Source organism: Peromyscus maniculatus, chromosome 2 (genome assembly GCF_049852395.1).
Source record: "Peromyscus maniculatus bairdii isolate BWxNUB_F1_BW_parent chromosome 2, HU_Pman_BW_mat_3.1, whole genome shotgun sequence".
NCBI classification, from domain to species: domain Eukaryota; kingdom Metazoa; phylum Chordata; class Mammalia; order Rodentia; family Cricetidae; genus Peromyscus; species Peromyscus maniculatus.
The window spans coordinates 148,130,145-148,411,837 of NC_134853.1; the positions used below are offsets into that span (position 1 = coordinate 148,130,145).

Here is a 281,693-nt window from a genome sequence, read left to right on the forward strand (position 1 = left end):
TAAATCTTAAAAAAACAAAAACAAAAACAAGAAAGGCTAGAGAGATGGCTCAGTGGTTAAGAGCAGTGACTGCTCATCCAGAGGTCCTATTCCCAGCAACCACATGGTGGCTCACAGCCATCTATAAAGAAATCTGGTGCCCTCTTCTGGCCTGCAGGTATACATGAATAAACTTTTTGGGGCTGGAGAGATGGCTCAGCGGTTAAGAGCACTGACTGCTCTTCCAGAGGACCCGAGTTCAATTCCCAGAACCCACATGGCAGCTCACAACTGTCTGTAACTCCAGTTCCAGAGGACCCTCACACAGACATACATGCAGGCAAAACACCAATGCACACAAAATAAAAATAAATAATTAAAAAAACCCCAAGAAGTCAAAGGACCTTGGACATCTAGATGTCTAAAGCAGACAGAAAGACTATCCAGAAAAAAATTTACAAGCAAAGTATGATCAGACCTATTGGTACCAATACTCTCTACAGGGTAATATCTCACTACCTAAGCATCAATAGCTCGTTACTTCTACAAAGGTTGTAGTCCTGACTCAATTATAAATCACAGGTTGCTTTGGAGTTGGAGTCTGGCTCTCTCCTCTAAACCCAAGCATGTTGTTTAAAAAAAAAAATTAAGAAATTCTGTCTCGTATGAGAAGAGCCACCTGCTGTGAGACAGAAAAAAATAAAAAAAATCTAGGGACTATTGTCAAAATTCTATTTCTCCCCATACTTTGATTCTTTGGAACCTTTCTTTAGATAGTTAACCTAAAAAAAATTAAACTTTTCATTTTGATATTAATGTTTAAGTTTTCCACAGTGAACAATAAATTTTCCTAACAGCAATCTTTGAAGTCTCCAGAAGGAAGATGGGGCTCCACAATGATCTACCTGGTTCAGAATGATGCCATTAAGCCAGTAAACAGCACTCATAGGTTGGCTCTGGACTACAAACTATTCAGGACAGTTCCAAGGTGGCTAAAATAATCCATCATCTTACACCTATAGGTAGAACTTCAGGTAACTTTGTTTTTACCCATTTCTCTGGACTGGCTACAAATGTTACAGCTAGTCCTTATGAGACTTAACCATTGTTTTAGTTTTCTTAGAGGATCCCACAGAGATACGTCACCCCTAGACAGCAGGAAGCAATTTTAAGAAAATGACACCCCTCTCCCAAAAGGTTTTGTTTTCTCAGGGTTATGGATAACTGTTGTCATATGTTAGGGATTGGTTATAAGTTGAAATAGGGTTGGGGGTGGAACAATAAGGTTTAGACTCAAGATTCTCTTTTGGATAAAAAAAAAAAAAAGAGGGATAGGACAGGATAATAAGGTAAATTATCGTATCTACTTGTGAACTAATCAGTAACTTTCAGCTTTAGATAATTGCATTGGTATGGATTCTTGTATACTGACAAAAATGTAAAATTATTTTTCTGTTCCTGTTCAATTTATATTTTTATAACACAAAACTATATTTGTCATATTGTACATATGTTCCTATTCTTGTTTGAAATATTTTATATATTGATAGAAATGTAAAATTCCACTTGTCATACTGTACATATGTTCTACTTTAGGATATTTTGTATACTGATACATACTAAGGATACTGTCATATTACACTATATACATTTCTACTTCTCTGATTAAGGCATTTTTGTATATTGTCACAACTTCGAGATCATTGTCCTTATACTTCAATGTTTACCTTTTTTTTGTTGTTGTTTTGTTTTTGCTTTTCAAGACACAGTCCTAGCTGTCCTGGAACTCACTCTGTAGACCAAGCTGGCCTCAAACTCACTGAGATCTGCTTGCCTCTGCCTCCCAAGTGTTGGTATATAGTTTGTATTAGGTTTAGATCCTTCTTATTTAGACAAAACAGGGAAATGTAGTGGTATTTGCTCCACCCATGACCTTTGGCAATATGGCCTAAAATAGGTGGGGTTTCTTGCCTGCATGCATGACCTCTTAAAAGGAAAGGGAGAAGAATCACGTTCTTCTAGGCATGATCAGACATCAGGACAGCCAGATGCATTCTCTCCCGCACAGAACAGGGGACTTCAGCTGTTTATTTGGTTCTGTGCTCCTGAGTGTACTTCCCCATTAATATGTTAATAAATACCTGATACCCCTTCAGCAGACTCTCGTGGATTTCTCACACTAGGGCTTCCTTTCTGCCTCCTCAGGCCCTTTTCCCTGCTGGTCCTGCCCACCTGAGCCATCCATCAGACAGAAAAGGAAGGGGGAAGGTTCCCAGACCACATCAGTCTGAGCCCCTCCTGAAGCACTGGCCGCATGAAAATGGTGGAGTGCCTGCTTCCCAGGCTAGCCCAGAACAGTGCCGAGTCGATGTGCAGAGAGAAGGCCTGAAGAAGTGAGTATTCCTTACTGTCAGCTTGCCGGGGGTTGTGAAGAGGGAGGACGGACAGGCTGTGGAAATGTCTGACCAGGAACTATTTGTAACAAACTCATTTATTTCTCAGAGTCTGAAACCCTCTGTGAGCAGCCTCCCCAGTGTGGATGGAGATCCAGCTTCTCAGGCCTCAAACTCAAATTCAAAGTACTGTGGGTCAAAGTAATGGATGCGGACATAACCGTCTTCACCACCGCTGCTGTAGCTGGAAAGAGATGGACAGGGATGGTCAGATGCTGCTTGGAGGGGAAGCTGAGGCAGCCAGACATAGCAAATGGGCAGAGACCCCCGGCCACTGAGAATACCTCTTGCCATCAGGATGAAAGGCAACACTGTTGATAGGTCCAAAGTGGCCCTTGACTCTTCCAAATTCCTCCTCAAAAGCCAAATGGAAGAACCTGAGGAGAGGGTGGGTAGCAGACCAGTTATTTAGTCTCTCTCTCCTTCCAAAACACTTGATGCAGCATTCTGCAAAATGAAGACTATTGGGCCGGGCGTTGGTGGCGCACGCCTTTAATCCCAGCACTCGGGAGGCAGAGCCAGGCGGATCTCTGTGAGTTCGAGGCCAGCCTGGGCTACCAAGTGAGCTCCAGGAAAGGCGCAAAGCTACACAGAGAAACCCTGTCTCAAAAAACCAAAAAAAAAAAAAAAAAAAAAAAAAAAAAAACCAAAAAAAAAAAAAAAAAAATGAAGACTATTGAGGCAGTATTCTATGTAACAAAATTAATAAAGCAGAGAAGTTAGGATAAAGGAAAGAAATAAAATGAAGTTACAGGACGAGTACCTAAACGTCTGCTTCAGTAGATAGCAAACACCACGCACTTACACGTGCTGGGCAGTGCTCTAAGGCTTACTAAATATTAATTCATTTACTTAATCTGCACACATCTCTGAGGTGAACACACTACCCTGTCCCATTAAACAGTTCAAAATCCTAGGCCCAGAGAAAAAGACAGCATCATCTAGGCTCTATCTCTTTTGTTTAGAGACAGGGTCCTGTGTAGCCCAGGTGAGCTAGGAGTTGGCTGAGGCTAAGGATGACCTTGAACTCATGGTCCTCCACTTCCCAAATGGCGGGAACTGTCGTACAGGCTTGGGGGCACCACCCATTGGTCATGCCAGGGACACAACCTGGTGTGGTAAGCAGGCACTTTAGCCAGCTCTATGTCCAGCTGAGTTCATGACCTCATCGGCTATGAGATATCTGCCACACTCCCTATGATCTTTCGTGTTCAGGAGGTTGGTGGTTACTCTGAAAGGCATCCTCCACGTGGGCTCAATGTGGAAGAGCTTGCTTCCCCTTTACCTGGCTTCAAACTTGCCAATCCTGGTGGAGGTTGTGGTTACATCCATGGCTTCCTGACCACCTCCCAGCACCACCTAAAGAAAAGAAAGTTCAGGTGCAACCAGGACTTTTTCTGCACCCTTTGTCCTCTGCCAACAGCTCCCATTCCAGGAGGAGGATCTGCAGGGAGGGTGAGCAGCCAGTTCAGGTGCCTCCTGCTCACTTCCCTGGGCTACCCAATCAGTCAGCACTGTAACAATGCTAGGAGTCCCCTCGCTGTCTGACACCACTGTCCCCCAACATCTACAGCCTAACTGCTGGGCAAACACTCTGAAAGCAGGAAGCCTGAGTGGGGTCTTCTTACGTGGTCATAGTTGGGAGAGAGGGCAGCTGAGTTGACCGGACGTTCTGTTCGGAAAGTCTTCTGATGTTCAAGACTTGTGGAGTCAAAGAGCTGGAGAGAAAGGGCGGGCAGGGTCTGTGGTGGGCACCTTTTCGGGCAGGGTCTGTGGTGGGCACCTTTTTGGGCAGGATCGGTGGTGGGCACCTTTTCGGGAAGGTCAGACTGGGTAAATGGGCACCAGGAGGGCAGGGAGAGCTCCACCGGATCCCTAACCCAGGCTCACCTTGGCTGTGTTGTCCTTGGATGCGGTGACAAACATGGTCATGTCTCTAGACAACTGGATGTCATTGATCTGCCGCGAGTGCTCCTTAACATTCACCAACACCTCCCCAGACTGGAGGAGCAAGCGGGAGACTGATTTGTGGGAGACTGATTTGCGGGAGCCCCGAGCCACTGGTCCCCAGAAACCTGAGACAAGCTAGAGTTTCCATTTCAGCCCTTCCTTACCTCCTCAATCTAATGCCACCCCCACCCCCCCACTTTTGGGACTGACTGACCCCAAGTCCTCTATCACTGAGCAGTGGTGGCGCACGACTTTAATCCCAGCACTCGGGAGGCAGAGGCAGGCGGATCTCTGTGAGTTCAAGGCCAGCCTGGTCTACAGAGGGCAATCCAGGACAGTTAAGGTTACACAGAGAAACTCTATCTCAAAAAACAAAAAACAAAACAAAAAACATGTATATGGATATGTGCTGTGTATGCAAGTGTCAGTGCCCACAGATCAGAGGACACTGATTCCCCCTGGCGCTGGAGTCACAGGCAGTTGTGAACTGCCTCATGTGGGTGCTAGGAATGGAACTCAGGTCCTCTGCAAGAGCAGCAAGTATTTCTAACCACAGAGCCATTTCTCTCCCTGAGGTTGTCTAAGGCTAGCCCTGAACTCACTCTGTAGCCCAGGCACACCTCAAACTTTTTTTCCTGTTTTGGGATGTTTTACCATGCCTGGCTGGCCTGGAACTGACTATGTAGACCTGAAACTCAGATCCACCTGCCCCTGCCTCCCAAGTACTGGGCTTACAGGTGTGTGCCACCTCAGCTTGCCTCAAGCCTGCAACTTGTCACCCAGCTAGGTAACAGGTCTAGACCACCACACCTAACCTGTAAATATATTATTTTCCCCTTCCTTTTTATTATCACATCTCCAATTCTTGGTATTCAGCGATCACTCTACCTTAGCTTCCCAAGAACCTGGAACTAGAGGTACATACCCTTCTAACTCCTAAGTATTGTGTGCCTGTCTAGAACTCCACATCTTCATTTGTACCAACTAGTTCAGCTCTATGCTCCAAGCTGGAGCTGCAGAACCTTCCAAATGGCAAATACTATAAATAATGCCACTGCCTAGAGAAGAATCGGATCCTCACCTTCTGACACTCAAAGATGTTTACTCTCTAATGCCAATCCACTTTCCAGAGGAGCACAGTTCTGGGCTTTGTTATATCTCCACTCCTTACATTGGGGAACTCAGGGCCTTAGACATGCTAGGTAAGTGCCCTTCCACTGGGCTATACTTTCAGATCTTGTTCCTGATATTCCTTTCGCCTGTGGAAAACTATTCTTCCTGCTAGAAGCTTTTTTTTTTTTTAAAAAAAAGATATCATTTTTATGTGTCATGAGTATTTTGTGTATGTGCGCACGCATGCTTTGTGTGTGTATGTGTGTGTGTGTGTGTGTGTGTGTGTACCATGTTCGTGTCCAGTACTCAAGGAGCCAGAAGATATCCTGGATCCCTGGACCTGGAATTAACGCCAGTTGGGAGCTGCCACGTGGGTGCGGGAACTTAAGTCTTCTGTAAGAGCAGCCAGTGCTGTTAATCACTGAGCCATCCTCTCTAACCCTTGGAAACTGGACTTATTTTTCACGACTCCACGTACATGCCACCCCCTCTGTAACAAGAGTACACTCTGGATTTAGCTGAAATCTCTATCGTGGGCATAAATAGGCATGACTCATGTACTGGCTGTTTGTAAGCTGGTGGCTGAGTCTCCTTGTCTTCCTAGGAACCTCATCCAGGGCCTAGCAGTCTCTAGTGATATTTGTAACCACTGTTAACACACTCCTGACACCTACTGGCATCTGGTCACACTTGGCCCTTACCTTGGCGCTATACTGGTTGAGCTCTCCACTCTCATGGCCTGCGATGATGCACTCCCCCAGGGGTCCCCAAACAGCACTGGTGATCTTGGAGTCATTGCAGGGGATCTTCATGTAGGGCTCATTGCTGTCTGTGCACAGCAGGAGAGGTCAGGCCCTGGGATCTGAAGCCACACCCCCCACCTCAGACCCCCACCTCAGACCCCCACCTCAGACCCCCTGGTCCGAGCCCTCACCGATCTGGCTTGGATCCCGTAGATCAAAGAAGCTCACAAAACACTGGTATCCCATCTGCTTGTCTGTGGAGAACATGATGATGTTGCCCCCAAAGTCAAAGCCACAGGTGCGGACAGCTGAGTTGGTCTTCAGTAGAGCCAGCTGCTTCCCTGGGGAGAGGCGGGGTCTAGGTTACTATGGTCTAACTTTATCCCAGGAAGGCGCTATCACACTCACCTACCCAGCCTCACAGGGTTCTGCCATGACACACACACACACACACACACACACACACACACACACACACACACACACACACACACACACACACACCTCTTTAGCTGTCTTTCTAGTCCCATTCTCCAGCACTTTTTCCGGAATCCTGAGGAATTCGGCTCTACCAGCGGTGGGTTCCCAGCTACGTTTCCCTCTCAGACTCCATTTCTCCAGTGTGTGCCAGCACAGAAGCAGACACCAGCAACCACCCAGTAGCCAGAATAATACAATGGCCTCCCCTTTGCTGTCAGCTCTTCAACGGCTTGGACCTTGTTCAAACCCACAAGGCCACTATTCTTCCCTGTTCATCAAACTCCTCAGTGTGCCAAGTTTTTTTTGTTTGTTTGTTTGATTGTTTCTGTTTTTTGAGACAGGGTTTCTCTGGGTAGCCCTGACTGTCCTGAACTCACTCTGTAGACCAGGCTGGCCTCGAACTCACAAAAGATCTGCCGGCCTCTGCCTCCTGAGTGCTGGGATTAAAGGAGTGTACCACCACTGCATGGATCAGTGTGCCAAGTTTTACAGAACAAAACCAAATTCTCTGAAGAACTTGAATCTAGACTAGCTGTTCCTGCAGAGGACGCAGGTTCAATTCCCAGGACCCACAGGTCGCTCACGCTCTTTAACTCCAGACCCAGCAGATCTGATGCCTTCTTCTGGCCTCCATGGGCAATGCACAGACATGGTTCACATACACGAAGGCAAACACCCATACATGTAAAATTAAAACAAACACCAAAACTTGGACTGGAGAGCTGGCACAGGAGTTGGGAGTGCAGGCTGTCCTTCTAGAGGTTCTGAGTTCATTCCCAGCACCCACATTGCGGCTCACAACTGTCTATAACTATAGTCCTATGGGACCTGATTCCCTCTTCTGGTGTGCAGATGTACATGCAGACAAAACATCCATACATAAAATATATAAATCTCAAAATAAACAAACAGAATAACTTTTTTTTGTTTTATTTTTCGAGACAGGGTTTCTTTGTGTACCTTTTTGGAGCCTGTCCTGGAACTTGATCTGTAGACCAGGCTGCAGAATAACTTAATCATAATTGGTTGTGGTGATATTTTGTTTGTGCTCTAACAAATAAAGCTTGCTTGGAGACCAGAGGGTAGGGCCAGCCACTAGTTAACCACAGGGGCCAGGCAGTGGTGGCACACACCTTTAATCCCAGCACTTGGGAGGAGACAGGAAATGATACGGCTGGGCTGAGAGAGAAAGTGATAGGGAGGGAGGGTGGACACAGGAGCCAGGTCCCCTTTTCAGTCTGAGGATTCCTAGAGGTAAGAAGTCTGTCTAGTGGCCGACTGCTCTCTGCTTCTCTGATTTTTCACCCTGATATCTGACTCTGGGTTTTTATTATAAAGACCAATTAGGATTCGTGCTACGATTGGTGATTTTTGTTTTTATTTATTTATTTATTTATTTATTTTTAAAGATTTATTTATTTATTATGTATACAGAGGAGGGCGCCAGATCTCATTACAGATGGTTGTGATCCACCATGTGGTTGCTGGGAATTGAACTCAGGACTTCTCGAAGAGCAGTTGGTGCTCTTAACCTTTGAGCCATCTCTCCAGCCCTTGTTTTTATTTTTTTAAGACAGGTTCTCATGATATGACCTTGGCTAGCCTGGAGTTTTATTTTAATTTTTCTCTTTCCTGTTTTTTTGTTTGTTTGTTTGTTTTTCAAGACAGGGTTTCTCCGTATAGTTTTGGTACCTGTCCTAGAACTCACTCTGTAGACCAGGCTGGCCTCGAACTCAACAGAGATCCACCTCCCTCTGCCTGCCGAGGTGCTGGGATTAAAGGCGTGCACCACCGCTGCCCAGCTAGCCTGGAGTTTTATATATTGTGTTTGTTTTTCCAGATAGTTTCTCTCTGCAGTCCTGGAAGTCACCTTATAGACCAGGCTGGCCTCAAACTTGGAGATCTGCCTGCCTCTACCTTCAAAGTGCTGGGATCAAAGGTGGATGCCACCACTGCCTGGCAGAGTTGTATTTTAATTATTTATTTTGTTGCCTGACAATGTCACACATGTACATAACAGGTCCTGATTACTCTCCCTCTTGTCCCTAAGTCTACCACTTACATCCCTATCAGTCCATCTCCCAGGTCTGTGACTTCTAGTTTTGTTTTGTGACTCAGTTAGTCTAAGCGGGGCCACCTGTGTGACCACTGGATTGGGAGTGTCCACTGGAACCTGCTGGGGTCAGGGGTGAAGGCAATAACTTCCACACTCCCTGAACCTGAAACCAACTTCTTCACTTCCACAGTCAAGGCTGTTCTGGTTTCAGACTCTAGTTTCATCCACCCTACCCCAAGCTGGCCGGAAATTTTCCATTCTCCTGCCTCAGCCTCCCAGTGCTGGGATGAGGTATGTGCCGTCACACACAGCTTGTCTTAGCCTTTTACCTGGACATCCCTTGCCTTCATTCCTGCTTGTACCAAAGCGACCAAGCACTCTGTTGCCCATAAAAGCCCAGCTCTCACAACAGTTACCTTGAGAAACCTTCCAAGGCCACCCATTCCCCCCTGTCCCTCTCCGGCCTTCCTTGAACATGGCTTATTATCTTAATGTAAAGCTCCTTTCCCCAGCTAACTTCCTCACTGTCTCATTTGTTGTCTCCTAATCCGTAGAACGGAAACCATCTCTCTCCAGCTCCCCCGGACACATCTGCTTGGACAGGCACACTGTGGTTGGCAAATCCTCGCTGAAGAGCACACGGCGCAGGCTTACCTGTTTCACAATCCCAGAGGCGACAGCTGTTGTCAGCTGAGCCAGTAAGGACATGCTTGGTGTCCCCTGAAGGAGGTGTTAAGAAACATGACTGAAGAAATGGTACAGTGGTTAACAGCGCTGGCTGTCCTCCCAGAGGACTCAGGTTCGATTCCCAGCTCCCACCCATATGGTGGCTTCCAGTTCCAGGGGATTCAATGCCCCGCTCTGCACTCTGGGGTAACACACACACACACACACACACACACACACACACACACACACACACACGCAGGCAAATCATTCTTAGCCACAGAATGAAACAGAAATGATGAGGGTTGGAGAGATGGCTCGGTGGGTAAAGTGCTTGCCGTGCAGCCATGAGGACCTGAGTTCGGATCCCCAGCACCCACATACAGACTCAGACTCAGATGTGCCTGAAATCCCAGTGCTGAGAGGTGAAGACAGGAAGTTCAGTGACTTGATGGACAAGTCTAGCTAATCACTGAGCTCCATATTCAGTGAAAGGTTATGTCTGGTTTTTATCTCAAAAGAGTGGCAGTGGTGGTACGTGCATTTAATCCCATCATTCAGGAGACAGAGGCAGTCGGGTCTCGGAGTTCAAGCCCAGCCTGGTCTACAGAGCAAGTTCCAGGGCAGCCAGGGCTACATGGCGAGGCCCAGTCTCTAGGGAGTGAAATGGGAGGGTTTGGGAGGCTGGAGAGATGGCTCAGTGGTTAGGAGCCCTTGATGCTCTTCCAGAGGAGTCAGGTTAGAGCCCCAGCACCCACGTGGTGGCTCATGACCATCTGTAATTCCTGCTCTGGGGGAGCAGATGCCCACTGCTGGCACCGCACACACGGGACACAGACACACAGACAGGAAAAACACCCACACAAATACATCCCCCCCCCCCAGACGTAGCTTTGCGCCTTTCCTGGATCTTGCTCTGTAGAGCTCTGTAGACCAGGCTGGCCTCGAACTCACAAAAATCCTCCTGCCTCTGCCTCCTGAGTGCTGGCATTAAAGGTGTGCGCCACCACCACCACCCGGCTTACAAATACATCTTTTAAAAAGAAAAAGAAGCCGGGCGGTGGTGGCGCACGCCTTTAATCCCAGCACTCGGGAGGCAGAGCCAGGCGGATCTCTGTGAGTTCGAGGCCAGCCTGGGCTACCAAGTGAGTTCCAGGAAAGGCGCAAAGCTACACAGAGAAACCCTGTCTCGAAAAACCAAAAAAAAAAAGAAAAAGAAAAAGAAAAAGAAAAGGAAAGGAAGAAAGAAAGAAAAGAAAAGAAAGGAAGGAGAGAGAGGGAGGGAGGGAGAGAGAGAGAGGGGGAGAGAGAGAGAGAGAGAGAGAGAGAGAGGGAGAGAGAGAGAGAGAGAGAGAGAAAGGTAGGTAGATTGAAGAGTGATTAAAGAGACACCTGATGCTGACTTCTGGCCTCCCTAAGTACATGACCTGCACATACAGATTCATCACACACACACACACACACACACACACACACACCACACACACACACACACACACAGACACACACACACACACACACAGACACACACACACACGAAAATGACTGAGTCCACCCGAGCCCATGCTGGAAGCCATCTAAAGCGTCTCCCAGTTCAGCCCCAAGGAGCCTTTCTTCCTCTCTCCCCTCAGAGTGTTCCGACCTTCGAATCCAAAACTTAGACCTGCCCTGTTTCCCCAGTCGATGAAGCAAAGGGAGTAGGAAGCCGTATTCTCTGGAGCACTGCAGCATGTCAAACTCCCAACCTCCAAGTCGGCATCTCCAGGCTGGCCAACCCACAGCCAAAAGGATACAGTCAGCATCCACGCACCACACAGCTCCAGTATGGCCCATGTAGGTGCCCAGCCTCTCGCCATTCACAGAGTACCACACATTGACGATCTGCAAGAGTAAAATGACAGGTGGGTCACATCTCAGAAAAAGCAACAGCTCATGTGGCCCAACAAACCCTCTGTAGACTCGAGCCAAGCCAAGTGTGCCCTCTGCTCATTTATTAGACAGCTGATAAAAGAAGGCCAGCTCCTGGGTTCTCCTCTATCCTAAAAGTAAGCAGTGTTGAAACTAGGCCTGCAATCACATCCTCAGTATCTTCTGTCTGGACTCAGCATCTCCCTGAAGAATCAAAGGCCAAGGTGTCCCATCCAATTGGGAACAGATGGCAGTCAGGATGTGCGGGCTCTCCTGCTACTTTGTCCCTCTCGCTGTGGTTTTAAATTCAGTGCTTTGCCCTCTGAACTTTTTTTTGAGACAGGGTTTTTCTGTACAGCCCTCGCTGTCCTGGAACTCACTCTGTAGACCAGGCTGGACTCAAATTCGGAGATCCACCTACCTCTGCTGCCCAAGCACTAGGATTGAAGGCGAGGAGCACCACCACCACCACCACCACCACCACCACCACCACCACCACCTCCCTGCTCACTGTCATCTTTAAAAAGGCTAGAGACATAGCACAGAGGTTAAAAAACACTGGCTGCTCTTCTAGATGACCTGGGTTTGTAACTTCAGTTCCAGGGGATCTGATACCCTCTTCTGGCCTTCTCAGGCACCAGGCATACACATGCAGGCAAAACACCCATACACTTAAGATAAACAGATTCATTATGTTTAAAGCACATATTTTAAAGGGCAAGGCCAAGCTGTGTATGTGGCAGCACACCCTATATTCCCAGGACTGGGAAGTTGTGGCATGAGGATGGAGAGGCACAGGCCAGCTCAGAAACTCCAATAAAATGTCTAAGAAATGTAAAATGTAAGTGACTAACATACACCAGGTATGATGAAAAACCATTACAAGAATGACCTCATTTTATTGAGGGAGGTACTTAAAGTTCCATGTTTTATTAAAAGGGAAAAACTGTAATTTAGAAAGGTCACGTGTCATATTCAAAGTCACACTGCTAGTAGATACAGGAGTTAGGACTCACATCAAGCTCTGCCTTCAGACTACTCAATGCTGGGGTGTCCCGTGTGTGTGCCCCCCCCCCCCCCCCCCCCCCCCGTGTAGCTTTGGAGCTTGTCCTGGAACTCGCTCTGTACACCAGGCTTGCCTTGAACTCACAGAGATCCGCCTGCCTCTGCCTCCCGAGTGCTAGGATTAAAGATGTGTGCTACCACCGCCCGGCTGTTGTTTTGTTTAATAATTTACTTCTATTTTATGTGATTGGTGTTTTGCTTACATGAATGCCTGTGTGAGGGTGCCAGATCCCCTGGAACCTGAGCTATAGACAGATGGGAGCTGCCATGAGGGTGCTGCGAATTGACTACCCACTGTTAACCATCAGTTAAATGTCTCCATGTGCAAAAATGCCTCAAAAGGCAGTACCCAAAGAGACTGCGCACCAAGTATCAACTTGGGAGTGAACAGACTAAGCCTAGGAATAGCCTCACTAAGTTCTACGTCTTTTTCCTCTTCCCCTCTTTTCCTACTTGGTGCCAGGGATCCAACCCAGGGGCATGTTAGCCACTCTAGTATGAACTGCAACCCCAAGCCCCTCATAATGACACAGCTCACTGCCCAAGGATCAGCTTTATCCTCCAAACTCTAGCGGTTGTCCGTTCTGGTTCTTCCCATCCTCGAGAGCTGACCCTGTCCCAGTCCCCCTACCACACAGTCTCTTCTTTTTCTTCTCCCTGGGTCCTCTTTCCCATCAGCCATCAACTTATCTTAGGTCTCCCTCCCCTACCCCGCCCGGGACCGGTGGTTTCCTGCTTTTCAGTGGAATTGCCCTCAGGCGATTCCTGCCTTGTTCACCCACCCTCCCGACGGTGCGAACTCGCCCCTCCGGGCGCCCCGCCCTCCCGCCCTCCCTCGCGCGGCGGCTCACAGGGTCTTTGGCCACGGTGAAGAGGAGGTCTCCTTCGCGATTGTACTTGATCTGCGTGATGGACCGCTCATGGCCCTGCAGCAGGATGGGCTTCTGTGGGGACACAGCGGGAGTGTCAGTGCCAGGAACCCCGCCCCATCCCGACTGGGGACCCCCACACCGCAGCACCACATGCCTGGAACTCACCATCCCGGCGGTGACGCGAAGATAGAGGCAATGTGAGTAGGACCGGAAGAGGATGAGGCTGGACTTCCGGATGCGGGGACTCCGCCCCCTGGCTCCCGGAAGTAGAAGGGTCTGGCGTTGCCATGGCGGCGTCTCTGGGTGGGTAGCTGGCCCCGCCCCTCCGCGGCACCGACTCTGGCCGGGGTCTCCTATCTCACGTCCCCGGCACCCCTGAGTCCCAGGGCTGCTCAGTCCCGGACAGACTCACTTCTGCCACCTTTGGTGCGGCACCTCCCGGCCTAGCGCAGCCCGGCGCGGAGAGCACGGGAGGGAGATGGAGCCGGTCAGCCGGGCCGGAGGAGGCCGGGGAGGGCCTGGGTGACTCTGATCCTTTGCTTTCAGGGCAGGTGCTAGCTCTGGTGCTGGTGGCCGCCTTGTGGGGTGGCACGCAGCCGCTGCTGAAGCGGGCCTCCGCCGGCCTGCAGCAGGTGCATGAGAAGACGTGGGCCCGGCAGCTCTTGCAGGAGATGAAGACTCTCTTCTTGAATACTGAGGTGCGTCTGTGGACTGCTGCTCCCTCGGAGGAGCCCACCTCCTACTCACTAGAAGCTCCTGGGAGAGACATTTGTTCTCTGTGAGCCTCGGCATTATCATTGGTAAAATGGAAACTATATGATAACCTTTGTATAGGGCTGATGTAATCATTGAGGGAACGGGGCAGTGGTGGCGCATGCCTTTAATCCCAGCACTCAGGAGGCAAAGGTAGGCTGGCTCTCTGAGTTCGAGGGCCAGCCTTCTACAGAGCAAGTTCCGGACAGCCAGGGCTACACAGAGACACCCTGTCTCGAAAAACAAAACAAAACAACAAAAAAGAACTGAAGTAAGACACATAAAACACTTAGCACTGAGCCTAGTACAGCATGTATGTTCAACCTATGACTAGTATTAATGTTATTGTCACCTTATTAATTATGTAACAGTTGTCTTTCCAAGCTTTCTCTGGGCTCAACTTGCCCTGGCATAGAGCATAAGGAAGGCTATCGAACATTGCCTCCAACCCATGGCTGCTGAAGTATGCTAGCTAGATATGCAGGACTCTCGGGGCTAAGGGGAAGGAGAGAGGTACAGATGAAGTACTGTGTGAGTTCAGAAGAGAAGTGGAGCTGGAGGACTGGGAGGGGACTCTTGAAAGGAGTGGCACTGGCCATCAAGGCCTGACAGGCAGTAGGGAAGATGGGAACTGGCCAAGATGAGGGAGAGGGTATTTACAACGAGAGTGTGCATTGATGTTTCTCTCTTTGCCCTGAAAGGGTCCTCAGGTACATGAGTGTTCCCTGGGCATTTCTGTGTGTGTATGTGGGGGGGGGGGGGCATTTCTTTATCTCTCCCTCTGGGGGAAAGGCAGATGCTAGAACAGCAGTTCTCAACCTCTCAACCTGTGAGTCGAGACTCCTTTGAGGCCGCACATCTGATATTTACATTACAGTTCATATCAGTGGCGCTGAGGAGATGGCTCTGTGGTTAAGAGCACTGGCTGCTCTTACAGAAAACCCAGGTTCAATTCCCAGCACCGGCATGGCAGCTCACAACTGTGTAAGTCCAATTCCAGGGACTCTGACACCATCTTCTGGCCTTAGAAGGTACTGTCTGCACTTGGTGCACAGACCGCTATTCGAGAAACCAAAAAAAAAAAACACAAACAAACAAACTCCTATACAATAAAATAAATTTAAAAATGATGAATATCAGTGGCAAAAGTGCAGTTATGAAGTAGCAATGAAATAGTTTTCTGTTTGGGGGAACTGTATTAAAGGGTCGCAGCATGGGGAAGGTTGAGAACCCCTGTGCTCGATCAGCTAAGACTGTTGTGTGAACAGGCAATGGCTGACAGATTTCTCCTCTTTCCAGTACCTGATGCCCTTTCTCCTCAACCAAAGTGGCTCCCTTCTCTACTACTTGACCTTGGCATCAACAGGTGGGTCTCTGGCGTGGACCTCCTCTGAGGTGGAGGCCATATTTTTCGAGGGGAACTTGAAACACCTTGCACCTGTCAGTGAGGGAAGAATACCTGTTCCTGGTCCTTCTCTGGCTCACAGGAGCAGTGGGGTGGTTACGAGTGTGTGGCCAGGCAGCAGAAGAGGGAAGAGGGAAGGTTCACTTTGTTGTTGTAAGTGCTGACTTGTTTTATTTATTTTGGGAGGAGAGAATTTTGTGTGTGTGTGTGTGTGTGTGTGTGAGATAGTTTTTCTTTTTGTTTAATAGTTAGTTTTTGGTGGTTTTTTGTTTTGTTTGGGTTTTTTTTTTTTTTTTTTTTTTTTTGAGACAGGGTTTCTCTGTGTAGCCCTCCCTAGCTGTCCTGGAACTCACTCTGTAGACCAGGCTGGCCTCAAACTCACCGAGATCCGCCTGGCTCTGCCTCCCAAGTACTGGGATTAAAGGCGTGCACCATCACTGCCCGGCTTGTTTTATTTTTTATTGCATTTAGTTTCTCTCTCTCTTTCTCTCTCTCTCTGTGTGTGTGTGTGTGTGTGTGTGTGTGTGTGTGTAGAGGCCAAGTTTGGGAAGAGGCTCTCTCCTTTTACCTTGTAGATTCTCTGATGAACCCAGATCATCAATCTTGATGGAGAGTGCCTTTACCCACTGAGCATCTCCCTGGCCCTTGTTTGTGTTTAGAGATGGAGTCTCACTGTCTAACTCAGGCTGGCTTCCAAATCATGATCCTCCTGCCTCTTTATCCCAAGTGCTGGGATTACAGGTGTTCATCAAACACCCCCGTAAGGGAGGCATCACCTTTTGATCCCTCTGTTCACTGCTTACCTGGCCTAGAGTAAGCCCCTTATTTGAATCTTGATTTTATATGGGGCCTCGTAGCATTGTGAAGATTGATTCAGTGTGTGAGAAGAATCCGGCAGAGTACCTGACATACAGTAGAGGCTCGAGAAATATACATTTCCTTCCTCCAAATGTTTGTTGACTGCTTCTAATACATCAGGTTACATATTTATATCATGACCTTCTGAAGCAAAAACATTTACCTTCATAAATTATAACACTAGCCAGGCAGTGGTGGTGCACACCTTTAATCCCAGTACTTGGCAAGCAGAGCCAGGCAGATCTCTGTGAGTTCAAGGCCAGCCTGGTCTACAGAGCGAGATCCAGGACAGGCACCAAAACAACACAGAGAAACCCTGTCTCGAAAACAAAACAAAACAAAACAAAACAAAATAACACTGGGCAATTTCCATGCTTGCCTTAACCCCAACAGCATGCTAATGCAAAGGGATTCCAAGCTATAGATTAATGGCTATAAGCTAGGCACTTCAAGGCTGAGGCAGGAAGATTGTTACAAGTTCATGGACATCCGGGATACTTAGTTCTAGGCCAGCCTGTCTCAAAAAACCAACAAGAAACCCACCACAAGATGCATGCTCTTGGACTTCTGCAAGTCTCCTTGCTGTGGTTTTGCCCACCCTAGAGTCAATAGCCCCAAAGGGAGGAGAAGGCCTGGTAAGATGGCCTCCGGGTCTGATACTTGAGTTTCAATTAGAGAGAGCAAGCACTCATAAGACATCAATTAGGCTGGGAATGGAGCTCATTTGGTAGAGTGCTTGCTTCCCCTGCCTGCACAAAGCCCTGGGGACAGTCCTCAGCACCAAATACGCCCTAGGTGCTGGCTAACAACTGTAATTCTAGTCTTAGGAAGTGGAGGCAGGAGAAGCAGGAATATAATAACTTCAGCAGGAGTAGCCTGGGGTACTTGAGAGCCTGTTGTACAGAAACAGAGGGAGAGGGCTCCACAGGAAAAGGCACCCACCTCCAAGCTTGACGACCAGACTTTGATCCCTCTGGCCTCCACAAGCATGCCACTGCACATGCACCCACTCTACCCCATCCTCCCACTAAAGTCTCTCAACTAATGTAATTCCTGATGGGGAGCAGTGCTGGACTTTCCATCCCTTGGCTGCATCTAGCTATTTCTGAAGTTATTTATTTATTGTTGGTGGAATTTTCTCTCCTGCCAGCCAGTTCCCAAATAACCACACGTTGACTTCTTATTAATTATAAAGGCTTGGCCAATAGCTTAGGCTTGTTACTAACTAGCTCTTATAACTTAAATTAACCCACTTTTATCAATCTACTTTTTGTCTCATGAGCTTATTACGTTTTCTCTGTACTGCCCATAGTGGTTTTTGAGACAGTCCTGTCTCTTCACACTCAAAGACAACCTAGATTTCAAGGTCATCAGGACAGACAGGCAGCAAAGGATACGGCAGAATGAGTGTGAGAGCTCAGGGCTCAGCTCCTGTTATCAAGCACTGTGTGTACTGTAATGCATTTTCACACACTGCAAGAATATCATCACCATTCAGCACAAAGGAAATAGACTGAAGTCATAGACTCGAGAGCTTATGGTTTCTTTCCTTTTTGAGAGAGGCTGGCCTCAGACTCTCTAAGTGGGGATGGGTGAGATGGCTCAGTGGGTAAGGATGCTTGCTGCCACGCCCAACAAGCTGACTCTGAACTTGGAGGCAGGAAATCTGGACTTCACCCAGAATGAGCCCTGCATCTCTTCTATGGAAACGAGCTCATTCTCCTGTGTTGTTTGTTTGAAACGGCATCCTTGTAACCCTTGCTGGCCTAGATAGAATTCAGTGTGTAGACCAGGCTGGACTTGAACTTGAAGCAGTCCTCTTGCCTCTGCCTCCTGTGTGCTAGGAGTACAACTGTGCACATGCTTCCTGGCCTTGTTTGTTGTTTAAATCTTGTATGTGTGGTGTATGGAGGAGTGCATGTTTATGTTTGCCTGTGGAAGCTAAGGACCATGTTAGGTGTCTTTCCGAATTACCCTCCACTACGGGGTCTCGGGGTCTCTGACTGATCCCAGAGCTTCCTGGTTGTCTTTCCTGGGATGGCCAGCTAGCTCCAGGGCTCCACCCATCTCTGCTACCCCTATCTCCCAACATAGGTTATAGACACATTCCACCTTGCCCAACTTTTACACAGGTGCTGCAGTGATCCAAACTCAGATCTCTGTGCTTTCAAGGCCGGCATTTTACTGACAAGCATCTCCCCAGGACACACACACACCCCTTTAATAGCATCTTGTTATGTGATCCAGGCTGGCCTCCAACTGGAGATCTTCCTGCCTCAGCCTCCTGGTTGCTGGGATTATGGTTCGTTCCCTAACATCTGCCCCATGATACTCTGTTTTTATTTGTTTGTTTGTTTGTTTTTTCAAGGCAGGGTTTCTCTGTGTAGCCTTGGCTGTCCTGGAACTCACTCTGAAGACCAGGCTGGCCTCAAACTCACAAAGATCCACCTGGCTCTGCCTCCTGAGTGCTGGGATTAAAGGCATGTGCCACCACTGCCTGGTTATTTTATTTATTTATTTATTTATTTATTTATTTATTTATATTTTTTATTATGTATACAGTGTTCTGCCTGCATGTATCCCTGCAGGCCAGAAGAGGGCACCAGATCTCCTTACAGTTTGTGAACCACCATGTGGTTGCTGGGAATTGAACTCAGGACCTCTGGAAGAGCAGTCAGTGCTCTTAACCACTGAGCCATCTCTCCAGCCCGTTTTATTTATTTTTGAGACAGAATCTTACTTTGTAGCCATGTCTGTCCAGAATCTCCTAAGGTAGACCAGGCTGGTCTTCAACTCCCAGAGATCTGCTTGCTTCTGCCTTCAGGGTGATGTTTTTGTTTGTTTGCTTTTCTGTCTCTTCTTTTTTTTTTTTTTTTTTTTTTTTTTTGGTTTTTCGAGACAGGGTTTCTCTTTGTAGCTTTGCGCCTTTTCCTGGAACTCACTTGGTAGCCCAGGCTGGCCTTGAACTCACAGAGATCCACCTGGCTCTGCCTCCCGAGTGCTGGGATTAAAGGCGTGCGCCACCACCGCCCGGCTTTTTTTTTTTTTTTTTGAGGCAGGGTTTCTCTGTAGCCCATGCTGCCCTGGGGAGATCCTCCTGCCTCTGCCTCCCAAGTGCTGGGATTAAAGGTGTGCTCCACCACCACCTGGCCCCCAGAGTGATTGAATTAATATACTACCATGTCTGTTTTGTAAAGGTGGGGATAGTGATGATAAGGAAGAAGGGGAGAGGAAGGAGGAAATTTTGCAAATATTTTGTCCCTAGGAAGGCATTCTTTGCATCTAGGGGTTTTTCTTGCTCTGACTTCCCAGATCTGACTTTAGCTGTGCCCATCTGTAACTCTCTGGCCATTGTCTTCACACTGATTGTGGGGAAGGTCTTTGGAGAAGATATTGGTGGAAAACGTAAGTCAAGCTGCTGCATGTCAGGGGATAGATAGCTGCTTGGGCCTTGACGTATGTGAGCATTTCCCCAGTCTGTCTCCCATGCATGGGTGGAGGAGAGAAGAGAGAAGAGAGAGGCCTCCCTTATCTTGACACATGTGAGCATTCCCCAGTCTGTCTCCATGGGAGAGGACCGACCTCCCTTATCTTGCCCCTGGCTCTGCAGCAGCTCTCCTGCTTGTGACCATCACTTCCCTTCCCTGTGCAATCTGGGGACAGAGGCTGGGGTGGGCATCAGGCCAGGCACCGTCAATCTTCTCCCTTGACCCCTTGATGCTTCCTTTACCTCAGAAGCAGTGGCTGGCATGGTGCTCACCGTCACGGGGATCACACTGTGCATCACGAGCTCGGTGACCAAGACCCAGGGCCAACCGTCCTCCTCTTGAGCAGGCCAAGCCCGGCCTGCACTTCTGCTGTGCTCAGCAGGTACTGCAGGGGTACACCAGCCGGCCTCTCTGAGCTTAGCTTCCTCATCTCTGGGATCACATCTACCTCAGAGTCACAGTAAGAATCGCATGGTCCAGAGTTCCAGGACAGCCAAGGCTACACAGAGAAACCCTGTTTCAAAAAACCAAAAAAAAAAAAAAAAGAAGAAGAAGAAGAAGAAAGCAAAGAAAAGAACAAAGAAGAAGGACAGCCCTGGGAAGGTTTTGTAACCTTTGGTGGGTTCGGCTGTTGTGGATTTAGCACTGGACCCAGGAGTGGTGGCGCACGCCTGTAATCCCAGCACTCGGAAGGCAGAGGCAGGCGGATCACTGGGTTCCAGGCCAGCCTGGTCTACAGAGCGAGTTCTGGGACAGCCAGGGCTACACAGTGAAACCTTGCATTAGAGGGAGGAGACTGACTTAGCGCTGGAGACTGTACACCTGCCCGGCAGCCTCTGCCTGCTGTCAGCTCAGGCACTGTTCCCCTGGCCTGCTCTAATATCAGAGTCCGCCGAGCCTCCACTACATGGAAAGGGCTGGCTGCAGTCTCTGAAACAGGACTGTGTCTGGAGACTTCCGCAGCCCTACTACGGTCTCTTGGCTGACTTGGGGTGGAATTCAGGGAGAGTGGTTACAGCAGAATGCAGATGGGAGAAAAATGAGCCGGCCCTGGGCAGAAATGCTCACCTGCCAATCCCTCAAGTGAGCAGACAGCTGTGTGCCAAGCAGCGCCAAGCTGCAGCAAACACCTGGCCAGTAGCAGCTTTCAATAAATCTGCAGCAAACAAAGCTCAGCAAATATTACTTTATTGCGACAAGCCTTCTCCTAAACCCAGTCTGCAGTGCCTTTCTCTGCAGGGACTCTCATAAGGAAGTAGCCTCCACAGAACTTGCTAGGCTTATGAATGGGGAAGGGCTGAGGAGGCCATACCTCCTGTGAGGAGCCCTGTGAATCATGGTTTCTCAGGAACAGGCTGCTGACAGCTGGGGCGGGGTAGTTGGGAGTGGTTGTCCTCAGTTTCTGTCTGGAGCTCCTGGCACTGAAGGTGGTGGACCGCATGGGCTGAGCCTGAGGACAGCTACAGGCCTCCGCGGGTGTTGGGGGATAAGGCCTCTTCCACCGTCTCTGCTGCCCTCTGGTGGACATGTGGAGACATACAGAGCCATGTGGATGCCCAGTTTGTATCCACTGCCAGAGGTCCCCAACCCAGGAAAGGAGGCTGGAAATTAGAAAGTCTCGGGAATTAGGAAACAAGAAGGCAGGCTTTCAGATTTTGATCTGCTCCGTCACTGGGAAGATGGTGTCCTGGGAGCCCCGACTTTAGCTCAGACCCCTGCCCATCTCAGTGTAAGGTGATGGGCTTACCTGATCCACAGGCTCTTCTGTGCAGATGTTCTCGTCGTCAGCCACTTCCTGAGCCCCGGCTGTTTCCTTCCTTGGGTGGGAAGCCTCATAAACTCCCTTAACCCCTAACAAGGAGGCAGCATTGGTCGATGTCCAGGCTGAGGGGGTCCACAGCCTTTGGTGCCTTCACCTGCTCCCCAGTTCCCTCCCCTGAGCCTTGTCCCACGTTCTCCAACACCTCAGAGGATGGCAGGGAAGTTAGAGGCCAGCCTTTAGCTCCCAGCTCTAAGTCCCACCTCTGGACCTTATGGCTTAAGCATTGTCTTTTCTGTTTATGTAAGTCCCTATGAAAGGAGCAAGGACATGCGAACAGAAGAGCGGCGTGGAGCTCTGCTGAAGCGTTCTCCCCCACAGACATCCCCCTGCAGTAGCAAGACCATCCTGTGTTGATGACTGACCTGAGCTCCCATGCCTCCCTAGCATGTGTGAGCACAGGGGAGTGATGTGAAGGGCCCAGCCCCGGAGCCCTCACCTGATGGATGTGAGAGAGGAAAAGGCTTGCTTGGTGGCTGGACAGACCGCTGGGCTCTGACATACAAAGTGGAGGGCTCAGTCTGTCCAGGTTCCTTTGCAGAAGACAGGGCTGCCTGGGCCTTGTGGCCCTGGGCCTACGGAAGGGACCCCGAGTGAGAACCCCGTCTGTAGACTGCTCTTATGTCTCCAGCTCCCCAGTGTGCCCTGCTGCCTGTGCAGGCTCGCCAGAGGCCCTGCGCCCATCTTCGGAGTCTGCATCCTTCCCGCCTGCCTTTGTTCCTGTAGGCGAGTCTATCCAGTTGACGCTGGCATCCAAAGATGCCAGTGAAACAGTGCCACATGCTCATTGGCTCCTCTGGGAGAATGGAGGGTCCCCTGTCCCCTGCTACACCAAGGAGCCAGTTCCCACAGCCACCCTGTGGGGAGGCAGTTGGCATGGCATGTGCCACTCGATAACTGTCACCCTGAATGAGTCTTGTTTATGCTTGTGAGCTTCAGTTCCTACCCCAAAAAAGGGAAGTCACTGCTTCCCAGGATGGGATGAGGTCAGAATCCCCAGCTAGTCACTCCCCTGTCCCAGTCACCTACCCTCCGCCTGTGGCACTCAGACTTCCGGCCTGGAGGATACCTGCAGTGAAAGGAAGGTTGGTAGTGGGCAGAGGAGAACACAGTCCTAGCTCCCAGGCCAGAGAGCACTTCCTCTGCTGTGGCCTGTGACCCTCCACCTCAAACATACCAGCAGCCCCTGGCCAGAGCGGGGCTGGGCACCAGCAGCTCCATGTAGGGGAGAGCTTTGAACGCCTCTTCTCCAACTGCCACGTAGTGATGGCCGCTCACCAGAGCAGCCCCTGCTGACAGCGGGAGCCCCTCGAGGGTGCAGAGTCTGGGAGGAGGTCAGATAACAGGCTGCTCTCCACCCAGCAGGCGCTGAGGCAGGTACAGCTCCTTTGGGGGACCCTCTGACTTTGGTCCTCTGGGCAATGTTAACCCGGGCTAGGCAAGCCCTCCCCTGAGGCACAGGAGGCAGTCCTGCTGGAGAGAACATGCCTTCCTTTGCCCTTTTACTCACTGGTGTACAGCCCCACTCTGTAACTTGACCTTCTCGGTCAGCAGCTTCAGCACCATTTCCCAGTCCTGGATGACAGTCTGGGGCAGCTTCAGACCAAAGGGGGGACTTCGTAGGTCCCCATTCCTGAACACACTGAGACAAAGAACAGCCCGGTAGGGGATGAGTCTCCAAGACTCTACATGTGAAGGGGGCATAGGAACCACTTAGATGTTGGGATTTTAATCTTCCCACTTGTCATGGGGCTCCTGGAAAAACCCACTGCCATTTTCTTGGTCTCACTGAGGCACAAATCTATACCCCCACTCCCTGATGCTGGCACTCACTGGATATAGCAGGGGGCGTCTGCTGGCAGCCACTGTCCAAAGGCCCCATCACATGGGCGGTGAGACATGAAAGGCTCCTGAAATCCAAGTCAGGCCTTCGAGTCAGGAGAAAGTCCAGGACTTTGGTTGGGACTGGCTGGTTCTAAGAACATGGGGTGAGCAGGCAGGAACCAAACTTGTACAGGAGAGCGAGGGAGCAGGGGTGAGTCTGGTTGTGTAGGAGAGCGAGGGAGCAGGGGTGAGTCTGCTCACACCTCTCTGGAGGGTACCCCCTGAGTCACACAACTCCTGTCCTTTGGCCTCATGTTTCACAACTTACCCTTTCCTTTGGGGACTGTGGCCTGGGATTAGTTAGAAGCAGGGGCTGACCCAGGACAGCAGCAGGTTCTGGAGTGGGGGTGGTGTGCCCCAGACTCCACAATTCCTGCTGCCTCCAGGACACTTGTCCTAAGAGGAATGGGATGGATGACAGCTGTGGAGTCTCCCCTGGACTTACATGTTGATGGCTGCTCTTCCCACCCGGGGGTTTCCTTCCAGGAGGCAAGTAGCTGAAAGGACAGATAGGACCCAGGTCACCTGAGGGAGTCGGAACCCGGGCTAGCCAGGCTTATGCCCATCACAGCCAAGATCCCATCACTGCAGGGCTAGTCTGAGGAGACCACTCTGCGGGTTGAACTTTTCTCTGACTAATGAGATGGGATGTGTGTGTGCGGTGGCACTCCTAAGGCCGGGCCTACTGTTGGTGGCACACGCCTTTAGTCCCAGCATTTGGGAGGCAGAGGCAGGCTGATCTCTGAGTTCAAGACCAGTCTGGTGTACAGAGTGATTCCAAGACAACCAGGGCTACAAAGAGAAAAGGAAAAAGAAAAAGATCTAGCACTCCCAAGTGAGACTGAGATGAGACAGTGGAGTTTCCCAAGTAGTCCAGGCTAGCCTCTACAGTGTGTAACTGAAGATGAACTTCAACTTCTGACCCACCATCTCCACCTCCCATGCAGACACCAGCCTGACTCCAAAATCTCTTATTTGGTCTCCTATTCCATCATCACCACCAAACAATCATGTCTTCATGTTTCTCCCTGCTTTAGCCAAGCATCTCAAACTCTAGGCGAGGACTATCCTCTCTCTCTAGGATGAAGCCATCTCCCAGTAGCTGCCCAGCACCCTAAGTGTCCTTCCTCACTGGAGCACTCTATCTTTTTTGGGCCAGGAACATGTGGAAATATGAACTTGCCTTAGGATCTCAGAGAACTGAGTCTGGCTATAAAGCCATGTGGCTTTTAGGTGCACCACATTGTTGAAGGCTGAGGGCAAGCTTAAGTATCTTACTATAGTCCAGAAGTTCCCCATTCATGAGGGTGATTTTATTTTCATTTTGTATGAAAGTCAAAGAAGTGACTTGCTCAAAATCCCACAGGAAGTGCCTAAGTCCAGACACCATGTCCCTTCCTTGTGGTGAACTCCCCCAGCAGGGTGCTCAGGCAGGACTTGGAAGCGAGGCCTGGGTTGGAAGCTCAGGTCAGTTTTCTTCCACTTTGGAGGACAGTCTAATCTTGCAGAAAGAGATGAGCCTAGTCTAACCGGAGTTTCAGACGCTGAATACAGCAGGGAGGAAGTGGTGGCCGGTTTCAGTGTTTGGTGATGGTGACGGCAAGGACTAAACACTCTCAGGGCTGCAGAGACGGCTCAGCAGGCAAAGGCCCTGGGCTGCCAAAGCCTGACCGCCTTAGAGCCACGTCGAGGGAGGAGGGTAGCGACTCTGGTGGGTGTTCTCTGCCCTGTGCACACCTGCCATCACACACATACACACACACACACACACACACACACACACACACACACAGATTAAAAGGGCTGGAGGGTTAGCTAAGCAGTTAAGATTACTTACTGCTCTTCCAGAGGATCTGAATTATCTCCTGGTACCCACATCAGCTGTAACTCCAGGTCCAGGGGATCAGACAGCCTGATAGCACCCACACTTGTGTACACACACACACACACACAAAGATTAAAAGGGCTGGCGAGGAGGCTCAGCAGCTGCGTGCATTCTGCTCCTGCAGAGGACCTGGGCTGAGTTCCCGCCACTCACATGGGTGGCTCACCACCATCCTTAACTCTAGGGTCAGGGGGTTTGGCACCCACTTCTGGCTTCTAAGGGCACCAGGCATGACAGGGCACTTACATGCAGGCAGAACCCTCAGAAACAGAAAATAAATCCTTGGCCAGGTGTGGCGACCCAGGTCTTTAATCCCAGCACTTGGAAGGCAGAGGCAGGCAGATCTCTTTGTTTGAAGCCAACCCTGGTCTACAAAGTGAGTTCCAGGATGGCCAGGGCTACACAGAGAAACCCTGTCTTGGGAGGCGGGCCGGGATGGGGGTGGGGGGTGGAAGGGGAGAATAATTCCTAAATAAAGTTCCACGTGCAAAATTGTCCCCACAGGCTGGTCCTGGTTGTGGTGGGCATTAGCTGCAGTAACAGAATGCAAGCTGAGTTGCCGCGCACCCTCCTTGACCATGTAGCCTCAGGCAGGTTTCTCACTGTGCCCTACCCTCTCAGAGCACAGCTCCTCCCCAGGTTCTGTCAACTTGGACCTAAGTTCTGGATGCACTACTGCCCCCACCACCCTCCCTAGGCACTTTGGCCTCCCCCGACCCACTCACTGGAGCTTGTGGAATCGTTCAAAGCCAGCAGCCACGTATTGCCCTCCATTCTGTAAGTCAGCCAGGTCAGTGACGAGGTGGCCGTCACACAGTGTGTAGAGGGCACGCACAGCCAGTGGGGCCTGTACCACTGATGTCACCTCATAAAGGAAGGCCTCCATGGTGGGGTAGCGGCGCTGGGTCACCACCAGCTGGCGGCCCGGGAAGAAGGGGTCCCCGTTTCGATACACCAGTACTCTCTTGGCTGCCATAGCGTATCTTCACTCAGAGACGCAGAGCAGTTGCCAAGCAACTAAGCCAGGCTGGGATCTGTGCCAGAGGTGAGGTCCTGCCTTCTTGTCCAGGAAGGCGTCAAGCACCTTGGACAGGAGCATTTTTCTGAACGCAGGGTCTCACATCTGCACTTGATGGGCCTCACAAGAGCAGGGTAGATAGGATCACTTTTTTCATTTGCTTGCAGAGCTGGGATCAAACCCTGGCCCTTGTTTGTTAGGCAAACACTAGCACTGAGCTGTCTTTCCAGCCCAGTCTGCTCACATTACAAAAGGGAGACCTTGGGTTCAGTGAGAGGAAGAGAGATTCCCACACAGATGTCCAGGCTTCTCCAGGGCTTGGGCTCCTTTGAACCGAGACCAGGGGTGATCAGCCTGAGGGCTGTTCCCCAAGGATGGCTAACTGTGCTTTGGCCATGGCTGCTAGCTGGCTTTGGGGATGATGTGCCATGTGAGTGAAGACGAACCAGATGGCCCCAAACCTGTCCTGGTCAAAAACAGGAGATAAAAGCAGACAGGCCGGGTGGTGGCGGCGGCGGCACACGCCTTTAATCCCAGCACTCGGGAGGCAGAGCCAGGCAGATCTCTGCGAGTTGGAGGCCTGGTCTACAGAGTGAGTTCCAGAACAGGCACCAAAACTATACAGAGAAACCCTGTCTTGAAAAACCAAAAAGAAAGAAAAGCAGACAGGCTCATAACCCAAGAAAAACTTTTATTCTCTATGACCCTCCCACCTTACTTACCCAAGGGAAGGTGAAATCTGGATTAAGCCACAGGCAGAGGATAAAAGGGCATGCCCTCCATCTTCCTCCTACTGTACCAGCGCAATCCAATCCTGCAGTTTGGCCTGATAGCTACCAATGGCCAGGAGCAGGGGCAGGACAAAGAGGTGGAACCAGGTCCCCTATCACCTTTTCACAGCATCCCCTGTGGGAACCTATTCCTCCCCCAGATCCCCAGGTCTTGCCTGATGGTCCTGCTTTCCATGGCCTGCCTTCCAGTGGTCGTCTCTTGTGGAAGACAAGTTCTCTGGAGATCTTCATCTCCACAGCAGAGTCCTCCCGTTTTCCCATCCTTCCTGACTAAGCTCATTGGTAGTTAGTTCCATGGCTGGAACTTGGAACACTGGGGTGCTGGCTCTTGGGTAGTTTAGTCCTTCTGGTATGTTCCAGCCCTGCCAACGTGCCATCCCAAATCACGTGATCTTCTGTGATACTCAAAGCATCTGGCCTGGCTCTTTGTCAGTCAGCCTCTCTGTCGCTTGGCTTCCTGGAGTACCTGTCCCCAGGGTTTGGGTTTTCACAGGGCGTGGGCAGCTGTGTCGCTGTCCTTCCAGAACGAGGACGCCTAGACTTGGGGTCCCCAGGGGTCTGATCCTCTAGGAGTTTCAACTGCTGCAGGCAGGTTTCATTTATGGCCTGTCCTCTGTGGTCTGGTCCTCTTGTGACCCTGTCCCCTCCAGCCTGGCTCTCTAATGCTGCGGGCAGCTGTGGTCCAGCCTTCCTATGGCATAGTTCCCTGCCCTTAGCCCAAGTCTTGTCTTTGCCTGTACCGGTTAGCCTGTCTGGGGATTTCTGCGGCTGGGATTTGTCCTCGTGGCAGGCGTCATCTGCATGGTGTGGCTCTCCTATGGTCCTGTCTCTACAGCACTGGTCCTGAAGGAGGCAGCTGGACTGCAACCAGGCCTTCTCACAGGCCTGACCCTGGGTGTCCGGGCACGTGTTAGGCTTGTCTCTGGTCTGGCTTGCTTCTGGGGATCTCAGTGTTTGCTTGAGAATTAGGTACTGTTAGGAGAGAAGAAAAGCAAGCTTGCTCAGGCATGGCACAAGGCCTCTCCCCACCCTGAGGGTTCTCAGGCAGTGCCTACCTCCTTTCGACTGTGGATGGCCTGCTGTAACCATAGGAGCTCCATGGCCAGATGGTTGCGCTGGTCCTGGAGCTCCTGTTGGCTCTGGGACAGCCCGAGATCTGTGATGCCATTGAAGAAAGGAGGAGAAGGAGGAGAAGGTCTTGAGAGGCAGACACTGGGAATTAGTCCAGCCCAGATCCTGGCAGCCCCCCATGCTCATCAGGCAGGGGGAGGAGGGGTGAGGAAGGCTGCAACTTCTCTTGCACATCCTTCCAGGTCGGGTGGGAGGTTGAGGCCCAGAGATCAGGCTTGCCCTGATCTAGGCAGAGAGGTACCTGCATTGTCCACCTGGGACATGGAGCTATCTCTGGTCTTCCCCTGGCTGGCTTTCCTGCCCTGCTCAGCCTGAAGCCAGAGGCTGTCATCTTGGCAAAGACTTCCTGGTTCTGCTGGGCTCCCTCCTGTCTTCTTTAACACCATCTCCTCCAAGATGACATCTTTTTCAGAGTCTTTACATGGAAAATGGCTCCATAGTTTCTGCTCTGGATTTGGTATTTTCTCTGATTTCCAGGAGCAATGAGATTTTGCCTTGTGAAAAATCAGAGGTATGAGAATCAAAGGGCTAAGCCCCCACAGATGTCTGGAAACCAGAGTCCAGTGGGCAGAGGTACAGCTAAGGATTGGGGTGTGAAAGTTAACCTGACCTTGGGGGCGCCAGGCACACACATGCGATAGAGACAGCAGGCAAAACACCCATACCCATAAAATAAATCTCACCATTCCCCAGAACCCTGTACCAGGTTCTCCTTCCCTCTTCCCCCTGGGGTGTGTACTACCTCTGGGAGAAATATGGGCTTGGGAATCCAGCCCCCAGTCCACTGAAGTGAGCTCAGGTCACCCTCGATCTCCTGTACAATTGCTTCATACTCAGCTCGAAGGCTTTGGAATTGACGTCTGACCAAGAAGCCCCGGATACAGGCCTAATGTGGAGAACAAGCGAGGAAAATACCTCTTAACACGTTTAGAAAAGGGGTATCTTGAGCCAGGAATGGTGGCGCACGCCTTTAATCCTAGCACTTGGGAAGCAGAGGCAGGTGGATCTCTGAGTTCAAGACCAGCCTGCTCTACAGAGCGAATTCCAGAGCAGCCAGGACTACACAGAGAAACCCTGTCTCAAAAAGCAACAACAACACACACAGAGAAAAGAAAAATGTAAGAAAAGGGGCATCCTGGCAAGCACACTCGATTTGGTGGTTGTTGGCGGCTGGAGAATCAAACCCAGGGCCTTGAACATACAAGTTAAGCGCTCGAGCTACATCTCTAGCCCAGAAGAGAGAGATCTTGGATGTTTCTGGAGAGATCATCGGGGGCTGCCACAGAAAACACGGTCGTGGAGAAGGGACGGGCAACCGTGTTTGGAGCTCTGGGAGGTGAGCAGGGCTGGGCTGGACCCTCCCGCTCGCTCTTCCCCCAACCCGCCCCAGCCCTGCATTCTTCAGTACAGTGCGGGTAAGGGACGTGATGTGACCGCTGCATTTGCCGAAGGTCCCGGTCCCTGACCCGAGGTGTACTAGCAGCTCCATCACGACCTGCAATGTCGACACCTTGTGAAGAAATAGGCCGGGCTCCATCACGTCGCCAACCGCCCTGTGCTGTGCTTCGTCCGCATGCGTGCGCTTGCGCGGTGCGTCTTTGGGCAGCGCCGCTCTTGAGCATGCGCAAACGCAGGGCCCCGCCCGCCGTTTCCAGGGTCCAGCGCCTGGCTTAGGCTTCCCACCCACCTACGCAAGTGGATCCGGCCTAATGTGCGGCGCAGTGAGAGCAAAGAGGACGCAGAAAAGGAGTCGCACTTCCGTTTGTTTAATTCCATCCAGTGCCCCCCACCTCATAGCACCTGGGGGGCTGCGGAATACCCTCCCGAGTCCGCACAAAGTCACAGTTTGAAGGGAAGGAGAGAAGCAGTCTAGTAGACCTGGTTCCGACACCTATGATGCTGGCTGCTCCTCAGGCTCAGCATTCTCTGCCAAGTGCAGCTTCTGACTGTGCCAGTCAAGGACTGTGACGCTTTGGAGCCCAGTGTTTCCACCTGCCTTCCCATCCTGCACAGGCTGTGTGTGTGTGTCCAGTGCCACCACACCAGGCCACAATCTAAGTAAGGATCATTATGAAAAGCTGAAAGGGTCGGAGAACATCTCAAGCCCTGTGTCAGCTTCAAAGATTTTAATCATGCCAGGGCTTGCCTCCGTTTTCTGAATGCTAGGATTAAAGTTTTGTGCCACCACACATGATATTTTTCTCTTAGCATTTGGGAAATTCTACATTCCTCTTCTCAAGTGGGGATCGTCTGTGACTAACTCTTGAGTCAGGACTGCAGGAGATGGGAATGTTTGTTACGTTATGAATACGCAGAAAGGGAGGCAGGGAGGGAGAAACTGATTCCCATCCCTCATTTCTCTCTCCCCTGAAAGCCACGTGAGCCCTATAAAGCCCCTTGGGAAGGATACATGGAATTGCTAAGATCTTCTAGCTGTCAATAGAAAGAAAAGGAGAGTTGTGTCAGGAGGGAAGCCAGAACAAACGTGGATGTTAGGGGGAAGCCTTACTAGTTCAGCTTGAGGAGCTCAGAGCTCTTGGGTTTATGTACCCCCAACTGTTCACTGGGAGACTTGGGAGCCTGTGCCCTCTCCACCCTTGGTGTCCCGAGGATCCAAAACAGCCAGCTTTCTGACCCACATTGCTAAGCAGCTGGTCCAGGTTGCGGTCAGCCATTGTCTTCTTCTGCTCCTCAGGCAAGCCCTCCGTGACCCCATCGTCTTCTTCTTCCTCGTCCTCCTCCTCCCCACACACATCCAGGCTGAAGTGCAGTCTGGCCAACTTCTCCTGCATCTCCCGCACATGCTCCAACTGCTCGAAGGAGCATTCCTTCCCTGGACAACTCCTGAGTTTAGGAGCCAGCCCGGGGGGACCCTAGCCCCAGCGTGCCCCCAGACCAGGACCTCCAGCCCCACCCACAGATCCACCCTGTCCTGAACTTACCAAAGGCCTGCAGGCGGCCTGAATGAAAGTCATTGAGCAGGTTCAGCAGCCCCCCCTCCATCTCATAGGCGTCTGTCACCTCGGTCAGGAAGGAGTGCTGCAGGGGTGTGCCTGCAGGGCCGCTCCCACCTCCGGCCAGCACCGGTCGGCATTTCTCCTTGCCTACTCTGGGGGAAGTGGACATGCCCATGGTCACGGGTGTCGGGACCTCTTGTGCCCTCTCTCTCTCTGCTCTACTTCCTGTGCCCTGCCCACTCCCCAGCACAAATGGGTGTTTGTTCTCAGGTCTCGCCCTGAGCAGTGGGATGGGTAGAGGGAACAGAGCTAATGAAGGGAAGAAAAGAGGAGGACAGAAAGAACTCTGTTTCCATGGATGCTGCAGCCAGAGCTGTGCTGCAAGGAGATTGACCCAGCCTCCTGTCTGAGAGCCCATGGAGCCCCTGGGATTCTGGATGGGTCACTTGGTCTTGGCCTTTACCGAGTTTCCTTCTTCACTGCCAACAAAGCACCTCCCACCAAAAATCTTCCTGCGCTTGTTGCGAAAACTGTTCTGAATTTTCCAGCTCCTGGCAGGTGTGGCTCTGGCAGGAGCAGGGAATACATTCCGTCTCCCCAGAGTAACACTGAACACTCCGCCAGCCAGGCCTTCCTTCCTCGCCAGCCGCATTTCCTACTATTGTCAAGTACCCTGAGCTTCAGATACAGCCTGCTACAGCCATGCTGGCACGTGCCTGTCAGGCAGCTGGTACAGAGTTCTACAGGGCACTGCTTTTATTGAGAACACTAGGGAAAAGAACACATTGTATTTATGGGAACAAATGTGGACAATTATACTGTAGGATCCAAATTCTTTTTTGTTTCGTTGTTTTCAGACAGGGTCTCACTATGCAGTCTTGGTTGGACTGGAACTCACTATGAACTCATAGAGATCTACCAGCATCTGCCACCCAATGCTAGGATTTAAGGTTTGTGTCACTATGACGTATGGTGGCACATGCTTTAATCCCAGCACTTGGGAGGCAGAGGCCGGCTGTGAGTTTGAGGCCAGCCTGGTCTACAAAACAAGTTCCAGGACAGCCAGGGATACAAAATGAACCTTGTCTCTAAAAGAATAATAATAATATAATAAAAAAAAAATTGAGCAGAGAAGTTAAATGGGCTAGGGAGGGAGCTCAATGGTAGAGCACTTGCTTAGCATGCCCAATATCTTGGGTTCAATTCCCTGGCAATCACTAAAATGAAATAAAAGGGGACAAATCATTCATGACTTATTCCCCAATACTCCTGGAGCCTTCTAGGCAATCGATTTGTTTTCATGCCATGCAAGCTTTCAGCTTTGAATATTCTTCCCTCTCTAGGGTGTCCAGCAGCTTCCTCTCACTCTCGTACTCACTCACGTTCTCTTCAGAGACACAGCCCCACTCTATGTGGTCCCCGCGACTCCCTGGTTTCCCCCTGTGCACTTGAGGACAAGCATCGGGTCTACATCACTGGTGAATGTGGAGCCAGCACAGGGAAGGCATCCATTACTGCTTAGCAGCCAATGTCTGAAGGCCTTCCTTCCCACAGTGCTCAGCCCACAGTCCAGTGTCCTCCATTCTTGCCAAGCATCCTTTCTGTACTCACCTCTTGAACTTGGTTCGCTGCTTGGGTGATGGCAGATGAGGGAGTCCCAGGGCTAAGGAACCACTGTGGCTGGTGGGCACAGGGACTCTCCGTAGCGTGCCTGGGGCCTGTGCTGGCTGGGCCAGGCAGGGCTTAGGACTCCGTTTCTTCTTTTTGTCATCCATGGTGCGCTTGTTGGACCTTAAGCCTGGGAAGGAAGATAATGAGGCGGCAATGTCCTTGTCCAGCAGTCAGGAGCTCTGTCCTGTTGTGTATACAGGCCCAGATGCCAGCCTGTTGCCGGACTGTGGCTATGCATCTGAAGGACCTTCCAAGGCCACCCAAAGCCCCTTTCTTCCTGAAAGTCCTGTGGGCCTGCCTGAGAGCTGGAGTGGGTCAGGGTCATCTTCTTGTTTTCCTGTTGCTGCAGCCCAGAGCCCGGGGCTGGAGAAGAAAATGCTCAGAGACAGAGTGGATGTGACTAGGGGAGCCAGCTGAGGATCAGACGCGTCTTAACTAGGCCCCTACCCACTCTGTATTTAGCAGATACTGACTGCATGAGATGTGACCAAGGTAAGGTAGGGGCACCTGGAAAGGCTCTACTGTCAACCTGTCAACTACAGTGACTAGGAATGACCGGTTCATGACCTCACCCCCTTACATATTGGCGTTTTCTCTTCTACTTCAACTGCAAATATCAGGGATGCCTAGAAGTTCTCTGGGACAGCTTCTAGTCTCTTCCCTTTCCAGTTAGAAAGTCTCTGGGGTTGGATCTCCACCAATGACTGTAACTGTGGCCAGAACAGCTTATCCTGACTCCCATGCAGCCCCACCACCTAGTCATTTGGTCTGCTGGAGTCCTCTCCAGGGGATCTCAGTCCAAATTGTTGTCAAAAAGCCTGGTCACTGGTCACTCCTGAGATGGCGATGATGGAGTAGGAACCCAAGCATTTATGCCAGCAGCATATAATTGCTGGATGGCATCGATGGGGCTGGGGTGGGGTAGGAGGGAGACAACTTGTCTCTCCCTGCAGCAGTGTGACCCAGTAAGTGATTTGATGGAAGCAGCAGCCAGATCGGCTGTCCGTGCTCAGCCAGGGAGGCTGTGTCCAAGCAATCACTGGATTCTGAACCTCGGCTTCAAAGAAGCGCACCAGGTGCGTTGCCCCCCGCCCCCCCCCCCCATCACTCATCCCCACACCCCTCGGGGAGCCACTGACCTGAGGTCTGGGGTCTGGAATGAGGGATGGTGCTTCTTTGTAATCTCTCTCTACCTTGCTTTCTCTCTCCTTGGTGGAGCCGGAGCTCGTGGGAGCTAAGCTGGCTGGAGGTGATTTGCATTTAAAGAGAAAGTAGCCCTCTTTGGGTTCACAGGGAGCTGAACGGGAGGAAAGTCCTCAGGTCGACTAACAGTTCTTCTCACCCTATGAACTAAGGGGACCCTGTTAGTTGCGGGATATGGATTTAAAATACTTTCCGTTCCTTGTCGCGTTTGGAGGGAATCCCTTACAAAATGGTGGTGGCTTTGTGTGCAGGAGGAGGGTGATGGGAATAATTGGATGTGTCAGTATAGGCAATATGTAAGTATAAAAGAAAGATAAGCAGCAGCCAACAGAAGAAACACAGACAGCCATGTATCCAAGCACCCTGTTAAGCCTTTCATGTACATTTAATCCTTATAGTCCTGAGACATCATTATTATCCCGATTTCACTGAAAATAACCAATCTTCACGCATTCCTGGGCAGTATCACTGTCCCATCACATCCAGACACTAGCTGGTAGTGCCGATAAACTGACAGGACCTCTCCCCACCTCCTATGCAGGGAGAACCAGAGTAGGCAGGAGACCTGGCAACCTGAGCTCTTGAAGGAGCCTGACCCAGAACTGTTGGCTGTGGTGCTGGCCAGGAGGGAGGGAGGCTCCATCACTGAGGCATCTATTTAAAGACCTGGCAGAGCTCCTGGCTCAGTCCTCCAGAGCAGCATCCAATGCCACAGGAGAGTAGCACCCTTAGCCAGGCTGCCCAGACCTAGGCAACACATTCCTCTTCCCCTTAGCAACAATAGGATTCCCTGACCTGGGCCACTGGCTGCTGGGTACCCAGAGGTGTTGCTTCTGGAGATACCAAAATAGGAATCTTTCCCAGGTGCTTTAAACACCGAGACCACTCTAGGGCCAGAGGGAGAGGACAACGGGGATGCCCCTTTCCTCTCCTACAAGGGCTGCTGGAGTGGTGCCAGGCTCCTCCATCAAAGTAACAGAGGGCGCAGAAGTACCTCCAGGGTCCCACCTTCAGCCCCTTCCCGGAGCCAGAAGCTTTGGCAGAGCTGCTTTGCTTGGAAGCTCCAGAGTCGGAGCAGGAGAGAATCCCCTCCACCATTCTGGAGGATCTTTGGAACCAATGTGGTGTGCGATGTGCATGGAATATTAATCTACCACCCGTCTAGGAGGGGCCAAGGTAAGGCCCTTCTGGGCCAGTGAGCTGGCTAGCAAAGCTCCTATAAAGCTGTTGTTGAACACTTCCATTTGTTCTGTCTAGCCAACCCAGAGAGGACAGACGCTAGGAGATGCCATCAGTAGGTTCTCTCCTACAGGAAAGCAGCTGAATTAAGGAACCCAAGTCTTTGAGCACTACCCCCAGGAAGGCCAACGTCATAATAGGTTGTCAATGGCACAGACCCGATAACTTACCCCTTTGCTCAGCTCCCTGTTTGAACATCTTCCTTCAGTGGGTCCTTCCTGCCTTCTAGGTCTGGTTCATATTTCCCAATTTGACGTCCAAACTCCAGGCATAAAACTCATCTTTTCCCCCACCCTCCTGAACACCCTGGAAAATGTTCATAGGGAAATCTTTTTATTTTATTGAGACAAGGTCTCATGATCCCTGGCTGGGCTGAAACTTGGTATGTAGACTAAGATGGCCTTGAACTCAACAAGAGATCTGCCTGACTCTACCTCTGGGATGAAAGACATATTCTACCATGCCAGGTTCAACCAATTAAATGAGGTCATTAAACTCCTGTCCTTTTCAGGGCCTCCCCACTTTAAAAGAGCCTTCCCTCTCACTAGCTACTAGTTAATTAAAAACCATATATATTTACTGTGTGCACACATGGCTGTGTGAAGATGTGCTTAGAGAGCACAAGACAACTTGGGGTGCATTCTCTCCCTGTGGGGCCTCGGGACAGAGCAACTCCATCTGGTGAGCCACATGGCAGCTACCCCTCCACCCCGCTTTTTCTGTGAGACAAGGTATCACCATGGCACCCTGGAACACGACATGCAGACCCTCCTGCCTTCCCCTTGGGTTAAGGGAACACCCCTCCGTTGAGACAGAGCTTCAGTATATAACCCTAGCTGCCGTAGTCCAAGGTAACCCTACACTCGCAGCAATCCCTCCTCAGCCTTTCTGTGCGGGGCTTACAGGTGTGCACCACACCATACTCAAACTAAAAACATTTACTTAAAAGTCCTTTGATGTTCCATGCAAGAGAAAACAGTTCAAGTCATCTGTCTGGGTCCCGAACTTGTGGTGGCCAGTAGAAGGCAAGACATTCTGGAATAGGCAGGATGCCAGGACACTGCCATGGCCAATTTGCTGATCCAGACAAGTCCATGACAATGGAGAGGACTAGACGGATCCAGAAACATCCAACGATCTGATCAGCAGAGATACAAGTAAGGCAACAGACTATTTAATGTGGTGTAAAATACATCAGTATCAAGTCCCTGGCTGCTGTGAATACGAAAAGTAGACTGGGAAGGGAAGAAGAAAAAAACAAAAACAAAAACAACAAACAAGCTGTCAGCACAACCTCAAATAAGTGTGGGTGGCAAAAGAAACAGTTATGAGGACAGAGGCAGCCCTCCTATCCCAGGCTGGTCAGGAAGGGCGGTCAGGTGCCTGGGGCTCCACCCATGCTGTTAAGGTGGGAGGCTGGAGCAGCGCTCAGCAGGCCCCAGCCTCCCTGCAGACACCTGAGCAGCCCCACTGACCGAGCTCTGGTCAGTCCTCAGTAGGACTGACCAGGTAGGGATTGGGAAGGGCTAAATAACCATCTTTACAGAAACAACATTCTCACAGAAAGTGCCTGAGCCACACCCATGGTCCAAAACCTCATGGAAAACATAAATAAGAAGTGCTGCTGACATGGTGTACATGAAGCTCTCAACTGGACAAGGACCTAAATAGTACTGCCGGCACAGCCACGGGCCCTGGGTCTCACCCACTGTGGTCCTCTAGAGAAAAAGCTAACAATCTTACAAACCAACACAGATCTTGGTCCTAAAATGAGGTCATGTGCATGGGACTCACCCCAGTGAGGAAGGTACTGGCCCTCACTCACGATGGGCCACCTCCCTGCAGCTGGCCCAGGCTCCTGGGCTGACTTTGGAAAGCAGAGCAGCTGTAACGACTGTTGATTTGGTCAGTGGGAAAGAAGAGATTACCATCTCGACACTGCCCTGGGGGCCTAGAAATGGAGCTAATAGCCAAGTCTCTACAAATACATTATAGCCTCCTAGCCTACCATGCTGAGACCCAACAGCTGTAACCCCTACCTGGGCTTTAAGAGGTAGCTGAAGTGAGGCAGGCCAATTATGCGGGCCACAGGAGGCCTTCCATTCTCAAGGAGGCAGAAGATACCTTATCCTCACCCCTCTGCAGCCCAGCAAGCCCCATGGGCTGACAGTTCAGACATCAGCTTGGCACGAGAGCTGGGAGGCCCTACTGGAGCAGGAAGAATACTATGATTTCCAAGGGAAAAACCTTGGGAGAATTTCCACAGGACAACAGATCCCAGCTGGAGATGGCAAACCCTCAACATTCACAAAGCTGCTGGGCACCCTGAGGGAATAAAGGTACCAGGGTAGCAAGTACTTGAAGTGGCAGTGCCCGACATGGGGAAGGGGGCATTATCTGTAATTTCTGGTCTTGAACACATGATAAGCAATAATGTTCTGTTTACTTTTGGTTTTCTGACAAGGGGTCCTGCTTCTTAGCCCAGACTGGTCTGAAGTTCAGTGTTGAGTCCTGGGATTATAGGCATACACCACACACCCAGCTCAATTCTGAATTTGTACAAGTGTGAGCTTATCGACTAGTTATGAAAGATGAAGGAACTTGCAGAATAATGCAATAGTTGAAATACAACAAGAAGCAAAGTTGCAGCCGGGCAGTGGTGGTGGTGTACGACTTTAATCCCAGCACTGGGGAGGCAGAGGCAGGTAGATCTCTGAGTTCAAGGCCAGCCTGGGTTACAGAGTGAGATCCAGGACAGGCTCCAAAGCTACACAGAGAAACCCTGTCTCAAAAAAAAAAAGAAGGAAAAAGAAAAAAAGAAGCAAAGTTTCATCCAATCTTGGTATACGGTTCACTTAGCTTCCAAGAAACTGCTGCTCCAGGGCGCTGCGGTGTCAACTGGCTAGTACCCTGGCAGGTGTGCAACAAGAGCTTCAGCACGAGCTGTCACACGTGATCACAGATGTGAGCAGGACGGGCAGGGAAGGCAAACTGCAGCTATTTCAGTTCCTGGGATCGGTCTACTGTTACAAGTCATTCTTGATCTGCTGGACACCTGAAGGCTCAGACAGCAAGAAATGAAACCCTAAGTAAGGACTCAGTTTTTGGCCAAGAGGGTGCTAGGAAACGGCACCAGAGCAGTCCTCAAAAATTATTATCTGAGCTGAAGGTGAGGGGGCAGGAGCAAAAAAAAAAAAAAGAAAAAAAAAAAGAAAAAGAAAAAGAAAAAACTGCCCATAAGCCAAGGGGCATCTGGATCTGGGGTGCAGCAATGGCTGCATGAGGACGGTGATGAGAATTAGTGGTAGCCTCCCAGGCTGAAACCCTTAGGCAAGTTTATGGCAAGACCATCATCCTTTCTCTTAATAATCTTATCTTCCCAAACAGGACATCTAGACACCAACATGGCAAAGGACCCTGACAGGGTTGTACCAAATGGGGCACTGGAGGCCAGGCACCTGGGACCACTGCTAATATATCCCTCTTCCTTCCTTTGAAGATCTTTAATACGAACTCTTAAGCAAAACAAAACAACAACAAAAACCTCGAAAATGAATCCTTTGGGTGACCTTTTGTCAATCATTTGTGCAGGCTAGAGGCACCTGTGAATGATAAGGCTACTGAGAACTGAGAAGCAACATTGGCCTGGACCTGGCACTACCAGAGGGCAGGGCAACTGGTGCCTGAAAAGGCTCCTTCCCACATAGGCACCCCCTCACCCCCAGCTTCCTTGTCTTGGGCAGGAGGAAGCTCATCGGCCAGTTGTTTCCTACAAAGGCTCTGCCCAGGAACACCATTCCCAGGTCAAGAGAAGCAATGGAACCCAGAGAAGCGACAAGAGCCCAAACTGCCCAAGTTCTGCTTACAAAAGAGAAGAGCCCAGGCCTAGGTGTTTCCACTCATCACAAGCTCTGAAAAGGGCTGCTGGGTCTGGGCCTCAAAATCAGGCAGGAAAATGTTCAAGCCGTCTGACCTGCTGGCTCACTGTGATGGAGCTGTCCAGATGAAGTCTCCTGAGACCCCAGTGGAGAGTCACCAACTTCATCTGCACACCCCACCCACGAAAGCCCACTGCACACCTACAGTGTTAGCTATGTAACCGCATGATGTCCTGCATACCTGCCCATCCATGTACGTAAGACAAACCCACAATTTAAAAATCGCAGTGTCCAATGCCCTCCAGGTCAGAACACCTTGGCCTCAGTCAGCACTGGGTCGCTCAGTGTGGGAGCTTTGTATGGACCAGGCCTGGTCGGGCTGCTGCTCCCTTCCCAGCACGCCCGAGCACCATGATCTCTAGGCAGTGGCAGAGGTGGGCTGCCGGGGCCCTGTTTGGCCTGTTAATTCTGTGCTTGGTGCTCCAGGGCAGCCAGGAACTTCTGTGGCCCTTGGGGAGCTGGATAGTTGAGCCCCAGGACTCTCAACACCTTGTTCCTTGGAGGCAGTGGCAGCCTCTGGCCTCCGCTCAGTGCCAATGTCAGTGAAGGAGCCATGGGCCCCAGCAGTCAGGTCCTGTACCCTCTTGTTCAGGTCATTGCGCTCTGTCTGCAGTGCTCGGCACAGCTTCTCCAGCCGTTGGATTTTCACCTGCAGACCTTCCAGCTCTTTGTCCCGGAGAGTTTTCTAGGTAGAGAAATGGAGCATTCAGTGAGACACTCATTTCTTCAAGTCTGGGCAACATAAAATCAAGCCTGGCCCCTGTAGGAAACAGTCCTAGCTTAAAGAGTATGACTTTCCTGTCCGACAATGTATCCCTCTAGTTATCTACCAGATAACTGCAGATGGCCCAGGCAAAGCACTCGCATCCTGAAACTGCATCATCTGTTCAACAGTACTGACCAACCTCAGTTCTCAAAAGGAGACATATCAAGAGAACTACCCTTTGCAAGCAAATGAAATAAACCAATGGAACAGACCGCCTGGCAAACCTGGCTTGCTCCTGCTGCACCAGGTTAGCGTTTGTCTTGTAGACTGCGTGGCAGTCACAACTCTCTGGGATGCTCTCCATGTGAACCACGTCAGCCATTAGTACCCACTGTTTGCTGTCTGTTCCTGGGACCTCGCTGCTAAGGGTGCTGTCACTGCACTTGGATAACTATGACTGCATCCCATTCCAGTTCATGTGTACAGTGTCCCTGACTGAGAAGATGGTAGAGGACTGACAGACCATAACTGCACCCAGCCCATCAACCTCCACTTACCTCTTCAGCCATCTCCAGCAGGGCCTTATTGCTGCTCTCCCACCGGGATCGATACATGGTGGTTTCTTTCTCCAGCTTCTTGATCTTCTTCGTCATCTGTTACATGACAGATGGAAGGAAAAAGAAGGTCAGAGCTGGACTGTCTGGACATCTGTACCTCCAAAGAGGGAGACATTACATCTGAGCCAACTGGGAGCCTCGAGTCAGGTCTACCACCGAGGCCGCCAAGGCTGTTCAGGAAGTAAAGGAGGAACTTGCCGCCAAGTCTGATAATCTAAGTTCCGTGCCCGAATCTACAGAATCAACGTCTGCAAATCATCCATGGACCTCCATATGCAGCCTACGGTATATGCACACAACATACACATACAGCCCCACCGATAATGTAGTTTAGAAACATGCAGGTGGATCTGAGTTCAAGACTAGCCTGGTCTACACAGAGAGATCCAGTGCAATCAGGGCTATGTAGAGAGACCATGTCTCTAAAGAATAAATAAATAAGCCATGTGGTGGTGGCACACGCCATTAATCCCAGCACTCAGGAGGCAGAGGCAGGCAGAACTCTGTGAGTTCCAGGACAGGTGCCAAAGCTACACAAGAAAACCCAGTCTCTAAAAACCAAAAGAAGAATAATTTTTTAAAAAGGCTGCCATTGAAGCTTAGTAATAGAATATATACTCTCTATTACTTTAAATTCTAGCATTAATAGAGAAAGCAAACCAAATGATAATAGAAAAACAAGCACAAACTCTGTCTTCTGGGGGAAGAGAAGAGGCTGAGACAATTGTAACTACCTCTTTCTGATATATGAACAGTTCCTATGAGGTACCCAAAGGTAGGACTGAATGAAGTGGCTTGGGCCTCTTCATGGCCAGGCCTGAATCCCCTGTGGTTACCTTTTCCATTTCCTGTTTGAATGTGGTGAACACTTCGCTGCTTTTGGAAAGCGTATTCTGGAACTCCTCAAACTTCTCTGTGTAGAGGGCGAGCTGGTAAGAGAGGCACAGAGGTGAGGCTGGGCTTCTCTGAAGGTACCTCTGGGCAACACTCAATTCGGATATCTCTTTGGCCCCTTGACAAAAATCATTCTACGGAGACACCATTTCCTAGTAAAACAACCCCAAAGCCATGCACAGGAAGGATGTGTTCCACATGAGAAACTGGAAAGTAAGCTTAGAGATGACTTCAGCATGTGGAGACTCTGACGATAAGCTCTTAAAAATACAAAACAACAGGCTGGAGAGATGGCTCAGAGGTTAAGAGCATTGGCTGCTCTTCCAGAGGACCTGGGTTCAAGTTCCAGCACCCACATGGTGGCTCACAACCATCTGTAATGAGATCTGGTGCCCTCTTCTGGCCTGCAGGGATACATGCAGGCAGAACACTGTATACAAAATCTTAAAAACAAAACAAAACAAGAACAAAAAACTGATGGCATTCAGCAGTTAAGAGCATTGGCTGTTCCGGGCAGCAGTGGTGCACATTTTCAATCTCAGCACTCAGGAAGCAGAGCCAGGTGGATCTCTGTGAGTTCGAGGTCAGCCTGGTCTACAGAGCAAGATCTAGGACAGGCACCAAAACTACACAGAGAAACCCTGTCTCGAAAAACCAAAACCAAACAAAAAAAGGAGCATTGGCTGTTCTTCTATAGGATCTGGGTTCAATTCCCAGCACCCACATGGACACCACAACTGTAACTCCAGTTCCAGGGGATCTGGCATCCTCTTCTGGCCTCTGAGGGCATCAGACACACACAGTGGGACACAGACATTCAGGCACGTAAAAAACACCCATACACATAATAATAAAGTAAAATAAAGATTCAAATGGGGTTAGGCATAGTAGTTAATACCTCATGCATCTGGGAGGCAGAGGACTATCACAAGTTCAAGACCAGCCTACTGTACAAGGTGAGTTCTGGGTTATCAAGAACTAAACTTGGCCTTTTCTTTCTTCTCTCTCTCTCTCTCTCTTTTTTTTTTCGAGACAGGGTCTCTGTGTAGCTTTGCGCCTTTCCTGGAACTCACTTGGTAGCCCAGGCTGGCCTCGAACTCACAGAGATCCGCCTGGCTCTGCCTCCCTAGTGCTGGGATTAAAGGCGTGAGCCACCACCAACTGGCAACATTTTATTAAAATCAATAAAAGGCTTGGTTGAGACTAACACAGCAGTTGGCTGAGAACCAGTCTCGGAGGAGGGTCTTGTCCCCACCTCCCTGAAGCTGGGCCCTGTGACTGTAGGTCAGGCTCGTCTCACCTGCTGCTTCAGATGGGCCTCCTGCTGCTTCATCAACTCGCACATCCTCTGCGACTCCACAGCTTCTTTCAGGAGCTGTTTCCAAGACAGGACCCAGAACCTGTCAGAAGCACTGGGCGGCACGTCTGGCCTTCTTTAGCCACAAGCACTGGACCCACTGAGGCTGCCTGCTCTCAGACCGCTGTCTGGACAGCAGTTACTGGACTGGGCAGGCAAACCTCTCCCATCCGCATGAACTCGACTCTGAACCAGGCCGGAACCCACTTCCTTGCAGTCCCCCCACAGCCCAGGGGCCTGATCCTCACAAACTCCTTCTCTCGCTGGTGACGCTCCTCTGCCTCCTTCAGCATCTCCTGGGCCTGCTGGAGCTTGGCATCCACTAGCTGCTGCTGCAGGTCCTTATGTTTGAAGACTTTGTCGATATGCTGTAGGAAAGGTATTAATGGGGTCTGCTTGTCAGGAGTTCCCTTGCAAGGAAGCCCCAACACTAGAACACAAGGTACTTCATCCGGTCTCATCTTGACCCAACTGTCTTTGGGAGGTCACTTTCCTAACCTCAACCTGATGTGTAGACAGGACAGTAGACACCTCTATTCTAGAACTGAGTATTTTACAGATCCCTGGATCAGACACCAGAGATAAGGCACAATGGGTCAAATCTCTTCTCTCCATTCCAGTTCCTTGCCTAAGAATAACATCATCGTCTGAAGGAAAAGCAAGAACAGCAGGCCTCCGGAGTGCTGCCCCAGTCCCTGGCACTCACTCCGGCCTCACAGGCTGCTGGCCACCATCACCTTACCTCTTCACGAAGCTCATATTGCTCAATCAACTTCTTGAGCCTCTCGGCCAGTTCCATATTCTCCTGGCGCAGCTTAGAGTTTCGCTCGTTATGTTGTTCCATCTGCAGCTGAATGTCGTTCAGTGTCACCTGGAAGTGTGAAGTCACCTCTTTGCGTTTCTCCTCCTCCTCACGGGCTCGCTGCACACCTTCTTCCTGAAGAGAGAAGCCAGCCCTGGAAGCATCATCCATAGCTCTAAGCAGTGCACAAAGCTCCCCTAACTCGTCCACAGTCTTTGCCAACAGAGATACTGGCCCCACAATGGCAAGCACCTAGGATCCGGGATGTCTGACACTGGAGTTTCTTAATGTGACATCAATCGAGTCTCTGCCTAGAATACTCAACATACATGACGGTAAGTGCCATTCTGAAGCAGCTGGGATCTTCTGGATTCGTGTTCCCAGATTCTAGACTAAGATTCCCTGCTTGTTTCCCTCCTGTTTCCCACAGGAAATAAGATGATAAAATCTGCTGGGTATAGGGGTACAGGCCTTTAATCCCAGCACCAGGAGGCAGAGGCAGGTAGATCTCTGTGAGGCCAGCCAGGTCTACAGAGCTAGTTTAAGGGCAGCCAAGTCTATACAGAGAAACTGTCTCAAAACAAAACAAAACTAACAAACAAACAAACAAAAAACAGGCAGGGTGGTGGTGGCACACGCCTTAATCCTAGCACTGGGGAGGCAGAGCCAGGCGGATCTCTGTGAGTTCGAGGCCAGCCTGGGCTACAGAGTGAGTTCTAGGAAAGGCGCAAAGCTACACAGAGAAACCCTATCTCAAAAAACAAAAAACAAACAAACAAACCCAACAACAAAGATCAAATCATCCAGGTATAGTGGTGTACACTTGACCCCAGCACTCAGGCTGCAGAGCGGTCTCTGAGTTCCAGGACAGTATGGTCTACATAGCAAGTTCCAGGCCAACCTAGACCCTAGAGAAAGACCCTGTGTCAAAAAAATAAAAAATAAAGAAAAAAGCAAAATAGAAAATAGTCCTACAAAAACAGTAAGGCAGGAAACATAAGGCATTTGGTAAGCAAAAGGAAAAGGGCATAAACCAGTTCAAGTATCATGCTTGGTTAGTATTGGTACTGAAGAGAGTGGGCAACTAACACTTTTAATCTTTTTTTTTTTTTTTGGAGACAGGGTTTTTCTGTGTTACAGTTCTGTCTGTCTTGGAACTTGCTTTGTAGGCAAGGCTGGCCAAGATCCGCCTGCCTTAATCCTGAGTGCTGGGATTAAAGGCATTCACCACCACCACCTGGCGACAACATTTAACATTCTGTCTAGGCCTAGCAAGATGGCTAAGTGGGTAACACTGCCTGCTCTTACAGAGGACCCGGATTCAATTCTCAGCATGCACATGGCAGTTCACAGCTGTCTGTAACTCCAGTTCCAGGGGACCTGACACTCTTACACAGACATACATGCAAGCAAAACACCACTAAAAAATAAGGCCAGGTATGGTAGTACATACCTTAAGAAACTTTTTCTTCTTTTAAACAATCTGTCATCTTAAAGCAATCTTTAAAAACATTACATTAGTGCTTGTGTGTGTATGTGCACACCATGACCCACGTGTGAGGTCAGGGCATAACTGCACCAGTGGGTCCTCTCCTTTCACTATGTGGGTTCGGGGACTGAACACAGTTCTCAGGTTTGGCAGTAATTACCCTGACTGGTTAAGCAATCTTGCTGGTCCCAAGTTAATTTTACTATTATTTTTTTCTTGTGTTACTGAGGACTGAAGCCAGGGTGTTAGTCATGCTAGGCAAGTACTTTATTCCTGATATGTACTCCAGTCCCTCCTTTACCTAGTATTCTGGGGGTAAGGTCTTACTAAGTTGTCCACTTATGATCTTTGTACCTCTGCCTCATATAAAAGGTAAACACTAAACATGAGCATGAGCAAAGTAAGTTATCATGTATGATCAGGTCACATTCTGAGGTCATACACAGTGAGCTGCTTTAACCACCTATCACAACCAAGTCTCACTGACTAACCTCTGGGACAAGTGCTGAGCAAGGTGTTAAGAGCACTGCACATATGCACATGTGTGTGCATACACATGTGTGTGCACACACATGCGAGTAGAGGCCAGAAGCCAAGTGCCATATCAATTTTCCTTTACCTTACCATATCTTTATTTTTCCTTTTTGGTTTTTCAAGACAGGATTTCTCTGTGTAGCCCTGGCTTTCCTGGAACTCGCTCTGTAGACCAGGCTGGCCTCAAACTCAGCAATCCTCCTGCCTCTGCCTCCCAAGGGCTGGGATTAAAGGCATGTGCCACCACCACCCAGCAGCCTTATTTATTTTTTAAAGAGGGCATTGGATCTCCTGGAACTAGAGTTATAGACAGTGAGCTGCCATATGTGTGGTAGTAACTGAATGTAGGTCCTCTGGAAGAGCAACCTGTGATTTAACCACTGGACCATCTGTCCAGCCCATCCTTGTTATTATTATTTTTTTTAAGATTGATTTTATTTATGTGTCTCTGTGAATATATACCACATATATGCAGGTGCCCAGAGGTCAGGTATTAGATCCCTTTGAGATGGTTTGTGGTCAGCCCAATGTGGATGTAGGAACAGAAATTGGGTCCTCTGGAAGACTAGTGAGTGCTATTAACCACAGGTAGCCTCTCTAGCCCTCTCTACCTTCTTAGTAAAGACTGCATCTCTCATCAGACCTGGACTTGCTGATTCATCATGGGCCAAGGATCCTCCTGTCTCTGCTCCCACACACCGCAGTTAGAGACATACTGCTTTGCCCAGCTCTGTACATGAGTGACAGGGAGCCAAATTCTGGTTCTTATGCTTGTAATACACACTTTCCTGATTGATCCTTGAGTTCCCCAAAGGTTTATTTTGTAGAGGGCTCTGGAACCTATCGTGATACTATTGGGTGATGGAGCCCTCATGGTTTTGCTTTGTTTGTTTTTTGAGACAGGGTTTCTCTGTGTAGCCTTGGCTGTCCTGGAATTCACTCTGTAGCCCAGGCTGGCCTTGAACTCATGGAGATCTGCATGGCTCTGCCTCCCGAGTGCTGGGATTAAAGGCGTGCGCCACCGCTACCCCCCGGCCCTGTACCGTTTTGCAGGGGCTTTAGGTTTTCTGGAGGCAGCCTCAGGAGCAGTCTTGCTGTACTGTACATTCCTCTCACATTCTGTTCCTGTCTTCCCCACCACAGATCTGAAAGCAGTGGGCTCCACCAATTCATGGACTAGAGCTTCCAAAAGTGTAAGTCAAGAGCATCTTTCTTTGTGTATTTTGAAAAGTTGATGAGCTCAGTATTTACAGAGGGAAAGCTGACTAGTGCAGCAGGGAACTGCTGCACTGAGAAAGATTCTCGCTGCTCCATCTGATGCTCTCGGCTGGTCATTCAGCCATACTGACACACACAGGTGGTCACAGCTGTCCTCTGGTGGGACTGGGATGGAGCTGTACTGTACCTAAGCTTTTCTGGTTTGTTTTACATTAAGTTTTCCAAGCCGGCCTGGAACTCACTGCCCACAAAGTCCAGGCACTCTGAGCTGCCTACCTTGAGGGACCGGTTGTGTCGCTGCAGCTCTCGGCACAGGCTCTCCAGCTTGCTTCGGGCCAGGACAGCCTTGCTATGCTCACCACGGAGATGGTCCTTCTCCTGGACGAGCTGGCTCTGCTTCTTCTGCAGGAGCTTCATCTGCTTCTGTGAGTTTCGGTGTTCTTCCAACTGAGAACAGGAGGGTGGCAAGTGTCCGGAGCAGGAACCATCCCATGGCTCTAGAGATTCCTAAGCTAATCGCTACCCACCCCTTCCACTCCAGTCACAGCAGATCAGAGAAGAACATGCTCAGGGACCAAAACTGTTGGAGTTCTGCTCCTCCCAGTAACTTCTCAGACTAACCCAAAGACCTATCTTAGGGAAATAATAATGAATGATCACAAAAACCAGTGACGTCACAGTAGCTCAATTACTTCTCCCTTGCAGCATCAATATTTCCCTAGATAAATCCTTCCAAATTAGATTTCATCTTTTCTGTATTTTTCTCTTTTCTTTTGGTATTTGGAGACAGGGTCTCTCTATATAACCCTCACTGTCCTGGAACTCACTAGACCAGGCTGGCCTTGAACTCAAGAAATCTTCCTGCCTCTCCCTCCTGAGGGCTGGGATTAATGGAGTACACCACTATACCAAGCTCTGTATTTCTTATAGTTTTACTTAATGTGCATGGGTGTTTGCCTCACACCTATGTCTATCCAAGACTTGTGTGCCCAGTACCCTAAGAATGCAGAAGAGAGCGTCAGATCATCTGGATCCAGAGTTACACATGGTTGTAAGCTGCCATGTGGTTGGTAGGAATCAAACCCAGGTCTTCTGGAAGAGCAGCCAGTGTTCTTAAGTACTGAATCACCTCTCCAAACCATTCTCTATACCTCTCTCTACACACACATACACACACACACACACACACACTCTCCACTCAACACTTTCACAATGAGAAAGATGGCGAGACTTGGCATTTCTTTTTTTTAAGACAAAGTCCTGCCAGGCGTTGTTGGCACATGCCTTTAATCCCAGCACTCGGGAGGCAGAGCCAGGCGGATCTCTATGAGTTCGAGGCCAGCCTGATCTAAAGAGTGAGATCCAGGAAAGGCACCAAAACTACATAGAGAAACCCTGTCTTGAAAAACAAAAACAAAACAAAAAGACAAAGTCCCATAGCCCAGGCTGTCCTTGAATTCTTGAATGTTCTGTCTCCAGGATTTAAGGTATGCACCACCCTGCCCTGCTCACACTTGGTACTTCTCATAATCCAACACAGACTAAAAATTCTTATCTCAAGAAGTGAACCTGAATTGGAGCAAGCGTAGAGCTCCCTTTCCCTTGTTCAGAACTCAGAACTAAGGTGGTGAAAGGACAGGTCCCACTCACAGGTGACCGAGCAGAGTCGAACACTTCAGGGAGATGCATGGAGAAACACATTAGGACATGACTACTCAGTATCTGGGACTAAAACTAGGATTCCACCACCTGGGAGCCATTCTTTTGAGAAATTTACTTATAAAGTTCTTCTCTTACTGTCAGCCCTTAAGTGGCTGACTGGAAACTAACTTCTCATTTAACAGATAGGGGTATGAGAATTCAGAAAGGGCTAACAGGAACTAAGCCAGATACCTGGTCCTGCACCCAGTCCACCCCTACCCCAGGCAGCCTGCTGACTTCGCAAAGAAAGGCAGGGAAGGTACCGGAGAAAGGAGACGGGGAGTCACTGACCAGTTCAGCATACTTCTTGCACAGAGCAGCCAACTTTTCCTCTGGGGTACTGAGCGTGTTCAGTGTCTGCATCAGCAACGTGATCTCCTTCCCTGTAAAGCACAGGGGATAAAGGCATGCACCCCTTTTTGGGGGTACCCTCTAGGCCCAGGCTGAGTGCTGAGGCAGTTTTCCCTCGTAGACTGGTGCTTCATGAAGAAGTGAGATCACTTCAACCCAGCAGCTTCACTGCACACCACCACTGCAGCATAAGGAATGTCACTAACGCTCACTAAACCAACAGACCCATCTTCTTGGTAAGCACTGCCAGTGAGAGGAAAAGCTATTTCAAAACATTCTCAACAGGCAAACACCATCTACTTATAGATTCATGTTGCAGTCCATGAAGGTCCTTTTGACAGAATTCAAATCTAAAACAAACAAACGAAATAAGTCTGAGGTTCTCTGAGAAACTAGCCAAACTCCTGTCAACATTCATAGCTACACAGTTATGTTTAAAATGAATGTCTCATGCTGGGCATGGTGGCGCATGCCTTTGATCCCAGCACTCAAGAGGCAGAGGCAGGTGGATCTTTGAGTTCAAGGCCAGCCTGGTCTACAGAATGAGTTTCAGGACAGCCAGGGCTACACAGAGAAACCCTGTCTCAAAACCTACCCCCCCCCCCAAAAGTCTCTTTCATATGTGACTCTATGACTTAAAAAAAAAAGCACTTGGGAGGCAGAGCCAGGCGGATCTTTGTGAGTTCGAGGCCAGCCTGGTCTATAGAGCGAGATCCAGGGAAGGCGCAAAGCTACACAGAGAAAACCCTGTCTTGAAAAACAAAAAACAAACAAACAAAAAAGTATCTCTCGAAGTTAGGACAGGTAACAAATGGAGGGAACAGGGACTATGATATGGTTGTTGTGTTACCTAACATAGATTTTCATTTTTCTTTGACAGAGGGTCTTGTTATGTAGCCCAGGCTAGCTTTAAACTCACATTCTTCCTGCCTGTTCCCCCTGGTCCCCATTAGAGGCATATACTACCACATCCAACTCAGTCGACATTCTATATTCATATCCATCTCCCACCTCCTTCAAAGGACTGCCAATGCCCTCCCTATTTTTACTTGTTTGAGATAAGGTCTCATTATATAGAGCATGCTACCATGCCTGGCTGCCACCGACTGCCTGTCTCTCAGGAAACCCTGTACCTACCACCCGTGGTTTCCACCATATTCAGCACATAAAAGTTCTAAACTGTCAGCTCTGGGGGGCCAAGAGATCGGCACAGAGACTGTACACCAGCAATCCACAAACCAAATCCAGCCCACGGATGGCTTTGACTTGGTCTCTGTTATTTCAGCTGCCAATTACCCAGCTAGCCAGTTGAGAGCAGGAGACTCACCAGGTAGGAGTTAATTTTTCAGATAAAGTAGGCCCTCTCTCGATTCTCAAGAGGTCTGTGGCTTACCTGGTGAACGTCAACATTTGAGATCTTAACCTTGGTGTAGCCTAATTTTATCGCTGTAGAAATAGGGAAACTGAGACCCAGGAGTGGAGAATGAACATGCCCAAAGTCAAACACCAGGTGGTGCTGGCTGGCAGAGTCAGCTCAGGCCTCCCGTTCCCCATCCCAAATGAGAAAGCTGCTTGGATTCCTGCCTCCACTTCCTCCCAAGGCAAAGAGGCCTCGCCCAAGTGAGGACTCTGAACAGCTCAATGCTCTGACCCTATATTCCTGGGTCTTGAGAAGCAGACTCCTCTGAGTTCTGACAGAGCAGGCTAGCCCATGAATGACAGGTCTCGACTCGCCCCTCACCAGCAGCCACCCCCTCTCACCCAGACCCTTGGCTTTCTTCTTCTCCTGTGGCCGTCGGTGGTCCCGGTCTCCGACCTCCTCACTGGCTCGGATCTCCTCTGTGCCCGGCTCCCCTTTGGAGGGCTCCTTCTCGCCGTTGACCACTGGGATCCCCGGTTCAGGCTCCCCATTCCTTGCCGCATAGGTTCGGGACTTCTCTGCATCTTCCGGCTCAGTGGGCTCACCCTGCGCTCCCTCCTCAGCTGGGCCCCCCTGACTGTTGTCCACACAGTATGTACTCAGAATGTCTTCCAACTGCCGGCTCAGCTCCTCAGAGACATCACACAGGGGGCCAGCCTTAGCTGCTTTTGCTTGAGCCCCTACAGCAGGAGAGATTAAGACACAGAATAAAAATAAGAGGGTTACACTACTGGCTTGGGTTTTCTTTTCCTTTCTTTTTTAGACAGGGTTTCTCTGTGGAACCACTGTGGCTGTCCTGGAACTCACTCTGTAGACCAGGCTGGCTTTGAACTCACAGAGATCTGCCTGCCTCTGCATCCCCGAGAGCTGGGATTAAAAGTGTGTGCCACCAACACCAGGGGATTTTCCTTTTCTTGAAGCCAGCAAAGTTTGGGTTAAATGTTGTTTCATTTATTTGGTTGAGACAGGATCTCTCTACAGAGCCTTAGCTGTCCTGGAACTCACTCTGTAGACCAAGGTGACCTCAAAGTCAGAGATCTACCTGCCTCTGCCTCCCAAGTGCTGCGGCCACTATGCCTAGCCTCAGTTTAATTTTTCTAAACCCTAAGTTTACTTATAAAATGATACAATTATTTCTTACGACTCCCCAAACATACTTCTTATGACAACAGGCAATTATGACTGGGAAGGAATGGCCTACACCTTTAACCCCAGCACTTGGGAGGCAGGGGCAGGTGGATCTCTGTGAGTTCGTGGTCTACAGAGAGAGAGTTCCAGGATAGCCAGGGCTACACAGAGAAACTCTATCTTGAAAACACGAAAACCAATTCTCCCCCCCCCCCAAAAAAAAGAAAGAAAAAGACAGCTATGTAAGCATCCCAAATTAGGGACGGTTGGCATGTAGTAGAAACTCCACCTCTAATCCATCTCCCACCCCTGCTCAAAAGCCTTTTTTTTTTCTTGGTTTTTCGAGACAGGGTTTCTCTTTGTAGCTTTGTGCCTGTCCTGGACATCATTCTGTAGACCAGGCTGGCCTCAAACTCAGAGATCCACCTGGCACTGCCTCCGGAGTACTGGGATTAAAGGCGTGCCACCGCTGTTCCAGAACTGCCTCAAGTATACAGGACAATCACTCTCCACTGTCAAGTGTTTTCTGGGACTGTGACTTTGCTTGTGGGGTGCCTCATCTGTTTGTCACTCAGTTTAAACCAGTCAGAGCATGCTCCCAAGGTTCCATTCCAGGACTAAGAGTGGCAAGCTTCATCACCTCCCCGGGAAACATGGGAATTACACAGAATGGGCATTGTTCATTCTATAGTTCCTCCTTCCTGGGTAAACACTGGTCTCAGAAGTGAGGCCAGTCCCAGAAGCTCCTCCCTCTGCCCACTGGAAAAGCGGAGCAGGCACACACCCTCGGTCTTCCCCGGAGCCTGGCTTGTGGACCCTTCGGCTTCCGCCGCCGGAGCTGTCTGTCTGGGCCGTCCGTGGGCTCCCTCCGGTCCTGCTTCCCGTTGCCCCGGGCTGCTCTTCGCGTTGGAGTGTTTGGCAGGCCCATTCTTTTTGTCTTGGTTCTTCATTGTGATCTGCAAGGCAGAAAACGGGAAGATCCTTTAAGGAGGACACCGCTGCTATCTATGCTCCAGACTTCAAAAAATTTTTGATCAACCTAGATCAGAAACCCCAAGAGCAGGCGATCAAAGCCTCAAACAAACTGGCCGGCCTGCGCCGGCGACTCCGGGGTCCCCTGCAAGGTTTCCGAGGAGCTGCCCGACAGGAGAGCCGGGGAAGAGGCCTCCTTTCTCCCGATAGCCACTTCTCGGCAGCCGGAGCGCGGGATTGGCTCCGCGCCGCAGACTGACGTGGCGGGATGCTCCAGTCCCAACCGGTCCCCCCCGCCTCCCCAGGTCCCACGTGGGACCCCCGGGCGGGCGGGCGCGCGCGCGGAAGCCACCCACGCCCCGCGCGCCCTCTAGCCCCACGGCACGCATGCGCAACACGGCGACATCCACACTGACGCCCCTGTCGGAATTAGTTATTCCTCCACGGCCAACGCATCCCGGGCCTCAGACCCTCCGAAGAGCTCGTCCCACCTACCACCAACACACGCACCTCACCACAGACATCCGATGGCGTCCCCCTGGCTCTGGCCGAGCACCGGAAACCCGGGTAACCGCTGCCAGCAGGACCGCCCGCTCCTGCCGCGGCCAATCAACAGCTGACGCTGGCGCGGAGCTTGCTGGGAAAGACGAGGCCAAGGTGGCTTTGGAGTCGGGGGGTGATAAAGAACTACGAGTCCCTTCATGCATCGCGGCGGGGCACAATTCCCGAGATGCCATCCTGAAGGCTTTCGTTTTAGGAGCTGTATACCCTGCAGGTCCGAAATTATGTCCTACGGTCTAGAAATTGGCGTCAGCCTCCGTTATAGCGAGAAGCTGTGATTGGCCCTTAAGCCTTGGCGCTCGGCTTTTTTTTTTTTTTTCATACACTCCTCTATTAGTCCTTTGTGTATGTGTATGACTCTTTCTAGGACCTCTGAGGACTCGAAGAGGGACAGAAGGCTGAATTGGGTATTTGGAGACCTTTATTCCACTCCTAAACCAGTCATTGGTTACGTGCCTGGCATCCCCCCCCCCATTCCAATAGAGCATTTATAATTCAAAAGCTTACTGTGTTCTTTCCTCGTATATAATAGCTTGGTCCTCATAATTACTCCGAGACAATACAGAATACTTGGTGATCTGGGAAATATAGGACAATATGAAAAAGGCTAGATGGCTTTTTTTTATTGCTTATTTATTATTATTATTTGTTTGAGACAATATCTCATTATATGTAACATTGGCTGGCCTGGAACTCCCTATGTAGATCAAAGTGGTCTTGAACTAAAGCCAAAGGCCACCATGCCCAGCTTGAGACTAAATAATTTAAGGCTGCATCAATATTGAGTGGTGATAGCAGATTCAAAGCCTGACACCTGAACTCATCGAGACACGGTTTCCCTATGTAGCCCTGGCTGTCCTAAAACTCACTATGTAGACCAGGCTGGCCTCTAACTTAGAGATCCACCCAGCAGCACCCATCTTCACCACCAGAAGAAATACCCACCCTCACAGGCTTTCTCTGAGACAGTCTACTGGCCACCTCCTGTCATCACCGGCTCGGAGTAACTCCCTCAGGAAGGGATTTTCCCAGAGGGACTTTGGCTTCAGACAGGTTGGTGATCCCACCCCACCACCCCTACCCCACTTTCTGCAAAGTCTGGTGTGCTCACGCAGGGGCTGAAGTTTGGAAAAGTTAGATTTTCTTGTCTTTGTTTTTCATTACGATTAGGAATGCCAGTTTAGGCACAGATCCTGCAGAAACAAAAACTACTGTGACTTCAATTCTTTTGTTGTGTGGGTTTTTTGTTTGTTTGTTTGATAAGGTTTTGCTTTATAGTGCTGCCTAGCCTGGATCTCTCTATGTAGATCAGGCTGTCCTCAAACTCGCAAAGATCTGCCTGCCTCTAGGACCCTGAGTGCTGGGATTACAGACGTGCAACCGAGACAAACCATTTTAACACCCAGCATGCATATTACTCTGAGAAGCTGCAATCTGCCCTAGTTCCCTAGGTCTGGCTAGACTTCTGTTACAGCATTTGCCACGGAGTGTTGAAATTACTGTTGGCTAAATGCTGCAGTTTCAGAGGCTAGAGTCAGGCTGTGGGTAGAGCATGTTGCAAATTGTGCCAATTGGATATTGTTTTAGGGTCCTTAGATGCTGGCCATTTTCCTGTACCAGCTCTGTCAAACAGACTCAGAGTGGTGTTCTCTCTGTTCAGATGTAACTTTGGGAGGCAATACTATATGATATAGGCTCAGGGGTAGAGCACTTTCCCAGAATGATGAAAGCTCAAAGCAGGAAGCATCCAAACTTTGCTAGTTTACGGAGGAAAGTGAGGTTCAGTGAAGTTTGGGTCAAAGATGTTTGGGAACCAAAGCCCAGATTATGTCCCAGTAAACACAGAGGAATCTCTGAGGAGACAGCACAGAGATCAGGTCTCTACAAAATTCCATACAAAGAGGATGCTCTAGAACAGTGCTTCTCAACGTTCCTAATGCTGCGACCCTTGGATACAGTTCCTCATGTTGTGGAAACCCCCAACCATAAGATTGTTTTCGTTGCTACTTCATAATTGTCATTTTGCTGCTGTTAGGAATCATAATGTAAATCTTTGTGTTTTCAGATGGTCCTAGACGATGCTTGTGAAAGGGTCATTTGACCCTTGAAGGGGGTTGAGATCCACAGGTTGAGAACTGTTGCTCTAGAGATTAATCTTAAGTCTTAAGAATTTTTGAGGACACTGGACATAGTGGTGCACACTTTTATCCCCAGCACAAAGGCAGATGGACCTCTGTGAGTTGAAGGTCAGCCTAGTCTACATAGTGAGACCCTGTCTCAAAACAACAGCAACAAAACCTTAAAGGAGCTGGAGGGATGGCCCAGTGTTTAATAGTGCTTGACTGTCCTGCAGAAGACCAGGAATCGATTCCCGAACCCCTCGTGGTTATCAACAGTATACAGACTCTAATTCTGGAGCACCCAGCACCCTCTGCTGGCCACCAGACACGCACACAGTGCACTTACATAGACATGCAGGAAAACACTCATACACTAAAGATAAACAATTTTTAAACGGGGTCTTTGGGCTAAAGAGAGGGCTTAGCAGTGGAGAGTGCTTGGTGTGCAGTAGTGAGGACTGGAGTTCGGATCTCAGCGTCCATGTAACAAGCCAGGGGCCACCCCGTGCTTCCTCCCTGGGGTTGTGGAGGGGTGGTGCAGAGCCACAGAACTGCAAGGGGTTTCTGGCTTCTAGTATAACCAAGAAAACTAAAGGCCCGGGTTCAGGGAGAGACCTTGTTTCAAATAGGTAAAGAGCAATAGAGGAGGACATTTAAACTCTCTTTTGGTCTCCATGCAACCATACATAGGTGTATACTCACACGGACAAATATACCCCCACACAAGTCAATAAATAAATGGGGGTGGGGAGAATTGACTAAGTGGGCCACCATGGTACCCACACACCTTGGAAGGAGGATGGCAAATTCAAGGTCAGTCTGGGCAACCTAGTGAGTTGGGGGCCAGCCAGGGCAATTTAGTGAGACAGTAGCAAGATTGCATCCATGAAGTAGCAATGAAAATAATTTTATGGTTGGGGTCACCACAACAAGAGGAATTGTATTGAAGGGTTACAGCATTGGGAAGGTTGAGAACCACTGTTCTTAGGGGATCTGACGCCCTCTGGCTTCTGTGGACTCCTGCTCACATGGTGCACATAAACTCACACAGACACATAAATGAGAATAATGTTTTAACTAGTAGGAACAAAGGCTGCTGCCAGAGGTTCTTCAATGTGCACCTTGTTCTCTAAGTTGTATCATCCTCCTCTACAACAGCTTCCCTTTTCATATCCTTCCTATCGCCTGCCAAGATCTGCAGCTCGCCCATTCTGTTCTTCTTCTTTTCCAAACTCTATTAAAATGGTCATTTCTTTCCTGCGAAAGGGGCCCCGTGTCCTCTGGAAACACTACCACTGAGCTGCTAAGGCACCCAGAGCATTTCTTAAGATCACGAAACAGGCCTTGAGAAGCACTGCCTGACCGTACCGGCTGGCTTCCTTTCCGCTGGGGAAGCACTGCTGAGTCTTGATTGGAGCCCGTTCCCTGCTCCTAGACTCTGACGTATGCAAGGGAGAAATCAAAAATCATTTTTAAAATTTTTTATTTATGTGTATATGTATGTTACATCTGGTGGCCTGAGAGTGTGTTGGAATCCATGGAGATGGAGTTACAGGAAGTTCATAACTGCCTGACAGAGGTGCTGGGCCCCCAACTCAGGTCCTCAGGAAGTGCATGAACCATCTCCCCAGCCCCAGGAATCAAACCACTGAACCATCTCCCCAGTCCTAGGAATCAAACCCCTGAACCATGTCCCCAGCTCCAGGAATCAAATTCTTTTTTCTTTTTTTTTCTTTTTTGGTTTTTCAATTACAGGGTTTCTCTGTATAGCCCTGGCTGTCCCGGGAACTCACTCTGTAGACTAGGCTGGCCTCGAACTCAGAGATCCACCTGCCTGTGCCTCCTAAGTGTTGGGATTAAAGGCATGCACCACCATGCCCAGCTCAGAAATCAACTTCTTACACCACATTTTAGTCAGCTCTTGTATTCCTTGCCTACAAGATGGCCCCTGCAGGCTACTGTTGACCTTTCCTGCTATACCTCCCACCCCATATTCATGATTTTCTTGCTCACTAGGTTTGTGTGTGACACACAGGCACTCACTTGCATCGTATTATACCCATTTCTGGCCTAGAAAAGCACCAGGCATTCATTACTTGGAATGAAAAAAAAAAATCTTCAGGAACAAAACAAGTCTTTAAAAAAATTTTACGGACCCTGATGTGAGTGCTGGGAGCTGAACTCCGGATCCTTTAAGTAAGTAAGTGACCTTAACCACTGAGCCATCTCTCCAGCTCCTCTCTTCCTTATTATTATTTTTTGCTCTTTATGTTCTTATGTTTTGTGTAGGGGGGTTTTGACTTCATGTATATCTGTGCATTACATGTGTCCCTGGGGTCTATGGAGGCTATGAGATCTCTTGGAACTAGAGTTATAGGTGGTTCTGAGCTCTCATGTGGGTGCTGGGAGCCAAACTTGTAAGAGCAGTAAGAGCCATGCCCAGCACTTCCCATGCCCAGCACTTCCCATGCCCAGCACTTCCCATGCCCAGCACTTCCCATACCCAGCACTTCCCATGCCCAGCACTTCCCATGCCCAGCACTTCCCATACCCAGCACTTCCCATGCCCAGCACTTCCCATGCCCAATTTTACTTGTTTTAAAGAGCCAGTTATTATTTTTTTTTAATTTATCATATATATAGTGTTCAGCCTGCATGTATATCTTTAGGCCAGAAGAGGGCACTAGACCTCATAGATAGCTGTGAGCCATGTCAGTGCTGGGAATTGAACTCAGGACCTCTGGAAGAACAACTGCTAGTGCTCTTAACCGCTGAGCCATCTCTCCAGCCCCTTCCTTGTTATTTTTATTGGAGGTGTCTCACTCTTTTGGGCAAATCAAGGAGGAAATAGGTAACAATGGGTTTAGCCTATAGTCAGCTAAGAGTTGTTCTATGTGGACTAGAACCGAGGTAAGAAGGGGTTAAAACTGCATCTGTTACCACTTTCCCTCATTTTGCTGGGTCGGGTCAGGATGAATCAGTACCACATCTGTACTGTCCGTTTACCTTTGGTTTGGTTCGTTTTGAGCTTGTGTAAAGCCTGGGTCAGTGGTTCATGTTTGACTTTGCAGTTAGTCACAAACACTCGTAGATCTTTATCACCAACTGAAACAAGTTACAAGCTTGGAGTTACAAGCTTGGAGTTACAGGTGGAGATTTCCACTATGTTTGTAACCTGCTTCCTCTTGGGTTTTTTTTTTTTTTGTTGTTGTTGTTGTTGTTTGTTTGTTTGAGACAGGGTTTCTCTGTGTAGTTTTGGTGCCTGTCCTGGAACTCACTCTGTAGCCCAGGATGGCCTCGAACTCACAGAGATCCACCTGGCTCTGCCTCCTGAGTGCTGGGATTAAAGGCATGCGCCACCACTGCCCGACTTCCTTTTGTTTTTGTGTTAGGTATTGAAACAAAAGCACGTGCTTGCTAGCCAATAGCATTACCCTTGAACTACATTCTAAGCCTTCTTTTTTGAAGCAGGTCTCAGTATGATCTCATTCTAGCCCAGGCTGGAATTTGTCCCTATTTTTTTTTTCTATTTAATTTGTGTGTGTAATGTATATATGTGGGTGTTCAAGTGCTACAGTACTTGTGTCAAAGTCAGAGTTCTGGGGCTTGGCAAAAAGTGCCCATATCTGCTGAGCCATTTTGCTGGTTCTAGCCGGGGATCCTCCTGCCTTAGTCTCCCAAGTAGGTCAGATTGAGGCCTGGGCAACCAGGGGCAATTTGCCTTTTAAAAAAATGTTAGGGCTGGAGAGATGGCTCAGAGGTTAAGAGCACTGGCTGTTCTTCTAGAGGTCCTGAGTTCAATTCCCAGTAACCACATGGTGGCTCACAACCATCTGTAATGAGATCTGGTGCCCTCTTCTGGCCTGCAGGCTGAACACTCACTGTATACTTAATAAATAAATAAAATTAAAAAAAAAATGTTAAATGCACTGGGCGGTGGTGGCACATGCCTTTAGTTCCAGCATTTGGGAGGCAGAGGCAGGAGGATCTCTGAGTTCGAGGGGTAGCCTGACCTATAGAGCTAGTACCAGGACAGCTCGGGCTGTTGCACAGAGAAACCCTGTCTTGAAAAACAAAAATGAAAAAAAAAAGTTAAATGCCTGCCTGCTAGGGTACTACCAACAATTGATCATGTCATTGGTCTCCAGGATAGCTGACATATTGATATTCCTGTCTCAAATGATACCTGGCCTAGCCTCCCCTATCACTAGGACTCTACCTAGTATTTGTGAAGCCTTGGGTATAACACCCAGTACAGGGGGAAAAAATGAGGAAAGGAAATTCTTCCAACCAAAACCTTCCACGTGGGTTTAATCAGGTGTCCATTGCTTGACTAGTCTCTCAACTGGAGAGTCTGTGAACATCCAGCTTTCATACAGTTTGTGGGATGCGAGGTAATGCTGAACCAGAAGAGGTCAAGATAAATGGGAGTGGAGCAGAGAGGGTTCCCGGGGCATACAGAAGCATAGGGAGGTGATGGATGTTCATAATCTTGACTGTGGTGATAGTTTCATGGGTATGCATCAACTTACTAAAATTAACATTTTTTTGAGAGGGGGTTTCATTTGAGACAGGGTTTCTCTGTGTAGCCCTGGCAGTCATGGAACTCACTCTGTAGACCAGGCTGGCCTTGAACTCACAGAGATCCGCCTGCCTCCCGAGTGCTGGGATTAAAGGCATCGGCCACCACCGCCGCCTGGCTCAAAATTAACATTTTAAACATACAATTTATTGTATGCCAATTAATTTCACTAAAGCCTATTCAAACAAAAAACCCATGGGCACTGGGGAGATGATTCAGTTGGTAAAGAGCCTGCCATACAGACACTGAGCTCTAAAGCTGGTTGGGTCAGTGAGACTGTAATCCCAACACCACACAGAACACAGTAGGGCTCCTATCCCTGAAGGGCTTGTGGCCTCTGACCTCCAAATGCATGCATGTGCACTCAGGCTGATGTTAGTGTTGCCCAGCTGGAGCAATGAACACACACCTCCTCCAGCACCCCGAAGTAACTGTCGTTCCCACTGTTAAAGTACAAATTTATAATCTTCCTCTGGAGTCTGGGATTAAAGGTGTATATCACTATGCCTAGCAATTTTTTACTTAGGAACTCATGTAGCCTAAGCTGGCCTTGAACTCACTAGGCAGCCAATAATCCTGAGCTCCCAACCTTCCTGGCTCTGCCTTCCCCCACCAAGTACGGGGTTATAGTCATGTGCTACCATTTTGGCCAAAGCGTGATCGCACACATCCAAATCCTGTCCAGTGTTGGAGAGCAGTACAAACATTGGCTTCACCTTCTGAAGAGTAGACGGTGCTTTGGTAGTCACCAGAGCACAGGGCTCCCTCCCCAACAACCCGATACATCTGCCACTCCTCTGCTAACTAATGCCTTTAGCTGCTGAGATGGCCCCCTTGGTTTTTGATTTAGGGTTTCATACAGCCAGGCCGACACCCTGCCTCTACAAACCAGTATCTGTCTGGCTTGCATGGTGCTGAGGTTTGGACCCAGGGCCTCATACATGCTAGGCAGGTACTCTTATCATGGACATCTCAGGTCTTAAGTTTACTTCCCAATAAAGGTCACTCCAAACCAAAGAAGACAATTTAGAACTTTGCAACAGGTTTTTATTTTTGCTTTGTATCTATTACAGTGTTTGAAACCTAAAGAAATACATTTTCTCTTCAAATTTGGATGTGTATATAAATATCATTTGTCTGGACTCAGCACACTCAATGCCATGGTTTCTTGGCCTATTTCTGCTCTGAAATCAAGCTTTGTTTGTCTACCCAGGGGCCCTGAGAACATGAAAAAATAGAGTTTACAGTTCTTAGAAAAATAAAAGCAAATGAATTTGGAAAGCAAAACCTGTGAGGATTAAATTCACCTTTCTAGGGTTCTTACCTGGAAACCCAAGCTGTCCTTGGGTGATGTTCTGTCTGCTGGGGAGCTGAGAGCTCATACCCACTTCATTTATTTAATAGGTCAAAAAAAAGACATTTCCCAAAAAAGCCGGCTTAAAAAGCCAATACCCACCTCCAGTTTCTGAGGGTTCCTGGTGTGAACCTTTGACAGTTTCCAGGCAGTCCTAGGACCTGAACTGTGTGACTTCCTTCACAGCTCCCTACACATGGTAGATCACTTTCTTTCTCAACACCTAAACATTAAAATCAGAGCCACAAGAGTGCAGGCCTAATGGGTGTCATCAGCATGTGCTAGTGGAGCATTAGAAGTCAGGCTGGCCTAGAAGTAGGTAGGTAAGCCCAAGCCCTTGAAGACACATCACACAAGCCTTTGCCCTCTGGTGTTCAGGTTCCCCAATTTATGGCTCCTTTTTTCACAGCCAGCTTTGGTCCTGCACGTAGTTCAGGCTTCAAAAAAGATGCTGTCTCAAAAGGAAACTAGGTTTTCATTCAGATTCGGTTGGAGTTGACCTCAAATTCTTCCATTGCCATGCCTGTCTTCTTCTGGGGTGGGACTAGGGGACAGACTGGGAAACAATCAGTTATGAAGGCCTTTGGCCAAAGAGCAGCTAGTGTCTACCACATGGATCCTTAGAGGGGCAAATTCTCAGTTCGTTGGCTTAACAAAAGAATACAAAAGGTAAAACAGAAAAAATACTGGATAAGGTTGGTCTAGACTGAGCCAGAAGTCTGTCTTACTGCCTCGCAGGGGAGTGGCGCCTGCTACTGCTCACAGCCTCCCATGGTTCAGTGCACTGAGCCTTGTACCCTTCCCCAGCCTGCTAGGGAAGCTTGCCATCATCCTGTCTCCCTCCTGGGTCTGACGGGACCTGGAGAAGCTGGCTTTTGGCCTTCGAGAAGTTAGACCCTGAGCCTGAAGAATACATGAGAGGATGGATGCCACACTGAGTGAGCCTGGGAGAGAAGGAATGAGGTCTGAACGAAAAGAGCAGAAGCCTTCAAAGAAGGCACGTGGAGTAGGAGGGTAGAACTGCGAGGATTCCTGGCAGACAGGAGTAGAAATAGTTCCTCCAGGGAAGTTTGTCTTTTGACTGGATTGGTGTCAAGGAAGTAGAAAGTCCATGTGTAAGAACCTTCTTTTCATCTCTTAGCTAAATACAATAGCAGCTATAACCCGTGGTTAGCTTCGGCACACAGGCTCCTGGGAGATGACTTCCATGTACAGAAGGGAGAAGCAGTAGATACAAGGTCCCAGGTAAAGGGGACCAAAGATCTCAAAAAAAGGTCATCAACACCTGCTTCTTGGAAGCGTGTGTCCACAGACCCAAGTAACAAAGGCGCCAAACAGGCTGGAACTCATACGGTTCTCCCAGAAGGCTGCAGCCAACATCAAAGCTTGCAGTCACTGGTGAGAGCTGGAGACTGAAGACATTGTCTAGGACTGACCACTCTGTCAGTCACTAAAGAGGACTTCAGTGCGGGATGCTTAGAGCAGCTAGGTAACCAACTTCTTCCATCTGGTACTAGATCCGGCCAAAGAGATACTGGAGAAAGGATGGGGTGAGCAGGACATTTATGTCTCATACTGAGACTCTGGCTCCAATGCCAGGGGCTTAACTGTTGCTTGAGATGTTCAGAGTAGATCCTACTACAGTGTTCCACTCTTCAGACAAGGGTGATGATGGCATCATAGAGGGCTTTTCTTTGAACTAGGAGCAGTTTGTAATAGAGCTGTAGGCCAGGTTTAAAAAAAAAGGCCCTGCCCATTGCCTTCCCAGAAGGCCAGAGGGTGAATAAAAGTATTTGGCTCGCCAATGTGTTCCAATGTTGGTCACAGTTTTCAGTATCAACCGCCAGCTCTGAACTACTTTTCTTAGGAACAAGGCCTCAAAACTAAAGGAGACAGCTAACTGAAGGCCAACGGCCAACAAGAGCCTGAACTTCAGATCTGCCAAGTGTGGGAGCCCAAGGGAGACCTGTGACAACAGGAGTAAGAAGACTGCCGTTCCTGGAGAAAGAGAAGTGTAGATGAGGCCGGGAATCCTCGGCTTCACCACAGTGGGGTACCATGCTGCCAGTTCCACAGTTGGGCTATCCTAGCTGACAGTGCACACCGTATTCCCCGCCCCCAGAGCTCAGCTTTAGTGTAATGTGTAACCTACTAAAACACAGGCCACCTTCTGAGGCATTGAACTAGCTTTACTTAAAGAAAGAAAAGGTGTCTGTAACTGTCACAAGAAAGGCGAAACTCAAGCTAGGTACAAGGACCTGCAGAAGGGAGACGCCAACAGCGCTGACCAGAGTATCCGGGTCACCAAGGTCCTCTGGTAACAGGTGACGATCAGCTGGGAAACAGTGCCTGACACTGAGTTAGAGAAGAAGGCAGGCTGCTTTCTGCTCAGAAGCAAGGGCCAGAGCAGCAGACTTCACCAAGCCCTGATGCCCTCTTTGCTCCCTTCAGGTCCTGGGACAATCAGCCCAGGCTGATTTACTTCATAAAGGCTCCGGAGGTGAGAGTTGGTCCCAAGTGGTAGCCCAGAATCCAAGCAGAGAAGAAAAGGACCAGTCAGTCCTTTGAGCCTGAAGCTTCTACACCTCTTTCTGGTCTTCCTCACAGTATCCCACTCACAGACGCTTTGTCCTCCTAAGACCAATTAAGACTGACCTACTTAAAATATAGAATATATAAAAAAAAAAATATGGAACTTTTTGACATTCTCTCCTTTGGAAGTAAAATATACATGATCCAACTATGGCAGAAGGAAGAAGAAAGGCCAAAGGCAGGGATTTCTGACTATCCCAATACACGACACTAACTCCAACCTCCTCTGCAACTTATGGGTCATCAGAGCAAGGACTTTCTCCTCAGGAGAAGGAAGGACCACAGCCCCCCATCTCAAGCTCAGGAGAAAACACAGCCACCTCAGAGGTTCATTCAACTCTGAGGTGAATTTTCAAGTAAACAAATGAAGTTGGGTCGCACCATTTAGGAGGTGGGCAGGATTCAGGGTCAGTAGCTACACAAGGGAAGCCCTGTCTGAAGGCCTGTGCCCCTCCCTCCCACTCGCACTGGTATATTTGCTCCAGGAGAGTAAGGGGGGAGGTTTCAGGCATAGGGTCAGAGGCAGGAGGGACCTTTGGGGGGGGGGGGCGCTCCCCATTAGCCTCTATTTCCAGACAGTGCTGGCAGCTTGGTTTCTAAAAACCAGCTTTATGGGAAGAACAACCTTAATACAAGAAAAATGTGCAAAAGAAAAACTTAAATAACCAATCCAAGCATACAAGATTAATATTCGGTCAGAGCAAGAACACTTTGTTTTGGATTCTCCCCTCCCCTCCCACCTCCCACCTCTGGGAATATTCCATCTGCTCAAGTACCCAAGATAAGAGTTACACACATCAGGGCAGAGGACTGGGATGGATGAAGCAAGATAAATGGGAAGGAAGTCACCACTAAAGAAAATAAAAGAAAAAAAATTTAAAGGTGCAAATTGATTACCTCCGTCCTCCTCTGTCCACCCTGGGCTCCTGGGTTAAAGACATGTGTGCAGCCAAAGTAAAGTGTAAGGAGGAAAAACCCACAGGTCCCCTTCTTGTCACAAAACCCAGTGTGAGCCTCAGATGGTTCTGTCTGTCCAGAGGGTGCTCCCTCCAGGGAAGGGGATGAGCAGGTCAAGAGCACAGTCTCCAGGGCAGCAGGTGGATGGTGGCTGCTGGTGGGGTGGCTGTTTTCCTGCCCACCAGAGGGCTGCTCTTCTGCTGGCTGGTGGTGCTTCCCATGCCCTCCCCTCCCTGGAGGCAGACATTATAGCTGGAAGCCCTCCATGGGGGCCTCAGGCTGTTGGAAGATGAACTGCTGTTGCGTTTCATCCACCTGAGGAGCCAGGCTGCTATCGTCATCTTCTACACCAAAGTAGTGCTCGATGAGGTCAAAGGCCTTCTGGTAGATTTCCTGGTTCTCATGGCTCTGGAGAAACTCAATTTTATCCAAGCCTATGGTGGCAAGAAGAAACAATTACGTATTTTTCTTTTCCCAGGGGAGAAATTTCCAAATGAAAGTAGTGAGATCACATCATTCCTTGACTTGAAAAAGGAGTCAATGACTCTTCCCCAAATTAGAAAATCGCAGAAGAAATGACGTCAGAGTGTCAGCTGATATCAGAGGCTCCAGGGAGCCTGTAAAGTGCTTGCCCTAAAGCACGAGTTTGCTCCCCAGAAGGCAGGCCAGGAAAGGTGGGGGCACTTCCAGTCCTAGCAGGGGTGGGGTGACAGTGTTGGGGCAGACTGCCTGCGCCTTTCTGCATGGCTTGTCAGCAGGGCTTCCTCAGTGAGCCCTACATCTATCTCAGGGACCCCTCAAAAAACAAGGGGTCGAGCTCTTTAGGAACAAGACCTGAGGCTGAGGCTGACCTCTGGTTCACACACGCATGCATTCATGTAAGGATCTGGGGCACACACAAATTACAACGTCGAGTCCAAATCCTGTTTTAATCTAATTCTGGGCAAATCATGATCTGCCTCTTCTGAGATTTGTTGGTTAAGGCAATCCTGTGTGTGTGTGTGTGTGTGTGTGTGTGTGTGTGTGTGTGTGTGTGTGTGTGTGTGTGTGTGTGTGTATTTTTTGTTCTTCAAAGGGTTTCTTAGTGTAGCCCTGGCTGTCCTGGAGCTCATGCTGTAGACCAAGCTGGCCTTGAACTCACAGAGATCCACCTGCCTCTGCCTCCCGAGGGCTGGGATTAAAGGCGTGCACCCTCACTGTCTGGCTGCAATCCAGTATTTTTACTGGAGAGACTGGTATCTTTTTAGCTCCTGGTAGTAGTATATCAAATTCTGGACTCTTCCTCCTTACATCTCTGCCATACCTACTTTTGACGTAGGTAGAGCCTATGAGATTAACACTGACCTATCGCTCCCAGAGAGAGAAGGAACTGGTGGGACAAGAAAACTTGGTTACTAATTAGTTCTAGCTACCTGGCTAGTCAGCACATGCCAGTTACTCCCAAGGAAAGGTCTGTAACCCTATGCGTGGTATAGCTTGGCTGGGACAGGAACTCATCACTTCCTTAAAAACACAGACTCTGGCCTGGCGGTGGTGGCACACGCCTTTAATCCCAGCACTTGGGAGGCAGAGGCAGGTGGATCTCTGTGAGTTCGAGGCCAGCCTGGGCTACCAAGTGAGTTCCAGGAAAGGCGCAAAGCTACATAGAGAAACCCTGTCTCGGGAAAAAAAAAACAAAAAAAAACACAGACTCAAGGTTGGGGAGACAACTCAATGGGTAAGGGTGTCTACTGCCAAGCCTGACAATTCTTACAACCCACGTGGTGGGAAGATAGAATCGACTCTTCCAGGTTGTCCTCTGACCTCCATACCCACGTGTGCCTTATCATGTGCGCTCACACTCATACATGTACACATACACAAATGAATGGATAAATAAATGTAGTAAAAAATAAAAAATAAACAGACTCAAGTTTCCTAAAATGTGTTGATGTGCTCCAACATCTTCTCTACTAGCAGACATAGATCAGGGAGAGAACTTACCATAGGCTTCCTCAATGAGGCCACAGTAGGGATTGACCCCTGAGCCACTCCGCTTGCCCTCTTGCTCTCCAAGCCGCAGGATGTTCTCTAGTCCATTGAGGGCTACTTGCACAATCTTTGAATCCATTACAGTTAGCAAGTCACACAGGGGTTTAATGCAGCCCAGTGACACCAGGTACCTGGGGATGAGAGATGAAGTAAGCTCCAAACTAATGCAGAACAAGTAAAGTGCTAGCTAAGCAGGCGCTTTACCCAGGGTCTCCCTCATACATACCAATACTTTCAACAGTGAATTCTTCCTGAGTCTTGATAATCCCCTGTCCCTCACTTTAATCTCTCTACCCGCACTCTGCCACTGATCTAGTTCCCTAATGAACACACCAGAGTCCTAATGTCACCTTGGCTACAATATTATCACTCTAGACACATTCAATTCTTCAGGCTCTTTTCCTCACTCTTTCCTTCCATTCTCTTCTCTCCATGCGGTCTGTTTCTCTGTCTCTGCCCCCCCCCCCCATAAAGCTCTAGAAAGGTAAAAAAAAAAAAAAAAAAAGAAATTCTTCAGGCCAGGTGGTGGTGGCGCACGCCTTTAATCCCAGCACTCCGGAGGCAGAGCCAGGCGGATCTCTGTGAGTTCGAGGCCAGCCTGGTCTACAGAACGAGATCCAGGACAGGCACCAAAACTACACAGAGAAACCCTGTCTCAAAAAACCAAAACAAACAAACAAACAAATTCATTCTTTGGGTTCCTTATTTTCCTGAGTACAACCTCTATTTTATATTAATAAAGACTGACTACAATCTGGCTCCTACCTCTTTAGCTCTACTCAGAATATTCCTTTTGGAGGTTCTTAAATTATTGTCAAATCTGTGAAGATCTCCAGATTCTTGGACCTTTTTGTATATTTTTTTCTTATCTAACAGGCATATTGTATTTAATCCCCGAGCCCTTTTATTTATTTAAAATTTATTTAATTTTATTTTTATGTGTATTGGTGTAAGGGTGTCAGGTCCCCTGGAAGTGGAGTCACATACAGTTGTGAGCTGCCATGTGGTTGCTGGGAATTGAACCCCGGGTCCTCTGGAAGAGCAGCCAGTGCTCTTAACCACTGAGCCATCTCTCCAGCCCCTCCCCTGAGCCCTTTTAAAACCTGGTTTCTCTAGGTAGCCCTTGCTAGCCTAGGATTCACTCTGTAGATCATACTGGCCTCAAATTCAGAGATCTGCCTATCTCTGCCTCCAGAAATCCTAGGTTTAAGTTGTACACCATCATATCCAGCTTGTTTTTCTTTTATTAATTTTATATTTACATTTATATTAATTCAATAGCTCTTCCTTTCTCCTGGACTCTATATGTACAGACTATACATACTCCCTTCAGTAGGTTATAATTAGAGGGAAAAACACTTAACCAATTTCCACCATCCCTCCTATTGTTTAGATGATACAAACTAGAAGAATAAAGGAGCACATGTACAAACTGGGCATGGAGATATCACAAACTTGAGGAGAGCCCTCATCGCAAACAAACAAAAAACTCAAGCCCTAGCCTGATACAGAGGTGTGTGCGCACGATCCCAGCACGTGGGAGGCAGAGACAGGATAGGCCAGCCTGTCTGAATGGTGGAATATAACCACCATCAACAACACAGGAATCTATTCCCGAGTCTAGTATCATTTAGCAGCTTACCAGTTAAACCTTATGACAGGGCCAGGCGTTGATAACGCACGCCTTTAATCCCAGCACTCGGGAGGCAAAGGCAGGTGGATCTCTGTGAGTTCGAGGCCAGCCTGGGCTAAAGAGTGAGTTCAAGAAAGGCACAAAGCTACACAGAGAAACCCTGTCTCGAAGAAAAAAAACAAAACAAAACAAAAAACATTACATTTAGACTAGGGCAGACCTTTCCCATCAAAAGCCATTTAGAGTCATCTAAAAACCAAGAACAAAGGAGACCACACATATCATTTAAGATGTTGGGAAAGGCACCACACCTGATCTGCTCAGGGGTTCCTCCTGATGTGGCATTGGTGATGGCCCAGGCTGCTTCCTTCCTTGTACGGAACTCTGCTTTCTGAAGGATTTCGATCAACACAGGGAAGATATTTGCATCGATGACAGCCTGAAAGAGAATGAGGAGGGGCTGGAGAGATGGCTCAGAGATGAAAAGCACTGGCTGCTCATCCAAAAGGTCCTGAGTTCAATTCCCAGCAACCACACGGTGGCTCACAACCATCTATAATGAGATCTGGTGCCCTCTTCTGGCCAGCAGGAATATATGCGGACAGAATACTATATATATAAAATAAATGAATCTTTAAAAAAAAAAGAGAGAGAATGAGGAAGGAGGATGGAGGCAGAAAGGTAGTTTACGGAGAAAAAGCACAAGGGTCAGGACATGCTTGTGTAATCCCAATACTTGAATGGTGGAGGCAGGAAATCAGGAATTCAAGGTCATTTGAGGCTAGCCTAGGCTCCATGAGACACTTGGGAGGCAGAGGTAGGACAGGATAGGCCTCAGAGGAAAAGATGAACATAGAGCAAACCTAGTCCCCAAATCACTTCTGATTTAGGCTTCTCTCCGTTGACCCACCTCAAAGTTCTCCTTTGTTCTCACCAGAGAGCTGACGAGGTGTGGGGGAACCTAGTTTCCACTATGCAGAGCCTTTGACCAACTAGTCATGCTGACCCCATCTGTTTGGTGGTGTGGGCACTGAATCCAGGCCTTGCACACATTAGGCAGACTTTCTACCACTGGGCTACACTGTTCATCCTTTGCCTTGGCTCCAATTTCTAATAGGAAACAACTGGTTTTTTTTGGAAGCAAATCTACCTGTATTTGAGCCCTGTTACCAGCAGTGATGTTTGAAATGGTCCAGCAAGCTTCCTTCCGGATTGACTCCTTAGAGCTGCTCAGCAGGTGGAGGAGGCAAGGGAGGGCTGAGCAGTTGAGAATGACCTGGACAAGAACACACGAAATACAACAAAGTCAGATAGTTAGAGTTACTCAAGTTAAAAATGGACACCATAAACAGTGCAAAATAAACCCAAAAAGTAGGAGAAAATACTTGCAAAACGCATATTGGCAAGGGTTAATATCCAGAGTATATATATAAAGTAAGTCCTAAAATCACAAAAACACCCTAAGCAACCCACTACAAAGGAGAAAAGGGCTTGAAAAGACATTTCAAAAAAACGGTATGTAGGTTGTCAATTAGCACTCGGAATATGCTCACTACCACTAATCAATAGAAAAACAAAAATCAAACTCAGACAGCACTTTACACTCGTTAGGATGGCTGTCATAAAAACACCAGGAAATGAGATGTGCAGGAAAGAGGGAGAGGATCTGGTGCTGGTAGAGACAAAATGAAAGCAGCTAAACTCGTAAAATTAGCATAGATTACCACGTTATCTAATCTCTTTTTCATATACATGACCCAAGAAATGAAAGCATAGACTTAGCAATGTATACCAGCATCCATGGCAGCATTATTCACAATAGCTAGGAAGTGAAAACATAAAAACGGAGAGGATTTTAAAAATACAGTACGCACAAACAACTATCTTTCAGCTTTAATAGGGGAATTCTGACACATAGATGAACCTTGAAGACATTATGCTAACTAAGCCAGATGTAAGAGATAAATATTGTGACTCCACTCATAATGAAGTGTCTGTAGCAATCCAATGAAATAAAACTCCACATCAATAGCAAGAGAAACTAGAGTATTGCGCTAACTCATGGACCATATACCAATCACTGAAAAAAATCAAAAGGAAATCAGCAGAGGTCTACGTTTGAACAAGGAAAACTTACTGTGCCCTCACTGTAGGGAGTGTTCTTTTTTATTTTACATTTATGGGTTCATGTGTGTGCAGGGTGCACACTATTTTAGTTTTCTGAGACAGGACCTTGTTGAATTGCTCAGGCTGGTGTCAAGGTCCTGGGCTCATGTGATCCTTCCCACTTCAGCCTCCCCAGTAGATGCACCACTCTGCTGCTGGTTTGAAGGAATCATTTTTCATACTTTTGGTTTTTTGAGATAGGGTTTCATGTAATCGAGGATGGCCTTGAACTACCTGACTCTTCTGCTTCTAACCTCTAAGTGCTAGGATTACAGGTGTGTGCCACACACAGCTCAAAAGGTTAACATGAGGTTAACACAAGGTGATCCCTATGTGACCCGAAAGGTCTAGCAAGAATTGGTGGAGCCCACAGCTTTCAGCCTCTCAAAAGGCTCCCAGGTCAGATGTAACTCCTTAGAATGTCCCAGTAAAGCAACCACTCCATTTAGCTTTCTTTTCACAAGTACCAGCTGGAGGGTTTGTTTCTAATTTGTTTGGGAGAAGAAGGAATTCTGATAATACAGAGTGACAGTGCTAAAACTATGTTATAGAAAGCCATTCATTCTTTCTCTGCTAGACCATGTGGCCTCGTTACAGAGGAAGACTTTTGTCCACAGGCAGCTCTCCCTGCGTATTCTCCCACAGCTGGCCTGAGTTAAGATCCTCTTCCCCTCTTCTTCCTTACCTGGGTCTGGATGTCATCCCCAGTGACAATATTACCCACAGCTCTCAAGGCAGGAGATGCCACTTTGTAATCGTTGTGCCTACAGAAGAAGAACAGCTCATCAGCAGTTAAGCAAAACATCATGTTCAGCCCTGCTGAAAACCAAGGCTGGCAGCATTCCTTAGAGCTCCAGACCTGGAGTAGGTCAGCAATCTGCTGTTCAGAGTTTTGTTTTGTGAGACAGCCTCACTCAGCAGTTCAGGCTATCCTTCCTTGAATTTGTGATTCTCCTGCCTCAGCCTCCATTAAATGCTGGGATTCCAGGCATACACCACCATGCCCAGCTTAGGATGGAGCTCTTGGAACTTGGTAAAGCTAAGGAAACTTTTACCCTCTTAAACGGAAACAACTTACATCAGAAGTTCTACCAATCTCCGACAGACTCCAGAGTCTATGACTGCCTGGATCTTCTCATTGGGGCCATCAGACAAGTAAGAGAGGGCCCAGCAAGCATCTGCCAGCAAGTCTGAGTCGCTGCTGAAGAGTAGGCGAGACAATACAGGCAAACAAGGAGAGACCTGTTGGAAGCAGAGTGAGCAGGACTGAGAGCAGGGCTACATCGGGCTATCACTGAGCCTATCACTGCCACCCCTTCCCAACACGTAATTCTAGAGCTTGGAAATGTCAAACCTGCAGGCCCACCCTTTCCTTTCCTAGGAAGGTACACATGATCACCTGCTATACTACAAGTGCCTTTTAGTTTCACGTGATCTGAGACTCTCAGGGGTCTTCCCAAAGCTGAAAAAGACTTCCTATAATGGAATCTGGTCGCAGTTATAAGCAGCTCTCACCTTTGCAAATTCTGGGGGTGGGTTCTTCCCTCGGCAGAGGTTTGACAGGGCCCAGACTGCATTCCGAGTCATTGTTAGTCGTGTGGACTTAGTAAGGAGTCTGAAGGAACAACAAAGACATAATCTGAGCACTGACCTTCTAGCACAAGGCTCTTGCCACTAAAACCTAGAGGCAAACCCAGACTCTTTTGATCCTGAAAGAGGGCCCTGTTTATTCCTAGCTGATCTGAAACTTGCTATGGAGACCAGGTTGGTCTCTCAAATGCTAGGATTAAAGGCGCACACCACTACACCAGGCTTTATTTATTTACTTATCTATTTTTATTTTATTTATTTATTTTTAAAATAGGGCTTCTCTGGTTAGCCATAGCTATCCTGAAACTCACTCTGTAAACCAGGCTGGTCTGGAACAAGGGCTTTGCCTGCTTCTGCTTCCTGAATATTGGGAATAAAGGCATACGCCACTCCTGCCCAGCCCAGTGCTTTTCTATCTTCAGGAATCAAGCAAGCTGCCCACAAAATGTACTGCCATTTAGCAACCCCACAAATGCCCCAAGTGCAAATGATGGCAATTACTCACGTTAACAAAGGATTAAGGATGGAACAATTCAAGACGTAATCTCTGCAAACGGAACTGTCTCCAGCTATGTTTCCCAGAGCCCAGACTGCCTGGAAAGGGATAACGGGACTGTCACTCACAGAGCCTAGAAGCTTCTGGGACTACTGGTTGTTATTTTGTTTTTGTTTTAGTTTTTTGAGACAGGGTTTCTCTGTGTAGTCCTGGCTGTCTTGGAACTCACTCTGTAGACCAGGCTGAGCTCAAACTCAGAGATCCATCTGCCTCTGCACACCACACCACAAACCCCACCCCAGTGATGGAAATAAAGGTGTAAATAAATCCAGCCATAACTGCCTGGATTCTGTGACTTCTCATAATCAGGGCTGGACAGCAAGCTCGAGTGATTGCTCTTCTGGAACCCTGGATTAGCACTTGTTCTATCCGAGCTTTCCCAGAAGGCCCTGGTGTTGTGGGGGAAGACAGGCTGCCATCTAACTGAAGCCAGAGACACCAAACTACCACCTCATCCCTTCCATTAGACAGGGAGGAAGACATCAGAATGACTAGTCCTCTCTCCACCACAGACCAGAGCTACACCAGGTAAGTCAGAGCACACCACTATTCTCCACTTTTGTTTGTTTGTTTTTTGGTTTTTCGAGACAGGGTTTCTCTGTGTAGTTTTGCGCCTTTCCTGGATCTCACTCTGTAGACCAGGCTGGCCTCAACTCACAGAGATCCTCCTGGCTCTGCCTCCCAGTGCTGGGATTAAAGGCGTGCGCCACCACTGCCCAGCTTATTCTCCACTTCTGTATAAGTAAGTATCACAGACTAACTCATTTTCATATCTGGAACATCAAGTCTTCTCCTTTTTTAGGTTATTTTTTATTTATTTATTTATTTGTTTATTTATTTTCAGGCGGGTCTCATTATAAAGCCCTGCCTAGCCTGGAACTCATTATGTAACCTCAAACTCAAAGATTATAGGTGTCTGCCACCATGCCCAACTACCTCTCTCCATTTCTATGAAACTAGCAAGAATCCATAGGAGAAATGGAGTTTTGTCTTTATCTCCACAGTGTGGCATCTTTTCCAAAAGCACCTTTGATACAAAAATTATACAATTTATCCCACACTAACAACTAATTCTCTGACATCAACTGTGTGTCTGATAGTTTCATTCAATTCCAACACTAACTCCTGGATTTAGCACAGATGCCATAGGTCAGTCTTGGAGAACTGAACCCACTTTGGACAATGGCGATTCTTACAATCCTTTTAGCTTGTTAGTTCACTAGAATGACTGAGGTAACTCGAAAAAAACCACAACAATTTATTTGTGTTTACTCAGTTTATCATCAAGGATGTGATTCAAGGAAAGGCCGAATGGAACGGAAGAGGACAGGACAGGACAAGCGGGGAGAGAAGTGACAAAACACAGCTTTTAAGACCTCCACCACCTGCCCAGGGCATGAGTATGCTTATTCTCTGGGAAATTCTCATTGTTCAAGTGCATTGATTTCTGTGTTTTTGAAGCAGGTTGGCCTTAAGCTTGCTATGCATCCAAGGACAACCTTGAACCCTGGATCCTTCAGCCTTTATCTCCAAAGTGCTGGGATTGCAGATTTGCTGGGGTTTTGTGGTATTGAGGATTGCACTCAGGGATTTATTCATACATACTAAGCAAGTACTCTACCAACTGAACCGCATTCTCTAGCCCCTCACTGTTCAAGTGTTTTCATAATCCAATCTCCAAAGCAATACCTGTATGTTACAGAGAGGCGTGGTCTAAGTTCTTACCCCCTAACTCTGCTCGTCCATGCTAGGGACCAAACCCATCCAAAGGCAACCTAGCTGCTCCCTTCTGATTAACTTCTTTATACAGACTGAGGTGGTTCCAATGGGGCTCTGTAAGTAACAAGTGATACTCTCACAACTGACAAAATTCCAAGACCTGTAAGAGTACCATTCAAAGACCTGGGATAAAAACCTGAAAACACACTCTTTATTTTTTGCTTCTGCTTTTTAAGATAGGGTCTCGCTACACAGCCTTAGCTGTCCTCAAACTCACAGATATCTGACTGCCTCTGTCTCTCGAGTGCTGGGATTAAAAACATGTGCCAATGAGCCTGCCTCCAAATAAAAATTTTTATTATACTGTTCATACCATCAGAATCAAATCTTGAGTATTACCTGTTCTTGTACATCTTCAAAATCTGAGTTAAGCAGCTCAATAAAAATGGGGACAGCTCCTGCTTCAATGACAATTTTGGTCTGCTGAGAGGTTCCAGAGGCAATGTTTGTCAGAGCCCAGGCAGCTTCAAACTGAAAGTGAGATCAGGCCACAACTGAGAGGTCATTCCAGACTGAGCAACCACACCTACCACCTGCCTCAAAACAAAATATGTAGCACATAAAGAAACCAAAACCAAACACATGTCTTTGCCCACCATCCTTTAAGTAGCAGAAGAGCAGCAATGTGCTAACGGAGTCCTGAAGTACAACCAACATCCATGGCCTACTTTCTCATGGTCTGAGCTTGGGTTTTTTTCATTTCTGAAACCAGGGTAAGAGCGACAGTGTGTTCTCTTCTCCCTCTTCCCTCCCTTCAAGGTGTTGCTCCATAGTCAAGATTGGCTCTGAGCTTTCACCTGTCCTTTATGTGCTGGAATTACAGCCGTGAGCTACCGTTCCTGGTTGAGATGGCTCTCAACCTACTCTTTGCTGCGTCTCTAACAAGTTCTGATGGACTTGAGCATTATCTGTTTCTGGAGAACAGAGACCCAGAGAGGCTGCATCATCTGCATCAGTTCACTGATTTATAGTGTCACAGTGTATTACACTCTGGGGCTCGGGAACAAAAAACTTCCTTTGTGAGTTCTCTTTCGTTCCTTTTTTTTGGGGGGTGGGGGATTCAAGACAGGGTTTCACTGTGTAGCTTTGTTTCCTGGATCTCGCTCTGTAGACCAGGCTGGCCTTGAACTCACAAAGATCCGCCTGCCTCTGCCTCCCAGGTGCTGGGATTAAAAGTGCGCACCATCACCACCAGGTCTGTGGGTGTTCGCGTTCTCTCTCCTCTCTCCTCTCTCTCTCTCTCTCTCTCTCTCTCTCTCTCTCTCTCTCTCTCTCTCTCTCTCTCTCTCTCTCTCTCTAAGGGTCTTGCTATGTATGTAGTCCAGGCCGGTATCAAACTTGTAGCAATTCTTATGCCCCAGCCCACTGTGTGCTGAAAATATTTGTGTATGCTGCCACATCTGGCTTAAAGCATTGTTTTCATCATGGATTAACATGTTTTGTGTAATACATTGTGGAAACTCAGGCAGGTTCACAAATTACCTCATATAATTGAGATCTTAAACTTTTTTTTCTTTAATTTTGTATATCTGTGTGTGCGTGCCTGTGTGTCACAGCATGCTTGTGGACATCAGAGGACAACTTGCAGGAGCCAGTTCTCTCCTTCCACAATATGTGTCCTGGGTCACATTGTCAGGCCTGGTGGGAGTGTCTTAATCTGATGAGCCATTTCACTGGCCCTGAGACACTTTTCTTAAAAAAAGAAAAAGACACTCACTGTGTAGACTTGGCTGGCCTCAAACTCACAGAGATTTGTCTTCCTTTGCTGGTTGCAAAGGTTGCACTACCACACCTGGCCCTGAAACTGTCTTTAAGGAAGATATTTCAATTGATAGTTTCCCTATTACTTTTTCATTCCCTTAAGATATGCCTGCAGAAACCCACTGTCAGTTCTTGGGGACTTTGCCCCAGCCATCACGCCTGAGAGTTGTTACCTGTAATGTACAATTCTCACTCCTCTTCAGAAACTCCACAAACCGGTCAACTACTCCTGGAGTGTTAATAACTTCATCTATCGGAGGACTCGGCTCTGGAGGGAGACAGGAAAGACGAAAAGTCAGGGAAGCTTTGCTGACCCATTCGCAGTCTTGGATGTTTCTGATCGCTCTTACAAACATCTCCAAACTGCCTTTTGCTCATCTATGAACTGCATAATACGCCTGGCATGTTATAAGTATTAAGGCAATCCTAACTTAGGTACGCTCAGCTGTGGCTTACTAAGTGTAAACACAACAGAAAAAGAGTGAGAAAAGGTGAAGGAATGAGCAACACTAGTCTAGACATTTCCCTTCAAACGAAGATCACTGCTCTTTTCCTGGGTGGAATGTTTAGTATACTCAAACAAGAGACACTTTTGTTAGCATACACCTTGTTTTCAGGACTAAAAACCAACAGCAGAGCCTTGCACATCTGATCTGATACATGCAATTTTTGTAGAGCAGCTCTGTGTACCACACTGCTCGAGATACTGAGGATTGAAGTATGAACACAATCAAAGCCCCTGCACTCCCAGAACTCATGGTGGCAGTGAAAGGCGGGCTGTTAGAAAGCAGGTTTTATTTATTTTTATAGACACAGGGTTTCACTGTGTAGCCCAGCCTTGCCTGGAACTCAAAGATCCACCTGCCTCTGCGTCCCCAATGCTGGGATTAAAGGTGTGCACCACCAATGCCTGGCTGTAAATCCAGAACTGGGAAGGTTGAGGCGGAAGGATCTTGAGAAGGCTAACAATACTATCATTAAAAAAAAGGAAGGAAGGAAGAAAGAAAAACGAAGAAGAGTTTTTGTCTGCATACTCTTCTCCAACACATGATCAGAGCCAGAGATCAGGCCAGGCTTCATTAAGAAGGTCTAAATGAGGCCGGGCGTTGGTGGCGCACGCCTTTAATCCCAGCACTCGGGAGGCAGAGCCAGGCGGATCTTTGTGAGTTCGAGGCCAGCCTGGGCTACCAAGTGAGCTCCAGGAAAGGCGGAAAGCTACACAGAGAAACCCTGTCTCGAAAAACCAAAAAAAAAAAAAAAAAAAAAAAAAAAAAAAAAAAAAGAAGGTCTAAATGGGGCTGAAGACACACAGTTCAAGAGTTAAGAGCATACACTGCTTTTGCAGAGTTATGTTCTCAGCACCTCTTCATGTCAAGCAGCTCATAACAGATTATAACTCCAGCTCCAGAGGATCTGACATCCTCTTCTACCCTCTATGGGCACACACACTCATGAGGCATAAAGGATAGTTGAAGGAAGTGCTGATAGATTTTTGAGAGAAGAGGATATTAGCAGAGGGAATATAAATGTAAAAGTGGGAATATGCCTGACTTATTCAAAAAAACCTGGTCAGAAAGGCTACAGTAGAATGAGCAATAGATAATAGTTGAGTAAAAAGAGACAGGAGACTAAATTATACAGCACCTCTCTGAGAAGGAGCCGACTTTATACCTTTGGAGAGGAGCTTCCGGAATTTCTGTGTGGTTGCTAACTGCAAGTCAGAATCATCAGAAAAGAGCATCTCCACCATCTCTCTTGTGATCACACTTTCCTAGAATATAAAACAGGTTTATGACCTTGTGGATAATAATGAAGCCAGATGAGAGCATATAATCCTGCACGGCTTCCTGCTTTTTAAGATCCTCAAGTAAAAGGATGACATAAGATCCAGGAAGAGGGCCTCTTTAATCCACGTCTGCTTCACAATAAAACACTAGAAAGTGATTCCTAACCTGTGATGTAACCAATAACTTCCCTGAATCCTTGCTTGAGAGTTGAAGCTGACTGACCACAATAAGCAAGGAAGAGCTTAACAAGATTGCAAAGATCCAAGATGGCATGGCCACCTGGTTTGTTCTGAGAACAGCGGTGGCCATGCTCTGACGGGCTTACCCCTGTAGTAGAGCTCACGTAGGAGTCCATCAGCAGACTGTCGAACATGGCAGCCTCTTCATTAATCAGCTCCACATTTCTCCGCTTAAAAAGCTGAAAAGCAAAGTGAGGAGACAGAGCTAGCATTACTCACCAACTGAAGAAAGAATAACCTGAAGCTAGATTATGACATTATAACAAAGAAGAACAGCATGAAGAAAATGAGGCCAAACTGTAGATAATGAAACATATTCAACAGCTTTACTTTTTATGTCATGTCTATTCACATTTTCAGGGGAAAAAGTTGTTTGTTTTTTTTTTTTTTTAATTTTATGTTCATTGGTGTTTTGACTGCATGGATGTCCGTGTAAGGGTGTCAGAAGTCCTGAAACTGGAGTTATAGACAGTTGTGAGCTGACATGTGGTTGGTGAGAATTGAACTCAGGTCCCCTGGAAGAGCAGCCAGTGCTCTTATTCTGAGCCATTACTCCAACCCAAGAATAAATAAAATTATGTGTATGTGTGTGAACATGAGTTCCGGTATATCACATGCATGGAGGAGCCCACAGAGGCCACAAGAGTGCATCAGATCCCTTAGAAGTAAAGTCAGCCGGACAGTGGTGGTGCAAACCTTTAATCCCAGGAGGCAGAAGCAGGCAGATCTCTTGAGTTTGAGACCAGCCTGGTCTACAGAGCGAGATCCAGGAAAGGCATAAAGCTTGAGTTCCCGGGCAGCTAGAGCTACAGAGAAACCTTGTCTTGAAAACCAAACCAAATACAAACAAACAAAGAAAGTAGAGTCACATATGGTTATAAACCACCATATAGGTCTAGAAACTGAACCTGGGTTCTCTGCAAGAGCAGTAATCGCTCTTAACAGCTAAGCCATCTCTTCAGTATGAAATTATGCTAAAAGATGAACAAAAGAGAGGGCTAAGAGACGGTTCAGTGGGTAGAGCACTTGCTGAACTGAACAAGCATGAGGACCTGAGTTTGAATCCCTAGCACCCATATAAAGGGCAGCTGTAATCCCAGAGCTACTACAGTAAGATGGGAGGCAAGATGGGCTGGCTATGCATCAGTGAACAACACAAAACAAAACAAAACCAGGAGATCCAGTCTCAAACAAGGTGAGAGCCGAGTACCAGAGGATGTCCTCTGACTTCCACACACATGCCATGGCACCTACAACTTACATCTCGATCCATACACCAAGGGACCAAATAAACAAAACCACAAGGAACAAGAAGCTAGAACTATGTAAGATAAAAATGATGTTTGAAGGCTGGGAGGTAGTATCGCCTATTTTTACTGCCAGCACTCAGGAGGCAGAGGCAGGAGGCCTGGTCAAGGCCAGCCTGGTCTAAAAAGTGAGTTTGCTGGGTGGTGGTGGGTGGGAGTGGGGATGGGTGGTGGTGGTGGTGGTGGTGGTGGTGGTGGTGGTGGTGGTGCACACCTTTAATCCCAGCAGAGGCAGGCGGATCTTTGTGAGTTCGAGGCCAGCCTGGTCTACAGAGCGAGATCCAGGAAAGGCACAAAACTACACAGAGAGACCCTGTCTCGAAAAACTTAAAAAAAAAAAAAAAGAGTGAGTTCAAGGATAGCCAGGGCTACACAGAGAAATGGTGTCTGGAAAAACAAAGGGGGATAAGAAATTGGTTTTCTCAAAGTTTCCAACATTTCTTTACAAAAGGAACTTAGAGAGACGGGGAGACGAATAAATCAGTCAAGTGGTTGCAAAGTGCAGACCCCAGCGCCATGAGTCAGGTGGAGCAGTGCACACCCATAAGCCCAGGACTTAGGAGGCAGAACCTCTGGAGCTCACTGGCTAGTCAAGCCAGTTCAGTGGGTTTCAGGTTCACTGACTGACCCTGACAAACAAACAAACTGAATAACTAGACTGCTAGATAGATAAGCTCTAGTTCCCTAGGCCAGCGGTTCTGACCCATGGGTCACGACCCCTGTGGGGACTGAATGACCCTTTCACAGGGGTCGCCTAAGACCACTGGAAAACATGGATATTTACATTATGATTCATAACAGTAGCAACGTTACAGTTACGAGGTAGCAACGCAAGTACTGTGGCTGGGGGTCAGCACCTGAGGAACTATTGAAGGGTCACAGCATTAGGAAGGAGGGGAGATAGATGGAGGTCAGCTGGAGAGGTGGCTCCTTCCCCAACAGGTGTGGTGGAGAACTCGCCAGGGAACTTACCTGTTGTTCTCGCTTCTGTTTCCGAAGCTGAATGCCCTCTTCCTCCCTCCTTCGTCTCATTTCCTCAGGGTTTAAGGCATTGTTCTTATAGCTCTTCATTCGGTAATTGTCCTTCCCTGGGCTTGCCATGGTCTCTAGAAGGGAAGAGAGGTCAGGGTTGTGAGACAGTAGCATTTCCTGTTCACACAAAAACAAAACGAAAGCATCAATCAAGAGAGAGGCGGCGGTGGAGGCAAACAAGTTCTGGACTTGAAAAGAAATGAAAAGGCGCCAGGCGGTGGTGGCGCACACCTTTAATCCCAGCACTGGGGAGGCAGAGGCAGGCGGATCTTCGTGAGTTTGAGGCCAGCCTGGTCTACAGAGGGAGATCCAGGAAAGGTGCAAAGCTACACAGAGACCATGTCTTGAAAAACAAAAAAAAAAAAAAAAAAAAAAAACAAAAAAAAAAGAAAGAAAGAAAGAAAAAGAAATAAAAAGGCAGAGTGTCTCTGGTTATTCTGAAAGTAACATAGGGAATCTCCAGAAGCTAGGAGTGCCTTAGAAATCCACTTGGCAAAGTCCACACAGATTTATCATGGGGGGGCGGGGGGAGCAGCTCTGTAGAGATGGCTCAGTGGTTAAGAGCATTTATTGCTCTTATAGAGGACCCAGATTCAGTTCCCAGAATCCAGAATCCATATGGTGACTGTGACTCCAGTTCCAGGGGATGTAGGGTCCTCTTCTAACCTCTGAATGTACCAAGAATACACGAAGGTAAAACACTCATATACATAAAGTAAAACTAAATAAATCATAAACTGCCCCACCTCCCCCAAAAACCTAACAAGAGGAACTTGGAGAGATAATTCAGTGGTTAAGAGTATGTGCTGTTCTTGTGGTGGACCCAGGTTCAGTTCCCAGCACCCACATAGTGGCTCCTAACTATCTCTAATTCTAGTTCCATGGCATCCGACACCTCTTCTGACCTCTCCAGGCTCCTGCACACATGTGGGGCATCAGGTATAAACACATATACATTAAAAATAAAAATAAAAAAATAAACAATAAAGAAAGCCATCAAGGTGGCTCAGGAGGTAATGGTTCTTGCCACCAAACCTGATGACCTAAGTTCCATTACCAGGATTCACACACTTGAAGGAGAGAATCAACTCCTGCTGTCCTCTAACCTCCACACATACACTATGCCATGTACACAGACACACACAGACACACACAGACACACACACACACACACACACACACACACACACACACACACACACACACACACACACACACACACACACACGAAAGTTCTAAGGACCTGCAGTGGCTTCCTCTATGGGTCCTTGAACAGGCAGAGGCAAGCCTACTAAAGCAGCCCCTGTGGAATGCTGTCCTCTATTACCTGACACATAGTTTTTCATGACTGAGCCTGTGCTGTCCCAGAGGCTGTCTTCTCCTTTGAGCACAGTTGACAGTTAAACTGAAATAGGAACCACATTGCTTCTTTAGTTACCATGGTGATAAGTAACTATCACAAATATCTACTTATGACTTCACTGGAGAAGCAGGCAAGAAAGAATAATGGAAGGATGACCATCTGCAGAAGCATATGAAAAAACTGTTTCTAAAGATGTTTTTACCTCAAGGAGGACAGATACTTTATTTGTTCCCTCTTACTTAAGAGTGTTCCACTTTATCCATCATACCTGATCTTTAGAAATCCATTTTCACAATACAAAACTTTCTATTATAGTACATTCTCTCTCTAGACCAAAAATCCAAATAAATCTAAAGTTAATGTGTGAGCCAACACCTATTACATCAGAATAATCAAATAAAAAATCCCAAGTACAAAGTTAGCTATAATACTAGGACTTGAAGGTAGGATAATAATACAACACACAAGAGATATAGAGATGAATAAAGCCACACATTCAGAGATGTTCTTCTCAACCTCACTTGGTTTACTGTCTTACCAAAGATAAAATAAACCAGAATGGCTTAAATTTCATGTTTTCTGGCTGGTCAGTGGTGCATGCTTCTAATCTTAGGAGGAAGAAGGAGGATCTCTGTGATTTTCAGGCCAGCCTGATCTACACAGAGTGTTCCAAGCAAGCCAGGGACACACAGATGATATTTCAAACAAACAAACAAAAAGCTAATTTGTGGGTGTACGAGTATAACCTGTAATCTCAGCACATGGGTGTTAAGGCAGGAAAATGTAAACTCTAGTTTGGTCTACGGAGCTCAAGACCAGCCAGGGCCATACAGCAAGACCTTAGAGAGAGGGAGAGAGAGGGGGAAGAGGAGGAGGTGAGGGAGCTGCTAGAGTTCACTGTTTCAAATAACTTACTAATGCATTCAAGACTCAGGAAAACAACACACCACATTCCAAATCAATAGACGTGTGGGAAAAGAGACTGCAGTGAAGAGCAAAGAAATAAGGAACAGTTGGCTTTTAAATAGATCAACCATTTGCTAGTAGAGAAATAATAATTTGCTAGTAGAGAAAAAAAAATATAGAGATGAAAAAAAGAAGCCAGGCATTGTGGCACACACCTTTAATCCCAGCACTCCAGAGACAGAAGCAGGTAGATCTCTGAGCTCTGAGGCCAGCCTGGCTGCCAGGGCTGTTACACAGAGAAACCCTGTCTCAAAAAACTAATAACAACAAAAAGAATTAAAAGAAACAAAATCCTTCCAAGTCATTCTGTCAAGTTATTCTGATGTCAAAACCATACAAGGACACAAAAAGTAAAACAAAACAAAAAACCTATAGACCAAGCCAGTCATGGTGGCTCACTTCTATAATCACAGCATTTAGAAAGGGAAGCAGGAGAATCAATAATTCAAGGCCATCTTTTGCTACATAGTGATTGAAGGTCATCCTGTTCTAAAGGATATCTGGAAAAGCAAAAACTAATTAAAGACCAATATCTATAGTGAACCTAGATGTAAACATTCTCAAGAAAATTCCATCCAAAGCCGGCAACCCCATAGAAATGTTATACACCACAATCAAGTGGGAGCTACCCAAGACATGAAAGGGTAGTTTAACTTATGCAAATCTGTAAGTGACACCATACTAACAGAATAAAGAACACCTTAGGACCATCTCTGATGCAGTCCAAGTATTTGATGTGTGTATCACAAAATTATGGTGACTAGGTAGCTGTAATCAGTAGTCTCTCTTGATGGAGTGATAAGATATCAAAGTCAAGTGGCAAACGCTATTCGAGAACTCCTCTTAGCAGTCTTGTCTGTCACTATTTTTATTTTGTTTTAGTTTTTATTTTTCTCTTTTCCTTTTTCTAAGATTTATTTATTATGTGTTCTGCTGCAGGCCATAAGGCGGCACCACCAGCAGCCAGTGCTCTTAACCTCTGAGCCATCTCTGCAGCACCTTCTTTTGCTTTTTCAAGAGAGGCTTTCTGTGTGTAGCCTTGGCTGTCCTGGAACTCACTCTGTAGACCAGGCTAGCCTCAAACTCAAGAGATCCTCCTGTCTCTGCCTCTGAAATGCTAGGACTATGTTACCACCTGGCTTTGTCATTCTTTACAGGTTTCTTGAGTTTGGTAATTATTATCAACAAAAGTTAAAAAAAGGAGGGGGGGTGGAGGACCTGTGTCACATGCACACACACTAAATAACATTTTTATAAAGATATGCTTGCCGGCGGTGGTGGCCCACGCCTTTACTCCCACTCGGGAATTCAAGGCCAGCCTGGCCTACAGAGCAAGATCCAGGACAGGCACCAAAACTACACAGAGAAACCCTGTCTCAAAAAACAAAACAAAACAAACAAGAAGAGAGAGAGAGAGAGAGAGAGAGAGAGAGAGAGAGAGAGAGAGAGAGAGAGAGAGAGAGAGAGAGAGAGAGAACCAAAAATAAAACAAAATGGCTCCGGATAAGGCTTAAATCCATAGGGTCGAATGGGTCGAGCAGACGCAGCTAGAGGTTGTGAAGCTCCCGGAAGGAAGCAGCTTCCCGGAAATCATCCAAAGCTCAGTTGTTAGAGCTGTAAGTGTCTTTACAGATGCGGTCCAATTGGAAAACTCCTGTCTGCCACACAGAAGGGGGAAATGGAAAGGAAGAAAGTGCTGTGCAGTCCTTTCTACCTCGTAACCTCACGTGCTTTTCTTTTGAGACTGATGATAACTAAGGTGTGTCATTGTAGGTTATGTCCAAAAAAAAAAAAAGCTCAGGAACTGGAGGGATGGCTTAATGGTTAAGAGCACTGGTTGCTCTAACAGAAGATCCAGGTTTAATTCTCAGTACTCACATGGTGGCTCACAACCCTCTGTAACTTCAGTCATAGGGGATCTGACACACTCTTCTGGTCTCCACTGACACCTGGCACGGTGCACAGACACACATGTAGGATCCTGGTTTAGTTCCCATCCCTTACCTACATGAGGTGGCTCACAACCAACTGTAATCCAGTTCCTGAGGACCCCAACTCATTCTAGCTTCCACAGGCACCTGCATGGACATGCTGGACATAATCTCACACAGGCGCCTGCATGGACACATTTAAAATAGACAATTTTAAGAAGATAAACTATCTGTTAATCTAGTATGTGAAAAGGAAACCTGCATTCGATGTAGGAAGACCTAAAATCAGAGTGACATACATCAGGATTCACCAAAGAACTAATGCTAGACAAAACCCTCGAAAATCTTAGTAATTGTGGCGAATTAGATTAATTCCTACAGAAGAGAATCTTTACAAATGTGATGACAGGTATATCCTTTCTTCATATTCATACTCACTAGACAGCAGATAACCCATACCACATAAAGTAGAGAAATACAATACATGTGGCAGGGTCTTCTGGCAAAACTCACACCTCATACACGAGAGCTAATTCCTAAAACAAGAACCTTGTTCTTTTTTCTTTTGTCCTCTTAAATGCGGCAAACCTTTTATTACAAGTTCAAGTACCAACTGACATAGGACAGTCCACAGGAAAGAGCTGTGTAACTGTTTTAACTAGAATGATGTGGCAGACATTTTTTCCAGGTCTCATAAGCCTGATGACCTCAAGAGTTTGAGCCCCAGAACCCATATAAGGGCAGAAAAGAGCAGACTCCACAGACCTCGGCCTACAGACACAATCATAATTAACTAAAACAACAGAAAAAGACTGAGATATTTGTCTAGCATTTGTGAGGTCCCAGTTCCTGGGCACCATCTCCAACAAAAATCAACAGCAAAAAGAGGAGAAACACTGATGTAAGGTGTTTAGGAATCTGTGTTGAGATATTCTTAGCTTTTCAGGCCAGAAAGTTAAATAACATCTTTGGCAACTTAAATTCAGCTACGAGCAGCCTCACAGGAAATCACTAGGAGCGGCTGGCTTTAATTCCTAGTGATGTCTAGGTCCTTGTCTCTTTCTCCATCCCTACGCCCCTGCTCTAAAGCAGGCATTCACAATCTCTTCTCTGAACATAAGAGCTTCATCAACCTGCTTCATCCCTCCTGACACCCAAATTTCTTTTCTTTTTTTGAGACAGGGTCTTGATAATGTAGCCTTGGCTGGCCTGGAACTCACTATGTAAACCAGCCTGGCCTCAGACTCAGAGTTTAGTGCTGGGATCAGCTTGCATCACCACACCAGCTTTTTTTTTTTTTTTTTTTTTTCCTTTTTTCTTAAAGATTTATATCTGTAAAAATTTGTTTGCATGTGTGTATGTGCACATGGGTGCCTGGTGACCAGAAGGGGGTGTTGGATCCCCTGGAACTATTGTTAAAGACAGCTGTGAGCTACCATGTGGGTGCTGGGAGCCAAACCCAGGTCCTCTGAAGAGCAGTGAGTGCTCTCTCGGGACCTCCCTCAGATTTCTGAAAACAGTCCAGTTCATTTTTAGCCCACTCCCATTGGCTCTCAAACCATCAAACTTTTAAAAAGACCATTGATCAAGTACATAATGCTAAATTCAACAAACATTTTCTTTTTTCTTTTATCCTCTTGATAGCATTCAATCTTTTTTTAAAGATTTATTTATTTATTATGTATACAATGTTCTGTCTGCATGTATGCCTGCAGGCCAGAAGAGGGCACCAGATCTCATTACAGATGGTTTTTTGCCACCATGTGGTTGCTGGGAATTGAACTCAGGACCTCTGGAAGAACAGCCAGTGCTCTAACCTCTGAGCCATCTCTCCAGCCCACTAGCATTCAATCTTAACAACCATCTCCATTCTGAAACACCCTTTGCTTGGGTTTGTTTGCCCTAGCTATCCACCACTCCTTTTCTCTCTAATTCTAGCTATTGCTTCTTTTGGTTCCTCCACATTAACCTAATTTGCCTTGAGCTTCTCTTTTGTGTGTTTCTGGTGCTGGGGATCAAACCCAGAAATCTGTACAAGCAAAGCACATGCTCTAACCATGGAGCTGTACTCCTAGTACAGACACACACATCCCTTTTTGAAACAGGATCTTTTTGAGAAGTCCTGGCTGTCCTGGAACTCACTCTGTAGATCAGGCTGACCTTGAACTCAGAGATCCACCTGCCTTTTCCCCTACTAGGATTAAAAGACTGAACCACCACACTCAGATCCCATTCTTTCTTTTTAGCCTAATCTCTGCAGATTCGGGTTCTATTTGTTGTTTCTATGGTTACTAGATATATAGAGATAAACACAGGTAATGAAACCTCATTCCCAGACTTCACCCTCAGAGCTCTTTGCTTCTACATTCACTTGTCTTTTGGACGCCTTCCCTTGGAAATCAGTTATCCCAATTGTCTCAATTTAAATACATCTCAGCATTACCATCCACTCAGCTCTCAAGTCCACAGGCCCAGGAGTCACACTTGATCCTCAGCCCCTCTCAGATTCAGCCACCACATGAACCAAAAACCAAGCCCAATGACTCAGATTCTTAACTTTTATTACTAGTGCCACCTCAGTCACTGCTATCTTCATCATCTCTTTCAAGGACTACTACAGCATCTCAAGAATCTCCTAGTGACAGGCCACCGAGAGCACAGCAGGTCAAGGTGCTTACAACCAAGCCTGACACCCTGAGTTGATTTGAGCTCAATCCTGAAAACCCACACAGTGGAAGGGAGAGCAAACTGATTCTAAGTTGTCTTTCTGACCTCCACATGTGTGCCATGGCACACCCACACTCACATCCACAAATATATAAATAAATGCAGGAATTTCTAGAATCTTATTACACCTCCACTTTGTATGCTTACATACAAAGGAGGAATGAAGGAATATATAGATAAGTACAAATGTTATAAAACTGGAAAATTCAATAGGAAATCTTGCACACCGATCTTCCGATTAGAACTTTCGAAGTGGACAAGATCAGGTACGTAAGTGTTTTAGGAACACTGACACAGCACACCTGACAAAGAAAGGGGAGGCCATGGAGGACACTGTCTTAAGAGCTTTTGAGGCACTAAAACCTCTATGGTTTACAAACTGTCTTTTTGTTTTGTCTTGGTTTTTGTTTGAGACAATGAATACCAGTGGTCCAGGCTGGCCTCCAACTCATAATCCTTCTCTGCTCAGTCTCTCTCTTTTTATTTACTTTTTTTCCCGAGACAGGGTCTCATTATGTAGCTCTGGCTGTCCTGGAACTCAAAGACCCACCTGCCTCTGCCTTCCGAGTGCTAAGATTAAAGGTATCTGCCACTACACCCAGCTCTGCTTAGAATTTTTGAGACAAGGTTCCTCTGTGGAATGGTCCTGGATTTCCTGGAACTTGCTTTGTAGACCAGGCTGGCCTCACAGAGATCTGCCTGCCTCTGCTGGGATCAAGGGCATATGCCACCACCGCCCAGCCAGCTCAGTTTCTTGTCTTGAGTGCTAGGATTACAGGCATGCACCACTATACCCTGCTCACAAATTATTTTCTCAAATCCAGTATTTCACTGAATCTTCACTAACAACCATAAAAATAATATTATTGGGGATTTAGCTCAGTGGTAGAGCACTTGCCTACCAAGCACAAGGCCCTGGATTTGGTCCTCAGCTCCAGAAAAAAAAAAAAAAAAAAAAAAAAGTATTCCTTGCATATCACTTTAAAGAGCCTTGAGACTTAGCAAGATTAAATGATGCTATAGGATAGATACCCTTTAAGACTATGCTTTTTTTGTTTGTTTGTTTTTTGAGATAGGGCGCTCTATGCAGCCCTGGCTAGCCTGCACTCATTCTATAGACCAGACCTGTCTCAAACTCAGAGATCCACCTGGCTCTGCCTCCCACGTGCTGGCATTAAAGGCGTGCGCCACCACGCCAGGTGAGACTATGCTTTAACAGAAATCTACACAAAGCAGAGACTGAAGTGAAAGCATCATACAGTGTCCAACTGCAATACAGAAAAGCAAAATAAAGCCCAGTGCTGGTGACACAGACTTTTAATCCTAGCACTCGGCAGTGGATCTGTGAGTTCGAGGCCAACCTGGTTTACAGAGAGAGTTCCAGGACGGCCAGGGCTATTACACAAAGAAACCCTGTCTCAAAAAACCAAAAATAACAATAATAAAATTTATAAAAATGGGAAAAAAAAGGAAAATTAAATATTATCTAACTAGAAGCATTATCGGTTAAAAAGTTTCCATTATTGCAGCCAAAAACAAGTTAGAAAACTTCATTATCTTAGCACTAACATAAGACAATTCAAGTTAGTTAATTTGGGGGCTAAAAAAATGGCTCAGTGCTTAAGAGCACTAGCTACACTTCCAAAGGCCCCAGGTTCAATTCTTAGCACTCACATGGTAGCTCACAACCACCTGTAACTCCAGTTCCTTGGGATCTGATACCAGGCACCTAAGTGACACAGACATAATATATGCAAGCAAAACACCCATACAGATAACATATTTGAAAAAGTTAGCGATTTTGGAAGTTCAAAACATGACGGAGAGAGCTTCTCTATATTTGTTCTCTATAGCTAATTCTGGGTCTTATTTAGCCTAGGTTGCCTTGCGGTTCTGATCTTCCTGCCTCTACCTACATGATGCTGGGATTCCAGGTATTTGCCAGCACCCCTGGCTTATGAAGTTCTGGGGATCACCTCCAGTCTTTGTACATTCAAGGCAAACATTCTGACACCCGAGCTACAATCCTGGCTCTACACTAAAGAAAGAATATTGCATTTATGTAGTTTATATGTATGTAGGCTGGGTGTATGCATAGAGGTCAAACACAACCTGCAGGACTTGGTTATCTCCATCCTTCATGTGGGTCCAGGGATCAAACTCAGTCAGTTCTTTGGGCCTAGCTGCAAGCACCTTTGTCTGCCCAGCCATCTTGCTGGCTCTCCTCTCCACTTTTAAAACTACCTCCTATTTACAAATTATGCCTCAAAATCATGGCATTGTTAGTTGCAATTTCAGAGTCAGAAAAGGGCTTTTTCCAGAGGCAAAATACTCCCTTAATAGCAGCCCATATTCTGGTAACAACTATACTATGTCTACTAATAGTCTATTAATAGTAATAGCAATGGGATGTTATGAGAAATTCATCCTTTTTTTTTTTTTTTTTTTTTTGGTTTTTTCGAGACAGGGTTTCTCTGTGTAGCTTTGCGCCTTTCCTGGAACTCACTTGGTAGCCCAGGCTGGCCTTGAACTCACAGAGATCCGCCTGGCTCTGCCTCCCGAGTGCTGGGATTAAAGGCGTGCACCACCAACGCCCGGCTGAGAAATTCATCCTTAACAGATTTCACTGTGTGAACATCACGGTGTCTACCTGACATGATCCTACTAAGGTGGTGTATTTTATTATATAACTAGGTTACATGGTATAGACTATTGCTCATAGGATACCAAGCATGTTATGGCACTGGAGAAACAAGATGATGAGTATTTGTGCATCTAAAAGTAGAAACAGTACATCAAAAATAATGCAGCGCACAGAAGGCGCTGGAGGCTGTAAGACTGGAGACGGCAGTACTAGAAGTTAAGTCAGGCAAGTAACAGCGAATGGTGCATTAAAGTGTGAAAACTGAGAAAACCGCTGCTCACTCCTGCAGGTAACAAATACTGCATTAAACTCATTTAAAACTTGTCTTTTCTGGGGTGGAGAGATGGTTCAGTGGTTAAGAGCACTCACTGCTCTTGCAGGAGATCCAGGTTTCAGTCCCTGGATCAGCATTGGGTGGCTTACAAATCCTGTAACTCCAGTTCCGGTGCCCTCCTCTGGCCTCTAAGGGTATTGGCACTCACGGGAATACACCCCCACACAAACATACCTAAGCCAAATAAGTCAAGTCATGTTGAAAAAGATTGGTTTCCGCCGGGCGGTGGTAGCACACGCCTTTAATCCCAGCACTGGAGGCAGAGGCAGGTGGATCTTTGTGAGTTCAAGGCCAGCCTGGTCTACAGAAAGAGATCCAGGAAAGGCGCAAAGCTACACAGAGAAATCCTGTCTCGAAAAATCAAAAAACAAAGCCGGCGGTGGTAGCGCACGCCTTTAATCCCAGCACTCGGGAGGCAGAGCCAGGCGGATCTCTGTGAGTTCAAGGCCAGCCTGGGCTACCAAGTGAGTTCCAGGAAAGGCGCAAAGCTACACAGAGAAACCCTGTCTCGAGAAGAAAAAAAAAAAAAAAAAAAAAAATCAAAAAACAAAAGATTGGTTTCTTTTGTTTTTATGTGCATGGATGCTTGGCCTGCATCTAAGTATGTGACTTACATGCATGCCTGGTGCCCTTAGAAGTCAGAAGAAGCTGTTAGATTGCCTGGAACTGGAGTTAGTTATGGTTGGTTGTGAGCTACCACGTAGGTGCTAGAAATGGAACCTGGGTCCTCTGCAGAAAAAACAAGTGCTCTAAACCAGAGCTATCCCTCCAGACTCTTTTACCTTTTTTGTTTGTTTGTTTGTTTGTTTTTTGAGACAGGGTTTCTCTGTGTAGCTTTGCTCCTTTCCTGGAACTCACTCTGTAGACCAGGCTGGCCTCTGACTCACAGAGATCCACCTGCCTCTGCCTCCTGAGTGCAGAGGGATTAAAGGCGTGCGCCACCACCGCCCGGACTTCCTTTTGTTTTTGTGTTAGGTATTGAAACAAAAGCACATGCTTGCTAGCCAAATGTTTTCATTTTCACATTATAAACTTTAAACATTTTAGCAACTTTTACGAGCTTGAATTAATAGCTTAAAATGCATAGTATTCAGTTGTATAAAAATGCTTTCTTGGGGGCTGGAGAGATGGCTCAGAGGTTAAGAGCACTGGCTGCTCTTCCAGAGGTCCTGAGTTCAATTCCCAGCACCCACATGGTGGCTCACAACCATCTGTAATGAGATCTGGTGCCCTCTTCTGTGTACATAATAAATCAATAAATCTTTAAAAAAAAATGTTTTCTTTATAATCTCACTTTGTTTTTGAGACTTCGTCTCACTGTATAATCCAGGCCAGCCTCCAAGTACTGGGATCATGAAAAATGAAGCATATACCACCATACCCCACTACATTTTCTTAAAAAAAAAAAAAAAAAAAAATTTAGAAATTTTTTATTTTTATGTGTGTGGCCATCTGCATGTGTGTGGGTGACCACAGATCCAATATATAGATGTAGTTACAGGCAGTTGTGAGCTGCCTAATTAGATGCCTGGAACTGAACTTGGAGCCTGTGCAAGAACAACCACTGAGCAATCTCTCTGGGCCCTAAATTGTATTTTTTTTCTCCAGCCAAGTATGGTGGAGCTAAACTGTAATTCCAGCATGGGGGAAGCTGAGGTAGGAAGGCTGTGAGTTCCAGGCTACCTGGTACTACAGAGTAAGACCTTATCTCAAAACAAAACAAAGCCCATGATAAACACCTTTAATCCCATCATTAGGAGGCAGAGGCAGGCGGGGATCTATGAGTCTAGTATATTCTTGGCAAGCATTTTTGAGATAGTCTTGCTAATAATGTCAAACTTGTTGTTTTTCAAGACAGGATTTCTTTGTGCAGTTTTGGTGCCTGTCCTGGATCTTAGTCTGTAGACCAGGCTGGCCTCAAACTCACAGAGATCCGCCTGCCTCTGCCTCCTGAGTGCTGGGATTGAAGGCAATGTCAAACTTTTAAAAGAAACCAGGCTGGGCGTTGGTGGCGCACGCCTTTAATCCCAGCACTCGGGAGGCAGAGCCAGGCGGATCTCTGTGAGTTCGAGGCCAGCCTGGGCTACCAAGTGAGCTCCAGGAAAGGCGCAAAGCTACATAGAGAAACCCTGTCTCGAAAAACCAAAAGAAAAAAAAAAAAAAAGAAACCAAAAGCTTCTTCAGCTATATGTCCTTTGGACAGTGGAGTTTTTTTTTTTTTGTTGTTGTTGTTTTAGCTTCATTATAATCTTACAGATTTTAAGCATAATTGCAACTTGCTCTTCATTGAAAAGTTGTTATGTGGTCCATGGCTATTCCTGACTATTCTATGACTTTTTGCTTGGGTTCAGTACCCAGACTACTAAAAAACAAGATGAAAAAAACAAAACAAAACAAAACAAAACCCCCCAGAAACAAAGGTACAGACATACACACTAGGTCAGGAGAACCCGAGAATTCACAATGAGTTGTCTGCAAAGTTCTTGGAAAAGCGTTGGTCGCTTAGCAAGCTCCAAAGATGCACTGGCTATTACTGTTACAGCTTTCCTCGGCCTCTTCTGAAACTCTCATACTTTGGTAAAACCAGTCTAAAATACAAACTGACAAATAATCTTTTTGTAACACGAATTGCTAAATGGTCTTATTAATAAGAAAAACCTGGAGCCAGATACTGGGGTGAAAACTGAAAGATCAGAGAAGCAGAACAAGCCACAGCCAACCTCACCTTGCCAACTCCTCAGCCAATCCTGTTTCCTCAGACTGGAAGCCTCCGAGTGCTCACCCACTGAACTGCTGCTAAAAGTTCCTGGTCCTCACGCCTTATATACCTTTCTGTGCCCTGCCATACTACTTCCTGGGATTAAAGGTGTGTGCCACCATGCCTGGCTGTTCCCAGTGTGGCCTTGAACTCACAGAGAACCAGAGGGATCTCTACCTCCCGAGATAGGATTAAGGGTATGTACCATCACTGTCTGGCCTCTATGCCTAATCTAGTGGCTGGCTCTGTCCTTTGATCTCCAGATGAATTTATTGGGGTCCACAATATAACACCACATCTTTTTTTTTTTTTTAAAGCCAGAAAGTCAACTTTAAATAAGAAAGGTTCTTCAGAAGTTTCCCTGACTTCCCTTCCCTTCAGCTAAGCAGCCTAAACCAACCACTGCCTAGGACAACAGAATTACAACAACTGGTTTAGAGTTTAATGTAAATCAAGTTTAATATAATCAAGACCCACTCCCTGGATTTTGGGAGAAAATGCCAAATTCTCAGTTAGCAAGGAGTGGTGATTTGATATCCAATACCCACTAGAATTCAAGTGGTTGAGGTCTTTGCTAGAGATGATCAGGAGCAAAGCAATGTCTATAGTTGTTGTCTATAGTTGTTGTCTATAGTTGTTGTCTATAGTTGTGTGACCAACACAGGCAGTAGAATCACTATAAAAGTCTATTAAAAGAATAGTGAAGCTGGGGCGGCGGCGGCGGCGGCGGCGGCGGCGGCGGCGGCGGCGGCGGCGCACACCTTTAATCCCAGCACTCAGAAAGCAGAGCCAGTAGGATCTCTGTGAGTTCGAGGCCAGCCTGCTCTACAGAGCGAGATCCAGGAAAGGCGCAAAGCTACACAGAGAAACCTTGTCTCAAAAAACCAAAAAAAGTGCCGGGCGGTGGTGGCGCACGCCTTTAATCCCAGCACTCGGGAGGCAGAGCCAGGCGGATCTCTGTGAGTTCGAGGCCAGCCTGGGCTACCAAGTGAGTCCCAGGAAAGGCGCAAAGCTACACAGAGAAACCCTGTCTCGAAAAACCAAAAAAAAAAAAAACAAAAAAAAAAAACAAAAAAAAAAAAACAAAAAAAAAGAGTAGTGAAGTTGGACACAGCAAAAACAGTATAAAATACAGGATCTGAGAGAGGACACATAAGAGGCAATGAACAGAGCAGCCTCCGGGTGAAGGCCAGCTGTAATATAACCAGTCCCCAATGGGCCTAGATGACTAGCCTTCCACTAGTTACCTAATGTCAATGTATCAGTTCACTGTTGTAATGGGGATTACCCAAACTACCTAGGATTACACACTGTGATTAAATATATCCTTACTTTAGGTTGATCACCTGATTCTCTCTCTCTCTCCATATATATATAATATATATAATTATACATATATATATATGTATGTGCTTTTTGGGACTTTGGTCGGGTCTTCTTGCACTGAAGAACTTTCATTTCACATTCTAACATGAAAAAAATTTTTTTCACTTAACACCCCCCCCCCCCCTGCCTTTTTTTTCTGATACAGGGTTTCTCTGTGTAGCCCTGGCTTCCTGGAACTCACTCTGTAGACCAGGCAGTCCTTGACTCAGAGATCCTCCTGCCTCTGCCTCTGGAGTGCTGGGATTAAAGGTGTGCGCCACCACCGCCTGATTCCACCTTAAATTTTAGAGGCTGATATGCAGTAAGATATGGAAGAATCTCACTCCTGGCAGCTGCTTATTAGCTATGTTATCTTTGCTGAGATTGTTTCTCAATCTGTAAAAAATGAATCTCACAAGTTACCTCTTTCTCTCCACGGCTCCAGTTGGGCTCCTAAATCATTGTTATACTTTCCAGAGGGTTCTGGAGGGCAAAGAACTGCTGTTACTGAAGGTGGGGAAGAATGTCATGTTATTTACGGAGCTGGCTAGGCTCCAGATACTCCTCTTTCTGGAGATGAGAAAGCTCAGAAATGGAGGAATACAGGGTCTGTTGCAGACGTTCTAGATACCTTCTCTATGCAATTTTGTTTGTAGATTAAGTCACTGGATGAAATGTGGGAAGTGTCAGGCCAGATCAGATTCTAAAATCACAGGCAGGGAAAATAATTTATGTTCCCTTAGGATCAGAGATCATTCGAAATTTCAAAAATGCATTTAGGTGCTACTCTTAAAATTGGTGGGGGTCAGCAACTCACCCTGAACTTTTTCAGTTTCATTCAGACTAAATATTTCAAACTGGACCCATAACAAAATACCTTCACAACTTTATGCAGGGTTAAAACCTTCCCTCCCTTCTCTCAGCCCACCACTAGGGGGCCAGACCATAAAAAGCAGCAGTTCAATCCAAGAGCTCAGGAGTGATCACCCTGTTTTAATAATCACTGTGTGACCTTGGATAAGTTTCTTTACCATTCTAAGCCTCAGTTTCCCCATCTGTAAAACAGGAACAGCAGCAGCAACTATCCCACTAGGTTGAAATTAGGTTAAACAAGACCCGTTAAGCATTGACAACACTGCCTCCACATAGAGATTAGCAAATTTAAACAGGTTTTACTTTACTGATGGCAATAAATTATCAATGCGGGGTTTGTTTCTGAATTCAAAGACTTAGCCATCGTACTCATTTGGGCAACGGCCTTGGTACCCAGAGTCCTCTTTTAAAAAAGATCAACAGGTCTCTCTTTTCCTCCTAACCAGAGTTGGCCCAGAAACCTCAAGTCTCTGACCTGTCTATGCCAAGAAGTCTTGGCTTTGGGCTTTCTAAACACCACGAAGCCTGTCACGGAGTCTGGCCGAACCAGCCCATTTCTGCACCGCCTGGGACATGTTCCTGGCCTTCAAAGGCCCAACCCGTGCTGGACCCGGCCTGCCCTTGGTTACCGGTCCGGAGCTGGCCTGCCCCGCGTCTCCTCTCCAGAGGGCTCTCCCCTCTACGCCGGCAGGTAAGACATCACCTCGCCCCGAAGCGCGGCGGCCCAATGCCCACGGGAGCAGGCTCCCCGTGGCGGCGTCCAGGCCTGCCGCCCGCAGCCCGCTCCCCAGCTCCACGGCAGGAGGAGGGCGAGAGGACAGGGCCCTGCCTACCGCCGGGAACGCCAGAGCTCCGGCCCGAGGCCACCACGTGGGGCACCGGGGCCGCTGGGCAGCCGGAGCCAGCCCCGGGGGCTGCCCCCCGTGCGGCCCTGCGCCGGCCCCACACTGGCCCGAGGGGCACTCCCGACCTGGTTTCTCCTCCCACACCTATCTGCACGCCCCCGACATCTCCTTCAGACGAGAGACGAGCCCTCGCCAGACCCCGCTGCCCGAGACCTCAGCCCGGGCACCCATCGGCCGAGCTGCCTCACTCACCCATCGCGGCTCCGCTCGCTCAGACTTGGCGGCGGCCGCAGCGGCAGCTTCAGCGGCAGCTTCGGCAGACAATATGGCGGATCTGCAGGACGGCAGCCTGACCGGGACAAACATTTACACCGCACTAAACGCGTTCTTAACCCTCACGCCCCCTTCCCTCCTGGAGATGACACACTGATGGGCATGCTTTTTAAAGAGAACCCGCAGCCGCTGAAGGTGTCGGTTGGGACGGATTAGACAAGGCTGGAGGGAGACCACAGGGATATCTACTGAACAATGTGCCAAGTGCTCTGCTGTTTCTGTTTTTATTTCTTTATGGTGAGGCCTCCTTTCCCAGAAAGATATCCCTTCTTTTTATAATTAAGCCCATATAGAACTGAGTAAAGAATCATCCAAAGAGGAAAAGTGATTTGTTCACTTTTGAACTATGAGAACAAAAGTGATTTGTTCACTTTTGAGCTATGGAGATAAGAAAAAGAAGTCACGATTAAACTGGAGTTTATGTCTCGTTTTTGTTCACTGGAGAGAGGGTCTCACTATATGTCTCTGGCTGGCCATAATCTATATAGACCAGGCAGACGTCGAACTCACAGATACTCACCTACCTGTGCCTCCCAAGCACTGGGATGAACGGCTCCAGATCTTTTTTTGTTTGTTTGTGTGGGACAGGGATTCAACTATTCCAGACTGTCCTCTGGTGAGTAAGTAGATGACTTTGACCTCCAGATCCCGCTTCCATTCCCAGTGCTGACATTACGGGTGTGCACTATCATGAGCCTCTGTGTGTGTGTGTGTGTGTGTGTGTGTGTGTGTGTGTGTGTGTGTGTGTGTGTGTGTGTGTGTCAGAGCCCACTAACCTCAGTAAGGGTAGGGGTCAGTTCTGTATTGCTTAACACCATGACCACCACCTTCCAGTCTGGTTTATGGCCACTGAGTGAATAAACAAGAAAAATTAACAGGTTGGTGAGCTCCCTTTCCTAGCAATGAGGATATTAAAGCTTTTACCTTTTGAGTAAAGGAATGCTGGGCTGATACCTAAGCTCAACACAAAGAGCTGGGGTTATGTCCAATCTTTAGTCTCCATCTTTTAGAAGGTGAATGAAGACTCTTGTATCTGGTTCTCAGGGCCTATCACAACAAATTACCAAGTCTACACAAATGCCTGGCCAGTTAAGGGAAAAAACCCAAAAGTCAAATTCTATGCCTCAACACGAGGGAAAGGAATACTGTGTTTACCTTCCTCAAGTAGAACTTACCACATTACTTTGCCTTCTTACCTCACAGATCTCCAGGCCCAGTTTTCCTGCCCCATCTGCTTTAGAACCAGACATTACGGACCAGAGAGATGACCAGGCAGATAGAAGTGCTTATGGCATAAGCCTGATGTCCAGAGTTGGACCCTGGACTTTCTGGTGCACAAGGGTATCCAATTCCTGAAACTTGTACACTATCTCTACACACATTTTGTGACACAAACATACCTGCTAGTGCACACACACACAAATATTTAAAAACAAACAAACAAAAACATTAGTGTTTAGGTTAGAGCTTCAGCTCAGTGGTAGAGTATTTGGCTATTAAGCACAAGGCCCTGGGTTTAGTTCTTCAGTCTTTAGTCTGAAAGAAGTGGGGGGGAAAAAGACACACACACACACACACACACACACACACACACAGAAAAAGGAAGGTAACTCAATACATTGGAGTCACTCAAAGCAATTTTCCACTCTCTGATCTGAGGAATGCCCAAACATCTCAATCTGGCACACAGGCTGGTTCTTGGGCCACTCCTCAACAGGAAGCTCGGCCTCCAAGCATGGTTGAGAACCCTTTTCCCCAAGCAGGCTCCCAGCTTCTCTGTGTGAATATACAACCCCTTGCCTTGTTTGCCCATGTGATAAACCTTTCAGGATCCAATTCCATTATCACCTCTTCCAGGACTCTGCTCCTAGGGCAGTATTCTGCTTTCTTTAGCATTTCACACTGATTTGCTCCCAATGTATATTCACATCTCCCTATCAGCTAAGGAAAGGAATGAGATTCCCCATCTTTGTTATCCCAATGCCTGTCACAGTGCCTGTAAAACAGAGGCACCAAAACTGCCCAGTCTGTCAGGCGGTGGTGGCACATGCCTTTAATCCCAGCACTCGGGAGGCAGAGCCAGGCGGATCTCTGTGAGTTCAAGCCCAGCCTGGTCTCAAAAGTGAGTTCCAGGAAAGGCACAAAGCTACACAGAGAAACCCTGTCTCGAAAAACCAAAAAAAAAAAAGAAAACCAAAAAAAAAAAAAAAAAAAAAACTATCCAGTCTGTATCCCATCCACCAGAGCTCATCTGCATACCCTGTGGCCAAAAGCAGAAAGGCTAAGGTGTATGCATCCCTTGCAGGGCTCTAAACTATGCCTGGAGGAGCCAGGTGATCCTTCACACAGCTTTGTTGTCCGTTCTAGGACACAGCCTGTTCACAATAACATCTCCCCCTCATCCAGCCTCTGACCTTTCCAGAGACCTTTCATCATCCCCCCCCCCTTCATGTGGTCGGAACCATATTCGGCTTACCCTCTCCCAACACTGGAGTGTTTCAAACCTCCTAACCTTTTTTGGTTTTTCAACCATGGTGGTGCATGCCTTTAATCCCAGCACTCAGAAGGCAGAGCCTGTCGGATCTCTGTGAGTTCAAGGCCAGCCTGGTCTACAGAACGAGATCCAGGACAGGCACCAAAACTACACAGAGAAACCCTGTCTCGAACCCCCCCCCCCAAAAAAAAAAATTACATTGATTGGACTGGAGAGTTGGTTCAGCAATTCAAAGCACTTGCTGCTCTTTCGAGGACCAGGGTTTGATTCCCAGCAAACATCTGGTGGCTCCCAAACCATCTGTTCCAATCTCGGGGGTTCAATGCCCTCCTCTAACCCCCAAGAGCACTAGGCACACGTGTGGAGCATATACTACATATAAGCAAAGCACTCCTGTACATAAAAAAATCTAAAAATAAGTAAAAATTACATTTATTTGGTGTGCGTGTGTGTGTGTGTGTGTGTGTGTGTGTGTGTGTGTGTGTGTGTGTGTGTGTAGGCCGGAGGACAACTAACAGGAGTCGGTTCTCCTTCCACTATACTGGGTCCAGGGATTCACTCTGGTTGTCGGGGTTGGTACAAAGTGCCTTGACCCTCTGATCCACCTTACCAGCATTCCCTCCCCACCGTGAAGCAGTGTCCTGGCATGGCACCTGGCACAGGGCAGGGTGGCAGTGACTCCCTGCTGGGAGACTCGAGACACATTCTACTAGGACAACAGTGTCACCCCTTTTCAGAGGATTTTTATACCATTTTTTATACCATTTCATAGCCGTGTTACCTTGGGAGGGGCAGCACACATCTCCCTAGGTTGTCAAGATGTGGATGACAAGGCACCTGTACACAAGGGGCCTTCAGTTAGCAGCAGCAATCACAGCTCCCGCAGCCTTTGGGACCCACAGAAGCCACACGAGGAGCTTCCCAGCTTAGAAGCCCACACCTCTGACTTTGCCTGATTGGCAGGAACCAGAGAAAGAACCACAGGACACGGGCTTGTTTGGAGTATAAAAATAAGACTTTTTTTCTTCTCATCACATCAATTATCAAAGAAAGAAACATTACGTAACAAAAATACAAAGCTCTGGTGGATTTTTTTGGTTTTTTTGTGTTTTTTTGCCCCAACCCCCAACCCAACCCCAACAGCCCTTGGCCAGAAGGCCCTTGGGTGAAGCCTGGATGCTGTCTTGAGGATCACCCTGGAGCTCAGGAGAACCGGTGGTCCAGGTCTCTCTGGGGACTGGCTGAGTATGAGTAGGCTTTGCCCAAAACCAGGCGGTCCCGGAGCAGCTTGAAGAAGGCATAGTAGTTGCTGAAGAGGATGAGGGCCAGTGAAATGGTCTGGTGCCACTTCTCCGAGGACATTAAGGAGTACAGCTGGTAGACAATGACAGCGCCCTCCAGCAGCAAGAGGATGTTGAGGATCCTCAGGGGATTGCTGAAAAAGAACTGCCCAGGGGAGGGTAGGCAGAGGCCAGGGGGCATGCTCCAGAAACCTGCTCCTCGGATGAGGGAATTCTTGGCCATAGTAAAGGGGACAAGATCTTGGGGCTCCATGTGGACTTGGGTGGGGGAAGACTGTAAGGTCAGGGGGACTCTACCACCTCATCTGCCTTTGCGTATAGTGTTCTGCTGCTTCCATATAAGCTGTTGAAGATACTTCTGGAAAGCCTTTTCTGAGAGGTCTTGCATGCTATTTCAAACTTTCTGACCCCAAATCAACTTTTTATTTATTTGTTACCAGGCTGGCCTTGAACTCACAGATATCAGCCTTCCTCTGCCTCCTGAGTGCTGGGATTAAAAACAAGCACCACTATATCCCACTCAACTTTCTTTAATGTCAGCCTCTGCAGAATTGTTGGGCCTGAACAAATCAGAATTCTGCCCGCCCCCCTTTTCTTTTCAGTGCTAGGGATGGAAGCTAGGCTTTATATATGCCACACTTTAGCTCAGCACATCTCGAATCATCACATGGAAAGCCTGAGTATGTACTACAGTACCTACTGCTTCCTCTGGAGCATTTTTTTTTTTTAAAGATTTATTTATTTATTATGTATACAGTGTTCTGTCTGCATATACACCTGCATGTCAGAAGAGGGCACCAGATCTCATTATAGATGGTTGTGAGCCACCATGTGGTTGCTGGGAATTGAACTCATGACCTCTGGAAGAACAGCCAGTGCTCTTAACCTCTGAGCCATCTCTCCAGCCCCCTCTGGAGCATTTCTACCTAGACTGCAATGGAGGGTCACAGGAATACCTCTCAGTCTCACAAGGTGTCTTGAAGGAAAACAGAATGTAGAAGTCAAGAAAAAAAATTTTTTCCCACTAAATTCAAGAGCACCAGCATCTAGGGATCTCAGTTTGCAAGGGAAAGAACTTGTAGCAGAGGGTGGGGAACTGAAGGGCCCAGGAAGCTGGGCTCAGGCCTGGGCAGTGAGCCTAGGAGCAAGACTCTTCTCTGAGAAGTGAAGACAACTGCCCAGATTAACAATCTCCCAAACCGTGACCCTTAGTGCCCTGGCTCCATAGGGTTCCCCAGCTCCAGCAGGGGTTACTAGGAAGTAAGGGGATTGATTCTAGCTCCTTCAAACAGAGCAGTGCCATGAAGTCTCTGTTGGAAAAGGGGATTGGAGGCCCGCAGCCTTGCTGAGTCAGGGCAAGCAAGCCGTTTGCCTATGCCGACTCGGGCCATTTGCATGAGTTCCCAAGTTTCTCAATAAGGCAATCTTGAATTAAGAATGCATGGAACACAGCACGGAATCATCGGGATTCTTTCCAATGCTAAGATCTCTGTCTCGTCTGTCAGTCTGTCCCCCCCCCCCCCCCAGCTGCGAGCCACCAGGACCTGCAAAATTCTTTCTTTCCTCCTGTCATCACCTCTCCCTCTCTCCAGTGCTCTAAGAGATCTGCAAGCAAGGGGCTGCAGTGATGCTCCTCTGTGTGGACATCCTCGGACTGCCTGTGTGCACTGGGCTTTGGGTACAGTGAGGACAGCCATCATCATCCTGCTAAGCCCACCCGCTCCCTGCCTTGAGGATCAGGCCCCATCCTCCTGCCCAGAAAAGAACACTCACGTGGAACCGGAAGTGGGAGACATCAGAGGGGATGGCCACGTTGTAGTGGCCCACTGCTTTGTAGACATTCTTGCTGTGTTTCACCAGCACACCCTGTGGCCACATGCACTCTTCAGTCCACCTGGAGGCAAGCCCAAGAGTACATTTTGTCCATGAAAATGGGTACCAGAGGATCGGGTACAGGTGGTCATTAGGGCTCTACTTCATTTCTATCTCTCTGATACTGTGACTCCTTTTCGGGGTCTCAGCTGCCTCCTCTATAAAATGGGAAACAACCATAAGCAATCTGCTGCAGAGACGTCTAAGGGTGAGGGATTATGAAGAAAAACCTTTTCCCTTTCCACTTGCCTCATTGTAACCAACCTCCTGTGGGTCCATCACAGCTACCTAGGTGGAGCAGGGATAGATGTGGCTGCTCTGTTTGCAAATGTGCTGAAGGCTTTGCAGTATCCCAGGGATCTGACCGGGTTCTTGAGATCCTATGCAGCATCCCTCGACTTCCACTGCATTGCTCATGTCCCTGCATAAGTCACTCCCTCCAAACAGACAGGTCTTCCGGATGCCTTGTCCTCAAAGGCTCTGTCTTATCTTTGAAAACCTAAGATCCCCCAGAAAGCCTTTCTCAAACTCTTTACAGACCCGAGTATCTTTTATTGTTCCTCGAAGCTCTTGCCACTTACTGGTGGACATTTCCCAGTGTTTGCCATTTGTTTGTTTCCTAGTCTGTATCATTCCTGTAGGAAGTAGACAACATCTACTCCATGCCTGTGTCCTCAGAGCATGCCACAAAAGCTGGCATTGAGAAGCCAAACAAGAGCAGGAAGTTTCCTTCCAATGTCCCATGAGACTCCAAGGACTCAATGGTCCTGGGCCAGAAACAGAACTACAGCTATCAGCAGCTCTCCTGTAAACTGGATTCTTGCCTCATTGATTCATTCACTTAAAAACACATGGCCACAAGATAGAACACTGAATGAAAGAAGCTGGACACAGGAGTGACTATTTGATGGTGACTACAGAGTACCAAGACAGCCAGGGCTACAACAGAGAAACCCTGTCTTGAAAAATCAAAAACCAAACCAAACCAAAAAAACCCAACCAAACAGGAGTGTCTACTTATGATTTTATTTATATAAAGTTCTAAAAGAGGCAAACTAAATTTTATGTACAATTTCATTTATATAAGGTTCCAGAACAGAAAAATCTAACCTATGGTAAGAAAAAGGTAGGTACAGGTGTATATGTGTGTGTGTTGGGAGAGGTTTACTGGGAAGAACCATGATGATATTTTCTATGGAGCTAGAAATGTTCTAGACCTTGATGAAGGTAGGTTACATGAATGTTCATGCCTTTGTCAAAACTAAAAGAGGCCGGGCGGTGGTGGCGCACGCCTTTAATCCCAGCACTCGGGAGGCAGAGCCAGGCGGATCTCCGTGAGTTCGAGGCCAGCCTGGGCTACCAAGTGAGCTCCAGGAAAGGCGCAAAGCTACGCAGAGAAACCCTGTCTCGAAAAACAAAAAAAAAAAAAAAAAAAAAAAAAAAAAAAAAAAAAAAAAAAAAAAAAAAACTAAAAGAGCTGGGCATGGTGGCGCACCCCTTTAATCCCAGCACTCAGGAGGCAGAGGCAGGTAGATCTCTGAGTTTGACACCAGTCTGGTCTATATAGTGAGTTCTAGGACAGCCAGGGCTACACAGAAAACCCTGTCTCAAAAAACCAAAACCAACAACCAAACAAACAAACAAAAAATAAATAAATAAATAAAGCCACCTCCAAGATCTGTAGAATTTGTAGTTTGTATAGTATATTTCACTCTATGTAAATTTTACCTTAAAAAAAAAATATAGGCCAGGAGGTGTTGACACACCTTTAATCTCAGCACTGGGGAGGCAGAGACAGGTGGATTTCTGTGAGTTCGAGGCCAGCCTGGCCTAAAAATCGAGTTCCAGGACAGCTAGAGTTGTTACACAGAGAAACCCTGTCTCAAAGGGAAAAAAAAAAAAAAAAAAAACAAGAAAAGAAAAGAAAAAGAAAAAGAAAAAAAGACAGGGCTGGATTAAATTCCCAGCATCTACGTGGTGGCTCACAACCATCTGTAATTCCAGCTCTAGGGAATCCGACACCCTCTTCTGACCTCTGTGGTCACCAGGTGTAAAGGCAAAACACTCATATCCATAAATTAAAATAAACCAACCTAAACAATTAAAGAAACAAAACCTCACAAAACCTATCCAGGCACTGTGATGGGAGAGTGGAGAGAGGTGCATGCTTGCTACATGGGCAAGAGCCATGGTTTCTAGAGGCTCTCAGCCCCAGAATGAGCAGCAGGAGACAAAGGAACAGAAAGTAGCAAGTGGAAGGGGTGTGGTGTGGGGCACTGAAAGGAGAGGTCCTTTCTACAGGAGGCACCTGGATGGTCTAGGTAGTCAGGAAATAAGGGGGAACAGAAAGAACATTCTAAGCAAAGGTACACCAGGGGAAAGGCTAGATGTGGAAATGCATAAAGCATATAAGAGCCCTGTGGTATTGTATTCCCCCAAATATTGTGCATGCTATTAAACTTATCTGGGGTCAGAGACAGAGCAGGAACAATATTAAACATAAAGGATAGGCAGTGGTAGCACACGCCTTTAATCCTAGCATTCCAGAGGCAGAAATCCATGTGTTCAAAGATACAGACAGGCATGGTGACTCATCATGCCTTTAATCCCAGAAATCGAGCCTTTAATCCCAGGGAGTAGTAATAGAAAGCAGAAAGGTATATAAGGCGTGAGGACCAGAAACTAGTAGCATTTGGCCTGGTGAAGCATTCAGGCTTTTGAGTAGCAATTCAGCTGAGAGCCATTCTGGATGAGGACTCAGAAGCCTCCAGTCTGAGGAAACAAGACCAGCTGAGGATCCGGCGAGGTGAGGTAGCTGTGGCTTGTTCTGGCTCTCTGATCTTCCAGTGTTCACCCCAATAACTGGCCTCAGGTTTGTTTTTATTAATAAGACCATCTAAGATTCGTGCTACAGATCACAGAGGTTTGGTCTGGCTAGAGGCGAGGTGTGTATTAGGATATAGGAAAGAAAAGAGGGGGTTCACCAGCCCGAGCCAATCGGCCTGGAAGCTGTGCAAAGGGTCTTGGTCTTAGTTCAGCACCTGGGTGAGATATAGATAGGCAGCATGCTTGCTTGCTTGCTTTTTTCTTCTTTCGGTTTTTCAAGACAGAGTTTCTCTGTGTATCACTGGGTGTCCTGGAACTCACTCTGTAGACCAGGTTGGCCTCAAACTCAGAGAGTCTTACCTGCCTCTGCCTCCCAGGTACTAGGACTAAAGGTGTGTGACACCAGACTCAGCCTCTTAATACCATTTGTAGGATGGTTTATTTATTTATCTATTTACCTGTCTATCTATCTATTTGGTTTGGTTTCTTGAGACAGGGTTTCTCTGTATAGTCCTGGCTGTCCTGTAATTGGCTCTGTAGACCAGGCTGGCCTTGAACTCACCTGCCTCTGCCTCCCAAGTGCTGGGATCAAAGGTGTGAGCTGAATTCTCCCTTTCTATTCTCCAGCATAGGAGGTTAAGCCAAGCCCTCTTGTGGTGAATTCAGTAAGGTTGCTTCTCTCAGAAAAGGGCCCTGATTGACAGGAGCACCAATACAAGAGCACCTGGCCTCTGAGCTCTCTATTTTGATTCCACTCCAGTTGGCCTCCCTCTACAAAAGCTGTCCTGATGGCCTCCTCCTGGCTGGCTTCAGACTCAGGTATGAGAACCTTCAATGAGAAATGATTAGCATAGTCAGGACAGGGTCTCAGCGGAAGGGCTGTGCAAGTATTAGGCACCAGTGAAGGATGAGGAGACTGAAGGAAGGTTAGCTCAGCACCCCAGGGCTCCTGTGCTGGGGGCCGCGCACTTCTGCTCTGGGAATAGCTGGGCCTTTTTCTCCCTTGTCTTAACTAATTTTGATGTGGTTATCTTCCCCCATCAGTCTGTGAACTTGTTAAAGATTTCATCTATTGCTGGGCAGTGGTGGTGCACGCCTTTAATCCCAGCACTTGGGAGGCAGAGCCAGGCGGATCTCTGTGAGTTCGAGGCCAGCCTGGTCTACAGAGCGAGATATATAATAATGAGATCCGGGACAGGCACTAAAGCTATACAGAGAAACCCTGTCTCAAAAAACAAAAAACAAACAAACAAACAAAAGATTTCGTCTGTTGTCTCACCTCCCTGCATAGGGTTTACCACCAGCTAACAGAGAACTGCATCTTGTCCTGACCGAGGTTTTGACAAGAACACACAGCTTCCCTCAGCTTATAGGTCAAAGAGCAAGCTCCTCTGCCTGACACAGAGCCCAGGCCTGGGAAGGCGTATGTGTGAATGAGTACTGGAGGAGCAGGCCATGGAACGGTGAGGGAGTAAGTGAGCAGGAGGGAAGGATGACCGCCTGCCCGAGCAGTAAGCCAGTGAGGAAGCGGATAAATGAGAGTGAATGAGAAGATCTGGGTCCGTGCGTTATCTCCTGTGCCCCTCCCATGTCCAGCACACCTGCAAGCTCCCCAACAACACACAACAGGTCTATCTAGAGCCCCACTGGACACAAGTCCTCATGTACAAGACAAGCGTAGGAACGATTTTCTGGCCAACTGAGCGAGTTAATGAGGAGATGCAAGTGACCCATAGCCTGACGGGGAACGGGGTTGTTGAGCAGCGTGGGGGGGGGGGGGAACTCACGGGTGCTGCAGCACGTTGGAGCAAAGGGCCGGGTCCACCTTCTGCCAGCAGCCCAGATGGGCAGCAGCTTTGTGCAGCAGGTCACAGTAGCTAGCAGGGAGCAGGTGCTGCATGAGGATCACAGAGGTGCTGATGGACACCAGCAGGAAGAGCTCGCAGGACCAGCGCTTGTCATAGTAGTGTGTATTCTGGGGAGAGCGGAGGTGGCTCAGTCTCAGGATACCCATAATGGCCTCAACTCCCCTCCCTTCCCTGAGCGTACCCAGAAGGCAGGGCAGTACCGTGGAGATTTCAGGGTGGCTGACACCAACAATTACACACCTCAGGAGGGCAGCTTAGCTCCCACATCCACCATTTCCTACGATGGAATATTGCTCCACTGCCACTGACTCGGGGTCAGAGCATGCTCAGGGATCCAGAGTGGATCAATCTTGGCTCTGCTGCACATTAACTATAACTCTGGCTTCTGGCAAATAACTGAACTTGTCCATGCTTTCCTTTCCTCACTAGTCAGATGAGGTAAGGGGAACTACCACCAACCCAGGCATTAGACAGATTTTATACATATCAAAGTTCACTGCAGACAGAGTCCTCTAAACACCCAATTGAAAAAAAAAAAAAATATTTCATTTGAGGTCATAGATGTGTCTCAATAGTTAAGAACACTGGCTACTGTTCTTCCAGAGGACCTGGGTTCAATTCCCAGACCCACATGATGACTCACAACTATCTCTAACTCCAGTTCCAGGGAATCTAAAATCCTCTTCTGGCCTCTTAGGGCACCAGGCACACAAGTGGTGCCTAGACCTATACATACATGTAGGCAAACACACACACACACACACACACACACACACACACACACACACACACACACACACACACACACGGGGGTGGGGGGGTGATTCATCATGGAGCAAGGGTTCAAGTCCTTTACAGCTGAGGAGGTCCCTTCCCAGAAGAGGCTGAATAGAGAGCACACTTTTAAGGTCACTTGGATCTGATGACTCCTGGTTTCTTTTTCTTTCCAGAATTCTTTCTTTTATGTGTAGAGTATTCTGCCAGCATGTAAGTACATATACCACATACAGCAGTATCTGCAGAGGCCATAAGAGGCTGGCAGAACCCCTGGAACTGAAGTTACAATTATAAGGTACCTCGGGGCGGTGGTGGCTCTCACCTTTAATCCCAGTACTCTGGAGGCAGAGGCAGGATGATCTCAGTGAGTTCGAGGAGAGCCTGGTCTACAGATGAGTTCCTGGACAACCAGGGCTGTTACACAGAGAGATCCTGCGTCCAAAAACAAACAAACGAACGAACGAACGAACGAACGAACGAACGAACGAACGAACGAACGAACGAACGAACGAACAAAAGAACAACTGTGAAGCATGTGGTTGCTGGGACTGAACCCTGGTCCTCTGCAGGAGATCCTGTGCTCTTACATGCTGAGCCTGTCCAATCTCCTGCTTTCTTTATTCAATGGCAAAACAGGACACTCAGAGACCTGTGCCAAAGCAGCCACTGACTTACGAAGACTTCCACTGATCAGGAGTTCTTGGATAGGTGACTGCCTTCAGGGAACCTTGTTCTTTTTATTCCAGATCTCCAGAGGAGAAATCCAATCAAAACTGGCAGAGATGAGTGAGGCTGGGGAGATGACTCAGTAGGTAAAGTGCCTGGTGAATGAACAAGCACGAGGACCCGAGTTCGAGTCCTCAGAGCCTATGAAAACGCTGGGTGTGGTGGCTGGCAGCCATACATCTAGCACTGGGGAGGCAAGACAGGAAGACCTCTGTGTCCAGCTCAATCAACGACAGGCCATCTCCAGAAATCAGGTGGAGAGCAACTGAGGAAGACACCCAGTAACAATCTCTGGCTTCCACCTACATGTACACATACACACGCACAACCATACTCTCCCATGAGCACACACACACTCCTAGAAAACAAATAACAAAACCCAGAAGAGTTACTTATGTAAACAGGGCTGGGGGAGGGCAGGAAGCCACTTTGCGTTGAGCTATGTACCTTGACAAACCAAACAGGTACAAAGGCCACATAATAGGCACTCAGCATGGAGCTGACAAGCACTTCCTTCATGCGCCAATTGAAGTCCATTTTGAGGAACTCTACTTCATTGCGAATGAGGCTGGGTGACAGGCAGCAGGCATGAGTGGGCATGGCTTCTGGGCCGTACAGCTGTCTTGTGTGCTGCTTCCAAGTCTCCCGAAGCGTCAGCAAGTAGTCCCGACTCCTTGCCAGGCCACTGACTGCCTCTCGGGGCCCCATGGAAGCCACATGGCTGAAGAGGTTTGTCTTGCGAAGATCGTAGTTCAGCTGCAGGAACGGAATGTACATCCCAAACCTGCTGTGGAAGACAGTGGTGAGGCCAGTCTTATCAAAGGGTCAGGATCCTGACCCTTAACCGGGGGTGGGGGGGTGGAGGAACACAGGGGGCGGGGAGAGAGGGCACACAGGGCGGGATGACTCTGCTTTTCCCTCCTGGACGCTCTGAGAGGAAAATTTACTCATTCTCCTATCCCTCCATCTTTCCATCCAAGTCAATGGTTCAAACATGTCTTAGTATCAAGTACATCCTAGAACCGAGGATACAGTAGGAAGCAAGAAGTTCTTTCCTGCATGGTGATAACTAATAATCACCATGGCAACCCACACTCACTGAGCACAAGAGTTTCTCTGTATAGCCCTGGCTGTCCTAGAACTCTGTTTGTAGACCAGGCTGGCCTCAAACTCACAGAGCCTCCCGAGTGCTGGGATTAAAGGTGTGTGCCACCACCGCCTGGCTCAGGCTAAGTATTCTACACGCAACAGAGTAACAGGTGCTATGGTTTCATCCTCTTCTCAAGGAAGCTGTGGATCAGAGTAGTGGAGTAAGTTCTCAAAGGTTCCATGATTCATAAGGAAGAAAGAGAGCCAAGCTTTAGACCAAATAAACTAAGAAAAACAAAACAGCCAGCCAGGCAGTGGTGGCACAAGCCTTTAATCCCAGCACTTGGGAGGCAGAGCCAGGCGGATCTTTGTGAGTTCAAGGCCAGCCTGGTCTACAGAGCCAATTACAGGACAGCCAAGACTATACAGAGAAACCCTGTCTCAAAAAAAAAAAAAAAAAAAAAAAAAAAAAAAAAAAAAAAAAAAACAGGAAAAGAAAAACAAAACAAAATAACCCATCTCCAATCAATTAAAAGCATAATATGGGAGCAGGCATGGTGTGCCTTTAATCCCAGTACTCGGGAGGCAGAGGTAGACAGATCTCTGAGTTCGAGGCCAGCTTGGTCTAGAGTGAATTTCAGGACAGCCAGCACCACACTGAGAGACCCTGTGTCAAGAAACAAAAAACAAGGAAACAAAAAGAGCATAAGATGGACATGATGGCAAGTGCCAGTAATTTCAGAACCTCAGAGGCTGAGCAGGAAGATCAAGGATTCCAGGCTAGTCCACAAACAAACAAAATATAACACAATGCCACAAAACAGATCTAGGTTGCATAACTGGGTACATATGTAAGAGAATGCTCTTCACTTTGCAGAGAAGGTATGGGAACAAACACTTATCCTGTGTCTATTATGCCAGGTGCTGAAATGGACCCTTGAATAGGACACACATGTCCCCTATGCAGCACCCAAGCAGGGACAGGAAGAATTAGTCAATGGTCTTTGGAGTGTGTGGCTGGGACTATGAGGACAAACTACACAAGACCCACAACCTGAAAGAGCACAAAAATCTGCAGATTGAACTAGCCATAGGCTGAAATAATTTCGGAGACAGGGTCTATGTAACCCAGGCTTGGTCTCATCTTTAACTTTTTATGTAGACTAGGCAATTTTCCAACTTAAGATCCTCCCGCCTCTGCCTCCTAAGTGCTCAGATTACAGGCATGGGCCACTAAGCTGGAAGAACTATTACATTTTTGCTGATGTGTACTATATACATAAGCCTATAATGGTTGTTGGCTTTTTCTGTATTGAACATACATAGTTTTCACCCTTGGCATCTTTAAATAATAGTTATCAACTTTACTGGAGTTAGTAACTTTTTACATAGCATTTACCTAATCAGGTATTAAAGGTAATCTAGATAAAAAGGTATACAGAAAACTGTATGCTATGACAGATAGGGCTTGACCATCATTTTGATTTCTGTAGGCTATCCTGGACATAATCCTACAGGGATGACAAGGGGGTAAATATATTAGAAAAGTGAGCAAGGGTCAGAGAGAGAGTTCAGTGAGTAAAGGTACTTTTACCAAGACTGAGAACCTGACTTCAATGCCTGGAACCCACGTGGTGGAGGAAAATACCAAATCCTATAAATGTCATAATCTCCACATGTGCACCATGGAATGCATACACGTACACTCACAAATAAGCAAAATTAAAAAAAAAATTTAAGATCCAGGTGTAGTTGTGCACGCCTTTAATCCTAACACTTGGAGAGGCAGAGGCAGGGATCTCTATGAGTTCAAAGCTAGCCTGATCTACAAAGTGAGTTCCAGGACAGCTAGGGCTATACAGAGAAACCCTATTTCGAAAAACTACACACACACACAAGAATAATCAGAAATCAATAAAGAAGCAATCAGAGATTAAAAAAAAAAAAAAAAAAAAAAAAAAACCAGGGCTGGAGAGATGGCTCAGAGGTTAAGAGCACTGCCTGTTCTTCCAGAGGTCCTGAGTTCAATTCCCAGCAACCACATGATGGCTCACAACCATCTATAATGAGATCTGGTGCCCTCTTCTGGCGTGCAGGCATACATGCAGATAGAACACTATATACATAAATAAATAAATCTTAAAAAACAAACAAAACAAAAAAAAACCCATGATTTCTAGAGAAGGGAGATCTCAAACTGCTGTAAGACAAATTTTAGGAAATCTCTCTAGGGGCAAATGAGAAGCACGAAGGCAGATATAAAAGGAAAACATGAGAGAAAATATAAGAGAAACAGATGATTAAACCATAAGGTCCGCTATCTAACAGATACAAGTTCCAGAGAGAACAGAAAAAAGAGAAAGTATCCCAGAGCTGAAGAAGTACTGACAGATGAATAATGAAAGGCCTCCATCAGACACTCGTGAAATCTCAAGTAATCAAAAGACAGACTAGTCCCAAAAGCTCTTAGAAAAAAGTCATCTCCAGGGGACCTGGAAGCAAACTGGCATCAGCTGCCTCACAGGCCACACTGCACACTAGAGGAAAGGGACTTCGGATCCTGAGGAAATAGGAATGTGAACTTAGAAACCCTACCCTCAGACAAACCATCAATCAGGAAGCGCGTAGGAGAGCAGAGCGATAGCTCAGTTAGGAGTGCTTACTGCTCTTGAAGAGGACCAGGTTCAGTTCCTAGCACCCACATGGTAGCTCACAACCACCTGTCCATACAGTCCCAGGAGATCCAATGCCCTCTACTGGCTTCTGCAGGCTCCTGTACACATAAATTCATAGGCTCAAACACAGACATATAAATAAATGGAGGAAAAAACAAAAAAGACTTTTACAAAAGGAGTAATGATAGAATAAAGACATTTTGGACATGCAAGGACATAAAATGCAGACACTCCAGTCATTGCTAGGGCAATTACCTGATAATTCATTTGGCAAAATAAGAGAGAAATAGCCGGGCGGTGGTGGTGCACGCCTTTAATCCCAGCACTCGGGAGGCAGAGCCAGGCGGATCTCTGTGAGTTCAAGGCCAGCCTGGGCTACAGAGTGAGTTCCAGGAAAGGTGCAGAGCTACACAGAGAAACCCTGTCTCGAAAAACAACAACAATAACAACAACAACAACAACAACAACAAAAAAAAAAAAAAAAAAGGAGAAATAAGGCATGGGATCTAAGAGAGCACACAATTCAGGAGGGCAGCAAGAAAAGTCCCAGGCTGAACTATACAGCCAGCCTACAGAGCAGCCACTCTGTTCTGGAGCAGGAGGATGGAGGTCCTACCGTGGGACATCTGGTGGGGGAGGGAATGGACTCCAGGTAACAGGCAGCATGCTTGAGAGACTGGATAAATATGAGGATATGATGACGAGTCATCTTTTCTTTTGTCAACAAGAAAAAGGCAACTACAAACTTCATTTAAGGATGTTATTATTTAAATATGAAGCACACTAAAATATGGCATGACCTTAAGAAAGGGATAGAATTAGAGAGAAACTACTGACCCTGACACTTTTCATGAGGCCCAAAACCAGACTCAGGAGCTACAACAATGAATGGTGATTTTGTACACTTACTAAAACCACACTATTTAGTGGGGCTTCACCTTTATAATTAGCTTAAGTGTGGTTACGTAAGAGAATGTCAGAATCAACCTTGACAATATGAATGACTACAGTTGCCGGGCAGAGGAAACTAACAGGGGATGGGTAGATTCCTAATATTTCTTCCTTAAAACAATTTAATTTATGCACACTGTGTGTGTATGTGAACATGTGCGTGTGTGCCTGCAGGTACTCCCAGTCAGGAAAAGAGAGTTGTGTCCCCTGGAGCTGGAGTTAATTTTCAGCCACATATGTGGGTGCTGGGAACTGAACTCCTGTCCTCAAGAAGAGGAATATGTGCTATGAACCACTGAGTCATCTCTCCAGCCTCAAAGGGTTCCCAATATTCTGATTCAAAATGCTATTGCTGATAGACTAAAAGACACTGTTTTACAATGTCTTGACATGGAAATCATGTTTTTGCACATGCTAGACATGAGTTGTACCACAGGGGCTGGAGAGATGGTTCATCGGTTAGGAGAACTGACTGCTCTTGCAGAGGGCCCGGGTTCAATTCCCAGCACCACACGGCAGCTCACAACTATCTGCAACTCCTCTTCCAGGGGATCCAACACCCATAGCAAAACACCAATTCATGTAAAAAAAAGGTTGCACCACAGAGCAAAATATATTTATCAGTGACAAGATAACCAACTGGAGGGGGGAAGCTATCAAACAGGCGAACAGTGGAGAAATGGGGAGAGGAGCGGGGAGCGACATCTGTCTACCACTGTAGGGAATCAGAGCACACGTGCTGGCATGCTGTGCCTGGTGTTAATCACCTATTGGGGACACAGGAACCAGAAACAGTGATTACTCCTTGGAAGGGAAACAAGATGCCTGGGAGGCAGCAGCAGTCAGGGGTGGACTTTTTGGTGTTTTTTTTTTTTTTTGGTTTTTCGAGACAGGGTTTCTCTGTGTAGCTTTGCGCCTTTCCTGGAACTCACTTGGTAGCCCAGGCTGGCCTCGAACTCACAGAGATCCGCCTGGCTCTGCCTCCCGAGTGCTGGGATTAAAGGCGTGCGCCACCACCGCCCGGCTCAGGGGTGGACTTTTGCAGTTTACGCTTTTACATCTTTTGACTTAAAAAAAATATTTAACTTTTATTTTATGAGTCTTCTGCCTATGTGTTACGGCTCTGCACCATACGCATGCAGTGCCTGAGGATGCCAGGATCCTCTGCAACTGAAGCTGAGTTGTGAGTCACCATGTGGGTGCTGAGAATGGAACCCAGGGGCTCTGGAAGAGCAGTCAGAGCTCTTAATTGGCTACATAGGGAGACCCTGTCTCAATTCCCCAAGCCCCAAAACCCAAACATTAAAAACAAACAAACAACAACAAAAAAATAAACCAAGCCAGGCGGTGGTTGCACACACCTTTAATCTCAGCACTCGGGAGGCAGAGGCAAGTAGATTTCTGTGAATTTGAGAACAGCCTGGTCTACAGAGTGAGTTCCAGAACAGCCAGGGCTACACAGAGAAACCCTGTCTTGAAAACAAACAAATAAACAAACAAAAAACCCAACTTTAATTATATGAATGCATTAGCTAATTATAAAACTACTAAATAAAAGTTTTAAGTATGCCGGGTGGTGGTGGCGCATGCCTTTAATTCCAGCACTCGGAAGGCAGAGCCAGGCGGATCTCTGTGAGTTCGAGGCCAGCCTGGGCTGCAGAGCGAGTTCCAGGACAGGTGCAAAGCTACAGAGAAACCCTGTCTCAAAATAAATAAATAAATAAATAAATAAATAAATAAATAAATAAATAAATAAATAAATAAAAGTTTTAAGTAATAATCAAGATATAGATATAATAATTTAAGTATTAAGACATGGAGGAACATGCCTTTAGTCCCATCGGAGAAGCAGAGGCAGGTGGAGCATTTTGAGTCTGATGCCAGCTTGGGATACACAGTGAGTTCTGAGCTAGCTAGGGTTATACTGTGAGACTCTACCTCAAATAAATGAATAAAGCATAAAACTAAAAAATACATAAAACTGTAAGTAAAAGAGATGTGTTTGTTGGTTGATTTTTTTGTTTGTTTGTTTGTTTTTGAGACAAGGTCTTTCTTTGTAGCCCTGGCTGTCCCAGAACTCATTCTGTACACACACACAGGCTGCACTGAACTCACAGAGATCTGCCTGCTTCTGCCTCCTGAGTGCTGGGATTAAAAGTGGGCACCACCATTGCCCAGTTGTTTTGTTTTGTTTTTAATTATTTACTTTTATTTTTTGTGCATTTGTGTTTTGCCTGTGAAGGTGTCCGGTGCCTTAGAACTGGAGTTATAGACAGTTGTGAATTGCTATGTGAGTGCTAGGCATTGAACCTGGGTCCTCGGGAAGAATAGTCAGTGTTCTTAACTGCTGAGCCATCTCTCTAGCCCATACCCCCACTTTTTAAGACAAAGTCTCATTATGTAGCTCTGGCTGTCCTTGAACTATGCAGATAAGGATGGCCTCAAACTCAGAGATCTGCCTGTCTCCCAAGTGCTGGGTAAAGGCCTGTATCACTATGCCTAGCTTTTTTTGCAGGGAGGGAGCGGACGGACGGACGGATGGACACACACACGGACACACACACACACACACACACACACACACACACACACACACACACACACACACACACGGTGTCATGTAGCCCAAGCTAACCACTCTGCTACGTAGCTGGTAAAAACCTTGAATTCTCAACTCTCCTGCCTCCTGAGCAGAGGGATTATAGGAATGTGCCATGACTCCCAGCTAAGAGACTTGTTTTGCCACGTTGTGGTGGTGCAGATCTTTAGCCTCAACGCTCTGGAGGCAAAGGCAGATGGAGCTCTGTGAGTTCAAGGCCAGCCTGGTTTACAGAGTCAGTTCCAGGACACCCAGGGCTACACAGTGAAATTCTGTCTTTATTTTATAGCATGGAACTAGAAACCTGAATGATGGGATGGGAGGTTGTAGTATCTTTTTATTATATTAACTTATTTAGTAGAAGTAGGGGTGAGTGGGGAGGGAGGCATGCCACACATAGCATACCTGTGCAAGCCAGAGGACAACCCGAAGGAGCTGGTGCTCTCCTTACACCATGTGGATCCCAGGGTGTCAGGGGAACACCTTTACTCACTGAGCATCTCATTGGCCCAGTTTGTTAAAATTGGTAACACATGTAGAGAAAATGCTCTTTGTGCAGTGGTTCTGACCTCTAGGAATCTGTTGGGCAGTAATACTGAAGGTGCACAGAAGTATGTGTACTAGTCACAAGGAAAAGACACTCTCAAACTGTAAGTGCAGACAAACCAAACTGTGAAAACGCCAGGGCAATGCTGAGGTGGCTCAGCACCAAAGCACCCCAAGTTTGGTCCCAGGAACCCACACGGCGGAAGAAGAGAACCAACTCTTGCCACTTATCCTCTGCAGGTCCTGTACACTGCGGCACGCTTATATACCACTTTCCACACGCAAAGAGATAGAATCCTTTTTTTTTTTCTTTTTTAAGAAACAGGGTCTCTCCTGCCAGGAGGTGGTGGAACATACCTTTAGTCCCAGCACTCAGGAAGCAGAGGCAGGCGAATCTCTGAGTTCGAGGCCAGCCTGGTCTACAGAGTGAGTTCCAGGACAGCTGGGCTACAAGAGAGAAAACACCATCTTGAAAAACCAAAATAAGTAAAAAGGAAGGAAGGAAGAAATGAAACAGGGTTTTACTGTATAGCTGTTACTGGTCTGGTCCTCAATATATAAACCAGGGTGGTCTCAAATTCACAGAAATCCACCTGCCTCTGCCTCTAGCATGCTAGGATTAAAGTCATGAACCTTCACATTCAGCTAATAAAATATGACTGAAAAAAAAAAAAAATAAAGTAAGCTGGGGGCTGGAGAGATGGCTCAGAGGTTAAGAGCACTGCTTGTTCTTCCAAAGGTCCTGAGTTCAATTCCCAACAACCACATGGTGGCTCACAACCATCTGTAATGAGATCTGGTGCCCTCTTCTGGCCTGCAGGGATATGTGCAGACAGAACAATGTATACATAATAAATAAATAAATCTTTAAATAAAAAAAAAAAGTAAGCTGGGCAGTAGTGGTTGCACACCCACCTTTAATCCCAGCACTTGGGAGTAAGAGGCAGGCAGATCTCTGAGTTCAAGGCCAGCCTGGTCTACAGAACGAGTTGCAGGACAGCGAGGGCTACACAGAGAAACTCTGTCTGGAAAAAACAAACAAATAAACAAAAGTATATACCATGAAATGCATATATGAGGCTATTCTTATATCTATTGTTATGAAAAAATATCTAAGTTATATGGTTATTTAAAAATCCCAGTAAGCACAAGTGTGTAACAACTCAGATATCCACTAAAGGTATTATCTTCATATCCCATAAATTCAGCTATCCATAATATGTTAATGCAACACAGGAGTGCTTCAAGGAAAGACGAAAAGAAATGAAAGGAAGCTGGGCGGTGGTGGCACATGCCTTTAATCCCAGCACTAGGGAGGCAGATGCAGGTGAATCTCTGTGAGTTCGAGGCCAGCCTGGTCTACAGAGCAAGATCCAGGACAGGCACCAAAACTACACAGAGAAACCCTGTCTCAAAAAAAAGAAAAAAAAAAAAAAAAAAAAAAAAAAGGACAGGTGTCAGTCACATAATTAAAATCTAGAAGTAATGGAGTGCCTGCCTGCCTAGCATACAGGAAGTTCTGGGTCATGGTCCCCAGCACCACATATACAGGAGTACAATGGCAAAAACCTGTAATTCAGCACTCCTCAGGTGAAGGGAGGAGGGTTAGCCTCAAGGTTAGCCTTGGCTACATATCAAATTCAAGGCCAGGCTAGGATATAAAAACCTCTCTTTTGGGGTCTGGGGTGATAGCTCAGTGGTTAAGAATACTTGTTACTCTTCGCAGAGGAATTGGGTTCAGTTTCTAGCACCTACATGGCAGTTCATAACTGTCATAACTCCAATGCCAAGGGATCTGACACCATCTTCTTGCCTCCAAAGACTCTTCATGCACATATGTACATGTGGTCCAAACACTCATACACATAAAGGTTTATATATGTGTGTGTGTGTGTGTGTGTGTGTGTGTATTTTTGTTTTACTTCCCCCGCCCCCAGACAGGGTTTCTCTGTAGAGCCCTGGCTATTGCAGAATATTCCTTTACACAGTGTGGAGAGAGTCACTGCAATTGGTTTAATAAAAAGCTAAATGGCTAATAGATAGGCAGGAGGTATAGGTGGGACTTCTGGACAGAGAGAGCTCTGGGAAGAAGAAAGTAAGAGCTGTCAGCTGTACACAGAGGAGAGGTAAAAGCCACGAGTCAGGTGGCAACACGTAGATGAACAGAAATGAGTTAATTTAAGTTATAAGAGCTAATGGAACAAGCCTAAGCTATAGGCTGAGCTTTTATAGTTAGTAAGTCTCTGTGTAACTTTTTGTGAGCTGACAGCCCTAAGAATAATCTGTCTACACTTGGCTGCCCTGGATCTCACGCTGTAGACCAGGCTGGCCTTGAAGTTACAGAGATCCACCTGCCTCTACCTCCCAAATGCTGGGATTAATGTCATGCACCAACACCACCTGGCTGATAAATACCTTTTTTGTTTGTTTGTTTTTTTCAAGATAGGGTTTCTCTGTGTACCTTTGGCACCTTTCCTGGAACTCACTCTGTAGCCCAGGCTGGCCTCGAACTCACAGAGATCCACCTGCCTCTGCCTCCCAAGTGCTGATCAATACCTTTTAAACTCACAAAAACCCTACTTATAAGCAAGTGTGACAGGGCACCCACACCAGCAGTTCTTAGTTCTGCAGGATAGGGAAGTGAAGGATCCAACTCCAAAGCTTTCCAAGAGCCAGAACTGGCCCACTCTGAGGAAGTCCATGGACCAGAAATGATAAGGTTAGGAAGTAACTGTTAATGCCCAGGAAGCCAGGAGACGGATTCAGGACTGGAAAAGGGCAGTTCTGGGCTCTTCCCGGCTACCATCTCTCCATCTTGAACAACTGAGTTTGTGGTGGGGCAGGCTAGTGAGCTCAGCAGAGACTGAGACGAACATGCATGTGCATGTGCAGACACGTATACACACAGGCATGTTTCACACACAGACACTCAGAGACGTGTAAACAAAGACATGGAGCAGCCTCAAGACATTTCATAAACACTGAGGGGAGGGAGAGAGGTGAAAAGGGAGGAGGAGGGGGGCGATACAGAGAGAACAGGAACTCAAAAAAAAAAAAAGAAAAGAAAAGAAAAAACCAACAAAAAAACAAAAACAAAACCAACAAAAACCATAGAGAAAGGAAAGGAAGACAGAGAGACAAAGCAGCCCCATCATTCCCATTTGTAAATGTTCCCTTGGGTATTCATTAGAGCTGAATCCCATTCCAACCTCCCAACAGTAGAGGTGGGTAGCTTATACCACTTCAATTTCTTCTGAAAAAAAAAAAAAAAAAAAAAAAAAAAGGCTAACCACCCTGCTCAGCAGATGTCACCAGACGCTGAGAGAGGTTACTGTTGCTGCCTGCCCGTGAGTCTTCCAGGTACAGAGGCCTGATGACCCAGCCATACAAAGGACAGATTCAAGCATCTGGTGCTAGGCACCGAGGGCTGAGGTGAGGGGTACTCACGGATAGCAGAGGAACAGGAGGTTCAGGAAGGAGTAGGTCCTGAAGAGGTGGATGAGGGACCGGCACAGACTCCAGCCTGTTGCCGTGAGAACGGTGAAGCGGGTGAGGAACAGCAGGATGGAGCGAAAGAGGGAGACCTTCCCCCTCTGAGAAGCCTGGGTCGGGGGAGATACGACAGGACAGGGCCTTGGATGGAGGTCACAGGAGCTAGGCCCAAACCCCACCAAACATGGCCTATAATGCCACCCAGGGAAGGTGCACTGCACGCTGGGAAGAGCCCAATAAGGTCAGTCTTTCTGAGCCCAGTGGACTGGGAGAGCCAATCAATGTTCAAGTAAGTCCACAAGGAGCTCAAAGGAAATGCTTTAGGACTCAGGGTTAGGTGTCGTCTTTTGGTAGCCCAGGGGGAAAAGGGAGTCCCAAAGTCCCTGTCCAGCCTCTAGGACCCAATCACCTCCTTCACGATGGACCCAATGAAGCGGCGGCCCAGAACAATGGTGGTCACCATCAGCAAGTTGAAGTCGATCAGGTGGAAGTTCTGTCAGGGCAGAGGCCTGGGGGTCAAAAGGGCCCCTTCGCCATACATAGGCTTTTCTTACACCCGTTGCCTCCCACTGCCCAGTCCTTTCCACAGAGACTGTCCCCATTCTCTGACCTTCATTGGCCTCCAGCTGACTCAGGCCAGGAAATTACCTAGAGGAGTAGAACAGGACCCAGAGAAGGGAGTGGGACAGTCCCTGGGGATAAGAGAGTGGCGTGTGAGCACTTCTGCTCTAACACCCATGTCCCTGAACCTCCTCTTCTGTCCAGAGTTCTTTCCACCCCTGGAACATTCATACATTCCCATGACTCATCTCTCAGACAGGCCTTAGGATCCAGTCTGCGTCAGATGAACTCTGCTATCCTTACAAGCCCAGTACAGTCCTAAGCACACTAGAAATAGTTAAGAACCATCAATTCTGTTCCATCATGCCCAGTATGGAGCCAGGTATGTAGTGGGTACATACTGGTGCTTGGTAAGCTATGCTAAATTCAAATCAAGCAACACACACACACACACACACACACACACACAGGGACCCTGATGGAGCACCTACCAGGGAGGTGTGGGAGGGTGGGTGTGAGGGTGGGTACCACCAGACTGTCTTATAGATGTTGATGTAGTGCACGAACAGGGCTATGAGCTGGCAGAAGAAGAGCTGGAGCTCAAAGAGAATGCTGGCCTGGACCGGCAGCTCGGGGATCTTGCAGTGCTGAAGAGGTACAACTGTCTGGGTGGCCAGCGGAGGGCTGGAGAGGCCCGTCCCAGAACTGGTCCTGGAGGTGGAGAGAAGTAACGTCAGGGGCAACGTCCTAGTACCCTGGGAACCTGACTGGGAAAGCTTCTGGAGCACAGGACTGGGGGTTCCATCAGCTCACAGGGATGGGGCCCTTCTCTGCTTGCCTGGTAGACAAAAGGAGCAGAGAAAAGAGCCTTTCCTCTCCTGACTTTATTCAGGTCCCCCACGCTTCCCAGAAGGGAATTATTAGGCTTGCTTTACAGATTAGGAAAAGGAGGTTCACAGGCAAATGGCAACCTGTGCAAGCCATCCATCAGTCCATCAGGAGTAGAACCCAACTGGAACCAAGGGCTGCGGCTTACTCTGCCCAGTCTCATGGGATCTCTCCAAGTGAACACCCTCAGAGCTTGCTCTGGTTTTTGCAGCCGCTCAGTCTCCTCTACCTCCACCTGGCACGTAGGATAGTAGATCCTAACATCCAGTGAGGGACACCGGCGTGCACACTGCCACAGGAAGGAATGAGAGACACAGAGGCAGCTCACCTGGTTCGGGAACGGACGCTGGTCACAGATGCACTGGAAGTATGGCCTCCACCGGAGGCCCCTGAAGATCCTGGCTCACAGAGTGGATTGCGACAGTAAGATGTCCTGTTGGGCCCTCTTCGTCCTCCTGCAGAGCGTACATCAAGGATGACAGCAATGCTGTCTTAGTTAACTGCAATTTCACTTCCTTCCTTCCGTTCTTCCCTTCCTTTCCTTCTGTTTGATTTTTGAGTTCTAGAAGCCTGGCTTTCCTGGCTGGAACTTGCTATGTGGAAGAGGCTAGCCTGGAGCTTACATATTTCATTTTCTTCTTCAAACCTCACAGGGGCTGACAGAGCAGATCCTGCCTGGACTTTACCCCCTGCTCTTCTCTGCCCTGTGTTGTGTCCCCACCCTGTGCTCTAGCCATCACGACCCTTCTCTGCCCAGTAAGTCCTCCCTTGTATTTACTGTACCTGCTGTGTCTGGTGAGCTCCTCCTGACTGCCCTTCTCTATTTATTTTCTTCTTCTAGTGGAGATTTCCCATCTTTTTTTTACTTGTTATTACCATGGGTGAGAGAGAGTGCACACCACATCCTGCACACAGAGGTCAGAAGTAACTTTTGGGAGTTGGGTTCCAGGGATTGAACTCAGGTCAGCAGGTCAGTTCTCTACCTGCTGTTCTGATTACTTTAAAAAACAGGACTCTCTCAGCCGGGCAGTGGTGGTGCACGCCTTTAATCCCAGCACTAGGGAGGCAGAGGCAGGCGGATTTCTATGAATTTGAAGCCAGCCTGGTCTACAGAGTGAGTTCCAGGACAGGCACCAAAGCTACACAGAAACCCTGTCTTGAAAAACAAAACAAAACCCAGGCCCTCTCACTGGCCGGGGACTCACCAGGTTAGCTGGCCAGTGAGCCCCAGGGATCCACTGGTCTCAGTCTCTACAGTGTGAGGATTACAAGCTTATGCCGCCATATTCAACTTCTTTAAATGGATTCTGGGGATCAAACTCAGGTCCTTGTGCTTGAGTGGCAGCTACATTACACACTAGGCTGTCGTCACAATCTCTTTTTTTATTCACTTCTTCTTGAAATGCTGTTTGGAATCCAGGTCTTTGAACATGCTAAGCACATGCTCCACCACTAAGCCTTACCAGCAGCCTTACTGACATTTTGGGCTCATGTATATATACGTGTGTGTGTGTGTGTGTGTGTGTGTGTGTGTGTGTGTGTGTGAAGGCCAGAAATTTATGGCCAGTATCTTTTTCATTTTGTTTTGTTTTTGTTGTTGGGTTGTTTGTTTGTTTCGTTTTTGGTTTTTCAAGACAGGTTTTTTCTGAGTAGCCCTGGCTGTCCTGGAACTCACTCTGTAGACCAGGCTGGCCTCGAACTCACAGAGATCCACCTGCCTCTGCCCCCGCCTCCTGAGTGCTGGGATCAAAGGTGCTCACCACCACTGCCCACCCAGTGTCTTTTTGATTGTGCTCCACTTTGTGTAGCAAGACCGGGTCTCCTGCTGAACTCAGAGCTCATCATTTCACTAACCAGTTTGCCCCAGGGATCCATTTTTGCCTCCCAAGTGCTGAGATTGATTACAGGTGGGTTGCCACACCTGCCCAGCCAGATAGGTGCTGGGGACCCAGATCTGATCCTCACTCTGGCCAGGAGCACTTCAGCCTCTGAGCCTTCCCATCCCCCCAACTGCCATTATGAAACAGCTGCCCTCATTACTCTCTTTTCTTATTTTTAGTTTTTTCCATAGTTCACTCTCCAAAATTATCTTTTTTAAAAAAATTTTTCTAAAATTTATTTTCTGTGTATGAATATTTTGCCTGCATGTATGTATGTGCACCACGTGTGCCCAGTGGGTGCAGAAGTCAGAAGAGGGCTTTGGATCCCTGGAGCCTGAACTAGGGATAGCTGTGAGTCACAGTGTGGGTGCTAGGAATTGAACCGAGGCTGTCTGCAGGAGTAACAAACACTCGAAACTGCAATCTCTCCAGTACCTCTGAAATGATCTTATTTGTTAACATGTTTACTGTCTCTTCCACTGAAATGGAATGTCGGTAAATTAATTTTTTTTAAAGCAACTCACTATGTATGTAGCACAGGGCAGCCTTAAACTCACAATCCACCTGCCTCAGCTAGGATTACAGGCGTGTGCAGCCAGACAGTGCTTGTCTCTGTCAGGGCTGTTTCCCTTATTGCAGTTCACTGGGGTATATATTCATAAGTGAATAGGTCCAGTGAGGTAGTATTTTCAGATGAGTAAACTGAGTTTACAGGATGCAAGAGACAGTAAGTGGGAGGCTCTGAGTCATGAGCTCCTCAGCTCTGGTATTTGCTGCATTATCTGGATATGAGTCTCCAGAAATTTACAATCTAGTCAGCTTTTCCTCCAGGACTTTGAGATCTAACTCAAGGACCCAGGGCCTGAGCTTCACATCAAGATGGCTTCTGGGACAGCGCCGTGGTTGTGAATCCAAAACTTATGATTTTTACAAAGCTGTATCCCTGAGCTTAGTGGACCCTGCACTTGGCTCCCAAAACCCTTCATCGAAGTCACAACCTGTTCACCTTCCTCATGACGACACGGTAGCCTCCATTCATACACAGTGTGCCCAGGCTTTCCAGGCTCGGAGGGTTTTCTGACAGATCTTCAAAACGTGCATGTCCAAAGCTCTGACCTCACCAAGCCCCCAGACCGGAAGCTTTGTTCATACACTGTTATATTTGGCTTGGAAAACCCCACACAGCCCAGGAACTCTGCCCACGCCCACTCACTTTTAGAAGCTCTGCACCCACATAAAGTCCTCGGCCCAGAAACGCCGACCACACACCACTGTCACCCCAAAGGCCGCGCCCACAAGCCAGTCAAAGCTCTCTTGGGCTAGAAGCTTGGCTCAGAATGGGCTCCCTTGGTGGGCTAGGTCTCCCTCCTGTCCCTCCGCCCTCCGTGTTTTAAAAACCCTGTAGTCAGAAGGGTCTCTGCCACACCGGAGCCCACAGACCAGAAGCCGTACTTAGTTCGCAGCCCCACGCACCAGGGGGCCCTGCCCCCATTTCCAGCCGAGAGGAGTGCGTGGTCCCCGCCTTTGTCCCCCCACCACCACCACCAGCGAAGCCCAAGCCCCTCCGGGCCTTCTGTTTTGGAAGCTCCACCCACCACGCAGTGGCCCGCCCCCTCAGCACCGGAGGGGCGGGGTCCCGTCTGCGCCGCGTCCCTTCCCTTCCCCCTCCCCGCGGCTCCGGTCCGCGTGGGGCGACGGTTAGCAGCCGAGCCGCCCCTCTCCCGCGGCCCCGGCGAGCCCGGCCAGCTCTGCTCACCCATCTCCTTCCCCCGGCGCTCTCCGTTCGCCGCCGCAGCTCCTGCGGGCAATATGTCGGAGCCGACGGCGGCCGGGAGAGGACTAACCGCCGCAGCCCAGGCCGGGTATCAGCCGCGCGCTCCCGCCAGCTGCGCAATTTGCATACTAGGCGGGCTGGGAGCCGGGAACACGCTTCTTAAAGGGGCCGTCGGATGAAAGGCTGTGCTTATGCTCTTTGTCTAGCCTTCCCACGCCTTTCCTGCCACCGCTGATAAAGAGAGTCTGGAGGCGCGGACCCACCTCCTGTGTTTCTCCCCGTTTCTGTTCAGGCTGGAGGGGTACACCAGAGCGGCCTTCCCGCCGATGCGGATTCCTACCCTTGAGCTGCTCAGTCACCTCAAACTCATCGCGTCCCAAACTGAGCTTTCATTGCTCTCTCGTCTTATTGTATTTTGGTCAACCTCAGTCAAAACCTTGGAGTCACTTCCCTTTTCCTCCAAAAGTCTATGTCGTCTTTGACCTAGTCTTGCTAACCCGAACTAAGCTCTAAGCATCTTACATTTCTTCCACTGTTCATTTCATGGCCACCACCTTAGTTTAAAGCCTGCGCCTGCCATTTTCAAGCCTTGAAATTACATTATTGGGTATCGATAATAACCACCTATTAGGTTTTGGGTTTTTTTCAACATTTTAAAATCTGGCGTGCAAAGACTGTGCGCAGTAGTGGAGGTCGGAGGACAACCTGTAGGAATCGAGTCTCTTTTTCTACCATGTAGGTACCCCGAGATCAACTTGGTGTTAAGAACCTTTGCTTGCTGAGCCATCTCAACAGCCCTTTGCTTTTGGTTTTTGAGACCGGGTCTCGGGAAGCCTAGGCTGGCCTTGAATTTGATATGGATGGAAGGATGACCTTGAATTTCTGATCCTCCTCTTCCAGAGTGGCGGAATTATTGTTCACACCATAACAGGCTTATGCAGAGCTTGAAATCAAACCTAATGCAGGCACAATTTATTTCGTAGGTGTTGAAGATTAACTGAGATAATCCATGTAGTACCTGTTTTAATCAGTGTGAGCTATCATTATGTTTGGCAAACACTTAACAGAGGAAGGAAGTCTATAAAGGAGTTACTACTACTGTTCCTGTGATTTCTTCCCTTGCAATCTATGGGGGTGGGGGGTGATGGAGATTGAAACTAGGATCTCAGGTGTGCTAGGCAAGTGTTCTCCCACTGAGCTACATTCCCAGCCTCATAAGCAATCTTAATCATTATCTTGTGACTTCATTGCTTATTACAGTGCTTGGCACATATTAATCAAACGAATTAGAAGATATTAATAGATTTCTACAGCTTAAATTGTGGGGGCAGGCAAACATAAAGTTAGTAAATTCTGTAGTATGTTGGAAGGGAGTTTTGGAAGAAAGGAGAGTGTTGGGTGCACGTTTCAATACGATGGGCAAAGCAGGCTTCAGTGAAATGGAAGTATGGGGGGAGGGGGAAGATTTCAGACAGGGTGCAAGGGCACTCAGTCTGCTGTGTTTAAGAAGTAACAAGGGGGCTGGAGCGATGGTTCAGCGGTTAGGAACACTGGCTGCTCTTCCAGAGGACCTGGGGTTGCAGGGGGACAAGGAGGGGGATGAAGAGATGGCTCAGTGGGTAACTGCATATTGCGTTTTACAGAACACCAATAACTCCAGCATCCCAGTGTACACTTGTCAACTTGACACAAGCCAGGGACATCTCTAATGAGGGAATGAAGGATAATTGCATCCACCAGATTGGCTCATACTTAAGTATGTGGGACATTTTCTTGATCAATGGTTGATGTGGGAGGGTCCAGCCCACTATGGGATGTATAAGCAAGCAAGCTGATCAAGCCATGGGGAACATACCAGTAATTATTCCTCCATGGCCTCTGTTTCAGTTCCTGTCACCAGGTTCCGCCCTGACTTATTTAATGGACAACTGTAAGCTCAAATAAACTCTGCTCACCACACTACTTTTGCTCATGGTGTTTATCATATCATGGCAATAGAACCCTAACTAGGCCAGGAAATCCTTTCTCAGGTCTGAGGGTACCAGCACTCACATGCATAAACACACACACACACACACACACACACACACACACACACACACACATGCACCCCTTAGTCACACATATTCACAAAATCAAACTTTAATAAGAAAGGAGCCAGAGAGATCACTGGGTAGCACAACTTGCTGTTCAAGAGGACCGAGACTCAATTCTCAGCACTTACATGGCAGCTCACAACTGTCTGTACTCCAGTTCTAGAGGTTCTGATGCTGTCCTCTGATCTCTGTGAGCACAAGGCATGCACTGAAGCCAGACTGTATCTGGGAATGTGGGTGAGACACCTGGCAACATTTTTAGTTACTGCTATATCCTGGGGGCACAGAGATGACAATTTGCTGCTCCTTAATGAGGAAGCAGAATAATTTATTATTGAACTATACCAAGTTCAGAGGTAGGCAGAGGAATAGTATGAAAACTTCACAAGAGGGGTCAGATTGGGCATCTGAGAGATTAATAGGTTTGCTATAGCTCAGGGGTTTTGTTTAATGGTCCAGTGCCTGTTTGTTGTACAAAAGGCCCTGAGATTAATCTTTAGTACTACCGTTTTGTTTTAAAGTGTGCTTGTACCATATAGGGATGAAACAATCACTTGAACTTGGTCACTGCCTGTGGAGTTGGTAGGGAAAAGTCTATGAATCTGTAATGTAGAAGACGATAGACCTTGCAGAAGTGAATTCTCAGGAACTATTTACTGAATTTATCTGGCATACATACAACTCAGTGTAGGAGAGCAAGGGAAACTCAGTTCCAACCCACTTTGTATGAATTTGCCTTCTCCACACCCATTCTTTCTCCCAGTAAGAAAACCGATTCTCCTTGGGGAATTAGTCTTCCTCACTCTGTCCCTTTGTGGTTGAGTCAATTTTCTTGCAGTTCCAGTAGGCAATGAGTGGCAAATCAAAGCATTCCAACATCCCTGCTACTCCAGGAAAGTGACTGGTTTGAGCTGAGGGAAGGGGAGTTAGTGACCCAAGTCAGGTAAAATAAGATGTTTTCATAGTATATATGTTAGAACTATCAAGAAAGAAACTTGAGACACCCCTCCTTGTGATCCCTGATCAAAGGGAAGGCTTTGAAGAAATGTCACCTGCAGCCACCCCAGCTCCTAATTGATTTGGTCTACTGTAAAGAAAATTTAGATCTGGCCGGGCGGTGGTGGCGCACGCCTTTAATCCCAACACTCAGGAGGCAGAGGCAGAACTATGTGAGTTCGAGGCCAGCCTGGGCTACAGAGTGAGTTCCAGGAAAGGTGCAAAGCTACACAGAAAAACCCTGTCTCGGGGAAAAAAAAGAAAGAAAGAAAAAAGAAAATTTAGATCTGATTTTCAACACAAGAACGTTCTGGGGGTTTCTCATGTTCATGTTCTAATCTCTTGGACCATTTTCATTCTATGTATACATTAGCCCTTATACTTCAAGGCTATGTTCTTGTCAACCTCTTCACGATTCATATTTGTTACAGAGAAAATAAAGCAAGCCACTGAGAAGCCCACACCCTTTGTGTGTGTGTGTGTGTGGGGGCCCTGGAGGGCCTGCTTGGAACTGCTATGTAGACTAGGCTGACCTCCAACCTCAGAAATCCACCTGCCCCTGCTGAGATTAAAAGTATGTGCCACCAAACACTGAGATAAAACAAAGTCCTTGGTTTTTTGTTGTTGTTTTCTTTTTCCCCAGACAGGGTTTCTCTGTGTAACAGTCCTGGCTGTCCTGGAACTCACTTTGTAGATCTCAATGAGTTCCAGGCTGGCCTTGAACTCATTGAGATCCACCTTCCTCTGCCTCCCAAGTGCTGGGATTAAAGGCGTGCTCCACCACTGCCCTGAACCTCTTATTGTTTTGATGCCTGTCCTCTGAAGTGGGAAGGTGGAACAGCACAGAGAGTTAGGCTTTGTCCCAGAAGTCTCCATTCGGCTTGAGAACAATTGTGATTTCTTTTATCAACTTGACACATAGTCTGGAATAACTGGGGAACAGTCTTAATGAGGCATTTTCTAGATCAGGTTGGCCTGTAGTGATTATATTAATTATGCTAACTAAAGTGGGAGGACTCATCTCCTGGGTTTGGGGCCCTGGACTGAAGAGCGTGAACATTCACGCTCTCTGCTCTTGACTGTGGCTATGATCAGCTGCTTTAGCTTCCTGATGCCTTGACTTCCCAATGGTCTGCAATCTGAACTGTGAGATAAAACAAACCCGTTCCCTCCCAAATTGCTTGTCAGGATATTTTATTATAGCAATGGAAAACAAAAGTAAGACAGTAATTGAAGCTAGAAAGACTAAGGCATAAGATGCTACAAGGAATTTTAGTTTGAGTCCATGTCTTCCAACCTGTCTAATTAGAAAACCAGGATTAATCCTAGTCACTCTTGTGAGTCTTTATTAGAAATGGGATGGTTGTCATCAAGCAGATTTTCATCCCTTAGCTTGGTCCCTCTATATTAACTCCCTTCAGAACGGCCTGAATGTCAGTCTCATATCCAACCTTACGTCCCCGTCATGAACATCCCACCAGAGGGAGCCACATACAAAGAAACAGTTCATGAAGCAGGAGGGAAGAAAAACAGGAGCTCAGACTTAAGTGCTGTTTTGCTTCCTTCTCAGACACATGCTGAGAAGGGGCTGGGGAATACTGCACGTTAGTGTGACAATCAGGAAGATATAAGGTGTAAAAGCTATGTGTGTGGGGTGGGGGGTTGGGGAGGGGAAATAGATTGTATCTTAGACCCAACACCCATGAACTCTGCTTCTAAATTACTAGGCACAATCCTGTGCCACCCAGTCTAGCTAGAATTGAGAGCCTTAGAGAAAGGAGCTCGGGACAGATATGGTGGTGCACATCTTTGATCCCAGTACTTGAGATGCAAAAGCAGGCAGATCTCTGAGGGCTACATAGGGAGACTGTGTCTCAAAATAATACAGATTATTATTAGTAAGTAAAGAGCTGGAGCCAGAGCCAGGATTCAAAGCCAGCCTGAAGTAACCCTGTCTCAACACACACACACACACACACACACACACACACACACACACACACACACACACACAAGGTTACTATGTGAAGGGAAGAGGAGAGAAAAAAGGTCATTGTGTGGGAGCAGCATCCATGAGGCATTAGGATTCCAGCCTCTATGGGGGGACAGGTGTGTCAGTGTGTGCCTGCAATTGCAGCCCTCTGGAGGCGGAGTTTGAAGCCAGACTGGACCACAGAGAGAGACCTCGGCCTCCCTTCCCCACCAACAAATGAAAAAGCAGCTATGGGGCCTAGCTTCTCCACTCATAATTTCCTGGCAAAACATACCATTAGACTTAGAAGACTTCTTGTGCTTTATTTTCAACTTACCTCCACTAAGACATACGGTGATCTCCCACCCCCAGAAATGTCAAAACAGAGGCCAGGAAAATTCAACTTACCAAAGATCAAACAGCATCCAAGACCAGAGAGGGGCCTGGAAGCAATGGAACTACTAAAGGACTCAAGAAAGGAAAGCACACAGGCAGAGCAAGAGCCTTTGGAGCCTAGTCCTGCCTCCACACTCCCACCCCAGTCCCCTGAGAGTCCATCGCCCTGGCAACAGCTAGAGAAAGGCCCTTCTAAAATATTTATGGCTCAGAGCATCCAGAGGCTTGGGGAAAGCTGATGTCATCCTTCTCAGCTTGCAGGTGACTGACAAGCATGGCAGCTGGGTGGGTGGGCCAAACATCCTAAGTCAGAGCTCTCAAAAGAAAGAGCCCTAGGGCTCTAAGTGGTAACGGGAGAAAGGTAGAAGCTGCCAGACAGGGCTTTTAAGAACAAGCCTGGAAGAAAGGAAGACAGACACTTCAATGCTGAGCAGTATTCTGCATAGACCCAGTACTGGGCATTTAAAATAAGTACATTTCTTTCTCAGGTTCCATTAAGCAGGGAGGAATTACTTATGGAATGAACAGGCCTTGAAAAAGACACAAGTGATGAGCTGAAGTTTGAATCTAGATGTTTGACTTCAATTTTAAACTTTCCTATAAAATTCTGTGACTCCCAAGTGGCTATCTTGTACCTTGAGATTGTGGATGACCTGCCAATATCTCGAGAAAACTTTAGGACCAGACGTTTGCCCAGTACAGCTGGGGGGTGGGGTGCGCATTGGCTCTCCCAAGCTGATAGAAGCTATACAGTAGAACCAGTCACCATTCATCACGTGACCAAACCTTTATTGAACTCCTCATGCAGGGGCAGATACTTGAGAAATGTGATACAGGTGAAGCAGCCACAGCCCCATCCTTCAACAACTTTTTGGACAAGTACTGACAATAAAGATGAAAACAGGCTCAGCATTTGAATTAACTTGCCCGAAGTTGATTTGACTTGACTTTCCTTAGCATGTTACAGAGGAGCTCACCATCTTTCCTCGGTCCTCTGGAAATAGTCTAAGGGCTCCCAGGCTGAAGGTTCCAAGAGAGGTGTGGCAGGGTAGGGGCACAGGTAGTAGTAGGATGTTCTAGCACATTCTATGGAAGCTAAGGGGAAACAAGAGGTTGACAATGGCCCCGGAGCGGAGTGTGCGCTGACCTGGAGAGCCACCCCAGGGATGTAGTCCCTTCCCCCACTTTCCCTTCTCCAGATAGCGTTTCTCCGTGTAGTCCTGGATTATCCTGGAACGTGCTCTGCAGACAAGGCCCACCTAGAACTCAGGGATCTGCCTGCCTCTACCTCCTGAGTTTGGGAATTAAGGGTGTGTGCACCATGTCCAGCTCCCTCTCATTTCTTCAAAAGCCATTTAGAGATGTCTTTTGTTTGTTTTGGGGGGTGATGGAAAACGAGCCCAGGTCTTCCATATGTGCTAATGAAATGTTCAACCACTGAGTTAAAGCCTCAACCCCTCCTACTAAAATGTTCTGAGTAGGTGGAACTGTTAGCAATGAGTCTCCTAAGATCCTGGCTGGCTTTCTGTGGGTAAATCAGATCAAGAAATAGGGTGATACAGAATTGTTGATCTCCTCTCTTGGGTTTCTATGTTTCAGCAAAAGCCCCAGGCCAGCCTCTATACAGCAGGTAGCTCCTGGTATTCAGGGTCCTCTGACAGCTGCAAAGACACAAAGTGGAAAATTAAGAAACTGGAGGCTGACGAGGGCTTCTCAGCCTTCATCTGGTCTGGCTTTGCCCCTTAAAACCTTCCCTTTCCACAGCTCTACCCCACTTGTTGCATTCAGCAGACAGGTTCCTAGGTACAGACAGGCAAAAGACAAAAGCACACAGCCCTGTGAGCTATTTAAAAAAAAAAAAAGATTTATTTATTTATTATGTATACAGTGTTCTGGCTGCTTGTATACCTGCATGCCAGAAGAGGGCACCAGATCTCATTACAGATGGTTGTGAACCACCATGTGGTTGCTGGGAATTAGAACTCAGGACCTCTGGAAGAATAGCCAGTGCTCTTAACTGTTGAGCCATCTCTCCAGCCCCCCTGTGAGCTCTTTTTAAGATTTATCTGTTTAATTATGAATGAGTGTTTTGTCTGCACATACATTTGCACATCAGACGAGGGCGTCGGATTCCATGGGACTACAGTTATAGATAGTTCTGAGTCACCATGTGGGTACTGGGAACTGAACTCAGGATTGCTGGAAGAGCAGCCAGTGCTTAGCTGGTGAGGCATCCCCCCAGCCAGTTAGGTAATGTCTTAAACCCTCTGATCCTTGAATATACCTGAGCAGAGTGATCTGGGGAAAAATAAACTAAAACCACTGAAACCTTAACTTTGCTTTTAGTTTTTTTTTTTGTTTTGTTTTGTTTTGTTTTTTCTGAGACAGGGTTTCTCTGTATAGCTTTGGCAACTGTCCTGGATCTTGCTCTGTAGACCAGCCTGGCCTCGAACTCACAGAGATCCACCTGGCTACTGGGATTAAAAGTGTGCACCACCACCACCTGGCCACTTTCGGTTTTTATTTATTTGTTTGTTTGAGATAGTCTCACTTTTTTTGTTGTTGTTGTTGTTTGGTTTTTTGAGACAGAGTTTCTCTGTGTAGCTTTGTGCCTTTCCTGGAACTCCCTCTGTAGTCCAGGCTGGCCTCGAACTAACAGAGATCCACCTGCCTCTGCCTCCTGAGTGCTGGGATTAAAGGCGTGCGCCGCCGCCGCCGCCGCCACCACCGCCGCCCGGCGAGACAGTCTCACTTTATAGGCCCAACTGGGACCTCACTCCACTATGCAGGTTTTATTTATTTATTTATTTATTTATTTATTTATTTATTTATTTATTTATTTATTATTTACTTACTTACTTACTTATTTACTTGAGAAAGTGTCTCACTATATACTTACTTACTTACTTTTTTTTTACCTTTTTTTTCAGCCCATAATCTATCTCCCTCCCTTTTCCTCTTTGTCTCATTACACTGTATCCCCGATGAAATCAAACAAAGAGATCCTCTTGACTTAAAGAAAGGCCTGCTCTACCTTCCATGTGTGGCTTCAGCCCAAAAACCTTAATGTACATCTTTTCTCCCATTTCTGGCCAGTTACTAAATCATGTTCTAAGAGCTTTTGTATCCACCTAGTTCTCTACATTTTCACTTAAAGTTGTTTTTTTGTTTTTGTTTTTTTTTTTAATGTATATGTGTATTTCTGTGCCAGGGTGCAAGCAGGCCACAGGAGGGCACCAAATCCCCTGAAGCTGAAGCTACAGGTAGCTGTGAGCTACTAATCTGGATGCTGGGAACCAAACTGGGTCCTCTGAAAAAAACAGCAAGCACTCTGAAACCTCTTAACCACCCAGCCATCTTTCCAGCTCTAGCTTTCATTTTCAATTATATCACTCTAGTACAGGCTGGGTGACGCTGGGCACTGGGGGATCAATCTCAGGACCTGGCGCATGTACCAGACAAATGTTCCACCTTGCTTTAAGATACACTCTCTTGCTGAGTAGAGGTGAGCTTGGCTGGGCACCAAGTCCCAGGGATCTGCCCATGTCAGTTTCCCTGGCATTGGGATTACACATGCACACTATCACATGGGTAAACGAATCACTCTTTTCTAGTGCCCCCTGCCTTTTTTAAGAAATAGATTATATGCTTGTACATACCTTTAATTCCAGCAGTCAGGAGGCAGACAGAAGGATAGGAGTTCAAAACCAGCCTGGTCTATATAGCTAATCTCAGGCAAGCCGGAGATACATAGCCCACATAAATTAGGAGAGGACCAACTCCACAGAGCTACATCTACAGTACTGAGTTACATCCCTGCCCCTCTGCAGACCTCACTCACTTTTGGTCTGGACTAACAAGGCTCCCAAACAGGTTTCCACGTATGAACAAATTTTAAAATCAGAAACATGATTGGGTGTGGCTCTGTAGAAGGGTTTGCATAGTATGCACAAGCCCGAAGAAGAGTGTGGACAGCACATTCATATAAAGTCTGGATTCCCACCTGACCTGTCTTAGTCTTACCTTCTGCTTAGCTCAGTGTTCCATAGCCTTTCCCCAACCCATCTCCCAAGCCCCAGGGCTCAGCCAAGTGTTCTTTTTTTTTTTTTTTTTTTTTTTCTGGTTTTTTGAGACAGGGTTTCTCTGTGTAGCTTTGCGCCTTTCCTGGAACTCCCTCTGTAGTCCAGGCTGGCCTCAAACTCACAAAGATCCGCCTGCCTCTGCCTCCTGAGTGCTGGGATTAAAGGTGTGCAGCTCCAAGTATTCTTTTAGGTGGCAATTGTCCTTTTCTTAAGAAAATCCAGGTAGGATATACTTTCAATGGACTGGTTTTCCTTTTAGAACTTAGCACAATATAAATTATTGATATTTGAGTAATATAGACACATTAAAGAAAAGGTGAAGGAACTCCCCAGAGTGAAGAGTTCTAATAAAGGACATGCCACAATTGAAATTATGCAGTTAATGAGTTTTCTGTGTAGTGTTCACATCTCAAAATGGTCTGTAAGATCCATGAAGTGAGGGACTTAGGTTTATTACTGATCACTCAATCTTCCATGACTACCATATAGTAGGTGTTCTAATTTGTAAGTCAATATGTATAAAAAGAATTAAAAGGACCATTTGTACCAATTTCTAGAAAGAAGTTTTATTAATGATCCTATTAGGGCCAGGCAGTGATTGTGCAGGCCTTTAATCAGAGCACTCAGGAGGGAGAGACAGGAGGATCTCTATGGGTTTCAGGTCAGCCTAGTCTACAAAGTGAGTTCCAGGACAGTCACAACTACACAGAGAAACCTTGTCTCAAAAAACCGACAATAAAAGAATATTATCAGGGACTAGCAATGTGGCTGTTGGCAGAATACTTACATAACATATACAAAGCCTTAGAGTTAGTTTCAATTGCATGAAACTATGGCTTGGTGGCATATATATATCTGTAATCTTAGCACTGAGAGGTGGGGGCGAGAGGATCAAAAGCTTAGTGTCGGCCGGGTGGTGGTGGCGCACGCCTTTGATCCCAGCACTCGGGAGGCAGAGGCAGATGGATCTCTGTGAGTTCGAGGCCAGCCTGGTCTCCAAAGAAAGTTCCAGGAAAGGCGCAAAGCTACACAGAGAAACTCTGTCTCGAAACACACACACACACACACACACACATACCAAGGCCAGCCTATGCTTCACAAGACTGTTTAATAAAAATAAAACCAAAAAAGGCCCTATCAAAGTACAGGGTATTTTTCCTCTATTTTCCTCTCTCTCAGTGCTAGAATGGAGCCCAGGGCTTTACACATCCTACCCAGTACCACTGAGCTATACTCTTAGCCCCCATTTCTTTCTCAAAGGCAAGTGTGTTGTCTCCCACACTCCAACTTTAAAGAGCTGGGAGATGGGACATGCTCAACTTCCATCTAAACTGCTGGAGTCTGAAGATCCTAGAGAACTTGCCCTACATCTGACTCCAAACCTGTCTGTTTCAAGTCTCACATAACTGCGGTACACTGGGCACACCCGAGTTGACAAGCCAAACCCCAAAGGCCGAAAAAGGGGCAGGCAATACAGAAATCTTGGTACAGTACTAAATTTCAGTCACACCCCAGTTTCTGTCTTATGCCCCATCTACTGACTCATCTTGTTTGATAGCCTGTGCCTCACTGTCCAGAAACACCTAGAAGGATCTGACTCTTCAGAAGAGCCACACCTCACCCAGGGCCTTCTTGAAACAGGAAGCTCCTTAAATCTAGGTGGAGGCAGGGCCGGCCTGTGTAACATCTGAGACCTCTACCTGTCCACATCCTGCTTGGGGTGCCTTCACTACCGCACTGGCTGGGAATGGTAGGGGTAAGATGCTACACCTATGGTCAAGAAATGCCAAACAGAGGACTGGAGAGATGGCTCAGTGGTTAAAAGCACTGGCTGCTTTTCCAGAGGACCCGGGTTTGATTCCCAGCATCTACATGGTGGCTCACAACCATCTGTAAATTTGTCCTGCCAATCCCAGGATATTCAAGACCCTTTTCTGACCTCCAGACACCAGACTGCCAAACTTGGTGCACAGGCCTACATGCATGTAAAAGACAAATACACAGAAAATAAACCTATTTTTTAAAAAAACGCTGGGCATGGTGGCATGTGTCTTTAATTCCAGGACTTGGGAGGCAGAGGCAGGTGATTTCTGTAAGTTTAAGGCCAGTCTGTGATACACAGAGAGACCCTATCACAAAAGCACAAACAAAAACCAGGAAGAGGGCTGGAGAGATGGCTCAGAGGTTAAGAGCACCGACTGTTCTTCCAGAGGTCCTGAGTTCAATTCCCAGCACCCATATGGTGGCTCACAACCATCTGTAATGAGATCTGGTACCCTCTTCTGTGTACATAATAAATAAATTAATTAATTTTAAAAAAAAAACAGGAAGAATAACAGAAAAAGGAAGGGCAAGAAGCTAAGGCTATGGAATTTTTCAGAGGAAATTTGTTTAAAACAAGGTCTCATTCTGCATCCTAGGCTGAACTTAAACCATGTTTGGTATCTACCTCGAGTGCTAGGATCATAGGCATGTACCACCATGCCTGGGTATTTATTTATGGAGTCCATGTACAGTATACATTCTTCCTACCTATGAAATTCAAGTTCCTGCCAGACCCAAGTCTCTAGACAGGGTCTTGCTATATAGTAAATGCTGGCCTTTTATCTCTTGCTTCTGTCTGCTGAGGTGCTAGGGATTAGCACTGTGAGACAACACACAAAGCCTTTCTCCTGTAGGAGAGATGCAGTTAGCACAGTACCAGATGAGAATGCATACTTGACCCTAAATATTAAAACAAGAAAGACATCAGCCTAGGGTATGGAAAATGGTTAATTGCCTCAACTGATCCAGGGTGCGGTGATCACCACCATAAAACTTTGTTGCTCAAGGGCCTAGAAAGACAGGCCTTTCTCTAGGCCTGGAAACAAAAGAATGGGTAACCAGGCAGTGTAGTGCGCTTCCTCCCCTCCCCCAACAGCTGCTGTCTCACACAGCTGTTTCCAGCCGGTCTGTGAGATGCTATTAAATATTCATCAGACGTGTGCTAGCTTTAAACATGCAATGACTATTAATCTGGCATGCAAGAGTACTTGTGAGTCTACAGAGGCTGCAATTTTGTATGAATTCCAATCTTTTAACTTTAGGATCCTAGAAGCAAAGTCAGAAGTGTGAATTGTAAACCCCATGGCTGGGAGCACCTTCCATGAACTGATTGATCTTGTGGCTACTCAAACTACAAGAGTTCAGCAGGCACAGTTCCGTGGGAGTCTAAGACCTGGGTTTGGATTTGAGCTCTTCAATGCTGCCATCCTCTACCCACCACACACTCGAAGAGTGCTCGCCTAGCATGCAGTGTGGCTTGCTAGACACCAGCAGTAATCCTAGCCTCACATGGTCAATTGTGCGGACTAAATGGGACGCTGGCATGATCCTCGAAGCAATGCTCAGAATGGAGAACTTAAAATGGAGGCAGAGGCCGGGCCTAGTGGCACATGACTTTGATCTCAACACTGAGGAGGCATGGGCAGGTGGATCTGTGAGGCCAGCCTGGTCTACATAATGAATTCCAGGACAGTCAGGGCTACACAGTGAGACCCTGTCTCAAAAACCCAAAATAATAACAAAGCAACAATAATAATGAGGCAGAAAACTCTTCTACTCAGGAGTTAGTTGAACAAAGCTTTGAGTTTCTATTAGATGAGACTCAAGAATTCCAGTGCCAGATATAGTAGCACACACCTGTCAGCACTTGGGAGACAAAGGCAGGCAAATCTCTATGAGTGAGGCCAGCCTAGTCTACTTAGTGAGTTCTAGGTCAATGTTAAATAGTAAAACCCCAGCTCAAAAAAATAAAGATGGTCATCCCAACCTCCAGTCCTTAAAGAGTTGTATTTTTAGACAGGTGAGGATGTAGCTAAGCTCAGTTCATAGAGTACCTGCCTAGCATTAATGAGGCCCTGAGTTCAAGAACCAGCACCAAATACCTAGCACCTGGGAGGTTGAAGTAGGAGAAGCAGAAGGTCAAGGTTAGCCTGGGATACATGAGAATAAGTTGGGTTTCCCATTCACAACTAGTAAAAAGCAGAGCACTAGGAGACCATAAACATGGCCAAATGCAAACATCCCATCCTCACACAGCACAAATATCTGGTGAGAGAGAAATGGTTCTCCTTCCTGTAATACACGAACCAAAAGGACTTCAGGCAAGAGGAAGGCAAGATGTGGGGAGAGGATCCATCCCTTCTACTCTCCAGCAAAGACGTGGTAGCATTTTAAGGCTTCTCCTTTCCCCTTCCTTGCTAGCACAATTATCAAACACAGGTGTGGCTCTAAAACTCGGTCCTAAGACCTTAAACATTTTCTTCAATTTCAACTTTTCAAAATGAGCCTTAACCTACTCTTGTATTTACAGCTAGTATTCATTATCACCACAATTTATGTGGTGCTAAGGATCAATGGCTTCATGTACACCAGTGATCCTGAGAAGTAAGCATCTATCAGTAAAATGGGGACTTGGACAGTAACTCAACTCGAGTTAAAACTAAAGACTTGCTTTGGATAGAACTTAAAATCTGCCCTAACAAGGTATTATGTTTTCTGTCTTAACATGGCAAACACTTAGTCATCCTTTAATGAACTTAGGTTCCCCCTCCCTCTGGCACTCCTGAGGCCTCTCAGCAGCTCCAGGTTTCCTAGTACTCTGTGTAGCAGCAGAATACCATAACTATATAGGCCTTACCCTCTCCAGTCAGATGTTTCTTGAAGGCAGGGATGATAAAAAGATGAAGACCTGTGATTCAGCACAGCAAGTGCAGAGGCACACACACTTCAGCAAACATCTGTGATAACGTCCTGGCAGAGGAAGTCTCCATTCCAAAGGAACGATGATGGGTTCTCCAAAATAGCTTTATGTAGTGTATACTCAAGAATGATCACTCTGAAATCATCCTGCCTGAAAACCTCACCTGAGCTACATAACAGCTGTGTGACTCTGGCCATGCTGCTGCTATTTCTCTGGGGTTGAAGTTTCATTATGTATAGAAAGTTATGGAGCCAGTGAAATAGCTCAGTGGGTACAGGTGTCTGCAGTACAAGTCTGGTGACCTGAGTGCAATCCCACAACCCCATGTGAAGGTGCAGGGACGAACCAACTCTACCAGCTGTCCTAAGGCCTCCATACACAGGTCTTCACACACCTAAGTTATTTTTAAAAGATTTATTTATTATGTATATAATATTAGGCCTGCATGTGTCCCTGCAGGCCAGAAGACGCACACCAAATCTCACTACCCGTGGTTGTAAGCCACATGAGGGTGTTATTGAACTCAGAACCTCTGGAAGGAGTCAGTACTCTTAATCGCTGAGCCATCTCTCCAGCCCCACACCTAAGTTATGAATGAGATGTATCTGCTGTGCTGGAAAGACCAGCACGAACAGTGGTAACACAGGCCTCACTATAGGAATGTTACAGTTGTTTCTTTGAGGCTCCCGCACCACTCCACACACAGGGTTTTCCTGTGGAGCTCTGGCTGTCCTGGAACTCACTCTGTAGCTCAGGCTGGCCTCCATCTGCCTCTGCCTCCCGAGTGCTAACATTAGGCATGTGCCACCACTGCTTGGCTCTTTGCAGGTTTCTTTTTTTGGCTCTGTCCTGGCCCTGGCTCTGTCGACCAGACTGGCCTCAAACTCTTAGAGATCCTCCTGCCTGCATCTGCCTTCCCAGCTTCTTTCTTTTTTTTAGATATACATCTTTAATATACAGCCTCTGAGAGGATAATAAGTATGGTACAGAAGCAGGTATTCTAGAGAATGGATTCTTGATATGTAGCAGTGCTGGTATGCTGCACTTTCAACTTGCTATAGAAGCAGTATAATTACCTGACCTCTCCCACTATTGCTTGTAAAAAACAAAGTACACAGTAGGCATTTAAATTTGAGCTCTCCACAGGGCATGCCGTTAATCCCAGCACTTCAGAGGCAGAGAAAGCGGATCTCTAAATTCGGGACCAGCCGGGTCTACACAATGAGTTCCAGGACAAGCCAGGGCTACCGAGAAACTGTCTCGGAAAAAAACAACTCTAGAACTTCCAGAGAGCTACTGCAACATAAGTTATCTTCTCCCTTAGCCACACCTACTCTGCCTTTCTCACTTTCCCCTCTTTCAACTTTAAAAAAAAAAAATCACACTTAATTACTTATGTGTATGTACACATGCCATGTGTACACAAGGAGATCAGAGGACATCTTCCACGAGTTTGTTCTCTCCTTCTACCACGTGGTTCCTGGGGATTAAAGTCATCAGGTTTGGCTGCATCCAACCAGTGAGCCATCTGGACATTTACCTTCCCTTAATATAAAGTTAGGCTGGCCTAGAATTTGTGATCCTTCTGACTCAGTCTCCTAAGTGTGTGTGCCATCATGTCCAGCTCCAACTCCTACTGGTGGTACTGGGAGTCTTATCTAGGGCACTTGACTGCTGACTATATCCCAGTTCATGTAAAGTGTGGGTGAGCACATGAAGTACATAGTATCAACGGTTTGGGGAGTCTTCTGGGCCTAACAGCCATCGCCATCATACTCAGAAGCAGCTGCAAACACTTCTGAGCACCCTCATCTCAGACCTATTGACAGCCATCCAGAAAAGGAGAGGTGGGAGGATAAGCAGATGCTCATCTGAGACCTCAGCCAGGCCTTCCTGTCAGCTATATGTAACTCTATCCCAGCTATTCCAATTTACAGAGTATGGAAGGATTTTAAAAAAAAAAAAAAGAAGAAGAATTTTATACAGCTGTGGGGAAGCTATTATCCATACTGGGTTCAGACTTTTTGGTAATAAGGATGGTTTGGGGTCAGCCACACACAATACTGTGACTCTTCACACATATGCTGGAAATGAATTGTTTTGCAAGTTAGGCTTTGGCGGAATCAGTACTGTCACTAGTGCCCTATCTGGGTAGACATCTATTCCCATCTGCTCAAGAAAAGTTCATGGAACACAAGTGAAGGAGCGTATTACCACTGTATGCACCCTAATTCAGAAGTGTTCTTCGGACAAAGCCTTGTGTAAGGCAAACATCTAGTACCATGTCTATCTCCCACCAAATCCATTTGCTTGGCTCAGATACATTCTCCATTTCTATAGGAAAGAAAGCCGTTGCTCTTTTTGAATCAGAAAACGGACTGACTTGGCTTTATTTTGGCAACCACAATGGCCCAGCAGTTACTGGTACAGCCCCAAATTCTTTCTTACCTGGAGCAGTGGGTAACAATTGAGGGACAGAGTACAAAACTGAAGAAACTCACTCTTTGGGTAATTGCTGCACCCCTAGACAAGGAAAGGTGTGTTCTTAGTATGACTTGTCATTGCCAAAAGTATTGTAAGCTCCATACAAATCATGTATGTAAACAGTAAAAGGGCACGTTGGACTTTAGCCTTTAATCTTCTAGAGATCTACTACAACACAAGGCAGCTAGAACAGCTTCCTTACTTTAGCAGAATGTAGTGTATAGGACTTTATAGTCACCAACCTAGCATTTAATAACTCTATTATGTAGAAACCCTCAGTGACACTAAAATAACCCAACCAGCTAATATTAACCAACTACTACTTTAGTACCTATTGTCAAAGGAAATAGACACACACACACATTACTTTTTTTTTTTTTCCTCGAGACAGGGTTTCTCTGTGCTGGGATTAAAGGCCTGGCCCATACACTACTTTTTTTGTTTTGTTTTGTTGAGACATGGTTTCTGTGTGCAGCCCTGCCTGTTCTGGAACTCACTCTGTAGACAAGGCTGGCCTTGAACTCAAGATCTGCCTGCCTCTGCCTCCCAAGTACGGGGATACCACCACTTCCTGGCTTATATTACAATTATTTTTAAAGATTTTAATGTGTATGAGTGTTTTACCTACGTACATGTATGTGTACCATGTGCATTCCTGGTGCCTGTGGAGGTCAGAAGACTACCCTAGAGTGTAAAGTCTTAAAACTTTTAAAAGTTTATACATGTTTTGGCTGAATGTATGTATGCACTGCTTGTGTTTCTGGCGCCCATGGTGGTCAAGAGAAACTCAGATCCCTTGGAAGTGGAGTTTTAGATGGCTGTGAACTACCCTGAGATGCTGACAATCAGAACCAGACCAGGTCCTTTCTGAGCCACCTCTCTAGCCCTTCAATATTTAAATCAGGAATTCCTCATCTGAATTTCCTGGCCAGTCACATGACAAACTTCAAACTTACAACATCTTCAGGGTGCCCAGAACAACATTCCGGACTTGTCGCCTCCAGATCTCATCAACTACTGGCACTGAGGTAGGGTGTGGAAGAAACAGCTCCAGTAAAGCCACACTTCCTTCTCAGGGATACACACATACCTTTGGTTTGCCTAGCTAGAATCTTTCTTCTCATTACCACTCTAACGAAGTATTCAGAAGCAAAGGGAAAAATGGTGGTAGCCAGCATCTCAATGACTTCTAGCAACAACAGGAAGGCTAAAAGCTCTCAACTCTGCCAATCAGAGTTCAAGCAGAATGAAAAGGACTCTAAGAAAAAGAACACTAAAATTTATTATGTGTAACACTGAACTGAATGGGTTGGCATGAAGTTTAGATTTTACAAGTGGAGCTGATTAACACAGGGACTTAATTAGTTATACAAATGCTGGGGATGGTGGTGCATGCCTTTAATCACTGTACTCGGGTGGCTCTGTAGACCAGAGATCCGCATGCCTCTGCCTCACAAGTGCTGGGATTAAAGGTGTGTGTCACCACCACCCGCACACTGGCTGGTCTTGCCTATTACACATATTCTATGTTCTGTAAACAGACATAGAAGTGTGATTATGATAAAGTGAGTTTAGGAATGCCTGGCCTGTTAACCACCTCTTAGCACTAGCACTTTGCCATGACACATCTACCATCCTCAATGAAAACCACCTTAACATACCTGGCATGGGTCTTCGATACCCATTCTATTCCAGGAAAAGCCTCAGGAAATTTTCAGTCACCTGAAAATTGAGAAATCAGGGATGAGTGTTTAGAAGAAGCTTTGAAGACATACAAAATAAAAGAAAGAGATCCTGCATGCAAATTACACATTACAGGAAAGAAACATGCAACTTTTCAGAAAATTCAAACAACATTGCACTGTGAATATCAATATGGTGTCTTGGGGGCTCATCCTTATACATTTTAAAACAGCTGAGCAGAAAGCTTTACTCTGGGGTGCAGCAGGTCTTCTTATCTACAGTCATTGAAATTTTACAATGTGTCATTTAAGATGTCAGACTTTGTGCCCAAGTTACATTACAGTTCACTTGTGATGGGCAGGATTATTAAGAGTTATGGAGAATTTATGCGGCAGCATATGGTCTTTCTTTTTACAGCTATTTTTATTAAACAATTTTTGCAAAGTTTTAACATTAAAATTAACAACTAAAGAATTGTTTATGCAAGTTGCTGTCACAGTTTATATAAAAGAGAAATATGTGCTATTAAAATCAGACATTTAGGTTACCTTTGGTTTTTTGCGATGCATGTTAGCTTTACACATCCTGATTCTCTTGCGATAATTTTCCTTTAAAAAGGGGGGTATAGAGTGATCTCTTTTCATCAAAACAAGACATAATGCCCTGAAAGCTGACTTCAAACCATGGTTGAAAATTCAGTTATTTACACTTTATCACAATCTATAAATACATTTTTTTGTTGGTGTGTTTTAAAAAGAAAAAACAAAAATGCCCATCATGCACTGCTACAGGCAGCTTGGCACTTCACACAAGAGGATTTTTCACCCCCGAGCAGTTTATGCGGCTCTTAGGGAAAGAATGAGGTCCCTGGAAATGAAGAGTGAAAACAGGGCCAACCAATTCCATTTTCTTACATAGTCTTGTGGGATGGAATTCAGGACCAGCCTACCATGCCAGCTCCTGCCCCAAGCCAGCTGACCTGTTATAACAGCATCTCTAAGATTGGAAGGGAAACCCTCAAGGGCATCCAGGTTTTTGCTGAATTGTGGTATCTGAACACAAGTAAAATCAATGTCTGAGCCCAGAGATTTGGTGTCATTCTTTAAGGCCACCTAAGGGTTCTTTCTACAAAAGGTGCAAGCTAGGGTGGCTGGCACTTGAAGTACCTATACCTTCACATGAAAACCAATCTGTTTTAGTCAGTTGGGTTTTTCTCTCTAAAAATTAAATTTTTGATAGGATTGGATAAAACTGCTTTCAACAACTTCCAGGGGGTGAAAAAGCTTTGATTCTTTTTAAACTAAAACTTAACAACTCATAAACTTTTTTTTTGGTAAACTTAAAATAAAATCCCCACCACCACTTTTAAGAATGTCTCCAACTTTTAACAAGCCCATTAACTTTAGAGTTAATTTAAGTTTATGTGAAAGAGAAAATTATTTTATTGTCCACCCCCAAAAATGACAATTCATCACATTTACTTTGATTAAAAAAGGACTAAACTTTATTGACAAACTGCTGCAGACATTTTGACATAAGTTTAAGCTACCTATTTAGGCAGACTTACACATGTAGCATTTAATCTTCCGAGAACAAAATGGGAGGACGGTACAAATCCATTAGGACTTTAACTTATGTACAAAGTGGATTTTGATTCCTTTTTCATTCAGCTGCAGTGTCCCTTTTTATATCATGCTAGTGTTGAGACATACTTGACTACCTTGGGAACAGCTCAAAATTGACAATGGTCAATTCAATGAACATCATCAGCTTTTGGCCCCAGTGTCCAAGTGAGTTTTTCATGGAGTGCAGAAGCTCAGATGGACAAAATACTCTGACATTTTAAATACTGAAAATTTGATTATTGGTACTATTGATGAAAAGATTGTGGCTAAAAAGTACACCATCAAATTCCATTTAGGTGGCCAACTCCTCTCCCCCATCAACCTTATCCAAACCCTACCCCCCCACCCCACTAAGTATCTCTCAACACTGTATGTCTGGGGCTAGATTTCAAAACCCACATAATGAAAAAGTCAGTTTTACAAACCTAATTTTGTTGTTGTTTTAAGTCAATTAACGTTAAAAATTGCATCAACTATTTAATTCATTAGGATCTTTCATATTAAAATTTAACCTTAAGATTCAACCGCCATGTGCTTTTAAAGGAAATGTTTTTAGAGACGTCTGAGCTCACTTTTACATGGTGGCACCTACTGCCGTTAACATTGTGATTTTACATCTTAAGCAGCCCTGAATTTTGAAATGTAGCCTAGTTTGGGATTCTGCAACTATGACTTTACGGGGTGCCTCAAATCAAAACTAAGAAAAAGTTAACAAGCCTTTACTTCAGAACCTTTAAGCAAGCAATGCCACTTTTGAAACTAACATGTTTGTGTTTTTTTTTTTTACTCAACTTCTTTTTTTATTATAAAAGGTACACTGTTTATATTTAAACAACAAAGAAAAAAAGCATCTACACACTTAAAAAATTAATTCAATATCCTAAATCTATTTTTAACTCATTTTAAAATACTACATACAGAAGCCAGAATGCAGAGTTAAGAATGGAGGAAGGTGGGGAAAAGAAAGGGACCACGAAGAAAAACACTTAGACAATTACTTGTCTGTTGTGGGTAAAGCAACAGGAATCCTGGGATACAAGAAATCAGTAACAACTTTGCTCATAACTGATATTTTCCCCTCCTGTTTGTTTTTAATAACGTCCATATGGGTGCTCTCTGTAGGATCCCTTCACTGGCCTAGCTGGGGGGGCCTTCAGTGATGGCCTGGTCCCATTCCAGTCATCTTGTCCTGTGGAAAAAGCAGAAACACTTTATAAACCACAGGCCAATGGTTTTTCACCATAACCAGGGTAGATCAACATCAGACATGTATCACCAACAATATTGTTTTTCTTCCAGTATCTTGATACATTCCTGGTGTTCTTTGCTCGCTTCTACTTGGCCCCCCTTGATCATCATGGGTAATCTCCCATCATTTTGAGTAGAAGACAAAGGGAACAATTCAGAAAATGCTAGCCTTTACTGTACAGTTCTCCTGAGCAGCAACATTCTCCATAAGCAACATGAATGGTACCCAGTTCCAAAACCTGGATAAATGCAACACACTGCTTGAGGCAGTGAAGGAGTCATTAATCTCAGGGAGTCTGCAATGGCCATTCCAGTTCCCAAAGCCATTTGGCACTCGTCCTCAGTTAAGATGGCAAAACATCTGCAAGGCCAATTAAATGAGGACCTCCACCACAACATGGTACTCACACAGTAGGGGATAAAGTATAAAGAAATACTACATTATAAAACTGTAGAGAATTTCTTAGTTCTTTTCTCAGGCCAACAGCCCTGACAAGCAGTAACATCCTCAAAATGTTTTTCTTTGTGACTTCTACAGATGACCTCTTATATTTATCCTTACCTTTTCCATACCAATTCATGACTACATGGAAATACTAGGTACTATTACCAAAGGTCTTACTTTTCTGTATGGATCAAAAATTACATAGAATTCTACCTTTGCTCCTAGTACAATATACAAGGCCCATCCACTTTGCAAGATGATTCTGGGTACCAACAAAAAAGTGTGTTTCTAATTCTCTTTAGAAAGGAATCTATCAGAAAATACTGATCATGACAACAGCATACCAGGAACACACGAATAATAGTCTGCTTCTTGTTTTTAGAGATACAGTCTTATTATGTATCTCATCTTAGGATAGACTTGAAGTCAGTATGCAGCTTAACCTGGTTTCAAACTTACAATTCTACTGCCTTAGTCTCAAATATCTAGGATATAGTTTGCATCCCTTTTTTTTGGAACCAGGATCTCATGTACCTCATGTTACTCTCAAGTTTGGTATATAATGGACGATGACCTTGAGTTTCTGATGTTCCTGCCTCTATTTCCCATCTGCTACAATTACAGGCATGAGCCATCATGCTGGGTTTTAGCCTCTTTAGTTCAATCTTTTCCAACAAAATAGAAATGCAGTTTTGCCAAACACATATGGAAATTCTTGTATTGCCTCATTGATAGAGGGAAATACTGAGCTACATTCACCCCACCTTCTAAACAATACACACAAGTGGAGTGCCGCAATGTTACTATGGCAACAGTGCAGTACTATTTAGTTAAAACTTGTAAAAATTGGTTTTGGGGGGATCAGGATCTGATTGGCTATGCCGTATCATGCCAATGGGTTAAGCTTAGTGTCTTATGGGAAGACCCACTAGATTCCTTTTTCTAACTCTCTGTGGAGTATCTTAAGATGAACTGTTAGCAGCTAAGCCCCTTTGCAGGGAATTCCTCGGGGATGCAGAAGACCTCTGTTTATAAAGACTGCTCTCACTGCACACAAATATCCTCAAGAGACCCATTAACACAAAGTCATTATTAGCTCTTAAGGACACAATTAAGCAACGTGTTTTCAACCAAACCTCAGGGAAGGCAGTCTGGGTTTTGCTACCTTCCCAGCCGGAACTGCTTTAATGGAATCAGTCCCTGAGTTGACTAGGGATGAAGCTCAGATGATAGAGGACTTGTCTAGCATACAAGTCCATCACTAGCTACCACATAAAACCAGATGTGGTAGCACATGCTGTAACCCCAGTAGAGAAATTAGAAAATCAAGGTCATTATCAGCCATATCATTCAGAGCAGACTGAGGTAGATGAGATAAAAAGAATAAAAATAAAAACTTTTAAAAAATAAAAATTTTTAAAGAGTAAGAAATTTGACTTGCTATGTCTCCCAAGTAGGAAGGAGCTTGGTGCTACTACTGATGTGATTTAGCTCCACCCCTGAAGCCTCTGATTTGATTCTAACAGGTACTAATTTTGCCTTCTAATCTGCTGTGATGAGCTGCTTTTAGCTGGCGTTTTCTTCTGCACTACTATTATTTTCAGTAAGTTTTTTTTTTCTTTTTTAAATGAGGGAGGGGTAGGACAGTAGAGCTAAACAAGTAAGTTCCTCTCTCTCAACATGGCCAAGGCACCAGCAGCAAAAGGTCCAAAACCAGTGAAGCTAGATCTGAGCCCAAGACATACAACACCATAAAATCGAAAAGCCAAACTTCCAGAGTTACATTTACCAATGCAGCAGGCTTCTACTGCTCCTTAGATGTGACTGCCTGACTCCCAAGAATCCATCAACCAGTATTTTCCAGAAACTTACTTATACATTTTACCCCACCGCAGAAATAAAAACATACCATAAGCTTCATAAGAATCTTGAACCTCCCCATGTCCATAGTCATAATATTCTGACTCCCTGGAAAGCCAAAAACAGAATATTAAAAGGCTTTAGTTTTAGCATTCTTTCAATATTCCAGGAGAGATGTTCTATCCCATCCCTAACCACCCTAATAGTTACAAACAAAACATGTATAAACCATGTATTTACCAAAAAGTCTAAGTATAGCAAAAAAAAAAAAAACCACACACACACACAAAACAACAAAAAAAACCCAGATTATCATACAATTTAATATAGAAAACCACAATCTAAATCAGATTTTTTTTTTTTTTTTTTTTTTTGGTTTTTCGAGACAGGGTTTCTCTGTGTAGCTTTGCGCCTTTCCTGGAACTCACTTGGTAGCCCAGGCTGGCCTTGAACTCACAAAGATCCACCTGCCTCTGCCTCCCAAGTGCTGGGATTAAAGGCGTGCGCCACCACCGCCCGGCTTAAATCAGATTCTTACAATATTAATTATCATGTACGTATTCATATAGCTCACTGGAAGAGAACAGGAAAAGGCCTGTTTTGCCCCTATCATAGATATCTGAGATAGGCAAGATACATATATACACATACTCAAAGCTATGTTTAAGAGAAATTAAAAACAAAACACCTAGGTTAAGTTTATAGCTTGTTCTTAAAATTAAAGGCATCTCCAATGTGGGTGGGGTGAGTTGATTTGTCTGTAATGAGACAAAGCCTCCAGTATCCCAGGCTGTCCTTGAACTCATGATTCCGTGCTGAGATCAAACTCAGGACTTCATGCACACTAGGCAGGCATTGTACCAACTGAGTGTGGTATTTCTTTTTATTTTATTTTATTTTACAATACCATTCAGTTCTACTTATCTGTCATGGGTTCCCCTATTCTCCCCCCTCCCACTCCCTCCCCTTACCCCCAGCCTACCCCCCATTCCCACCTCCTCCAGGGCAAATCCTCCCCCAGGACTGCGATCAACCTGGTAGACTCAGTCCAGGCAGGTCCAGTCCCTTCCTCCCAGACTGAGCCAAGTGTCCCTGCATAAGCTCCAGGTTTCAAACGGCCAACTCATGCAATGAGCACAGAACTTGGTCCCACTGCCTAGTTGCCTCCCAAACTAATCAAGCCAATCAACTGTCTCACCTATTCAGAGGGCCTGATCCAGCTGGGGCCCCTCAGCCTTTGGTTCATAGTTCATGTGTTTCCATTCATTTGGCTATTTTGTTTTCAATAATTGAGTAAAACCGAAATTTATTATAAGCCACAGTCGTCCTAGGGACCTCCATACTATATATATATAGCCTCCATGGTTCTATGGGTTGTGGTCTGATTGTTCTTTATTTTATATGGTATTTCTTTCTTTTTTTTTTTTTTTTGGTTTTTCGAGACAGGGTTTCTCTGCGTAGTTTTGCGCCTTTCCTGGAGCTCACTTGGTAGACCAGGCTGGCCTCGAACTCACAGCGATCCACCTGGCTCTGCCTCCCGAGTGCTGGGATTAAAGGCGTGCGCCACCACCGCCCGGCTTATATGGTATTTCTTAATAAAAGAATTATTTACTGGTATTTTTCTCTTTGTTTCTATGTAGTCATTAGCTCAGGAATTTCTCATCAATTAGCCTCAAATCCTAAATTATTACATAAAATTCAGTTATCCAAATTTGCAGGCCCATATGCCTTTAAGTCATCAAAAGCTGAGAAGATACCTTCAAAATGGTAAGTCAGATTACTCCGTAGGTTGGGGTTTGCCCAAATCTTAGTTCCCCCAACTCCAGCCATCTAGAACAATATACAGGACACTACTATTGCCTGACTCACCCTTGGCTCTGGCTGTAATAACCTTCATATCCTTCATAACTCTGTTCTGCATATGTATCATCATATCCCTGGAACAAATAAATTAGGTCAGAATTGCATGTAATAGAGAAGATAATACAATCAATTGGGGGTCAGGTTGGGGGGGATCAGGGGCTTCTGAATGAACAGGCCATGAACATTTTCTCAAAATATTAATATCCGCTGTAGAAGAGTGAAGACAAAACAAAATAAAATATAATGATTCAGTATTGTCAATAACAATCTCTTAGTAAAATTCTGTATGTCAAACCACAACTTACTTCTTCTCATTTAACTTATACAGAGATGGTAATAATGCCTAAAATAGAAGAAAAATCATCTCATAGTACAAAAATCAACTGAACAGGAGTGTAGATTTCAAATCTTAAAAGTAGTGTTTTTTACCTACATACAGGGATAAGACTCTTTGTCACTACTTTCCCTGACAACCTAGGAATGGAGGAAATGATGCATTGTTCAAAACATTCTTACATAGTCTTCGTATGTTTCTGGTGCAGGTGGTGGAGGTAAAGGTATTCTCTGGATGCCTGCTGTCCGAGCTCTTGGTGTTGGAGCACCCCTCACAGTGGGTGGGGGTGGCACGCCTCGAGTCACGGTGGCACCTCTGGTAATTGAGCCTCTCACTGGAGTTCCACGAACCAAAGCCCCTCGAGGTGGTCCAACACCACGACCTCTACAAAAACAAAATGTATATAAATCTCAGCTTTTAATAATCAAGCCATATTCATGCTCAGAGTTGTTCATAAATTCTGGAGCTAGAAATATTTTATACCTTTCAACCACTTGCTCACTTATTTGAGGCAAGGTCTCCTGGAGCTGCTCTGGCTAATGTAGAACTCATACAAATCCACCTAGCAATGCCTTTACTAGGGTATGCACCACACCTAGTTAATTTAAATTTCTTAAAGGGAGGCTCTGTGGCTACACTTGGTAGATAAAGGTCAGAGCCTATATCTCTTGCTTGCCCGGGGCCTTCCCCCCGACCCCCGCCCCACCCCCCTTTTTAATTTTTCGAGACAGGGTTTCTCTGTGTAACAGTCCTGCTGTCCTGGAACTCACTTTGTAGATCAGGCTGGTCTCGAACTCACAGATCTATGCCTGCCTCTGCCTCCCAAGTGCTAGAATTAAAGGTGTGCATCACCACTGCCTGCCTGCCCTTTCTTTTTACTTTTTTTTTTTTTTTTTTTTTTTAATTGAGATGGGGGATCATATAACCCAGTATGGTCTTGAACTTACTATGTAGCTGAGGATGACTTTGCACTTCTAGCTTTTACTTGCCAGGAACTGGAATTAAAACTGTGTCATACCATACCCTGTTGTGAAGTGCTAGGGATTAAACCCAGAGATTTGTGCATGCTAGGCAAGCATTCTATCGATGAGGCACATCTCTAACTCTAAAAGAGACTTTAAAGCATAGAATAATATACATATACATGACAGGATCTAAACTAGCACACTCTCTAGGCTCAACAGTGGATCAAAACACCTCAGCAAGTCTAGGCTAATGAATATTGCATAAATGTTAAACTCAAAAGGTAAAATTCTACCGGGTGGTGGGTGGTGGGTGGTGGGTGGTGGGTGGTGGGTGGTGGGTGGTGGTGGTGGTGGTGGTGGTGGTGGTGGTGGTGGTGGTGGTGGTGCATGCCTTTAATCCCAGCACTCGGGAAGCAAAGCCAGGTGGATCTCTGTGTAGCCAGCCTGGTCTACTGAGTAAGATCTAGGACAGACACCAAAACCACATAGAGAAACCCTGTCTCGAAAAACCAAAAAGGTAAAATTTTAAAGTCATACCAGATAGCCAGGTTTGGTGCGTATGACTTTAGTCACAGAACCTAGAAGGTAGAAATAGGTGATTTCTGTGAGTTTCAGACTGGCCTGGTCTATGTAAGTTCCAGGTTAAGTCAGGGCTATATAGTGAAAAAGACAACTAGGGGGCCAGTGTGATGCTTAGTGAGTAAACACACAGCTGAGCAAGCCTGACAACCTGAGTTCAATCCCTAAGACCCGGATGATATGACTCCTATTCATTGTCCTCTAACTTCCACACCCATATATGTATCCCCCAAGCTCACAAATAAATAAATGCAACAAAACATTTTTTTTTAGATGCTAGGACTGTCCAAAATTAGAAGCCCCTAAGTTTCAGTAGGACCGTACCACTTGTCTATGGCTAAACTGCTAAGATCTAGAATTCTATACTTGATATACCATACAAACCTTGACTCTTCCTGAGCTAGACAGAGCAAAGGAGACTACCAGCAGTCAGATTTTATTTCCTTTTCAACTATTGTTTACCTGGGAACGGGTGGAGGAGGAGGGGCAGCTCCTCGTCCTCTTACTGGTACCCCACGACCACGAGAGGGTTCAGGAACTCCATTCAAGTAGGACAATTCTAGAAACTGCTCCTGGCAGATATCATCCATCATATCCTGGGAATTAAAGGTAACAAAGAATGTGTAACTTCTCCTTCCAAAATTCACATGGCCCTGACACAGCCTTGGATCTTAAAAACAGCTCTGAAGCTGGGAACAGTAACACATACCTTTAAATCCCAGCACTCTGGGAGGCAGAGACAAGATGATCTCTGTGAGATTGAGGCTACCTTGAACTACACAGTTTTGAGTCCTAGGACAGCCAGAGACACACAGTGAGTCCCTGTCTCAAAATACCACCCCAAAAAAGAAGAGTCTTGAAATCCTAGGTGATGTTTCAAGTCAAGAAATTCATTCTCTGAAGTCAAATTATACCCTGTCACTTGAGGAAGGTCTTGTCAGCAGACCTTACTAATAGATGAGGTTCTTCAGAGAGTAGTTCCTGCTTAGCTCTCCCTTGATCACTTCTTTTATACACACACACACACACACACACACACACACACACACACACACACACGCACACACACACACACACGTATGTATGTATGTATGTATATGTATATTACATATATACAAACCTTTCTCAAGTCTGTGTGAAACAAACAAGTCAAGCCAAACAACCTACAACCTATAGCTCACCGCCTGGAATATTCTCATATTCTCACAAGTAGTCTTTGCAAACAGTTACTTTTCCTAGAATTATAGAAGCCACTACCATTAATGAAGCTCTATGTATTGGCTGCTATAATAAGCTCCATATGGATTTTTCATTTAACTGTCAAAATGACTCTGCCAAGATCTCCTCATAGTATAACTGGAAACTCTAACCCTTCTAAGACACACTAAAAGGAGAGGGGTATAATTAGGGAGTAAAAGGCATGCCTAGTGTACACACACACACACACACACACACACACACAGTCTTGAGAAATTCCTAATGCTGCCACAAAAGGGAGGAAGGGGAAGAGCCTCTTTTTTTGTTGTTGCAAAACCACACCTCTTTCCCTAAAACACCATGTAGTTTTCAAACAGACTGAGATTTTCACGAGCTATTGTGTGTACATGGATGTAGACCCAGAGGTTCACTGTTTTCTCAATTGCTTCTCCACCTTATTGAGACAAGGTCTCTCACTGAATCCGGAGCTCATTCACTCACTAGGCTATTCAGCAAGCCCCACAGATCTCCTGTCTCCACAGCAAGCTTTCATGTTGGTCCTGGGGGATCCAGCCCACATTCATAAGCTTGATCACAAGTCTTTTGTGAACTGAGTTTATCTTCCCAGCCTCAAGAGCCATTTTTGTACCTTTACAGCCAAGCGCAATTTTACTGCTTATCTACTACGACTTAAAATTTTGGGGTGAACAAGAAGCCCATGGCTTAGAAAAGTGAAATTAGCAGGGCGGTGGAGGCGCATGCCTTTAATTCTAGCACTCGGGAGGCAGAGGCAGGCGGATCTCTGTGAGTTCGAGGCCAGCCTGGTCTCCAAAGCGAGTTCCAGGAAAGGTGCAAAGCTACACAGAGAAACCCTGTCTCGAAAAACCAAAAAAAAAAAAAAAAAAAAAAAGAGAGAGATTGAGAAATTAAAAGTTACCCAAGAAAAGCCAGGCATGATAGCCCACGCCTTTAATCCCAGTGCTTGGGAGGCAGAGGCTGGCAGATCTGAGTTTGAAGCTAGCCTGGTCTACAGAGTGAGTTCTAGGACAGCTGGGGCTGACAGAGAAATCCTGTGTCAGAAACCCCCAACTCCTGGGGAAAAAAAAAAAAAAGACACAGTCCCCCTAAACTCCGTACTTTCCTTGACCTTATATATCATTGCTACTTAAGACTATATAGGGTCAAGGACTACCAATGCTCAGCTCATTGCTCAGTTATCTCTAACAGTTGCATTTGTCAATTAAGATAAATTTCAGAGCCAGGTTTAATCCTAGCATTTGGGAGGGAGACAGATCTTTTTGAGTTCAAGGCCAGCTTGGTCTACAGTGTTCTAGGAGAGCCAGGGCTGTTACACAGAGAAACTCTGTCGGGGGTCGGTGGGAGGTGGGGGGGTGGTGGTAATAAATTTCAGTCTACTCTGAAGTACTTAGTAAATATAGATGAGGTTTGTGGGGCTGGAGACATAGCTCAATTGGTAGAGTGCTTGCCTAACATACATGAACAAGGCCTAAGTTGGATCCCTAACACACAAAATCAAGTGTGGCAGTGCATGGCTTTAATAATAGCAAATGAAGGGCATGAAGATCAATGAATTCAAGGGTACCCTCAGCTACAGAGCCCATTTAAGGCCAGGCTGCGCAGCATGCAAGGTTCTCAACAAAACAAACAAAAACCAATGTTTGCTTAGACTGGAGTCCCATCCTCAAGATACCTTCTTATATATTTAGAAAAACTCCAAAATCTGGAGGGCAGGGAATTCTCAAACGTTCCAGTACAGATCAGATAACTGATACTTAACCTGTACTATAATCAGGTTAACTCTATTACACACCATTTTCTAGGTATGGTGGAACCCATCTTTAATCCCATTAAAGGAAAAAGAGGCAGGTGGATCTATGCAAGCTGGAAACCAGCCTGGTATACATACTGAGCTCCAGGCCAGGCAGGGATACATAGTGAGACCTTGTCTCAAATAAACAATGATGGTCATACATATAACATATACACCTTCTAAGCCAGACTCTGAATAAAAACTCCACCAGAAGAACCCTGCAGTGTGCCACATTAGAACATTGGATGCAATAAGCTTCCTGTTGTCAACTCTATTCAAGATTCTAGCACACAAATTCCTTAAGGGCAGATTTACCTTAAGACCTTTTCCTGATACCATCTCCTGGTTCCACAGTAGTACCAAAATACTGAACTGAATGAAGACCTTATTAAATATTTGTTAAACAGATTGCCAACACCTCAGGACCCAAAAGATAATAGTAAATATTAATGAGGCCACATTAAAATAGTAGGCTTTGCAGTATAGTACCTAAAGAATGAGGTGTAAGTAGTGGGGAAACCTCAGAAAAATGAACAAAAGTATGGACCCTAGTCAAGAACCCTGGCCTTCTCAACAGTATGATCCTAGTTTCTTCCTTGTTCAGACAATAAAAAATATGCATATTTCCTTACTGGTACTAGAAATTTCTTTACTTCCTCCATGGCATGGGCCATAAGAGCATAAGCCTCACATGGGGGTCCAAAGACTTCAATGAAGACATGCAGATCCATATTTAAATGGGCATATTTGGGGTCTCCACCCTTGCGAAGCTCTTCCTCCTATTAAAAAAAAAAAAGAGCAAAGAAATATCAAATCATACATAGACTAAAAGAAAAAAACACCTGTTATCTCTAGGCCACAGCGAGAGCCAGAAATAACTTACTATGTAAAAGACCTGAACTCCTAAGGAAGGTAAAGCAAGTCCTAGAACCTGGAACTCATATCACCTGATAAACTGTACTTGGTTAACTGTCCCTTAAACAGAGGAGCATTCAATGCAGTGACTTTGAAGGGATGATATGTTAAAGCTTAATCTTAGAATCTGCTCAGATAACCGTAGTTTGCTGGGTATTTAGTGTGTGTGTTTATGGCCAACCAGTAGTTTTTAAACCCATCTTTATCACCATCAGCCCTGCTTATGTGTTTTTATTGTCTAGGAGTTCAAGGAAAGAACAAAGCTAGGACAAAGAAGAAACTCTCTCACAAACCTCACCAGCTAAAACAATATACATCAGATTCACTCTGTATCTAGTGAGAGATGTTAAAGGACAAGAGAAAACACTACCTAAAAGTTAGTTCCTCAGGCTGGAGAGATGGCTCAGTGGTTAAGAGCACGCACTAGCTGTTCTTCCAGAGGTCCTGAGTTCAATTCCCAGCAACCACATGGTGGCTCACAATCATCTATAAAGGGATCTGATGCCCTCTTCTGGTGTGTGTATACATAACAAATAAAGAAATCTTTAAAAAAAAAAAAAAAGGCCCTTAAAAAAGTTTCTAGATTTTTAGCAGGCAAATCTTATCTATAAAGCTGACCCTAGAAGGAAGACCATTATGTGTGGTAGGAAGCTTCTTGTCAACTAACAGTTCACTGTGTAAGGAACTGTAGAATGAAAAAGGAAAAAACCTTACGTGGGTTCTCTTTGTCAGGATAACTCATATTTACTTTTGATACATTCCTGTTGGCTAGAAATCAAATCACCTAACCCCAAACTCACCAGCCCTTAATACCACTGGTCTCATTATTTCCTGTCCCTGGAAAACAGGGTGGGCTGCCCATATGTTTGTGTCTTTAGTCTGACTTAGTATATATACCCAGTTCTCATTTCAAGTTTTCAGAGGTAAGTTTACCAAAGCTAACAATGTTACTTAATTATATCATAATGCAGCCAGAGGGGGAAGGGTTGGGCTGGAGAGATAGCACAGAGGTTAAGAGCACTGACTGTTCTTCCAGAGGTCCTGAGTTCAATTCTCAACACCCACACGGTGGCTCATAACTGTCTACATAACTATAGTCCTATGGGATCCAATGCCCTCTTCTGATGTGCAGATGTACATGCAGACAAAACATCCATATACATAAAATAAACACATCTTTAAAAAAATCATTAGGACATGTCTAGGCTCCTCCTAACATTGCCAAATGAGTGCTTATATGCAATGAAAACTTACAGCAGTCATATTTTATATGCCAGAGGCCACAGGATTAAAGATAGTGGTGAATGTCTTTAACCCCAGCACATGGGAGACAGAAGCAGGCAGATCTTTGAGACCAACCTGGTCTACACAGCAAGTTGCAGGCCAACCAGAAGCTACATATTGAGATACTGTGTCAACCCCTCCCAACCCCACACAAACTCCAAAATGTTTGCTTGCATAAAGCATCCATATCATATACTGTTCAACTAGAAGGCACTAGGGTTTTATTTTGTCTCACTGCTATGAACTTACCTTGGCTTTGTCTCTCATTGAACCCTTCCCCAAGACAGAGATCTTTGCACCAGTCTCCTCCTGAAGTCGTTTGATTGTATTTCCTTGTGGTCCAAGGATCTTCCCCACAAAATTGAACTGCAGAAAATTTAAAAAACAGAATTCTAAATGTACATACCTCTTTGAAAATTTAAACACACAAAATGCCATTTGATCTTCAACAACACCATAAAGAATCTTAATATATAAATATATATGAAATACCCATTTTACTCAAAATATATTGCAGCTATATCATTAGTGATTAGCTTTAAGTCATGTAACTAAGAGTACAGTTCCTAGACCTGAATTTGGATTTCCTGATAAAGTTCAGCACTCTTTCCACAACTTATTGCAATTCATAATAATGTATCGTAAGCATTTTAACATGTAGAAAACTTTGTTTTGTTTCTCTGTGTAGCTCTGGCTGTTCTGGAACTTGCTTTGTCAACCTGGCTGGCCTCATACTCACAAAGATCTGCCTGACTCTGCCTCCTGAGCGCTGGGATTAAAGGCCTGCACCACCACTTCCCATCAACATGCATAAATTTTTATTAGTAATCAGACAAGACATTGTACATAAGCAAGCAGGTACTCTACTTCTGAGCCAGAACAAAACAAACGCTGTGCCCCTTGGTAGCATATATTGTAAGCTGAATATTAACTAACTACTTCCCTTTAAAAATGAGGAAGACTGGGTGGGAGGTGGTGGTACATGCCTTTAATCCCAGAGCTTCCAAGGCAGAGGTAGGCAGATCTCTGAGTTCGAGAGCAGCCTGGTCTACAGATTGAGTTCTGGGAAAGCCAGGACTACACAGTGAAACCCTGTCTCAAAAAAATCAAAAATTAAAAAAAAAAAAAAAAAAAAGGACAAAGATGAAGCATTTATTTTTAAATTTTATATTTATTAATTTATGAGAGAGAAAGAGCAACCATGTGCACCAGTACACACGAGAGCACCAGACAGCCACACTTCACATTGGTCAGGACAACTTGGGGAAGTTGGTTCTCTCCTATCATGTGGGTTCCAGAAATCAAACTCAAGCCTTCAGGCTTCATGGCAGGAACCTTTACCCACTGAACCATCTTGTGAGCCCAGACTATCACCTCCCCAAGACAGGGTTTCTTTATAGCCCTGGCCATCCTAGTACTTATTCTATAGACTAGGCTGGCCTCTAAAAGTTCTATTTTATTTGATTTACAGTCTAAGTCAGGGGCAAAGGAATGACTTGTGGTTAACATTATTTGTTGCACTTGCAGAAGATTTGGATTCTGTTCCCAATTACCTATAGCCCCAGATTCAAGGGAATCTGATAACCTCTTCTGGCCTCCTTAAGCACAAAGCACACACATGGTATACATAAAATATACATGCAGACACTTAGACATATAAAAATAAGATAAATAAAGATATATAAAGAAAAGTAAAAGGCTCAGAGGCAAAAAATGTAAAGAGAAATGGGATGATTTAACTTAGAAAAGCTGGCTAGAAACAAGCCAGGAAGGCCAGGCATTCATAAGCAGATTAAGTCTCTGTGTAATTATTTGGGAGATGGGTGGCTGGCTCCCAAAGAGTAAAAAAACCAACTCCAGTCAATCTTTTGACAAAGGGCAAAGCTTTAAAGATCAAGAATTTTATTTTGGACCTAGAGCCTGAACAAACACGAAAAAGAAATTACTTTTGATTACTAAAAGTAACTGTGCTTCCTTCTTGACTCTAACTATGCTATTAGTTATAGACTTGGCTATTTTAACTTCCAGAAACAAGTACTTCAAACACAGTGAAGCTTTACAGATGGATACATGGCCACTCCACGTCTTCATCGCAGCCAACATCACACCGACCTACACGGGTTAACTCAGGGAAGAAAGAAGCTCTTACACTTACCTTTGGATACTGCTTCACAGGTATCAGCACCCGTTCTTTCAGCTTCATGTTCTTGTGAGAAAACAAATCCAAGTAATTCTCCTCGTCGTCTTTTTTTGACTCTCCCTTCTGAATCTTCTCAATTTCTGAATAAGAAAAATGGAACTTCATTTCTGCACTTTTAAATAAAGGCACCTGGCAAGACTGCTTAAAGTGGTATTATAGAGTATTGTGTAAAAAGGTAAACTGTTCAGAAGAATGTGCTAATTTTAGATAAGACTGGATAAGGCACCCAAAGCTGCAAGAGGCTGACTGTGGAACTGAATCCTACTTCCCACCCTCACCTGAAGTGTCTACGCCATCCATTCACATGTTTCTTAACTTAAGAATACATGCATTGGCCAGGCATGGTGAGACACACCTTTAATCCCAGCACTTAGGAGGCGGAGGCAAGTAGATCTCCAAGTTCAAGGCCAGTATGAGCTATAGAGCGAGTTCCAGGACAGCCAGGGCAACACAGAGAAACCCTGTTTCAAAAAAACAAAGAACAAAAACAAACAACCAAAAAACAAGTATATGCATTTACCTAAATTAATGCAATAAGATGGGAAAAAAAAGAGATATTTAAAAAAAAAAAAAAAGAGAGAGATGGCTCAGCAGTTAAGAACACTGACTACTCTTCCAGAGGTTCTGAGTTCAATTCCCAGCAACCACATGGTGGCTCATAACTACCTGTAATGAAGTATACATAATAAATAAATAAACCTTAAACAGAATTAAAACAAATCAAAATCTCAAGCAAGAAAAAAATACAGAGGTGACTAAAGAGATGTCTCAACTATTAGGGGCACACACTGCTCTTCCAGAAATCTTGAGCTCAGCACCCATGGCAGAATGACTCTCGACCGCCTCTAATGCGCCAAGGATCCAAAGCAGTCTTTTGGACTGCATGAGCACTGACACAAACAAAAAACTAAAGAAAAAAATGTTTCTATAAAGGCTGCGCATGGTGGCTGTTTCCAGCTAACTGACCATAACCAATCACAGATTCCTTTGTTTCTTCTCCAGTCCCACTGTTCCACTCTAGCTGAAAGTATCCCAATAAAGAAACAAAAATTACTATTTAAATATAACGACGGACAGCTCTATTGCCACCCCACTATAGCAATGTTTTTGTTTTCCAGTCTTTAAGAGTTTGCAAAACCTGCTCTTGCTCTGTCACACATTACTTGTCAACTTAGACAAGTTATTTAGCTGCTCTGAATATTTGTTTTCTCATTTATCAAATACAGGCAAAATCAACCTATACAGACAGAGTAACAATGAGGTGTATGGTGTGCCTGCCGGTGGTCCCAGCACTCAGGAGCCAAGCAGGAGGATCACCAAAGTTTGAGGACAGCCTAGGATAAAAGAGATCTTTCCTAAAATAAGAAACAAAAGAAAATCAAAATCCAACCAACTAAAAAACAAAAGAACATATACTCAAGATCGAAGTTTATTTCTTACTATGTGGTAGTAATACATAGTTATTATCTAGACGAAACTCAATATCCAAAACAAGAAAATACAAAAAAAGTCATTTAAAAACAGGGAGGGCTAGAGTGATGGCTCTGTACTTAAGAGCACTTTCTGTTCTTTAGAGGACCCAACAGGTTCATTTCCCAGAACCCACATGACAGTTCACAACCATCAGTAACTCCAGGTTGAGGAGATCCAATGCCCTCTTCTGGCCGCCTCGGTTAAATACATACATGCAGGAAAAACATTCATATACCTAAATTTAAAAGAAAAACTTTCAACTGAAGTCTGACTGAAACAAAAATGCTCTCCATAGTATATATGACAAAAAGTCTAGAGATAAACACACACCCCCTAAAACCATCATAACCACCAAGGTCACAGACATAATCAGAGCGAAGGTACTTTGACTTTGCAGTTTCATCAAGATGGGAACTCTTGACTGTCCTGTTGCATCTCCCCTAAGTACAGGGTTCCTCTGTATTTCTTAATTACTGAGATGCAGTTAGGCCCTTCAGTTGTAGCTTATGCCACTTTGCAGAAACATTACTTAACCAGTACAAGAAGACTCAAGGGGCTGGAGAGATGGCTCAGAGGTTAAGAGCACTGGTTGTTCTTCCAGAGGTCCTGAGTTCAATTCCCAGCAACCACATCGTGGCTCACAGCCATCTGTAATGAGATCTGGTGCCCTCTTCTGGCCTGAAGGGATATATGCAAGTAGAACACTGTATACAAAATAAATAAATTTAAAAAAAAAGAAGACTCAAAAGCTGGACCACAAAACTGGTGGTAGGAAGATTTATTTATATGCAATATAATGTACCCATAAACATAGGGCCTCCCTATGACACAGAATTACTTTGATGTATTTTGAATGAGTTACTGTATCTTAGAATCCTTTTCCCATTTTTCCAATTTTTAAAAGAATATAAAGCATTTTAGAGAATTCAGAGAATAATGATGAATAAAATAAAACTTCAAGTTGAAGTAGGGCTGGGGAGATGTCTTAGCTGCACAAAGATAATAATATGAATTCAAGCGCGCGCGCGCACACGCACGCACGCACGCACGCACGCACGCGCACACACACACACCTGGTTGAGGTGGCATGTGACTGTAATCACAGCTCTGAGGATGTGGGGACAGGAGGACCCCGGGCCTGCTGACCACCAGTCTAAATTAGTGGGCTCCAGGTTCAGTGAGAGACTATATTAAGATATAAGGTAGCAAGTAAAATAAATAACAAGAAAAAGCCCTGAGGAAGACATCAGACACTGACCTGGTTCCATACATTCATACAGAGGAGTCAAAAGCCTAGAAAGCAAGAGTAATAACCTGACCCTTCAACAAGGATCAGCATCCATATTTAGAAGTGGAAGAACTAAAATACTGTTAACAAGTATTACTTCATTTTCCCTCAAAACCCTCAAATGGGTTATTGGAAACTAAGTTAAATTACTTCTAGGTCACAAAGCTGCTAAAGTATCAGCAAACAGACTAAAACCTAGGCTTGGGGCTAGAGGTACAGCTCAGTGGTTAAGAGCATTCAGTGCTCTTACTGTATATAGGACACTGATACAGTTCCTAGTACTCACATGGCAGCTCACAACCACCCAGATTCTCTCTTTTGGCCTCCATAAGTACTAGGCAAATACATGGTGCACGCACATACATACATACATACATACATACATACATGCAAATCACTCATACACATAAGTCTTAAAAAGCAAAACAAGCCGGGCGATGGTGGCGCACGCCTTTAATCCCAGCACTCGGGAGGCAGTGCCAGGTGGATCTCTGTGAGTTCAAGGCCAGCCTGGGCTACAAAGTGAGTTCCAGGAAAGGCGCAAAGCTATCAGAGAAACCCTATCTCAAAAAAACAAAAAAAAAAAAAACAAAAAAACAAAAAAGCAAAACAAAAACCCTAGGCATTTTCTAACTTCAAATCTCACATCCCAAAGCTGGGCAGTGATGATGCATGCCCTTTATCCCAGCACTTGGGAGGCACAGGCAGGTAGATTTCTGTGAATTAAAGGCCAGCCTGGTCTACAGAGTGAGTTCCAGGACAGCAAAGGCTACACAGAGAAACCCTGTCTCAAAAACAACAACAACAACAACAACAACAAAAAAAAAAAAAAAACACAAATAAAGAAATTTCACATCCTTCCTGTGTTCTCTTAGTAGAGGACACTTTAAGCAATGAAGATCTAACTTTATAAAAAATGTTGGGGTTGGGGGATTTACTCAGTGGTAGAGCGCTTGCCTAGCAAGTGCAAGGCCCTGGGTTCGGTCCTCAGCTCTGGAAGGAAAAAAAAATTTTTTTTACAAACTACAATTTTTTTTTTTTTTTTTTTTGGTTTTTCGAGACAGGGTTTCGCTGTGTAGCTTTGCACCTTTCCTGGAACTCGCTTTGTAGACCAGGCTGGCCTCGAACTCACAGAGATCTGCCTGCCTCTGCCTCCCGAGTGCTGGGATCAAAGGCGTGCGCCACCACCGCCCGGCTACAAACTACAATTTATGCCTGGTGTGGTGGCACAAACCTTTAATCCCAGCACTCGGGAAGCAGAGGCAGGTGGTCTATAGAAAAAAGAGTTCCAGGCCAGCTATACATACAGTGAGACCCTATTTTTTTGCCCCTCCCACAAAGAAAAGAATTTGAAAAGGCTTACCCTAAACCAAATATGGCAGCACATGCCTGTGATCCCAGCACTCAAGAGGACTTCTGTGAGTTCAAAGCCAGCCTGAGTTACATCAAGAACTTGGTCTTAGAAAAGAAAATAGCAAAGAAAAGAAAGAACAACAACTAAAAAGATGTCTTACCCTCAGGCAAAAGCACTTTCTAGACAACATTTCTAAAAATGACTCCCTCAAATGAAGTTTGCCTGGGCCTCTGGAGACCTTGGATGTCCCAAGAGCCAAAGAAAGAAAAGCTAAGGGATAAACAACACAGAGATGTGACCCATCTGTTTGTTGGCCTGGCAATCATAATTTATCATATCTTATCCAGTGTCTTTGATGTGTCAGGAGTTTTGGATCACTCATTATAACCAACACTATCCCCCATTTAACGGGCAAAGAAACTGAATTCAGAAGTTATGAAATTTGTTGCCAAACTAGTGACAGACAGAACACTTGCACCAAGTCACTGTTTTGCAATAGTAGATTGAATTAAACATATGGCATTTTTTAAACTTTTACACATTTTTCTCCCTTTTATCCCCCTGTAAGCATCCAAAAATTGGATTATTTAATGCACCTCAGAAGGAAGAACAGGGTTTTGATTGTTTATTTAAAGAGAATTTCAACCTCCAGAGGACAAGGATTATAGATGTGCATAATCATGCATGCATACTGAGCTAGAACATACATTTTGAGGGATAGACAAAACTGAGTTAAATACTAGCTCTGCTACATCTATAAAGTGTGACCCTACTTTTGAAAGAGAATAAACCAAGCATATGCTATGTGGATCCATGCCTTTATAATCCAGGCACTTGGGAAGAAGCAGAAGGATCAGAAGTTCAAGGCTAGCCTGGGTTATGAGACCCTGTTTTAAATTACACCCCCCCCCAAAATAAAAGCGGATAAAAAGAAACAAGGTTAATATTAAATAAGCCTGGGGGAAAAATGGGTTGGACTTAGTGGTTCAGGCCTGCAATCTTGGCTACCACAGAAGGCTGAAACAGAAGGATTTCAAGGTCAAGCCTGGAAATTTTAGTGAGATCTGGTCTCAAAATAAAAAGTACAAGGAGCCAGGTAGTGGTGACACACGTCTTTGGCAGATTTGAGTTTGAGACCAGCCTGTTCTACAGAGCATGTTCCAGGCCAGCCAGGGCTACAGAGAAATTCTGTCTTGAAAAACCAAAAAGCAAAAAGAGAGCTGAAATTATAGAGTTCAATGGTAGAACACCTGTTTAGCATGCTACATACAAAGGCATTGGGTTCAATCCTCAGTACCACCAAAACAAATTTTAGAAACAACTGCATTGAGTAAAAACAGACTACCATGTACATTATATTAATTAACATTTGATAAGAGATGCATACAGAGCAAGACAACAGTCAAGATTTTTCTTTTTCACTAAGGTGTCAAGACTGGCTTAGCAAATCTGTTCCAAAGAATGAAACTCTGTCATCCTCTAGCCTCTAGGAGCACTGTACCCTTCTGTTAACAATCTCTGGAATTCCACAATCAAACCAAGTATCTTCAAATCTTAGTACAATGCTGGGCTGACACACATATGAAAGAAACCTCCGACCCTCGGCATTCACGTATTATTTCCAGCCTTTACAACTTTTTCTGTTAGTGTCATCTTTCGGAACCCCAATGATCTTTGTGTAAAAAAACCCTTGTCCATAATTTTTATTTACCAAACCATTTCAAGTAAGAACACCTAGCATATTATGTTCCTAACCTTTTCTTTAGGGAGGTGGGGGTCATGGGCCCCTTCAAGAATTTGAAGAAAGGTGCAAGCTAACCATCCCACCCCACAAATACACAAGGTCATAGTATGTTACACGCAATACTGGCTAAGAATGGAGAAAATGGCCTGACAGTGATGACACAGTAGTGGCCCACGCCTTTAATCCTAGCACTTGGGGAGGCAGAGGCAGGTGGATTTCCGAGTTCAAGGCCAGCAAGCCTGGTGTACAAAGTGAGTTCCAGGACAGCTAGAGCTACAGAGGAACCCTGCCCAGAACTTTTCCATCTCCCCCCCACAAAAAGAATGGAGAAAATGTGGATACTGGCTTCCCCTAAAGCCTGAGTTTGGAATCTTTGTATAGGAGCTCAATTCTTATAAGTAAAACCCAATTATAGCATATTTATCTTGGCTTCCCAAATTCTTTCATTAGGGAATGGCTTTAAAAGGTAGGGATTTCTCTTTCTTTCTTTTTTTTTGGAGATAAGATTTCTCTGTGTATCCATGGTTGTCCTGGAACTCACTCTGTAGACCAAGCTGGCCTTGAACTCACTGCCACTGCCTCCCAAGTGCCAGGATTAAAGGCATGTGCCACCACCCCCTTAGGGATTCTTCTTTAAAAAAAAAAAAAAAAAAAAAAAAACAACTATTTAAATGCACTCTTTTTCCAATAATATTTCATTTTATGTGTATGAGTGTTTTGCTTGAATGCATGTCTATGAACCACTTGTATGCCTGGTGACAGTGCAGGCCAGAAGAGAGCATCATATCCCCGGGAACTGGAGTCACAGTTACACAGCTGTGAGCCACTATGTGGTTGCTTACAACTGAACACAGGTCCTCTGAAGAATAACCAGTGCTCAATTGCACAGCTACCTCTCCAGCCATATTTTGCCTGCCCAATGTATGTATAGCTCATACCTGGTATTCAGAGTGACCAGAAGAGGGCATCAATCAGATCCTCTAGAACTAGAGTTACAGGCTGTTACACAATAAAATCTGGATGCTGCAAACTAAACCAAGGTCATGTACAAAACCAGGAAGTACTCTTTTTTGTTGTTGTTGTTTTCCAGACAGGGTTTCTCTGTATAGCTCTGGCTGTCCTGGAACTCGCTTTGGAGACCAGGCTGGCCTCGAACTCACAGAGATCCGCCTGCCTCTGTCTCCCGAGTGCTGGGATTAAGCAGGAAGTGCTCTTAATTGCTGAGCCATCTTTCCATGCCCATGCTACCTTATTTATAGGTTTTACCATCACTTTCTTCCCAACATCAGTAACCACCAATCTGTTTTCCATCCTTACTGTTTTTTCAAGAATGCTAGAATCAAGTGTGGTAGCACTCAAGAGACTGAATTTCACTAAATTCACAAGTTCAAGGCCAGCCCAAGCTAGCAAGATCTTGTCTCAAAGAAAATGTTTCATTAGCAGGGTGGCAGCACACATACCTTTAACTCCAGCACTCAGAGGCAGAGGTAAGGGCATCTCTGTGAATGAGACCAGATTGGTTTACAGCTAGTTCTAGGCTAGCCAAGGTCTCCACTGTGAGATCCAGCCACAAAAAAAAAAAAAAAAAAAAAAAAAAAAAAAAAAACAGGGCTTTACACATGCTAGGCAAGCATTTTACCACTCAACCATACATGGCTTTTTTTTACATTTTCATTTTGAGACAAGTTCTCCTAAATTCCCAGGCTAGGCCTGAACTCTGTAGCTCCAGCATGCCTTGAACTTGAGATTTATTTGCCTTGGCCTCCTAAGCAGCTGGGATTATCAGGCCTGTACCAACAGGCCCAGTTCTGTTACTGAGCTTTAAGGAATTAGCGTTCTGCTTTCAAGTGAAATGTCAGACTTAGCCAGAGTTGTACAAACTCCTTCTAACTCAAGGTCTTAGCCCATTCCTTAGTCTTCAATGTCTTCCTATCTTTAAAGACTTTTAACTGTTTACCTTCATTTACTCTTTTAGCTAATTTATATTCTAATAAAGGCAAAACATTTTTCTCCCCCACAACTCCCCAAAATCCCTTGCTGTGCTGAACATCAAACACAGGGCCTTGTACATGCCAAACAAGCATTCTATCACAGAATTATACTCCAGGCCTTCAAGATAGAAAACTAAATCTAGTTCTAATCAGTTTACAAAATGCAAAAAAAAAGTTAATAAAAAAGTCTTCTCTGTAGCTTTAGTCTCCCTGCTCTCCAAGGACATGGCACACAATTCTTCCGATTCAAATAAAGATCTTCTGTTGACTCTTATTCTACTCAAACTGTTCACTATTTGAGTCATTTATAATGTCTACTTTCCTAAGTGTAAAAAGCACTGACAGACTAGAATTCTTATGTGCATTTCCCTGAGTCAAGGGAAAAAAAGTCTAGCAGGGTGGTGGTGCAGGCTTTTAATCCCAGCACTTGGGAGGCAGAGGCAGGAGGATCTGAGCCAGCCTGGTCTACAGAGTGAGATCCAGGACAGTCAGGGATACATAGAGAAACCCTATCTCAAAAACAAAAGAAAAAAAAGTCTAGCATGGATAGGTAACTGAGTCTTTGCAGATCTGCACTGTATCTATGATCACAGCTGAACATCAATTTGGCCTACAGCAGCAGCAGTAAGTCTGTCTATGTTCTGTATTCCTCAGAATTTTCCCATCAAAGTAATTTATAAGAGTCTGAGGCCACTCTGGGCAGCACCCTTCCAAGACACAGGGGGTTGGGGTGGGGGGAGTGGTAAAAAAAGGAGACAAAAGATCATTGCAAATCAGGATGCTCAACAAATACAGTTACAGCTGGGCTTGGTGGCTAATCCCACTCAGGAGGCAGAGGTAGGTAGTCTGGTGAGTTTTGAGGCCAGCCTGGTCTACACAGTGAGTGCCAGGACAGCCAGCACTGAGTAGAAAGACCTTGCCCTCATTACTCCTCACCACACACTCTTGTGTGTGTGTGTGTGTGTGTGTATGATAATGTATTATTAAACTACTAGTGCACCAGAAGCTAATAAACATAAAATAAACTGGGCAAGGGTCAGGGAGGGCTGTGTGGTAATAACAGGAATGGTAGTTCTGGGTCTCACTGCACTTTATTGAGAATGGACAGATGCCTAAAAAGGCAATCTTAAGTGTTGGGCTCTGCTCTCTAGTGTTCTTTATCTGAGCCTTTTCATTCTCACTTCCCTTCTATCACTCTATACGTTCCCATAGTTTTCTCATTTTACCCAGTTAGAGCTTCCTTTTTAAATGTCAATTTGTAGTAGGTAGTATATAATGAAGGAGTCAAGAAAAACTTTTAGGTGATGGAGGGGAAAAAAAGAGTCAAGTGTGTGAATCAAATTGTAGACTGATTGTAAATCCTGTTTGTGCTACTAATTTAGTTTAGCCAACTATTATCTGTAATGTAATAAGATTATATTCTCAGCCATGGTGGCATATGACTTTAGTTCTAGCACTCAGAGGCAGAGGCAGGTGGATCTGAGTTCCAGGACAGCAAGGACTTGACAGAGAAACCCTCCCTAGACAAAAAAAAATATTTTCGCATAGTCCTTATGAAAGGTAAATACAGAATAGAGAGATGGCTCAGTAGTTAAGAGCACTCACTGCTCTTCCAGAGGACATGAGTTCAATCCCTACATCAGGAAGCTCACAAATGCCTGTAACTCTAGCTCCAGAGGATCTGATGCTCTTTTCTGGCTTCCAAGAAGCACCTGTATACACATGGCCTACACACACATGTACACACACCTAAATAAAAATAAATTAAGAAAAAAAGTTAATATACTCAATCCACCGCCCAGCACAATAAACATTAGCTGTTTTTCCTTTCTTGTGATCTGTCTACAGCTTAAATTCAGTCTTCTTTCTCACATTTCTCCTTTTTCTGGATTATTCAGAAATAGCATTAAACCTGGCCAATAATCCTCTAACATTAAGAAGAAGGCAGAGGGCCGGGCGGTAGTGGCAGTTATGACTAACATAACTCTGCACTCGGGAGGCAGAGGCAGGCAGATCTTTGTGAGTTCGAGGCCAGCCTGGCCTACAGAGCGAGATCCAGGAAGGTGCAAAGCTACACAGAGAAACCCTGTCTCGAAAAACAAAAAAAAAAAAAAAAAAAAAAAAAAAAGGCAGAAAACAGTTGAAGTTGGAGAGCAGCCTGGGCTCCACACAGACCTTGTGTCCCACAAAACAGGCTGGGAAAGAACTCCAGTGGTAAGATGCCTGTTCAGTGTGAGGATAAGTTCACAGCCCGCCTAGGCTATAAAGGGAGTCCAAAGCCAGTTTAAACAAGTTAGTGAGACTCTCAAAATCAGTCTTATGGGCTGGTGAGAGGGTTCAGAGGGTAAAGGTGTTCTGTTGATGTCAAGCTTCCCAGATGATCTGAACTCTTTTTTGATCTACTCCAGCATGGTGGAGAGGAACTGACACCCTAGGTTGTTCTCTGACCTCCAAGTCAACCTTGACCATAGAGACATTTTTCAGTCTGCAGACACTTGTTCTCAGTCAACCAAACACTGGTGTTTTGTTGTTTCAAGTCAGTATGAAAAAAAGTATAAAAGATAGCCTGAATGTGAAGATCAGTTAGTAGAGTGCCTATCGTGCATAAAGCTCTGTATTTGATTCTAGGCACTGCACAAACTGAGTGTGGTGGGGCACACCTCCCAAACTCTGGAGGGAGAGGCAGAAGGAACAGAAATTCAAAATTATCCTTGGTTACATAGTGAGTACCAATCAGCCTCAGCTACATAAGACCTATCTAAAATTAAAAAAAAATAAAATAAAAATAAGGAAAAATATGAAAATTCTTATCGGTAAACAACTTGTCTGAATATAATGCACTCTGGGAGGCAGAGGCAGGCCAATCTCTGTGAGTCTGAGGCTAGCACGGTCTACAGAACAAGTTCCAGGATAGCCAGGAAAACACAGAGAAATCCTGTCTCAAACCCCTGGCTCCCCACCAAAAAAAAAAAAAAAAGAAATTAAAAGAAACATAGGAACCCAAGTATGTACAGCATAGAGGGCACTAAGCTGAAGTGCAACCAACTGACCTAAACATTTTTATTTACTGACACAGGTTTTGTTTTCACTGTACTTTAAGACCCTTTATTGTTGTTTTCATGTGTCTGTAAAGAAAACCACGTCCTTAAATCATTCTAGATACATGACCCTTTTGCAATATAAAAACAGTAAAGCCCCTTCACCAATGCTGGGAGATAGAGAATAAATGAGGGAAAATGGTATTTTCCTTTTACTTCATTTCAGATTTGTATTTGAGTGCCTGTAGGACAAGAGAGCATCAGATCCCCTGGTGCTGAAGTTACAGGTGTTTGTGAGCCACGTGATGTGGGTGCTGGGAACCGAACCCCTGCAGAAGAGCAGAAAATGCTCTTAACCGCTGATCCATCTCTCTCTCAGATAATGGTATTTTCACAATGAACTGTCCACAGTATCATTCTGGCCAGAGTCCAACTTACTCATCAGTGAGACGGACTGTGGGTTTTTATATACTTAATAAGATTTAGATATCATAAAAAATACTTATTAAAACCATGCCTTAACCACAAGTGAAGGTCAAGCAGATGGTCTGAATAAGAAAACTAAGTCACTGAAGTCAAGAGAACTTGCTAGTCTGCAGAGAACAAAGGCTACCTTTCTTAAAACTAGCCCTACTCAAGCCAAAACTAAAGCAAGAACACCGTTTTCTCGTTCATCTCGCGCTAAAGAGCCTGCGGTCCCTTACCTCCCTCGATCATTTCTTCCCACGGTCTCCCGGGTTACTTTCCCTACTTTTGCATGCTTGCCAAGACACATTTTAAAATAACGGAGACAAACCATCGGGGGCTGCAGCAATTCTTATTCGACAGGCCGAAGTGGAAAAACTCGGCTAGAGAAAAAACTCAAGTTCCGATTCTCTCGTCGCTCCAGCCTCCGAGTAACTTAAATTCGAGTTCCCGCTAACTCCCGCACCGCTCGGCCGACCGTGCCGGCGGCGGACCGGCACTCCGGCCCTCGCTCCCAGTTCCTCCCGGTTCCGGCCGTCTTTCCCTCCTACACCCCGGATCAAGGCGCCCTCCACCACGCGCGAGCAAAAAAAGGTTTTTTTTGTTTGTCTGTTTCCTCTTTGGGAAAGCGGGGAGAGAGGGTTCATTTCTGGAAAAGATCTGCTCGTTGGCGCGCGGGGCAACTACGAGAGGAGGAGGCAGGGTCGAGAATGGGGCGGGAGCACGGTACTATCCATCAAGCTCTCCGCGCTCGGGGATCGCCAGTCTCCTCCGGGCCTCATGCAGCAGGGCTCAGAAATCTCTGCTCACCCCCTGAGCCCGGGTGGGACTTGTGGGTCCAGGCTCGCCCAGGCCAGGTCGAGAAGGTAACTCTCTCGCTGCCCGGGACCCGAGGGGGCGGGAGCAAGAGGAACAAAGCGGCGGCCGCCCACCGCCAGGACCCGCTTACCTACGGACAACAGCTGCATGGCGTGAGTGAAAGACGGGTCGAGCGAGTCCTTCTCGGCCATGAGTTCGGGCAGGTACTTATTCTCCGGCTCCATCTTGGCCGCGGCTGTAGCTGACGGCGGCAGCAGCGGGGTCGGCGCGGACCCCACGACAGTCGCGTCGGGACCCGTGGCCGAGGGAGGCAGCAGCGGCGGCGGCTGCGTGGCGGGCGAGGCCCGAACGCCCCCTCGGGGCCCACCTCCGCCTCCCCGGGACCGGTGAGGCAGCGGTGACGGCCGTGTCGGGGTCTGACGCACCGAGGGGTGGACACCTGAGGGGTCCATGGAGCCGCTGCGGCCCGAGGACCGGGTCAGGCGCGCGGCAGGGTCGTCCCGGCGCTGCATCGGGGAGGCTGTGTGGCGGGGCGAGCGAGGGAGCGACGCGGCGGCGGCTGAGGCCCGAGCGGCGGTTGGCGGGGGTGGAAGAGCGGGAGCGACCGCGACCGAAGCCGACCCGAGCGACCCAGCGAGAGAGCACCGGAAATGAGGCGGCGCGCGTGCGCAGGCGTCTACCGGCACCGCCCTTGAGTTTCTCCGCGGAGAACAAAGTCCCCCGTCGGGCCACGGCGCCTGCGCCGACTGAAGACGTAGCCTCCCCGCTCGGGCTTCGAGTTCACTGCGCCTGCGCGGGCGCCAGCCGCCTTCGTTCGCTTCTTTTTTTTCCCTTTTCCACGTGACGCGGCGCTAGCGGTACACGTGTCTCCTCCCCCCCCCCTCCGCCCCCCGACACTCAGGCGGAGGGGGCGGGGGCTGTGGAATGTCTTTGTCTGCGCGCGGGCCCGCCGAGCGTGGGGCAGCGGACCTGTGCTTCGTGGGCCACGCCTCCTCCAACGGCCGAGCCTCGGGAGATCCCTGGAGAGATGTGCTACGGAGAAGGAATCGGAGGGCCTCCCCCCCTCCTCCCCTCCGGCTAGGAAATGAAAGGAACGCTTCTGGGGACCCCGAGACGGGCTAGAGGGTTAAAGCGATGTGAGGCCCCAAGACAGGGAAAGGCTGCCCCAACGGGATGGGAAGATGGGAGCCCTTGGTGAGGCTGATCCAAGGAGTAAGTGGCAGGCGGGTGTGAGAAAGGGAAGCCTGGAGGGAGAAGTAGAAGACTAAATGCCACTCATTACAGGACTGCTACCCAGAAGGGTCAATCGGAGACTCAAAGGCCGAAGAAAGGGGCTCCAGACCCAAGTAGGGCATCCAGGAAGTCGGATACTAAGCTTTCCACGATAGCAGGTTCAAAACTGGCGAGAGAATTCTTTTAAAGGATGCATTTGGGGTCGGATCCGCAGGTAAATCTGCTTGTCGCCTGCGTTCTATCCCCAGGCCCTCAATGGTGGAAGGAGGACCGGCTCTCACAGATTGCCCTCTGACCTCCACACTCACGCTGGGGGCAGATTAAGATGCACCATTGTAGTGTGCACCTGCGCTGAGGAGGGACAAACACAGGAGAATTACCGCAAAAGGGAGCTCCAAGCCACCGAGGGTATCGAAGGGACACCCAGTCCCCGCAAAACAAACCAAGAAGCATTTTGGTCAGATTAGACAGAGGGCACACCTGCAGTCCTAGCACTGGCGAGACTGAGGCATTTTAGCGCATACATTTTGTTGCCTTCTGTTTATTCTGTAAAAAGCTGATCACAGGCCCAGTCAGTCCTTAATCCGCGATGGCTGAATAGTTCTCATGCTCCTACTGCTGGTATGAATGCTGGGTCCTTCATAATGGATAGTACTACACTCAAAAAGACAGAATTACCCCCCGCCCCCCGAGCTGAGGCCAAATTCAGGGCCTTGAGCTTGCTAGGCAAGAGCTCTACCACTGAGCTAAATCCCCAACCCCATTTCACCGCAGAGTCCTGGCTGGCCTGGTACTCCCTCTGTAGCCCAGGGTGGCTTTGAACTCACAGCAATTCAGTCTTAATCTTCAGAATGCTGGGATGACAGAGATAAATCACCATGAGACAGGCACTTAATACTGCTCTAAAGACCAGGGTAGTAGTCTCTGAGGTATTCCCCTCATCCTGAGGCGCCATAAGCAGATGGAGCCCAAATCTCTCCCATTAAAAGCCTGAGGCCGAGATGTCAAGGTGGTTCAGCCTGTCAGCATATTGTCAGGTCTGATTGTCTGAGTTCAGTCCCCAAGACCACAGGGTGGGAGGAGAAACGTGACTCTCCAAAGCTGAGCTCTAGTCTCCATATGTATGCTGTCACACAAGAACATAGACACACACAAAAATAAAGATCTAAACAACTTACAACTTCCATGAATGGCTATTAACTCAGCTTTAAGATGCTAAGTTACCGAAAAGCTTGAGTGTTTTTGTTTGTCTTTTTTGTTTTGGGGCTTTGTTTCTTTGTTTTGTTATTGTTTTTGAGGCAGGGTCTTACAACGTAGCCCTGGCTAGCCTGGAACTTGATATGTAGAAGTCCACACAGAAGTCCACCTGCCTCTGCCTCTGGAGTGCTAGGATTAAAGGGATGTGCCCCCACAACCACCTGAAGAGATTTCTAAAATGCTATTTTATAAATTTTTATCCCATTTACGGTCACCTAACCAGGTGTCTCCAGCATTTGGGGTTGAGTTGCTCCTTGAAACTAGCCATTGAAAGCATTCAAGAAAAGCCACCCCAAGATATTTTGCTTTGATACATTGCTTACCAATAGGCAATCTGGTTAAGGATTTCTAAATGTCCTTATCTGTCTAAAGACAGAGCCTTCGATAAGAACTCATTTATCAATTCTCTCGTCAGAGAGTTCTACCACAAACTTTTATCACAGGAGGGGACACAACCCATCACAGAGACAGACTGGTACAAATTATTACACACTTTTTTGTTTTCTGGACAGGTCCTTGTTTGTCCCAGGGTAGCCTCAAATGTACCACATAGCTTGCTGATGAGCTTGACTGGATCCTCCTGTCTCCATCTCCGTAGCTGGGATTACAGTCTTCCACAACCAACCCCCTGCTTTTGCTGCACTGAGAATCTAACTTTGGGCTTTCTGTATGCTAGCTAGGCAAGCATTCAACCAACCTGAGCTACATTCTAAGCAAAGTTATGAATATTAATTTTATATAATTCATATAATAACCAGTTCTGATGACCATTACTGGACCTTTGGAGGGTTATGTTTTATTTTTATAATGCAGTATTTTTTCATTGTTATTTATTTTTCTATTATCAGCTTGATACAGTATAAATTCTTATCCTAACAGTGAAATGTTTCATTGAGGCTTGCCCAGTAATTAAGCAAAACCAAAACTTATTATAAGCCACAGTCATCCTAGTCTGATTGTTCTTTGCTTTATATCTAGTATCCACTTATAAGTGAGTACATACCATGTTTGTCCTGGGTTTGGGTTACCTCACTCAGGATGATATTTTCTAGTTCCATCCATTTGCCTGCAAATTTCATGCTATCATTGTTTTTCTCTGCTGAGTAGTACTCCATTGTATATATGTACCACATTTTCTTAAGCCATTCTTCAGTTGACGGGCATCTAGGTTGTTTCCAGGTTCTGGCTATTACGAATAGTGCTTCTATGAACATAGTTGAGCATGTATCTTTGTGGAATGATTGAGCATTCCTTGGGTATATGCCCAAGGGTCTTGAGGTAGATCGATTACCAATTTTCTGAGAAACTGCCATACTGATTTCCACAGTGGTTGTACAAGTTTGCACTCCCACCAACAGTGGAGGAGTGTTCCCTTTGCTCCACATCCTCTCCAACACAGACTGTCATTAGTGTTTTTGATCATAGCCATTCTGACAGGTGTAAGGTGGTATCTCAGAGTCGTTTTGATTTGCATTTCTCTGATGATTAAGGATGTTGAGCATTTCTTTAAATGTCTTTCATCCATTTGTGATTCTTCCTTTAAGAATTCTCTGTTTAGCTCTTTAGCCCATTTTTTTAATTGGATTGTTCAATATTTTGATGTCTAGTTTCTTGAGTTCTTTATATACTTTGGAGATCAGTCCTCTGTCAGATGTGGGGTTGGTGAAGGTCTTTTCCCATTCTGTAGGCTGTCTTTTTGTCTTATTGACCATGTCTCTTGCCCTACAAAAGCTTCTCAGTTTCAAGAGGTCCCATTTATTAATTGTTGTGCTCAGTGTCTGTGCTGCTGGTATTATATTTAGGAAGTGATCTCCTGTGCCAATGTGTTCAAGAGTACTTCCTACTTTCTCTTCTATTAAGTTTAGTGTAACTGGATTTATGTTGAGGTCTTTGATCCACTTGGACTTGAGTTTTGTGCATGGTGACAGATAATGTAATCTTTTACATATTGACATCCAGTTATGCCAGCACCGTTTGTTGAAGATACTTTCTTTTTTCCATTGTATAGTTTTGGCTTCTTTGTCAAAAATCAGGTGTTCATATGTGCGTGGATTAATGTCAGGGTCTTCAATTTGATTCCATTGGTTTGTATGTCGGTTTTTATACCAGTACCAAGCTGTTTTTATTACTATAGCTCTATAGTAGAGCTTGAGGTCAGGGATGGTGATGCCTCCAGAGGTTGCTTTATTGTACAGGATTCTTTCAGCTATCCTGGGTCTTTTGTTTTTCCATACAAAGTTGAGTATTTTTCTTTCAAAGTCTGTGAAGAATTGTGTTGTGATTTTGATGGGGCTTGCATTGAATCTGTAGATTGTTTTTGGTAAGATTGCCATTTTTACTATGTTAATCCTACCTATCCATGAGCATGGGAGATCCTTCCATTTTCTGATATCTTCTTCAATTTCTTTCTTTAGAGATTGAAAGTTCTTATCAAACAGATCCTTCACTTGTTTAGTTAGTGTTATTCCAAGGTATTTTATATTATTTGTGACTATTGTAAAGGGTGATGTTTCTCTGACTTCTTTCTCATCCCTTTTATCATTTGTTTATAGGAGGGCTACTGATTTTTTTGAGTTGGTCTTGTATCCTGCCACTTTACTGAAGGAGTTTATCAGCTGTAGAAGTTCCCTGGTAGAATTTTTGGGGTCACTTATGTATACTATCATATCATCTGCAAATAGTGAAAGTTTAACTTCTTCCTTTCCAATTTGTATCCCCTTGATCTCCTTTTGTTGTCTTATTGCTCTAGCTAGAACTGCAAGTACTATATTGAATAAATATGGGGAGAGTGGACAGCCTTGTCTTGTTCCTGATTTTAATGGAATCACTTTGAGTTTCTCTCCATTTAATTAGATGGTAGCTGTTGGCTTGCTGTAAATTGCCTTTTTTATGTTTAGGAATGTTTCTTGTATTCCTGATCTCTCTAAGACCTTTATCATGAAGGGGTGTTGGATTTTGTCAAAGGCTTTTTCAGCATCTAATGAGATAATTATGTGGGGTTTGTTTATATGGTGTATTACATTGACAGATTTTCATATGTTGAACCATCCTTGTATCCCTGAGATGAAACCTACTTGGTCATGGTGGATAATTTTTTTGTTGTGTTCTTGGATTCAGTTTGCCAATATTTTGTTGAGTATTTTTGCATCAATGTTCATGAGGGAGATTGGTCTGTAATTTTCTTTCTTTGTTGCATCTTTGTGTGGTTTAGGTATCAGGGTAATTGTAGTCTTATAAAAAGAGTTTGGTAATGTTCCTTCTGTTTCTATTGTGTGGAACAATTTGAAGAGTATTGGAATTAGTTCTTCTTTGTTCTTTGAAAATCTGGTAAAATTCTGCACTGAAACCATCTGGTCCTGGCTTTTTTTTTTTTTTTTTTTTTTTTTTTTGGGAGACTTTAATGACTTTCTATTTCCTTAGGAGTTATTGGTCTATTTAAATAGTTTATCTGGTCTTGATTTAACTTTGGTATGTGGTATCTATCCAGAAAATTGTCCATTTCTTCCAGATTTTCCAATTTTGTGTAGTATAGGTTTTTGAAGTATGACCTGATGATTCTCTGGATTTCCTCGTTGTCTGTTGTTATGTCTCCCTTTTCATTTCTGATTTTGTTAATTTGGGTGCTCTTGCTTTACCTCTTGGTTAATTTGGCTAGGGGTTTGTCTATCTTGCTGATTTTTTCAAAGAACCAACTCTTTGTTTCATTGATTCTTTGTATTGTTCTCTTGGTTTCTATTTCATTGATCTCAGCCCTCAATTTGATTATTTCCTCGCGTCTATTTCTCCTGGGTGAGTTTGTTTCTTTTTGTTCTAGAGCTTTCAGTCATGCTGTTAAGTCATTGGTATGAGATTGCTTCATCTTCTTTATGTGTGCGTTTAGAGCTATGAATTTTCCTCTTAGCACTGCTTTCATAGTGTCCCATAAGTTTGGGTAGGTTATACTTTCATTTTCATTGAATTCTAGGAAATCTTTAATTTCTTTATTTCTTTTTTGACCCATTGGTGTTTCAGGTGAGCATTATCCAGTTTCCATGAGATTGTAGGCTTTCTATAATTTTTGTTGTTGAAATCTAACTTTAAGGCATGGTGGTCTGATAAGATACAGGAGGTTATTCCAATGTTTTTGTATCTGTTGAGATTTGCTTTATGACCAAGCATGTGGTCAATTTTTGAGAAGGTCCATGGGGTGCTGAGAAGAAGGTATATTCTTTTGTGTTAGGATGGAATGTTCTGTAGATATCTATTAAGTCCATTTGAGTCATAACATCTGTTAGGTCCTTTATTTCTCTGTTAAGTTTCAGTCTAGTAGATCTGTCCATTGGTGAGAGTGGTGTGTTGAAATCTCCCACTACTAATGTGTGGGGTTTGATGTGTGATTTAAGCTTTAGTAATGTTTCTTTTATGAATGTGGGTGCCTTTGTATTTGGGGCATAAATGTTCAGAATCAAGACTTTATCTTGGTGGATTTTTCTTGTGATAAATATGTAATGTCCATCCTGATCTCTTTCGATTGATTTTAGTTTGAAGTCTATTTTATTAGATATTAGGATAGCTACACCAGCTTGCTTTCTTAGGTCCATTTGCTTGGAAAGCCTTTTCCCAGCCCTTTACTCTGAGGTAGTGTCTGTCTTTGAATTTGAGATGTGTTTCTTGTATGCAGCAGAAGGATGGATCCTGTTTTCTTTTTTCTTTCTTTCTTTTTTTTTTTTTTTTTTTTTTTGGTTTTTCGAGACAGGGTTTCTCTGTGTAGCTTTGCGCCTTTCCTGGAACTCACTTGGTAGCCCAGGCTGGCCTCGAACTCACAGAGATCCTCCTGGCTCTGCCTCCCGAGTGCTGGGATTAAAGGCGTGCGCCACCACCGCCCGGTGGATCCTGTTTTCTTATGCATTCTGTTAGTCTGTGTCTTTTTATAGGTGAGTTGAGACCATTGATATTGATGGATATTAATGACCAGTGATTGTTAATTCCTGTTTTTTTTTGTGGGGGGGGGGTGTTGTATTTTTTTTCTTTGGTATTTGTTGGTGTGGGATTATCTACTGCCTGAGTTTTCATGGGTGTGTTTAGCTTCTTTAGGTTGGATTTTTCCTTCTAGTGCTTTCTGTAGGCCTGGATTTGTGGATAGGTATTGTTTAAATCTGGTTTTATCATGGAATATTTTGTTTACTCCGCCTATGGTGATTGAGAGTTTTACTGGGTATAATATTCTGGGTTGGCATCCGTGGTCTCTTAGTGTCTGCATGAGGTTTGTCCAAGACCTTCTAGCTTTCATAGTCTCTATTGAGAAGTCTGGTGTTATTCTGATGGGTCTACCTTTATATATTACTTGGTCTTTTTCCTTTGTGGCTCTTAATATTTTTTCTTTGTTCTGTATGTTTAGTGTTTTGATTATTATGTGGCGAGGGGACTTTATTTTTGGATCCAGCCTATTCGGTGTTCTGTAAGCTTCTTGTATTTTCATAGGTATTTTTTTAGGTTAAGAAAGTTTTCTTCTATGATTCTGTTGAATATATTTTCTGTGCCTTTGAGTTGGTATTCTTCTCCTTCTTCTAACCCTATTATTCTTAGGTTTGGTCTTTTCATGGTGTCCCAAATCTTGGACATTTTGTGTTACGACTTTTTTGTCTTTAGTGTTTTCTTTTTTTTCAGGAGCTGAGGACCGAACCCAGGGCTTGCCTAGCAAGTGCTCTACCACTGAGTTAAATCCCCAGCCCCTAGTGTTTTCTTTGACTGATGAATCTATTTTCTCTATTGTGTCTTCAGTGTCAGAGATTCTCTGTTCCATCTCTTGGCATTCGGTTGATTATGCTTGCTTCTGTAGTTCCTGTTTGTTTAGTCAGGATTTCTATTTCCAGCATTCCCTCAGTTTGTGTTTTCTTTATTGTCTCAATTTCAATTTTCTCAAACTCAATTTCAAGTTCCAAATCTTGAACTGTTGCCTTTTTCTGGCCTACAGGCATACATGAAGACAGAACACTGTATACACAATAAATAAATCTTTATAAAAATTTTTATTTATTTAAGCCGGACATTGGTGGCGCACGCCTTTAATCCCAGCACTCAGGAGGCAGAGCCAGGTGGATCTTTGTAAGTTCGAGGCCAGCCTGGTCTACAGAGTGAGATCCAGGAAAGGCGCCAAGCTACACAGAGAAACCCTGTCTCGAAAAACAAAAAACAAAAAACAAAACAAAAAAATTAAATTAAAATTAAATTAAATTAAATTAAAACTACTTACTTAATAAAACCTTAATACACTTGTAAAAAAATAAAATTAATTAAGTAGTTAAGGGGACGCATCACAAATTTTTAGTATGCAACCCAATTGAAGTGAATCTGGGATTTCGGGAGGGGATGGGGAGGAGGCAGAAATCAGTCACAAAAACCGGCCACTCCCTCACCCAAATGACAATAGGGTACTGTCAGAAAAGGATGGAATAAATCTGACAGGGCTGTTTGTTGCTCCTGGGTTTTATAATGATTTCCATGGAGCTTTCAAGGCCCGACCATATACTCAGGGTCGAGACTTCATAGCAGAGGCCGCTAATCCCAACAAGATGGCTACGACCGTGAAACCCTGGGCAGCGATCCGGGTGCACATCATTATCTGGGAGCGATGGCCCTGGCCATGGTCGAAGCAGTAAAGGCCGTAGAGAGGGCAGCCGCCGTACCCAGACAGCCTATGGGGACCAGTGGGTTCTCACGGGTATTGTGAATAAATTTCTCCTTGAAGCTCTGAGTTGCTGTACACCGTGGGGCTGAAGCCCTCGATGACTGGGGTCCCGACGCCTCTGGATTCACAGGACCGGGAGCCGCCATACCCACCGGCACAGGAACAGGTGGGACAAAAATCCGGACACCGAACCCCGCCTCTGATGAGGTTACCTTATTTTTTAAGTATATGAGTGCTCTATCTGCATGGATGCCTTTATGCCAGAAGAGGACATCAGATCCCATTACAGATGGTTGTAAGCCACCATGTAGTAGCTGGGAATTGAACTCAGGACCTCTAGAAGAATATCCAGTGCTCTTAACCACTGAGCTATCCCTCCAGCCCTGAGGCCCTGAATACACCAAAAAGAACGGCAGAGTTCACACCTTCTTTGTTTATAGTTATTGTCAGTTTCTATCTCAATCAGTTAGATAGTCAGGCAATTAAACATTTTTCTTATGAGGTCCTGTAATGTTCATGTTTCTGTCTTAATTGTTTTTCTTTTTTTTTAGACAGGGTCTCACTCTATAGCCCTACCTGGCCTGGAGCTTGCAATGTAGACCAGACTGGTCTAGAACTCATTGCTATCAGCCTGTCTCTGCCTCTGCCTCTGCCTCTCAGGTGCTGGAACCAAAGGTGTGTGCCACCACACCCAGCTTAAATATTTTTTAGTTTTTTGTTTTTAAGTGTGTGTGTGTGTGTGTGTGTGTGTAGTTTTGTGCATGTAAATACAGTGCCCAGAGAGGCTAGAAGAGCAGAAGAGGGAGTGGGGGCCCCTGGAGCTAGAGCTACAGGAACAGTCAGATACCCTACGTGGATTCTGAGACTTGAACTTGGTTGGGTCTTCTGCAAGAACAGAGTGTGCTCTTAATGGCTGAGCCATCTCTCCAGCCCCTAAGACCTATTTTTTTAATTTAATTATGTATTTTATGGGAGGTGCCTTTGGAAGATGTAAGACTCTTAATTGGCTTTTATTTGTGGTTCTAGAGTCAGGCAACACCTTCTTGCATAAGACAGAGTGAGTGTTCCCTCCGAAAAGACTGGTTTCTGATAATTGCAATGAAGAATGCAATGTGACAAGTGCTAAAACACAGGTGAAAATTAAGTGCTACTGAGTTCAAAGCAGAAGGTAGATTTGAAGCGGGAGAAAAGTTCCAGGAGAGAGGAAGTGTGAATAAATGAGCAGAAATGAAATGTGAGAGCTGCTGTCAGGGAGGAGAAGTAATCCAATTTCAGAGCGGAGGAATAGGTAAATAGGTGGAGAGAGCAAATCCAAGAGGAGGGTGAGGGGAGAGCAGGATTTATGGGTCCCCAGCAATTCCTGTGTGCTTCCGTCCATGAAAATCCTGGGGGATGGTGTTACAGATGGTTGGCGTGTCCTTGCTCTGTAATGAGATGCCCAGATAGAGGAACCTTGAGCTGAGGCTGATAAAACTTTGATAAAGGCGTGGCTGGGAAGGAGCTGGGTGGTGCTGGCTGCGGGTTTTTCAAGACTGGCATCACTAGTTACTGCATGTGTCCATCAGAACATCCCGCAATACATTTTAATATACATACAGTTAGAACAAAAACTAAGAAGCTGCCCAGCATTATGGCATACCTTCACTTGCTTTGAAAGTAGAATTGAGGGGGCTGCATGAGGTCTTTTTCCTAGAGAGAGAATTTTGGTTGAGGAGGCTGCTGTTCTAGCCACTTAGAAACGTGGGGTGGGGCCTAACCCCAGGAGGGTTCCCTGGGGGCAAGGAAGTGAATCCATCCCTTGAAGCCTAGAGGTCCGGACTTCTCCAGCTTCAGTTGGGGGTGACAGAATCATGAAAAGCCTGCCTGTGGAGCAAGACAAACAAATGCAAACCCTGCTGTGGGGGTTTGAATAAGCCATCCCCTGTGGTCTCAGATATTTGAATGCCGCCCTCAGTTGGTGCTGCTGTTTGCAGAGGATTAGGAGGTGAGCCTTGTTGGAGGAAGTGTGTCACTGGAGGGGGACTTGGAGAGCTTAAAAGACTCATTCCAGTTCTAGTTCACACTGCCCAGCGCTTGCCCGCTTGCCCGCTTGCCGTGTAGGATGTGAGCTCTGCTGTTCCTGCCAGCTTGCCTGCCTCCATGCTTCCGTGCGGTGACGGTGACGGTGACGGTGACGGTGACGGTCTCTTCCCCTCTGGAACCCTAAGCCTAAATGAACTCTTTCTTCTATAAATTGCCTTGGTCATGGTGTGTTGTCACAGCCATAGAAAAACAACCACTGCTTATGCCCACATGCTTAGTGTCTAATGAAGATTTCGGGGTGCCTCATGTGGCTGTGGATCTGAAAGGCCTGCTCTCTGGTCTCGATCCTTTTCACTGGCTTTTAGCTAGACTTTGTTTTGGAGGTGGGGAAGTTCCAAAGAGGCAGGTTTTTGTTGTTGTTTGTTTTTTCCTGCCCTATTTCCACTCCTGATACGGCGGCTCCTCAGAGGTTGGGAACCTGGGTTGTCCTGACAGCTTTCCACACCTTACTGTTTCACCAACCCTAGACCAGACTAGCCTCCAACGCAGAAATCCTCCTGTCGCTGCCTTTGTAGAGATTAAAAGCGTGTGCTACCACACCCTGGCTGCCCCTGTAGTATTTTTTAAAACAAAAACAAAACAGTCTTTGAAACAGGGTCTCGAGTCGGGCGGTGGTGGCGCACGCCTTTACTCCCAGCACTCGGGAGACAGAGGCAGGCGGATCTCTGTGAGTTCAAGGCCAGCCTGGACTACAGAGCGAGTTCCAGGAAAGGCGCAAAGCTACACAGAGAAACCCTGTCTTGAAAAACCAAAAATTAATTAATTAATTAATTAAGAAAAAAGAAACAGGGTCTCTCTACATAGCACTGTGTAGCATGAATCTTAAAAGTTCTTATTAATAAAATCAAACCTGAGCCAGGTATTGGGGTGAACACTGGATGATCAGAGAAACAGAGTAAGCCACAGCTATCTCATCTCACCAGATCCTTAGCTGATCTTGTTTCCTCAGACTGGAGGCCTCTGAGTCCTCATCCAGAATGAATCTCAGTTGAACTCCTGCTAGAAGCCTGAAAGCTTAACTAGCCAAATGCTTAACCAGGCCAAATGCTTCTAGTTCCTGGTCCTCATGTCTTATATATCTTTCTGCCTCACTCCCTGGGATTAAAGGCTCGCTTTCTGGGATTAAAGGTGTGAGTCACCATGCCTGGCCTTTTCCAGTGTGGCCTTGAACTCACAGAGATGCAAGGGATTTCTACCTCTGGAGTGCTAGGATTAAAGGTGTGAGTGCCACCATTTTCTAGCCTTTGTATCTAGTGGCTGTTCTGTCTCTGACCCCAGATAAGTTTATTAGGGTGCACAATATTTTGGGGAACACAATGCCACCATAGCCCTGGCTGTCCTGGACTTCATTCTGTAGACCAGGCTGGCCTCACACTCACAGAGATCTGCCCTAATTCTGCCTCCTGAGTGCTGGAATCAAAGACATGACCCGCCTTGGTCAGCCCTACCCCTGTAGTCTTAAAACCTGTTGTTTACCAAGTAGTAACGTGAATCCCACTCAAATTTCTCTGCCTCCACTGCCTCTGCCTCTGTGTGAGCAGCCGACATTTAGGCCTCTACATCTCTAACAATTTCCCACCTTTACACTCTGTTCGTTACCTGCATACCCAGAATTTAGCACACTGTTTTCAAAATGCAAGTCTTGGAGTTGGGCCTGTTAGCTCACACATGTAATTTCACATTTGGGAGGCTGTGACAGGGGGATTGACCTAAATTTAAATTCCAGAGTACAACCTTGGCTTAAAAACAAATTCATCCCAACACTCAGGAGGCAGAGACTGGCAGATCTCTGTGAGTTCAAGGCCAGCCTGGTCTACAGAGTGAGTTCCAGGACAGCCAGAGCTATATAGTGAAACCTTGTCTGAAAAATAAACACACACACACACACACACACACACACACACACACACACACACACACACACCTTGTTTTAGTTAGGGTTACTGTTGGTGATGAAACATCATAACAAAAGCACCTGGTGGAGGAAAAGGTTTATTTGGTTAACAGTCCTGAATCACAGTCTATTGAGGGAAGCCAAAGCAGAAACCCAAAAAGGAACCTGGAGGCAGGCAGGAGAAGCCATGGAGGGGTGCTGCTTACTGGCCTGCTCCTCATGGTTTTCTCAGCTTACTTTCTTTTAGATCCCAGGGCCACACTAATTAAGAAAATTCGCAACACAGACTTACCTGCCTGTAGCCTGATCTTATGGAGGGTTGTTTTGTTTTGTTTTTTTTTCAACTGAGGTTCCCTCCTCTCAAATGACTTTAGCTTGTGTCAGATTGACATAAAACTAGGCAGTACGATAGCAAGATGCAAACCATACCAGATTATATCTTTCAACCTCGTGTGTGTGTGTGTGTGTGTGTGTGTGTGTGTGTGTGTGTGTGTGCGCGCGTGCGCGCGCGCCAGACGGGTCAGCATTGGATGTCCTGCTCAATTGCTTTCCTCCTAATTTGCTGACATAAGGTCTCACACTGAACCTGGAGCTCTGAGACTGGCTGTCCTGGAAGCTCCAGGGATCCTCCTGAGAGCTGGGACCAGACACGTGTCTCTGTACTTGATATTTTATGTGGGTGCTAGGGATCTGAACTCAGGTTCTTATGCTCACATGGGAACACTTCACCAACGGAACCATCTTCCATCTTCCTACTTCTTTAATTCTCTTTTACACACACACACACACACACACACACACACACACACACACACACAGGAATTTAACCTTTTCAGGTCATAAAGAAAAGAACACTTACAACACACTTGACCTGGTTCTGCCAGCACGGCTTCCCCTGCCTGGCTTGCTTACTTCCTGCTGGTAAGCGTCTCAGTTTCTGGGTGCAGCAACCCCGGCTTTTTTCAGTTCCTTAATCAAGCCAGACTCCTGCCTGCCTCAGACTGCGCGCATGCTGGTTCCTTAGCCTAAAACTCAGTCACTGCTCCCCTCCCTCATCCAACTCAGCTTTGCCCTGGTACCTCTTTTCTTTTCTTTTTTAGATTATTATTATTACTATTATTAAGAGATTTTCTATTCATTTTACATACCAACCACAGATTCCCCTGTTCTCCCTCCTCCCGCCCCCCAGCTTTCCCCACCCCACCCCACCCCCATTCCCACCTCCTCCAAGGTCTCCCATGGGGAGTCAGCAGAGCCTGGTGCATTCAGTTGAGGCCGCTCCAAGCCCCTCCTCCCTGCACCAAGGCTGCACAAAGTGTCTCACCATAGGCACTAGGGATGGGTTCTGATCCCACTGCTTGGGGGCCCCCTAAACAGTTTAAGCTAAACAACTGTCTCGCCTATCCAGAGGGCCTACTCCAGTACCATGGGGGCTCCTCGGCTATTGGTCCACAGTACATTTGGTACCTCTTTCTATCCTTCAGGCATATCCACATGCCTCTTCTCCTGGAGGGGCTCCTCCCTCATCCACAGGCAGGTCAGCTTAGCTCACATTGGCACATGGGCTCATAGCTCTCCCATGTGTGAAGCAAGCTCTCCACCACAGACCTACATTTTCACTTTTCATCCATGTTTATAATGCATTTTGGTTACATGAACCCCATTATCCTCTCTTATCTCCTCCTACTACCACTGAACCCCCTCTTCTCAACAAAGTCTAGTAAATTTCTGAAGATTAGGAAACACTGGGGCCTACTATGCACCTCAAACCTTTGGCCTGTAGATGGCTACTTCCTTCAGTTCCCTAGACAATCACATGATCAACCCGTCTCCTTCAGCATTTGAATTAGCGACCCTGTTCTAGAGGACTTATTCTAGCTGTGGGATCAGAAAAGAGACTGAAGGGCTGGAGAGATGGCTCGGCGGTTAAGAGCACTGGCTGCTCTCCCAGAGGTCCTGAGTTCAATTCTCAGTAACTACATGGTGGCTCACAACCATCTGTAATGAGATCTGGTGCCCTCTTCTGGCCTGCAGGCATACATGCAGGCGAATACTGTATACATGATAAATAAATTGAGAAAGAAAGAAAGAAAGAAAGAAAGAAAGAAGGAAGGAAGGAAGGAAGGAAGGAAGGAAGGAAGGAAGGAAGAAAGGAAGGAAGAAAGAAAGAAAGGAAGGAAGAAAGGAAGGAAGAAAGAAAGAAAAGGGAACTGAAGTAGATGCAAACTGAAGGCAATGGCAGTCAGAAGCACCGTATTCAAGCTGAAGACACCTAGACCCAAGGGACACTACCGCTGGCTTTGCTCAGCCTGGTCTCAATTAGCCAGTCTTAGGGTCAGGGAGAGGAACAGTTTAGTCTTTAGGAGAGAGGATTCATCTTCTGCCATCACAACTTTTATTTGGGCTCCATGAAAAGAAAAGCAAAATAGGAAATCAACTGCTACTGATTGATCCAAGAAAAAACTGGAATTTCAATGAGATAATACCTTCTGGCCCCAGCCCAACCCTAAACTTTCCATTATGGAAAAAGAGATAAAGATGAGACCATTGTTTTTTCTACACATGAAATGGACAGTCTAGGAATATCTTTTTGTTTGAGAGAGAGTCTCGTGTAGTCCTGCCTGGTCTGGAAATTGCCTTGTAGACCAGGTTGGCCTCGAACTCACAGATAACCTCTTGCTTCTGCCTCCAAAGTGCTGGAATTAAATGCATGGGCTACCATGCCCAGATCCTTTCTTTATTTTGAGACTGTAGCTAAGGCTGGCCTGGAGCCCCACTGGCTCAGTCTATAAACTCTGGGATTACAAGTGTGAACGTTCACACCGAGGTTGGAGCAGGGGAGGTCATTTAAATAATTTAGGCAAAGTAAAGGAGGGAAAAAATCTATGTAGTACTTAAAGTGGGAAATATTATTTTAAACACTATGTGGCAGACACTGTGCTGGGAACTGGGGATACAGTCATGAAGAAGACGGACGGACAAGGTCTACTTCACAGAGCAGATAGAGTGGCTTCAAACTCATTATGTACCAGAAGGTAGCCTTGAACTCCAGTTCTTCCTCCCTCAGCCTCCAAAGTGCTGGGGTTACAAATGTGGCCTGGAAGTCCGTTCTAAAGGGTGAGATGCCAGAGGACTTTCGAGCAATGACGGCACGGTCGGGAGAAAGCTGGACACGCTTACTCACAGGGACTGCTTCAGGACAGCACTGTTTTCCCCGTGTTCACACGCATGCATCTCTTCAAGACACGTTCCCTGCACACTTTCCTAAACAGGTGCCAGACATTGGTCTCGATGTTCCAGTGAGTTGTGCTGTTTTCTCTGCAAGGAAAACAAACACCAAGTAAACAAGCAGGGTAGACATTTTAGGAAGACAATAAAGCAAGGAGCCATGGTAGAGGGACTGAAAAGAGGTGGAGTTGGATAGCTTAGGTAGGATGGTCCAGGAACATCTCTGAGGGGTCCTGATGGAGAAGCTTCCAGTCATCACCGGTATGGGGAGGACATGCTGAAGGAAAGGAATAGTGTATGCAGGAGCTCTGAAGCAGGAACTGGTTGAGTGGATCAAAAACAGGCAAATATAAGGGCTGGAGAGATGACTCAATGGTTAAGAACACCAGCTGCTCCTTCAGAGGACCCAGGTTCAATTCCCAGTGAGCCACAAGCATAACATCAATTCCAGAGGATTTGATGCCCTCTTCTGGCCTCTTAAGATACTGGACATGAACATAATATATAGCATGCAACCAAAACAAGCATCAGGAAGGAAAAGGAGCGGAGAAAATATGGAGCTGAGAATTCAGTGAGCACAAGGGGGTAAATGAGGTAGATGAGGCAGATAAAGTCAAAATCTATGTGGCCACCAGGGGGTGGTGGCGCGTGCCTTTAATCCTAGCACTCAGGAGGCAGAGCCAGTCGGGATCTCTGTGAGTTCAAGGCCAGTCTGGTCTACAGAGCGAGATCCAGGACAGGCACCAAAGCTACAGAGAAAAAACCCTGTCTCGAAAAACAAACAAAAAAGAGTTATCCTTGGCTGTGCTGAAGAAATTGAATCCTGAAGATCATCTAGGAGGCCATTATTGAGCACATAATATGTGCCAGGGTGTGTGCTAGATGCTACAGATATGCTGGTGAAATTAAACACTGTGTGGGATCTTATCCTCAGGTTGCTGATGACAAAGGGGACACCAGTAAGAACAATTGACTGGGGTTAGGAATTTAGCTCAGTGGTAGAGCGCTTGCCTAGCAAGCACAAGGCCCTGGGTTTGGTCCTCAGCTCCAGGAAAAAAAAAGAAAGAAAATCAGCAATACGGTAAATGCTAGAGTAAAAGTAAGGTAAAGGTAAGGGCAGGGTCCTGGAGAAATGGCTCAGCTCTTAGGAACACTTGCTGCTTTTGCAGAGGACCCAAGTTGAGTTCCCAGCTCCCAAATGATGGCTTACAACCACCTGAAACTCCAGTTCCTGGGGAGCAGGGACCCTCTGCTGGCTGCTGCAGGTATTACATACATGGCTCCTACATACTTGCAGGCCAAACACTCATAAAAGGAAAAAAAAAAAGTCTTTTTAAAAAAGTAGGCCTGGTGGGGCTAGAGAGACAGCTCAGAGGTTAAGAGCACTGGCTGCTCTTCTAGAGGTCCTGAGTTCAATTCCCAGCAACCACATGGTGGCTCACAACAATCTGTAATGAGATCTGGTGCCGTCTTCTGGCCTGCAGGCATACATGCAGGCAGAACACTATACATAATAAATAAATAAATCTTAAAAAAAAAAAAGTGGGGCCAGTGCCAGGAGGAGGTGACCCATGTCTTTAATTCCAGTACTTGGGAGGCAGAGGCAGGTAGATCTCTGTGAGTTAGTGGCCAACCTGGTCTATAGAGGAAGTTCCAGGACATCCAGGGCCACACAGAGAAAACCCTGTCTGGGGGGTAGGGTGGGGAAGGACAGATATTTCATCAGTATAGAGGAGAATTGCCTAACCTGGTCTTCAGGATCCAGAAGTGCTTCCTGGAGGAGCACGAAAGGACTCGGGAAAAGTATAATCAGGGCATCAAGAGAAAAGTTGGAAGCCAGGTACAGTGGCGCAGGCCTGTGAATCCAGTACTTGGAGGCTGAGGCTTAAGGATAGTGAGTTCAAGGCTTGCCTGGACTACATAGAGAGTTGGATGCCAGCCCAAGCAACGTAGCAAGACCTTATCTGGAAGACAAAAAGCTGGTGAGATGGCTCCACCACAGAAGGCCGTGGCCCTCAAGGTGGACACCCTGAGTTTGGTCCTCAGGACCACATGGTAGAGGGAGAGGACTGACCCCACAAGTTATCTCCTGGCCTCCACCGGCACGTGGTAGCACTCATGCGCCCACACAAATACACACTAAATAAAGGTCAGAGGTGCTGATGAGACGACTCAGTTGGTAGTGTTTTCTCTGCAAGCATGGGGACCTGAGTTCAATCCCCAGCATCCACAAAAAAGCCTAGCCCTTGTTGTTATCTCAGCACCGGGGAGGCAGGCTAGGACGGTCCTTCAGGGCTTGCTGGCCTGCTGGTCCGGCCGGTCTGTGCAGATCTGTGAGCCTCGGGCTCACTCAGAGACCCTGTCTAAGAGATTAAGGTAGATAGAGGGAGATAACCAGTGTCGACCTCTAGCCTCCACATCCACAGGCACACACTTGCGTGCACACCCACTCTTACACGTTCACGCACTGGCACATCATGAACACAGTACGTACGGACACACACATGCATATAGAAACACATGTGGACACACACACAAAGTGGACTAAAAAGGCCTGAGAATGTACTCAGTGGTAGTGTCAGCATGTGTGAGGCTGTGGGTGTCATCCCAGTACTGAAGAGGAAAAAAGGGAAGAAATGAAAAAGGACAGGGCTTGAAGGGAAGAGAGAACCTGGCAAGTGTGAGGGACTCGTGAGTAGTTCAGTATGTCTGGATCTGAGGGATATCCCCTCTATTTAAAAGCAAATCCATTTAAGTTGATTTTATTTTATTTTTATAAGCCTCTTGAGTGTGCATAGGAAAGGCATTCAAAGGTTTCTCGGCAGCCGAATGATGGTTCAGAGCCTGCCCAGCTCTCGGCTGCTTTTCCCTAATCTCCTCAAGTCAGTCTTAATAATCATCCATCCTGCCAGAACCTCAAGCCTGACACCAGATTTGGTGTGTAAAAAAGCAAAACACGATGCTTGAACACCTCCACTCTCCCCTAATACGATGAAGGGGACCACAGGAGGGGAAATGGAGACATTACTGCTCTTGATGTTGGAAATGGCTGCCTGGAAACTGCCTGAGTCTCCCTAGAGCTGCTGAAGATCCAGGACCACAGTGCCAGGGATGGTATGGGAAGAAATGTAAAAGTTAAGTGTGGCCGGGCGGTGGTGGCGCACGCCTTTAATCCCAGCACTGGGAGGCAGAACCAGGCGGATCTCTGAGTTCAAGGCTAGCCTAGTCTACAAAGTGAGTTCCAGGAAAGGAGCAAAGCTACACAGAGAAACCCTGTCTCTAAACAACCCCCCCCCCAAAAAAAAAGTTAAGTGGTGGCAAAGGTCTGTCCAGCCAGTGCTAAAAGGGTGTAAACAGAGGTTTCAGGAATTCAAGGTCAACTACAGAGTGAGCTCCAGGCCACCAAACACCAAAAAAGAATTTGGAGTCTTTTTCTTCTAGTTAAATTTCCCTGGTATGAGTTCCGGAAATCTTCCATTTATCATAGAGCATCAAATACCTAGTGTATAACAACTACTGTAAATAATTGTTAACTTCAATACTTTTTTATTAGTGTGTGTATGCGTGTGTGCGTGCTTGCGTGCGTGTGCACCCTCTGGAAGTGCTCTTACCGCTGAGCTCTCTCCAGCCTCTCATTAGCATATTTGAAGTCTCTGAAATTTGTTGAAATAGGTGTGGTAAACACATTGTACACTGTATTGGGCACAGCAAGGAGAGGAGAATTATGAATGATAACGGCACGCCGGATAACATGGAAAAACCCAAATGCTTTGTCCAAGACCAGGGCTTGCCTATATGAACAAAATTACAGCATGGCTTTCTTGATTTGGGTAATGAAAATGCAAGATAGGAGTTAGAAAGATGGCTCAGTGGTTAAGAGCACTCACTGCTGTTTCAGAAGACCCAGGTTCTGTTCCCAGCACCCACACAGCAGCTCACAATCACCTGTACTCCAAGGGGCTCTGATGCCCCCTTCCGGTTTCTTCAGGCACTGTATGCATGTGATTCACTTACATTAATACTCCTTTCAGCCGGGGTGGGGTGGGGTGGGGGGTGGGGTGGTGGTGGTGGTGGTGGTGGTGGTGGTGGTGGTGGTGGTGGTGGTGGTGGTGGTGGTGGTGGAGCATGCCTTTAATCTCAGCACTCAGGTCACAGACCTGAGTCACGGACACAGGAGGATGTCTGTGAGCTCGAGGCCAGCCTGGTCTACAAAGTGAGTTCCAGGACAACTAGGACTGTTACACAGAGAAACCAGTTCTCAAACAAAAACAAACAGACAAAAAAGAAGACATTAAGACTCCTTCCCTGGCTGGTCGTGGTAGCATATGTCTTTAATCTCAGCACTGGGGAGGCAGAGGCAGGAGGATCTCTGTGAGTTTGAGGCCGGCCTGGTCTACACAGTGAGTTCCAGGACAGCCAGAGCTACATAGTGAGATCCTGTCTCAAGGACACCTCCCTCCCGAAGAAAAGACACTGGTGTGGGGTGCTCTCTTCAACACGTCAGAATACAAGGCTGTGGGGTGGAAACTGTAATGATCCTTTTCACATTTGTTCTTAATGACTCCCCAGTTCTGGCTTCCTGACCTTGCAACTTTCTGTTCAGTGGATTCGGAGAGCCCATTTCCCAAAGGGGTGATGCTTCCTCCAGGGAAGACACATATTAAATTGCTTCTATCTGTTTTACAAGCTCAGACATCCCCGCTGGTTAACTTGGGCTCATCATACTATTGAGCCAACGGTAGAAAAGGAGTTTACAGTATTGGCTGGAGTGATTGGTCCTCATCATCATTTGGAAGTTAGATTGTGACTATCAAAAGGGGCAGAGAGAACTGTCTGTTTCCAGTGGCTCCACCAGGGAGCCTCTTAGTGTTCCCGTGTCTCATAACTGCTGGTGTAAAGCTTTTGAAGCAGTGAAGAAGGGACCACTGACAGCTTGAATCTTGTGGAAATGAAGGTCGGTTATCCTTTTTTTTTTTGCTTTCTCTGTGTAGTTTTGGTGCCTGTCCTGGATCTCATTCTGTAAACCAGACTGGCCTTGAACTCACAGAGATCCACCTGCCCCTGCCTCCCAAGTGCTGGGATTAAAGGCGGGTGCCACTGCCGCCCGGCAGGTCTGGTTATCTTAAGCAAGCAAAGACTGGCCTATGGCAATGTGCTGGCAGTGGTGAAGGAAACGTGGACTGGAGATTGGAAGGAGGCAGCAGTAAGTACCACTTCAGCATCATTTCCACTCACAGAGGCAGCAAGACTAGTTCTGCAGATGCCTTCTAATGGTTTGGCTTTGCATTTCTGGTTATGTATGTATGTCTTTATTTAGAGATGGGGTTCAGTATGTTGCCCAGGTTGTCCTTGGACTCTCAATCCTCCTGCCTCAGCCTCCCATATACTGAGATTATACAGTGAGCTACCACACTTGGCAGTTCTATGAACAACATACTAATATTTTTTTTTTCTTTCTCCACAATTTTCCTGTTATCTGATATGAAAAGCACTAGTGGCGGCTAATTTTACCGTTCAGATTCCAAGTGGAAGAATAAGCATGCTGAAATCTCTTGGCTCTGATGTAGTTGACCTCTGGTAGCCCAGGACCTTGTGCCCGCCTTCGTTGCCGCCTCTCGCCTGGATCCACTGCTCTGGGACAGGGCCCATGAGAGGTACCAGTCAGTACACTGGCAAAAAGAGAAGCGAGAGTTTAGGGCTTACCTGGTTCCGGGCAGTTCTTTAACTTTCCTTGTAGTGACTATTTCTTTCCAATAGGTCATTTACTGGTTGCTCAGGACACTCCACCTCTATCTCACCCTTACACACCCTGCCTTCTCAAGCAGGCCTGGCGATGGCTTCCGGGTATTACCAGCTTCTGCCCATTTCAGCTTCCCAATTTGGTTCCTTTCATTCTGCCCATGCCTCATCAACAGTCCCGACAGGAAAGCGTCTCTGAGGTTAACTCCATTTCCTGCAGGTGTCCTCATGAGCTATTTAAAGACAAGTTGTCATTGCCCACAGCTTGGGGTACCTACGTCACTTCCTTTCAGGTGAGAGCCCTGTGTTTCGTTCTGAGTACTAGAGCCAACAACTCACACTTCTTTTCCCTTCTTTTCCTTCCTTTTTTATAATATTTCTTTTTATTTCATGCATATGGGTATTTGGCCTGCACATATCTCTGGATACCACATGCATGCAGTGCTAGAGGAAGTCAGGATTCTCTGGAACTCAAATTACAGACAGTTGTTGGCCATCCTATGGGTGCTGGGAATCGAACCTGGGTCCTCTGGAAGAACAGCCAGTGCTCTACATTGCTGAGCCATGGTCAGCCCCTTCTTTTCCTTTCTCACATTGCACAGTTTTCTTTGTTACTTTAGCAGCAGTGTTCTCTCCTGTGTATTACAGCCTTTTTGTTTTGTTTTTCGAGACAGGGTTTCTCTGTGTAGCTTTGGTACCTGTCCTGGATCTTACTCTATAGATCAGGCTGGCCTCAAACTCACAGAGATCCACCTGCCTCTGCCTCCCGAGTGCTGGGATTAAAGGCATGTGCCACCACTGCCCGGCTAGGTCTTTATCACATGTGTATGACTGTTTTGACTGCCTATACGTTAACACAACATGTGTGCCTGGGGCCTGCAGAGGCCAGAAGAAGCATCAGGTCCCCTGGGACTGGAGTTACAGATGGTTGTGAGCCACCATGTGGATGCTGGGAACTAAACCCTGAACCCTAGTAAGCAACAAAGTGTTGTTAACCACTGAGCCATCTTCTAGTCCCAAATAAATACATTTTTTAAATAAAAAATAAATAAAATTAAAAATATAAAGGTAATTTGTGCCAGAAGTGGTGTCTCACAAATATAATCCTAGCACTTCAGACTTTGAGACAGGAGAATTGCCATGAGTTCAAAATCATCCTGGGATGTCTTTTTTTTTTTTTTTTTTTTAAGTCTCCCAACCAGCCTTGTGTGGTGACACAGCCTTTCATCCTAGCACTTGGGAGGTAGAGTCAGGCAAGTCTTTGTGAGCTTGAGGCCAGCCTGGCCTAACAGTAAATTCTAGGTCAGCCAGAGCTACATAGAGATACCCTGTCTTAAACAAACAAATCCCAAAAGAAGGTGAGTTGTAACATTTTCAAAAGGAATCGCATAAACCATATGAGATGAAAGTTAAGTTTTATTCAATATTTTTGATTATTTACTTATGTGCAAGTTAGGTTTTAGGAATATGCAAATTAATGTCAGCTTTTGCCTGGAGTACAGGCTAGCTCTGAGAGATGTGTAGAAAAACCACACAGGGCGCTAAGTACTGAGTTATCAAAGTGCTGGGAACAGATTTTTGTCATTTCACAATTTGGATTTATTTTAGTCAACCCTCCACCCAATGGCCATTTAGGGGCACATTAAAATCTTAGAGAAACAATAATTTTGAAAAGATTATTCTCTCTTTTAAAAAAGATTATTTTCATATTTGTTTCTCACATAAGATAATTCCCAGTGTAGCAGGAAAAGGTCTGCAGAGAAGCCTGCAAAATGTTGGAAGCTGTTACCTCTGAGAAGTGGGAATACAGGGAAAAATTCATCATTTCGGGTGTTTCTACATTATTTACATTTCTGTTCAACGTTTAGGGTAAGAGTTGTAAATCCCGCCGGGCGGTGGTGGCGCACGCCTTTAGTCCCAGCACTCGGGAGGCAGAGCCAGGCGGATCTCTGTGAGTTCGAGGCCAGCCTGGGCTACCAAGTGAGCTCCAGGAAAGGCGCAAAGCTACACAGAGAAACCCTGTCTCGAAAAACCAAAAAAAAAAAAAAAAAAAAAAAAGAGTTGTAAATCCCTATGGGTTACATGTGTAGTGTCAATGGAGGCAGGAAGTAATGCTATGCTGACTTCAGGATGAGCAGGAGGGGTCAGCAGTGGAGAAAGCAAAGGAACAAGAACAGTGTGGCACATCCTTTGCACCTTGTCACACTTCTTCACACTTGTCCCAGTAAATCTGTTGAAATCTTTTCAGAAAACAAACACTGGTCTATGCCTGGAGTCTTTAATAGACTCCAAGGCAGTGTCGGACATTTAGAGTCCCAGTGGGGACTTAAGACATCTTCAGGACAGTTGGAGACAGCCCGTGGTTAAATGCCAAAGGGTTTGGCCCATGAAAGAACAGGAGGGAAAAATGAGTATTTTGCCAAGGTTTTTGCCTGGGAGCCTTGGAACAGTGATGCCATTTATAAAAATGGAAAGTTGGAGAAGAGAGCTGTTTTGGAAGCAGAGAGAGTGAACTATAACAGTCTATGTAAATTGCTGCTTGTCTATGCAGATGAGTGGGGCTGAGCAAGAATGGCAGGATCTATAATAATCGCTACCTTTTATTGGACTCGGACCGTGTGCCAGGTGCTGTGCGGAGCCGTTGGCATATGGGATCATTTGATCTCCACAGCTCTATGAGGCCTTTATGACCCACTTTCCATATGAGGAAAAATGAGACCTGGAGAAGTGGCCAAGGCCTCACAACCAGTCAGAGTGACAGCTAAGAACGATGTGTTCATCTCTAAATCACCATGCTCTGTCACCCAGGAGGAAGTGGAGAATCCTGTCTCTGCCACCAGGTAGGTGTAAGTGGAAGGCCAACAGTGTGCCCACAGGCACTAACCTCAGAGCCGAGCACTGTTTAACCCTGCACCCTCGGAGTGAACTCAGAGGAAGGGGGTGCTGTCAACTGGAGTGGTCAGAGAAAGCTTGAGGAAGGAGTTGAGGTCTGAGCCAGGCTTTCAAGGATGGCTTTGGATGGGCGAGGAAATGGACAAGAGGTAGCTAGTGCCTCAAGTGGAGCTGGTAAAGAACAGAAACTGAATGTAGATAGGGATGGAGACTATGGGTGGAGCCTGGTGGAAAAGAATCAAAGCTAGAGAAGGAATGCCCTGAGTCTATGGTAAGAAGGAGAGCAGTTTGATAGTATTTGAGTGGAGATGAGAGGGTAGATGAAGGAGAGGCCTGGGTACTTAGTGTGGTCTTCATAGTGATCCGTATACCCTTGCCCCCCCACAAATAAATAAGCAAATGTAATTTAAAATTTTTCAATAATATGGAGAGTGATTGAGTGATGGAGGAAGGCACCTGATGTCAATCTCTGATACACACACACACACATGCACACACATAGGCACATACACAGGCACACACAAGCACATACATATACAACATGCACAAACACACAAATGCACACACACATGTACACACACAAGCACACACACAAACATGCATGCATACTACACACATGGACATACACAAGCACACATGCACATACCTCACACACCTGTGTGTACACACATGCACACATGAGCACATACATATACATGCACACATGAGTAATCCAACACACAAACATGTACACACAGGAACATGTATATAAACACACACAAAGTAGATAAATGTAGGAACTGTTGTGAAGAGCAAACTGAAGATGTTTGTCCTCTGATGGATTCAGAAAGAGCGGAAAGAAAAGAGATCAGGCTCATGTTTTCACATGGGTTCTAGGGATCAAACTCAATTATTCATGTTATTTTCACAAGCTCTCTGCTAACGGAGCCATATTCTCAGCCCCCATATTGAGGTCATTCTTATGACCACCCTTTACTGGATTTTATTAATCTGTTTTGAGGATAGGGAAATTGAAGTTCAGAGAGGTTAACTTAATGTCAGATAGAAAGACCGGGGAAATTATGGGCATAAAAGCGAGAGGCTAGGTAGATGGTGCGGTGGTTAGGCACACCGATTGCTCTTGAAAATTAATTGAGTTTGGATCCCAGCACCCACATGGCAGCTCACAGCCTCCTGTAACTCCAGTTCCAGGAGATCTGACCCCCCTCATGGGCTTCTGTATGCATGTGGTGCTACATCTACTCGACACAGGCTCACATGCTTAACACTACATGTAAATTTAAAAAAATACAAGTCCTGAGGGCTGGAGAGATGGCTGAGGTTAAGAGCACTGACTGCTCTTCCAGAGGACCCAGGTTCAATTCCCAGCACCCACATGGCAGCTCATACCTGTCTGTGACTCCAAGATCCTACATCCTCACACAGACATACATGCAGGCAAAACACCAATGCACATAAAATAAGAATAAATACATTATTTTAAAAATACATGTCTTTTTTTGTTTGTTTGTTTTTCGAGACAGGGTTTTTCTGTGTAGCTCTGGCTGTCCTAGAACTCACTCTCTAGACCTTGAACTCACAGAGATCCACCTGCTTCTGCCTCCCAAGTGCTGGGAATAAAGTTGTGTGCTACCACCAACAGGCAATACGTCTTTTTTTTTTTTTTTAAAGGAGGGATGTCCCTCATTCAGAAATCCAGCTGAAACTGGCAGAGAAGCAAGACTCAGCACAATTAACAACTTCTCAAGGCCATTCTCCCTTCCCAGCCACAAACCTGCAATTTTCTAGGAATCTCATCAGGAACCCCATTTACGGGGAAAAACCATGCACTAAACCCTGTGTGCAGCCCCAGTGACTCACAGTTTCACCTTATTAGATTATACTTCCATTCAAGACATTGCTGGAACCACCCTGTAATCTCACTTATGAAAAGAGAGAGAAAAAGAGAAAAAAAATCCTTGGCAACCTTTACCCTACTCTTTTCCTAAATTAATTCTTTTATATTTGAGACAATCATACAGGCATATAATGTGTTTTGATCAAATCCACCCCCCATTCCCTCCCCTCCAACCTCTCCCCTATCGCTCCGCCACTTTTCCCTCCCAAATTCAAGTGCTTAGTTTTCACCCACAGAGGCCACTTAGCGCTTGCCTGTACGTGCCTGAGTGCAGGACCATCCACAGCGACAGTTGTCAGCCTTCCTAATGCCGCGACCCTTTAATACAGCTCCTCGAGCTGTGGTGACCCCAACCAGAACATTATTTTTGTTGCTACTTCACAACTGTAATTTTGCTGCTGTTATGAATCGTAATGTAAATACCTGTGTTTTCTGATGGTCTTAGGCAGCCCCCGTGAAAAGGTCGTTCAACCTCCAAAGGGATTGTGATCCACAGGTTGAGAACTACTGATCTGGAGCATGTGTGGCCTCTCAGGGTCACCCCTGAAGAAAATAAGACTCTTGTACCAGTGCCAGCCATGACTTGCCATCAGCTTCTCAGTCAAGGGACGAGCTTTCATGAGCCTGTTCCCTCTTTCTTAACAGTCTTTGGAGATGTAACTTGAGAACCACGAAAATGGTTTCTATGGTTAATATGAAGACAATTAATTTCAAGTCTCCCTTGAAGAACCCATATCCATACTTGGATGTGTCTTACTTTCTCTGAGTGCCTCTTTCTCTCCCAACCCTCAGGCTTAAAGCGTATATGAAAATATCTTTAATAACATCTGCAAGTCTGCTGGGTGATGATGGTGCGTGCCTTTAATCCCAGCACTCAGGAGGCAGAGACATGTGGGGTTCTGTGAGTTTGAGGTCAGCCTGGTCTACAGAGCAATCTCCAGGACGGCCAGAGCTACACAGAGAAACCCTGTTTCCAAAAACCACAATAAATAATAAACAAACAAATAAAAATAAAATAAAACCTGAAAACTTGCTTCATACTGGATTCTTCCAAAATCCCTTTCTGCATTGAAGCCTCAAATCCCACTTTGGTTTGAATCCAAGTCCCTGCTGGACTAAAGGAACTCCTCAGGCCACTGTGGGTGACAACATGAAGCTGTGTCTCTGCTCTCTGCTAACAAAACAACAGAACCCAAATCAGGTAACCAGAAAGTGGTTAGATTACATCTGAAGCTGTGCCTCCCCAGAATCTCTTTCTATCCTTCCCCCCCCTCCCCCCCCCCCTCCCCCGAAAAAGGGTTTCTCTGTGTAGCTTTGGAGCCTGTCCTGGAACTCACTCTGTAGCCCAGGCTGGCCTTGAACTCACAGAGATCCGCCTGGTTCTGCCTCCTGAGTGCTGGAATTAAAGGCGTGCATCACCACCGCATGGCCCTTTTTTTTTTCCTTTAGAAAAGAATATTTAGGGCTAGAGAGATGGCTCAGAGGTTAAGAGCACCGGCTGCTCTTCTAGAGGTCCTGAGTTCAATTCCTAGCACCTACAAGGTGGCTCACAACCATCTGTAATGAGATCTGGCACCCTCTTCTGTATACATAATAAATAAATAAATCTAAAAAAAAATAAAAGAATATTTATTTCTTTATCTATTTTTAAGATAAGGTCTTACTATATAACCTTGGCAATCCTGGAACTTGCTATGTAGACCAGGCTGGCCTCAGACTTTCATGAAGAGCCATCTGACTCTGCCTCCCTAGTGCTGTGATTGAAAGTGTGTACCACCACACTTGACTTCATTGCATTTTTATTTCTTTATCTCTTGTGTATGTGCGTGCAACCACACACATGCACACATACTATAGTGCACATGTCGAGGTCAAGCTGACCTTCGGGTGTTGGCTCTCCTTCCATCACATGGATCCCAGAGATTGAACTCAGGTCATCATGCATGGCCCTAGCTAACTACCTTTACCCACTGAGCCATCAAAACTAAAAGGCCTACTCTTTTATTTTATTTTTATTAATAAAGATATGCTGGGCAGTGGTGGTGCACACCTATAATCCCAGCACTTGGGAAGCAGAGGCAGGTGGATCTCTGAGTTTGAGGCCAGCCTGGTCTACAGAGCTAGTCCAGGACAGGCTCCAAAGCTACACAGAGAAACCCTGTCTCGAAAAGCCAAAAAAAAAAAAAAAAAAAAAAAAAAAAAGATTTATTTATTTTATGTGTGTCTGTCTGCATGGATGTATGTGCATCACATATGTGCCTTGTGCCTAGGGAAGTCAGAGAGGGTGTTGGACACCCCCAAACTGGAGTTATAGTTATGAGCTGACATGTGGGTGCTGGGAACCAAACCTGGGTCCTTTGGAAGAGCAACAAGTGCTCTTAACCACTGATCAAACTCTCCAACACTAATCCCTGTTTTTGTTTGAGACAGGGTTTCTCTGTGTAGCTCTGGCTGTCTTGGAACTCACTCTGTAGACCAGGCTGGCCTCAAAGTCAGAGATCTGCCTGCCTCTGCCTCCCAAGTGCCGGGACTAAAGGCTTATGCCACCACCACCTGGCTCCTGGTTTTTTTGTTTGTTTGTTTTTAGTTTATTTATTTTGGTTTTTCTTTTCTTTCTTTCTTTCTTTTTTTTTTTTTTTTTTTTTTCAGAGCTGAGGGCCGAACCCAGGGCCTTGCCCTTGCTAGGCAAGCGCTCTACCACTGAGCTAAATCCCCAACCCTTGTTTTTATTTTGTTTTGTTTTGTTTTCTGAGACAGGGTTTCTCTGTGTAGCCTTGGCTGTCCTGGATCTCACTCTGTAGACCAGGCTGGCCTCAAACTCACAGAGATCCGCCTGGCTCTGCCTCCTGAGTGCTGGGATTAAAGGCGTGCGCCACCGCCGCCCGGCCTGTTTTTGTTTTTTGAGACAGGATCTTACTATGTAGCTCAAATTGCCCTTAAACACCATTTGTTGTTGTTGTTTGTTTGTTTTTTAAAGACAGGGTCTCAGCCGGGCGGTGGTGGCGCACGCCTTTAATCCCAGCACTCGGGAGGCAGAGGCAGGCGGATCTCTGTGAGTTCGAGGCCAGCCTGGGCTACCAAGTGAGATCCAGGAAAGGCGCAAAGCTACACAAGAGAAACCCTGTCTCGGAAAAACCAAAAAAAAAAAAAAAATAAAGACAGGGTCTCTATATATAGCCCTACCTGTCCTGAAAAAATCACAATGTAGACCAGGCTGGCCTTAAACTCATTGAGATGTACCTGCCTCTGCTTTCTGAGCGCTGTGATTAAAGGTGTATGATAGTATGCCCAGCTGGCTTTGATCCTTTTAATTCATGATCTTCTTGCCTCAGTTTCCCAAGTACCTGGCTGCTGCCCCAGGATTTCTTACAGGAAATTTTGTATGTGAGATCCAGGAGATGACTAGCGAGTGCTCCGAAGCTTTCAAAGTCATCAATCGTTCAAACCAGTGTCACAGGTGCCCTGCGTGGGTGGTTCCCAGTGGCTCCGACGCCGAGCTGCTGGTGGTAAGGCTCCGCTGGCATCAGTACCATTCAAGTCCGCTCTATTGAATTAGATCGCTTCCTCTTTAGCACAGTCCTGGCTTCGCCCCAGGGGTTAGGAGGGACAGTGTGGCTTTTAAACTTCCTTTTCATCAGGGATGGTGAGAGTTCATCCACTGCCTTAATTGTCGGAGTGTCCAGGCGGAATCAGGGACATGTGGCTGGTCAGTGTCTCTCCCTGGTAGTTCCCATGGCTGGTGTTACTTTTCTCTTCTGAACTCGGCAGGGAGAGGCTGCCTGAGTCAGTAGAAGCATCCACCCGGCAGTCGGGGGCCCGTGACAGCTCCAGTTCTCTCCCGGCAGCCTTAGCTGGGGCTTGGGCAAGACCTAGTGAAGGCACGATCTTAGCAACAGCAGCCTGGGTAGGGAGGAGCCGGGCATACCGAGTTCCCTGTGGGGTTCTGGGCCGAAATAAGAGAGTGAGCTTGCAGACACCGTGTGATTGGTAGGGCAGAGCAGCGAGGAGGGGGTGAGGCCAAATGCCTCTCTTCTCCTGGGTTGTTAGTCGGAGAGCCTCCGGGAAAATGTCAGCCATCCCGATCTGATATAATTTCAACCCCCCTGCTGGGTAACTGAGCCATTTTCCGTGAACACGGTCAGCAGCAGATTTTTCTCAAGGTGAAAGCAATTAGGCCTTCATCCCCCTGCTTCCCCAGCTGCTAGAAGAAAAGATGGAAGGCAAACAGTCTGGGCCTGCCAAGGTCAGCCAGGGTGCTTGGGCGGCTGCAGTAATTGGTCCGCCACCTGCCCACACCTCCTCTCAGGTTGCTGGTGTCCCTCAGGGCTGAGGCCGGGGAGGGCAAGGGCAGCTGGTTTTCCACTTGTCTCCAGAACAAGAAAAGGCAGCTCGCCCAGCCCCAGGCGGGGGAATTAGCAGGAATGCTGTGAGCCAGGCCCGGGCAGCGCACACAGGTGGGACACAGATGTTCTCTAGCCCGGAGAACACTCTGGAAGGTGAAGGAATTCACTCAGTCCACACTTTGTCGGGAGGTGCTGGTCCCCGTGGTCCGGGGCAGCAAGGTGGGTGCAGAGGTGCAGGGAAGAGGGTGGCCGTGGGAAGGCCGTTTATAGGGGTTCCGAGAGACACAAAGGAGAAGAGCAGGAAGCGGTAATCTTATCTACCACAAAAGTGAGGCCAGGGCAGGGGGGCGGGAACACTTTTTGGGGGTGGGGGACGGTTTCGAGATACGGTTTCTCTCTGTAGCAGTCCTGGCTGTCCTGCAACTCTCTTTGCAGGCCAGGCTGGCCTTGAACTCACAGAGATCCATCTGCCCCTGCCTCCTGAGTGCTGGCGTTAAAGGTGTGTGCCACCATTTAGAAACCCTTTAAAGAGGATGAAAATCAGGAAGCTGAATGGAAAACAGATACTCCTAATTGCTCCCACCCTCCAGAGTTAGGATAGCTACTGGTGTAGTTTTAGGTACTTTTCTAGGAATTTACCATAATATATCCAGGTGTACATTTATATCTATGTGGTTTTTTCGTTGGTGGTGGTTTTGTTTTGTCTTGTTTGGTTTTGTAGCCCTGGCTGGCCTAGAACTCACTGTGTAGACCAGCTTGGCTCTCAGCTCACGGAGAGTTTTCTGCCTCTGCCTCATGAGTGCTGGGATTGAAGACATGTGTCATCATGCTCGGCTGTATAGTCTCCTTTTTGTTTATATTTTTAAGGTTAAATGTTTGTTTTTATGTGTGTGCAATACCCACAGAGTCCAGAAGGGCACTAGATCCCCTAGGACTGGAGTTACAGCTAGCTGTGAGCCACCTTGTAAGTGTAGGGAATTGAACCCGGGTCCTCTAGAAAAGCAGCCAGTGCTCTTAACTGCTGAGCCAGCTCTCCAGTCCCCACTTTTCTTTTAAAAAAGTGGGATTATAGGGGCCGGAGAGATGGCTCAGTGGTTAAGAACACTGTTGCTCTTACAGAAGACCCAGGTTCAATTTCCAGCATCCACGTGGTGGTTTATGACCACCTGTAACTCCAGTTTCAGGGAATCCAGTGTCCTCTTCTGACCTCTGTTGGCACCTAGCACAAACATACATGCAGGCAAAATATTAATACACATAAAATAAAATAAATCCAAAAAAGTGTGAATTTAGCCATGTGATTATAGCTTGGCGGTAAAAACATGTAATCCCATCACTCAAGAGTCAGAAGGAGGCTGGAGAGTTGGCTCTGTGGTTAAGAGCACTGACTGCTCTTCCAGAGGTCCCGGTTCAATTCCCAGCACCCACATGGCAGCTTACAATTGTCTGTAACTCCAGTTCCGGGGACCCAAACCCCTCATACAGATACACATGCAGGGAAAACACCAATGAACATAAAGAGTCAGGAGGATTTCTGAGAGTTCTAGAGTCTCAAGACTGAGACTTTGTCTTAAAAGTAAGTAAGCCATGGGGTTGACAAGATGGCTCAAAAGGTAAAGTACTTGTTTTTTGTCACACAAGCCTGATGACCTGAGTTTCTTTTTTTTCAGAGCTGAGAACCAAACCCAGGGCCTTGCCACTGAGCTAAATCCCCAACCCCGATGACCTGAGTTCTATCCCTAGATCCATATAAAGGCAGAAGGAGAGAACCAACTCCACAGTGTTGTCCTCCACCCCTCCACACTAATACTAATAATTAATGATAAATAAATAAGTAATGGATGGCACCTACTTGTAGTCCAAGAAATGGGGAGGTGGAGACATGAGGATCAGGAATTCAAAGACAGCTTGTGATAGGTAAACGGTGCTGGTTGGTGGCGCTGGTTACTGGCGGAAAAGGTCAAGGTCACAACAGAACCCACTGTTAGTTTTTAGAACTTATTAAGAGGTGAAAAGGGGGAGGAGAGCCAGGCCTGGTGGGAGAGGGAAGCGGGGGGTGGGGGGGTGGGGGTGGGGTCAGAGTAGAGAGAGAGCAGAGAACAGAGAGAGGGTGGGGTCCACATCCAGCTTTTTAAGGTGCAGATTGCATGACGTAGTTGCCAGCACCCTTGATGATGTAAGACACAAGACCCCCAGCTGAACATGTACAGGATCCTAACAGCCTGGGCTACACATGACCCTGTCTCAAAAATAATAGTATTTTTCTCTTTGTGTGTGTGTGTGTGTGTGTGTGTGTGTGTGTGTGTGTGTGTATGTGTGTGCTTGTGTGCGCGCGCGTTGCATACACATGAGTACATCCACAGCATTTAGAAGCCAAAGCAGGCTGCCAGGTGTCTTCTATTGCTCTCTGCTGTCTGCCTGGTTGCCTTGAGGCAGGATCTCTCCTTGAGAATCGGAAGCTCGCTAGGAGGCTGGCCAATGAGCTCTTTGAATCTGCCTGTCTCTGTCCTCAGTGCCAGAAACAAAGTCTGGCTTTTTATGTATGTGCTAGGGATTCACACTCCGGCCCTCATGCTTACAGAGCTGATACTCTTGCCCAACCAAGCCATCTCCCCAGTCCCGATAGATACATATTTATTTGTTTATTTAAATTCATTTTTATTTTATGTGCATTGCCATTTTGTCATGGGTGTCAGGTCCCCTGGAACTGGAGTTACAGACAGTTGTGAGCTGCCATGTGGGTGCTGGGAATTGAACCGGGTCCTCTGGAAGTCACTGCTCTTAACTGCTGAGCCATCTCTCCAGCCCCTGATACATATTTTTTAAAGAAGAGTAGTTTGGAGTACCTGGCAAGGGGAGGGCAGCAGACTGGGTGGTAACTAGAGGACTGTCTCCAGCCAATAGAATGTCTTTTTAAAGGGATCGTATGATGCACCCAGTCAGTCCCCCAGTTGCTCCCCGCCCCCGACTTCACAATATAGCCAATGTCTTTTACACAGCAATTGGAGCATTTCCGCCTTCTTGTTGAAGGTCGTAAGATAGATGGAAGTGATTTTTTTTTTAAAAGGTGAAACCTGAAGGGTGAGGGAGATTAGTCAGACAAAAGGGTGGTTCTCTGAAGAACCGGCCGGGAACGGAGCAGCCACAGCGACCCCACTGACTGTGGAGAGCCTCCAGGCGCCCCTCCGGTTCCAGCCCCTCCCCCTCTCCCATTGCCAATTTTTCCCACTCTAATTTGCAGGGCATTGCAGCCCTCTTTGTCTTGCTCTAGCCCTGGGGAGCTTCATTCTTTATGCCAAGGCAACTTATTAAGTGTTTTCCTAAACAAAAAGCCATCTACCCGGAGAAAAATGATGCCACTCCCAGAACAGACAAAAGTAGCTGCAGGCAGTTGTGGTTTTAAATAGCAATTAAAAAAAAAAATCTGTTGCTCGAATAAAGCACCTGGCAGTTCCTAAGGGCTGGTTGTTTGTCTCCATGATTATTTTCCATGGGTTTCTGGCTGCGTTGGCTGCTGTAAAGATCCTGCCTCCCTCTTGAGGAATCCATACTTCCTTTCAAGCTGCCCGTCTTTCAGGATGGCCCTCAAGACTGTAACCCCAGCACTCTGGAGGGAGGCAGGATGGTGGCAGGATGGTGGCAGGATGGTGGAGACTTTGAACTGAGTTACCTAGTGAAACCTTGTTTCCAACAACCAAGGGCTGGGGCTGGGGCTCAGTGGTAGAGTGCGAGGCCGATGGGCCAATGAGCCCTCATGATCTGCCCTTCCATGTCCCCTAACACTGGGGTGGCAGGCGTGTGCAGCCATGTAAGACTGAGCTCAGTCCATAGCCTTGCGAACAAACAAAAGCCTGTTTACTTTGCGGTACAGGGGACCCAGCCTCGGGCCTCACATATTCTACCTGCTCTGCCATTGACCCGCAGCTCTGGCTCCTGCCTCTTTTTTTGGCTGCTTTCAAAACGATGAGGGATAGCCTGGTGTGGTGGCGCACCCTTTTAACCCCAGCACTCGGGAGGCAGAGGCAGGTGGATATCTGTGAGTTCAAGGCTAGCCTGGTCTACAGAGCGAGTTCCGGGACAGTCAGGGCTACAGAGAGAAACCCTGTCTGGAAAAAACAAAAAGCAGCAAAACAAAACAAAAGATGAGAGGCTGGCGAGACGGGTCAGCCGTTGAGAGCACAGAGCTGGTTCTGAGGTCTGGAGTTTGATTCTCAGCACCCACACTGGGTCCCTTCCTGCCCACCTGTAACTCCAGCTCCAGGGGATCTAACACCCTCTTCTGACCTCAGACGTTACCCATACACATGTGTCATAACTCATACGTACACATACCTTTTCTTAAGTCTTGAAAAAAAGTACAGCGATGATGTCTTGGCTTTGTGTCCCCGGCTCTCAGCACACGGCCTGGCGTAGAGCAGACACCTTGAGAGTATGTTAACATGAGCTCCTCTGCTGTTCTGAGTTTCAAAAAACAATTTTTTTGTGCAGTGCAGGTTAGTCTTTTTGTTTGTTTGTTTGTTTGTTTTTTGAGACAGGGTTTCTCTGTGTAGCTTTGGATCCTGTCCTGGAACTCACTCTGTAGACCAGGCTGGCCTCGAACTCACTCTGTAGACCAGGCTGGCTTCCATCTCACTAGTGCTACAGTTCATGAATGGAGGTCAGGGAAAACCTTTGCACATTGACCCTCTCCCTCAGCCATGTGGACCTCGGAGATCAAACTCAGGTCACCAGGCTTGGAGACAAGTGCATTTACCCCCTGAGTCAATTTGCTGGCCCTCTGTTTTTTGAGGCAGCGTCTTATGCAGGGTAGACTGGCCTCAGCCTTGGGAAGTAGCTAAGGGTAACTTTGAACTTTTGATCCTTCTACCTCTGCCTCCCGGTGCTAGGGTTACAAACAGATGCCAGCAGATCTTATGATATGTATAATTTTGATCTGGCTTCTTTTATTCAGTAAAGATTCATTCATGTAAGTACTTAATTCTTTGGAAGGTGGTGTGTGGGTGTGGGGGGGTTGCTGTTCTTTTGAATACACATGTGTGGGCAAAGGGAGCTTCCTTCTGCCATCTGAGGGCTCGCTAATTAAATCTGCTGCAATAAACCGATCAACAGACCAAGCGTACGAGTTTATCATGTACGTGAGTATATCACAAGGAAGGGAGAACTCAATAAGCCAGTGTGATTTAGAAGCTTGTACCCACTTGGCAGGGAGAGGGACATGGAAGCTACAGGTAATTTGAAAGGAAGAGTAAATTGTTTTTCAGGGGAGATGAATGGATCTTAAGAACAAAGAGCTGTTGGGGACAGGGACAGGCTATGCTCTGAGTATGGAATCAACTCAGGTCTTCCTTTCTATGGTCAGTTTTAATCTTTCTGGATTGCTGAGAAATCTAGGAAAAGAGCTCAGTGACTGTGGTCACTGATATGAGCCCAGCCATCACAAGCAGACCGAAGGGCATAGCCCACCAGATCCCAGCTTTTCTATATCTCTGTCTGTGTTCACACACCTTCTTCATCCCCGTCACCCCAGGTGGGTCAGTCGCCTGAGCTGTGTAGAGTGTGGCAAGGTTCACCATAACCCAAGGTCTTCTGAGAACCCAGCCTGGAAGGTAGGCAGGGGACACCACAGAAAGCCTCTCCCCGCCTGTGCTGTGCCCAAGGGGCTCAGTCCAAACAGTATCAGCTCACTTTGTGAGCTCATTCCTGAGGACCAACACACACAGGACAGGGGAGATTTGGCTTGCTTGCAGCTGTTGGCTGTGGTGAGTGCTGATTTCAGGAACTCTTTGGGGACAGGCAGCACTTGTTTCTCCCGGCTGTGTATCTGAGTGGAATTGCTCAGTCATCAGCAGTACTCAGTGTTAACTTTTGTGATAGTGCAGGTCATCCAAGGTGAATGTACTAATCTATACATTATGTATAGTATATAAGCTATACTAATGTAGTGTATGGGAGTCCATATCTTTACCTTTTAATTTCAGTCCTTTTGCCTTTTAATGTCAATCCTTTAAATTCTGGCTACAGACTCTGGGAGTGCTGGTATTAAAGATGTGAGCCACCATGCCCGGCTCCGGACATACTTTTTTTTTTTTTAAATTTATTCATTTAATGTACATTGGGGTTTTGCCTGCATGTATGTCTGCATGAGGCTGTCAGATCCCCAGGAACTGAAGTTACAGACAGTTGTGAACTGCCATGTGGATGCTGGGAATTGAACCTGGGTCCTTTGGAAGAGCAGTGCTAACCACTGAGCCATCTCTCCTGCCCCTAGACATGCTTTTTGAAGAGCTTGTTCACACCCTTTCACCCAGGGCTACCTCTTCTCCACTCAAGGACCACTTAGGGTTCACTATTGGTCATCTCTGTGCTCATCACTCTGAGGTCTCTGTCCAGAGACTGTAATCCTAAACTCCACACTCACATAACTCATTCTCTGGTAGCTCCAGAAAGATTACCCCTCACCTTTCAAAATCAACATTCCAAGCTGAAATCTTCCATCTCTCTTCAGCTCCAAATCCATCTTCCCTCCCTTTTGCTAGGGACACTTCAAGGTGCCGGGCATGTATTCCTTTACCTTCATTCTCAGTGGCCCTTGTCAGGGTTCAGCCCACAATCCCACACACTTGAAATGTGCCTGCCCTGTTTTTCATCCCTACCTCATTCTCTCCCATCCCTAGATATCTCCTCCTGGGGTCTCAGCTGCTTCCTGGGGGTTAGATGTTTCGTAAGCTGTCTCCCCACGCCACTTTCTCCCCATTGTTTCATTCATCACTGCGGCTTGTAATTACCAGGGTCATTGCCTGAATCTCTGGACCAGACAGCCGCCATTTTTGTCTACTTAGCATCACTCCCTCCCCGCCCCCCATCTCCTTAGCATTTCAGTTTTCTAGGGAACCACCATCCCTTCTCACTCTTTGGGGTTGGTGCAGCAGTGTGCATATGACCCAGTCCTGGCTGGTCAGCACGTCCCATCTTCAGCCTCATTCCTGGGTCAGTGTTAAGCACTAGACCCATGTGGTTGATCAGAGCCAATCTTAGAGTTTCGCTGGAATAAATGTCAAAGAAGCATCCTCCCACCCCGTAGGGAGTTACTGACAGGCTATGAAGGACCAGAGACGGACTCAGAGAGGGAGCCCTGGGCCCTGCCCACCGTACAGTCTATGTTCTTTTGATGGGGGATTAGAGGCTGAATCCAGGACCTCTGTCATGCTAAGCACAGGCTCCAGAAATCTTAATTCCCACACAGTTCAAGAGGAGGATTGGTCTTCCACACTACAGAGCATACAGATTTTATAATAAAAAGACAAGGCTGGGCATGGTGGCTTTCTGCTGCCCTTTTACATTTCTCTTTCCTTTTTTTTTTTTTTTTTTTTTTGTTTTTTTGTTTTTTGTTTGTTTGTTTGTTTCTCGAGACAGAATTTCTCTGTGTAACTTTGTACCTTTCCTGGAATTCACTCTGTAGTCCAGACTGGCCTCAAACTCACAGAGACCGCCTGCCTCTGCCTCCCGAGTGCTGGGATTAAAGGTGTGCACCACCACCGCCTGGCTCTCTTGGCTCTCTTTCCTTTTTAAGATTTACTTATTATGTATACAGTGTTCTGTCTGCATGTATGCCTGCAGGCCAGAAGAGGGCGCCAGATCTCATTGCAGATGGTTATGAGCCATTATGTGGTTGCTGGAATTGAACTCAGGACCTCTAGAAGGACAGCTAGTGCTCTTAACCTCTGAGCCATCTCTCCAGCCCTCCTTTTACATTTCTAATGCTACCTTCAATTCCTGATTATCTTCACTTGACTTTGTTGTCAAGCTCCAGAGTAGCCGCTGGTAAAAGCACATGTCTTAGAGGCTGACCCAAGATTGAACCATAGCGCCACCATTTAACAGCTCTAGGACATAGAACAAATGACTAAATTTTCTGTATCCCGGGAGATGACAATACTACCCACTGTTGCGAGAACTGAGTGCCCTGGTTAATGCAAAAAGACTTGTTGATACTGGGGTTAGGGCTGTCACATGGAACATGTAACAAAGGAAGCAAGGACTTGGCCAGGTTTCCGGGTGGCTCAAGACAGCTTTGTTTGAAGTGGGGAATGCAGCCAGTTAATAGTCTGAGCATCTTACCAGAAACTTCCAGTGAGTTCTTTTGGTTTCTGCATTTTTGCCGCTCATGTATTCTTAATCTCACGCTGATATCACTAATGGGATCCTTTTTCAAGTGTTTGGCATCTCTCTGGGGCTCCAGAGCCACAATGGCCACCAAATGAGTTTTAACTACAAAAGGATGATGGTGGTGTTTGCTGCAAAAACCTGACTGGGAGCATTGTTGACAGCACACAAGGTACTTTGTGTGGGAAATTAGCCTCACAGTGATGCCAGCGTGTGTGTGTGTGTGTGTGTGTGTGTGTGACCACATTACAGAGTCCATTCAGAAACTCCTCCAGCCACTACTTACTGTGGGGTGGCACATGCCCCAGTCACAGTGAAACACTGTTGGTCCAAAAACACAGACTTGGGTTCTGTCGGACGTGGGTTTGGGTCCCACCTCTGCCTTTTCATTGCTCGTGTGAACTTAAGTAAGGCATTCTTTTTTTGAAACTAGTTTTCTCTCTCGTAGAGATGGATAAAGGAGTGGCCCCCAGAGTGACCTCAATTCATAGTGTGTTTGGGGTGCCGGCCCCAGCACACTCCATGCATTGATGACATCTACTTCACAAAGCTCCTATGCGGACTGAGATGGCTCCCTAATGGAGACTAGCAGAGATGGGCAGCTGGAGGGTGCTCAGTGAATCCTGGCTGCTGTCATTAGGTGTTCTGCATGCAGAAGTACCTCTGTTTGATAATGAGGCAGGCCTTCAGGGGAGATGCCAAGGTCCTACTAAGCTGGATCCGGAAGGTGAGGAAGAGCCCCGGGAGGTAGATCAGAGGAGCATGTGTGTGTATAAGGCTCAGGGTTCATTTCTTTTTCTTTTTCTTTTCTTTCTTTCTTTCTTTTTTTTTTTTTTTTTAAATTTTTCGAGACAGCCGGGCGGTGGTGGCGCACGCCTTTAATCCCAGCACTCGGGAGGCAGAGGCAGGCGGATCGCTGTGAGTTCGAGGCCAGCCTGGGCTACCAAGTGAGCTCCAGGAAAGGCGCAAAACTACGCAGAGAAACCCTGTCTCGAAAAAACCAAAAAAAAAAAAAAAAAATTTTTCGAGACAGGGTTTCTCTGTGTAGCTTTGCGCCTTTCCTGGAGCTCACTTGGTAGCCCAGGCTGGCCTCGAACTCACAGCGATCCGCCTGGCTCTGCCTCCCGAGTGCTGGGATCAAAGGCGTGCGCCACCACCGCCCGGCAAGGCTCTGGGTTCAGTCCCTAGCACTGAAAGGGGAGGGAGGAGGAAGGAAGGATGCTGACATTGGGAGGTGTGAGGGTCATTCTCTTCATGATGTCAGAACTCACTTAGGCAGCAAGGAGGATGGGTGTTTGGGGAGAAACGAAAGACAAGTGTCTGTGTGACCAAATGGGACTGCTGGACACAGCTCAGCCCTGTCCCCAGAGCACCGCCGGGCCCCTGCCAGCACTGGGGAACCCCAGGAGCTTCTCTGGCTTGCTGCGGAAGGAAGCAGACATCTCCTGTGGAGAGAAAGAGAAGTCATGAAGCTGCTGTCTGGTAGCTCTGGCCAGTGAGGCCACTCTGGCCTGAGGACAGATTTCTGTGGGCATTGGGGCTGGTAGAACAAGGAATGGCCTGAAGGACGCACAGGGCTCTCTGGCCAAGGGGGACCCTGGGCCGGCGACCTCCTCGTTCCTGAAAAGTCAGCGAGACTGGTTAAATGGCTTCCTAGTGAGAGGACCGAGCAGACGCCATAACAGGCTGCTCAGTCTTCTCTCGGAGATCAGGCCTCAATTTCAGTTTCCTGAGACTGAGCAAGCGGTTTCCGGGAGGGCCATGAACAAAAGACACAGTCCTTGCAGTAGCTCCCTTTCTGCATGTACTCTGAATGCTCAAGGTTTAGCCAGCTGTTTACTGTCTGGGACCCCTCCCCAACTTAGAGCTACGTGCATGGGTCAGTGTGAACATGGGAGGCCTGCCAGTCTCCATGGCAGCTCAAGGACAGAGCCTGGGCCACTGAGTCAGCCCCCACCTTCAGTACGGGGTAGGTCAGCCAGCCTCCATGGCAACTCAAGGACAGAGCCTGGGACTTGTCCAGGCCTGCCCAAAAATGAAAACTGTAAACCCCAGGCAGTAAATTCAAAGGTTGCACACCATCACCCAATCCTATGACACCAAGGCTTGTACCCCACTGCTTGTGGGTTTTCCCTTTAAAAACCCCTCACCCAGCCGGGCGGTGGTGGCGCACGCCTTTAGTCCCAGCACTCGGGAGGCAGAGGCAGGCGGATCTCTGTGAGTTCCAGGAAAGGCGCAAAACTACACAGAGAAACCCTGTCTCGAAAAACCAAAAAAAAAAACAAAAAACCCTTACCCTGAGAGCTCAGGGCCGTCCTCCTCCACTCGCTGCGGTGGAGTGTTGGACACAGATCAAGCCCCGGCGTGCTTGTTATCAATAAACCCCTGTGTGTTTTGCATCGGTATCGGCTCTGTGGTGGTCTTGCTGGGGGGCGGGGGTGTCTCACAACACTAGATACTCAGAATCTAGACTACGCCCTTCAATGGGGCCATCTCTAAAGACCCTAGGGAGATGTGCCCCTTCCGGGACTCTGGTGTGAAGTGAGCTGTGGTGGCTCACACCTGTCCTCCCAGCGTGAGAAGAGGCAGAGACAGGAGTGCTCTAGATCAAGTCCAGCCTGGCCAACCTGCTGACTTCCAGGCCAACCAGGAAAACAAAGTCAACGCCCTAAAACTCCGGCCTGGGGTTGGCCATGCAGCTCCGTGGTAGAGGGCTCAACATGCCCTGGCCTCCATCCCCAGCACAACAAAAATCTAAAACTAAACATTTGTTGCGAGGTTCCAAATGACCAGCATGTAGGGGCGGGAGAGGGAGCCAGGGCAGCTGTCCCCTTTCGGTGTGAGCCAGCCATCTGCCTTGTGCTCCTCCGGATCCCCACTTCGCTCTTCTCGGCCCTGTTCTGCGTCTGATCGGGTCTGGACGCATCTTCAACAGGCCCTTTGCCTTCTGGCTTGTGGCTGCGCTCAGCCGAGGCGATGGGAGTGTGAGGCAGGAGGACCGAGAGGGCTTCCTGTTCATTTCTCTTCCTTCTCAGGTTGGCATGAGCCTTGATTGACAGTCCCTGGTCTTCTCAAGCAGGCCCCTCTCCTTCTGGGATAACAATCTCCCCTGTCCCCTCAGGCCTTAGGGTGGTGACGATCCCTCAGCTGTTGCTAGCCTCAGGTCCCCACGCCATCCTTTGTGAGTCCCCTACACCCACCCACACTGTTGTGAATAAACCCTCTTGAAATTATTCTAATTTGAGCGCTCCATCTGTTTTCAGTTGGGACCCTGACTGATACATTTGCCAAATAAGGATTCTTTTGGTTGTTGGGGGAGGGGGGGAGAGAAAAAGGAGGAGGGAGAGAAATATATATATATATATATCTCATGTACCTGAAACTTGAGGCGTTAACTTTAGACAAGTCTATCCAAGAGTTTGGGCTTGAGTTTAGAAACAGGCTTATAGGCAACAGAACGTCCATCCTTTGGCTCTGATCTCCTGATTTGCTTTGTGTTTTCCCAGTGGCACAGGTCTGACATCTTTAGCATCTTGGAAGTCCGAGGCAGGGGGATTGCAAGATCAAGATTAGCCTAGGCAACTGAGTAAGAGTCTGTCTCAAAATGAAAATGTAAAAAGAAAGCCAACCAGTGGTGGCACACCCCTTTAATCCCAGCACTCAGGAGGCAGACAGATCGCTATGAGTTCAAGGCCAGCCTGGTCTACAGAGTGAGTTTCAGGACAGTCAGGGATATACAGAAAAATCCTGTCTCAAAAAGCAAAAAACAAAACAAGACAACCCCAAACCAAACAACCAACCAACAACAACAAGAACAAAAAGAGCACTTGTTGCTCTTCCAAAGGACCTGGGGTTGATTCTGAACACCCACACAGTGGCTTACAACTTCCTGTAACTCCAGTTCCAGGAGATCTGACGCCCTCTTCTGGCCACCGTGGGCACTAGGCATACATGTGGTGCACAAACATGCATGCAGGCAAAACACCTATACACACACAAATAAAATTTAAAAAACAAAATGAACAAAAAAGTTGCATGAATCTTCACCAAAAATCCATGCATTATCTTAATGACTTCTATGCATATTGCTCCCTTAGCTTTATTTATTTTATTAATTTGTTTTTATTTTTTTGTGTGTGTTTGTGTACATGTATGTTTGCATACCTGTATGTACACCTGTGGAAACCAGAGGTCCTTGCTGGGTGCCATTCTCTATCGCTCTCCACTCCCTCCTTTTCTTTTCTTTTCTTTTCTTTTTTTTTTTTTTTTGTGGCCCTGGCTAGCTTGCAGCTTGATGTGTGTGTGTGGACTAGGTCAGCTCTGAATTCAGAGCTCCATTTGCCTCCAGAAAGAGTCAAGGCATGTGCCGCCCCACTGGACTCCACCTTAGTTTTTGAGACAGGGCCTCTCACTTAGTCTGGAGTTCACTGATTAGCCAGACTGTCCAGTGAGCCTCCAGATCATCCTGTCCTCACGCCTCAGTGCCGGGTTTCCAAGTGAGCACTGCCAAGCCCAGACATCTACATGGGTGCTGGGGATCTGAACTCAGGTCCTGCTATCTACTGAGCCACCCCTCTAGCCCTTGACCTGTTTTATTTATTTATTATTATTATTATTTTAATAATTTACTTAACTTTATTTTATGTGCATAGATGTGAGGGTGTCAGATCCCCTGGAACTGGAGCTTCAGACAGTTGTGAGCTGCCATGTGGGGGCTGGGAATTGAACCCAGGTCCTCTGGAAGAGGAGCCAGTGCTATTAACTGCTGAGCCATCTCTCCAGCCCCTGAACTGTTTTATTTTTGAGGCAGGGCCTCATTCTGTAGCCTAGGCTGGCCTGAAACTCATTTGGGTAGCCTATGCTGACCTAATACTCTCAGAAATTCTCCTGCTCCAGCCTCACCACTGCAGGCATGAATCTCCACACCTGGCTTCTGGCTTCTCATTTATTTATTTATTTATTTATTTATTTATTTATTTATTTATTTATTTATTTATTTAAAGACAGAGTTTCACTTTCCTGGAACTCACTCTGTAGACCAGGCTGGCTTTGAACCCAATAGAGATCTGCCTGCTTCTGCCTCCTGAGTTCTGAGATTAAAGGTGTGCACCACCACCGCCCAGCTTATTTTTAAATTAATATTAACAACACATCAGGAAGGTTGCTCCACTGCAGCACGTACAGGCCTAACTTGTGCTTTTTTTTCTTTTTTTTTTTAATGTTTGTCTTAGGTAGGGTTTCTGTTGCTGTGATGAAACACCATGACCAAAAGCAACTTGGGGAGGAAAGGGTTTATTTCACAACTCCATGTAACAGTTGGTGGTGGTTTGAAAGAAAATGACCCCCAAAAGGAGTGGCACTATTAGGAGGTGTGTCCTTGTTGAAGTAGGTGTGGCCTTGTTGGAGAAAGTGTCACTGTAGGTCTCTTTTGCTCAAGCTTTGCTCAGTGTGATACTCAGACCACTTCCTGTTGCCTACAGATATAGGACTCTCAGCTCCTTCTCCAGCACCATGTCTGCCTACACACCACTATATCACACCATGATGATAATGGACTAAACCTCTGAAAATGTAAGCAAGCCACCCCAATTAAATGTTTTTCCTTTCTAAGAGCTGCTGTGGTCATGGTGTCTCTTCACAGCAATAGAAGCCCTAACTAAGACACAGTTCATCATTAAAAGCAGCTCTAGTAGGAACTCAAGCAGGGTGGGAACCCGGGGGCAGGAGCTGATGCAGAGGCCATGGAGGAGTGCAGCTTACTGGCTGGCTCCTCATTGTAGCCAGAAGGTTTCTCTGGTCCCGCCTGCCCCCACCGTCCTGCAGCCGCTTATAAAATAATCATTCAGAGGCTTATACTAATTATCAATTATATAGCCTATGGCAGCCTTCTTGCTAGCTAGCTCTTATAACTTAGCCCATTTCTATTAATCTGTAAGTTGCCATGTGTCCGTGGCATTACCGGTCTGTGGGCATCTTGCTGCTCCTTCCATGGTGGCCACTGGCATCTCTTCTGACTCTGCCTTTCTTCTTCCTGTCTCTTTCTTGTATTTCCTGCCTGGCTATAACCTGTCAGAGCAGCTTCTTTATTAACCAATCATAGCAACACATATTCACACCATACAGAAAGACATCCTACAGCCCCTCATGGCTTACTTAGCCTGCTTTCTTATAGAACACATGGCCACCAGCCCAGGGATGGCCCCACCTGCAATGGGCTGGGCTCTCCTAATTAAGAAGAAAATGCCCTACAGACTTTCCTACAACCCAGTCTTATGGAGGCATTTTCTCAGTTGGGGTTCCCTCCTCTTAGATGACGCTAGCCTGTGTCAAGTTAACATAAAATTAGCCAACACAATTGACCCCTTGTCAATTTGACATACAACAAGTTGTGGTGTCTGGTCAGCTGGATCTGAAGAATCAGCTGTGATTAACAAGAGACCAGAACCATTAAAGTGAAACCTTTGTTTTGCTGAGACAATGGATACTGGTCGGCTAGGGCTGAAGAATCAGCCATGATTAAGAAGAGGCCAGCATCGTCGAGGTAAAATCTTCTGGGAAGTTTTTCCTCAGAGTCAGCACATGCAAACCGTGTTTAAAGGTGGCCAAGGTTGTATTTTGTTCTAGCAGCCAAACTTGGTGATGTGTAAGCGTTTCCCAGGTGGTACTGGTTTTGAGGGCATGAAGGGGTCATGAAGAGCAGCTGAGGCTTGGCACTGTGAGAGGTCTCAAGAGGCAATTGGTGAAGGGGCAGCCTCAGTAACGGTGGAAGCCCTAGGATTGAAGGAGTCGTGGAGAAACGTTGAGGCTTGGCACCATGAAGAGAGCCTAATGGTAAAAGGGCAGCCCAATTGCAGCAGAAGACCCCAGCATCTTGGTGATGCCAATCCCATGAGATGATAATCAAGAACAGGAGCCCGGCAGTGGTGGCGCACGCCTCTAATCCCAGCACTTGGGAGGCAGAGGCAGGCAGATCTTCGTGAGTTCGAGGCCAGCCTGGTCTACAGAGTGAGTTCCAGGACAGCCAGGGCTACACAGAGAAACCCTGTCTCAAAAAACCAAAACAACAACAACAACAACAGAAAAACAGTGGAGCAGTGGAGTGCAGTCATCTGGAGCCTAGAAGATAAACTGGGTGTGCTGCAGAGGGCAGAGCTGGAGAAGTGACCCACGCCCCTTGCAGGAGCCCAGAAGATCGAGAGTGAATCCCAGATATTGGATGTTAAATTATTTACAGTGTTGGAGTGTGGTTTTGCTTTGTTAGATTGTGACTAGGCTTAGTTCTCCCCAACCTTCTTTTTTTTTTTTTTTTTTTTTTTTGTATTTCCAGACAATGTTTCACTGTGTAGCCCTGACTGTCTTGGAACACACTCTGTAAACCAGGCTGGCCTTGAACTCACAGAGATCTGCCTGCCTTTGCACTCTTGAGTGCTGGGATTAAAGACATGTGCCACCTGGGGGCTAGAGAGACAGCCCAGGGGTTAAGAACATGTATTGTTCTATAAGAGGACTTGAGTTTGATTCCCAGTACCCACAATCAGGCAGTTCACAACTGCTTGTAACTCCAGCTCCAGGGGATGGCCCTAACCTCAGATACATGCACATATACAGATATATACACATAAATAAATAATAATAAAAATATTTTAAAAAAAGACATGTGCCACCACCGCCCAGCACGGTTCTTCCCTGTTAAAGTAAGAAATTATGCCAGGCGGTGGTGGTGCACACTTTTAATCCCAGCACTTGGGAGGCAGAGGCAGGTGGATCTCTGTGAGTTTGAGGCCAGCCTGGTCTACAGATCGAGATCCACGACAGTCACCAAAACTACACAGAGAAATCTTGTCTCGAAGAAAAGAAAGAAAGGAAGGAATTGTTTAACTTATTCTTTATTTTATTGGTGCCTACAGTTGAGAGACTTTGAATTTTTAAAAGAAATATGGGGCTTTAAAAGAGACTTTGGATTTTTTATGGACACTGAACTTTTAAAGTGTTAAATTGCTAAGGATTATAGGATTTTAAAGTTTGCAATATGTTTCATATTTGTGATATTTATTAATCTGAGATCTTCGGGATGAACCAAAAAAAAAAAAAAAAAAAAAAAAGGGAAAGATTATGTCTTACAAAGTGTTGTATGCCACAGCCAGGCATGGATTAAAGGTCTATGCCACCATGCCCGGCTGCGACATACAATACTGAGAGTTTTACATCCTGATCCATAGGCAGAAACTCTGCACTTAGCACGGGCTTTGGAGACCTCAAAGACCACCCCAGTGACACACTTCCTCCAACAAGGCCACGCCTCCTAATCCTTCTAATCCTCTCAGGGAGAGCCAGTCCCTGGGGACTAGACATTAAAACAGGTGAGCCTATGATGGCTATTCTTAGTCCAACCACCACAATTTTAATGTTGGGACTTTAATCCCAGCACTCAGGAGGCAGAGGCAGATGGATCTCTGTGAGTTTGAGGCCAGCCTGGTCCAGGAAAGTCAGAGTTGTGTAATAGACAGACCCTGTCTCAAAAAACAAACAACAACAACAAAAAATTTATTTTTTTTTTTAATTTTTTTTTTTTTTTTTTGGTTTTTCGAGACAGGGTTTCTCTGTGTAGCTTTGCGCCTTTCCTGGAACTCACTTGGTAGCCCAGGCTGGCCTCGAACTCACAAAGATCCGCCTGCCTCTGCCTCCCGAGTGCTGGGATTAGAGGCGTGCGCCACCACCGCCCGGCAATTTATTTTATTTTTTGTGTGTAAGTGCTTTGGTATACTATGTGTATACCTTGTGGCTGTAAAGGCCAGAAGAGGGCATCAGATCCCCTGGAGCTGGAATTAAGGATGATCCTGAGCTATATACCATGTGGGTGTTGGGGATTGAACCCAGGTCCTTTGGAAAAGTAGCCAGTGCTCTTAACCACTGAGCCAACTCCCCAGGCTAAAGCTTTTATGATTAGGACGACTGTGTGTTTTCCTTGCAAACTGCTTTCTACTGTCCCCACCCCAGTCCTGACCACGAGTCCTCTATTGGACAGGAAAGCACCCCATTTTTTGCCCCAACAGCTGTTAAAGAACATCAGGGAACCTCTGCCTTGGAGCAGGTAGTGTAGTTCACATGAGCTTGCAGCCTTGATCAGCCAAGATCATGAACTGATCTTGGGAGTCGGGTCCTGAACTCCCAGCATCAAGCACCCGGGGTGCAGTGATAACCAGAACAAATCAGCCTTTGAGGATGACCTTGGCTGTGGTGAAACAGAGTTGTTTGGCCAGGACAGACACTGACCTGTTATTCCCACTAGAGGGCACGAGTGAGCCGTGTAGCGGTTCCACCAGGCTCAAGGAAGCACCTCTTCCCTGTAAAAAAAGAGGCTCCTGCCTGAGCAACCTCACAGACTAGGTAAACGGGTAAACCCTCTTCTTCCAGAAGGGTTTACCTTCTGGAATGTGTTAGAGGAAATTTCGCTGAATGTGATCTGAGGACAATATGGAGAGAGTAAACTCAAGGGGTATTGTTTCCGTGAAAATACCTCAGTGGTATTTTTCGTGTAGATTATAGAAATTTCTAATGATCTGTGAAAATACATAGAAGAAAAGAAAGATCACCTGATGTCCTATGACCTGAGACATGCACCAGTCATGGATTTGGTAATATTTTTGAAACCTGCTTTTTGACTTAAAGAATGCTGTGGGTATCTATCCTTGTCAATATTTTTAACGTTAGAAGCCTCAGGCCAGGTGCTTACATAAATGCTTCATTTTTTTTTTTTTCCTACTCAAGTAACCCCACAGGCAGAGAAGATGAATGCTGTGCCAGGCAGGTGGTCTGTGAGGCTGTGTGGGGCTGGAATGTAAATGGAGCAGGAGGAAGTTGTTTGGTATATTAGATTTTTACCTTCAAATTTTTCAGATTAACCTTGTGCTATACATAATAACATCTTAAGTTCTATTCCATGCTTGTTTTTATTTAAAAATATTGTGGCTTGAGCGGGCAGGATGGCTCAGGCCATATCTGATGACCTGAGTTTGATCCTCTGAACCCACACAGTGGAAGACAAGTCATCCTCTGAGCACCACGGACACACAGTGACATGTGGGCACCTGTCCCCACCAGACACACGCGTGCACATACAAAACGGATTATATATATATTGGAGACTGGGTCTCACTATGTAGCCCTGGCTGGCCTGGAACTCAGAGATCTACCTGCCTCTGTCTCCTGAGTGCAGGGATTAATGTGTGCCATTGTGCCTGAGAAATTTTTTTATTTTTTTTTTTATTTTTTTTTTTTTTATTTTTTTTTTATTTATTTTTTTTTTTTAATTTTTTTTTTTTGGTTTTTCGAGACAGGGTTTCTCTGTGTAGCTTTGCGCCTTTCCTGGATCTCGCTTTGGAGACCAAGCTGGCCTCGAACTCACAGAGATCCGCCTGGCTCTGCCTCCCGAGTGCTGGGATTAAAGGCGTGCGCCACCACCGCCCGGCCTGAGAAATTTTTTTAAACTTCTTTTTTCATATTTATTGGGTTTTTTTGAGACAAGGTTTCTCTCTATATACACTGACTGTCCTTGAACTCACTATATAGACCAGGCTGGCCTGGAACTCACAGAGATCCACCTGCCTCTGCCTCCCGAGTGCTGGGATTAAAGGCATTTGCCACTATGCCCAGCTATTTATTTTATTTTTATGTGTGTAAGGTTTTTTTTTTTTTTAATGTTTAAGGGTGATTTGCCTGCATGTATGTATGTGTGTCACATGTATGCCCTGTGCCTGCAGAGGCCAGAAGAGGGTATCATATCTTCTAGAACAGGAATTTCAACTGTGAGCTTCCAAGTGGGTGCTAGGAATTGAACCTGGGTCCTCTGGAAGCGCAGCCAATGCTCTTAACCACTGAGTCATCTCTCCTATCCCATGCAGGAATGTTTTGCCTGCCTGTATATTTGTGTACCATATGTGTGTCCGGTGCCCATAAAGGCCAGAAGAGTTATAAATGGTTGTGAGCTACCATGTGGGTGCTGGAAACTGAACCCAGATCTTTTGCAAGAGTAACAAGTGTTCTTAACCGTTGAGTTCTCTCTATAACCCCATGCCCAGAATAATTTTTAAAGAATTAAATACTGTGTCTTTTCTCCCCCGCATCTATTTGTTGTTGTTGTTGTGTTATTGTTGTTTCATTTCTGTCTTTCATACGGGGTCTCATTGGCCTTGAACTCCTTGTGTAGCTGAAGATGGTCTTGAACTCCCCACCTGTACCTCTCTAGGGTTGGTGGTACAGCTGTGAGCCACTGTTCCATCCTTCACATCTCTGTGACGTTTTATTATACAGATGAAGCAAAGCACAGCGTTGGACACTTGCAGTCTTTCCTTCATACAGACCCTGCTGCAGTGAGCATCCTTGTATCTGTGTGTTTCCTCCAGTCTGACGAGATCATTAGAATGGAGTTCCAGAACGTTCCTTGGCTCCTTGATGCTTTTGAAAAGTTGATACAGATGAGATGAAAAGATCGTAATAGGGAAAAGTATGTCCCTTTAGGCTTCTTTTTCTTGTGCTTGCTGGTCCCTGCCAGAGGACTGGTTCTAGACTTGCCTTGCAGACACTGACCACATGGCTTCTGTGTGCTCAGAGCTCCTATTCACCCTTCCCTCAGTCAGTCTTTCAAAGGACCTCATAAGCTAGCTGTCATTGTTATCCCTGTACAGAGGATGGATCCATTACGGTGAATCCAGGTGTTTGGGCCAAGGGTACAAAGCTGGTAATTCGTGTTTGGGTGTCTGGATCAGTGAGCCGGGGCTGTTGTCAGCCTTCTGAACGAGAGGGCTTAGCTGGAATCGTGTTTCCAGGGCAGCGGTCTAAAGGCCCTTTCATGGCAAGTAAAAACAAAAACAATAACAACAGTGGTGCTATTTTGAGTTTAAGAAGTAATGGTGGGGAGGCGATTTATGAACAAGGAGAAGTCTCCTGGAGCCCGAGAGGAGACGTAATTAGTCTCATGAGGAACGAGGAAGCTGTGCTCTCTCGCTCTTTCTGTTTCTTGCTCTCTGGGAGACCGTGGCCTCCAGCCTCTGCCTGCAGGCTCCCCTACATCATCCCTGAGCAGAGCAGCTTCTCAGCAGTGCTGTGAACATGCCCTCCTCCGACTCTCCAATTTCACATCGCCTTTGTTCCAACCTGCAGCCTGCCCAGATCTCTCATCTTGAGCTCTAATCCCCAGAAGTGAGAATCTGGTCTGATTACCCTGAGCTGGGTGTCCACTTCAGGTCTAACCAGTTGTAGCCTTGGGGAGCAGGGCTGGGTAGTGCCCATGTGGCTGTTAGTCTGTTCTTTGGTAGGGGATCATTGTGGACTCACAGACTGCTACAAGGGTGGGTAACTGCTATGACTCTCTGTCTAGAGAACCTTAGTATTACCCAGGGATCTTTTAGATTTAAATGAAAGGAATTTGGCTCAAGTCGAAAAAACAAAACAAACAAACAAAAAATAAAGGGAGGGCTGGAGAGATGGCTCAGGGGTTAAGAGTGCTGACTCTGTTTCCAGAGGACCCAAGTTCAATTCCCAGCACCCACATGGCAGCTCACACCTGTCTGTAACTCCGGTTTCAGGGGACCCCAACATCCATGGCAAAACCACAAATGCACATAAAAATAAAATATATTTAAAAACAAAAAAAAAACAAAGGGGCCGGGCGGTGGTGGCGCACGCCTTTAATCCCAGCACTCGGGAGGCAGAGCCAGGCGGATCTCTGTGAGTTCGAGGCCAGCCTGGGCTACCAAGTGAGCTCCAGGAAAGGCGCAAAGCTACGCAGAGAAACCCTGTCTCGAAAAACCAAAAAAAAAAAAAAAAAAAAAAAAAAAAAAAAAAAAAAAAAAAAAAAAAAAAACAAAGGGAACTGATGATCTCTAATGAAAATCAAGGGTATGGTTTTGGGCACAGCCAGATACACTTCCTCAAACACACTGCCAGGAACATTTATATCACTCAGACTCATCCCCAGTTGGTGGAACTGCTTAGGAAGGATTAGGAAGGATGGTCTTGTTGGAGGAGGTGTGTCACTGGGGGTGGGCTTGGAGATTTCAAAAGTGTGCTCCCTACCCCCTGCTTATGGATCACGATGCGACGATGTGGATGCTCAGTTGTTCCTGCTTCCATGCCTTTGGTCCGACATCATGAGTTCTAATCCTCTGAGACCTAAGCCAATTCAATGTTTTCCTTTATAAGTCGAATTGGTCACAGTCATTTGTCATAGCAAGCAAAACCCTAACTTATACAGAGGGATAGTGCCTCAAAAGAAAAATGGAGCCAGGCAGTGATGGTGCATGCCTTTAATCCCAGCACTTGGGAGGCAGAGGCAGGCAGATCTCTGTGAGTTCGAGGCCAGCCTGGTCTACCAGGACAGGCTCCAAAACTACACAGAGAAACACACACACGATAAAAAAAAAAAGGGAAAAAAAGAAAGAAAAAGGGCATGGTACTGGGAGTGGTGAAGAGATGCTTCAGGGGTTAAGAGCATGGACTGTTCTTCCAGAGGATCTGAGTTCAATTCCTAGCACACACAGTGGCTCACAACGGTCGGACTGGCCTCTGCAGGCACTGGCTGTCGAGGGCTGTGAGAAACCACTCATTCTTTTTTTTTGTTTTTGTTTTTGTTTGTTTGTTTTCAAGACAGGGTTTCTCTGTGTAGCTTTGTGCCTTTCCTGGAACTCACTCTGTAGCCCAGGCTGGCCTCGAACTCATGGAGATCCACCTGGCTCTGCCTCCCGAGTGCTGGGATTAAAAATGTGCCACCACCGCCCGAGGCCATTCATTCTTTTATTCAACATACATTTATCAAGGGACCTCTGTGTGCCTGGGAGATAGAAGAGTGACTCACACAGACGAGATTCTTGTTCCCATAACGCTGAAATTCAGAGTACTCGACCAACAGATCATGTTTACTGAGCATGTGCCATATATAAAACACCTTCCAACCCCATGTCCACCTCACTTCATGAAAAGAAAGAGAAAATGGGGCCTTTCTCCCCAGAGATCCGCCTGCCTCTGCCTCCCCAGTGCTGGACTCAAAGGCCCGTGCCACCACTGCCCGGCCTCTTTTTTTTTTTTTTTTTAAGCAGTGTACTAAAGCAGGCAAAATAGTGGTAAGTCATGTGAGCAAACAGTCCACGCCCAGTCACACAAACAGGAGAGAGGGTTGGGATGAGGAAGAGCTCTACTGCAGTAAAGATAACAAGCATGACCTTCACTGGGTGTTTCGTGGGTACTGAGTACTGTGTTCAGAGGTTTCTAAGCACTATCTCACTTAACTCTGGTAACCCTATGAGGAATGTGGCCCACAGAGGCTCAGAGAGGGCGTGGCTCAAGACACATAGCCGGAGAGCCACAGAGCGAGCACTTGAAGGTAGGTCCGTGGGCTTCAGTGCATACATTTAGCTATTATATAGTCTGGGGCGGGGATGGGGGGGGGAGGGGGTGGGGGGGTGGGGGGGGTGGGGGTGGGTGGGAGGAGTTAGACCACGGCACATGCGCATGACAGTCAGCAGGGTGGGCTCATTTTATCCTCTGCGTGGAGGGCTTTCTTCCCCTCTCCGTAACACATCGGGAAGAGGCAGTCTCCACCTTTGGGGCCAAAGCCTGATCCTGATTCCATGGCACCAACTGCAAACTGAATGCCCATGGGCCAAATATGGTGCCAGCAGTAACAACAACGAAACGCTTAGCCTGTGATCTTTAAAAGAAAGAACTAATGCCTGGAATTTAAAAAGTGGGGAATTCCACCTAAGAAAATCAGACTATCTGACAAGGGCCTGTATTTCCATGGCAACCATCTGCCAGTGCAGAGTGACAGCCGCCGCATACAGCCAAGGCACACGCTCCCCGGTACCACAGTCCCTGCCGCTCCTCTTCATGACGTCTGTGACATCTGAACTGTGCTCACTCTAATGGAGTTTCAGAATCCAGCTGGGGTCAAGTGTGCACCTTTGGTTCCCAACCCCGTGGCCACAGCAGGGGAGGCTTCAGGGAGGTCATCAAGGGGTCCAGTGCGTACCCCCGCCCCCAAGCAAGGCCTGTGGACCTCAGTGGGTTCCTACAAACAGGACTGTCATTGGGCAGACACCCCCGAGTGGTTTAGTTGAAGGCAAAGGAAATGAAGGCCCAGAGCCCACTCGTTACACAAAACATGTTATAACCCAGGTTTTAGGTCACAAAGAAAGCGTCCGCCAAGCAGAGACAGTAGGCCTGGAGGGGAGAAGGGGAGGTTAATTTGAACACTGTGAAAAGCATGGTGTTTATGAGTCGGACTGGGCCGGGGCAAGCCGCTCTGCCTTAGGCAATAGGTTAAAGGGTAGTTCATCAAGACTGGAACCCGGGGCAAGGCACAATGGCACTTAGGTAGGAGAACTGTGACTCCTGGGTCTGCCGGAGTGACCTAATGAGAGCCTGTTTCCAGAAGAGTTGTGGGAGAGAGGTCTAGGGAGGAAATGCAGGTGATAAAGCACTTGCCTAGCGCCCATGAAGCTCCGGGTTTGTGGATCCCCATATCTACATAAGCCAGGCTTGGAGTCATACGCCGGTAACTCCAGCACTTAGGGAGTGGAAACAGAAAAATCAGTTCACAGTCATCCTCAGCTATATAGTGAGTTCAAGGTCAGCCTGGGCTACCAGAGACCCTATCTTAGAAAACAAACATAAACAAACAAACAAAAAAACCAAACCAGCATGTGCCTTTAATTTCAGCCCTCAAAAGGTAGAGGCAGGCAGATCTCTGGGAGTTCCAGGCCACAGGGCCTTATTTCAAAATAAAAATGAAAACAACCCCCCACCCCAAACAAATGAAATAGAAAAGATGGAGATCACTGAGAGGAGCAGGTCTGGAGAGGAGATACAGAGGCTGGTTTTGGTGATCTGGGCAATGTTGAGGTTGTGGTGCTGTGCCCAGGGTTGTGTAGAAATGGTGACGTGGTAGCAATCACCCTTTGGAGGAAGTTGGGGGCTTGAGATACGGACTGAGTCCTCACAAGGAGAGAAGAGGCAGAGACAGGGACACAGTCTAACTGTGGGAAGGGTGAGGAGGGCACAGAGAGGGACTACCCGCAGAACTGTGAGGAGCAGCGCTTAGAGAGTGGAGCACAGCCTGATGCACACAGTAGGGCAACAGGGGTGCAGTCCCTGCAGAAGTCCAGCTGGCAGAGTTTTTTTTTTTTTTAACGTTTCTACAGGTTTATTCTGTTTACTCAGAGAACTTTCTGGTGCTTTTAAATTTAATCCCAGGACTCTGGAGGCAGAGGCCTGGAGGATCTTAATGAGTTCCTGGCCACCCTGGTATACGCATAATGAGCCCTTTTCTAAAAACACAAAGTAAAAACAAGTGTATCAACCAAACATTCTCAAACCCAGGCGGAGGCACCTTGAAAAATTCCCACCTCACTGCTTATTCGTATTCCTAGGAGGTAGATAAGATGAGGAAAAACCTGGAAACCGACGCTCGCTTCCAACGATGAGCCTAGGCTAGAACCTGGGCACTCCAGAAAGCGGAAAACTGGAAGCCAGAACACCAGAAGACGGGAGGACGCCAGCGTGTAGTTTTAAGGTGGCAGGATGGTATCACCTGAAAACCTGAGGCAGAAGGATTACTGAGAGTTTGAAGCCAGCCTGGGCTACAGAGTTAGACCCTGTCTCAGACACCAAAACAGGGGTTGGGGGGGTGGCTCAGTTGGTAAAATACTTGCTGTTCAAGCGTGAGTTCAATCCCCAGAACCCCCATAAAGCCAGGTGTGGTGGCATGCACCTGTCATCCCAGTACTGGGGAGGTGGAGACAAGGATCCCTCCGGCTTGCTGGCCAGCTAGTCTACCTAAATGGTGAGCTCCAGGTTTAGTCAAAGACCTTTTGTCAAAAAATACAGTGGAGGGTTGGAGAGATGGCTCAGAGGTTAAGAGCACTGACTGCTCTTCCAGAGGTCCTGAGTTCAATTCCCAGCAACTACATGGTGGCTCACAACCATCTGTAATGAGATCTGGTGCCCTCTTCTGGACTGCTGTCATACATGCATAATAAATAAATAAATCTTAAAAAAAAATACAGTGGGGAGCAATTGAGAAAGATACACATGGACCTCTGGCCGTGTGTGTACATATACACCCCAACCCAAAATAAATAAGTTGTCAAGAGTGCCAAGCACTTAGAGAAGCCAAGGCTTGGAGGTGACCTTTCGGTCTTGGCAACTAACAGTGAGTGTGATCAGAGAGCATTAGTGGGATAGCTGAGCAGAAACCAAAGAGGCCTGGGAATGAGTGGGCAGTGAGGATGAGAATCAGGGTGTCGATTCTTCCAGCAGTGGGGGATGGGAAAAAAGAGAGTCATCTAAAAGTAAAGAGTCAGCACTCAGGAGTCAGAGGCAGGAGGATCTCTGTGAGGTCGAGGCCAGCCTGGTCTACAGAGTGAGATCCAGGACAGGCACCAAAACTACACAGAGAAACCCTGTCTCGGGGGAAAAAAAAAAAAGGCAAAAGGAGAGGCTGGAGAGATGGCTCAGTGGTTAGGAGCACTGGCTGCTCTTTCCAGAGGACCGGGGTTCAAGTCCCAGCACCCACAAGGCAGCTCACAACTGTCTGTAACTCCAGTTTCAGGGGATCTGACACCCTCACACACACATACATACAGGGAAAACACCAATACACATAAAAGAAAACAACATTTAAAAAGAGCAAAGTTTGTGTCAAACCAGGGGAGGGCATGGATGCTGTCATGAGCCAGGTGTCCCTGACGCCTCGCTCTGGGAACTCCCAGTGCCCTCCCCAGGTGTCAGCTGCTGCTCTGTTTGGGCTGTCCACAGTGAAAGCTCCTTCCGGCTCACAGTGGGAATTATCCTATGAGAAGGCCCCAGCCCTGTGGCTGGGTTTTCCCCTCCGAATTGAGTTTCCTTGATCTGATTATCTTGGGCTTGCCTTGCTGGGTGACTCAGGAGCTTGGGCAAGGTTAGGTAGTAGGTTTCACAGCTCTGGGGGCGGTTAAGCCTGATCTCTCCTGATAACTGGGGAATAGTCATTAGATATTGACAAAAGCATCACTTTTGGGCCCCAGCTTCAGAACAGAAGACTCTCCAAGCCTTGATACTTAAATAATAGAATAAGAATACCATCATGGCTACGACTCCTACAGGGGTTGCGTATCAGATATCCTGCCTATCAGATATTTACATTAGGATTCATAACAGTAGCAAAATTAGAGTTATGAGGTAGCAGCGAAATGATTTTATGGTTGGGGGTCACCACAACACGAGGAACCGTATTAAAGGGCCGCAGCAGCGTTAGGGGGGTTGAGAACCACTGCTCTAGGGGCTATTGAGAGCTGGTAACCTTGCCAGGAAAGGTTCTGCGGCCCAGAGGCCGGATCTGGGAGGCGAGTTTTCACCCTTTGCCTTCTGCCAGGAGGAAGCTGCCAGTCGGATGAAATGGCTACCCCGGGGCAGCTAGCGAGTGGCTGCCCAGATTCCATGTCCTGAACCTCTGTGCACCACCCTGCACTTCTAAGGCTGTCTCCAGGCCACCCAGTCAAGCCTGTGGTTGAGGAACAAGTGACCCTCGGAGGAGAGGGTCTTGGGCAAATGGCTAAAAAACAAGGCCCTTCCAAGAACCCGCTTTCCCTCCAGGAGTTCCGCTGCCAGGGAAGAGAGGAGCCTGTGAGCGCTTCTGAGGCTCGCATCACTCGAGACCCCTTTTGGTGGCCTCCTCCACACAGCTTAGATAAAGAGTCTATTTATTAGCTTCCCCCAGAGCGGGTTCTGGAAGCTGGATCTGGCCTGAAGCAGAAGTTGTCCCTGAGCCACGCCTCCTTCCTCCAGCCTACCTTCCTTGCCCCTCCCACTGGGTTCCCCAGACACCCGATTTCTCTCTCCAGTGTCCCTGGGCCCAGGGCACAGTGTCACTCTCTTCCTGAACTCTGCCTGCAGCGAGGACAGCTGTGCCTGCCCCTCTTGTCAGTGCACACTTCCAGAGGTTTCTGTGGAATTCAGGCTTCAGTAAACACTTGAGGAGGAGGAAGTGAGCCAAGAAACGAGAGTCCGATTGCATCAGGACTGACGCACACCCTGCCTTTCCCCCACCGCGGTCTCCGAGAAGCCCTCCCTCCCTCCTTTGTCCCGGGGGAGGGCAATGCGAGCCTTGGACCGGCCCCAGACCTTCTTTTCTCCCTTGGGTCTAGGGAAGAGGCTAATGCTGGCCAAGAGGGGAAGCTGAGGCGGGGCCTCAGGACTGAATTGTATGTGTCTGTTCTTCTGGACCTGGAAGAGAGCTACCTAACAGCCTGAAGGCTGCGGAGAGGGCAAGAGTGAAGCGGCCAAAGGAAAAAGTCCCCAAAGCCCGGGAAGTCGCGTTTTCGGGTGTGTCAGCCAGAAGCTGGTCTCCGTAGGTGTGAAACAGTAACAGCCGTGCAGGCCAGCTTAGGAAGCAGCGGCTGCTTGGTCAGAGACCCCGATTCCTAAGCACGGGCCCTGGGTGGTTTATAGGTCCTATCTTACTGAATTCCAGCAACACCTCTCGGGGTTGGTCTGATTAGGAGCATCCTTTTTTACAAGGAAAGACATTGAAGGGTTAAAGTTCAGAGCCCTCCAATGTTGCTAAATTGAGCTTTGGATGGTCTGCATCTGTGTGCTGGGTGTGAGTGTTTTGTCCCGGAACTCACTCTGTAGACCAGGCTGGCCTCAAACTCACAGAGATCCAGCTGCCTGCCTCTGCCTCCGGAGTGCTGGGATTAAAGGGTTGTGCCACCACCGCCCAGCTGCTTGTTTTCAAGTCAGGGACTTGCTGAGAATTCCAGGCTGGCTTCAAACTCATGACCCTCCTGCCTTGGTCTCCCCAGTCCCAGGATTACAGGCAAGCACCATTACGACCAGCTGGTCTTCTCATCCTTAGCTTTGTTGAGCTCACACACCTAACTCCTAAGTGCGTGGCTTTTCTTCAATGCCTCTCAGTTTGGCTTGGGTTTCACATCTTTCTGTTTTCCCAGGAAGTAACAGAGACAGCAAGCACCTCGAGAGGCCTGGTGGCAGGCTGAGGTAAGGGGTGTGGGGCAGAATAGCTCAGCTTAGTAATACAGGGATTGCCAGCAAGCGTCGGCCTCAAGTTCAATCCCAGGTACAGAGACAGAGACAGAGAGAGACAGAACCAGCACCTGCTTTGGTGCTTTCCATCCTGGCTCATCCCATCTGCCCACTCAGCTTTCCCTAGGGACTGCCAGCTCTCTGTCGCTGACCGACTGTTCCCTCAGATCTGCCAGTACTTGACCCAGGGCAGGTCTGAAGGAAGACACATGGATTCCTGGAGGAGCTGCGAATCTGAACCTAGGTCTACCTGGCTCCCTCAGAGCTTCTTCCATCCTTGGCCTCCATCCTAGGTCCCTCGGCCCTCGAGGTCTAGTAGAGGAACTGAGAAGCCAGGAGCCAAGGCAAAGGAGATCAGAATCCTTCTCCTCGTCTCTCCTTCCATTTTCCAGAAGCCAGGGAGAAAAATGAAAACTCAACTGTGCCCCGCACCAGCCTCCGCCCCAACTTAAGGAACGCAAAAGGTGAGAATAATGTAAAAAGTGTCACCATGGTAACAGCAGTGCCAGGTGTGTTGGTGAATACTTAGTTTCTGGAGCGTGGAGGGGAGGGCCTGAGCAGTGCCCGGCTGAGGAGCTACAAAGCGGCATTTCATTTGTCCTCTGTAATGGGACATTACGGGAGACTTTCGCTTTTCATTGCCTCCATTTTCTTCTAAGTGGAAGGGGAGGCAAAGAAAAAAAAAATCATTTCCCTTCCTTTCCCACCTACTCAGAGAAATGCCAGGAGACTCGATCATTCCCTCCAGAGCCGCCGCTGGTCAGGAAACCTTATCATCACTTAAATCGCTCAATTTTAAAGGTTTGTGAAAGCTACACCAAATTGATTCCTCCCCCCCATCTCTTCTCTCTGATTTCCGCGGTCTCCCTTCTTTAGAACCGCGTTTGCCCAGAGCAGGACAGCAAGTGTAGATGGATACTTGAGGTATTCTGTGGTGTGGGAGCCAAAAAAATAAAGAGCGTTTTAGAGGGTACCAAGTTCCTGTCCCCTCCTGCCTTCCCAACCACTTCTGTATTTATTTTTGTCCAGGATCTGTCGGAAAGGGGTTGGCTGGAAGATTCTAAACTCTATTTAGCTCCAGGCCTTCATCACTGCTGAGCTGGGAATTTTATTATCACAAAGAGGGGAAGAATCTTAGAAGTCATCTGGCTCAGAGATTCTCCAATGTTTAGACTTTATCAAAACTGAAAGTTGGAAAAATGAAGAGGGAGGTGGAGATGTCTGAGAGCTTTTAGTCTGAAATTCACAAATGTCAGATAAACATAGCTACCTTGCGTGGCAACCATCGCTTTACATTCGCAGACCCCCAAAAGGAGGGTGGTTTCATTCTCTTAGTGAGGTGGCCTTAAACAGGAGCATTTAGCACACAAATGTACACACTTTAAGCGGGGACATGGTGGCACATGCCTGTAATCCCAGCACTTGGAAGGTGGAGGGAGGCAGGAGAACCACGCATTCCAAGTCATCCTCAGTGACACAGCAAGTTCAAGGCCAGCTCGGCTTTATGAGACACTGAAAAAAAAAAAATTCACCGTTTTATTCATATTTTTCTCTTTCTTTCAGGCATTAGCTCCAGACAGAGGGTAGACATTTGAAAACTCCTGACTGGTTTGCTGCTCTTTCTTGTTCATTTGTTTTCAAGACAGGGTTTCTCTGCGTAGCCCTGGCTATCCTGAAACTCACTCAGAGTTCAGGCCCTGGCTGGCCTCAAACTCACAGAGATCCACCTGCCTCTGCCTCCCGAGTGCTGGGATTAAAAGTGTGCACAACCAACGCTGGTGGTTTGCTACTCTTAAAATATATATCACATATTTTTTTATGTATGTGTGGAGTTATGTCTGTATGAATGCATTCGCATTGTGCAGATGCCCTCGGAGGCCCGAAAAGAGCATCGGATCCCCAGCTGACATGGGTGCTGGGAACCGTCTCTCCAGCCCTCGTTTGCTTTTCTTTGTCTTTTTTTTTTTTTTTTCAAGACAGAATTTCTCTGTGTAGTTTTGGTGCCTGTCCTGGATCTCACTCTGTAGACCAGGCTGTGGTAGATCGACCGAGTGCTGGGATCAAAGGCATGTGCCACCGCCGCCTGGCTGGTTTGCTTTTCTTATAGGTATCTCTTGGAGACAGAGTTCTTACTGTTTGGTTAGCTCTGGTAGCTGGTGCACCCATTTCCTTTCCTTTGCGCAGGGATAAGTGGAAGTCCCTGGTGAGCTAAGTCCTAAGTGAAGGTGTGTTTTGACATTCAAATGGTCATATTGAGAACTCTAAGGTCTCAGATTTACGGGACAGTTTGGTAAAGCTCTTACCCATTGTTGGGGCCCAGTCCAAACAGTCCTTGAAGAGAGGAATGAGGGCTGAGAAATAATAGATATGAAAAATAGAGATGTAGACATAAAAGAAAAAGACAAAGACGCAGAATAGCTTCGGGAGGGCTCTGGGTCAATACCACAGTCGCCTCGAGTTTATTCCTCATGGTGTATAAAAACACCAGCAAGGGGAGAGGCAAAAGACCTCCCCTTTCAAGCTCAAGGTACAAAGTACAAACAAGTGTAGACCCTTCCTTAGATTTCAAAACACCTGGTAACCAAAGGTTACGGCAAAGCATCTTGTAATTAGGCCTGGAAGTATAAGACACCTTATAACCACACCTTTGGCCAAAACATCCTATTATGCAGCCATGTAGGGCAAAGCAAACTTGGACTCTCTGACCTTCAGTGAAGATTGAAACAAACCACAAGTTGGAATCTTTGTGGGCACCCACAACTCTTATGGACCAGGCTCAGGAGAAATGGCAAGGCTTTCCTTGGGAGTCGAGTATGAGTGTTTGTGAACCATTGTCCAGTGTGAGCAAAGACGGACAACCACAGCTCCCCGCTCCCGATGTTCACAGCCTGAGGTTGCTCTCCTATAGGGATCTACTACCAAGACCAGCTATCCCTTCCTCTGTGTTGTACACAGTCAACTCATTGAGGTAGGTCCCAGGCAGTGGTTAGAGAACCCCAGTTGACCCTACGGATCAAGGGTCACCTGTATGGGTGTCTGTCTTCTTTCCCTCGCTGCCCTAGCCAGAGTTCCAGGACCCCAAGTCACACAGGGTGGTGCCTTTGATGAATCAAGCCTTGACCACTCCTTAAATTTCTTTTCCGACTTCCTCACCTCCAGGCAGACTGCATGTCCCTTCCTTATTCTTCTGCAGTTACCATTTTTGTTTTCTCATTGTGGGGGGCTGTAATCACCCCAATACAATCATGTCAATTTCTTTTTAAATGTCTTAAAATTACATTTTTTCCCCCAGAGCTATGGACTGAACCTAGGGCCTTGCACTTGCTAGGCAAGCGCTCTACCACTGAGCTAAATCCCCAACCCCAAAATTACATTTCTTTCTTTTTTTTTTTTTTTTTTTGGTTTTTCGAGACAGGGTTTCTCTGTGTAGCTTTGCGCCTTTCCTGGAACTCACTTGGTAGCCCAGGCTGGCCTCGAACTCACAGAGATCCGACTGCCTCTGCCTCCCGAGTGCTGGGATTAAAGGCGTGCGCCACCACCGCCCGGCTCAAAATTACATTTCTTTATTGTGTATGTGTGTTGTGTGTTGTGTGTGTGTGTGTGTGTGTGTGTGTACACTTGTGCCATGGCATGCATGTAGAGATTAGAGGAGAGTTTACAGGAATTGCTTCTCTCTTCCCACCATATGGTCCTGGAAACCGTACTCCTGTTGTCAGGCTGAGCCCAATGCCACTTGGGCCTTCACTTCTTTTTCTGTTATTGTTGTTGATTTTTGTTTTCTCCAGACAGGGTTTCTCTGTGTAACAGCCCTGGCTCTCCTGGAACTAGCTCTGTAGACCAGGTTAGTCTTGAACTCTCAGAGATCCACCTGCCTCTGCCATCCAAGACTGGGATTAAAGGTGTGCACCACCACTGCCCCGCCGGGCCTTTACTTCTTGGAGACAGAATGCACATCCCTTTGCTGCTGTATGTTCAGCCCCATCATGAGGTAGCTCATCAATAAATGTTGACTAAAGGGATAGATTAATGATATCATGAAACCATGGGATTGATGGGCCTGAAAATAATGAACATTCTGGGCATGGTGATGTTTGTCTATAATCTCAGCACTTGGAAGACTGAGGCAGGGGGATCGAATGTTCAGGCTAGGGCTGGAGAGGAGACTCAGGAGCTTAGAGCACTTGTGGCCCTTGCAGAGGGGCTGGGTTTCAGTTCCCAGCACCCACATGGCAGCTCACCACTGTCTGTAACTCCGGTTCCAGGGGATTCGGTGCCTTTTTCTGACCTCTCAGGGGACCAGTCATGTACATGATACATGTACCATACATGCAAACAAAACACTCATATCCGTAAAAATAAATAAACTTAAAAAAGAGAGAGAGAGTTCAGGTCAGTCTGGTTACATGGGGCCCTGTCTCAAACAAAAAGCAACAGAGACAGGAAATAATGACTATCTGTTAAATACATACTATATCCCCCAGCTTCTGAAAAAGGTGTATTTTTCCTTGTATGTGCTTATGGGGGAGGTGTGTGCATGTGAATGTAGGTGCTGAGAAAGCCAGTGTCAAATCTCCTTGGAGCTGGAGTTGCAGGAAGCTGTGAGTTCTGACACGGTGCGGGAACTGAACTTGATTCACAGTGTGAACTCATAAGCTCTGAGCCATCGCCCCTGCCCCTGCTTCTTCTTTCTATTTTGACTTTACTTATTTGTATGTGTACAGGTGTTTTGCCAGCTGTTACGCGGAATAATCTTTTCGTATACTGTGAAGATGTGTCTTTGCCAAGGCACCTTCTGATTGGTTTAATAAAGAGCTGACTGGCCAATAGCTAAGCAGGAAGAGGTTAGGCAGGAGAGCCAAACTGAGAGGACGTTGGGAAGAAGAAGAACGGAGAGACAGGGTTGCCAGCCAGATGCAGAGGAAGCAGGAGATGAGCATGCCAAGCTATAAAAAGGTACTGCCACATGGTAGAGCATAGATAAGAGATATGGGTTAATTTAAGTTGAAAAAGCTAGTTAGTAACAAGTCTAACTATCAGCTATCAGCTGGGCATTTATAATTAATATTAAGTCTCTGTGCGCTTATTGGGGAGCCAGTGGTCCTGATGAAAAACTCCGCTTACAGCCAGCACGTATGTATGTGCGTGCCGCATGCCGTGCATGTGAAGAGAAGAGGACGTCAAATCCCCTTGAATTTGAATTACAGATGATGGTGAGCCACCATGTGGGTGCTGGGAATGGAACTGGGTCCTCTGGAAGAGCAGTGCTCTTAACTGCTGAGTCGTCTCTGTAACCCCAGTTCTTAGTCTGTGGGTGATGAACCTATATGGGGCCTCAGAACTGAATGTGGGGAGCCATGAAAAGACTGGCAACGGTAAAATGTTTCTGAGTGTCCACTGACCAAAAATTAAACACCGTACACATTCATCTGTGCTGCACTGTAAAAGTCCACTATAACCTTGGCTCTGAACATGTAACCTGTACAGTCTGTAGTGTGCATACAGCCAAGCCACACAACACCAACGTTTGCCTGGAACATCTTGGCTTAGATTTGGGATCAATGTTATGAACTGTAGTGTTCTACTGTACATACAAAGCTTTCTGCTCTTACAGAAACATAATGGTTTAATTACAGAAAGCAAAGACTTCATATTTTCTTACTGTCTTTCCTCAGCTGTAAGTATCAAATTAATGTGTGTTTGGATTGTACTGTGTTAGAATGCTTGGCATGAAAAATTGCTGACTTGAGTTTCATTTAGAAAAAAAATAAAAAAAAATCACGCTGGGCCGTGGTGGCACTTGCTTTTAATGCCAGAACTTGGGAGGCAGAGACAGGCCAGGTGGATCTCTGTGAGTTCGAGGCCAGCCTGGTCTACAGAGTGAGTTCCACGACAGGCTCCAAAGCTACACAGAGAAACCGTGTCTCAAAACAAAACAAAACAAAATAAAAAAACAAACAAACAAAAATCATTAAATGAGGCCTGGCATGGTGTCATACAGGTATAGGCAGGATCAGGAGTTCAAGGTCATCTTCAGCTACATAGTAAGTTGAAGGCTAGCCTGTGCTACATGAGACTCTGTTTTAACATATCTCTTCTCCCAAAACAATGAGTTAAAAATTTTTTTTTTTTTTTTTGGTTTTTCAAGACTGGGTTTCTCTGTGTAGCTTTGTGCCTTTCCTGGATCTCACTCTGTAGACCAGGCTGGCTTCGAACTCACAGAGATCCACCTGCCTCTGCCTCCTGAGTGCTGGGATTAAAGGCGTGTGCCACCACCGCCCGGCCGAGTTTAAAATTTTATTACCATTTTTTTCTTTACTTTTATTTTGGTGAGTATGGACCTTTCTTTCTTCTATTCATGCATGCTCTCCGGCCCATATGTGGAGGTCAGAAGGCACCTTGTGGGAGCCTGTTATCTCCTTTCATTATGTGGGTAAGCACCTTGATGCTGTGGAACTATCTTTTTGTACACTGTGAATATTTGTCACTCTCATTGCTTTAATAAAGGGCTAAATGGCCAATAGCTAGGCAGGTAGAGGTTACGTGGGACTAGCGGACAAAGAGAGCACAGGGAAGAAGGGAGGAGAGTCACCAGCAGATGTGGAGAGAAGCAAGATCCACGCCATGTGGAAAAAAAGATATCGCTCCATGGTGGAGATAAAAAGAAATATGGGTTAATTTAAGTTGTAAGAGCTACTTAGTAACAAGCCTAAGCTATTGGCCAAGAATTTATAATTAATATTAAGTTTCTGTGTGGTTATTTGGCAGCAGGTGGTCCTGACAAAAGACTCGACCTACATTTTTATTTACTGAGCCATCTTGCCAGCCCTACATGAACTTTTGGATTGGTACTAGGACAGGAGGTCTAACAATTTTTGATGTGGCTCTAAACATGCTTCTGCCATTTTGCATTCCATATTTATCAAAGTGGCATTCTTAGCATTGATGATTATAGATTCAAAATGTCAATCTACCAGGAAAACATTGAAGATGACCTATTTTCTGCAGTATCAAATATTTAGCTAAGATTTAATTCTTTATGTAAAAATAACCAAGCTCCTCTATCTCATTGTTATACAAATTGACTCTAATCTCGAATAAATAGTAAAAGTATATGTATACCAAATAATTTAAAAATATATATGTATATGTATTTAGAGCTGAGGACTGAACCCAGGGCCTTGTGCTTGTTAGGCAAGTGCTCTACTACTGAGCTAAATCCTCAACCCCTAAAAATAATATTTTGCTTTTGAATTTTTGGCCAGGGTATCATATAGCTCAGGCTGGCCTCCAACTCACTATACAGTAGAGGATGACATGGAATTCCTAATCTTTCTGCCTCTACCTCCAGTGTTAGATACCAGGAGTGCCTCCACACCCACTTTGAGGTCCTATTGAAGATCAGACCCAGGGCTCTGAGAACGCTACATAAGTACTCTATCAACAGGGCTATATCCTCATCGTGTAAAACAAACTTATTTATGGTTTATTTTCAGCAAATATTTAATTTGAGTATCTATTTTAAGCTGATTTTATTTTGTTTGTTTGTTTTTGGAGACAGGCTTTCCCTGTGTAGACCATATTGGCCTGAAACACAGATACTGGCCTGCCTCTGCCTCCTAAGTGCTGGGACTAAAGGTGTGCGCCACCATGCCAGGCTGCTGTTTCATACACCTATGTATCTAGCTATCTAGGGTCATGTGGAAAAGTCTCAGGCAAAAGGGAGTCACCAGTGGAAACGTAAGAAGCTCTGCTGTGTGCTTTGTGTGCTTATGTGATTTCGACAGGGAGCTGGCATGTACATCAGGGCACTTGGAACAAGATGAAAATTATAATGGATAAACTATTTTGTTCAAAAAGGAAGTTTCTCTGGGTAGCTCCAAGATGTTTGTGCAAAAATGGGCTGCATTGCTGCTTGTGATAGCAAAAAAATTGGCACTCGTACAATCACCAATCAATAGGGAACCTGTTGGCTGCAGCTCAGCCATGTTCCGTAGGCAGCCTCTGCAATGAACAAGTAGACCTGAATGCACTGGTGTGGAAAACTGCTAGAGACACATTGTTAAGGAAAATGGTTTTATTTCTGCTATACACACACAGAGGGGAAGGGGCGCGGAGAAATGTGCAGAAAGTCTGGAAGGGTAACATAATCCAGATTATTGATAGTGCCTCTTTCTCTAGGACAGAACAGATTTTCAGGGATCTTTCCCGTTATTAAACATTCATCTCTCAGTAATGATGATAGTCATTAAAGACAATTGGAGCATGTCCTGTCAAGTGCTGTGATGCAAATCTGCAGTCTCAAGTACCAAAAAGGCTGAGGCAGGAGGGTCACAAAATGGAGGCTAGCCTGAGCAACGGTGAGGTCCTGCCTCAAACAAACACCCCCAAAAACATCAATAGAAGAAAGGCTTTCTGTTATGACATGGAGACTAACTGAATCCCTCCCCCACCACGAGTCCATTCTCTCTTAGCCCTGTGTCAGGCCCTCAATATCTCTTGGTGATCTGGGCACCTTATTTTCCTGGTCTTTCTTAAGCTCAGCACTCAGGAGGAAGAAGCAGGTGGATCTCTGTGAGTTCCAGGTCAGCCTGGTCCACAAAGGGAGTTCCAGGACAGAGAAACTCTGCCTCAAAAGAAAAACAAACAAACAAAAACTTTCAATTATTTGTAATTGTGTGTGTGTGTGTGTGTGTGTGTGCGCGCGCGCGCGCAGAATTCAGAGGCATCTCCCTGCAGCTCACTTCAGGATGACAAGGGTGCTGGGAACTGAAATCAGAGAGTTTGGAGAGCGGCAGGTACTCTTCAGCCCAGTTCACCTGGGCCTTTAAAAGGAGCGCTTGTACTTGGTGACTTCTGAGGCTCCTTCAGATATGAATTCAGGGGAGTTTGTAGCTCTGGTCTCTTCATTACCAAAGTGTGTGCTTAGGGGGGGACGAATTGGTAATTTCATTCTCATTAAATGAGAATGGTTGAGGAAACCCAGCTTTTCTCTCTCAGTGTTGGCATTGGAAGAAAAGATGGCATACCAGCTTTGGCTTTAAACCAAGAAAGACTCCTACAATTGGGCAGTTTCATTGTACATAAGCTGAGGACTGGGAAGGGACACGTGGAGGACGGAAGGGAAGAGCGGACTGACAGTTTTCACAGCACCTTTGGAAGCACAGCAGAGATAAGCGATCTCTGCTATGTCTAGCAATGGGTGCCGGAGACCAGAGCTGAGCACTGTGGAAAGGGCTCTTCTCAGTTTCCAAGGCTGACCTTGATTGCCTTTAACCTGGCGCTTCGAGGTCTCAGGGTGTAAGACTAAGAACATGATCCGGACAGGGAGCACATATAAAAGATTTACAGAAGCACCGATAATCTCCAAGCACTCTGGAAGAGGTTGCCCCAGTGAAGAGAGTTTATCTGCTTAAAGCTGAGGTCCAGAGCATAGGTAGAGCCTAAGTACACAGTTGTTGAGGTGTGGGGCTGCGGGAAAATACACACTGTGTTGTTCGACTGCCCTTGGAAAAATCCTCCTGTCCCTATCATGTATTAGTTGACTGAAAGGTAAGAATGGGGGGGGGGACCCCGAGATTGCTCAGTAGTAATGGCACTTGGGGCTAAACCTGGTGACGTGAGTGAGATCCGGGTCCTACAGGCTGGAAGGTGAGAGCGACTCCGGATGGCTGTCTTCTCACTTCCGCCACGCGCTCGGCAGCGCTCCACCCATCTCTCCTGACAAAACAAATAAATGTTCATTTTTGAAAGGTAAGAATAAGAAAACAGGCTGGAGATGTGGCTCAATGGTTAAGAACACTTGCAGTTCTTCCAGAGGACTTGAGTTCAATTCCCAGCACCCATGATCGGGTGGCTCACAACCGCCTACAACACCAGCTCCCGGGACAACCGAGGCAGGGGTTTTCTAGAGCACCTACACACTCAACACTAAAAATAAATCTTAGAAAAGAATACTACTACCCTCTCTCTGGGCCTATTAAAATTAATATATCTAGCTAGGTGGTGATCGTGCATACCTTTAATCCCAGAATTTGGGAGGCAGAGGCAGGAGGATTTCCAAGTTCTAGGCCACCCTGGGGGTAATGATGTGTGTGTGTGTGTGTGTGTGTGTGTGTGTGTGTAATGCTGGGTGTATTGGCGGCAGAAGCAGGTGGATCTTTGTGAATTACAGTCCTGTCAGGACTACATAGTGAAACCTTTTGTCTTTAAAAAGAAAAAACAGTTGGGTGGTGGTGGCGGCGGCGGCGGCGGCGGCGGCGGCGGCGGCGGCGGCGGCGGCGGCGGCGGCGGCGGCGGCGGCGGCGGCGGCGGCGGCGGCGGCGGCGGCGGCGCACGCCTTTAATCCCAGCACTTGGGAGGCAGAGCCAGGAGGATCTCTGTGAGTTCGAGGCCAGCCTGGTCTACAGAGCGAGTTCCAGGAAAGGCGCAAAGCTACACAGAGAAACCTTGTCTCGAAAAAACAAAACAAAACAAACAAACAAACAAAAAAAAAGCCAAACCAAGCGGGCCACAGTGGTGTGCTCCTTTAACAACAGCATTTGGAAGGCAGAGGAAGGCAGGACTCTGTAGGTTCGAGGACAGATCGACATAGTGAATTCCAGGACAGCCAGAGCTACATAGTGAGACCCTGTCTCAAAACAAACACTCCCCACCCCCAAATTAATGCATATATAAAATGTTTAGAGTAACAGGGCTTTGTCACTCAGAAAGTACTTAATAAGGGTTAGCTGCGAACTACTATTTCCGAATCCCTTGTGGGTGTAGGGAGACTTGCTGATCCCAACAGTTTTAGCTTCAGTTATTAATAAATCTTTGACATTTTCCTATTGCCAAACAGGGAAAGCGAATCGTGAAGCATCAGAGAAAGCTGTGAGTTGAACCCAAGGGGGCGGATACCAGCGCGGGGTCTAGGTCTGGTTCTCAGGACCTTCTTGGGCAGATCAGACACTCTCTGGGCCTCAGCTGCTTCAGCTCTAGGACAAAACAGTGCCTGAGCCTCGTTTCTCATTTCCCCCTCTTCTGACAGCTCTTAAAGCCGCCGTTTTTCTTCTCTAGCGGAAATCCAGTTATACCTGACCGCGAAGATGGGCACTCGGATTGCTGACTGCCAGGGAAAGAAGTTCGCCTTGTGAGTGCCCCATCCGGTGTAAAGTGGGCTCTAGCCAGAGCGTTCCTGCTCCAACTGGCACCAACACCACGAACTCTGTCTTCCAGAAGCTACAGCTCCTCCTACTCCCTTCGGGACTCCCCCAAACCCAAGCGCGCAGGGGAGGGTGCAGCGAGCACGCCACCGGGTGTGCGTCTGACACCCCGGCCCCCAGGCTTCCTGTACCCGAGGACCTGCAGGGCGGGGGTGGGGGAGAGCGGGTTCCGCAGAGGACTGGAACCAGAGCCCTGCCCCCTCCACTTCACCCCAGTGAAAGAGAGCTGTAAAATTCCGGAAGAGAGATTAGAGGCAGGGGATGGGTGGGGCGGTGAATCAGTACATTCCTTCCTCCCCCTGCCTCCTCCTCTTGGGTTATCACTCTTGGGAGGGTTGGGCCGCTTCTCACAGCCTTCTCTTTTAACCGCTTCACTGGCTGGGGCCGGACAAACTGAGCAATGCTAGGCGGGAATTTCCCATGTTCATCTGAACTTTGCAGGGCCTGGTTGGCTTAATTTGCAGCTCATGACCCATTTGGTTTCGGGCCGAAGAGTTTTAGCTGTGGCTTCCAACTTGGCCCTTCATCGGTAGCCCTTAGCAATGGGGCCAGCACCCAAGTGCTCTTAGGTGCCTATAAGCTTATATCGAGTATCAGAGGCTGGGAAATCTGGGCTCGGAAAGGATAGGTAACTTCCACCTGGTCACACAGTGGCTGAGCCTGGAATAACCTCAGCTTTGCTGGTTGCATATATTTCCCACCACACCCTATTACTTCCTTTACTTGAGGTCATTGAAAGGCAAAGCTTGTTTGTAAAAGGGGTAGGGAAGTAAAAAGGATGGACCACTGCCGCTGTGCCAGATACTTAAATACGTTGTCCTGAATTTCCAGGTTTCCCACAGCTAGGATGAAATAGATCTTACCACCATGCTCTGGTATAGAGGAGGAAACTTTCGCAGTCAGGAATTTTAAGTTTCAAGAGCTAAACTCTCGGTATGTAGAGCTATAGTATGAAATCTCTGCTGTTTTTGAAACCATAGGGGTAAGACAAGGTCTCACATTGTAGCCCAGGCTGCCCTGGAACTCACTATGTAGTCTAGGCTGGCTTCAAACTTGTTGCAATCTTTTTTTTTTAAATTTTATAATTTAATGTAATTTTACATATCAGCCACAGATTCCCTTGTTCTCCCCCCTCCCGCCCCCCTTGTTGCAATCTTTTTTTTTTTTTAATTAACCATTTTTTCTATGTTGCTGGGAACTGAACCCAGGGCCTTGTGCATGCTAGGCAAGTGGTCTACTATTGAGCTATATCCCCAGCCCTGCTTAATTTTTTTAGTGATGGCATGTCACTAACTGAAAAGTTATCTTTTTATTTTGTGTGCGTGCTGGTGAGCATGGAGGCCAGAGGGCAACCTTGGGTGTTGTTTCTTAGGAGCCACCCACTCTGTCTTTTGTGAGGGAAGGAGCATACAAGACAGGGTCTCACTATGTAGCTCTGGCTGTCCGGGAACTTGCTGTGTAGACTAGACTGGCCTAAAACTCAGAGATCTGCCTCCCAAATGCTGGGATTAAAGGTATGCACCACTATGCCTGGCCGCCTTGTCTGTTTTGAGGCAGGGTCTCTCACTGGCCGGAACTCTCTAATAGACTAGGCAGGCTAGGCAGTGAGCCCCAGGGATCTGTCTGTCTCCACTTCCTCACGTGCTTATCACCGCACCTGGTTTTTTTTTTCATATGAGTTCTGGGGCTTGACCACAGGTACTTTACTAAGGCTCCTTAGCCCCACCTTTTCATTTTATAGAAGGGGAAACTGAGACTCTGAAACCTGAAATAAGGTTCTGAAGGTCTTAGTTTGCCTGCTACTGCTGTGATAAACACCATGACGAAAAGGAACCTGGGAGGAACCTTATAAACTTCCAGCCCATCTGGAAGGAACGTCAGGGCAGGAACTCAAGGCAAGAACCTGGAGGCAGGAACTGAAGCAGGGGCTATGGAGGGCTGCTGCTTACTGGCTTGCTCAGTTTGCTATCTTATATACCCTAGGACCATTCTGTCCAGGGGTTGGCACCACCCATAGCGGGCTGGGCCCTCCCACATCAATCATTAATGAAGAAAATGCCCTACAGACTTGCCTATGGGCCATTCTAATGGTGGCTTCTTCTCAACTGAAGTTGTCTCTTCCCAAGTGACGCTGGCTTGTCCCAAGTTGACGACAAAACAAAACAAAATCTAACCAGGACCCAAGGGGTTGCATAGCGACTTTATGACCATGCAAGGATGCCGAGTGAAAGGGTAGAGACTCACAGAATGGGAACCAAACACCTGGGCTGTCTCCTGACCTCAGCATCTCAGTTTCTCTGCCATGCTTCTGATTCTTCTTCGATACTGCTGTGTATGACAGGCCCACACAGCTTCTGCCTCCAAGGAGATCATGCTCCATAAAATGAGCTAGGAATACCGCCAGCTTAGCTTCACAGGGGTGCTGGGAGGATTAATAAGCTAATGGCACTTGGACTGCTCCAGCAAAGGCCCTGGGTAAATTCTGGGTACTTACGTGTGGAGCTCACTGCCAAGGGTGGTTTGTGTTTAATAAGGCACCTGCAGCCTGGTTCCTGATCTGTTTATGGTGAGGAGGAAGTAAAATTGCATTACAGCCTTCTCTGGGAAAACATCGAGATTTGAGAGGACAGCACACTTCCTTGCTGGCCTGTGGGTAAGAGCAACGTGATGGCGACCCTGTGGTCTCCTAGAGGCGGGTGCCCAAGGTCTCGGAAGACTTGAAGCCTTTCCAGCTTACTCTGAGAGACACCCAATTATTGAGGGAAGTCAGAGACTAATGTGATCATTTGGGTCCCAGAGGCAGACAAACCTGGGCCAAGTTCTGCTTCTGTTATTTCCTTTTTCTGAGCCTCGATTCTCTTTTGAAATGAGTTAATAATACCTTCTTCATAGGGTTATTTAGAAGCATAAATTTGGTAATTTATTTAAAAGCACCTTGCCCAGAGCTTGGAGTAGAGGAGATGCTTTAAAAAGGGCTGTTAGTGTAGCTATTATGGTTATCCTTATGTTGTTATGTTATTTAACTGATGTTTTAGGGCCAGGCTGAGAGCCAGTTGGAGGGGAGATTCATTCGTTCAGCTATCTACTTGTTTGCCCCAAGTAGACCCATCAAGCAGAGGAGAATCCATGAAAACAGGCATTTATAGTATGTTGTATGTGCTCTGATAGAGTGTGCACACTGAGGTGTTTTGAGATCGTAACCAGTAACCAGGAAATGCAGCAGAAAGTTCTGCAGTGGAATTAGTTCTTTCTTTCCTCCATCCTTCCAGAAAATACTGCCTGGTGGAGGCTGGCAGAATAATGCAGGCAGCCATAGAGCTTCCACACCATCTGCCAGAGGCCTTGATTGTAATCTGCAGTCTCTCTTGTTCCTCAAGGCCTTTTAACTCCCACGCAGCAAGGCCAGTCAGCCTTGCCCTAAAAAAACCCCCTCCTGGGCCACCTGCCGGTGGTGGTAAACAACCTGAGTTCTGTGCTGTGGCTTGATAAGGCTGACTCATTAAGATCTTTCCTTTCCTTTTAAAACTAAGTTCTAATGGAAGGCTCTGGTCAGGAGCAATGTTCCAGGTCTGCCTTGTGGGTAAGGGCCACTGACCACTGACCACGGCAAGGGCAGGATGACCGTTTTTGGGGATAGACAACTCACGGCGGCATTTTCATTTTCTTGTAAATAGGTGTCAGTTCTGGCCAGGTGAGACTTTCCAGGATGGATAGTGAGCAGACTTTTCTCCTCATTCCCATCTTTCTGGGGGACTCTACCCACTTCTCAAACCAGCCTCCAGGGCCTTTTCCTGCTCCATCTGGCAATAGCCCAAATCAGTCTCCCAACTCACTGGTAACCACATTTTCCTAACCAGAACTCAGGACGAATGATCTGGCAAGGAATTTCTGGCCAGGTTCCAAAAGCAAAAGGCAAAAATCTTTCCATTGGACTATCTCTAGGATTGATTATCTTCAACTCCTTAAAAGGGACATTGATTATTAGATCGGCAATGTTGACATCCAATCCAATCCTCCCTTTTTGAGGTGCCAAGATTGAATTTAGGCCCTCACAAACAAGGAGCTATAGACTCAGTTCCACAGTTTTGTTTTTTGTTTTTAAATCATGCTCATTCTTCATACTTTATATTGGTACCGAAGAGCATCTGTGAAGATGGGATTATTTTCGTTTAACAGTTGAGAATACTTAGGAAAAAACTTGTTCCTTAAGTCTGTATTTCCGTCTGCCAAGGAAGAGGTCTGTTTTGCTAGCCGGGGAGGGGGCTGGGGAGCAGGGCAGAAAGACCTTTCGCGGAGAAGTACCCGCCACTCGAGGCCTCTAGGAAGGGCAGCCAAGCACTAAGCTACTCGGTTCCCCACTTCTGAGCAGGAAATCCCCGTGCTCAGGCCTCAGTCGCCGCCCAGTCCCAGTCCCAGCGGGATCTGGCCCCAGGCCGCGCCTCCAGGGGAACGGGATTCCGCCCGCGACCTTGCGGGTCACTGGGCGGCCAGAGGCTCTAACTTAGACCCAGGTGCGGATGGGCGGGCCGCAGCGTGGGCGGGCGCTTTCCTCGGCCACGTTCGTCACCCGGTCCCCCCACCCCGCGCCGGTCACATGGATGCGCCTTCCGTCGCCCCCAGTGCCGAGCAGTGCAAATCACGAGGAGGCGGAGAGCGAGCGGCAGGCGCCCAGGGCAGTGGGTCAGCGCCCCGTAGGCAGGGTGGGCGGGGCCAACCGCCGCGAGCCGCCGGCAGCCAATCGGCGGCGCCGAGGGCGGGGCCACGGCCGCGCGCGCCGCGCCCCGCAGCGCCCCCTGAGGGGCGGCGGCGGGAGCTGGTCCGGCTGCGCGCGCAGCGGTGGTGGCGGCGGCGCGATCGGCCAGGCTGTAACCGTCGTCCGTCCGGGAGCGGCTGGAGCGGCAGCGGCGGCCGGGAACGGCGCGAGGCGACGCCAGCAGGCAGCGGCGGTAACGGGGGCAGCGGCGGCAGCGGGGGACGCAGCGGCAGCAGCGGCAGCAGCAGCAGCAGCAGCAAGACGGACTCGTGGACACGCGCCGTCGCCGCCGCCGCCGCCGGGCCGGGCCGGGTGTCGCGCGCCGAGGCTGGGGGGGAGTCGTCGCCGCCGCCGCCGCCGCTCCCGCCGCCGCCGCCGCCGCCGAGGTGACTGAGGAGAGAGGCGCCTCCTCGCTCCCGCCTCCGCCGGCCTTCAATGCCCAGTCCCCAGCTCGCCAGCGTGAGTGCGCCCCTCCCGGGCGGCCCCGCGCGGCGCCCGGGCCTCGGGCAGGGGAGGGCGGGAGGCGCCGCTGCCATTAGAGCAGGCCCGAGACACGTCCCCGGAAGGAGGGCCGGGCCGGGCCAGGGGCGGGGAGCGCGGCTCGAGGTGGGGGAGCGAGCGAGCGAGCGAGCGTGAAAGAATGCGGGAGAAGGTGCGTGTGCGGGCAGCATGTGTCCTTGTGGGGGCGAAGGTGTGGCGAGAGCGAGTGGGGGCGAGGAGGAGCGTGGCGGGCGAGGAGGTGTGCAGGGGTGCGCCGCGTTTGTCCGGCGCGTGAGCGCAGGCATCCTGGAGGCCCCTTGGTCTTTGTGTTGATAGTGAACCTCCGTGTCCGGGGTCTAACTCGCTCGGAAGCGTGGGATCCGTGAGTTTCGGTCAAGTAAGAGGAAAGGGCTTGAGTCTCCCGTGACGCTGATCTCGGGCGCTTCTTTCCCCCTTTCGTAAAAAATTATGTAAATTTCTGGGTTTCCAGAGATGTCTTTGCCATCCTCCCAACCCCCATTTCCCAGAGCTAACTAACCAAGCTGGACTCTCCTGCCCGGGGTCCTGAGTTTTTGCCGGTAGTGTATTGGGAAACGTAAACTTTTTTTGGTAGGTAAATGCTTAGTGTTCAGGTCAAGGATCTTTAGTGAGGTAAACCGCAGTATCTTTTAGGCTGTGACTTCTCTTACCCTTCTGCAGGAAAGCGCCTAAGAAACAGTCATAGTGTAAATGTAGACGAAGAAGTGCCGTAGTTGGATTTCTGTCTATTTGTCACGAAATACAAAGTGACTAATCTAGTGTCATTGTAGGCATTCAGCAAATGCGTCGCTGTAGCTGGATTAGTATATGATATTGACTTGTTTCCGCGCTGTGTTACCGAGCAGTTTCAGACAGGAAGTGAGAGAAGTTAAGCTTTGCTAGTGTGCAAAAGGAAACTAAGGCTATGGAGGAACACATTATCAGGGCTTTGTTTTCTGATCCGGACATTTTTAGTGACAGATTGAATGATCCGACATGATCGTTAATGGACTTTTCTCTGGCAGGGGTTGAAGAAGGAATTATTTTGTTCCATTTGTTTTATTTTACTACTTTTAGAAATTCCAAATAGGGTTCTTCTTGTAGTTCAGTATGGTCTCAAACTCTTTGTAATACGGTTGTCTTTGAACTCTGATCCTCCTGCCTTGGTCTTTCAAGTGTTAAGATTATAGATGTGTAAGTAGGCTGAATTGGGGATTCGAGATGAATTGTTGATACGGGTTTTATACTTTAATGATGTAATCATAGAAGGTAATTGGAAATAAGTAAGCAAAGCCGAGGCCGGTGCCACAACTCTGTAATCTCCGCTACTTGGGAGTTAGAGGCCAGAGGATGGAAGATTCAAGGACAGCTTGTGAAACTTGGAGAGCTTATCTCAAAATAGTAAAAGGGAGTCTGGGGAAATAGCTCAGTGGTAGAGAGAGCACTTGCCGGGATAGAGAAGCCCTAGGTTTAATCCCCTGTTACTACTACCAAAAAAATGTTGGGAATAAGGGAAGTAAAAATAAGTGGTTCATATTGATAGTGGGTGTAGAATTACAGACAAAAATTAATATGTTACTGAAGTTAGAAATTTTACGTCTATGTAACATTTGATAAAATACTTGTTAAAAGTGAAAAGTTTTTTTTTTTGTTGTTGTTGTTTTTTTAAATATAGAGTCTGATTTTGTAGCTGGACCTGGCACTTACTCAGCAGCTCAAGCTGGCCTGGCATTTGTGGTAGTACTCTTGGTGCAGCTTCCCAAGTGCTGGGATGGCAGGCATGACATCAAGCTTAGATAGCAATTAAAGGTTTGCTTAGAGTCCCTTTTCTCATACAGTGCTTGAGAAGTAGTATTGTCATTCACTGGAAGATGGGAGGAATTAGTGATAAGTGCCACTGTGCTACAGGTGTTTTTTAATACTCATTTAATTCTCACAGCCACAATAAGGTGGAGGATATCCTCATTGGCATTTGTTTTGCCTATATTTGAGATGCTTCTATTTGTCAGGCACTAGGGATTTGGTGATGTGACTCTAAACTTCACAGTGATGAGATGAAGAGATATATGAGGAGCAGTTACTTTGTTCAGTAACTTGTCCCAGGTCACACAAATAATAAGAACTGGATTAAAAATTAAGGTAGTCTAAAGCCCCTGATTTTTCAAGGACACCAAACCATTCTCTTAGTAGTGAGTCTGACTTGGAAATTTCTCCTTCTTACAGTGGTCTAGCAGCTTGCGCACACTGAGAGCTGTGGAAGCTAATGGAGAGGGCTGAGTGTGTTTGAGGCAGGAGGATGGGTGTAGGAGATGCTGACTTGGGACTTCAGGGGGCCTAAGCTGGCTTTTATGTGGGAGGAGATTCTGCCTTGAAACTGTCTTGGGGCCCCAGGGTGTGTGCTTTGAGACAGTTTTTATGAGGCACCTGGGATATGTCTGGGAGGAAAGTCTGATTAAAGAAATGTAGCAGACTTTATGTTTGGTGGTTTTGTGTGTGTTGTGGGGGCATTTATTGGAGCTGAGGAGTCAACTGAAGTTGCCACTTTGAAAGTTTTTCTCTTGGGATGTGCAGATAATTAAGTCAAGAGATTGCAAATCACATGTAAGAGAATACTCTTGAAAGTACTCTGTTAATTATAAGTTGAACTCCAGATGCAAAGTATTACTAAGACAACAGCTTGTTACATTTAGTATCTACAAAGGCTGGCTGGCATTTCAGAACACCTTTATTGATGAAAAATAGTTCAGAACTGCTGAACTGGGTATTTTCTGACTCAGAACAGAAGTCAGACCACTCCCTCCATGAGTCAGTCAAGTAATATTTAATTTGATTGAACCAAGTTTATAGACAGAAACCATTTACACCATTTACAACACCACTGAACTTTGGTGGCATTAGGTAAGGAAGCATAAATGAATGCTTCTGCATTTTTTTTGGCTTTGTGTTGCTTTTTTGGAGGGGGGCTTGTTTTTTTCAAGACAGGGTTTTTCTGTGTAACAGCTCTGGCTGTCCTCGAACTCCTTTGTAGACCAGGCTGGCCTTGAACTCAGAGATCCACCTGCTTCTCCTGGGATTAAAGGGGTGTGCCATCATTGCCCAGCCTGCATGTTTTTTAAAGTCAAAGTTTCATATGTGTTATTTATATACTTGCTGAAAATTGTGAGCAGAGGAAATTGTATTTCTTTTTCTTGAGCTAGCACCCCTGTCCCCTTTGAATCTAGGGCTTCCTGTCAATCTACTACACAGCTGCACCCTCCACCCTCTGAGTGAACTTTGTCTGTCCTTCAAAGATAGTTGAGACAGGGTTTCTCTGTGTAGCTTTGCACCTTTCCTGAAACTTACTCTGTAGCCCAGGCTGGCCTCGAACTCACAGAGATTCGCCTGCCTCTGCCTCCCAAGTGCTGGGATTAAAGGCATGTGCCACCACCGCCCGGCTTTTTTTTTTTTTTTTTTTTTTTAATAATTGCAGACTACAGTTTGGACACAAAGTTGAAATTCAGTAGGGATTTACATTACAGTTCAACATTTTATTGGAATTCATGGTTGGAGATCAGTAAAGCGTCTGGAGAAATCATTGATGAAGAAGGCTTCAAGAGAAAAACACATAGCTTTTAGACATTCACTTTGGAGATGGAAACTTCAGTTAGAGCAAAACCTAAGTTATCCATAGGTAGAAGTTGAGGATCATTAAGTAAGATTTTGAGTAGAAGTCAGGACTCAGTTTAATATGGTAGGGTGAGTTACTTTAGTAAGGAGGATAGTGGTAGAATGTACTTTGGGTGCGTGTAAAGTACAGCGTTAAACCTAAGTGCTCTTGGTTCTAGCATTTAGAGGCTTTTTTGTGTCTGATCACAAACTGTTGCCTTTATGTCCATCGAGGTGATGGTTCATCAGGTAAAGGTGCTTGTTGCCAATTGACAGCCTGAGTTTCATCCTTGGCGCTCACATGATAGAAGGAGAGATGAACTGCAAGTTGTTCTCTTCTATGCAAGTTGTTCACATATGTGCTGTGGCCCACACAAATGCACATATACACACATGGGCAAAACAAGTGTTAAAAAAAAACAAACCACTAAGTCATCACATTCTAAATTTATTGATCCTTATTGTGATATTCTTTCATTTTTACAAGTAAGAAAATTGGTTTATAGAGTTAATGTTGAATTCCAAGTTTTGGGATCTAACCTAAGACAACAGTAAGTACAAGGTGGTGAGTGAAAAATTATTTTCCTTTTGGAATTAAAGCACTTACATCCCTGATGAAGCAGTGGATGCTACTAATTATAATTACTTTGGCAAGTGGCCATTTGAGTTTAATCTGTTGGATACAGGAAGAATTCTTCCCCGTTTTCAACTTTAAAACTATACACAGCTGTGTCTAGTATCTTCATGAGCTACATGGTTATCCATGAACTACATTCTCTAATTCAGTTGACTTCCTGTGCTGTCTTTTGGGCCTTGATGCCTTCCTTATATGAAGGAATGTCTGGTGTAGAGCTGAAGTGGTTGGTGTACATAAATCTGCTCCTTGGAGTTGTAGAGGTCTGGGCCATTGTTAAAATAGTCACAGAAATTTAATTTTTAATACAGAAGGCTGAGGATGTAAGGTCAGAGGTTTACCTTGAGCTTTGAGGTCACCCTGGGCTATAATGAGACTATGTCTCAAAATAACTTTTTCTAACTCTAAATCTATCAGGTATTTAAAGATGAGGGCTGGGCAATGGTGGTGCGCGCCTTTAATCCGAGCACTCGGGAGACAGAGCCAGGAGGATCTGAGTTCGAGGCCAGCCTGGTCTACAGAGCCAGATCCATGACAGGCACCAAAACTACACAGAGAACCCTTGTCTCGAACCGCGCTCCCCCCCCCCCCCCAAAAAAAAAGAGGCTTTACTGTGCTTTCTTTACTAGTTGAACCTGGTCTGAAAAAACACACTTTGAACATTAGAGCTGTCTCCTATAGAGAAATGGTGTTTAATTCCTTCGTTGCACTCTTGGATTGAAATTTGATTCCTCTCAGAGAATATTTTTTTGGCATAAAATGCACCCTTGATATATTTGTTCTAGCAGTTCTGATAAATTATATTTTTATTTCTGCGGTGGTAAAAATGTTGGCTCTAAGTAATGTATCATTTGCCAGTTCAAAATCAGCTCTGCTTTCTTCTAGTTGTCTTACACCTTTAGGTAAAGTTTGACCATCTTTTCCCCCCCTCATTGTTTACAGGAAGTACTAGGTTGTGTCATTATATTTGAATGTTTAATCTAGATGCATGTTTGGTACTTTTTGTTGTTAGTACCCGGATGAGTTGATATGTTTTCTACTTTGCATTACGGTGAAAAGCCTATCGTAAGGGAACAGAGTGGCTGGTTAGTACAGAAGGATATGAGTCACCAGGGTTTGTCAGCAAATTGAGAAGGATGTGATAGAGGGACAATAGATTCTAGTGACATGATTCTCTACTTCACATGTGTGGTTACAAACAAGTTTTCATTTGGTTTTTAGTTTAAATTATGTAAATATGATAAATACTTCAAACATGAGTCACATATGTGCATACACATGTGGTGTGTGTTCTGCGGGTATGCTAGTTAAGCTGTATCCTCAACCCTGACTGTTTTGACAGGACCCAGGACCCAAACTGTCAGTGCTTCTGTGACAGTTTCTGAGACCTGGAATTCATCATGTGCCACCATACCCAGCCAGGCTATATTTTGTTTTGCATTTCTAGTCACATGAGATCTTTAGTTAAATTCATTTCTGTTTCTGAGGAAAGAAAACAATTCAATGATCAAGCAGAGTTAATGAGTATAAAGAATATGTATTTTTATTGTGGAGTTTGTGTGTGTGTGTGTGTGTCTGTCTGTCTGTCTGTCTGTACCTGTGTGTCTATCAGAAGAGGCAACCCCCCTCTGACAGCATTTGCTCCACTCTTATGACCACTATTCCACTTTGGAATTTCTGAAACTCTTCAGTGTGATTTGAACTGGTCTGAAATTCTCCATATGTTCAAGGTTGTCTCCAGTGTTAATCTTCTTAACGAAAGGCTAATCTTTCTCAAGTCACATCATATCTTTCATTGTTGCTACTAATTTCTTCTAGTTGCTGCAGTTTCATACTTTTATTTAGGAGGCTTTGTTTTTTATCACGTGTATGTTTCTGTCCCTGTGTAAATGTGTGTGGTACTTGTGTGTGACAGGACAATTTAGTGGAGGTTGTTTCTCTCCTTAGACCCTGTGGATTCCCGTTTTTCTTCTTGGCAGTAGGTACCTTTACAAGCTGAGCCATTTTGCTGGCTCTCAAAGTCTTGATCCTCTTCTCTTTTCATGCTTTTTTTTTTTAACCTATGTAGTGTTCATATGAAAATTTATTTCCCATCAAGTATTTTTTGCTTATCTTGATCTTTTAGGAGCTTGATCCTCAGTAGAGTGTGTGTGATGTGTGCATAGCCACACAGATGCCTTGTCATAGATTGGTGTGCCGCATTTTGGTGTTCTTCAGGAGTGGTGAGGTCTTAAAAATGGAGGAAGCATTTGGAAGAAGAGGACAAGAAAGATTTGATTTTATGTTAAATTAGAGCCGGTGTTAAACTAAATTAGTGGCAACAAAAGATTCTTGGCAAGACATCAGTGATTTCACCAGTAAACTTCACACTCATACATAATCTACACCATTTATTTTCATTGTGAGTTTTTTTTAAATTGGGAATATATCTGTGTTTAATGAAAATAAACATGCCATTATTGGACAGCTAGTGGTTAGATAACATACTTAAGAGACCTACAGACATAGATGATTGAAATATGATTCATAAAAACAAGCATAGAGGAAGTGAAGCGTAACTTAACAAGTTTTCGTTGAAAAGTAGACAAAAATGCCCTAACAGCAGAATGTTTTCTGGGGCTCAAACAGGACTTCATGCTGACAAGATAGGTTTTGGAATGTCTTATTTGGTATCCTGAACATGGAGAGTGTCTCTCTCTTTCAGGGGCGGATACTGGACACAGTATGGTTGTTGTCAGTGTGTTTTACAAACTGAGAAAGGAAAGTGTTATGTTGACCTATGCATAGCTGGCAAGTTCTGAAACATTGTATTATAGATGCTTAAACAGGGCCTTGGGGTTTTTGCTTTGCATGCTGCTCCTGTGCAGTGGGTTATTTTGAAAGGTGATTCAAATAACCTTTCCAAATGTCTTGTTTTGCAACATCAAGGAACTTGCAGCTGCTCAGCCATTTCAACTGTCCTGAAAGCCTAGGAAACATTTCAAAGTGGTGTTGACAGGCAGAAGCCAGGTGTCTTTTGGTAGTTTGCTTCTGAATTTGCTTTATTAAAACTATTAACAGTTGAAAGTCAGGATTCGGGTGGGTTGATTGGTTTGGTTTAGATTTTTTGGTTCTGAGGATTGAACCTAAGGCCTTGAGCATACTAGTCAAGAGCTTCTACTACAGAATAATACCCTAAGCTCTCAAGTGTATCTGATAATGAAATAATTCAGTAAGCAGATTTTAGATTAGTATGTATATGATGAAGCTGAAAGCTGAATTAAAATTATTAAGATTTAAGTTGTTTTCCAGGAAAACTCTTTAGTCTGGTGAGATTAAAGAAATAAAGGTAGAAAGAACAAGAAAAACAAATATGTCAATTTTGTAGCAGAGCAACTAATGGGAGTTAGTTCTTACTGCATGAGAAGGTTACCCCACAGTTGTTTAGAAAAAGAGTGAGCACAACTCTATAATAAAAGACTTGGGTTTCTTGAAATGCTAATAACTAGTCTTTAAGCATAAAACTCATAAAAAGGATGGCCTTGATACTTTCGTTTACAAATAAAAGTGTAGATGAGTAGAATTAATTTAGCAGCAGTTTATTTATTTATTTATTTTTATTTTTGGTTTTTTCGAGACAGGGTTTCTCTGTGTAGCTTTGCGCCTTTTCCTGGAACTCACTTGGTAGCCCAGGCTGGCCTCGAACTCACAGAGATCCGCCTGCCTCTGCCTCCCGAGTGCTGGGACTAAAGGCGTGCGCCACCACCGCCCGGCTTGTTTTGTTTTTTGAGACAGGGTTTCTCTGTGTAGCCCTGGCTGTCCTGGATCTCATTCTGTAGACCAGGCTGGCCTCAAACTCAGAGATCCACCTGCCTCTTCCTCCTGAGTACACCACCATCATCTGGCTCAGCTGTTTAATTTTTAAAAGATTAACTGAAAACAGTTGGATCAGCACCTGTTGTTAGGATAATATCATTAGGTCTTTTCATGTTATTAACTAGTATAATTTTTTTTTAAGAAAAAGTGAGTATTGACCACAATACTGTGAATTGTATTGCTTTATTTTTTTGTTTTGTGTCTTTTTTAAAAAAAGATGCTGACTATTATTTTAAATTGTGTGTGCACACGTGCATGAGTGCAGGTGGCTGGAGAGGCCACAGGTGTTAGTTTCCCTGAGGCTGGAGTCACAGGTGGTTGTGAACTACCAGGTGTGGATACTGGGAACTGAGGTTGGGTCCTCTGCAAGAGCAGGAGAGCTCTAAATTGATAAGCCACCTCTCCAGCCTCTGTTTTGTGTTTTGAAAGTTTCATTTTGAAGTCCAGGTTGGCCTGGAACTGACTGTAACCCAGCTTGGTTTTCCAGTTTATGGTAGCCCTACTGTCTTTGCCTCCTGAGGGCTGGGGTTACAGGCCTGTGCCACCAGGCCCAGGTAAATTTTACTTATAAAAGGAAAAATGACATTTTAGGACAAGAGATTCATCTGGAGAAATGCTAATCTTTAGAGGAAAAATATATTATGCAATTGAAAAGTACATTTTCAAATATGGCTTGAAAATACTGCAGCACTTGTCTTAAAGCTATTTGTAGAGGAATATATTACTAAAAAAGGGAATTTTCTAATCACCAGGATACAAATTTGAAAACCATTCCCTTTCATTTGGGTGGAAACAGCCCACTGGATGTGAGTGAACAGCTGTCAGTGTTCTCGGAAGCAGGTGTGGTTGTTGGTTAATTGCTTTCCTTTCCATTTTGAGTGGCAGGCCATGTGTCTTTGCTGATTCCGAAATGTTAAGACATTTCCTGCCATCAAGGTCATAGCTTCTTTTTATAGACTGGATTATTGATTTCTGTACTGGAACTTCATTCTCAAGTTCCCTTCTTAAAAAAGGAGGAAGTACAGGAGTGCGGACAAGCGCGGAGTAACTCTGAGAGTTGTTTTCTTTAACTGGCCACCGGAGCTGTCCTGCTAGTTTTGTCCTATGGCAGATATTTTGGCTCCTGCTTTATAGAAACACAGCGGATGCTTTATTTACTGTCTAGGATCAGAGTCAGTGGAAGGAGGGAGAAATTATATGAATCTTCTAAGTTTCAAGAAGCTGTGTCTCCAGTTTTTGTTTGGTAAATGTAGCACTAGAGGATAAAGCAAGGTAGGTGATCCAGGCTGGAGAGCATAGTTGGTTGTCTCAGCAGTCTTCAGATGGGTTAGAGTAAGTCAGGAAAAGGAGCAATTTCAGTTTGAGACAGTTAACTAAATGAGAAGTGTTTAATTGGTAAAGATGATTTATCTTCAGATTGTGTGCCTTCAGAAGCTTTCTCAAATAATCAAAAAGCAGTACAGATATTTCCCTCAGTAGTCTCCCTATTTTTGATGGTCAAGATGATTTTTGTCTGTAGTCTGAGTAGGTGTCTATGAGTTTGACAGTATTCAAAGGGCCTTGACTTTCACCTTCAATATCCAGTTTGTGGACACAGCCTTCTGGGTTCTACTTCAGAGTGTTCTGAAAACTGACTTATCCTCTGGATTGTTACTGTCTTGCTCAAAGCCACCTTATCTCCTAGATAGTCGAAACAGGCCCCTTTACCCATCTTTTTGCTTCCACCCATATCATTTTTTTCAGTCTGTTTTTATAAAGCAGCTGGAGTGATCTCTTATTTAAAACAAATGGTCATTTTTGAATGTAACCGTTAATTTGCTTCATTTGAGGGTCACTGTTCTCTGAATGAAAGCCAAAACTTCTGGAGCCTGTAATGTTCTCACTTCTGACTCTGCATTCTTGGTCCTCTTTTCCAGTAGCACTGGCCCTCCTGTTTTTCCTGGAACACTCAAAGCATGTCTTTTATAATTGTAACTACAGCTTAGCTTATCTGCTTGTCTAATGCTCTGAGTATCTATTTGGCTCACACCCTCTAGGCTTGATTAAAATGTCACTTTTCTAGCAAATTCTTAAAAAATTGGAATCCCAATCTCTTCTGGAACTACAGATTGTTTTACTTTGCATTTTTCTTCAAGGAGTGGCATTGTATTTCTTTTCTTTTCTTGCCCACTAAAATATACAATTCATCCCAATAGGAATTTTTTGTTAATTGCTTTTTGCCTTAAGAATATGTGACATAGTATATATCCAGTAAATGTTTAAATTAATATATTATTATGTAGACAGTCATACATATATTTTAGCTCATCTGGATAAATTCAGATTAGGTCAGTTGTATTTATTTTAGTGGGAAATACAGATGTTTTTGTTTACAGAAGATGGATTTGTTTTAGTGAAAGTGTTGCAAGGTTTTGGCTCTGTATACAATGTACATTTGGCTTTAAGTATCCTGATCATAGAGAATAATCAGACTCATTTGCATGGTTTCCTGTAGAATTTATGTTAAGAAAAATAACAATACATAAACTTACTTGTTTTTTACTTTGGAGTGTAGGTTCTATTTGCTTCTGTCTAGAATTCTTTTAGTGTGCATTTATATTATAATGTGCTGTTTTAATTTGGTGATACTGGCATAGGTCATCATACTAGAGGCTTATATGACTTAATTTGGAGCTGAAAGAGGTGGAAAGCTTGATGGGAGTGGGTTGATGTTAGTAAGATTGGATCAAATTAAATAGGGCTGATCTCTCATGCTTTTGAATTGCTGTATACACATTTGAACAGGACTGTAGTTGCTGAGGCATGACATGAAGTTTGCTGAGTCTTTAACAAATATGAAAACTGCCTTCCTAGAACTGTAGTAGTTACAGGCTTGCCTGGGACAGAGGGACTAGCCCTCTGGAGGCCTTTTCTAACCATGTGATTATTATAGCATTGTTTGGAACATAAATTTAAGTCATTAGAGGTTCTTTATCACCCTAGAATTTTTTTAAAAAGATATGTAGTATTACATGGAAAAGCTAAAACCATTCAAAAGGTGTATGTTAAGATAAGCAAATTATGCTTCTGTCCTTTAGCCCCTCCCCACCCTTTCTCTGCCTTCAGGAAACCTTACCCACCTTATCTTTGTAACCTTTCAGATAGTCCATGGGTATGAAAGTGCACACATGCATTTCTAAAAGCAGACCATGTACTCTGCCATACATCTTTAAATTTAGTTTGCTAACTAGTGTCTTTCATCTATCTTTACCTATTTGTTTATTATGTAGATTTATTTTCTCTTTAACCTTTGCCTAGTTCTCCATTTTAAGACTATACCCTGCAGCTGTTCAGTGGTGGCACACGCCTTTAATCCCAGCACTTGGGAGGCAGAGGCAGGTGGATCCGTATGTGGACAGCCAGGGCTACACAGAGAAACTTTGTTCCAAAAAACAAACAAACAAACAAACATACATACAGTCTGATTAAAGGATGAGTACTGGATTATTTCATACATGTTGGCTATAGATTTGCCTTTAGATGGATACAAGCAGTAGGATACTGACACCAAGATTTAAACTGTTTTATACCCTCAGAGTTTTAAGTAGTCTCCATACTGCTCAGCTAGTTAGGACTCTGCTTGCTTGCCTGATCTTCCAAACCCCACATCCTTTCCCTCTACTCTGTCCCTTCTTTCTAGCCTTCCACTTAGATTAAAGGGATTTCTGTGGCAAGCCATTCTTTTCCAATCTTCTGTGAAAATATATTGTTTCAGTGAAATTAAAATATTACATAAAGAATGGAATTGTACCAAAATAACTATTTTTAAATCATGTGTGTATGTCTGTGGACATATGCCGATGTGAGAGTGTTCTTGGAGGCCAGCTTTGCTGTGAGCTGCCTGACATGGGTGCTGGGAACGGAGTCTGCTACGTTTGAGCATTCTAGCTGTGGTATATTATGGTGGAGATTTTGATTGAAAAACAGGTTGCTTGCTTTGCATTGAGTGTCAACTACACTTAACATTAGTTCAGCTGAAATGATAGGTGCAAAACTCGTACTGTTGATGTGTAGTTGGACTCTTGGGAGAAGGGGTGGGACAGAAACTTGGTTTTATCATGTGTCTGTTAATTTTGATAGAACCTACTGTTTCTTTTGGCGGAAATTCTGTTGTTGGAGCTCTTCAGTATTAAGAATTGAAAATCTAATAATAAGTTATCATTATCCCTGGAAATGGTTCTTTCCAAAATGAAGTGGGAGGAATAAGATAGGATAAAGCTTGTTTTGTTTGCTTAGCAGACAAACACCGGAGACTAGGTAGAAAATTTAATGCCAGGACTGTAAGCTTTTAAGTCTGGCTGCCACTACAATACAAGCCTGTTAGTGCCTCTGCTCAGCTGATACACATTAACTGTGATAACATTGAACCAAAAGATTCAACGCAGGTTAGAATTTCCTTGTGTTTTGCTGTGCACTGTATGCAAACCATTGTTTTTTTGTAGTTTCTTGTAATCTTTTCCTCACAGAAGTCAGCAGTTGCAGATGTTTGAAGAAAACCTAGACTTGCATGCAAGAGAATGGGACTTGAATATGTGGGTGCATCCAAAGTGGAAGGGAAAAAAATAACTGAGGAGTCAGGAGATCTAGGCTCTTGTCTTGAATTGCTCCTAATTTAATAGTGTTGGTCTCAGAACATTTAACCTATTTGAACAAGATCTTTGAGTTTTTAAAAGGTCAGAATAGTTTATCTGCATTTCTCCTAACATTACTCTAAAGCTCCTTGGCTACACAAGGTGTGTTCTGTAAAGTGTCCTGTGTAACTTCAGGTGCCTGTGTCTGAGGTTAGAATTAGAATGAAGAGTTATAGTAGTATAGTATAGTATAGTATAGTATAGTATAGTATAGTATAGTATAGTATAGTATAGTATAGTAGTTTCTGATGCCTCCTCCCCTTTTTTTTGAGACATGGTCTCTCTATGTAGCCCTGGTTGTCCTGAAACTTGCTATGTAGATACGTAGACCTGGCTGGTCTTACAGAGATCTGCAGTCTAGGCTGGTCTAAAATTTCTGTGTAACAAGGGTGGCTTTGATACCCCCATTCCCAACCCCCCTTTTTTTCCTGAGACCGAGTTTTTCTGTATTGGGGATAGAACCTGAGGTCTTGTACATGCTGAACATGCCCTTCATCACCAAAATGCACTTAGCACAAATATATTTATTGCTACAAATTTAATATTTTTTGAAACAAAGTCTAAAAATGTAGCCCTGGCTGGCCTGGAACTTGGTGACCATTCTGCTTCCCAAGTCCTGGGATTTACAGACCTGTGCTGCTGTACCCCGCTTTTAAAATTATTACTACTTTAATTTTTGCAGTGCTGGGATATCAAACTCAGGGTTTTATGCCTTTTGGGCAACCATGCTACCACTGGGTTATGTTTTCAGCCCTGAAACATCAAATAAGCATTTAGTTATTGGTGACTTACAGAAGAGGCAAGAAAAAGTACTTCTTAGACCATGTCCCTGTTTCCAGAGGAAGTTGCCATCTGACTGAGCCTGTATGTAATGAAACATCTTAAACTGTTGCAAAGCAGCAAATCCTAAAATAAAATTATGGATTCTGCTACTTCTCTGACTTAACTTGTGTTTTAATGATATTTGGAGAGAAGAGTGCTGTGGGAAACACTGACCTCCAGATAGCTTATACTTTGTTGTTCTTTAAAGCTGTGTGGGTGTTTTGCTTGCATGTGTAGCTGTGCCTGACATACATGCAAGAGCCTTCAGAGACCAGAAGAGTCTGATCTTCTGGAACCAGAGCCACAGGCAGTTGTGAGCTGCCATGTGGTGCTGGAAACCAAACCCAGGACCTCTGGAAAACCAACAAGTGCTTTTAACCACTGAGACATTTATCCAGCCTCAGAGTTCCTATTTCCCTTTTTAAATTATTAATTTTTTAAGGTCTAGAGAAATGATGGCACAGTGCTTGTTAAGAGCACTGGCTGCTCTTCCAGAGAGCCCAGATCCCCAGCACCCACGAGGTGGCTCACAACTATCTAACTCCAGTTCTAGGCCCTCTTCTGGCCTTCATAGGCAGTATATGTATATGATGTAGACATGCAGGCAGAACACTCATATACATAAAAATTAATAAATCTTCTGAAAAATTTTTAAACTTTTTTTTTAGACAGGGTTTCCCTGTGGAGCCTTGATTGTCCTGGAATTAGCTCTGTAGACCAAGTTAGCCTCAAAACTCACAGAGATTGGTCTGCCTCTGCCTCCTGAGTGCTGAGATTAAAGGTGTGTGCCACCACACCTGGCTACAAATTCTTTTGGTTTTTTGAGACAGGGTTTCTCTGTGTAGTTTTGCTTTGCTCCTTTCCTGGATCTCGCTCTGTAGACCAGGCTGGCCTCGAACTCACAAAGATCTGCCTGCCTCTGCCTCCCGAGTGCTGGGACTAAAGGCGTGCGCCACCACCGCCCCGCCGCAAAATTATTTTTTGAAAGATTTACTTTTATTATTACTTTTAGTCCTACTTGTTTACGTGATTGCTGACTATGCACACATGAGTGCAGATGCCCTTGGAGGCTAGAGGTTTTGAATCTCTCTGGAGCTGGAGCCACAGGGAGTTGTGAGCCACCCAGTGTAGGTGTTGAAATTTGAAGTTGGGTTCTTTTCAAAAGTAGTATACTCTCTCAACCACTGAGCCATCTCGCTGGCCCTAAAATTATTGTTTATTTTTCTTAGACAGGTCTTACTATGTAATGTAGCCTTGGCTGGCCTGGAACTCAATTTGTAGGCCAGACTTGCCTCAAACGCACAGAAATCCACCTGCCTCTGCTTCCTAAGTGCTGAGATTAAAGGCAAATGTCACCAACTACAAACTTTTGGGGGAAAAAAATCCCCCTACATTATTTTTGATACAGGATCTTACTATGTAGCTATGTAATCAAGGTTGGCCTAAAATTTGACATTCCCCTGTCTCAGCATCCTGAGAGCTAAGATTATAGGTGTACTGGCAGTGATGTGAAAAATAGTAAAAAAGGGTAAACTGGACCAGAAATAAGATGGGTTTGTACATGAGTGGAGTCAGCAGACAATGGTGATACATAAAACACGAAAACCACATGGCCAGTAGAAGACTAGATTGAGGCCCAGTTAATTCATGTGACTTGAGGCAACTTGAGGCAAATCCTTTCACTTCTCTCTTTCTTTTCACATAAATAACAGCTATTTGGGGGGAGAGAGAGGGAGAGAGTTTGTGTGTATGTGTGTGTGTATGTGTGTCTGTCTGTCTGTCTGTCTAGGCTTGCCTTGAACTTGCTATATAGCCAAGAATGACCTGGAATTTCTGAGTTCCCTGTTTGTACCTTTCAGGTACTAGGATTATTGGACATGTGCCACCACATCCAGTTTATGAGGTGTTGGTGATCAAACTAGGCTTGTGGATGCTAGGAAAGCAGTCTGCCAGCTCCCACCCTAAAATAAAAATTTGACCATGGATTAATATCATTAATGGGGGCAATGCATAGAATTTTAATAAAATGACTTTGAAGTAGAATTTTGTTAAATATCTTCAGCCTATTACAGATAGATACCTTATTTTAAACAAAGAATATATGTGAAAGATCTATCAAAAGCAGAAAAATACAGTATTTTTGTGAGTTGAACAGTTAAAAAAAGAGTCAATGGAACTTTTTCTACAAGTAATAATGATTTGAATGAATTTTTAAGATCTAGGCATTGAAAAACGAGTTAGAAATAATTTGTTCCCCTACAAACTGTATTGAAGCAGTTTTGAAAAAAGATAAGGCTGGTGTTTAAGATTGTTGTTGTGTTTGCACCCTTGTAGTCTTTATGGGTGGCAGTCATTTATCATTGGTGACATTTGACCTGTCTTGGGCTCTTAGGGAATGTATTTTTACTTTAGACTTCATGTTTACGTGGTTCTTAATCTCACTTCCTGTTACGTATGCTTTTTCTCCCAGGTTTTTCGTTGGAATATACGTTGCACATTTATGGCGATTCTGAGTGTGAGGGCAGACTTCTGCCAGGCTCAGCACAGCGTTTTCGCTGACAAGTGAGCTTGGGGGATATATGTGCCATAATTAACATTGCCTTGAAGACTCTGGACACCGAGACTGGCCTCAGAAGTAGTAGGCTTTTTTTTTTTTTTTAATTGCAAGCATATTTCTTTTAATGACTCCAGTAAAATTAAGCATCAAGTAAACAAAAGTGGAAAAGAACCTACACTTTTAACTTGTCTCACTAGTGCCTAAATGTAGTTTAAAGGCTGCTTACATTTTGTATGTAGTTGGATTTTTTGGAGGCTGAAGGTATCCATCTGCAGACATTGAGGCCCAAGTTGAATTTGGATTGAAGTGGATTCTGAATACTTCTGCCTGTGTTGAAGAGAGAAGCTTCATAAGGAATAAACAAGTTGAACAGAGAAAGTAGTGATCAATAATAGGCATTTAGTGGTCTTTTTAATGTTTTCTGCTGAGAAACATTTCAAGATTTATTGAGCCCCCTTCCCCCCTGTTTTCCCTACCACATTCACACACGCACGCTCACACTTTTTATTTGCCATAATGAACCGTCCAGCCCCTGTGGAGATCTCTTATGAGAACATGCGTTTTCTGATAACTCACAACCCCACCAATGCTACTCTCAACAAGTTCACAGAGGTAAGATTGTAGGATAGTCTACTTTTGGGATTGACTTATAGCTATTAATAAGTCTTATTAAAATTAGAATAAAATGGTGTGATTTAACTATGAATGTTTATCTTTTAATAGTTTACATTGGGTTGAATTGTTACTATAGAATTTTTGAAAGAGTATTTAAGAAACTTTGGGGCTATTCTAGATTATCTAGTACTTTAAATCTTGTGTTCTTTCTATGTTCATTAGCAGTATTTTTTGTCCTTTTTAGTACTAAAAAAACATTTGTTGAGCTTAGCATGTACTCAACATTGCAGTAAGCACTGAGCACTGTTTGTTTTGAAGGTCAAGGTACAAAAATTCTATCTGACACAGGCACTCTTGTTCCCTCCTCCCTCTTACAGATAATACCACTCAGCTTCCAAGTCAATCATGTAATTTGCCCAGTGGCTCATTGTATTTGGTAGAACTGACACTTAAGCCTGTCATACTGAAACTCAGGTTAAGGGGTGGATGAGATGGGGAAAGGAGAACTCTCAGGTGTGACAACCTCAGTTTAATCCTTGAGGCTATGACAACTGATTCCCCCAAGGTATTCTCTGATCTCCACACCCATACTCTAACAAACATGTGTAACAGTACTTATCATAATACAGGAACCCAGAAACTTGGGAAGGAAGTGGTCATGGGTAGTAGAACAGAGTCTCATTTGTTCCCCCCCTTTTGGTAATTAAAAAACTCTTGACTCTTTTAGCAAATATTTAAATACAGTTTTTAGTCTTTTTGGTTTTTCGAGACAGGGTTTCTCGGTAGCTTTGCGCCTTTCCTGGATCTCACTCTGTAGCCCAGGCTGGCCTCGAACTCACAGAGATCCACCTGGCTCTGCCTCCCAAGTGCTGGGACTAAAGGCGTGTGCCACCACCGCCCGGCCAGTTTTTAGTCTTTTATAGATTGTACTATCAAATATGAATTCGCAGCTGGGACTCTCGTTTTGTGGGGGCAAAGCTGATGCCAAATAGAGGTTTATTGTAAAAAAGTTGTAGCACAACTTTCTGCTGAGTGACAACCATGAAAATCGTTTCAACTTCTTTTTTTTATTTTTCCATTTCTGTGCTACTGGGGATTGAACCTAGGACCTTGTGCAGATTACTATGGACTGTTCCACTGACTTATATATATCCCCAGCACATGTATTTTGAGACCTTTCCCCACCCTACTTCAGTGGTACTGGAAATGGAACCCAAGACCTCATGAATGCCAAGCAAACACAATGCCAGTGAGCTATATCCATGCCCTTTTTTATTTTGAGGCACTCACTAAATTTCGAAGGCTGGCCTTAATTTAATTCCATAGCTCAGGTGGGCCTTGAACTTGTGATTCTTTTGTCTAGCCATCTAGATCTGTGTCCCTAGGCTCACCTGAAATTCATTTTTAAAATTCCTAGCCGGGAGGTGGTGAGATGGTTCAGTGGGTAAAGGCACTTAGCACCAAACCTACATGGTGGAAGGAGAGAGCTGAAATTTGAAAATTGTTGTGGGACCTCTATGTGTGCACTGTGGTATGTTCACAAGCGCAGGTACAAAAATGAATAAATGTGATTTTTTTTTTTTTTCCGAGATAGGAAAAAAAAAGATAGGCTCTTAGCTTTGGAGCCTGTCCTGAACTAGCTCTGTAGACCAGGCTGGCCTCGAACTCACAGAGATCTGCCTGCCTCTGTCTCCCGAGTGCTGGGATTAAAGGCGTGCGCCACCACTGCCCAGCGTGAATAAATTTTTTTAGACAGGGTCTCACTATATGACCTTGTCTGGCCTTGAACCTCTAGCGTTCTGCCTGCCTTTGCCTCTGGAGAGCCATTCCTGACCTGTATTTTCTGTTTAAAGGAGCAAGGCATTTGGCTATAATTGTTGACTAGCTCTTTTTAAATCACTTTTTCTTCCTAATTTCAAAATTAAACTTATTCTTTAGAAAGGCAATAAATGCTTACTACACAAAAACCAAAATATATAGAAAAGCAAAATAAGAGCCAGGCATGGTATTGAATGCCCTTAATTTAGCACTTGGGTGGCAGAGGCAGGTGAATCTCTGTGAGTTTGAGGCCAGCCACAGAGGTCTACAGAGTAAGTTTCAGGACAGTTAAGGCTACACAGAGAAAACCCTGTCTATAAATTATAAACAAAGCAACAACAACAAAAAACATTGAATTGTTAAATACCTGGCTTCTAGATTTTTTTCCCCATGTGTGTATATTTATAAATACACTTATGTAAGGTCATACCACATATTCAAAACTGTCCCCCCAATCTCTTTAGTGTTACTTTCATAGCTGTCATAATATTATCTGTCTGGGTGTACCATCCCTCCCTTAATCATTCCCTTTTGTGGGGGGAACATTAATAAACATTTCAACTGTTTACCATTCTGTTCTACCTATGATGAAGATGTGTAAGCTGTTTTGTCTTTTTTTTTTTTAAAGATTTATTTATTTATTATGTATACAGAAGAGGGCGCCAGATCTCATTACAGATGGTTGTGAGCCACCATGTGGTTGCTGGGAATTGAACTCAGGACCTTTGGAAGAGCAGTCGGTGTTCTTAACCTCTGAGCCATCTCTCCAGCCCCCTGTTTTGTCTTAATTACCTCTTTTCAATGAAATCCCAAGAATAGAATTTCTAGGTCAGTGTTGTATGTATGAACTTTTAAAGTTTTTGTGCTGTGCTACTCACTGATTGCCCTTTATAAAGATGACTTTTCCCACAAGAAGTGTGTGTCTGGTATATGTTGCTGCAATGAGATCAGTTTTGAGCTTTGCCTGAGAACAGCACTGCAGCATAGTTTCAGTTTGTACAGTTCTGAAAACCAGTTTCAGATCCCCAAAACAAGTTCTCTGATAACTGTCTCTCTTTAAAGGAACTTAAGAAGTATGGAGTGACAACTTTGGTTCGCGTTTGTGATGCTACATATGATAAAGCTCCAGTTGAAAAAGAAGGAATCCACGTTCTAGTGAGTGTATAGTGTCTTTGTTTCTACAAATACATACTGACATTTCCTAACACTAATATTTATGAAGTTTGATACTCAAGTGCCAAGTTAATAGGCAGTTTTGATAGCAGTCTTCTAGAGTTTCTTTGGATTAATAAATGAGCAGTAGCATTTATTGTGTCCTTGGAGTCTATAACTGCAATGTATTTTCAACAAATGAAAGGCAGAATCGAGTAGACACTTACTCCTAAAACATGGAAACTGGGGACTGGGAAATGTCTCAGAGAGTGAAATGCTTCTGTCAAAGCATGAGGACCTGAGATTGACCTTAAGAACCCAAGTAAAAAGACCATGTCTCAAAAAGTTAATTCTAGCACTTAGAAGGCAGAGGCAGGAGGCTCTCTGATTTCAGGGTCGTCTTGGTCTACACAGTGAGTTCCAGGCCAGTGAAGGCTACCACAGCGAGATCCTGTCTCAGAACCCCCACTTGGCCACACACACAATGAAAATTGTTATTTTTGTATTTTGGGGACTAATGCAGTATTTAGCTTTTTTTGTTTCTAGGCTACTAATTTGAATATAATAATTTCCATCAGAAATACTTCATATGGATATATCCTCTCCCAGTTTGTAAGTATGAGCTTAGTGACTTACTATTTTGTGGATCATTTGTAGAGGACAAAAAGGCAGGCGCAAAAGTTAAAGACTAGGAGAAGGCATCTTGGTACAGAATACTCTTTGGTAGGCTTCTTCAAGAGCTCTAGTAGGGTTAGACTAGTTCAGTTTGAATACAAAGCAAGCATGCTAACTTCTTTACAGATAATAAGAGACTCTTATTTGGAAAAAAACAAACAAACAAAAAAAACCAAAAATCCAACCTCTACCATTTCCCCTGAATAATTGGCTCTTAAGAGTGACTCTTAGGAATGAAATGACCTATCAGTCTTCTGTGCCTTTTTGAGGGCAATGTAGTAGGAAGAGAGCTAGAGCTTTTGTGAGTAACTGGGAAGAAAGTAATGGAGGTAGATGGTTCTGTGACTCCTCAGGTATGGGCTTGGTCAGTGGTTTGGAAGGCAGTTGATGCAGATAAGTTTCCTTGTTGGTAAGGTAGTCAGTCATTTCATGTTTACAACCCACACTCTTCTCACTTTTGCTTTAGTGAAAAAAATTGTGTTTTTAAAAAAATGATTTCACTTCGGGGCTGGAGAGATGGCTCCCCGGTTGAGATCACTGACTGCTCTTCCAGAGGACCTGGGTTCACTTCCCCCGTATACACATGTCCGCTCACAACTGTTCGTACCTAACTCCTGTTCCAGGGGATCTGATAACCTCACAGACATAAAAGCAGGCAAAACACCAATGCACATAAAGTACACATAAAGAAATTATTTTAAAAAATGTTCACTGCTTGGCATTGAAACAGTTGGCTTGCATTTCTTTCTAAGAGACTAGTCCATTGGCTGGAACTCCTGTCGATGAGAATACATGTATAGAATGCAGCCCTGTGAGTTAATTTTTTTAATTTATTTTTTATGTTTATTTATTTATTTATTTTGGTTTTTCGAGATAGGGTTTCTCTGTAGCTTTGGAGCCTGTCCTGGACTAGCTCTGTCCACCTGCCTCTGCCTCCCAAGTGCTGGGATTACAGCCGTGCGTCACCACCGCCCGGCTGAGTTTATTTTTTTGAGGCAGCCTCATGTTATAGGTAGGCCTCAAACTCATTATGTGGTTGAGGATGACTTTGAACTGACCTTCCTTCCTTTACCTCCCAGTGCTGGGGAGGACAGGTGTGTGTGCTGTGGTTGCTTTATGCAGTTCTTGGAAGGTGAGCTCAGTGCTTCCTAAATGCTACAGGCAAGCCCTCTACCAGCTGAGTCATGCCCCCAGCCTAGTTCTGTGGTGTTTTTGGTTTAATTTTAAAATGTATATGTGTTTTCATGTTCTGATCTGCTGGAGCTACAAGTGGTTGTGAGCCACCTGATAAGGGTTCTGGGAATTGAACCCAGGTCCTCTGGAAGATCAGTAAGTGCTTTTAAATACTGAGCCATCTCTCTAGCCTTGTTTTCAACTTTCATAAATAAATTTTTCTTTTCCATTATACCGTGTACATGTGTGGAGCCATCTAGCTCGCCTAGTCCTGTGTATTTTAAGATTTTTGAACTGCGGTGCATCTCTCACCCAGCACTTGGGAAGCTAAGCAGGAAAATTACAACAAGTTCAGGACTAGATTGGTTATAATGAAGGAAGGTCAAGGTCAACCTTATAATGAAACCCTTTTTCAAAAAAACAATATTCAAATTAAGCTGAATACAAGTTAATTCTTCCCTCTTGTGTGTTCTTTAGTGGGTACATGAGAAATCACCTTGTTTTGATAATGAGCAGCATGAGAAGTCTTTGGATTGACCATGGTCTTTGAATCAGAAATGTTGGCAAACACCTTCATACAATAGAATGAACTAGAGAACCTAAATTAGTTTGTAGAAGATAATGCTAGGTCTGGGAATTATTTCTGTCCTTTAAGTTTGGCTTTCTGTTTTGTTTTAAATAGCTGTGCCCAGATAAAATTAAAGGTCTGACTTAAACTTGAAGAAAATGTGGAGGTTACCTTTTCCCACACAGATTTATTTATATTTTCCCAGTAAAGAGGTTTTGGAAAGAGTCAGTCACTCTAGAAGGATAGTCCTCAGATAAAGACCTTCCAGTTCTTTAAATGGTCTTGCAAGTCCCGGTGAATTGGGAGAAGCCAGTTAGCTGGTGGTGATGTCAGTATCGGTAGTGTGGGTTCTGGTAGTTCTAATTGTTTAATGCTTCTTTTTATAAAAGACAGCGGTTGTGTTGCCTATGCCTGCAGTCCCAGCACTTGGGAAACGAAGGCAGGAAGAGGGGAAGCCAATTTGAGTTACATTTAACAAACAAAAGAGCTGGGTATGGTGGTATACTTGGGAGGCAGCAGCAGGTTAATCTATTTGAGATCGAAGCCAATCTGGTTTACATAAGGAGGTCCAGACTAGCCAGGGCCACATATTGAGACCCTATCTAAAAATGTTAAAAGAACAATAACAACCAAAACAAAAAAACAAAAACAAAAACAAAGACACACACACAAAGAAACTGCTTATCAGTGAGGGCAGCATGTTATGTGCATTGTTTCTTCTCCAGATGCACTTTAAGGAAGTGTTAGAGGAAGTAAGGTCTCCATTAGGGTGCTTGTTTACAGTTTAACTGTAGTGACATTGTTAGTAACACTGGCAGCCCTTTAATTAAGAGGTATAGTTGACAATTCAAACGTAATTTGCTGTCATGGCCAATGGACTACTTAGAATGTTCCACTGGTGCCAGTAATGATTGCTGAATCAGTTTAGTGCTTGTTTCTTTTCTAGTATTTTTACTTGGTCCCAGTACAATAGTCTGAAGCTTTAAAACATTCCCCATTTCATTTTTGTCCTTTAGTAGTGGGTAAAGAGTGCATAAAATGTGATGACTCCTGCCCATTTGCTGCGGGCCGCGGGAATATCATAAGAACTCAGTGTTAGAGTTATTAGAAACTCTTGCCTATGTAACAACGAAGATTAAACAAGCAGTAATGTGCTGTTTGGTAAATGCAGGGAGAGCTGAAAGACAACCTAGATTGATGACTAGACAGAAAAGGAGGCTGGATGAGCTGTGGTAGCACACACCGTTAGTCCCAGCAGTTGGGGGTAGAGGATTCTCTTGAGTCCAAGGTCTGGCAGGGCTATCTAGAGACCCTGTCTCCTCACTAAAAGAGGAAGTGGAAGGTATTTCAGCACATGCCTGTAATATTAGAATTTGGGAGGTAGAAGTAGGAAGGATCAGAAGTTCAAGGTCAACCTCAAGTTAAAGGTCAGCTTAGACTACATGAGACCATAAAAGAGGATGCTTAAGAAAATCGTCTCAGGAGCCTATCATTGACACTGTCTTTACTAAATAACATGTATAATTTGGGTGGAGGTTTAAACCCCCCCCTTTTAATTTTATTCACACAAAGATAGTATTTCAGAAAGAAATGAAAAACACTGAGATTTCAGAAAAGATTTTATAGCCCAGGGGATAATCCTCAGAAGCAGTTGTGAAGGAACCAGTGAGACTCGATCCGGCACACACTTCCAGGGGACCTACAGCAGTTAGCAGTGTCTATCCAGGCACTTGGTGGTCTCAGCTGCTCTAGATCTGTGACACCACAGTTCTTGGTTAAGATAGGGCTAGGGGCGGTAAGTAGTAGGATGCTTGCCTAGTGCCTATAAGTCCCTAGGTTCAGTTTGCAATAATTATATGTATATCTGTCTTTAGATGTGTATGGGTGGCATTGATTATAGATCATTTAAGAAGGCTTAACTTGGCAGATTCAAATTTTGGTCTTGGATAGTTTTTTAGCAGTGATTAGAATTATGTTAAGAATAGCAGTAGTGGCGCACGCCTTTAATCTCAGCACCTGAGAGGCAGAGGCAGGAGGATCTCTGTGAGTTCAAGGCCAGTCTGGGCTACAGAACAAGTTCCAGAACAGCTAAGGCTGCACAGATAAACTGTCTCAGAATAAAACAAAAGAATAGGTTTAAGTGATATATTTATTTTAGTTAAGCCTGCCTGCCCTGGCTACTATTTTCACTTCATCTATATTAGGATGTTAGTCCCTGAGAACATACCAGTTGAATATAAGAAGTCATTTCTTTTCAGGATTGGCCATTTGATGATGGAGCTCCACCCCCTAATCAAATAGTAGATGATTGGCTAAACCTGCTAAAAACCAAATTTCGTGAAGAGCCAGGTTGCTGTGTTGCAGTGCATTGTGTGGCAGGATTGGGAAGGTAAAAACTCTTACTTTTTTTCTGAATTCATTGTGTCTAAGAAAGCCAACTGAGCTGAGTGGCGGCGGTGGTGGTGCACGCCTTTACTCCCAGCACTCGGGAGGCAGAGGCAGGCAGATCGCTGTGAGTTCGAGGCCAGCCTGGTCTACAAAGTGAGTTCCAGGAAAGGCACAAAGCTACACAGAGAAACTTTGTCTTGAAAAAACAAAAAGAAGAAGAAGAAGAAGAAGAAATGAAAGCCAACTGGAAATTTCACCTTGGTAGAACTTGCATTTAGTAACTACATGATACTAAATTACTGGAAAGGAAATGAGCAAATGTCAGTGTAATAAGTTCTCTTAAGAGCCAGTTGTGTTGGGTCTGGATCGGATTCTAATGCTATATAGCATGTAATGAGGGTCCGTGTCCCATTTCAAGAAATAGAGATACTTAGGTCATTAAGCGGCCAACAAAATTAAAATAGTTTTAGAGATTAAAGTATCTGTACATGGTTGGGTTTGGATTGAAATGAAAGGGAATTTAACAAAGTTACTTTAAACTCTTGAACAGCGATGTGTGGACACTGAAAATTGACTGATTTTAGAACCTTTTCTGCCAAATATGCTTGCAGTAGTGTGTTGGATAAACAGAAGGTTAAGTGCCAATTTATGAGTGCACTGTGACTCAACATTACTGTGAGATGCCATTGCCTCAAGGTGGTGGTGACTTGGGCTATTAGCTCTGCTTAGCACTTTAGTATGTTAAGGTTTCTTTATGAGGTTGGACGTTTCAGTATTTTGTATTTATATTTTATAGACCTGGCTGTCCTAGAACTTACTGTGTAGACCAGGCTGTCCTTGAACTCACAGAGATCTGCCTGTCTTCCAAATGCTGGGATTAAAGCATGTGCCACCACACCCAGCACAAAGCTCAAATTGGTAATGTATAAGCTTTCGGTTAAAAACCAGAGCAAACTCTAGACTCTAGTACTATGGATACTCATGATGGCCTTCTCTTTGCAGGGCCCCTGTGCTGGTTGCACTTGCATTGATTGAATGTGGAATGAAGTATGAAGATGCCGTTCAGTTCATAAGACAGTGAGTATATACAGTTGTATGTGCAGAACCCTAAGTGGGGCTATGCAGGAGGAAGAGGTTATTGAGACATTTGAAATATGTAAGAAGTGGTTGGTTTGGGCTTAAAATACTGTTTGAAAATAGAGAAAAAGATAAAGGCAAGTGACAAAGACTACCAGGAGTTTGTAAGATTGTTCTTCTAATTTAGATGTCAAATTTGGGTATGGTAGTATGTGGTTGGATGTCTAGGAATCTTCACAGTGAGTAAATTGATGAGTGCTGTTTTCAGTGGATTCCATAATAGCGCCCAGTGCAATTTCATATGACCAGCAGACAAAAGGAATGCATGGAGGAACAGATTAATTACTTTAGTACTTTAACATTATTTTTTAAATTTTATGTGCATTGGTGTTTTGCCTGCATGTGTGTATAAGGACGTCAGATCCCCTGGAACTGAAGTTACAGACAGTTATGAGCTGCCATATGGGTGCTGGGAACTGAACCCAGGTCCTCTGGAAGAGCAGTCAGTGTTCTTAATCAATGAGCCATCTCTCCAGTCCCCACTTGTTACTCTTGAATGACCTGTTCTCATACAAAATTAGAATAGTAGTAACCTGACATCCCCGACACTGGTCTGAAATAATAGGCCATGTTGTTCCTTTCTTTAACAAAATTAAGAGGAGAAAGAAAAGACTGACAGGAGACCTGAAGTGTATGGTTCTCAGCACTGAGACAGTGGTGTCCCACTGCCACTCCACTCTGCCCCGAACATGAGACTCTCTTCGTATGTTCGAACTAGTGTTAGTTTTTTAAAGTTTATTAAATGCTTGTTTCTCATTCTGATCTGAAGACTCTGTTCATCTTATTGGAAAGAGTGTAGTCAGGTGTTGTTGAACAACCCTGCTGATCTCTTTTAAATGAACTACATGATGGGCAAAGAAACTCAAGCAAATTTGGTGGCAGAGGCAGGCGGATCTCTGAATTTGAGGCCAGCCTGGGCTACAGAGTGAGTTCCAGGGCTACACAGAGAAACCCTGTCTCGGAAAAAGAAGAAAAGGAAAGAAACTTCTTTTGGAGGGGCTTGAGTTTATGTCTCATCTGGTGGTGGTGCATGCCTTTAATCCCAGCACTTGGGAGGCAGAAGCAGGTGGATCTCTGTGAGTTGGAGGCCAGCCTGGTCTACAGAGTGAGTTCCAGGTTCCAGGACAACCAAAGTAACAGAGAGAAACCTTGTCTCAAAAAACCAAAAAATAAACAACAGCAACAAAAAAAACCCCAGAAGAACATGACTGTAGCTGGGTGGTAGTAGCACACACCATTAATCTCAGTACTCAGGAGGCAGAGGCAGGCGGATCTCTGTGAGTTCAAGGCCAACCTGGTTACAGTGCAAGTTCCAGGACAGCCAGAGCTACACATAGAAACACTGTCTCATAAAACCAACCCAACAAACAAACAAAACAACCAAGTTCACGTGCCAACTTTTAAAGTGATGTGGTATGGGAAATAAGCAGGTTTTCATCTGGGGAAAACTAGCTTAGATGGCATTGTGCCATAAATAGTACATTTCAGTAAGCTGTGCAGTTCTTTGCTACATGATAGTGTACCATTCTTGTATTTTCAGAAAAAGAAGGGGAGCATTCAATTCCAAACAGCTGCTTTACTTGGAGAAATACCGACCTAAGATGCGATTACGCTTCAGAGATACCAATGGGCATTGCTGTGTTCAGTAGACGTAGAGGAAGGCTGAATGGATCGTGGCATTAGAGGGAACTCTTGGTACCTGGAAATGTGAATCTGGAATCTTACCTGTGTCATCAAAGTAGTGATGGATTCAGTACTCCTCAACTCCTAATGATTGAGAAGAAAGCAAATGATAAAGAAATCCCTCTATAACACGAATAAAATGTTTAAGAAAAGAAAAAAGAAAGGAAAAGGGATTAATTTAGTGAAAGATGATTTTGCTCCTAGTTTTGGAGTTTTGATTTCTGCCAGGATTGAATTATTTCAAAATCCTCCTGTGTTTTTTAAACTTTTTTCAAAATAGGTATCTGAGGAAAACCAGCAGAATATTAACCAGTGTGGAGCCAGTTGTTGGGGAGCACACACTTCCATTATGCTTGGCACATAGGTCTCCTTGTGGTAGGATTTGGGGAAGGTAGATTATCCCCATCTTTCTTCCTGTCCTGTCCCCCTTACCCCACCCCCATACATGTAGATGGAATAGAAAGAAATCCTTGTTGCTGTAGATGTACGTATGTCTGCAGCCTTAAGCCTACCTGGGCACTTTTAGGAAAACAACGACAAAAAACACCAAAAAGAAAAAAAAAACCCAAAAAAAAGCAAGCCAAGAAAAAGCAGTGCGCATCTGTTCTATGATCTAGGTGGTTTTTTATAGTCTAGTGATGGTGGGTGCTCGCTTAGTTCCTCTTCCTCACGTAGGCATGGAAGGTAGCCAGAAGCAGTTTGTTTTGGTAAATGGTGAGGAAATGACATCTTAAAGAGGAGTCTGTCTCCTGGAACTTAGCTGAGAGGAGAATCCTTTCCCAATAGTGGAAGAAGTGGGCATCCCAGAAACTTATTGAAGAGATGGCTCCAGGCCATCGATGGTCTGTCCTGGAGAGTTAGCATGTTTCTACAACTCTAGAACTATGGGTTGTGGATTTGCTATCTAACGATGTCATGGAAAAGCAATATCTTAAAATCTGAGGGCTGATTTCAGAAATAGAGGAGCAACAGAACATTCACAGTATTTTGGTCTTAAGAATGTCTGTGATGGTGGTTTTCCAAATTACTCTCTCTATATGTACAGTTAGTGTAACCACCTATTACCTTGTTATTACTAGATTCTTCTGAGATTAAAAAGGAAAAAGAAATCACTGTCAAAACCAGCAATATCTAGTGAGTGTGTACCCACAGGCAATGGCAAGCAATAAAGTGAATAGCAAGGGGACTCCGCTCGTGGCATCATGTGGGAGCATTTTTCGGGTTCTCTGTTAAATGTGCTGATACAGAAAAGCTGTTTTTTCCTTATTTGCAGAAGACAGTTGACCAGGCTGCAGTGGAGAGGCAACTCCGGGGACTCTGGCACCCTCTTCAGCTAAATGTTCCCTACTTGACAGTGAGTGTCAAGCCCTGAGTGCAGGCCTAGAGTCTTCTTGTCCCAGTGGAAATGTATTGTGCAGAGCCTTAAGCTTCCCGCTTTATTAGTACAGATAGGCCAGTAGGATGGATGACATCTCCTTGATGGTACCTTGGTGGCTGGCAGCTTTGTGAACTGCCTCTATACTATTGCTGGGATTGTTCTGCTTTTAACTAAATTCGAATCTGTGGAGTCCTTCCTGCCTCATCCCAGAAAATGAAAAATAATGCTTTTTTGACATTGTTTCTAGAATTTTAAAGTGTAAAATGATGATACAACCCAAAATTCTCTTATTTCAGAACATGACGACAAATAGATCGCTTTAACATAGACTCAAGATCAAAATATCTTACCTTCTAAGTTTAGATTGACTGTTGACTCCAGGGGTTCTGATCAATACCAGCAAACCCTTTTCCACCTGACATGTTCAGAAGTTTGGTGTGTGCATTTGTGCATGAGCACATGTGTTCCCGTGAGGCTATGTGCATGCAGGTGTCCATCGGTCTCAATGCCTGCCTGAGATAGAGTTACATTCCTGGTTCTGTGTGAGGAGAAGGGTGGATAAAACAACATAAAACAGCCCTCATATTGTTTTAAATAAGACTAATGTTAACTGTTCTCAGAACTGGACTTTTTTTTTCTCCTCAAAATTAAAACTTTTTTTTCTTTTGGATTTAATGAAGTATTGCTAGTGGAAGTCAGTTTGGCATGGTGAGAGATGTCAAACTTTTGAAAGGTGTGCAGCCTGATTTAAAACCAAATCCTGAACCCTTTTAAAGAACAATAAAACATATTTTACATGCTCTTTGTGCATTTTTTTCCCCCCACCTCCAAATTGAGTTTGTTTGCTCCTTTTTCTCTGGTATTCTCAAGGCCTGATTTGTGTCCTGATAATGTGCTTTCAGGAGGTGAAGTGAGAAGTGTTCAGTTAGGTGTACCTGACCTTAGTTCGGATGCAAGTAACACATTTTCTGGTTCACCTCCTGGACACAACAGTATAGGAATTCAGCGTCTCATTCTAAGGAATTTGCTTACATCATAGGCTTGGATAAGGCATTACAATTTTTCTTTAAACTCTTAAAAGTGGAGAATTACCTGCTTTATGTATGTATTATAGAATTTCTCTTTAATCATTGGTAAGCTAGATAAAGTGCCAAGGTACAAAGAATTGAAAGATGAATCCTGCTTTAGAGGACCTCAGTCTTACGGAAACAAAGTTACAGTGGGTGGAAGGAAGCTGGTATGGTGGTAAACATCTGTAATCTAAGCACTCTAGCTCGGGGGATGGAGCATCAGGGCGTTCAAGGCTGCCCTGGGCTACATGGTAAGACACCTTGTCTTGGTAAACAAAGTTACAGTGGATGGATGGCTTTGTGCTGTGCCATCTACAAGCTGTTGGTCCCAGAGCTTAGCATTAACCTTGTCCTCTACAGTAGCTCCATTAGATTCTTTGGCTGGTTGTGATAATTACTTAGCTCTACAGGAAATTGCTAATGCCTTGTCTTCATTCTGGCTGGTCTTGGTTAAGCCAACTATTCCTCTTCCCCTGAAATTGGGCAGCTCTACATGCCATCAAGTCTGAAGTCTTGTGGCGTCTGCATTGTCTCAGGTCTGCCACATCTGTCTCATCTGCTCTTTCTCCTTGCTCACTTTAGCTCTGATTGGTTGGTTTTTAAACCTAGAAACAGGAAGGGCCAGGAAGACAGCTCTGCAGGTAAAAGACAGTTCATCCCTGGAGCCTCCTAAAGAGCTGGGTATGTGTAATTCCAGCACTCCTGTGGAGACAGAAAGCAGAACTTCCAGAACTGTCTGGAAGCTCCTAGGTTAGCTAGCTTGGAGACGTCTGTGCAGTGATAGTGCTGGATAGTCTGAGCAATGATTTGAACCAACTACGAGTGCCGATCCCTGACCTGACCTTCACACTTCCTGACCCACATCTCACCCATCTCTGGTGGGCACCTGTGGTACTGTCTTAAATTGTTACTACCAACATATTGACTCCTGTTTAAAGGGTCCCATTCTATAAACACTATATCTAGGATTTAAAAAAGGAGCATATATGTGTGCCTGTTGAGTTTATGTGTACCACATATATGCAGGGGTCCATGGAAGCCAAAAGAGGCAATTGGATCCCCTGAAATTAGTGCTTCAGGAACCTGAGTCCTCTGCAGAACCAGCAAAAACAATCACCGAGTAACTCCCTAGCCCCCTCACTTCTTTTTTAAGCTTAAGGCGAGTATTTCCATCTATCTGATTTCATCCCTTATTTGAATAAGGGGCTCTTTATTCCTTTCTCTGATGCCCTTTTCATTTTCTTTCTAGATCATTCTCACCAACCTATAAATATGCTGTTTGTTGCATATTTATAGGTTAGACCTGGTGGCTCATACCTTTAATTCCAGCATTCTGGTGACAGAGGCAGGTAGTGAGTTCCAGGACAGCCAGGGATATGTAGAGAAACCCTGTCATTTAAAAAAAAAAAAAAAAAAAAAATCTGCCAGGAGATGGGAGCTCCTGTCTTCTGGAGGTAGAGGCAGGTGGATCTCCTGAGTTTGAGTGGCAGGACCGCCAAGGCTACACAAAGAAATCCTGTCTCAAAAAAACAAAAACAAAAAAAACAAAACAAAAAAAATCAAACAAACCAAAAACATGAAAAAGAATAACTGAGAAGCCATCTCAGCAGTTACAGGCAAGTGCCATTAAGCCTGATGAGTTTGATCCTTGAAGCCCTGCTATGGCACGTGAGCACAGGTACACATGTGAAAAGATAGAACCCTGTTTGATTCCACATGCACCTCCTTTCTCTGCCACCCCACCCCACCCCAGCACTGGGAATTGAATTTAAGACCTCAACATGCTGGGCAAAGACTACCATCAAGCTTCCCTCTTAACTCTACAGTAAAACCGAACTTATAGTTGCTTTTTTGAGCCTATTTCAGCAAAGTTTTGTTTTAGTGATTGGGTTTTTTTTGTTGTTGTTTTGTTTTTTAATTTGTCTAAGCTGGTCTGTAACTTAGACCATACTGGTCTCTTCAGGTTTTATCATCCTGCTGGGTGTCAGACATGCACTTCCCTTGCTGGCTCCCAGTGAGAATTTGATTTCACTAGGATTGCCCCCTTTTATGGGGGCTGGAGTTGAGACAGGGTTTCTCTGTATAATATCTCTGTCTGGCTGTCGTGGAACCCGCTCTGTAGACCATGCCATCCTCAAACTCTCAGAGATTTGCCTGCCTCTGCCTCTGAGTGTTGGGACTAATGGCATGTGCCAGCACTGCCTGGTGGGATTACCCCTATTTAAAGATTGCCAGAAGCTCTGTGCTTAGTTCAGTGGTGGGTTCTCCAAGCTTTGGGCCTGTCTATATGATGGAATGGATGGTACTTTGAAATTCATCTTTGTGACTTCATGGTCCCTCAAAGTTGTACACATCATAAGTCCCTGGGCCCTGTGAATGTGAACCTGATGGTGAGGCTACTTGGTGTATGTGATTAAGGGTGTTAAAATAGGCATTTCCTAGGTGACCTGGTGGACCAGGGCAATTTAATGTTGCTGGCTTTGAAGATGGATGAAGGGGCCACAAGCTAGCATTGCTGGCAGTACTAGGACCCAAAGAAAGCAAGGGAAGATCTCCCCCCCCCCATCTCCAAGGAGGAGGAAACGCAACACCGGGGCGTTATTTCCACAGGAATCTATGGAACTATAGCATGAGAACTTCCACTCTTTGTTTTATAAAAAAGTTTCATTGTGGGTCAGTGGCCTGGAATGCCTGCCCTTGTGGTCGTGCTGGATTACAGATGTGTGCCATCATACCTGGCTTTAACCTGAATTGTTTTATCCCCACCCAAGATGGTCTCACTATGTAGCTAGCTCTGGTTGTCCTGGAGGTCACTTGGTAAACAAGGCTGACGTCGAATGCCTTCTCCTGCCTCCCAAATGCTGGGATTAAAGGTGTGCATCACTAAACTTGGCTTTGAACCTTAGTTTTAAAAAAAATGTGTGTGTGTGTGTGTGTGTGTGTACACACGTGTACACTCCCCACAGCATTTGTGTGGAGGTCAGAACAACTTGTAGCAGTTGGTTCTTCTATTGTGTGGGTCCCAGGAATTGAACTTTCCAGGTTTGCCTAAAACTATCAATGGTCCTGCCTCTCCCTCCACACCCAGCTGGTTTTTTTTTTTTTTTTTTTTTTTAAATAACAAAGAGGCTCATCATGGTGGCACAGACCTAATAATTCCAGCCTTTGGAAGGCCTTAAGTTTGGTCTAACCTGGGCTACATAGTCCCTGTTTCAAACAAAACCCGATTCGTGATTGGAGATTAAACACAGCTTGTTGAATGCTGTGACTGAACCTCCTGTGAGAGGGAAAATGATTCGCCCGTTACATATTTACCACATGTCCTAGGCACTGAGACTACAGAAGAGCACATAATAAACTGGTAAGTTCTGGAGAAGGTAAGAGTTTTCAGGTAGTGTTCAGTGCTATGAAAATAGGAAGAAAAAGCAAGAACATAATTGGTGACTACAAGTGAAGTTAGACTGGATGGCCAGGAGACGACGAAGGAGTCCACTGCATGCCTACGATATATGAAGACAGTACCAGCATTCTTCAAGTGGTTCGTGTAACCCCTACTTGGTGTGTGTGTGTGTGTGTGTGTGTGTGTGTGTGTGTGTGTGCGCGCCCAGCAGTGCAGAGCCTATTAGTATAGTAAGGAAGGCAAGCAAATTTTTACTGAATAGTGACTGGGAAGGTAGTTTGTGATGTGATTATATGGCAGGCATCTCAGTAAATGGGCAGTGTATTTCTTGGGATAGGTTAGCCATGTTTTATTCAAAAGATTCAGGTATTTGGGGGTGGGGTGGGGTCTTATATTGCCCAGGCTGGCCTTGAACTGGCTATGAATAGTGGAGGATGACTTGAATTCCTGATCTTACTCCCTCCACCTGCTGAGTGCTGGCATGACAAGTCTGTTCCACTAGTTTTGTTTTTGAGACAAAATTATGCCTAGTTTGGCCTG

General features: G+C 45.9%; 11 protein-coding genes and 1 long non-coding RNA gene across 52 annotated transcripts; 4 read left to right on the plus strand and 8 right to left on the minus strand.

The window, feature by feature from the left end:
- Positions 1-2,452: 2,452 nt before the first annotated feature.
- Eif3i (eukaryotic translation initiation factor 3 subunit I) lies at positions 2,453-13,573 on the minus strand. Its single transcript, XM_006994374.4, has 11 exons — positions 13,451-13,573; positions 13,265-13,357; positions 11,234-11,321; positions 9,429-9,494; positions 6,430-6,579; positions 6,197-6,324; positions 4,323-4,433; positions 4,061-4,150; positions 3,718-3,791; positions 2,717-2,809; positions 2,453-2,616 (listed from the first exon to the last, which is right to left on the minus strand). Exons 1-11 carry the CDS (start codon positions 13,451-13,453, stop codon positions 2,535-2,537), a joined length of 978 nt encoding a protein of 325 aa, XP_006994436.2. The 5' UTR covers positions 13,454-13,573; the 3' UTR covers positions 2,453-2,534.
- On the plus strand, positions 13,518-20,959 carry Tmem234 (transmembrane protein 234). 5 transcript variants are annotated; one of them, XM_076565157.1, is made up of 5 exons: positions 13,518-13,588; positions 13,832-13,983; positions 15,338-15,404; positions 19,614-19,706; positions 20,037-20,959. In XM_076565157.1, the coding sequence occupies exons 1-5, from the start codon at positions 13,573-13,575 to the stop codon at positions 20,129-20,131; spliced, it is 423 nt and encodes a 140-aa protein (XP_076421272.1). In that variant the 5' UTR covers positions 13,518-13,572; the 3' UTR covers positions 20,132-20,959. The 5 variants fall into 5 exon arrangements, with proteins under 5 accessions (XP_076421272.1, XP_076421273.1, XP_076421275.1 ...); XM_076565158.1 differs by having other exon boundaries at positions 20,040-20,959; XM_076565161.1 differs by having other exon boundaries at positions 13,573-13,711.
- Positions 20,960-20,961: 2 nt separating this feature from the next.
- On the minus strand, positions 20,962-27,468 carry Dcdc2b (doublecortin domain containing 2B). 3 transcript variants are annotated; one of them, XM_076565153.1, is made up of 9 exons: positions 27,342-27,468; positions 23,938-23,989; positions 23,442-23,518; positions 23,119-23,250; positions 22,786-22,932; positions 22,638-22,677; positions 22,048-22,183; positions 21,537-21,640; positions 20,962-21,306 (listed from the first exon to the last, which is right to left on the minus strand). In XM_076565153.1, the coding sequence occupies exons 1-9, from the start codon at positions 27,464-27,466 to the stop codon at positions 21,250-21,252; spliced, it is 870 nt and encodes a 289-aa protein (XP_076421268.1). In that variant the 5' UTR covers positions 27,467-27,468; the 3' UTR covers positions 20,962-21,249. The 3 variants fall into 3 exon arrangements, with proteins under 3 accessions (XP_076421268.1, XP_006994444.1, XP_076421267.1); XM_006994382.4 differs by lacking the exon at positions 27,342-27,468 and adding an exon at positions 26,103-26,958; XM_076565152.1 differs by lacking the exons at positions 22,638-22,677; positions 22,786-22,932.
- Iqcc (IQ motif containing C) lies at positions 27,070-29,965 on the minus strand. Of its 2 annotated transcripts, none has more exons than XM_076565151.1 (5): positions 29,784-29,965; positions 29,060-29,203; positions 28,559-28,811; positions 28,242-28,342; positions 27,070-28,158 (listed from the first exon to the last, which is right to left on the minus strand). In XM_076565151.1, exons 1-5 carry the CDS (start codon positions 29,937-29,939, stop codon positions 27,616-27,618), a joined length of 1,197 nt encoding a protein of 398 aa, XP_076421266.1. In that variant the 5' UTR covers positions 29,940-29,965; the 3' UTR covers positions 27,070-27,615. The 2 variants fall into 2 exon arrangements, with proteins under 2 accessions (XP_076421266.1, XP_006994434.3); XM_006994372.4 differs by having other exon boundaries at positions 29,813-29,939.
- A 102-nt stretch (positions 29,966-30,067) lies between these two features.
- Ccdc28b (coiled-coil domain containing 28B) lies at positions 30,068-34,388 on the minus strand. 3 transcript variants are annotated; one of them, XM_006994371.4, is made up of 6 exons: positions 34,085-34,388; positions 32,886-33,072; positions 31,260-31,426; positions 30,957-31,150; positions 30,728-30,750; positions 30,068-30,263 (listed from the first exon to the last, which is right to left on the minus strand). In XM_006994371.4, the coding sequence occupies exons 1-6, from the start codon at positions 34,203-34,205 to the stop codon at positions 30,209-30,211; spliced, it is 747 nt and encodes a 248-aa protein (XP_006994433.2). In that variant the 5' UTR covers positions 34,206-34,388; the 3' UTR covers positions 30,068-30,208. The 3 variants fall into 3 exon arrangements, with proteins under 3 accessions (XP_006994433.2, XP_076421271.1, XP_076421269.1); XM_076565156.1 differs by lacking the exon at positions 30,957-31,150; XM_076565154.1 differs by lacking the exons at positions 30,068-30,263; positions 30,728-30,750 and having other exon boundaries at positions 30,757-31,150.
- Positions 34,389-36,539: 2,151 nt separating this feature from the next.
- Txlna (taxilin alpha) lies at positions 36,540-53,143 on the minus strand. Of its 2 annotated transcripts, XM_006994370.4 has the most exons (11): positions 53,025-53,143; positions 52,327-52,498; positions 50,756-51,094; positions 48,935-49,026; positions 47,219-47,389; positions 43,642-43,836; positions 43,148-43,267; positions 42,843-42,917; positions 41,485-41,577; positions 40,589-40,684; positions 36,540-40,010 (listed from the first exon to the last, which is right to left on the minus strand). In XM_006994370.4, exons 2-11 carry the CDS (start codon positions 52,490-52,492, stop codon positions 39,684-39,686), a joined length of 1,674 nt encoding a protein of 557 aa, XP_006994432.1. In that variant the 5' UTR covers positions 52,493-52,498; positions 53,025-53,143; the 3' UTR covers positions 36,540-39,683. The 2 variants fall into 2 exon arrangements, with proteins under 2 accessions (XP_006994432.1, XP_015843335.1); XM_015987849.3 differs by lacking the exon at positions 53,025-53,143 and having other exon boundaries at positions 52,327-52,830.
- Positions 53,144-60,802: 7,659 nt separating this feature from the next.
- Positions 60,803-96,749, minus strand: Kpna6 (karyopherin subunit alpha 6). Of its 6 annotated transcripts, none has more exons than XM_006994367.4 (14): positions 96,620-96,749; positions 80,502-80,635; positions 78,309-78,401; positions 77,868-77,967; positions 76,370-76,464; positions 74,775-74,906; positions 72,606-72,694; positions 72,026-72,125; positions 71,589-71,752; positions 71,196-71,274; positions 69,495-69,620; positions 68,656-68,783; positions 66,664-66,842; positions 60,803-65,114 (listed from the first exon to the last, which is right to left on the minus strand). In XM_006994367.4, exons 1-14 carry the CDS (start codon positions 96,621-96,623, stop codon positions 64,927-64,929), a joined length of 1,611 nt encoding a protein of 536 aa, XP_006994429.1. In that variant the 5' UTR covers positions 96,624-96,749; the 3' UTR covers positions 60,803-64,926. The 6 variants fall into 6 exon arrangements, with proteins under 6 accessions (XP_006994429.1, XP_076421279.1, XP_076421278.1 ...); XM_076565164.1 differs by lacking the exon at positions 96,620-96,749 and adding an exon at positions 96,152-96,368; XM_076565163.1 differs by lacking the exon at positions 96,620-96,749 and adding an exon at positions 95,998-96,137.
- LOC143271994 (uncharacterized) lies at positions 95,896-96,995 on the plus strand. Its single transcript, XM_076565166.1, has 2 exons — positions 95,896-96,213; positions 96,542-96,995. Exons 1-2 carry the CDS (start codon positions 96,004-96,006, stop codon positions 96,854-96,856), a joined length of 525 nt encoding a protein of 174 aa, XP_076421281.1. The 5' UTR covers positions 95,896-96,003; the 3' UTR covers positions 96,857-96,995.
- Positions 96,996-100,187: 3,192 nt separating this feature from the next.
- On the minus strand, positions 100,188-146,174 carry Tmem39b (transmembrane protein 39B). Of its 15 annotated transcripts, none has more exons than XM_076565167.1 (10): positions 146,096-146,174; positions 143,451-143,511; positions 121,694-121,820; positions 120,969-121,188; positions 120,326-120,409; positions 119,872-120,026; positions 109,012-109,351; positions 106,981-107,168; positions 102,269-102,389; positions 100,188-100,640 (listed from the first exon to the last, which is right to left on the minus strand). In XM_076565167.1, exons 2-10 carry the CDS (start codon positions 143,455-143,457, stop codon positions 100,398-100,400), a joined length of 1,485 nt encoding a protein of 494 aa, XP_076421282.1. In that variant the 5' UTR covers positions 143,458-143,511; positions 146,096-146,174; the 3' UTR covers positions 100,188-100,397. The 15 variants fall into 15 exon arrangements, with proteins under 15 accessions (XP_076421282.1, XP_076421284.1, XP_076421285.1 ...); XM_076565169.1 differs by lacking the exons at positions 143,451-143,511; positions 146,096-146,174 and adding exons at positions 120,527-120,608; positions 125,002-125,129; XM_076565170.1 differs by lacking the exons at positions 143,451-143,511; positions 146,096-146,174 and adding exons at positions 120,527-120,608; positions 125,002-125,127 and having other exon boundaries at positions 109,012-109,348.
- Positions 131,252-172,874, minus strand: Khdrbs1 (KH RNA binding domain containing, signal transduction associated 1). 2 transcript variants are annotated; one of them, XM_076565180.1, is made up of 11 exons: positions 172,121-172,647; positions 159,774-159,898; positions 157,868-157,984; positions 156,052-156,198; positions 152,854-152,987; positions 151,030-151,231; positions 150,520-150,587; positions 148,700-148,758; positions 146,096-146,286; positions 143,451-143,511; positions 131,252-141,828 (listed from the first exon to the last, which is right to left on the minus strand). In XM_076565180.1, exons 1-9 carry the CDS (start codon positions 172,500-172,502, stop codon positions 146,189-146,191), a joined length of 1,332 nt encoding a protein of 443 aa, XP_076421295.1. In that variant the 5' UTR covers positions 172,503-172,647; the 3' UTR covers positions 131,252-141,828; positions 143,451-143,511; positions 146,096-146,188. The 2 variants fall into 2 exon arrangements, with proteins under 2 accessions (XP_076421295.1, XP_006994427.1); XM_006994365.4 differs by lacking the exons at positions 131,252-141,828; positions 143,451-143,511 and having other exon boundaries at positions 144,949-146,286; positions 172,121-172,874.
- Positions 172,875-172,886: 12 nt separating this feature from the next.
- LOC121827382 (uncharacterized) lies at positions 172,887-174,403 on the plus strand. Its single transcript, XR_006069654.2, has 2 exons — positions 172,887-174,140; positions 174,185-174,403. It is a non-coding gene; the product is annotated as an uncharacterized LOC121827382 (long non-coding RNA).
- Positions 174,404-242,570: 68,167 nt separating this feature from the next.
- Positions 242,571-277,483, plus strand: Ptp4a2 (protein tyrosine phosphatase 4A2). 11 transcript variants are annotated; one of them, XM_076565184.1, is made up of 7 exons: positions 242,571-242,589; positions 264,010-264,708; positions 267,592-267,684; positions 268,228-268,293; positions 272,356-272,486; positions 273,488-273,562; positions 275,163-277,483. In XM_076565184.1, the coding sequence occupies exons 2-7, from the start codon at positions 264,613-264,615 to the stop codon at positions 275,269-275,271; spliced, it is 570 nt and encodes a 189-aa protein (XP_076421299.1). In that variant the 5' UTR covers positions 242,571-242,589; positions 264,010-264,612; the 3' UTR covers positions 275,272-277,483. The 11 variants fall into 11 exon arrangements, with proteins under 11 accessions (XP_076421299.1, XP_006994424.1, XP_076421296.1 ...); XM_076565181.1 differs by lacking the exon at positions 242,571-242,589 and adding an exon at positions 247,931-248,067; XM_076565183.1 differs by lacking the exon at positions 242,571-242,589 and adding an exon at positions 248,003-248,021.
- The last annotated feature ends 4,210 nt before the right edge of the window (positions 277,484-281,693 follow it).

What these genes read in the sequence shown, in the direction of transcription:
- Eif3i (XM_006994374.4), bottom strand. An exon ending in TCACCGTGGCCAAAGACCCT is followed by an intron (nt 11,322 to 13,264) that starts GTGAGCCGCCGC and finishes TTACTCTTGCAG; the next exon opens with ATCGTCAATGTGTGGTACTC. An exon ending in CCTCTGGGATTGTGAAACAG is followed by an intron (nt 6,580 to 9,428) that starts GTAAGCCTGCGC and finishes GCCTCTCCCCAG; the next exon opens with GGAAGCAGCTGGCTCTACTG.
- Tmem234 (XM_076565157.1), top strand. An exon ending in CTCTCTTCTTGAATACTGAG is followed by an intron (nt 13,984 to 15,337) that starts GTGCGTCTGTGG and finishes TCCTCTTTCCAG; the next exon opens with TACCTGATGCCCTTTCTCCT. An exon ending in CTTGACCTTGGCATCAACAG is followed by an intron (nt 15,405 to 19,613) that starts GTGGGTCTCTGG and finishes CTGACTTCCCAG; the next exon opens with ATCTGACTTTAGCTGTGCCC.
- Dcdc2b (XM_006994382.4), bottom strand. Translation starts at nt 26,353, where the DNA reads ATGGCAGCCAAGAGAGTACTGGTGTATCGAAACGGGGACCCCTTCTTC. An exon ending in CTGAGTGCCACAGGCGGAGG is followed by an intron (nt 22,184 to 22,637) that starts GTAGGTGACTGG and finishes TCCCTTCCGTAG; the next exon opens with GCCCAGGGCCACAAGGCCCA. An exon ending in CAGAAGAGCCTGTGGATCAG is followed by an intron (nt 21,307 to 21,536) that starts GTAAGCCCATCA and finishes CATGTCCACCAG; the next exon opens with AGGGCAGCAGAGACGGTGGA.
- Iqcc (XM_076565151.1), bottom strand. Translation starts at nt 29,939, where the DNA reads ATGCTCAAGAGCGGCGCTGCCCAAAGACGCACCGCGCAAGCGCACGCA. An exon ending in GAGCTGCTAGTACACCTCGG is followed by an intron (nt 29,204 to 29,783) that starts GTCAGGGACCGG and finishes TCTCCACATTAG; the next exon opens with GCCTGTATCCGGGGCTTCTT. An exon ending in AGCCCATATTTCTCCCAGAG is followed by an intron (nt 28,812 to 29,059) that starts GTAGTACACACC and finishes ATTTTTCACAAG; the next exon opens with GCAAAATCTCATTGCTCCTG.
- Ccdc28b (XM_076565154.1), bottom strand. Translation starts at nt 34,205, where the DNA reads ATGCAAATCACCTCCAGCCAGCTTAGCTCCCACGAGCTCCGGCTCCAC. An exon ending in CAGCGAACCAAGTTCAAGAG is followed by an intron (nt 31,427 to 32,885) that starts GTGAGTACAGAA and finishes CACTTCCCCCAG; the next exon opens with AGTAGGCAAGGAGAAATGCC. An exon ending in AGGCCGCCTGCAGGCCTTTG is followed by an intron (nt 31,151 to 31,259) that starts GTAAGTTCAGGA and finishes GGAGTTGTCCAG; the next exon opens with GGAAGGAATGCTCCTTCGAG.
- Txlna (XM_006994370.4), bottom strand. Translation starts at nt 52,492, where the DNA reads ATGAAGAACCAAGACAAAAAGAATGGGCCTGCCAAACACTCCAACGCG. An exon ending in GACACAACCGGTCCCTCAAG is followed by an intron (nt 43,837 to 47,218) that starts GTAGGCAGCTCA and finishes TTCTCTCTTCAG; the next exon opens with GAAGAAGGTGTGCAGCGAGC. An exon ending in AATATGAGCTTCGTGAAGAG is followed by an intron (nt 43,268 to 43,641) that starts GTAAGGTGATGG and finishes CCTTTCCTACAG; the next exon opens with CATATCGACAAAGTCTTCAA.
- Kpna6 (XM_042271937.2), bottom strand. Translation starts at nt 81,907, where the DNA reads ATGAAAAACTATGTGTCAGGTAATAGAGGACAGCATTCCACAGGGGCT. An exon ending in AACAGAAGCGAGAACAACAG is followed by an intron (nt 78,402 to 80,501) that starts GTAAGTTCCCTG and finishes TTTGCTTTTCAG; the next exon opens with CTTTTTAAGCGGAGAAATGT. An exon ending in CCTCATTGAGGAAGCCTATG is followed by an intron (nt 65,115 to 66,663) that starts GTAAGTTCTCTC and finishes TTGCCACCATAG; the next exon opens with GCTTGGATAAAATTGAGTTT.
- LOC143271994 (XM_076565166.1), top strand. Translation starts at nt 96,004, where the DNA reads ATGCCAAGAAGTCTTGGCTTTGGGCTTTCTAAACACCACGAAGCCTGT. An exon ending in TCTCCCCTCTACGCCGGCAG is followed by an intron (nt 96,214 to 96,541) that starts GTAAGACATCAC and finishes CATCTCCTTCAG; the next exon opens with ACGAGAGACGAGCCCTCGCC.
- Tmem39b (XM_042271941.2), bottom strand. Translation starts at nt 124,737, where the DNA reads ATGGGGGCAGGGCCCCCTGGTGCGTGGGGCTGCGAACTAA. An exon ending in TGCGTGGGGCTGCGAACTAA is followed by an intron (nt 121,821 to 124,697) that starts GTACGGCTTCTG and finishes TACGCTCTGCAG; the next exon opens with GAGGACGAAGAGGGCCCAAC. An exon ending in TCCAACGTGCTGCAGCACCC is followed by an intron (nt 102,390 to 106,980) that starts GTGAGTTCCCCC and finishes GCTTGCCTCCAG; the next exon opens with GTGGACTGAAGAGTGCATGT.
- Khdrbs1 (XM_076565180.1), bottom strand. Translation starts at nt 172,502, where the DNA reads ATGCAGCGCCGGGACGACCCTGCCGCGCGCCTGACCCGGTCCTCGGGC. An exon ending in CAATGAGAGACAAAGCCAAG is followed by an intron (nt 156,199 to 157,867) that starts GTAAGTTCATAG and finishes TTTTTTTAATAG; the next exon opens with GAGGAAGAGCTTCGCAAGGG. An exon ending in CCTCCTCCACCCGTTCCCAG is followed by an intron (nt 151,232 to 152,853) that starts GTAAACAATAGT and finishes TTGTTTTTGTAG; the next exon opens with AGGTCGTGGTGTTGGACCAC.
- Ptp4a2 (XM_076565184.1), top strand. Translation starts at nt 264,613, where the DNA reads ATGAACCGTCCAGCCCCTGTGGAGATCTCTTATGAGAACATGCGTTTT. An exon ending in AAGAAGGAATCCACGTTCTA is followed by an intron (nt 267,685 to 268,227) that starts GTGAGTGTATAG and finishes TTTTGTTTCTAG; the next exon opens with GCTACTAATTTGAATATAAT. An exon ending in GATATATCCTCTCCCAGTTT is followed by an intron (nt 268,294 to 272,355) that starts GTAAGTATGAGC and finishes ATTTCTTTTCAG; the next exon opens with GATTGGCCATTTGATGATGG.